The 288,358-nt window shown below is 41.0% G+C and overlaps 1 protein-coding gene and 2 pseudogenes across 8 annotated transcripts; all 3 read left to right on the top strand.

Annotated features, from left to right (window-relative positions):
* The first annotated feature begins 34,446 nt into the window (after positions 1-34,446).
* Positions 34,447-35,282, top strand: LOC311621033 (alpha-soluble NSF attachment protein-like; annotated as a pseudogene). The gene has a single exon. The product of its transcript is annotated as an alpha-soluble NSF attachment protein-like (transcript).
* A 29,668-nt stretch (positions 35,283-64,950) lies between these two features.
* On the top strand, positions 64,951-203,559 carry SNCAIP (synuclein alpha interacting protein). Of its 6 annotated transcripts, none has more exons than XM_084882037.1 (12): positions 64,951-65,011; positions 136,703-136,805; positions 149,960-150,032; positions 168,877-169,754; positions 171,516-171,695; positions 176,831-176,944; positions 184,867-184,992; positions 188,671-188,840; positions 191,973-192,065; positions 192,654-193,722; positions 195,176-195,246; positions 202,848-203,559. In XM_084882037.1, exons 2-12 carry the CDS (start codon positions 136,749-136,751, stop codon positions 202,930-202,932), a joined length of 2,916 nt encoding a protein of 971 aa, XP_084738163.1. In that variant the 5' UTR covers positions 64,951-65,011; positions 136,703-136,748; the 3' UTR covers positions 202,933-203,559. The 6 variants fall into 6 exon arrangements, with proteins under 6 accessions (XP_084738163.1, XP_084738161.1, XP_084738165.1 ...); XM_084882035.1 differs by lacking the exon at positions 64,951-65,011 and adding an exon at positions 65,091-65,164; XM_084882034.1 differs by lacking the exon at positions 64,951-65,011 and adding an exon at positions 65,371-65,598.
* On the top strand, positions 124,175-125,087 carry LOC311621727 (annotated as a pseudogene). Its single transcript has one exon. The product of its transcript is annotated as an uncharacterized misc_RNA (transcript).
* Positions 203,560-288,358: the final 84,799 nt, after the last annotated feature.

Below are 288,358 nucleotides of genomic sequence, written 5' to 3' on the forward strand. Positions count from 1 at the left end.
TCCTGGGAAGTGTTTTCACTTAGGTTTAATGAAAAACACTTGGAAGCAATTGAGTGCTGTGGAGAAGTGGTTACTCATGATCCTTGTTTACGAATTAGCATGAGTTTAAAGAGTAGTTGATGCTGAGGGCTAAGTTTTTATTTCTCTTTCACAACAATGTTCCATCTAAACTGAAACAGAGAGATTGACAAATGTCAGAGGGTGGCTAGCCTGCCAAAGAAGCCAAAAGCCTAGCAAAGATGTGGAATCAGAGGTTGTGAACTGGAGAGGCTGAGGAAAACTGAGGAGCCCAGCAGGTGGCAATAGAAGCCCTTCTCTCCCCTCCATGTGCAGGCATTTCAAGTTACCCAGCTTCCTAAACCATCATGAAGACAAACCTAATTTCAATTATCTACGGTCTCCTTGTTGTCATGGAAACGAGAATAGGAGCAGTCAGGGAACACTAGGAGGAATGAAAGCTTCTAAATAAAATCTGAGCCCTTGAGAAGGACTTTGCTTTCCCGAGTCACTGAGGACTCCTATTCATAAAGAACATGTATGTTTTAATGGCCTCTGTGCATGTTACCATAGAATTTTTTTAGCTGGGGAGGGACAATAAAATTTTAATCATCAATAGTTTTCAGCTTAATAGTCAGGCTCTTGGCAGACGGTTTGGTATGGCTTATTTGTTCAAAGGGAGATCATTGCAATGCTTGAACTACTAATGACTGTTATAAAAAGCAAAAACTTTAAACCCCGCGTGTTTTCATGCAGAACCTGGAAAGAGCTGCGTGTTACAAGAAGGAGTTGGAAAAGGGATACTTCTACACTAGGTTGGATTAGTGTTTTTAGGTCACACCTGGAAAAGAAGACATTCTAATGGATGTTTCTCAAAGATCTTGAAAGTAGACAGACCTTTCTTTTAGAGTCTTTATTTAATTGTTAAAGTATGCTTGGTGGAAATAACATAGACTTTGGATCTTACAGCTTGAATCCAATTACTAGCCATGGGATTTCAAGTAAATTATTCATCTTTTCTGTGCCTCAGTTTCTTTATCTGTAAAATGGACTTAATAATGGGATTTGCCTCATAGGGTTGTCAGCAATCAATGTTAAGCACTGTGATATTGTGATTTATGATAATAAATATATTTATTTGGTTTTAGTCCCTATTTCTGGCACAGGACTGCTAAAAAACCTTGGACTTCCTTAATTAAGGAGCACCAACAAAGGTGTCTTTTGTTATGTTAATGAGATACTTTTTTACTAAACCTAAGGATGGGGGCTGGGGGCTGGGGGATGGAGGCTGGTTGCAAAGAGAGCCAAGCATGTGACTAGAAGGCTGAACCTTTTAGTCCTACTTCCTGACCTCTAGGGAGGGGAGAAAATCAAATCTGTTGCCAGTGGCCAATGATTTAATGATTCATGCCTATGAAATGAAGGCACTATAAAAACCCCAAAGGATGGTATTGGCACTTCCGGGTTGGTGAACAGGCACTTCCGGGTTGGGAGACTGGCATTCCTGGGACCAGGAGCATGGGAGTTCTACGCCTTTTCCCCATTCCCTGCCCTATGCAGCACTTCCATGGGCTGCTCCTGAGTTACACCCTTTTAAAATAAGCCATGCATCAGGTAAGTAAAATGTTTCTTTGAGTTCTTTGAGATGCTGTAGCAAATTAATCTAACATAAAGTCAGGGTTGTTGGAATCTCTGCAGGGGTCTTCAAACTACGGCCCGCGGGCTACATGCAGCCCCCAGGGGAGTCTGATCCTGCCCGCCAGGTTTTTTGGGCAGTGAGCGCAGCCAAGGTGTTACAGTAGGGATTAGTAGTTCATATAGTCCGGCCCTCCAGCTCTCTGAGGGACCGTGATCTGGCCCCCACTTTAAAAAGTTTGAGGACCCCTGAGTCTAATCTATAACTGGTCAATCAGAAGCACAGGTAATAACCTGGACTTTGGATTGTTATCTGGCGGATTCCTATCTGTTGAAGGACTGACCCTTTACTTTGGGATATGACAATGTTTTCAGCTACAGTGTCCGAATTGAGTTTAGTTGTAGGATGCTCAGTTGGTGTCTAAGAAATGTTGTTTGTGTGGAACCCTCACCATACCCTGGTGGGGTTAGGTGCAGAACCTTTAAACACGTAGAATGATATTGTCACATGGACACAATCAATAGACATTGGCTATTGTGGTGGAGACAATTAGTGCTCGATGCTTCTTTATTTGTTCTGCTACATTTCTCAGAATCGGATTAAGGCCATGTGCCTAATTATAGCCAATGAATTGAAGCAGCAGGATTGAGGCAGTTAAGAGCCAGTGTGCCTTTGAGATCTCCCTTTCCCTGATGAAGGGAACTTGGCGGCCATGTGTTCCAGATGGTACTGCTCCAAATGGAGGAGAGCCACCCAACCCACATTAGGGTTTGATGGGGGTGACAAATAAATTGTTGTGTGATGTCACTAAGGTTTCAAGGTTAATTTATTATCACAGCATAGCTTCACTGTGTAAGGAAGACATAAGGTTTGACTATTAGGGTTTCTCTATAACTATTATGAATCCTAGATAATGACTAATAAAATGTTTAGATAAAATAAGTAGCTAACTTCTAGTTCTTTTTTAAAATATATTTTTTGATTTTTTTACAGAGAGGAAAGGACAGGGAGAGAGAGTAAGAAACATTGATGAGAGAGAAACATCAATCAGCTGCCTCCTGCACACTCCCTATTGGAGATATGCCCAAAACCAAGGTACATGCCCTTGACCAGAATCAAACCTGGGACCCTTGAGTCTACAGGCTGACACTCTATCCACTGAGCCAAATGGGTTAGGGCTAACTTCTAGTTCTTAATAAGCAGAAAGTAATTTTTATAAAAAGAGGGATTTTATCTATCTTATTTAGCCACTACCTAAAACAGTGCTTGGCACATAATAAGTGCTAAATACCGTATTTTCCGGCGTATAAGACGACCCCCTAATTTTACAGTTAAAACATAGGTTTAGGCCTATATTCGCTGTATAAGACTACCCCCCACTTCCGAGGCAACACCAGTTCTTTTTTTAATAGACCGCCTCTCTGACTCTGGCCAATCTGAGCAGGCTTTTTACTAGTGTCGTCTTATACACCGGAAAATACAGTACATTTGTGTGTGTGTGTGTGAGGCTCGTTACATTTTTAAAGCACTCTTCATACATTGTGTATGTAAATGCACAAGAAATAAAAACTTGGTCTTTGCCCGGCCAGTGGTGGTTCAGTGATTGAGTGTTGACCCAGAAACCAAGAGGTCACCAGTTCGATTCCCAGTCAAAGCACATGCCTGGATTGTGGGCTGGATCCCCAATGTTTCTATCTCTATACCCCTCTCCCTTCCTCTCTCTAAAAAATCAATTCTATATATAAACATGGTCTTTGCTCTCAAGGAGTATATAATCTTATATACCTCAGCTAAAGAGAGCCAACTGGGCCAAGGTCTCATTCTCTTTTCAGGGCAACCCATATCCAGAGATTGACGCTAAAGTGTAAAGATTGGGCTCCTTGCCTTAATGGAAAGATAATTCTGACCCTGCTGGAGTGGCTCAGTTGGTTGATCGTTGTCTTGTGCACTAAAGGGTTGTTGGTCAGGGCATATGCCTGGGTTTTGGGTTTGATCCCCAGTGTCCAGTTGGAGTTCGTACAAAAGGCAACTAATTGATGTTTCTCTTTCACATTGATGCTTTTCTCTCTCTCTCCCTTCCTCTCTCCTCTCTCTGAGCATGTCCTTCTCAGGTGAGGATTGAAAAAGAAAAGATAGTTCTACAGGGCTGTCCCAGCTCCAAGCTCCCCATGAGATTGTCAGAGGCCTTTGTTGTGACTGTATCACAGCCTCCTGTATTGCAGCCTAACATCTGTCTTTGCCCACAGGCACCAATTCCCAAAGTAAGCCCATTGCTTCCCATCTCCATCTCAAAATCTGCTTTCCAACACATAGTGAGGATGAGATGAATTTATGGAGGGTCACACAGCCAGGAGGAGCTTAGAGCTTAGACTTGTTGGAGGGAAAAAAAACAAAAAAACAAACTCACTAATGACTTTCCAGGGAAGAATTTAGCCTAGTAATGAAATAGAGGGAAGGGAATGGTGGGTAGGTGGATGGAGGCAAAGATCCTACTTTGGAAAAGTCAAAAATCACTTCCAAGAATTTTGCTGAATGCCAATGGAGCCCTTCAGTGCAGTTCTATTGTCCAGACCCTGTTATATTTGCCTGAAATGTGGCTATTATTTTGAAGTCCACTTAGGACTCTGAGCTACAAGTCTAATGAATAGAAGGGAATGAACCTTTTTTCAGTCACTAAATTTCTCAGAGGTTTCTAGAAGATACTTGAGTAACCATCTTAACTGTGGTTTTGAACTCTATATCCAGTAGTTTGCTTTTTTTCATTTCTTTCACTTGTGACTTTTTTCTTTGTCTCCATCTTTTGGCTGCTTCCCTGTATTTGTTTCTATGTACTGGGTAGCTGCTAAGTCTCCTTGAGTTGATAGAGTGGCCTTGTGTGGTAGGTGTCCTATAGGGCCCAGTGGCTCAGCCTCCCCAGTCACCTGAGGTGGACAGTCTTGGTGCACCCCTTTGTGGGTTGTTTGCACACTTTGTTGTAGTTAACCCTTGATTGCTGTTGGTATCACTGGAAGGAATTGACCTCCAGGCCAATTGGCTGTGATGACCAGCTGTGTCTACACTGGAAGATCTGTTGCGCAGGAGACACCCTTATGGGGCAGGACTTGCTTCAGTAGGGCTTTGGTGTTCACTGAGCTGCCCCTTAAGTGGGTCTCTTACAGATGTGGAGAATTATAATCTGGTATGGTCTCACTCTGACCACTGGGTACACTGGCTCTTGGATCTCCAAGGGGGTGCAAGGACAACCACTGTCTGGGGCCGCCCAGCAGGATCTACAGAGACATCTGCAGACTCCTCCTCTTTGTATAGGGATTGGAAGTGCCCAGATGAGGTCCAGCTGTGAAGCAAGGGGCTCTCTGACCCAGCTGCAGTTTGACAGGTTTTAGAAGGAGAAAGGACAGGCCATTCATATGCAAAAACTGATGCACACAGCTTGGGAAGAATTGTAAATTGGGAAGGGTGGGGTCTCTGGGAATCACCCTGGCAGAGCAACCAGCAATGGCTGTCAATCAGCCCTACACCTGAGAGGTCCTTGGGTCTCCATGCAGGAACAATGATCACTGCGAGCACCTCTGAAAGCCACTCTTGCATTCCTGTCCCAATGCCAGACAGTCCAGTTTCTCCCCGCATGTGTCTGGGTCCCCCAGAGTCTCACCCGGAACTGGAGTTCAGAGCAAGCAGGAGCTTGTATGTCCCTCCCGATTAAAAGAGCAGCACATCCAGGTGCCGGCACTTTCCACGTCTCCGCACCTCTTACCAGTCTCACTGAGCTTTCTTCACCTCTCTAGTTGTGGAACTTCTACTAAGCCAGCTTTCCTGTGGTTCTGGGTGGTAGTTGTTCTTCCTTTTAGTTGTAATTTTGATGTGGTTGTGAGAGGCAGCTAGTATAAGTGTTTACCTATGCTGCTATCTTGGTTCTCCCTTTTTATTTCTGTATAGTTATAAAGATGGCTCTAGTGACATTGGGAATATCAGGGCATTATGTCTTAGATGCTGATTGCTATTAGAATCATGCTCATTTGATAGAAACAACATGCAAATCTAATACATATTTTCAATAGAGTCTTGGGAAACTTATTTTGATTGGAGCAGTTCTAGAAATGCTGATTAAATATTTAAATAAGAACTCTGGAAAAAAGGGTTCTTCCTCTAAAATGTTTTTATAATAAGGCTATTAGCTCTAGGGAGCTTGGCATGCTATGCCTGTGGTCCCAGACTGATGGAAGAGATGTTATAAGATGTAAATGTAGGAATTTATATATTCAAAGGAAGGAGCAGATATGGATATCCTCAGGGAGAATATAAGCAATGAATGGTTTTGATGCTAATGAGCCCATTCAGATGGAAATTATTTGCCTTCTGAGCTCATTTGACAAACATTTCTTGAGCCCCTATACCTTGTGCTAAGCACTACGTGGAGTGTGTTTGGCAAATTTTTGGGAAAAACCTGGAACTGGTAAGACTTTCTGAAATCAGAACAAAAAGTAAAAGAGACAAAGGGTTTGGAAAAGAACTGAAGCTTGTTATTAGGCAACTAGGGTGAGTGAAATCTGGCCTGAGTGGCCATTACCAGTCAGATTCCCTTATGTAGGGGTGTCGAACTCAATCAGAGAAGGGGCCAAAATCTAAAATCCAGCCTAAATCGCGGGCCGAATGGTTTACTGAACAGTCATAAACTGACAATGTCATAAACTGACAGCGGAGTGCAGTGATGACAGCGTGGTGCGGGCCACATTGCAAGGCCTGGCGGGCTGGATTTGGCCCGCGGGCCTTGTGTTTGACACATGTGCCTTATAGGTTGAATCAGGCAATCAATCCCGTGACCTCTGGGAAGAGAGGCATCTGTGGCATATGGAGTGGTTCGAAGCGCCTGTCTAGAGTCAGGCTGCCTGAGTTTACATCACAGGCCTATTGCCACAATCATTCAATGTTGGCTGGGTTCCTCAATCCCTCTCTCTCAGTTCCCCACCTATAGTAGCTCATGGGATTGTTGCTAGAAAGTAATAAGACAATTCATGTAGAGTACTCCACTCAATACCTTGCACTCTATGTAAGTCCTTGAATAGATCTGCACTTGCTCTATGACAGTTGATGTACCATGTATGAGGGAGATGTCACTGGAGAAATGAAAGGGGAAAGTGTCCTTGGGAAGCAGTCCTTGCTTCCCTCTGGGGAGGGAATAGAAAGATCGCCCAGCTCAGCAGCTTGAGGAGCAAAGCTACGAGACATTCATTCTCTCTGGACTCATTTATCTCACTGCAGACATCCATACAGACGCGTAATTTCTTTCCTCTTAAGTTTATAGCTTATAGAATGTCTTCGCTTCTGATAGACTGCAGGTACCTTCTGGTGAGACTTAAGCAATTTTCTCAACTTTTGCTTAATAAGAATAATTCACTCTAAGTGCCAAGTCAGCATAAATAGTTCCTGACAGATGAAACAGTTTATAAATCCTCAAGAGCTTTTTATTATCCTTGGGAAAAAAAAAAAAAAAAAAAGCCTTTACACTTACTGTCTGTGGGCCCTTAGGGCCTGTGGTATGGGAAAAGCTCCCCCCATAAAGAACAAAGGCAGGCCGAAACCGGTTTGGCTCAGTGGATAGAGCCTAGGCCTACGGACTAAAAGGTCCCAGGTTCGATTCCGGTCAGGGGCATGTACATTGGTTGCGGGCACATCCCCAGTAGGGGGGGCGTGCAAGAGGCAGCTGATCGATGACTCTCTCTCATCGATGTTTCTAACTCTCCCTATCTCTTCCTCTCTGTAAAAAAATCAATAAAATATATTAAAAAAAAAAAAAGAACAAAGGCAGGCCGAAACCGGTTTGGCTCAGTGGTAGAGCGTCGGTCTGTGGATTGAAAGGTCCCAAGTTCGATTCCGGTCAGGGGCATGTGCCTTGGTTGCAGGCACATCCCCGGTAGGGGGTGTGCAAGAGGCAGCTGGTCAATGTTTCTTTCTCATCGACATTTCTGGCTCTCTAACTCTCTCCCTTCCTCTCGGTAAAAAATCAATAAAATATATTTAAAAAAAAAAAAACCTTCCCTGATACTATCTCCATTTTTCAGATGGAAATATGGGCACAGAGAAATTAGGGGAGAGGCTCAATTAAAAAAAAAAAAAAAAAGTAAAAAGTAGAACAAAGGCAGGCATCGGTTAAAAAAAAAAAAAAAAAAAAAAAGGCAGGCATAATTGCCCTGCTGGACTGAGGCTCCCTTACACTCCAAAACTTCAAAATCTTGCTCACTTTTAGATTGAGCACTTCATCAAGAGCAGGAGAAAACCATATTCGTAGGATCTCCATGTCAGCAATGCTGGGCCCATGCATGGCAGGTAACATTTTCTTTTCTTTTTCTTCATTCATTGTTGCAACCTCTGACATACCTGAACTCTTGCTCTTATATCTTCTCTGGTCTTTGAGGTAAATAAAGCAGCTGCCGGTTAAGCAGAGGTAAAGTAGATTTTGAAAGGGTTCTTTTGGCTTTCCGAAGCTCCAATTAGGAGTAAAGTAAAGAGAAGTGATTTAATTTGCCCCAAATGACAATATATTTTAACAGGAGAGAAGAATAGCATCGTCCGTAACTCCCATCAGATTCACCCAAACCAGCTGGTGAAAGTCACATTCATTTCCTGCCCTCTTTTCTTAGGGGGACACTTGGCTTTCTAGCTCTTCACTCATCTAAGTTCATTCTCCCGAGATTAGCATGGGTGTGAGCCACGTAGAATACTGGAGGTTATCTTTGCGTACGCCTTTGTATATCTGCAAACTTAATTAAGGCCCCAGGAAAAACTTTCTAGAGACATGGTGCTGGGAAACAATTCTCCAAGAGTCTCATGTTTCTGCACTTCTTGCAAAAGAGATACAAACTGTCCTTTCTTCTTGGCCATATTTCTAAGGATGTTTATATAGTGAACAGCCATGGAATATAGTGTCTCCCTCTGGAGCGAAGGGTAGGCATGCTCACTGTGCCTTAGAAAAGATTCGGAGACCCTGAACTTGGGTGCCTAGCACACTGCGTGTACAGATTTACTATGGCTCTCCTTGCAGTGCCTGTGGGAACCGAGCTCAGTGAGAAGGATAGTGATGTTATGTAATAAACTTTGTGTAATAAAGTGTTCTTTGACTCTGATCCAAGAGTCCTGTATCTTCTGCCAGCCTCCCTGAAACTGTGGCAAGCTAATTTGTATGTAAATTGAAATCTTAGGCCCTTCCCAGTTCTTGACACATAGTTCCAAATTTAAAACGATTCCAAGATAATGTTAACATACAGAATCCCTGACAAGGATTCATAATGTGTGGACCACTGTGATGCTATACCCAACTAGCATCCCACTACTAACTCAGCATGACTTACTACCTTCTCTCTCAGAAACTTATCCTATGTGTGTAACAGTGGCTGCACGCAATCACTATTCTTTTCAAAGCATTATTTTTGGAAACTTTTGAAAAGCTGGTAAAAAACAAACACACCACACATTCAACTTTCAGATTACTTTCTAAATGTCATCAGATGCTTGATCTATGCACTAAGGATTAAGGTCCTATAGATGGCTGGGACAATTCGTGTCTAATGATAACACAAAAGGACTCTCTGTTCCCACTGTATAGATTTGTCTAGTCATTCTGACCCATTCATTTATTCAAATCAATTTATGCATTAACTTAAAAATACATCTCACAGGGGTGAATACTACAGGTACTTTTCTGCCTTCATGAAACTTCTTCTTTCCTGGGAAATTAAAAATAATTACAAGAAAATACTATTATAAACATTATAAATAAACCAAATATTATGAAACAAGATAATGCAATAGAAATTTTTTTTCTCTTAAATTTCAAAAATACATATATTATCAATGAAAATTATACAAAACTATAAAACTTTTTAAATAATTGAGGGCTTTTTTTTTTTTTGGTCTTAGATCTATTGTAGTAGGTAAGTAAGAAATAAGAACTCAAGTATATATGTTCTTCTCAGTTTTACCCAAGCTCCATTGATAATCTTAGAGAAGTTGAAACTTGTTGGCCATTTTGTAGGAATGGAGCATGTGAGAAAAGAAGGGGCACATTTCACTTCTCAAATCAGTAAAGTAGACTTAAGACCTAAAAGAATTTTTTCATCTTTCCTGGCCAAGTTGTATAACTACATTTTGATGACTACAGCCTGTGATTATAAACATCTAATCTGTTAAGTATTAAAATAAGACCATTGAAATGATGAAGAGGAGAACACACATAACCAGTCATTAGTTATAAACACTCCAAATTAAAATCATAGAAAAGCAAAAACAGGGATATTCTTATAGACAAATCTCAGCTTTATTCAATTCACAGGTTGATTTGAAAAAAAAATTTTTTTTTTGCAAATCAGCAGGGTCAGCTGGTATGGTAGACCTGTGGGGACTAGGCTTTTTGTGTCTCTGTTTCTCTCTGCATGTGTGTAAACTTATTGCCTTGGTTTTCTGGATAATTCAAACATTTGTGTTTTAACTTGTGAATTATTCCAAATTAGGCAGATAATTTACTAAAATCTGTACTTGGCCTCATATTAGCAAAGTTTGCTTATAAAATCCAAGCAATAAAGCTATCTTTAAGGGGGAATGAAGAAAGCCTGGGATAGGGAGGGGATTTAGCTGAGGGATAGTTTTGAAAAGAAGGTATTATTATGTTCATCTAGATTGAAGGAATCTAATCCAATTGAAATTCTTCTTTTAAGGTGGTACCAGAAAGGAATTTATTCTTCTTTGTAGTAATGCTAGGACTTGAAATAACTTACCTAGTAATTACTTACTTCATGGGAAAGAAAAATCTAGTTTGCGTTTGCATACTGAATCAGAAGGCCAAGGAGCCAAGATGTGGTAGATCAGTTCTCTTCATCTGTCAGCAACGGTCGATGTTTACCACTGTGTCTCCACGAATGCTGCATGTGCATGTGGACGAGGCTGAAGCTTTCTGCCAAAGCATGCAGAACTGTGCTCTCCAGCAAGCCAACTGCTCCCAGCTATTGCTTCTGGCTTGGTGACCCTCACTACACTGCACAGCTCATTTTGGACAGAGATTGTTCGTTATGCTTGTCCCTTGCTCTTAAAAGCACATACCTTACAAATTGTCCTAAGATTTCTGGTTTTCTTTCAGAATGTGTGTAGATGAGTGTATTTTCTCTAACTCTATCAGTAGCACAAACACCCTCTCCTTTGACGCTTTAAATGTTTTAAATTTATCTTTATTGTGCAGAGTGTTACATATGTCCTCTCCCCCACCCTTTGGTCCCCCACCATCCTGCGCTCCCTTCCTCTATCCCACAAAGCTACCACACTATTGTCTGTATCCATGGGTCATGCATATATGCATATAACTTCTTTGGTTAATGTCTTCCTGTTCCCCTCTTCCTCCCTTCAACATTTTAATTTTATGAGAGCTTTAACACTGCCATCAAAGTCAAATAGGAGTTCAGAAGGCTGCACTCTTTCATTTCTTATCCCTGTGAGGGAGGGAATCCTGGGGCGAGGCACAGGTGGGGTAAAAGGCCTTTTTGTGTAAAAAGCAAGCCTGCATTATATTGCCTGTGTTTGGAAATATCCACACGGTGTTCGATTTCTTTCTTCACGTCCAACACCGGCAGTTTCTGGCACCTAACAGTCGGACTCTGGTCTCCTCTTTGAGTCTTGGTAACCGCTGCTACTTCATCTGAATTACAGTTTGTAAAATAACATAAGCAACTAACTCATATTGTATTAATAAAGGAAATTCTCCTGCTGGATCCAAGTCAGTCTCACAATGCCTACACAGAAAACAATTGTTGTGGGGTTTATATTGGCACCCTTAGTCCTATCTATTTCTGCAAGAGTCGACCTAAGTGATACTGCCCTGAGAATTTTATAAACAGTAAGACATTTCCATTTAATGACAATTGAAATGAAAGCAAGTACTTTCTACTTTAGAAAGTTATTCTACAAAGATTCCCATTGATAGTGGAAGTGTTGTGACTCAGTGAGGAATCACAGAAGCCGTACCTCTGAATGTGTCTTTAAGTGGGGTGAACCGGGGCTCTTGCTGACCTGGGTCTCCCCCACATGTCTCCTAGAGTCCTAAGTCCAGAGCCATTTATATCCAGTACTGCCTTTGGGACTAATTGTATCATAATCATTTGGGGAACTTTAAAAATAATACAGATTTGAAGACACCAGTCCCAGGATTCTGAGTCAGTTGGTCTTAGGCAAAGCTTTAGAATCACTCTTACTCAATTTTAAGGAATGCAAATTTGAGAAACAGTTTTTAAATCCGTAAGATACTTTAGCTACTTTTTCCTGTAATACTTTTCCATGAAGAAATTAACTAATGACTTCTGGTCGCGCCAAAATAAATGTCCTCGTGCTTTTTTGTTGCTTTTATTTTTTTCAAAGAGCCTGCTTTGATGGCAAAGCACTAGATTGTTTGGGAAGAGCCAGCTCGGGCAAATTTGTGTAATTTGTCCAATTTGTTTTAGTTACCCTTGGGCCCTCTCTTTGTCCACGGTTACCTGGGTATCTGCATCAGTCGGCATAAATTAGGTTGTACCATGGAAACGAACAGTCCCCAAATCTCAGTGGCTTAATACAACAAAGTTTATTTACTACGCGTGATACAGATCCATATGATCGACCTTGGCTTCGCTCCACAGCATTTTCCCTGGGGCTCAGGCGGACAGAACGGCCTCTGTCTGGAACATTGCTGGTTGTTGTGACAGAGCGATAGAGAAGACATGGGCACCATGAGCAGGCTCTTCGAGCTTCTGCGCAGGGAGAATCACACAGCTCTGCGTGAAGTCTGTGGGGAAGGGGGCAATAATCTCCCAACAGGAAGGGATAGCAAATATTTGAGACTCAAAGTGCACCACATAATTCTCTATAGAATATAAATAGTGCTGATCTTACACCAACAGAAAACAAGTACCCACTAAGTACCTACCATGTCCCAGACACTGGGGATATAATAGTGAATGGAAAACACAAAATCCCTGAACTGTGGGGCTTTCATTGAAGGGCTGGGAGGGGGAATGACAATATTTTCCTTTGAAGAAACTACAGCAGGATCGGAGAGTAAGTGTATTGAGAGTTTTGTGAGTTCTACTTAGACAGAATACTCAGGGAAGTGTCTTGTGAGATATTTGAGAATAGAATTTAAAGAGAATAGAGTCTATCCCTAGAGCTGGAGGAGATTTTGGGGGCAGACCAGCAATGGCAGATGTCCCGAGGCAGAATGTTTGTTGCCTGACAGGAACTACAAGAAGGCCAAACTGAAGAGACACTTCCGTTCCAAAAGGGAGAAACCGGACAGAAAGAAAAAAGTAGCAGGTCTCCAATAAGTCCAAATTACAAGGCAAATTGCATGAGATCTTGAAGTTCAGGTACACTTCCTCCTGGTGTGAGGTGCTGCCCTGCAGGTCTGGCCCACTTTCCAGACACACTGCAGGGAGCTCCCACCCTGTGACCATCTTGTCCCAAACTTTGCCAGACCAGGGTGGGACCTCAAGGCTCTGGGAAGCCCCACCCCATGACATTGGCTGGTGGAAAGTGAAGGGATGGTCTTCCCTTTGGAAACCAAGGAGACAGCCCTCATGATCTCTGAGCCGCCTTCAGGGTTATTTTTCCCTTGTCTTGAGGAACAACACACATTCTCTAGCTTTATGTCTTGTAAAATCCTAGAAGTCCAACAGTCTTCCTTCTTCCTTCTTCCTTCCCATTCCTCCTGCTTTGGTTCAACCTGGCAGTTTTCCTGGTGAAGTGGCTGACTAAATCCATAGTGTACACACACACACACACACACACACACACGCACACACACACTCCTCTCTTTACCAAAAGAATGCGTGCCATACTCTCCCAGACACATTTTCTCAATTTTTTCCAATATAAACAGGTTGAACATTTTTAAAATTTTAAATATCTGTCTCCTTTTTTGCTTACGTTCATCTTTAAGTTATTTCTCTCTCCCCACATTTAACCATAAGCAGGGAGAAGGGGCCCAGCCATAACTTCAACACTTGCTTAGAAATTCTTTCAGCTAAGTATTCGATTTTACTGCTCACGAGTTCTACCTTCCACAAAATACTAGGACCCAAATGCAATTCAGTCAAGTTCTTTAACACACTTTATAAGGAAGATGGCTTTTTCTTCAGTCTTTATTCAATAATATGTTTCTCTTCTCTGTCTGAAACCTCATCATAATGGCCTCTATAGTTCCTATTGCTACCAGCATTCTCTTCAGGAGGACTTAGGCATGCTCTAGGAAGACTGGGGTATTCTCTATAGCTCTCCTACTTTCCTCCTGAGCTCTTCACCAGAATCTCCCTTAAAGATCTGTTCTTAGCAATATAGGCCTGTTCTAACATGCACTTCAAAACACTTCCAGCCTTTATTCATTACCCAGTTCTAAAGCTACTTCCACATATGTAGGTATTCGTTACAGCAGCACCTGACACGGTACCAATTTATATTTTAGTCCATTGGGCTAAAACCAAATACTGTTTTAGATAGGGTAGCTTGTAAGCAATATAAAGAAGACATTTATTTCTCACAGTTTATTGATTTTTTATATTCCATATTATTCCACAGGCCTATTTGTCTATTATTTTCCCAATATTTAGCAATGCCATATTAAGCCCTTTTTGATTATGATGCACATTATTCTATTAATGAAGTTCTTTATTAAAAGTGCTAATGTTTTCTGTAACTGTGTGATAGATGTTAATTAGAGGTCTTATGGTGATTGTTTCAGTATATGCAAATACTGAATCATTATGCTGTATATCTGAAACTAATATATGTTGTAAATCAATTATCCTATATAATAAAAGGCTAATATGCAAATAGACCAAACGGCAGAACGACCGGTTGCTATGATGTTCACTGACCACCAGGGGGAGATGTTCAACCCAGGAGCTGCCCCCTGGTGGTCAGTCTGCTCCCACAGGGGGAGCACTGCTCAGCCAGAATTCAGCCCCATGGCTGGCAAGCACAGGGGCAGTGGCAGAAGTCTCTGATACAGATATCTGACTGCCAGCCCACAGGGAGTGGGCCTAAGCTGTCAGTCAGGCTCCCAGACTGTGAGAGGGCGCAGGCCAGGCTAAGGGACCACCTCCTCCCACAGTGCACGAATTTCATGCAATAGGTCTCTACTACCTTAATAAAAATGGTAATATTTTATTTAGGGTTTTGCATTTAGCTTTATAGTAAAAAGACCTATTATGTTCTCTTTCTAAAAATATTCTAATCTGATTTTGTAACATCCATATCCTGGCTTTTGACTATATTTTTCAATTAGTTTATGCTGCTTGTCTGTTTTGTTTTTTAATTTCTTGATGCATTCTTATTAATTTATATTTCTAAGCAAGTCAATTATATTTTAAAAATTACTTTGTGTAAAAATGTTTTCTTATTTTTAAAAAATTATGTATTTATAGTTTTGATGTCTTTATCACTTTAATGTTTTATTTTGACCAGGTTAGTTAAGGTTTACAAATTAGATTTCATTGGCATTTTCAAAGAGGCATCATTTGCCTTTACATATATATTCTATTGTGTGCTTATTTATAATTACATAATTTCTATTTTTATCTTTTGAATTGAATAGTCTTCTACTATCTTTGGGTGTATTTTTTTGTTATTTCTCAAGTTTATCTTGGCTATTTGATTTATTTATATTTAATTTTTATTGAATAAATACTTTAAGCCTAAATTTTTATTATTATCATTTTGTGTATTTTTAAATTTGAAATGAATAGGTTTTCCTGTGTTGGTTCTCTTTTTTTTCTTTTCTTTAGAAGTTTTTATTTTGTTGCATTTTTGGGGGGTCTACTTTATATATATATATATTTTTTGTCTACTTGTATTGTCCACTAATAAAGGTTTATTAAAGTCTCCCAAATTAGGATAAAGTCATGTTGCTGGACTAATCCCAGCAAGCACATCACAAGATCCCTATGGATTGCAATCAGAGTTCCAGAGAGAGAGAGAGAGAGAGAGGGAGAGAGCTGGAAGAATAATACCTAATGCAGCAATTTTTGAATGGTATGCTGCAAGAATTTTTAGTTAGGAGCACTAACCTTTTTCCCCTTGGATTGTCAAATAAAAACAATGACAACAGCCAATACAACAATAATTGTCCAGGGTGAATGAATCAAGATTGTCCCTATTTTTTGTGTGTGTATCAGATTGGGCAAAAAATATACTATGCTTTTTGGTGTGCCACAACATTTCAGTAATTAGCTTATGTGTGACATGAGATGAAAAAGGTTGAAAATTGCAGCCTTAATGCAATGCCTGTTGCATCATATCTTTACTTCCCTAGCTAGAGCCAAATCAGCAGTACTCTTGGCAAGCCAGACCCTCTCTGGAGCAACTGTATGTAATTAATGAACAAAGCAATCTCTCTCTATATGACATTTTTTATAAGATTTCCTGGATGTGATGAAGGAAATTGGAAATTCCCTGGTGAAAGTCTTTGTATACACTCTGAGCACTCATTTAGTTCCATAAGATGCAAACGTCTGAACTGTTAAACAACTAAATGACTTTGACAATAGTACCTCCTTTCCAAAGGAAGAAAATTTGATTTGTAAAGAGGTTGGAAATGTCATGGCTTCAGAGAAAGTTTTCCAAAATGGATTATAATTAAAGTTTATTCTAGTTCATAGCGTAGTTTCATATATACTAGATAATTTTATACTAGCAGCAATTCTGTGCCTAAAGTGGAAAAGACGTGTCTATCATCTCCATTCTGAAGGATGCCAGGCAATATTAGGGGTCAGAAGTGACTCCTTGAAAATTACCCAGCTAGCGCGTGATGACGTCAGTATCGGAATACACATCTTAGGACGTCAACTGCCCAGTTACTTTCCCTTTATCATAACAGTTTCCTACAATCCTGAGACTCAGTTTTCATAGGAAAATGCTCCTTGGATCTCAATTCATGTAGATGATCAAATATTGGAAATGAGGAATTCTTCAAATGGAGTTGGTCAGTAGACATTGGCTGATTTTAATAGAAATGTGCTAGATCTCTTCCAGCCACCTCTTCACCCTTTCTGCCATGATGGTACACCAAGACTCTGACTTAAACCCAGCATCTTGGGTTCCTTTTACGCTGTGAGGAAGGGTTGACCAATGGGAGTGCAGCAGGAGATGCTATGGAAGAGGAGAGTGAGAGCAGGACCCTCCTTGCAGGTTGATTTGGGCTGGCCATGTAACTTAACTGAAGATCCCACTTCTTATCAGAGGCCTTTTTCACCCAGTTCATTCCCCCCGCCCCCTAGTCCAGTAGCAATATCCACCCTTGACTTCTCAGGCCTTGGTTGGGAATGGTTCCCCAAGTGTTACTTTCCCTAAGAACTACACTGTCACTTGAGGTTTCTCTCTACCCTGCTCAGACCTTTGCAATGGTTTCTTTTTAAACAATCCTCAAATTATCCCATTTAAAATATGCCAGCTGTTTTTCTGCAAGGACCCCTACTGATAAAGGAGACAAATTACTTTCAACATTTTATAGTGTGAGTAAAAAGAGATGGGGTGAAGGGACAAGCTTCCTAGCCAAGCCACAGCTATTCAGAAACTAATATCTGATTACTACAGTTTTGGAAAAGGGTTGGTTCTTTTAATATATTTTTCATTGGGGATTACATATTTTCTGGACCAAAATCATAATCAGATCCAAAAGATTTCTAATACTTTATATATGGTTAATAAAATTTAATGGTAACGGGGGAACAAAGAGAAAAGAAAACAACCCTTTCAGTTTCGAAAGCAGCAGAAAGAAGTGCAGTCCTCCTAAATCATTCCGTTTCTAGGCAAACTTCTTTGCCATCCCACCCTAAGAAATCCCTTAGAAGAGCTGATGCCAATTCTTTGCCTAATTAAAGCAGGCATGGGGCACCGCGAGGGCTCTCCTTCCAAAGTTCAGTGTGAGAAGAGATTGGGAATGCTAATTACATGTGAACAGAGGGATTGAAACAATACCTTTCCAGCAGGCATTTCTATGTGAATGTAGATACACACACAGCCAGAAAGGCCAACTTGCGGAGAAAATGGTGTGATTCTCAGAATTCACTCTGCTGCTTGGGGACTAGCCGGGAATGGAGGCTATTACTCTCCTTCTGAGCCGGAGCAGGGTGACATGCTGACATGTCTGGTCTTTTCTGCCAGTTGGCCATAATTTGGGTGGGTGGGAAGATATACTCACTCCAATTTTCCTTCCATATTCCCCTGCCATGGGTTAATTTTTAATATAGCCCACAAGGAATATTATGATTCAACAAGTCAGAAAGGGTTCAAGCTGCCTAATTTCTTAATCAATATGAGATTGGTCTCCCTGTCAGATGGCGTGGAGCATTACCCTCCAGTGGGTTTGTTTTCCTGTGGTTTGTACGGGAGTCAGACTGACTGCATTTTCCTCTTCTGCATTTTAATGAGAAGGGGGTCTGGAAACTAACACACAATGACTGCAGTCACTGTGGAGCAAAGCAAGAGCGGGCCATTTGCATTAGCAATGTTCGGTTTTGAAGTCTCCCTGTTGTCATTCAAGGTGATGAGATAAAGCGGCCTACTAGAAATATTAGTTTTAAATTTAAGATTTAAAATCTTGAGCAATTATTATGGATTGCTCTGTCCTTGGTTCCATTTTTAGGAGCGTAATAGATATTTTCTCGGACCACCAACTTAGAGGTACAAGCATGGCACAAAATAATAATAAACAATTTGAACGTCAGCCCTTCTAGGTTTGGAACAAGGGAGTTGAGAGTAGTATTGTTAAAATTTACATTTAGCCGAAACCGGTTTGGCTCAATGGATAGAGCGTCGGCTTGGGGACTGAAAGGTCCCGGGTTCGATTCCGGTCAAGGGCATGTACCTTGGTTGCGGGCACATCCCCAGGAGGGGGTGTGCAGGAGGCAGCTGATCGATGACTCTCTCATCGATGTTTCTAACTCTCTTTCTCTCTCCTTTCCTCACTGTACAAAATCAATAAAATATATTTTAAAAAAATAAAATATTTTTTTAAAAAATTTACATTTAGTTCTAATATCTCAAAGTGAGTAAAAATAGCTTTACTTTAAATGAAAATTGATATATTGAGAACCACAGGTTTAAATATATCACTTAAAATTATAACTGCAATTGCTATTTGAACTTAAAATAGTCAATTTTTTCAAATGTCAATGGAGATGGCAAAGAAATGGCAAAGAAAGGAGATGCAGAATATTGAAAGCAGAAGATGACATCAGTATGACAAAAAGTCCTGATATATTGGCTTAATGGTAAAAGTAATGTCATAATGATGTAAATAAATCAAATGATGGAAGAAACTTTATGCTAATATCAGCCAGAGGTCAATTCAAGCTAAAAGTTATACTTACTTAATGATACTGGTTAAAAGCTACAGAGAAGTTATAATTATTCCTTATTTCTTATTAGTAAAAATACAAATAAAACAAAATTACAGAAGATAAGAGATATATTTATAAGAATTATTAAATGGTAGAAGGTGACACCTCACTTTCAATTCTTGATGGATAAAAAGGGCAAAATTTAAATGTAGTATATTTTTATAGTAATATGTGTAATAGTAATTAGTATATATTCATATGTCAAATATCAAACCCTAAACACAAAGAAATGCATATCTTTTTTCCCCCAAGGACCTATAAATATTCAGAGAATTTATCATCCTTTTGAAAGACTAAAACTATTAAGTTCTAAAAAGTAGAAATACATTAGATAATGTTCTCTAACCCAAATGCATTCAATGCTAGAAACAAATAAGAAAATTTGAAATAAAACATCTTTATTAAATAATTCTTAGGTTAAATAAATAATATAATCACAACACAGAATGTCTACAATATAAGTGAGAAAATAATCAAAATCATATAATTTATATTACTAAAGAAGAAACAATGAAAATAAGTAAGATGTGACTTGTTTAGCTAGAAAAACAAATAACAAAATAAACTTTAGAAAAAATAGAAGGAAGAAAATTTTTAAAATAGGCAAGTATCCATAAAGAAACAAATGATAGAAATTATAAATAAATTCAAGACTTTGTTCTGTGGGAGAAAAAAAAAATCAAACAAATAAATCATTTACTAAATATGAGAGAACAAAAGAGAGAAGTAACACAAATTTCTAAAATAAAGAAGGAAGCCCTGGCCATTGTGGTTGAGCATCCTCCATGCACCAGGAGGTCCCAGGTTTGATTCCAGGTCAGGGCACATACCGGGATTATGCACTCCATCCCCTGGAGGTGGGTGTGCAGGAGGAGCCAATTGATGATTCTATCTCCTGCTCCCTCTACATTCCTCCCTCACTCTCTTTAAAAATAGATAAAACATTTTTAAAAATAAAATAACCAACAAAAAGGGAAATGTCTACTGAAAATGAGAAAAATCATCATAAGAAAATTCTTTGTGCCGAAACCAGTTGGGCTCAGTGGATAGAGCGTCAGCCTGCTGACTGAAAGGTCCCGGGTTCAATTCCGGTCAAGGGCATGTACCTTGGTTGCGGGCACATTCCCAGTAGGGGGTGTGCAAGAGGCAGCTGATCAATGATTCTCTCTCATCGATGTTTCTAACTCTCTATCCCCCTCTCTTCCTCTCTGTAAAATATCAATAAAAATATTTAAAAAAAAGAAAAGAAAAAAAATCTTTTGCAAGCTTTATAAGGATATGTTTTTATTGATTTTAGAAAAAGAGGAAGGTGTAGAGAGAAAAACATCGATGTGAGAGAGAAACATTGATCAATTGCTTTCCATACAAACCCCTACTGGGAATTGAACACGTGACTTTTCAGTGTATGGGATGGTGATTCAACCAACTGAGCCTCATCAGCCAGGGCTATACTAAAAGCTTTTAAAACTAGTGTGTGTGTGTGTGTGTGTGTGTGTGTGTATGTATGTGTGTGTGTGTGTGTATGAGTGTGTTTTCAGGAAGAAATAGATTACAAATTGTGAATGTTGTCAACTTTTCCAAAAAGCTTCTGTCACAGAAGGTGTCTTTGGGAATATATATTTTTTCTTTTCCAAGAAACAGATTATTCCAATATGATTTAAATTTGTTTCAAAGCAACATAAAACAAGGAATTCCTTTCAAATTACTTTATGACACCAGCATATGTATGATAGTCACATAGAACAGATTTTCTCTCTTTCTCTCTCTCTTTCCTCAGAATAATTCTGATTGACATATTAACAGAGAGAATTTAGGGATACATTAAAAAAGTACTACTATATAACCGAGTACTACTACCAATATATATCCAATTAATTCAAGAATGTATCCAGTTCAACACTGGATACATTGATTTCTTTAGAAATACACTGACTTCTTTCAGACAAATCTCATTATACTAAAAGGTATTTGATTAAATTTAGGACCTGTTCTTGACTTAAGAAAAAACAACTTTAAAACTACCAAAAATTATAAATAAGAAGATATTATTGTAATAATAATATGAATTTGGCAAAAAAGATACTGTAAGAAAAATTATATTCAAAATAGTAAATAAAAATATCTATGAATAAACTAAGAGATATTAAGTTGTTTTAAATTTGAAAATTAAAATTTTAATTAAATGATTAGAAATTCTCTTTTAAATGTACAAATGTGATCTCCTAATTAATATTTTATCATCAGTATTATTACATTTATTAAAGAGGCAACTGATTAAAAATATTCTACTAAGCCGAAACCGGTTTGGCTCAGTGGCTAGAGCGTCGGCCTGCGAACTGAGGAGTCCCAGGTTCGATTCTGGTCTAGGGCATGTACCTTGGTTGGGGGTACATCCCCAGTAAGGGGCGTGCAAGAGGTGGCTGATCGATGTTTCTCTTTCATGAATATTTCTAACTGTATCCCTCTCTCTTCCTCTCTGTAAAAAATCAATAAAATTTATATTTAAAAAAATATATTCTACTAAAGGACATTAAATATAATTTAGTAAATGAAAATATGTCCTGTTTTAGGTTACAAAAACTCAATACTTTAAGCTTATTAATCTAGCCACTTTCTTCAAAATAATCTATACTATCAGTGTATTTTTATTTAATAGTGAAGCAATATTTTCTTAAGAATTTATAAATTATCCTAAAATTATTTTTTTAAATGGATAAATGAAAAAACCTAGAAAATTTGGAAGGACTAAAAAGAAATGATGATAAGGATACTTATTCTATTATATATTAAAATTTATAAATTTCAGTATTTAAAACAGAACCTCTAAAGGAGGCACAGAAATATGTGGTCAGGAATATGTGGTACTTAATTATATGATAAATAAGATGGCATTTTACATTGGAGAAAAGAAAAGAATTTCCAATAAATCATGTCTTACTGGCTAGATATTTGGAGAAAAAAGAAAGCTAAATCCTTTAAAGGAAAATAACTTCCAAATGGGTCAGAGATTTAAATGTATATTTTTGAAAAGATAAGAAAAGAGAAAGAAAGAAACTAGGCCCTAGCCATGTTGGCTGAGTGGATCGAGTGTGGGTCTGCAGACTGGGGGGATCCTGGTTTTGATTCTGGTCAAGGGCACATGCTTAGGGTTGAGGGCTTGATCCCCAATAGGGGGCGTGCAGGAGGCAGCGGATCACTGATTCTCTCTCATCATTGATGTTTCTTTCTTCCCCTCTCCCTTCCTCTCAAAAATCAATAAAAATATATTTAAAAAGAAACCAGAAAACATGAGTGAATAATTGTATAATCTTAGAATGGAAAAACCTTCCTAAGCCATATAAGTAATTCAGGATCCATAATTAAATGTTGAAAAGTTTGGTTATATAATAATGTAAACTTTCTGTACCATGAAATAAACTTAGAGTAAATCCAAACACAAAATACAAGCTGGCAAATATAGGAGAAAGAATTACTATGCTTAGCATATGAAGAACTCTAGCATGTCAATGAAACTGAACCACTCCATCAGAAATATGGGTTAAAAAAATAATAGGCAGTTCAAACAAGGAGAAAATACAAGGACTGATAAACATGTGGAAAATTAGTCACTCTCACTAATGGAGAAATGGAAAAGAAATCAGCTATATTATTTTTCACTCTTGAAACTACTGGATGTTTATGTGACTGTAGGGAACACTGCAGTGTCCAAGTCCTACTGGTGTGAACATAACTCCATAGATTTCTGGAAGGCAGTGTGGGAGTGTGTAATATATCTTAAATTAGATACCTTTGGCCTAACAACTTACAAAAATTTATCCCAAGGAGATCATTGTATGGGTTAAATTAATATACATGTATGAGGATTCTCTTTAATGTTATGAAATACCAATATAGATCTCAATATAATTACCCAGAAGGATTCTCATGACATATTTTTTGGGTTAAGAAGTTTAAAAATTAGTAGCTAAAGAATAAACTGAGTGTTATATTATATGTAACTAGATACCCTGTGCACAAATTTGTGCACCAGTGCGGTCCCTCTGCCTGACCTTTGGGATCAGGCCAAAATGGGCTCTCTGACATCCCCCGAGGGGTCCCGGATTGGGAGAGGGTGCAGGCCAGGCCGAGGGACCTCATCAGTGCATGATTGGGGCCAGGGAGTGATGTGGGAAGTTGGCCAGCCAGGGAGGGACCGCAGGAGGGCTCCAGGGCATGTCCAGTATATCTCGCTCAGTCCTGATCCACCAGAACCAAGCAGCAAGCTAACCTACTGGTCGGAGTGTCTGCCCCCTACTAGTCAGTGCACATCATAGCAAGTGATTGAGCAGCCTTAACATATCATTAGCATGTTATGCTTTGATTGGTTGAATGAAGACTTAGCATATTAGGCTTTTATTATATAGGATAAGACCCATCTATGTAGATATACACATATAATAGAAATATACAAATGTTTACCATCCTGTATTACTTATATTTCCCTTGAATACAAGTAACAGAAACTCAGTCCAAACTGATTTAAGCAAAAGGGGAAACTTTTAGTTCAGATGGTTGAAAAGTGTAGAGTTTCGGTTTGCTTTCAGGCACATCTCTTCCCCAGGCTTCTGCCAGGGTCATCAGGAAGAGTCGGTTTTTCCGTTCCCAGTTTCTGCTCTGCTTTTTCTGAGGTGGTTCTATTTTCAGAATGGTATCTCCCCTCATGGTGGCAAGATGACTGCCACAGTTTTTGCGCTTCCTCTCCATTTCAGCACTAGCATGAAAGAAAGTCTTTTTTTCGATTATTCAGTTTAAAATAGTTTCATGGGACCTAGTTGACTTGATTTGGGACATGTGCCCAAACTAAAATCAACTCTGTGCTCTAGAGAATGTAAGATTGCTATTAGCTTAGGCCTGTGTATCACATGGTCCACCATATATCCATGATGCCCACAGATAGTGCAGGATAATACCTACAGCTTGTAGCCTGAGATTTGGATTGGGTAGGGAGAGAGAGGAGGAATCTCTCGAAAGAAAAACAGGTGGTATTATTATTACCTGGAGAGGGTAAGTGGATGCTTGGCTACTAAAAGAACAAAAGAAGTTTGCCTATTCATGATGATGTTTCTGGACACATTTATTCTCTGTTTTCTACTTTTTTGTGCTCTTTGAGAATTTACCACTTTTAATTAGCAAAACTATGAAAAACTATTAGCTTGCATAATTTTTTATATTTTAAAAATCTATTTTCAATATAAATCATGTAGACAGATATTTATTTCTCTAGTTCATGCTGTGTTTGTTCTTTTGTATTTCTGCCTTTTGCTTATTTATTTTTGTTTTCTATAAATGTCTCAGCATTACCTTTTTCTGTTATATTTCTATAACTATTCAAGCATACAAAGTCACAGACCCAAGAAACTATGCAAAAACTGAACTGTTACCCTAGGAAGTATTTCAGAGAAAGAAGTGCAGAAGTAAAGAAATAGAAGATGCTCCAAATGTTTGAAGGCTGCATTTTAGGACTCATTTTTAGGTTATATTTACATAGCAAACACAAGAATTTTTTACTTTTCTTGCAAGTACCTATGCAGTTGCAGGAGGAAAGGGTGGCTTTCCCAAGCCTACTTGATCCTGCCTTTGGTGATGGTTTATTTAGACCAGTGCCTAAAAAAGCGTCCATATACATGTGCATCACCTAGGGATCTATTAAAATGCAGATGCAGATTCATATGTCCATGATTCTTCATAAAGGCCCAAGATTCTTCATTTCTCACACACTCCCAGATGGAGTTAAATGCTACAAGTCTACAGGCCATACTTTAAAAAGGGAGCATTTGAATAACATTTTCCTGTCAAGTAAAAAATTAAGTCCACCATAATTTGCATATTTTTTATTAAAATTAGAAATATATGAAAATATTAGAGACCTGGTGCATGAATTCATGTACAGGTGAGGGTCCCTTGGCCTGGCCAGCAATCAGGGCCCATTGGGGCTAGGCTAGCCAGGAGGAGGGGCCACAGGAAGTTGGCTGTCTGGCCCTGCCTCTGTTCAGGGCCCATTGGGGTTGTGCCGGCGGGGGAAGGGGGTGGGGGGAGAGACCCAGGGAGGTTGGCTGTGAGAGCTCACTGACCACCAGGGGGCAGCTCCTGCATTGGGCATCTGCCCCCTGATGGTCAGTGTATGTCATTTCTGGTGATTCAGTCATAAAGGTTGCTTAGGCTTTTACAATATATATATACACATACATACACTTTAAACAATTGCAGGTTTATTTGTATGTGCTGCAATTTTTTATTTAGGACTAACTTTTTGAAAAATCAACAAAATATGTTACCTCATCTTAAAAGAACCTTCAATTCTCTCTCCCACTCTCTAATGTAAAATCCCAAATCTGTGTTTATATTATTTCCATAAGGGAAAAAAAAATGCGTTCTTGTCCTCATAAACACTATTCTTCTTGCTCTAAAAGATTCAACACCAATTACACAATTCAACTTTGAATTACAGGGGGATTGTGGAAAATCCTTTCTTGTTTGTGATTTTGGCAATGTGCTCTGTCTAGGGCAAACTCAGAGCCATTGGTTTTTACTTTATTGCTGTCAACCAATAGGATTAGTCATGTAGAAGGAGCAAGGTGCAAAGAGCTTCTCTGCGAGGAGTATTTTAAAACCTAGATGCTTAGTTATGCAAAATGGTGGCTCCTCTTTCTCACTCTGGGTCCATGTGACCTTGGGCAGTAGACACAGCCTTGCCCTGGCTTTCAACACCAATAACAACAAAAGGCCTAAGCCATTTAGCCTGTCAGAAGACAGTTTTTGTGCCTGCATATGAATTCACTTTGGTTTACAAACATTTTTAATAATGCTTATGTTTTTAAACTTCCCATACCCTCTTCAACTCCAGGGCTAAGATGGATGGAATCTGAGAATTAAGATAAAGGGCAGAAGTCTGCCTTGTTCAAGAGGAGTATGTGTGTGCGTGTGTGTGTGTTAAACAGAGACACCCTTCTCCAGGCCTCCATTGGTTTGTGTGCCCTTCTTTCAGCTTGCGCAGGAGCCAAACTTGCTTTTAGAAACTCTAGTAGGCGATTCCAAAATGGTAGCTCTGCTATAATATTGACTTATGTATAAGCATCCCACTTGCCCTTTAGTTCCTACTCTGTTTCTGAATGTGGCCGCCCTGCTAGGTGAGCCATGATGCTATCTCCTGTTCTCCTGATGGCACACACAGGCTACCTCCTCTTCTGGGAGCTTGCTGGCAGTTCAGACTGTATTCAACACCTGCAACTACCTATGCTCTCTATGGCTCCTACTGAGCCCAGAGACCAGGGATTTTCCCCTCTTTTTTTTTTTTTTTTTTTTTTTTGGCTATGCTTCTCTGACAGTTATTGGCACTTGCAAAGAAGACAGTAACATGAGCATCTATAACAGGGGTCTTCAAACTATGGCCCGTGGGCCACATGCAGCCCGCAGAGGAGTCTGATCCGGCCCGCCAGGTTTTTTGGGCAGTGAGCGCAGCCGAGGTGTTACAGTAGGAATTAGTAGTTCATATAGTCCGGCCCTCCAGCTCTCTGAGGGACCGTGATCTGGCCCCCACTTTAAAAAGTTTGAGGACCCCTGATCTATAACAACAAAAAGAATTTGTTGATGAAGAAAAGTAGTACCAAAACCTACATGTATTTTTACCAGAGACATTGAGCTTTAGTAACCAAAAATATCTCATAGTAAACAACTTTTTGGTATAAAATCATGATGCTTGTTTCATAGTGGATGTTGGTGGACCATTGATGTAGACAAAGTCTTAATATGTAGGTTTAACCTTTAACCTTTCACCCAGAACCCAGAGACCCCCACAGTGTTCTCCTGTGGCTTGGCAATTCATCTTCCCCTTCCTTCTCTAGGCCTCAGACACTTGGTGACTGGGAACCCTATAGGACTTTAGAGTTAATGACGCCAGCATTGTGTATGCCAGTAGACAAAGTCTTGCAAATATATGTGACCATTTTTTTTTTTTTTTTTTTTTGTGGGTGGGAGGAAGGTGGTGGGTCTTGTTTAAACACATCTGTGAACTTGGCTGGATGAGTACAGTTGGGAGATCTGGTGACAGGCACCAACAAGCAGTATCAAGGCTCGCTGCAATACAGGGGAAGTCACGGTTATTTAAAAATACTTTTTTATTTATTTATTCAGAACTGGATGTGATGGAAGAACAGCAACTTTGCTGAGATATGATACTGGGGTGGGGGGTGGGAGGGAGACTGAGATGTGATGCTGGAAGCTATTCTTGACTCTGAAACAAGGCCTGCTCACCTAAGTGCTCACCAGTTGCACTTGTCACCCCCACCAGGCCTCCTATCCCTGCATGTGCAGCATGAACCTGGGGTACAGTGGGCAGGAAGCAGCTGGAGGGCTGCTGGAAAGAATCCAAGAGGGGGCTATCCAGGGCCTGCATATAGGAGTGGTGCTGCTGCATGATCTGGTTGGTCAAGATGGCCTTCCATTCCTCTTTGTGCCGAGCCAGCTCCACCTAGAGCGGCTTGGTGCCCAGGATGTCCCCGTCCATCTCTGTCACAGCCTTCCTTGCCTCTTCTGGAGAGGAAAGACACACAAACCAAGCCCTGGGTTGGCCACCCTCAGTCATTCCTGGCACCAGTGATCACTGAGTAGGGAGAGAACTCTTTCCTGTCTCTCAAGACCCGAGGAGTCCTCCAGATTCCTCACATGCAAGTTCATTCCCTGATAATGGTTTAGCCGGTCCTGCTCCATCTCTTTCATCTGCTGGAGGCTTCACCTGAGCTCACGCTACTGCTCCTGGGCATGGTCCACGTAGAGCAGCTGCCTGCAAACCTCCTTCCCGTTCTTCACAGCCTTCTGCTTCCCACAGGTGACAAAGCCAAAGCCCTGGGAGTGGCCGCTGTTGTTGCTCTAGCCTTCATACTCAGCATCTCCCCGAACTGGCAGGAGACTCCTCCAGGACCTGCTTGTCAGTGTCTGTCTGCAGGTTCTTTGCATAGATGTGAACCCGACGGCCCGAGCCCCAGCTCCGCCTCCCGCTCCAGTCAGGACTTGAGGGGGCTAATGAAGACTTTGCGGTCCTTGAGCCACACCCCATTCCAAATGCTGAGGGCCTGCTGCACAGCCGCACGGGTCTCCAAATGGACAAAGGCAAAGCCTCGGGAGCCACAGTCCTCACATGTCACCCTGCAAGGCAGGATGTTCCCAAAGGCGGAGAAGGTGTCATCCAAGACCTTGTTGTCAATGGGCTCCTCTGGGTTCTTCATGAGGATGCTGCCCACACCCGACTTTCCCAGTCCCGGGTCTCGCTGGGGCCACACGATGCAGTTGGCCTTTGAAAACCTCCAAGTGCATGTGTCCGGTGTCCGCCCTGTGTGGGCTGATGCTGGAAGGTGCTGTAGGCGCAGCCCAGCGAGGGCCTGGCCACTTAGCAGCACAGGTTGGTAGACAGGGTGGGCCTGGAGCAGGGAACTTCTCAGAGAGCACAGCCTCGGTCACCTTGGGGTGCAGGTCGCCCATGTAGAGCGAGGCAAGTGGGCAGCCGGGCCGCTGGCGGTTTTTTTTTTTTTTTTTTTTAATATATATTTTATTGATTTTTTACAGAGAGGAAGGGAGAGGGATAGAGAGAGACATCAATGGGAGAGAAACATCCATCAGCTGCCTCTTGCACACCTACTGGGGATGTACCCGCAACCAAGGTACATGCCCTTGACTGGAATCAAACCTGGGACCCTTGAGACCGCAGGCCAACGCTCTATCCACTGAGCCAAACCGGTCAGGGCCCACTGGCATTCTTGGTGGGCGACGGGGGAGACCAGGAGCCAGTGCCCATGTGAGTCACTGGGTGGGAACCTAGGCGGAGGTGGCAGGGCGCAGGAGACAAGGGACTCTCCTGTGGCTAATTTTTAAACACATAAGGAGAAAAAAAAATGGTTTGGGGATATAAAACTTAAGCTATGGCAGAACACATAAAGGTTTCCAATATGTTTTGAATAACCCATTTATTCTGGAGCATCTGGCAAACATAAACTTGGAAGTATGGAACAACCTCCATGTTAACAATGGCCACTTTCCAAAGAGCTGTGAGGGACATAGATTTAAAAACAACAACAACAGAGCACAGACCACAGTCATCTGCCACAGGAGTAACGAGGGCAGGAATTCTAAAGGCTGGTGATAATGAGCGGAAGGTTATGCCTTCAAGTCCTTCCAGGGAAAGCCAACTTAATGAAATGAGGGTTTAATTAGAAAAACAAAGATGACTTTCACTTCTATTTTTAATTTCGTGGATGAAAAGTCAGCCTCAGAAATATGAAAGGACCAAATAAAGGCATCAAGTAAGAAGAACTTAAACTTCTTTTCTCCTGGTTTGGGGAGGGTTGGGGAGTTTTAGAGCAGAAGATCCTTTGGCAAGCAACAGATAAATATCAGCAAACTGAAGCCCTTGACTTTGCCTTAAGTGGCAAAATGCATGATGAAGACAAGGCTGAAGGAGGCTGAGTTGTATATAAACATGGAGGCAATTATTGGTCTTATTTATTGGCTTATAAAGCCCTTCTTGCTTAATAGAAGGTACTGTGGTGAAAAGCAGAATGTCTATTAAAACCTCAAAGTGGAGACATTCTGAGAACTGAAAGCCTACAGAGTATTTCTAGATAATTCAGAAAAGAAAATATTATATGTCGATCTATGAGTATGAGAGAGTTTCACTCAATAAGGATTCTAATTTCAAAATGAATGCTGTGCCATGTGCCCAGATGACAATAATGGGTTGAACCTAAACAAAGAATTTAGGCGAAAGCATGAAAACAAATGAAGATATTTAAAATCTAATTTATTATTCTTACATTATTTTTAAACTTTTTTTTTTCTGGGTGAGGGATGGTGGGGAGTTAGGGAGGATGATGAGAAGAGTTACAGAAAGAGAAGTGCCACAGTGGTTAAGTCAAAATCAGTTAGTTCAGAGAAACTCGGTGGGAGGTCTATATCATATTTTTTACATTTGTAATAAACCCAAAATTGCATTGGTCTTCTTTTTCCCCCCTAAACTGGCAAGTTTATGTGGCTGTATTTATCTATACCAGGTCTGAGTGGGCATGCACACAAACCAAAATGTTTAAAAAAAAATGTTTTGCCTGTCTCCAGGACATTTTCAAACTAATTTATTTAACTCTACATCATCATTAAGAAAGATTATTTAAACAGAGGCACAGTCTACTCTTTGAATATCCTACCCTGGAACTAAAATTAGCAACGAAACCCATGAATTTAAACCATTCCAAGCTTTGCATCCAATCGTATTAACCTTCCTACCAGTTTTCCTGCTCGGTTTAATCTGATAGCCCCAAGAGATGGGTTCTGAAGGAATGCCTGGGCTCTTGGGGAAGGAAGTGGTTAAGAAGGAAGAAGTACATTTCTTGGCAGAGTTTCTGAGCATGCAGTGATCCTTCTCAGGGCTGGAGTAGATAGGGCCTAAATATCTCTGTGTCTAAAAGTATAATTTAAAGGTGTCAAAAGGCCTACCAGCTCTAAAGTACCTATGTTCTCACCATAAGCACTCATCAAGCATACATTTGTTAATTAAACATTTTGGTTAGAGAGGGTACCTATCTTATGCACAGTTTGTGTTTGGCATTTATGGGAGGTTGGGGGTGGGGTGGGGACTAAGACATGGCCTTTGATTTCAAGAACAGATGCACCTCACATTTTCCAGGCCCTGTCAAGAATGCAAATGGAAGCCCCACAGCATATGTCTAAATATTTTAAAGCCATAAATTAAATTTTTAAACAACTTATTGTGATATCTTAGATATACAAAATAGTGGATATTTAAGGGATACAGCATGATGTCTTGATATATCTATATATGTGAATAGAACATTACAATCAAGCTAAGTAATTTTTTCATCACCTTTACCTAGTTACTATTTTGCATGTATGAGAGAGAAAGAAAAAGAGAGGGAGAGAAAGAAAGAGACTAAACAAAGAAGCTAAGTTTAAAATGTATATGAAATGCTAAAAGATCAAAAATACCCATGACAATTTTGTAGATAACAAAGTCGAAAGATTTACACTAGTGGATATCAACACATACCATAAATCTACAATTAATAAAACAATATGGTATTCAGAAAAGGAGAAAAAATCCAGAAAACATTGTAAAAAATTAAAAAGCAGGCCTATACCCAAAAGAACATTTGATTTGTGACAATAATGGTCCTGCTTATGGTGAGGGAAGGACAGTCCCTTCATTAAGCGATGATGAGTTCATTGGCTAACCATCTATGGAACTGAATGAAATTCATACCCAAACATCAATTATAGATCTAAATGTGAGAGGTAAAGCATCAGAAGGTAGCATGGGAACATCTTTCTGAACTTGATGGATGAAAAGCTATTTTACAACAACATAAAAGTGTTAACCATGAAGAAAAATATTTACAAATTGAACTTTATAAAAATTAAGTTCTGTTTATCAAAAGCATCATTAACACAGTGAAAAGTTAAGCCAGAAGATATTTCCTATACATATATCTTACAGGATTCATAGCCAGACTATGTAAGGAACTCCTACAACTAAGAAAGAAAAATACAGATTACACAATAGAAAATGGGCAAGAAATTCGAGTAGGCACTTCACAAAGAGGATATCCAAATGGCCAAGAAATGTGAACATGTGCTAAACCTGTTAGTCATTAGGTAAATACAAATGAAAACCCCAATGAGATATAAAAACACATTCACCAAAATGGCTAACATTTTCTAAATGATTATCAATATCAAGTTTTGGTATAAATGTAGACCTCTTGCACTTTGGTGATGTAAATATAAATTGGTACAACCACTTTAGAAAACTTATTTGTAGTTTATATTAAACCTAAAAAAATCTTATTCAGAGACCTAGTAATGTAATTTTTAGATATATACCTATCAGAAATGCATACATATGTGCATCAAAACAATGGACAAAAATGTTTAGAGCAGTATTATTTGCAATGGTCCCAGATAGTTCATCCTAGTAACAAGATGCATATATTGTTGTATAATTATACAATGAAGTGATGTTCAGCCATGAGAATGAACTACACTATAAGCAACATTAAGGGTGAATCTCATAAATATTATATTGCATAGAAGAAGTAAAATGAAAGAGCATATTCTATTTAATTCTAAATAATGCAAAAAGGTCAGTTATTTTTTTTGTCATTGTCATGGTTAAATTAAATTAAAAAACACCTGAGCTAATCTAGATGTTTGGATGCAGCTATTTTGGGGGTAGAAGAGAATGAATGACCCAAAAGGGGCCAGGAGGCGGCTGTCTGGATGCTGACACTGCTCTACTTCTGGACCTATGAAGGCCACTGTGTAGAAATGTATCAAGTTGTATAGTTAGGATTTAGGCAGTTTTGGCAAACATCAAATACTTTGAACACATGTGTTTAAATGCTATGAAGAAGCCCTGACCAGTGGCTCAGTTGGATGAGCATTGTCCTAGGCACCAAAAGGCTGCTGGTTCACTTCTCATCAGGGCACATGCCCTGGGTCACAGGTTCAATCCCTGGTAAGGTGTGTGCAGGAGGTAGCCCATTCATGTTTTGCTCTCACATCAGTGCTTCTCCTCTCCTTTCCTCTCTCTCTCAAAATCAATAAAAATGTAAAGAAAAATAAACAGTGATGAAGTAGAGAACAGGTTGGAGAGGTGCGGGGGGGTGGGGGGATAAGTGTCAGGAAAAGGCTTCCTGAGGAGGTGAATCCCTAGAGCAATGATTCTCAACCTTTCTAATGCCACGACCCTTTAATACAGTTCATGTTGTGGTGACCCCCAACCATAAAATTATTTTTATTGCTATTTCATAACTGTAATTTTGCTACTGTTAATGAATCATAATGTAAATATCTGTGTTTTCTGATGGTCCTAGGCTCTAAAGTAGTGGTTCTCAATCTGTGGGTGGCTAGGAGACCATCAGAAAACACAGATATTTACATTACTATTCATAACAGTAGCAATGTATAAATCTATTGATGAATTCAACAAACATGTATAGATCTATTGATGAGTTCTCATGAGCAAATCCACTGAAGGGAGCTGAGTGGGCAGAACATACATAAGTCGGGGGTTTAGAAAGGAAAGACAGAGAGGAGGGGGGGCTCCATTAATAAAGATAATATGAAAATTAGATACATAAGTTTGTTTGACATCTTCCGGGGAAAATTAACCGTTTTATAGACATTTGTCACCTTTAAACAAAATTAGTACATGCACAAAAATTAAGAGATCATGAGCCAAAAGGGGAATGCAATAAAGATGAAGAAAAGTCTTCTGAAAGCCTTCCTAGGTTCTGTAATTGATATTATGAAGGAATGAATTAGAGTCACATTCAAAAACCATGACAATGACAAAAAAAATAATACTGACCTTTTTGCATTATTTAGAAAGCGCCTGATATGTTACTCCTCTGCATAAATAGGGTTTTCATAAACATCTTGAGTATAGATGTTTCTAGCTCTTGGGCTAGAAACTTTATAGACAGAAGAGAGTGACGATGCCAACCTTCTGAGCATCGTAGCAACACAAAGACTGACAGGTTCACACACAGCTGACTGTGTGGTGTTTGAGAGAAAGCCAGTGTAACTAACCAATCCTCCCAATTGTTACTTCAGGTATTTGTTGTGCACAAAAAAGGTTCAAAGTAGTCAGATTAGTTTGATAGTAGAAATAGGAAAATCCAAAATCCAAAGACAGCTCACAGAGTTCTAAAATTATCACCATAAGATTTACTTTTGCAGGTGTGAGCCAGATGCTGTAAGGTTATTTTAAGGTACTTTCTCTTCTGCAGAGGCTTTCCTTTCAACATATCCTCAAGGATTATATATCGACGATTCACACTTGTGTTGAACACACTCCAAATTGCCTGAGTAGGAGTTACTTCTAACAAAAATCAAACGAAGGCTTTTGAAGATTTATTTAACTGGCGCTTTCTTAGGAGTCATTTATTTTCTAGCATTTCGGGGCGGGGGGCAAAAATCTGAAACATTAAAATACAATGGGACATTGCCATCATTAAAAAGTAATCAGTGATAATTAACTGAGAGCTTGTAAAGCAGTAAAAAAAAAAAAAGGTCACAATACATTTTTTTAATTTACAGAATCCTTATTGCATGAAGTAATACTCAGCTCATTACAATGAAAGATTTTCTTTTGGGGCAAACAGGTATGTAACAGCTGGGAAAAGAAATTTGAGAGGGGCGGGGCCGGTGGGCACGCCACCAGCTGCGAGGCCTCTGGTTAGCCAGCACCAGTCACGTGGTTCCAGGTGGCTGATGTCAATGCAGCCTGCTCAGCTCCCCTGACCTGAGTCCTCCGAAGGGCCTGGGTCGGGTGGTCTGCTGGCACCTTTGCTGCCCCTAGCTATGGACAACCCCGGGAAGGAAGCAGAGACGATGGCGCTGCTGGCCAAGGCCGACCGCAAAGTGATCCTTCTTCTTGGGCCTCTTTGGAGGCTCCTCCAAAACCGGGGAAGCCTGCGAGATCTACGCCGGAGCAGCAAACATGTTCACAATGGCCAACAGCTGGAGTGCGGCCTGCAACGCCTTCTGCCAGGCAGCGCCGCTGCATCTGCGGCTCCAGAATAAGGACGCAGCACCTGCTTCGTGGACCCCGGTAATGCGTTCAAGAGAGCGGACCCCAAGAGGCTGTTCACTGTCTGCTGAGAGCCATCGAGATCTACTCGGACCTGGGCCGCTTCCCCATCGCCGCCAAGCACCACGTCTCAGTCGCTGAGATCTACGGGACGGAGCTGGAGAAGGCCATGGGTCTGCAGGCTGCTCCCTGAGCGGGGCGTCCAGCAGCCCAGCCCGCAGGTGTCTGTGAAGGCAGCTGGGTACCTGGCGCAGCGGGAGCAGGGTCAGAAGCCCTGACATCTACGAACAGGTGGTGACCAACACCGTGGACAGCTCCCTCCTCCGGTACAGCGCCAAGGACTGCTTCTTCAAGGCGGCCTCTGCCACTTCTGCCTCCACAGGCTCAGGGCCAAGCTTGCTGTGCAGAAGTGCGAGGGGCTATTCCCCGGGAGTGCGAGCTGATGAAGAAATTGCTAGACGCCCACGAGGAGCAGGAGGTGGACAGCCACACCGAGGTGGTGAAGGAGTGGGACTCCCTCTCCCTCTCCCGGCTGGACCCGTGGCTGGCCACCGTGCTGCTGCTCATCAAGAAGACCATCCAGGCCAATGAGGAGGACCTGCTCTAAGCCCCACGCCCGGCACCTGTCTTTCAGCCCCTCTGCTTTCCCCAGAGGCCCCTCCAGACTCTGCGTAAGCCCAGAGAGGTGGCCCAAGACCTGGCTGGGACCTTCTCTCCCTCCCCCGCCCCCAGAAGTCTCGGGGACCACAGTGCAGGCTCCACACTGCCTCAGGGCCCTGGAGGCCGGCCTGCTGGTTAGACAAGCACCTCGTCCCTCCCCTGCCCATTTAGTTAAGCCCCAAAGAGACCCTTTTCCACCCCGAAACACCAAATCTGTGGCATAGACCTGTTAGCTGTGGGTGCTGCCAGGGGGGTGGGGTCAGCATCTGATCATCCATCACCTGACCGGCTGGGGCTGGAGCATGAGGTTGGTTTCTGTCTCCCCACTTCTGTCCCTTAGCAAAGCGCGGAGCACATGTAGCAGCAGCTGAGATTTGCTCTCCGCTCTGGGGGGGAACTTCCTACCGCCCCCCACTTCATACCCCCTGCACCGGAAGCCTCCCAGCCTCCTGCAGCCCAGCCTCCCAGGAGAGACCCCAGGCCCTGGAGCAGGGCGCCATCCTGCACCCGCCCCACATCTGCTCCTGCCATTGTGCTTTGAGGTTTTGTTGGTGGGAAGCTACAATTGGCCCCCTAAAGAAAAGAAGAAAAAAAAACACTTTTGCAAAAAAAAAAAAAGAAGAAGAAGAAAGAAATTTCATATCATAAAATATATAAATGACACACACCCCTTGTCTTCAGTAAACGTACATATATATAGCCTAGACATAACAAAAAAGATTGATAAATATACAATATACATTTTATGGTAGGGTTGAACAAAGATAAATTACATTTTATTGCACTACAGGTAAAACTAGAGAAATATTTGGACTTCTTTCCCCAAATTTCCCACTAGGCCTATGTCCAAAAAATAAATGTTAGAAAAATGCAGTGTACATTTATCATGTAGGACACCTAAAGCTGGGACTGAGGCTGTGACAGGGGTCTGTGTGTCACAGCAGGGGGACGTCCTGGACGGGCACTAGCCCAGGCTTTACGGGAAGAGGGATGGGGAAAACACATCTAGTGCTGAGGCATTTTTCTAGGCTGATTGGGATGTGACGATATTGCAGTAGAATCCTCCCTCTGGCTGTTCTTACCAGTTTCCAATGATGGCAGCAGAGAAATCTCACCTTGTGGCTTTTCCTTCTCCAGGAAACGATGTGTCTCAGGGGAATGGCCATGGCTCTCAGCTAATTTCATCCCTGCCAGGGATGCATTGCCAGACATATCCTGGGGAGAAGCATCTGTAGGCTCCTACCATGCAGTAATGATGACTTCATTAGACACTGTCTCTGGAACCACAACTACGAAGACCCTCCTAAGATACACACTCATCCCACCTGACCCATCTCCCCTTTACCATTTCCCCATCTCCGCTGCCTCTCTACCTAGGGCTCTTTCTCAGGTCCCCTTTCCCAAGCTCTCACTCTGTTATTCATTTCTCATCTCTTGTTCTCCTAGCCATCTTGTTGTCATCCTCTTTGTCTCTGTTTCATCCTCCATCTCCTCTACTTCTTTCGTCCAACCTGCCTGTCTCTTTCCCTTGTCCCTCTCTCATCTATTTAGTGTATTTGGGGATGGATGCCTCTCTGAGCGTATTCTCAGCTTATTTCAACAGCTTTCCTCAATGTCGCATCTTTGCCCCACTGCACACCTCACCCTGGGTCCAAGCTGAACCCTTGTATTCCAAACACATCATCCCCAGTAGGAAGGTAGAGTGGGTTAGACAGATAGATATCTTATAGAAAATCAGTCTCCTATTGATTTATTGCTATCAGCAACACATTCAGGCTGGATTTTCAAGGGCTTTACCCTTTCAGAGTTTCCTGTTTTTAAGGCTTCTTTTTGATTTATGTTTAAAGCCAGTAAATTGTTTCCTTCAAAATAGGATGCCAAAAGCTAATTTTATCTCATTAAAATGAAGGCTGTTCCTTTGGAAATCTGGCCAAAAATATTGGTGGAATTGCTCTATTCGTCAAGGCTCAAAAGACCAATAGAATGCATATCTTTAGGAGGGAAAAAATGGCAGTGTTGTGGCTACAACCTAATGATTGAGGTGGATGTCAGAGCCAGCAACTGATATCACCGTGATGAGTTCCCAGGGCCTGCGTTTCAGAGATGAAGTGGCTGAGGAAATTAAGCCTGAAGTACACAGATGCATCATCTCCCCACTACTGCTTTACTGTCTGCGGGAAAATAGTTCAGAGTCAGACCCCTTGGAGTTCTGTTGGTGGGTGCTCTGCTCATGGAGTGCATGGGAACATGATTCCACGCACCACCACTCCCAAATAATATTAACAACTATATGATCATGAAAACTGAGCTCCTGGATCATGTGCCCACTTTCTCCTTTTTTCAAAATGCTGTTTGGTTCTTTATACTGTGACTTCTCTTACCGTCAAAGTGGGAGTTAAACATAGTGCTTATCTGTGTTGTCCTTGACAGGATTTCAAATGAAGCCAAATTCTTTTCTCCCGCTTGAACCAGACAAGAAGTTATCGCCTTCATGTTTCATTACTGAGTCCTATCAGCTGTTTCATGATTCCCAATTCAGCGTGTGAACGTGGGGTTCTTTCTGCGATTACCCCAAATTAGAGTTTACATTATCTGATTTCTTTCAGGTTTTCTTATTGGATGAAAGAAGCATAGTTGGCATTCATTGGAAATTATGATAATGAAAATGACCCTAGCCAGCCATCCTGGAACTAAAAATATGTGGTTTGCTAATTACAAAAGCCATTATGAAAAGATTAAATCTTTATCTCTTAATGGGCAGCAAGCTCAGAGTTTCCTTGTCTGAAGGTTGTCCTTAAATCAATGGCTCCCTTTGTATTGGAGTCTAAGGAATCTGCTTTTGTTACTTGACACATTCAATAGGAATTGTTAGCAATATAAGAAATACTTTGAAATGGGTAAGGGTACTATCTGAAAATGAAAAGAATACCAACCAGTTAATTGTTTAAAGGGCATAAATATTTGTTTTCAAGTATACGCACACACACATCTCATAACATTTACATTTTCCCAAACAATCATAGAATGTTCACATTGAAGAGGATTTTAAAGATCAACCAGTGGTTCTCAAGTGTAGCTTGCAGCAGAAACACTGGGAGGGCTTGTTAGAACACAGCTGGTGGCTTCACCCCCAAGTTTCTGATTCAGCAAGTACAGGTCACGCCGCTGCTCCGGCGATGACACCGTGAGAACCTCTGACCCGTGCCACCTCTTCATTTACAAACTAGAAACCTGCACATTCAATACATCGCCCCGCACTAAACACCTTGAGAATGGATGAGGTAAGAAAAGAGCCTGTCTGTCTTGCTCCTAGTTTCAGTCTTGGTCTTCTACGGCACTGCTTCTCACCCTCTAACGTGCAGGCAAATGACCTGTGAAAGAATTTGTGATTCAGAAGGTCTGGGCTGAGACCTGTAGAAACATTTCTAGCGAGCTCCCAGGTGCTGTCCTTGAAGATGGACCACAGATATGCTTCGAGTGAGGAAGGTCCTACACTGTGTTATACAATAGTGTTATCTTAAAAAAAAAAAAAAAAAAAAAAAAAATATATATATATATATATATATATATATATATATATATATATATATATATATATATATATAATCGATTTTTTTCTTATAAGAAATGTCCAAACTGAGTTTCAAAGTAGTTGGAGCATCTTGTATCCTCACCAGCAATTCATGAGAGTTCTATTGCTCTGCAGTCTCACAGCATTTGGTATTGCTCAGTGTTCCAGATTTTGAGCATTTTAATAGGTGTTTGGTGATATCTCATTATTTTAATAAGGTCCTTTATCCATTTTCAATCAGTTGTGGGTTTTTATTTTGAGTTTCAAGAGTTCTTTCTGTATGTTGGATACTAGTGCTTTATAATGCATGCCTTTTGCAAGTGTTTTCTCCCAGTCTTTGGCTTGTTTTCTCATTTTCTTGATAGATATTCTTTTTTTTCCCTTTTTTTCATTTTTAAGGTAAAGGGCCTCATTCATTTCTTGCTTAGGTTTTTATTCTTTCATAAGTTTAAGCTTTACTGATTGGCACTTATTCTATATTATGAAAGTATGTGAATTATTAAAAATATGTTTTAAACTACTATTTTATTATTTTGAGAGGAAAATGTACTCTGAATATACTGAGCATCTTTGTGGATGTGTTAAAATATTTCAGTGAATAGTTATTAAATAGCCATTGCTAGCTTGTATATGTACCCGTTCATTCAAGAGCATTTATTAAAAGTACTTTTCCTGTGCCTGAAACTTGGAACATGAGAGTCATAAGGTCCAGTCTCTGCCATCAAGTCTAGTCAGGAAGGCAAGTGTAAAATGAAGTGCAGAGTGCGCTGTCGTAGGTGTTAGCACAGCACTACGTACGGGAATGGAATGAGTACTGGAGGGAATGAGTGTTTAAGGATGACTTTCCAGAGGAGGTGACTTCTAAGCTGGATATAAAAATACACTTGGGAGTTTGACAGACTTTGAGAGGGGGAAGGAGGGAGAGACAGGCATTCCAGACGGAGAAGTCATAGAGCCCCAGACTAGAAGAGGAAAGGCCTGAGGAGGAAGCATGGAGGAAGGTTCACATTTAGGAAGGTGAAGGAGGAAGAGAAAAGTAAAAGAGAGGGAGGGCATTTTCAGAGATACTAGTGACTTCTAAAATGAAATGTAATTGTCCTGTGCTCCAGCAGATACAAATAATGAACAACTAGCTTTTTTATTATTATCATTTGAGAGAGAGAGGAGGGGGTGGATTTGGTCAGCTGCCTCAGGCCCTTCTGGTATACAGAACAACACCCCAATGAACTGAGCCACACCGGCTAGGATGCACACCAGCTTCTTATCAGCTAAGAAAACCCAACACATGACAGCTCGATAGGACTAATTGTTAAGGCAGACACACTGGCTAAAACTCCAGGGATTCATATAAATTTAGAAGTGGTAATTTTACAAACATTATCCCTCTTAAGCAATTAAAATGTAAACCGATAATATCTAGCCCTGGCCGGCATGGCTTGGTTGGCTGTGTCCTGTGCACCAAAGACTCACTGTCCCATTCCCGTCAGAGTACAGGGCCAGGTTGCCGGTTTCCATCCCTGGTCAGGGTGTGTACTGGAGACAACTGTTTGATTTTCCTGTCTCACATCAATTGGTTGTCCTCTCTCACATCGATGTTTCCCTCTCTCTCAAATCAATAAAAAAATACAATGTAAACCAATATATGATCATCTATTTTAAGTGAGATATATTTTTAAGCAACCCAATAACATAAAATCAATTTATTAGACTGGGAACTTTAGAAGAACAGGGACTGTAAGTTCCATAGTCTTTTAAATATTAACTAATATTTTACTTACGTTTTGCCCTTTACTTCTTTTAAAACTTATATATGTTTTTAAAGAAAGGACTTCTTTTCTTTCTACATTTATTCTCAGCTTAGCTGAGTTGCAAACCCCTGCTCTTTTTGGCAGCTCACTTCTCTTCAGGGAGCGATCTTTCTCTGACTCAGACATTTCTGCCTTTTCCCCTCTCTCGTGTAAGACCTCTACCTAAATTTTCCAGCTATATTTAAGCTAAAATATCCCTTCTTTCCTGTGTGGGTAATTCATTTCTTTCTAGTGTATTTTCTTCTCTGCAGTTTCCCTGTCCTTCCTTGAGAGAAAGACCTTTTATAAAACTTGGTTAGCTCAACAAGCATATCTGTGTATAGTGATTTAGAGTTATGTTGCAAATTTTCCTCAAATATGACTTTTTAGATTAGGAGAGAATACTTGTAAATACCCAGACTCTCTTCAAATATAAACTTAACCTATTATCTGCCAATTAACTGATTTTTTTGTTTTCTATCTAAACTTTTGTCACCATGAATAGTTAAATTCTAAACATTGTTACCAATTTAAGAATTATTCAGTATTTAACACAGTTCATATCTATGGACTGGCCCTTATGTAAGCTCAAATTGTTAGATGTTAAAATAAAAATATAAATATAGAAAAATAAACTTTTTATACCATTAATCAGAAGGAAGAAAATAATAAAGATAAGAACATTAATCAATGAAATTAAAAACAGAAAAACAATAGAGAAAATCAATGGGACAAAACACTGATTCTTTAAAAAGAAAAAAATCAATAAAATTGATAAATCTCCAGCAAAACTGAAAGATAGAGAGAGATAGAGAATACAAATCACCAAATCAGAAATAAAACAGGCTATTGAAACAGATCCTGCAGACATCAATGATAAAGGAATACTACAAACAACTTTATGCTCACAAATATGACAGCTTAAGAAATGGTCTTAAAGATCACATGCTACTAAAACTCATCCAAGTCAAAAATAGGCAGCTGAATAATCCTACAAACACCAAATTGAGTTAATAATTTAAAAGCGCCTGAAAAATAAATCTCTAAGCACAGATGGTTTCACTGGAGAAATCTACCAAACATTTAAATAACTAGTACCAATTAAACACAATCTCCTCCCGAAAAATAGAAAAGGAGAGAACATTTTTCAGGTTATTTTTATGAGGCTTCTATTACCCTGATACCCAAATCAGTTTCCCTGTCCTTTCTTAAGAGAAAGACAACACAGAAAAAGAAAACTAAAGGCCAATATTTCTCATGAACATATTATATTAAAAAACTCTCAACAAAACAAATCAAATTTACAAATGTGTAATAATAATTATATAACATGACCAAGTGGGACTTATTCCAGGTATGCAGGGCTGGTTCAACATTTGAAAATCAATCATCTACCATATCAACAGGCTAAGGAAGATCATATGATTATATCAATGCAGAAAAGGCATTTGACAAAATCCAACTCCCAATTATAATAAAAACCCTTGGCAAACTAGGAATAGAGGGAAAACATCAACTTGATAAAAATGCATCTACAAAACACCTATTGCTAATATCACACTTAATAGTGAAAGACTCAAGATAAGGATGTCCATTTCACCTTTTTTATTCAACACAGTAGTGAAAGTTCTAGCCACTGCAATGAGGAAGGAAGGAAGGAAGGGAGGGAGGGAGGGAGGGAGGGAGGGAGGGAGGGAGGGAGGGAGGGAGGGTGGGAGGCAGGGAGGGTGGGAGGCAGGGAGGGTGGGAGGCAGGGAGGGTAGGTGGAAGAGAAGGAGGGGAAGGGAGGGAAGGAGAAAGGGAAGAAGAGAGGGAGGGAGGAAGGAAGGGAGGGAAGGAGGGGAGGAAGGAAGAAAGCAGGAAGGGAGGAGGAAGTGAGGGAGGAACGGAGGGAAGAAAGGATAGCCATCAGATAGGACACATGGGTCTGGTGGGGGGTTGGGTTTCAGGATAACAGCACTATAGTACTAGGGATGTAAGGGGTTTCCTAGTGGTATCTAAAGAAAAAGAGAAATTAATACTCATCATCAGAGGGCAATGTTATTAGGAGTAGATCTTTACCAAAGTCGGTGTAAAGATATATCAGATGTAAATTACTTTCACTTTGTGGCTGTTTGTACCTAGTATCTACTCTTAATCCTCTAAGGAGTTTAAGAGAGGTGTTGGAATTTTTTCACTTGCATATTAGTTAATTTGAGACATGTTTTTTTGAGGCTAATTTATAAACTTTCATATTAAGTGTTTAGTAAAATCTTAATGTCAGGCAAAGTGTCTACTCACAAATTTGAACTTTTTCTTTCCCCATTCCCCCAGCATCTGGACACCCTGGGGTGAGTGTATGTGGGGGATGGAGTTGGGAGGGGTAAATAAAGGAAAGTGATCAGACCACATAAGATCTATTGAAAAACTGATATTAAATTTTCTAGAAACTCTAAGAACCACATTCAATAACTAAAAAGTAATTTCCATCATAGTAAAAGATAGCAAAACCACATTTAATGAACCCTGCAATTATAAAACAATGTTCGGTTTGAATGTGAAGGTTGATCAAGTCCCAAACCTGGGTTATCAATTTCTTCAGATAATTTTCAAAAGCTTGGGCTTTGAATTTGGAAAAAATTTTACACATTAAAATAGTTGGTTGTCATTATGCCCACCTCTAATTTAACTAATGAGTGACATAATAAAAATCACACATAAATAAGGGCTTCAAATGCAAACACACCCCTTCCTGCTCCTCCTCCTTTCTATTTCTGGAAAGGATTGGAGATTCATAAAACAGACCTGTTTTAATCAGCACAGTTCAAAAAAGAAAAATTTAGATTCAACAAAGAATGTTTTTAATTTAGTCTGTTGAGCTGAATTTCAAATAGCCATGTAGATTGGATGCTTGAGAGTCATTTTCTTATACACATACATACCTACCCCTTTGATGGTCACAAAGCAAACTCTTGTAATCACAAGATTGCAGGACTGAACTCCTTGGGAGACATGCCATCTAAGAACCCACAACTTCAGAGAAATTTAATTACCATGTTGCCCCATGGAGCTTACCCTCAACTCTGATGAGTAGATTTCATGTTAATCTTATAAACAAAATGTCTAAACTCTTATTGCTCAGAATAAAGAAGAAAATGACTGTATGTTTTCTCAAGTAATCAGCCCCAAGATAAAGAATCCCCGAAGAAAACAATCCAATCTAATAAAGAGGGAGTATGCTAATTGACCCTCACGCTGTCATAAAGATGACAGCACCCACAGTCAATAGGAGGGAATATGCTAATTGACTGCTCCGCCCTCAAAAATGGCAGCACCCACAGCCACAAGATGGCGGTGCCCAGTCCCCTCAGCCCCACTGGGGCAGCAGGTTTATGGCAAGACCCAGCCTGCCTCCAGGCAGGCCTGGCTGCTCCATGCCTGCCTCCAAAGTCCCCCAGTCCCATCAGCCCCCCAGCTACCCAGGACCAACCTGAGGTGCAGGCAAGCCTTGGATGGCAGCTGCCCAGCCTCCCAGGGCTGGCTGAGGCTTGCACTGCCAGCAGTGGCAACAGCAGAGGTGTGATGGGGCATTGCCTTCCCCTGATCACTGGGTCACCTCCTGCCCCTGAGGGCTCCTGGACTGTGAGGGGGGCTGGTTGGGCTGAGGACCCCCCCCCCTCCAGTGCATGAATTTTCATGCACTGGGCCTCTAGTGGTTTATAAGCTGATATGGTAATGTCAAATAGCAGATACCATGCAAAAATATCCAGTATGAGTTTTCTTCTGCATGGCAAGGTCTAGTTCGTCACCTAGATAAACTGGTCTCTGATACACATTATGAGTATGAGATCAGCAATTTCTTCCTCAGGTGGTAGTTGACGTAGAAACACCTGAAGCCTGTGCTCTTTGGAATAGCTGTAGTTACAATGATTTTGAAGCATGCATAGCTATTTAAGTAATATTGACTACAAAACTTTAAAGCATAGGCTCCAAATTATGCATTGTTCCACATCGAACAAATCACTCCACACCATGCCCGCCAGTTGCTCTCCGGGACCAGATTAGTAACTCTCTATCCTGACACTCCTAAAACTGATGATCACCTCGGATTCCTAGCACAAACGGAAAGGCAGTTAAAAACAATAGTCAAGGTAACACAGGAGACTAAAGAATCCAAGGAAACCAATTGTTCGGAATCTTTATCTTTGATAAGTGTTAACAGATTGGAATTGTGGGTTTGTAATTTTTGGCAAGCATGTTTATTTTGCACTGATGGAAATATTTGGCTTTGCAAAATGTGTTTTAGTCAGGTAGACTCATACTCCAGGCCATCCATCACTGGAGTAATGTCAGGACTAGAACAGTTTGGCAGGTCGAGGAGAACATGAATTTCCCAGGTCCTTAGCGAAGAGCAGTCCCTGAATGAGCAGGTATCTGGGGTGGTACCACATGGCCCAGCTGCTGGTAGCAGCTGCTGGCCATTATCTCTTTCCTCACCCAGAGGCACACATCTGCAAATCACAGAGTGACTCAGACCTTCCTGACTGTGCACAGGACCACAATCGTCTTGCAAGCTGGCGAGAGGTCCACTGAGGGTCTGGGCTGGTCTGGAACAGTCTGAGCAGGTGGGCAATTCTAACTGTTGCTGTGCTGGCCAGTCCCAGAGGTCTCCCGAGGCGGATGGGGCATGGCCCAAGCCTAGAGTAAGTAAATGATCAGGTCACACCACCCACTCCCCCAGCAGAAGTGGCCATTCTTTGCTGACACATAGGACAGTGCTGTGCCAAGGACTGGCCATGTGGTGGTTGTGAGTGGGGGAATGTGTGTGGGGGGGGGGGTGTAGATGGGTAGATGACGTCAGAGCACACATTTTCCTCTGTGGACTGAACTCAGTGTACATGGCAAAGTCCCCAAGCTGTCCTTTGCATCTGCCTACCATAACTCCCATAGAGGAAGAAGTTGTCTACATACATATGCAAAGATCCTCCCCTGCAGGGGACAGCCAGGCCATATGCCAGATGCGGCATTTTAGGAAGCCCTAGACAATCCGCTGTCACCTGACGCTGCAACATTGCTGCTACCAAGCAACAGGAAGCGGACGGAGGTGCACTCTTGTGAACTGTGCCTTGAGCACCTGGCCCCATGTCCTCTGTTCCTGCACTCGCTTCCATTCCAACTGCGCAGCACGGAAGTTTGGCAACCGGCTGATCCATCTGTGCTGTAAGCAGACAATATTAATGGGTAGTTAGGGTCAAATGTGAAACTATCTTCCCGTTCTCTTGGGCCAAGTGTAAAGCATGGCTGGCCTTTCATTTACATCCTGTCACTCTTGGGGATGAGCTTCCAGTTATGCAGGCTTGTGGTAAAATCCTTCCACCAGGTGCTTTGCCTGTTTCCACGCCATTTGGTTCTGAACTGCCTAGTTTCTCTTCCGATGCGGCAGGTCTGCATTTTCACGGTGTGTGGACTGATCCTTCTTCATGGTGATCTATGCCCATCCTGTCACCGAGGCGTTGAAGCCCAAGAGGATAGGATTCCCCACTGTTCCTTTGAAGCGCAGACCTCTGTTGTGTGTTTTGGAGGGGGGAGGGGGGGGGAGAGAAGGGAGGGGGGCGTTCCTATTAATAGATGAAAGATGAATTTAACGGAAAGACTATTTAAAGATAAGCTCTCATGGCACACACAGAAAGCTGGCGCTCCGGTTCCCACTTGCGGAGTGTCTGGGACGGGAGGAATGCCGGAGCCCAGCTGCTTCTTATTTGGCGCGCCACGACGCACTTCCCCTTGAAATGCTGGCTTTGGAGGTGTCACGTGGTTCTTGTAGCTGGAGGAGCCTTTCTCTAACTTTTCTACGTGCAAAATACTTTGTCAGATACATTAGCTAAGAGTACCTTAATTTTAATTTTTTAAGATAAAATTAAAAAAAAAAGACTTGTTTTCTTTTGCTGAGTTAGGAAGGGGCTCCTTGTAGGGCACAGGGGGTCCCAATGCCTCAGCTTGATACCAGGCCATCACCATCATTGTTCAGTGGTTTTTCTTTCTGATTACCTTATGTTTTTAAGGTCCCCCTTTTAAGGTTTGTAAGAAACAAAACAAAAACAAAAAATCTGTTTGAAAAATTATGCTAGAATGGAGGAAAAACACACTTATCTTTATAAAACTAAAGCCCAAGTATTTTAAACTGATTTTTTCCGCCAAATTTCTGGATCCCTTTCTTTTTAAAAAATATATTTTTATTGATCTCAGAGAGGAAGGGACAGGGAGAAAGAGATGGAAACATCAATGATGAGAAAGAATCATTGATTGGCTGCCTTCTGCACACCCCCCACTAGGGAAAGAGCCCACAACCCAGACACATGCCCTTGACCAGAATACAACCTGGAACCCTTTACTCCGCAGGCCGATGCTCTATCCACTGAGCCACACTGGCTTGGGCCTGAATCCTTTTCTAAGAATATAAGTATCTAAACTTTATGTGCATACTGGAATTAACTCTGTGCAGTGTCTAATTCTCATACTTGTATTTCTTGGGTAGGAGAACCAACTCTCTAGGTTTTGCAACATGCTGAGATTAAGGAGAAGGAAGAATTTAGGGAAAACAGGATTCATGGGTGACCCTGCAGGGAGAGCCTCCTGATTTCCCTCCCTCACAGAGGCTGAGTCTCTGTCTCTGCACAGACTCTTCTAGGAGGATCACAGTTAGGAGATGCGGGAGGATGTGTCCTGTGGAGACATATTTGAAATGTCTGCCCTAGCGTTAGCCCCCCATTTCCAGCCTTCTGGAGCCACCCTTTTCTTTACTCTCCAAATAAATGGGTTCAATGCCCTGATCCCAGTGCCCCTTGCCCTATTTTTACAAACATCCCAGAGGGATTTGTTTTCCTGGTTTATCTCTTTGCCTGAATTCCCCAGTCTTTGTGGCAGCCTACCTACCCCTCCCACATCCCCTGTTCCCACTCTGGGGAGCACCGAGGGCTACCGCACTGTATAAAACTAGCAGGTGCTACTCACATCGGTGTCTATGTGAATGGTGTCCTCCGGACACATTGAAGTAAATGGTGTCTTTGGCCCTGGGCAACATAATAGCTGAAAAAAACAACTCCCTTTACTCCCACCGTTTGTGAAAGTACTATTAATTCAACAGAGAAGTCTCTTGAAGATGTGACTAATAGAGAGTAATTACGTCACAGGGTGGGCAACCCTCTTAGACTAAGTGGGGGTAGGGGTGGGAGGGGCTCAATTTTCATAGCCAAACACACCAAGGTCATTAGGATATTTTCTTTAAAAAAACATTATTGAAAAGAATCCTGCCTTCTTCCTAAGCCTTTGCCTCAAAATGCTAACATGACAGGTATTTTTATTGCCTCTACAGATAGTTTGAGGAGAAATGAGGGAAGGGTGAGTTGAGACCATAGAGATGCTTTAGGAGGATGGCAAAGCCCCAAACTAAAATCCCTGGATTTATTCCCTACACACCCCTTCCCATTATGTATTCAGCCTCCCCCTGTCTGTCTGAGTACCAGGGAAAATACAGCTTCCAGAGGGTTATTCAGAAACAAGTGCCTCTTATCTATCCAGTGTCAGCCAGGTGTTTACTCTATTGATTTGTAAATACACACACACACACACACACACACACACACACACACCCCTTGCCTTAGGTCTTTCTTACATTGCCAATTAGCTTGTTCCTAATGTCCTGTCACCAACACTGAGATCCCCTAATTAGGGATTTATAACTGCAATCACATTTTCATTATATTTTTTGAGATGTGAAGTTTTCCCCTACTGTGCATTTCCCCATACTGTGCAATTCTTCTCACTTGAGCACCAACATATTTAATTGAGTGAAAAGCAAATAAATGTTTCTTGTATAATGATTTACAAGAGCTTAATTCAATCCAAAGCAAGGTTTGCAATTATTCTTTATCTTTCAGATAGCTACTTCACTGACTATAAGATGAATTAACATTGTACCTATAAATTTTCTTTTATGTCATGCTAAAGTTAAGTAAATTGAGCAAAGGCCTTCACCTATGGAAAAATTAGAAAGGAAGTGTTTATGTATACTGAGTCCAAAATAGTTAAGTAAGCAGGAAAATATATTCCTGTTAATAGACTATTAGTTGGCTGCTCCGAACTACCTTATAAAAGAACACAACGGAAATAGAAAGATGAGCCATAGAATAATCAATTGAATTTATGAAAATACTTAGAAAAAAACATTGAAGTCTGTGAAATGAATTTTTATTTACATTTAATAAATACGGAGAAATAGATCACCTTCGTAAGAACTTTAGATGAACTTCCCCTCTCTATGATATTCATCAAAAATCACTTGTGTGCCATACTACGTTTTCATTTGCAGCTTGAAAATTAGATTGAAATACTGCATAGAATCTATACGCTATTTAAAGGGGGGAAAAATCATAGTATGAAACAGTGAATCTAAAGGTATCAGAAAAAAAAGGACTGAGTTGAAAAGACAAGAGACAAAATAAATTATTGAATGTTTTATTCAGTTGAAACAATGCTGCCTTCCCGACCCCAATGTGGCCTGACATGTGTTTCTATTGAGCTCCCTTATTGAACATACATGGCAGGCATTTAAATGAGTTCTGTAGGAGCGGTAGCTTACCTGGTCATACATGTGCCTTCTAAAAGACAGGCTAACCATGGGGGAGGTGAAACTTAAGTGTGGGAAAAGTCTTCAGTGTAATCCACACATTTCAAATGACAGGATCTTTCACGGCCTGTCTTATAGAATGTCCAAAGCCTACTTGATATTGGAGAACGGCTTCCTGGCACAGCTCTCTTCCTCGGCTGCAGGTGGAAACATAAGGACTTTCGAATTTATAGTGCAGCTCTGTTAGGATTGCCCTTGAACTTCCCTGTCAGAACGGTGGAAGGCAGAAGGCCAGGCTAAGTTGGTGTGATAGGAAGCTGTCTCAGACTGTTCTTTGAGGAGTTTCTAAAAGCAACCCTGTCACTGAAACCCTCCATAAGAAAGGGCCTTAAAGCCGCACCATAATATTCATTCCATTTGCACAAAGAGGATCCTAACCAGATTCAGGAGCAGGCTCTTAACTGCACATATCACCCAAGACATGTCCCCACTGTGACCTCACTTGTATAATTTTATCAGCTTCACTCCAAATCCTATTAATATTTAAATGGAGGGGGACACAAGACAAGTACATTTTGGTTGGGTGGAGACAGATAAGTCTGAGCAATGAACACAGCCCAGGTCTAAAAGCAAAGCGTGGTCCCAGGGAGCCCAGGCCAGGATGTGGATAGTCAGCTTCCAGAGGCCAGAGAAGTTAGGGCTTATTTTGAGGGCAGGAGGGCGGTTGAAAAGTAACATGAGTTGGTTGATGCCGAACATGAACTTGGCCGGCCCCATCATTTTTTTCAGTCAAGTACCAGCCCTGGGCTTCAGGCACTCTTCAGCTTTGCCATGTTGAACTGGAACCTGACATCAGGAGTTCGTCTTCTTTGTTAGCAAAGAAGCAGGGCTTGCTGTTTTCATTGGCCAGGATTTTTTTTTTTTTTTTTTTTTTTTGGCTAAAAATCTGCTACAACTGGAGATTTTATTACAAAACCAGCTCGTGTTATTTTGTTATTTTAAAAATAAAACTGAAGGGAAGAATAAAACAGAAGTTAAAGTTGCCCTGCTGCCTCCCTGGGCTCACAGTCACAGGCACCTGCACATCCTGTGGAGCTGGGGCTATCTGGGAACAAGGGCTGCACGGCCATCAGCACAGGATTCACTTCTTTTACTTTCCGCTCTGAATTTTTTTTCCAAGGAAACTTCTAGAATTTTAAAAATTATCTCCCTGCTCCCAGGCACAAAAAGGCCAGTGGAGAGGAAATTAAGCCAGGTGATAAACCACCACAAGAAGGGATTTCTCCCCCCCCCCAAGTTTTCTTGCTGGGAGAAGGTCATAAACACCTCCCTTTTGTATGCAGACAACCCCCAAAATGGGCTGATACTACCTGTGTGTTTACTTATGATACCAAGACAAAAATAAACAACGAAACTATTTTGAAAATTCTAGAAGAATCCTTGGAAAAAAATTCAGAGCTGAAAGCAAAGGAAGTGAATCCTGTCCACTGGGCTGATTAAAGAGAAGCAGTTGTAATGTCAGTCTTTCCAGGACTCCCAACGCCCCACAGAGGACAGAATTGGAGGGGCTCGTAAGCCCCTTGATCTAGACAAATGGACAGCACACATCTGCCTGAAGGTGAAGAACTGTTTCACTAACTGTCTTGTGTGGCAATCGACAGAAGCTAACAATAAAAAATGGCAAGAGATGTAGGTTAAGAGGTCAGTCATCTGCCAAGACCTGTAAGCCTGGAGCGTGATTTGAATGTCATGAAGAAACACAAGAGAAGGCAAGGTGCGTGTGTGATTGCGGGGGCAGGCCTCAGCCATCCTGCGTCAGATAATTCATGTTGATATTTCTTCTCATGTGGCACTTCCAATCCTGCCTTGCTGCTACCTACTTTATCCCACCCAGTATGTGTAGACATAAGGAGGTGTGCAAGATGAGGGTTTTAACTGGCCCTTGGCCTGGCCTTTCGTTCATAGTTTGTGATTAGGAAACTGCTGCTGCAACAATAATAAAAGTCATCATCATTTTAGGAGGGCTAAGAATGTACTGACGTTTGTTTGTTATATTATTGGATCTAGTAGCAAAATCAAAAGAAAATAAAAAACTAGAGACAGGCTAGATGTCCTTTAATACATTGATATGTTAATCAGGCACTAAATAAAATGAAGTGGGCCTATATGTCTTTGCATGAAAAGATGTCCATAAAATGCTTTTAATTGCTAAAATAAAGAGTTATATTGGTTCCTTATTAAAAGAAAAAATTGTTTTTGATATATGTGAGAGAAAGGATCTGGAAGTGTACACTCAATGTACTTGAGAAGTGACATTTGGATTTTTATTTTTTAATTGATTGACTTCTTTACTACTTATATATTTTATTTTATTTTATTTTATTTATTTTTTATTATTTTTTTAAAATATATTTTATTGATTTTTACAGAGAGGAAGGGGGAGAGATAGAGAGCTAGAAACATCGATGAGAGAGAAACATCGACCAGCTGCCTCTTGCACACCCCCTACCGGGGATGTGCCCGCAACCAATGTACATGCTCCTGACCGGAATCGAACCCGGGACCCTTCAGTCCCCAGACCGATACTCTACCACTGAGCCAAACCGGTTTCGGCCTACTTATATATTTTAAAAATGAGTATACATTAGTTTATTAATTTTTAAAATAGTCAATAAAACTTTAATTTAGAAATGATGGAAATAGAGAAAACAAAATGGAAAGAGCTGAGAGTTATGGTTCAAAAAATTACGCTTTTGCATGCAAACTACCTCCTATACCAGGAAAAGTTAATATTATTGCAATTTTTTAGTTGATGTCCAATTCTAGTGGGCAAGTTAAGCTTGATATTCTCTTTAGAATTTCCATGTGTGCATTTGTGTGTGTAATGTGTGTGTGTGTGTGTGTGTGTGCGCGCGCATGTAACTTCTGCTAACACTGAGAAAATAGCAGAGAAATTATCTAATCATTCCTAGTTTTCTTCACCTATTTTGGGAGGCCCTTATTATTTTTTCTTTTTCCTTCCTTTCTCATTTTTTTTACAGTTTTTATTTGCACTTAAACATCGTGTATTAGTTATGAATCTTGATTACAAGAGACAGAAAACCATCTCAAATGAATTTATCTTGAAAAGAGAAGCTGAGTGGAAATTTTGTGATCGTGTACATAAGAAATCCAGGGGTTTAAATATTTTCATCAAGATTTTCTTTGTGTCAGACCTCTCTGCATTGCTTTTCTCTATATTGGCTTCATTTTCAATCAGACTGTCCCCTCAGGGTGGCAAAGATGGCAGCCACAGCTGCCCTAGCCTTCCATTACTCTCAGCGAGTAATAACCTAAGAACCCTAAGAGAACAGGAACACATATCTCTATTTCAATCCCCTCATCTCTGTGCAATCACTGTGGCCCAGAGGATAGGAGACTGATCAGCTAGACTTGGTCATGTGCCTGACCCATGGTAAGGGAGGCAGGACAAACAATAAACCAATCTATCAACTGAGGAAGGGGGAGTTTCCAGAAGAAAAAGATAATAGCTGTTACAAAAAGAAAGAAGGTCTGCGGAGCAGGCAAAGACAACAGATCCACACTGACTGTGGGACTAAAGGGTGTTACTATTTATAGGAAGAAGTAATGGAGCCTCCCTCATCTTCTTGGTCTTAAACTCTTAAAAGTGTTCCCTCCTTCGGTTTCATAAGTTCTTTGAAAAGTCTCTCACTTGATTGGAAGGTGACTGCCTGTCTGTGTTTTTTTTCCCCTCGTGTATCTTGTTATGAGCAAAAGGCTCTTTCTCGGGTTTGCCCAACTGTCTGTGACTTGCTTCCCAATGATTTATATCAAAAGGAAACTGGTAAAATGAAAAATTCTGATTTTTAAAATACCTTATTTGATTAAGGAGGAAGAAAATGTACCGTTTCAGACAGGGTTTTTAAAAGTCTTGAGCTGGCGAGTTATTGCATAAAAATAAGTTATGTTCTTTTTCCCTGAGCCAGCAGTTCTCTAAAAAAAGCAGGTGTTCCGGATACTAGAGATGACAAACAGCTTTATAACTTACACAAGGAAGAACAGAGGACAGTGAACTCCTCTGCCAAGTGTCAAAGCCAAGGGCAAAATATTCCAAAATGGACTTTTCTGCAACCATTTAAAAATAGGGAAAGCCAGAGGATTAGTAAAACAGTAAGTGTACAGCCTGGTCACTTTAAAGCCTGACATATTAGCTAGTTTGCTAAGGGCATGTACATTCACACAGATCTTTTCGAGGGACAAGGCTGTATCTTTAGCCAAGTATGAAGATATAATAGCGTTGTCTCTATCCTCAGCTCCGCTAAGCATCATCAACATCTGCTGCACAGTCTACATGAAGTGGGGCTATTGTCATGAAGTTTGCAGAATACATACTGGAGGCCTTGACCCCAGATTGCAATGGTTTATTTTCTGCTTGTTTTGTTGTTGTTGGGAAAAGAGGGAAAAGGGGGGGGGGGGTGGTATAGGTTTGGAGAATTATGCATACTCTCCTGTTTAAAAAAACAAACAATCTGAACGATAATATGGTCTGCAGCTCCTCAGTCACTGGGCACAGGATGAAGTAGTGATTTAGTTTTTTATGTTTTTTGTTTGTTTGTTTTCATTCTTCCAGTTTCCTTCTTTGGGAACATCTACAGAGCACATTAGTAATTTCCTCCAACACTTATTGAAGAGTCTTCTATCAAGTATCAACTTTTTTCAGCACCATGTAACTGTCACATCCATCTGTCACCTTCCTCATAAACCCACAGCTGTGTAGCCACCTGTTATTTCTTTGACACTACTCCATCCATTTTGATAGAACCATTTAGAATGGAAGCTTAGAGAACACGAATGAGGGAGGTGATTTTTCTCACTTCCCAGGACAGAGCTGTCAATAGAAATATAATGCAAGTGAAATATGTGATTTTAAATTTTGAAGTAGCTGAATACAAAAATGACAGGTGTAATTAATTTTCAAATTTTATTTAATCCAGTTTTTCCAAACATCATACAATTTATTAATGAGATATTTTACATTCTTTTCCCCCCCTGTATTCAGACTTGGAAATCTGATGTGTCTATGACATCTATAGCCCATCTTAGTTTGTACCAACCACAGTTCAATTGATCAATAACTACTTCTGGCTAGTGGCTACTCAAGCATGTCTAACTTATGGCCTGCGGGCCACATACCTTGTTTATTTGGCCTGGGTTAGCCTTTGGCTTTGACATGCTTGCTACTGAATGGAACAGTGAAGCCCTAGAGGGACCCTGTAGGCTACACTTAAATTATTGGTAGTGGGCTTCTTATGCTTTCATATAATACTATGTAGCTCCGAGTAGTTTATGATACTATGAATAATAGAATTGTGTGTGTGTGTGTGTGTGTGTGTAGCCCTTTTCCTCAAATCTGTACCATGATTCCATATTCTTTTGCCCTGGTCAATCTAATTGCTACAAGCCATTGCCAAGGTCATGACAGAGTTCAGAAAAAAAAAAAAAATATGGAAAGATAGAGCTAAACAGAAGTGCTCCAAATTTCTAGGTCACAATTCTTTAAGCTAAATTTCCTATCAAATAGCAAGAATTATCAGAATGTCTCTTTCTGGTTATTTATGATTCTCACAAGACTTTTTCATTACCTTTATGAAAGCTATCTATTTAGCTTTACTTTTTCATTACCTCCTGCTACCTGACTTGCTCTTAAATATATTTTGGGTTCTGATCTCAATTCTCCAAGGTTTTGGAAAAATTCATCTCCTTTCCATCTCAGCTCTATATTTCCAATCACACTGCTTGATCCTCACACCAGGGAGGGTGCTGTAGGAGCTGCAAGTTGCTCTGAAGACTTGTTTCTCCGGGTTAGCAATATGCAGTGATATTGTTCTCACAGATGCTCTGCAAGCACTTTAATATGTCAACATTTCCACTTGAGTATCCCTAATGTATGGCTAATAGTGTTGGTGATGATTGTTTTTGTACATATGTGGTACCAGGCCAAGAGGTAAATTGCATATGACTCTTCTTAAATCACTTAGTTATTTGAGAACTACTCTGCACACCCTTGGTTCTGAGTGGTAGGTGGATGGATACTCAACGTCTAAGCTGGATCTTCTGCCTGGAACTCTCCTCTTCTCACTGTTCACACGGTTGGCCTCTTCTCATTCTTCAAACCTCAGAGGCCTTCCCTGACCACCCAATGTTACATTAGATCCTCTGTTTGTAATTTTTCCCACAGCAATCTTTGTTTCAAACTCACAGCTCTTCACAGTACTAAAATATAATTGTTTATGGATTATGTATAACTGTAGTCTGGCACATCTTTTCTGTCCACCTCAGATATCCTAACAGTTAGCACAGGATCCAGTATGCAGCAGGTGCTCAGAATAAATGCACAACAAAGTACTTTATTTTTCCAAGAACTGTATTTTTCCATTTATACCAGGTTAATGGTAAACACATCAAAATCATATTGATGGTTCTAGAGTTAAATTGTTGATGATACTCCTCTCACTAAAGATGTTTCATTTTTAAAAATACTTTATCTATTCCTTAATTGTTAATCAATCACTTTTGGAGGTCTGGGAAGAAAGTAAAATACTGTTTACAAACCAAAGTTAAATATCAAATTAGAGAATTTAAATCTTTAAAAATCTTAAATTGCCAGAGAACCGATCACAATACTTAAACATAAACTGAAAGGCTGTCCAAATAACATTTCACCTAATCTAAGTCATTATAATAAAAGTAGGCTTGTGGACAACAGTGCAGGGCCACATAAGAATCCAAGATGTGCTATTATTGTGGTTTGAGGAGCAAAGAATTCCAGGGCTATTTAATGCCATGATACAAGTAGAGTAATAGATATACTTACAGCCATCGAGGCAACACTCAAAATCAGCTCCAGAATGCATATTGCCAATGAATTCACCAGGTGCCATCAGCTTTCTAGAGTTCATTTTTTAAAGCAAATACTTATTAATACTCTTAATGTGTTAGCTTATTTATCATAATAATTCTTTGAAGAAGGTACTACTTATAATAATAAAAGCCTAAACGACCATCGTAACCAAATGGACCACTGAATAGTAGGCTGCATGGGGCAACCAGGCCTGAAAGGGGTGGGAGGCAGTAGGAGGGGACCAGGTTAGCAGGGGGTCAGTGAGGGGAGACCAGGCTGGCAGAGGGGGGGAGTGAGGGGCTATCAGCAGGCAGGCAAATGAGCAGTTAGACCCAGTGGTCCCGGATTGGAGAGGGTACAGGCTAGGCTGAGGAGATCCCCCTCCCCATGCACAAATCTCATGCACTGGGCCTCTAGTTAATGTGTAATTTTATAGTTATGGAAACTAAGGCCCAGGCACATTAAATAATTTTGGAGATGGTAAAACATGAATCTGGGATTTGAACCCAGGAAATCTGACTTCCTGTTTAGTGACCTTAACCTCTCTGCTCCAGGGCTACCTTGGATTTTGAATTTAGTCTAGAACAATTAAATTTTTCTATATTCCTCCTAGAATCCACCTTTGAAACATTTCCCATAATTTATAAGGAATGTTTTTTCATCAGCCATCAGCTTTTCTCATCCAATTCAATATCTATTTAGCTTTTCTTTCATTATTGTCTTCTAAAAAGGACCATATGTCCCCCAGGTCAAGGAATTGGAAGCCGGGGGCTATAAATTTGGGAAAGTAAGTAAAATTCACAAGTAGTCCTATTTAAGAAGACTGAAAACTTTACTTAAGTTTCAGATCTAGTTTTTCTTCCCCAGAGCTGTTTGGAAATAGGATTTATTCTGGTTTGGGACAGTGGTAATTATAATTACTACTCATAACATTCACTGACAGCTTTCTTCTGCCTTTTAGAGGTAACCAATTCTATTGTCTTTGCATGGCTTATCCAAGGGGGAAAGATTAACCTACTAGAAGCTGCTTAAAGATAAGGCCAGGGACTAATCCATTATAGCTTTTCTCCCTACAGGCTCTAAATCCCTTTATGTCATTTCACAGCCATGCGCATCCAATAATCTCAAAATGCATGTTTTTGGTCTCAAGGTAAAATAGGTGAGTTAAAGGTAAATTACTTGAAAATAAAACAGAACTCTGTGCCCAAGTGGATATACACTGAATGGCCAGATTATATATTATGATCTCTAAATATATATATTTAGAGTCCTGGTGCATGAATTCATGCATGGGTGGGGTCCAGAGAGCCTTGCCGGGGGAGGTGACATGGGCGGTTGGTCAGCCTGCCTGCTGGTCGAACTCCTGGTCCAGGGGACAATTTACATATTAGCCTTTTATTGTATAGGATATACACTGAGTGGCCAGATTACTATGTGTTCAGACATCATAATAATCTGGCCACTCAGTGTATATCATATTAATATGCAAAGCACAGATTATATATTACAATAAAATCATTATTAAGACAAAGGAGGGAGATTTTATAGAATTAAATATATAGTATGATAATTAATGATAAGTAATCAATAGAACACATTTTCATAGGTGTCATATTTTGCAACTGTGGCAGGTCCATGTTAAATGAGGCATGGTGTTCAAAGTTGACCTACTTTCCTCTTCAAATTATTTAACCACACTGTTAACTGCATTCCTTTTTAAAACAGCCTTTCAAATTTATTGCAGATATCAAAACTTCAAGCTAGAGATTTAATCTGCCTTTATGCACACGTGTGAACTGTCTAGTATTGAAATGTGTCCTTGCCTATGAATACTCCATGCTTACAGAATATCAATTTCACAAGACCTCCCTCCAATCTTATATGAATTCTCTCTCCCTCTATCTCTCTCTCTCTTTCCCTCCCTCCCTCCCTCACTCCTTCCCTCCCTCTCTCCCTCTCTCCCCCTCTTCTTTTCCTCCTTCCCTCTCCCTTGCAAATGGAATGAAGCAAGACAAAATTTTCAGTCAGGATCAGACTGCCCCATTGTGGTATTATGCACATTAGCCTGTATTAGGGAATCATTCTGGAAGGGAAAATACAGGGCTCTTTCCTAAGAGGGTCTCTCCACTTCTCCCCTTTTTCCCTCCTCTCTCCCTCTTCTAAGAAGTCTTTAAGCTGTAGGATATACCAATTGTTGAAAGCACCCATCCTGGGTCTCCATCTTAGACATTATTTATCTGTCCTATTGGCCTAAGTTAGAAGGCAGTGTAACCCAGCAGGCAAATTACTAACTTGAAAGCTCTGGAAAATATATTAATCCCATGGTATAGCACAGAGAATCTGGCTGAGTATTTAATAGCTAAGATATTATATATACGTCATGCTATGAAAGCACGTATGCTGACCATTTGGCAATTTTATAGCATTTTCATTTATCCCTAAGTTGAATACTCTTGTGTAAAAGGGCTATTCATTTCACTAATAGAAAGGGGGAAAAAGTAAGAAAAAGTTGAATAATAAGGTTGTATAATTTGAAGGATTTTTAAAAACTGCTCAGTTATTGTGGTAGAATGTTAGGTATTTTCCTTACAGACAAAAATGTTAGATATAAAAATTTTCTTAGAAGTAACTATTTTATGGTTAAATAACAGATCCATGACCTCAATTCACATCACTGTCTAGGGTAGCTATTAATGAAGATGAAAGAGAGAGAGAGAGAGAGAGAGAGAGAGAGAGAGAGAGAGAGAGAGAGAGAGAGAGAGAGACTAGATTCCAAAAGAGGAAAGGTTTTATCAAAGACATAAACCAGACAAGTAAGATTGATTTGATTCTGCCTCTAGAAATAGGGAGAGCACCCTCAATCTGACCATCACAGTGTTTCTGCAGGGTGATCTTGCACTAGACTTTTACGGGGAGGAACATAGAAGTTACAGGTGGGGTGACTTACAGTTGACATTGTTTGGCAATCAGGGGAAGTTTAGGTCAGTTAGTTGAACAGGAAACATTTTTCTCTGGGTCTTGAAAGTTTCAGAGGGACAAACAGTTCTAATCTCAGCTATTCATTCATGAGACAAAGAATGGAAAGTTGGAGGGTCTGTGTCTGGTCTTGTCTGCATGTTCAGGCAGAAAGAGGAAAGTCTGTGTTTGCCCTTGACATAGGTAAACAAGAGAGTCATTTGTGAGTCTTATGAAGTCATGAGAAAGAACGGATCTCGAATTTTATCAGAGAAATATGGGGAGGTGGCTCTTTTCGATAAGCCATTTCCCAGTACACAAAAAGGGAAGGGGGGGGGGGCATTTCTCCACCATCGCTGAATTCTGGGAGCACAAGGATCAGGCAGATTTCATCATGGTCCATGGCAACCTGATTCAGATTGGAGGCATCAGACTGGACAGATGTGATACAACCCAAGGGGAGTCAATTCAAATGGATTGGAAGGCAATAAGCTACCCTTGGAGGGAAAAGGCTTTCCATAAAGAATATTAAGGAAAAAGCGACTGGCTTAAAGACAATGTGTATATGTGTGTGGTGCTGGGGTGGGAGGGGTGGGGGGGGAGGAGAGGGGCCGGGGAGGCGGGGCAGTCGAGAATCACTAGAAAAAAGAGACCAATCCACTGGTCTTAGGTTGCTGTAGAAATGTCACTTTTAAATCAAAATTGAAGGTTTACAGATGAAGCTCAAGGCCCAGGTGAAGTGTGAGCCCCAATCAACCTCAGGTGGAATTAAGTGCTAATCTGGCTATTAGGTTGAAGTAAATGTAGTTAAATCCAGTCATAAAACTTATACATTGCCGGCCCTAATAGAGTTTGATTTCGAGTTTCTCCTATTCCAGTAGCCTCACAGATACGCTGTGCTGTCTGCTGGCAACTCATGGAAGGAGAGTGCGGTGGAAAAGATCATGGTCTCAAGTCCTTTGATTTACCAAAAACCACTTAGCCCCTTGTGGACAGTCTTTGAATTTTTTGCTCCAGGCAGCTTCAGAACACAAGGTTGTTTTTTGCACATGGCCTAATTGCCTCCCTTTAAAACAACAACAACAGCAACACTTCCAAAAATCTGTAAGAATAGGTAGGAACACAGTAATAGGATTAATTGGAATCCCAGTATAACCTCAGTGAGCTTGATTAACAATCCATAAAATTTCTTCTCATAAAATCTTTTATTAAAGCTGCTATATGATAAACAGCTACGCTGCTGAACTTGAATTTCTTCTCCCTCTCCAATTTTAACTTTATTACAAGTGCTCAGATGAAGCAAAAGGATAAAATTGCTCCAACAGGAGAGAAAAGAAGAAATATTGAAGGAAAATAAAATCATTAGAAAGTGAAGAGATGACCATAGAAAACAGGTCAGGCGAGTAAAGCTAAATCCCTGGTCACCTCAGCTCAGGCACACAGAGACACACGGAGGCACCACGATGAGCACAGTCTGAAGAAGAAAGTGAAGGCAAGGGAGATGTGATTGTGGAAAAGGAGGTGAAGAGAACATGTGAGCGAGTCCTACAACCAGGTGGAAAACTGGGTAAAAACCAAATACTTCTATAATCAGTCCTTTCTCTGTGAAACTCAAAAGTGTTCAAAAACTGGGCTCCTAGTATTTTTTGTCAGTCACATTTTTTTAAATCTTGCTCATGTGCTTATTTCAGTATGTGAAACTGCTATCCTATCTAATAAAAGAGTAATATGCAAACTGACCATCACTCCAACACACAAGATAGCTGCTCCTATGTGGTCAAAGATGGCTGCCCCCATGTGGACACAAGATGGCCACCACAAGATGGCCAGCAGGGGAGGTCAGTTGGGAGGGACCAGGCCTGCAAGGGAGGGCAGTTAGGGGTAACCAGGCCTGCAGGGGAGGGTAGTTAGGGACAAACAGTCTGGCAGAGGAGCAGTTAGGCATCAATCAGGCTGGCAGGGGAGTGGTTGGGGGTGATCAGGCTGGCAGGCAGAAGTGGTTAGGGGTTATCAGGAAGGCAGACAGGGTGAACAGTTGAGAGCCAGCAATCCTGGATTGTGAGAGAGATCCCAGTAGGATCAGGCCTAAATGGGCAGTCCTATATCCCTGGAGGGGTCCTAGATTGGAGAGGGTGCAGGCTGGGCTGAGGGACAATCCCCCATGCACGAATTTCATACACCAGGTCTTCACTAGAATTTATATTTCTGTCCAGCCTCTAGTTCCATACTTAAGCTCTACAGCTTTCATGTAAAATATCAAAATGTTCTCTGTTTTATAAGATCTAGAGTGGCAAGTAATATGGCCATGCTTCCTCAGCCTATTATTTGACAAATATTCTGGGTATATTGTAGGATGCACTTCCTTGTCCTCTTGTGATTGGTGGAGCCACATGACTGGTTCTGGCTAATGAGTTGAGAGCAGAAGTGACACAGGTAACTACTGAGCTGGAGGATTTAATTCTGGTATGAGACCCTCCTGAGTTCTCTTTCCCTCATTGGAGTGACCAACAATATTGCTGTCAGTGGCTGCTCCATTAGACCTGCATGTTAAAGTGAAAAAGACACAAAGCAGAGTTGCAGGTGACCTGAAATTGTGACATAGCGAGAGCGATTCATTTTTACTCATCTATGGAAGTTTTGGGTGGTTGTTGTTGTTGTTGTTGTGTTACCACAGCAAAACCTAACCTATCTTGACTGATACAATTACATTTACATGTGAAGTGTGATCTGAGTCTTGATAAAAATACCTTATAATTACTTACATACATTTACAAATGCCTCCAGAATAAAATAATAGTCTGGTCCAAACTATATAGTTCCCAACCAGAAATCAGAAAGAACCTCAATGGCAATAAACAATCCGAGCCTTTAATATTGAGTGGGATATTTTCTTACGCAAAATCGGCACTTAAAGAATAGGAGTAAAAGATCTGCCTGATCACTGGCAGTGTTATAGCAGGTTTATCCAATTTTATTATAGCACAATAAAGATATATTATGGAAACTGGGTAAAATGGTGGAGGCAGATGTTTAATTGTAATAATTGAATGAACCATTACATGGCAGCTCTTTGGCAGATGATAAACAGTGACATGCACTGCTGTACTAATTATTTTCAGTAGTTAACTCTTGAGTTTAAAAAATGTGCTCAGTGTTGAAAATCTAAATATAAGCACTATGAATTCCCTTGGCATCTTGATGGGAACTGACAACAGAATAGCAGGGGATAAGAAGTAGACATGAAGTGGAAAAATGCTAAGTGCTCTACGAGGTGTACACTCCCTGTTGTGGTAGGCATGAGTGGGGAGTATTCAAAAGGGGGTAAGTAGCCCAACAGCTCTGGCTGCTAAACCATTTCATTGTTACTAAGATACAGTTGCTTGATTAGAAAACTGATGATCAGAAACTGATTGGTAGTAAGAAGCCACTGGACCAGGCAGGGCAGTTTTGTTAGCTTGGGAAAAAGCCAGGAAGCTGGCTTCCTTACTATCCAATCTAAAAATCTAGTGGCCAGTGTGGCCAAGTGGCTGAGCTGACCATTGGCCTGGGAACCAGGAGATCTCGGTTCCCTTCCCAGTCAGGGCGCATGCCTGGGTTGGAGCTCAGTTCCCAGGCGTGCAGAAGGCAGCTGATGGGGGATTCTCTGTCATCTTTGATGTTTCTGTCTCTTCCTCTCCACTCCTCTGTGAAATCAATAAAAATGTATCTTAAAAACAATAAAATCTAGCAGCTCTGTTTCAATCCAAATACTGGTATATCAATTTGTAGCTTATTGTTTGGCAAGAGTTTGCATGAAGGAGAAGCAAACCAACAAACAGTCCAAGCAAAAGCGATCCAAGCCTGTGTAGGAGAGTGGATATAAGCATTTAAATCACAGTGTAAAAATAATCATGGAAACAATGATAAATACTGTAATCAAAAACATGTTAGAAACAGAGAGTAAACCATAACAAAAGAACTATAAAAAACAGGAAAATATCTGAAATAGCATCTCAGAGTTTGCTCCTTAATTCTATGGCATGCCACTCCTTTGGCTATGCAGAATCAAAGACCATTCCTTTCAGGGACCACCCATTTTCTGTAGATGCAATATAATTGGGCCCCTTCTTGTTGAACCATTTCAATTAACACCTGGCTCACTGTTAGAGCTTATAGATGGTTAGGGCTGTTTGAAGAAGATATCCATTTCTAATTCTCTAATAAGTTACTTAATAAATTAAAATTTGATTTTTTTAAAAGCAGGCTGTCAAAATATTTAAAAGGATGACAACGAAAGTATGTTGTGTATACAAAATGCCAAGGGTGACACCAATTCTATGCATATCTATTGTATGGAAGCAAGATGTGCTTTTCTCAGAGTTTACACTAGGCAAAAAAAAAAAAAAAAAAAAAAAAAAGCATTTTTATTTTAACCAGATGTGAACAAATTAAACCCAATATTTTCAAGTATTTTTAGTGCCATATGATGTCATCTGACTTTATATTTTCTACCGAGGGATAATGTGTGTTTTTAAAATTGTGAAGCCACTTCCCATGTATGTGCTTAAAATGTTACATATGATAAATTACAATAAACAAATTACAACACTGCAGGACATGCGCTTGGCTGTTTATGTCAAAAGAGCAGAGCCAGAATTTCACTTTCTCAATAGGAAATGGAATTAAAAGCACGAGAATGTCCTTTTGCTGGCCTTCCAGGTAGTCCTCAATTCAGTGACCCTGAGTAACACTGGCTCACGATTATCTTGTCCAAATAGGTACAGTGCAAGGTGACACCCCCTCCCCCCAGCCATGCCCTCCTAATAGTACAACTGCCTCTTTCCTGAGCACACACACACACACACACAACAACACAAAAGAGCAGCCAGTGGAGTCCAGAGCCACTGCTTATATTAAATAGTACACTCCCTACTCATCCAGGGACTCCTCCCCCCAGATTTTAAACAACCAATCCTTTCTTTTTTGTAAGTGACACATAGTTTCAATGACAGACTCACACATGATAAGAGTCCCCATTTTCCCTAATCCAGGTAGTGCTGTTTCCCAGGGTCGAGGCGCCTTTCTTTTCCTCTGGAATGGGCAGGGAAGGGAGGGCGCCCCTACACAGAAGGGCCAGAACTTGCTTCCTCACACTTTCCTCTGGGGGCAGCGCCAGGCAAACAGCCACATCCCCAGCTGCGGTGTCGCCCTCCGTGGCTTTGCTAAGTGAACTTCCACCGAGTCATCTCTCCTGGGAAAAGAGATTTCTTACAAACCATTTAAAGCTTTCCAAAGGGCAAGAGCGAGATGGTGGCGAGCCAATGTTACCATACATGCTTCCACTCTCCCTAAACTCATTTCGGAAATGGGAAGGAAAGAGACGGTCATCCCTGCTGGCTCCATCGCCTCATCCAGCGCGCCCCCGCTCCGCCCTCATTAAGACGCTAAAAGAGAAGTTAATAAAGTGATGTGTTAAGCCCTGGTTGAATGAAAAAGCCCCGTGCTTTCAGACCAAAGCCTTCTCTCTCCATCCATCCCTTCCCCCTCCCCCCCCCCCCAACACACACACACAAACACACTTGAGCACAAAACCTTCAGGGCAGACCCCCTCGCCCTTCACTCCTTAGCCCAGTCCTCGGGGATGGGTGGGCGAGCTGGGGGAGGGGGAGAGGAGCGACGGGGCAGGGGGGGGGGGGCTGGAGACTGCATGCCAACGCCAACCCGGTGCCAGGAGCTGGGAAGCCCGGCCATTCCCCAGGATCGTGCCCACGCCCCGTTCCCTCCCTCCCCTCCTTGCCCATCGCTCTCCCCGGTCCCGGCTGCAGCCCGGGATGGTCCGGGGCCCCAGGAGGTGGCAGCGGTGGGCGCAGGGATCCTGGTGAGGGAGGGGCGCTGTAGGTGCCAGGGGGCGAGGCCGCCCAGCGGGGAGGTGGGGGCGGAGGGAAGTGGGAGAGTAGGAGGGAGGGGACACCCGGCCGCGGAGAAGCAGGGGCGGCGGAGGCGAGCGCGGAAGGTGGAGAAGAAAGGGCAGGTTCTCGGACGGGCGCGGCGGGCGGGCCGGGGGTCTCGGTGAGAAGGCAGCGGGGAAAGGGGGGCGCGGGGGGTGGCGGGGGGCGCTGTCAGGAGGGGGCTCGCCGGCGGGGGGCGGATGCCGGGCGCGCAGTGGCTCAGCAGCCGGGGCAGAGGCAGCAGCGGCGGCGGCGGCCGCGCCCCCCGTGCCCGGTGCGCTCTGCTCCGCGCCCTCCGCGCGGGTCTTGGGGTCCCGCCGCCTCCGGGCCGCCCCCGCCCGCAGCCCTTCGGGGCCCGGGGCGCGGCGCGGCGCCGGCCGCATTGTGACGTAGCGGGGCCGCGGCTGCGCCCCCGCCGCCGGCTCCTGCGGCGGCTGTTCCTGCTCCCGCCGCCGCCGCCGTCCGTCCGCCCGTCAGTCTGTCCGAGCCCCGGAGCCCGCGGGCGTGCCGGCGGCCGGTGAGTGCGGGCGCGGGGCGGGCGCCGGGCCGAGCCTCTCCAAGTTCGGGGCGGGCGGGCGACTCTGAGAGTGTCGCCCGTGCTCCTGCCCGCGGGCCCCTTTGTGCGGGGTCCGGGCCACCCCGGGGGCAGCGGCGGCGGCTCTGCGGGAGGATCGGGGCGGGGGGCGGCGGGGAGAGTGGTCTCTATAGTAACGGCGGCGGCGGCGGCTTTCCTGGGGGAAAGGGGGAAAGAACCCCCTCCCCCCCAATTCCCAGGGTTTCCAAAGGATTGTCCTTTTCATTTGCCGGTTTCCTCGGCCCGTTATTCTTGCTGCCACCTCACCCCGTATCTCTCCGAGGCCGGCTGGGCAGCGCCCAGCTCCCGGGAGCTGGGCTGAGGAAGGGCGCACGGACAGGAATGAGGACAGAGCCCACCATGGTCACCGCCGCCCGGGGGACCCCGGGGGCCGCCGCCGCCCCGGGAGAGCCCCTCGCTCCTCAGCGCCGCGCGCCCCGCGTGTCCGTGCAGCCCGGGCGCTGACCGCTCCCTCCCGCCCCGTGGCCCCGCGTCCAGGCCGGTCCGGCCCATCCCGCCCGCGCGCTCCTCCCGCGGCCTCCCCCGGGGTGACTTTCACCTGCAGGTGGTAAGTGAGGTGAACGGGTGTCTGGGCTCTTGTCAAAAAAACCGCCAGGCTTTGCTAATTTCATATTTTTTATGAAAAAAAAGGGAAAATTAGGAGCCGCTCCTGGCAGGCTTACAGTTTTCCACAGGAAATACTAGCATTCTTTGAGGAACACGCTACTGCTCGCAGGGAAGAAAGTCTCGAGGAAACAAAAAGGCAGGAGCATTGTTGCTCTTTTTTCTTTTTTTTCAATGGGCCGCTAGGAGGGGAGAAACGGGTTGTTTTTTCCGGTGGGAGCTTTGCTTTCCTTGGGAAAGTTAATGAAAGGAGCTCGCTGCTCGTGTCCGTTCCTCACGTGCTGGGAGCCAGACTGCACGCCCCGTGGCTGCTACTGACAGGTGTCCATCAGGGCGCCCCGGGGCAGGGAGCACCGGGGCAGGCAGGCAGGCAGGACAGCCTCTCCATTCCCCACGTGCTGTGGAGCCGGGCCAGGGTGCAGTTTGCAAAATGAAATAAGGGCTGACTGGGGAGGTTTATGAGGATTACATGTGTGCAAGAGCCTGTCAATTCTCCAAGGTGTCACTCCCAAGCACCACTTTCCTTGCTGAGTCTGCAGGAAGGCAAAAGCCCATTTCTCTCTCTTAGGGCAGACATCCCAGTTGGGAATGAGTTGAAATCTGTATTTGTAAATATTGAAATTTTAAAAGGAAAAAAAAAGAAAGAAAAGAAAAAAGAAAAAGATCAAGGTGTAGGAAAGCAGTTATGCTAATGTGTTCACATCTGGGAGAGAATGTCTACTGGGTATTTCTGATGCATCTCACTGTTAAATTACATGCAGCATGGCCAGAGTGCAGGGAGACCCCGTAAGGATGCCCTTACAGCTATTCGGAAAAGATGTGACATGTTGGAACCAATCGCAGAAGCTTCTCCGGAAGGCCATACTAGCAACCAGTGATCAAACCTGTAGTAGGAATTCCCAGGTCTACAGTCGGAAAGAAGAAGATGGTGCTTGGCTCCCTCGGTTAGAAATAAGCTATTAAAAAAGGATATAATTTTGACTATAAACCTCATTTTCTCCATAGCAAGCATTTCATGAGAAAAGATGACAAGATAGTGGATTTGAAAGGATGATGCCTTTGTTTTGACATTCACCATGTGTTGCTGTCCAGAAGGTAGTGAGTAAAGCAAATGAATTTCTCTGTCTACGATGTCACAGCTTAGGGAATTACAGGCAGTCCCTATGGTGCAGGTGTCCAGTGGAAATGTGGAACAGAGGCCAAGAAACTGCGTGTGTGCTGTTGTTTTGGAAGCAATCATAGCAGTGCTTTACTGCTCTTAAGAGGAGGGAAATCCACACAAACATCTAAAACAAACAAATGTCTTTGATATTATCAGAGAGAGAGCCTGGAGCTGTTTTTCTTTGCCAGACTTGAGGCATTTCTTGTCAAAAGAGGAAATCTCCCAAGGAGCAGGTGCACCATTATGAGAAGCACAAGGGGATTTCTCTATTAAATGCAAAATCTAATTGAACAGTAAGGGGAGAGTCAGTGACATGCTTAGAATAGAAGCCTTGCTTTTGGCAGTCTGTCAGGTTAAGGTTGTGAACCACATAGGAGAAATATGTGTCTTGGGAGAAAAATAATATCCTGGTGAAAATCACACAGTTGCTTCTGTGAAACTTTTACCCTCACAGGCTTGTTTCTTTGTGCCCCTTTTTATGGGTATGCAGGCTCACTTGCAAGAAGTAATCGTCTGAAAATGAATCAATAACATGGTTTCTAGGATGATATATGCTATGCATGATTTTGTACTTTATAGGTTAGATAACTAGATTTCATAGTCTATGGTTTGCATCTTATCAAATCCCTTTTTAAGCTTGTAAAATTAATGATCAACATATGCATTGAAATGATGAATGTGAATTGATATGCTTGATGGAAAATACTGATTCATAACTAGTCATTGTATATTCACTCTGCGCCTAGGCGAGATATAAAAATATAAAGTACACAGTCTCCTTACAAAAAACTTAAAAGGGGGGAAATAGAACACATAGAAAAATTAAATAATGGTACAAAACCATGGAAGACGATATTTTAGGATTGAGTGCCCAAGACTAAGTAGTCATTGAAAGGAATTCCTAGGAGAAAGTGACCAAATCAGCTTAGATGTTTTATCCATCATCCTTGGCCAAATAACAAATCACTCCAATAGTTGTTGCTTAAAATAAGGACTCTAGACCATGATTCTGTGGTCAGCTATGAGGGCTGGCTTCCTCTAGGTGGTGGTTCTGCTGGTTTCCGTTGGAGTCCCTCAGGCATCTTCAGTCAGCTGGTGGGTTCGTTGGTGGCAGGATGATCTAGGATGGCCTCGCTTATGTCTGGCAGTTACTAGGTGTTGGCCAGGCTAACAGGTAACTGGGACTTGTGCCTCCCATTCTCTAGCTTACTAGCCTGGGCTTCTTTACATAGCAACGAAACAGTGTTCCAAGAACAACAATTCAAAAAGGATGGTTAAGCCTCTGTATTGCATTTGCTATTCTCCCGTTGACCAAATCAAGACACAAGGTCACCCCAGATTCAAGGGGTGTCCAAAGACCCCACTTACGATGAGAAAGAGCTGCATCAAATTTAACCTTTTTTTTTTTTTTTTTTTTTTTTTTTTTTTCAATCCACGACATGTTGAAAATACTTGTTCCAGCAAAAGTTTTCTGCTGAGGAACAGTGTGCTGTGAGATAGGCAAGAGAGAAGTGGAGCCCCGCTAGTAGATAGCCCAGCATTGAGGTTAGGGAATTGCCCTGTAAATCATTGTCCTGTAATCTTTGTTCCGTAAGCCTTGGGGAGGAGAGGAATGACTCAGTGATGATAAAATTGCAACCATATCCTTCTGTTTGTGGCACCAGAATGGCGTGGAGACGGTTGACTAGTGGCAGATTCAGCAGACCATTGTTGGGAGGCGAGGAAGGCTCTGACAATTAGAGGCAGAGAGAATGGGAAGGGAGGGATGGATGCGGGAGATTCCCATAGTTAGGATTAGGTGACTGATTATAGGGGGTTAGTGAAAGCTGAGAGTCAAAATCATTCTGATACTTAAAAAATCTTATGTGACTGAAAGATTGTTGTGAGAAAGCAGTGAGTGATTTATTTGAGGGGAGGAGAAATACTCGGTTTCAGAAAGGTCGATTAAAAGATAAATTGGATGTGAAAGTACTTTATAAGCTGTGGAGTATGCTCTGAATGTTAGCTATTGCTTAGTGTTTAAATCACAGTGGATCGTGTATAGGTAAGTTCCTCTAGTTGTAAAGCAACAGAAAATGCAATGCAATGCAGTGTGGAGGATATCCTAAGGGTCAGAGGAAGTCAGAAGAACTGTTCTCAGGATGGAAACGGAAGTACTCTGGGCAGCTCAGGAGCAGGAACTGATGTTCTTTTTCCTGAGGCACAGCTGGAGGTCTGCCCTTGGAGCGCTCTGCCCTTGGACTTAGCACAGAAGGAAAGAGAACACTTGGGCATAGTTTGAGCAGCCTGCACATGCTGAGCCTGAAGCATTGATTGACAGCACCACCTAGACAGCACACAATGGGGAGCAGGTAGCTACTTCCTTAAAGGACATGGGAGCACTGTTGTCAGAAGTGAGAATGGACGCGTGGTAGGGTGGCAAACACCCCAAACCCCCACCCACGATGGACACTTGCAGATTTATTTGAGCCTAGACACTGGGAAGTATACTGAGTAGGAAGTGACAATTTAAGCGTATTTATATAGGGGTGTGGGTGCATTCATAAAGGTTAGATCATGCTAGTGGTGGGTTTTTCTCATGGGGAGAAAGTAAAGAAAGAAAAGAGGGCCCAGCACAATGTGTCGTCCAGGCTCCTCCATAAATGTCAGTAGATATTTTATTAGAGGGGAAGAGAAATTCAAATCATGTTCTGTCCCCCTCCCCTCCACCAAGGGCTCCGTTGAAGTTCTGCTTCACCAGCGTTGTTTTTTAGATGGCCAGTCGGAAATTCAGGTGGTGTCCTTCACATCCAGGACAGCTGTGGGGCCAGACAGAAACACCTGGCCTCTCTAACATGACACAGTTCGGCTGAACAGCATACACAGCTGCTCTTTATGGAAGGGCCTTGGATGGATCAGCTCAAACCAGGCACAGAGTTTCATAGTTTCTATTGTCTATGTCTGAGAGCCCTGAAGATATCCAGGAAATGTCAACTTAATGAGTGAATGTGCCATTGTTGGTGCAGTAACATTTTCTAAGGCAGCCTGGCTCGGCTTTTCATTATTCACGGTGGAATTGGCTATCAAATCCCTGAATGCCTTGTGCAGATTTAAATGCTTTAAGGTACTATTATCACAGCAATGTGGGTTTTTCATAAATTCACCACTCACAAAAGTAGACTCTTTTTTGAAGCACAATTGTCTTCACTTTCTGTATTTGCCAGGACTCTTGGCAGCAAGTCACAGAAACCCAGTCCAGTCTGTACTTGCTCAAGTAGGAAGGGCCATATCCTGGCTTCTGTACTGGAAAAGTTCAGGAAGGTTCCACTTACTTCTTCTCATCTTCAAGGTGGTGAAATGGTCCTCAGCAGCAGCATCAGGGCTTAAACCCTGCAGGAAAAGGGAATAATTCAGGATTGACTTTAATTAGACCACTTTGATCCTGTGCGCATGCCTCAACCAGTACCTTTGGCCAAGGTGGAGCCTTTGGGAATGGGAGGGTGGTCTGTGTGCTGAGTGGCTTGGGAGGTGGATGAGGTGCATGGGAGTGTGGTCAGCAACTCTCTTACAACCAGCTGGCCTGAGTGCAGGAGAGGGTGGTTTTAAAAGGAGATATTGGGAAGAGAGAGTGGATGCAGGGCAAGTAGAAACCACAGATATCTATCATTTGTCTCCCCTGGAGGGTATTTCATCCTCTCCCTAAGCACCGGGCCTTACACCTGGGACTGATCCTGATCTCACCTCCTACCGTTCCTCCTTCACCTGATCAATCTGCTCATTGACCAGGGCTCCCTACGCAGCTCTCGATCTTACTCTATTTCTCCTTTCATTTAGACCTGCCCTGTTTTACTCTTTACAAGTAGTTTGTAAAATGCTCCCTCCAGCCTCCCCGCTTGCAGGCCACCCTCCTCATCACTGCCTGAGTGCTCTTTCTAGAGAACAGATGCAATGGAATCATGAATCCATGGTCAGAAGGTACACACTTCCATTTATGAACAAATAAGTCACGAAGATGTGTGACATACATGCATATATTTGTATATATATATATCTGTAGTTAATAATACTGTGTTGCATATTTGGAAAGTTGCTAAGAAAGTAGATCTTAGATGTTCTCTTCACAAGACAAAAAAAAAAAAAAAAAGGAACTGTGTGTGGTAAGTGATGTTTCATTCAAAACCTCACAGATAGAACTAGAGAGAACCTCACAGCACTGTTCCAAACCTCAAAGCCTTGGGGAAAGGGGCAAAGTCCAGGCTCCTGCCCTGAGTCTGAGGACCCCCTGCCTCCTCCTGTGGACTCAGCAGATGGAAAGGAGGATGTGCAGCGAAGGCGGCTGCTTGTTGCGGTCACTGTCCCTGGGCTGTGCTGACCTATGTAACACCAGTATCACCAGATGCTCCATTTTCAAGCTTTTGGGTGTGCTGTTTCTCTACAATATTGTTTCTCATTTTTGGAACTAGTGAACATCTACTCCTCCTTCCAAACTAAGCCCAAATGTTGTTTTTTCAAGAAGCCTTTGCTGAACACCCCCTCCTGCCTAGCCCCTGCACCAGACTTGACCCTGTGGTACAGTGTTGGCTGTACTTGTCTGTCTCCTACTGTTCTGATCTCGCTTCTTTGTATATCCCTGTGCCTCTCACTTCATATATGCTGAGTAACTTTAAAAAAAATATGTTTTGATTGATTTTAGAGAAAGGAAGGGAGGGAGAGAAACATCAATGATGGGAGAGAGCCATCCATCGGCTACCTCCTGTACACCCCACACTGGGGATGGAGTCTGCAAGCTGGGCATGTGCCATGACCGGGAATCGAACTGTGACCTCCCACTCAACCATGAACCACACCGACCAGTCTATTTTAAATGAATGAATGAAAAAAAAAAAAAATGTGTACTGAATCGCTCATCTTCAGGGTTTAAAGTGATTGCTTTGTAGGGTTATGCTGTTTCTTTTAACTTGATTCTCACATTTGCAGCTCAGTGTTGGACATGATGATAGGTTCTCTTTGAAGTTACTGCTCAGATGCTCTTTCAGCTGGTGTGTGCTTTTTCCCTTCTTGGTCACTAAGAGATGCCTTAGGAAAGAAACTGAAATGTATTTGTGGCCAAAGTCAATCTTGAGTCTAGAATCTTTGCCTCAGAAATCAGATGAGGAATACTTTTTCTTCCTACCATAAAGAAGATAGTTAATAGTTAATATTTATGAGGAATTTACTCTGTGTTGGGTGCTTACCAGATGCCTTACAATTATTTTCTTATTTAATTCTCACAGCAGCCCCAGGAAAGGGGTATTATCCCTATCATTCTTTCTCTCCATATGAGGATACTATGATTTAAGAGTTGAAATAGCTCTCTTGTCACCAAGTGTCCCCTTGCCAGAGACTGTAGCCACTTGACACTCATCAATCTTCTATTTCATTCATTATGAATTTTTTGTTTTTCTCTTAAAATGAAGTGACCGCATTCTAAGAATGAAACATTACAACTGCCTCCCTTGGCCATCAATTATGTAAAAAAGGCTATGAAAAAGATACATTTAAAGAGGTAAGAGCTGGAGTGCAACTGTTGAAATTGAGATGAATTTCTTCTTTAGAAATGCCTGTCCTATTCCTTTAATTCTTCCGTTCCAGATATAAGGGCCTCTTACAAAGGTCGTGCTGCAGAGTACAACATGCAGGCCTCTTGAATAGGCATAGAGACATGAGTTCCGAGGGTGATTCAGTTGTTCTGTAAAAGTCACAGAAGCTCAATGCTTTTTTTTAGTCTGAGAGTCTTTTGAGGTTGTAATAAAAGCTATGGATTCTGTCCTTAGAGAAGAAAAGGTGCGCACAGACATGCACACGTGCACACACACATGCCACTTTGAATGATTCAGGGTATTTCTGGGACCTGTGGAAGCCCATCTATGGATTTCCTGGGGTTCCAGGTTGAAAACTTTGCTGGAAACTATAATCCAAAAGAAACATATACATTGTTGAGTGCTTACCATGTATCACATGTAACCATTTATTGAGTGTTTACCATGTGCTGGTCCTTTGTGAAAAGTACATTATGGCTAACCAACCCTCTTAGCCATGCATTATGAGCCATTTGAAGCTGTGGAGAATGAGGTTCAGAGAAGGAAGTGAGTTTCCCAGCTGCCAAGTGGTGAGAGGGGAATTAATCACAGAACCCAGATCTGTATCACTGCTACTTCCTGCTGCCTCCACCGTCTTTCTTCTCGCCAAGCTGGGCAGGAGACCTGAGCCAGTGAACTTCTGAGCCTGTATTAGTTCTGACTCCCCTCAGCCATCAACTTCTTTGATTAAAGGGTCTGCTGCTGCCAGAAAAGCCTCCTGGCAGGTTTCCAGTTCATTGTCCTTCACCTGGCACAACCCGCCACAAGTAGATAACATCATTCATGCAACCCAGCACCAAGCGTGACCACTCCTGGTGGATCCCTGGCTTGTTCCTGAGTGTAGACTATATACCTGGAAACTTTAACCCAACAGATCGATTCTCAACAACAAAAATGACTGCAGCATCTCCACTGGGACCTGTCCAGAGATGTTTATTTGGGACCCGCTGTATTTTGGGCTCTGCACTGGAATCTGTGGTCAGAGCAGTGAGCACACAGTGTGGTTCCTGAGCTCATGGCACTTTCATCCAGCTCCTATCTAGCAGACAATAAGGCTAACACAACTTCAATGAAATGCAATACATTGCATGAAAAAGGAAATATAAATGTGTTCTGTGTGCATTTCTGTTCCTTGTGCAGCTTCAAAGTTCTAGTGACCAACCTCTTTCCTTCTCTATCCCTTTCCTTCCTCCCTCAGGGTGTTTAGAGCACCTCAGATTTCCAGAAGCTTGGCTGGCAGAGGAAGGGGGACACACCACCAGCAGAACCATTCACTCCGCCTGAGGCCAGTCATTTGGCCACTCTGCCTTCTCAGCCCCCCCTTTATAGATGAGAAGGCAGAGTGGCCAAATGACTGGCCTCAGGCGGAGTGAAGACAGGCCTAACTAGGACTGATCTCAGGCAGAGATGGCTCACAGTAAACCACAGGCTGCTGCTAAATTATTTGCCATGTGCTTACTGTCATTGTTTTTGGCCTTTATGTTGTGGCCTCTCTGCAACACTGAATGGGCAGACAAGCACTCTTCAGGAAGCAGAGCCTGCCAGGTCCACCCCCTCTTCCAGGTCCGCCCCCCTTCGCAGCCATGGAGAGGTTCCCATGATGTTGTCTCCTTTTTCATTATGGTCACCTCTCCCTGCTTGCCCGCCTGCCCGAGAGCCTCCCAGGTGTTCTCCCGCACTGTTGTCCTGTGACTGCTTAGACCAGAACTGGCTGGTAGGAATAACAGGATCCAGGGAGTGAGCCACATAGGCCATTTCAAATTTTCTAATGGGCATGTTAAGGAAAGTAAAAGGAAATGGGTAAAGTTTTAATAATGTATTTAAATTAACCCAATACATCAAAAATATGAGCATTCCCCTATGTAATCTATATTTAAAAATTATTAATCAGATAGTTTGCATTTTTTTTTTCAAACTCTTCCAAATTTGGGCTGTGCTTTATTCTTAACTCAGACTAGCCACTCTTGTGATTCTCAGTAACCACCTTAAGCTAGTGGCTCCCATAGTGGTGGACTGCGGGCTTGGGCTCTGAGGAGGACCTGACTCTGTCTCCCTCAGCTCTTTGCTTGCACCTTCACTGTTGCTTATGCAGGAGGTGTTATATGTGGCTGTCTGTGCTCTTGAACCTGGCTCATGAGGGTAGGAATTGGGTCTGTCATCTTTCTGTCTTCATTGTAGAGTGCAGTGTTAAGTAGGACCTCATCTGGCATTTAGAACATTGGAAATGCATTAATAAGAGGGAGGATTCATTGGTAACCTCAGCTTCTGAAGGGATCGGTTTGTGGGGCTCACCTCACCAGCCCTGGCACCCATTTTTTAATCCCTGATGCTGCCCAGTGCCACAGATCTACATTTGAATCTGATTGAATGGAGAGAGGGGCCTCTATAGTCAAAAGGAATATTCTAGTCTAGTATTGTACTGAGTCTCTATGGGTCTTATTTAGCTTTAGGTTTTACCTCTTGTAAAATTGAATACTAAAGAAATTTATCTGCACTCTGGTAGGTTAAACCATATGGTCTTATTTAAAAAGGATGACAATTTAAAAAAAATTGACCAAACACCAAAATTAAACTCACCCACTTAACCCTTCTACTGAGCTTACATAAAGACCAATTGACACCTGGAATATTGAATATACAAGGAAGGAAGAGCCTGCACTGGGAGCTGTTGGAGTCACCATGATATGCTTTCTCCGTTTCTAGTGGTTTTAGATCATCACTACTCCCTTCCCCCCAAGGGGAGATTTATATCCTGGAGTAAGTTTGCCCTTGCACATGCAGTATTTAAATTTTGCAAGTGTTTTTAACCAACTAATGTGTATGTGCTTGCTTGTCTACTTTACCCCTAATGATAAATGTCACTTAAAATAATTCATACAACCACGTCTCAAAGATTGGCACTCCCATAAAACCATACTAACCACATATTCAAATAAATTCAAAGTTTGAAAATAGAAGAAAATATGAGCGTTTGATCTGTTAAGTCATATAAACATTTTTAGAAGGGATTCTTGTCTCAGAAAAAAAGTATGGTTACCTCAGGCCCACTTAAAGAGCACATTGAAAGAGAAAATGGACTTAGATCTAACCTCCCTGTTACCATTGTTTACCAGTTTTAACCTAGAAAGTTTATTGACCTGCTTGGGGTTTCTGTTTCTCAGAGTGCATACAGCTGTCACACACTGTGTAGGAGGACGATGAATGAAGTCTAGAAAATGTTTTGAACAGTCCCTCCAAAAACTCTTTGGAACCATTTGAGGGCAAGGTAGCTTGCCAATATTTTTTCAAAGTCTAAAAAGTTAGCATACATCATACAGTAGATAACTAAACACTAGCCATGTATAAGTAATTTGTAGACCTCTTCTTTAGTAAGTCAAGATGGCACAAGACAGACAAAGCTTTGCATCTGTTGGCTCCAGCTTTAAGAATGCTGCTTTCATTTTTGAGTCTCTTAAAAAAGAACCCGTGCCTCTCTGCAACTGTAATATACTCCTTCCAACGCGACGGCTCTGGTGTGCTGTGTTGGTGTAATTGAAAACCTATAAAAAGGCTGAGAGCTACTTTTGAATTGGCTCAGTGAACTTGGACTGGATTTGTCAAAGTGGTGAAAGGTTTAAAGGAATTTTCATAAATGAGGTCTCCAAGCTGTGCTTTAACCAGAGAATTCCAATGAACTCCAAGGCCCTGTGAACTTGGAGAATAGCGCCTCGGAGAAGAGCAGTCATATCAAGATGGAAATAAATGATTCATTTTCATTCCCCGAGTTCTGCCGACATAGGCATACTTAGCCGCTGATCATCATAATTTAGCAGTACTGTTGTGCACTAAAAATACAATTTAAAAGTCTAATCTTTAATTAAGTTGAGTACTCGCAGATTAACATGGTTACAAATCTTGGGCACTGGATCGAGCACAATGTTTACTCGTGTTGCTAGGAAATAGCAGCGCTCTTAGCGAGTCACAGATTGATTTGGGAAGAGGAGGGATGTGAGCTTCTCCCGGTAATGTACTGGATCGTTTCTCCTTTGTTTTGTTACAGGGTGCATGCAAATGCACTTCATGCAGCAAGAGTCTTGCACATGGCAGAGCTTTTGTTGGCAGAAGGCACAGGTGTGGGTACCTCAGTGAACCTTTGGAGCATATTTGAAATAGCGATGTTTACCTAGAGCTCTTGGGTGAAGTAAGCATTATGAAATATTTGAGTTTTTAATTAAATGAATTTTTCCATGTGTTAGAGTTATCAAGAAGTAGACTGTTCTTTAAAATATAATTGTTAATGAGGCTAACTGATGGTTTTACATTCTTGCCGTTAGTGGCAAACTGTCCAGTGAGTATAGAAATTTGATCCATGTTGATGGTTTTCCAAAATCGTTTAAACTTGCCTGTAGGAACTCAACTCTGCTATTCTTTTTTCCCCCCTTTCCGTCCCTTTGGCAAACCTCGCTACATGACACATTGTACAATCGTTTTTTTTTAAATGCAAAGCCAGTGTGCGGCATGAAAGGCAGTAGCGATGCCAGCTCTTTTGCCTTGTCCCTGAGAAAGATGAAAGATTTCTGTGTGCTATTTCAGTCAGGACCAGGCATGAAAGAGCGCTTCTCCGAGTTCCTAACAGAACCGAGAAAAAACCTACAGGGACAAATTCCTGTTTGATCTATTTGAGGCTGGCCCTTGTACATGGGGCTGGCATTTCAAAGCAGAGGCCCTTCCTAAGAGATGGAAATGAGCAGAACACTCGATTCTCTTGTGGCACAACACAAGGCTTGGGATGGCTTATGCTTCTCAGAGGACTTTACCCTGTGTTCAAGCTCAGAGCATGGGGCTAAGTAAGAGGGAGTGATACTGAAGGGCAGGATCATGACTTCACTTTGGGATGAATGCCCATGACCTCTCTTGGTAATTAGCATACTTTTAACTCCCTCTGGATAATTATCAACTCCTTCCTATAGAAAGCCAGGTATGGGTTTTGGTGAGAATTGCTTTCTCAATCTTACCTAGCACAGCTCCAATTATATACTGTACGGTCATTATTTGTTGGTTGAAAAAAATGAATCCTTCAACAGGTCTTGCAAGTAAATCTATTAATAATACAAGACCAAAGGCTTACTCTATTGAATTAAATGAAGGTTAAAGTCTTGGCTTGTCTTCTAAAAGATATCAGCATGTTACCTGTATTATTTATATTCAGAACACCCTCAGAGGCAAGATACTGCCAAACAAGTGGGCACAATGCCATGTGATGTAAGGTTTCATTGCTTAGCTGCTAGATGGAATAGGTGATGGAATTGTATGAGGGCTAAGACCTGCTTGTATAGAACTTTTGATGCTGAAAGGGAATTGGAGATTTGACAATAAGGAGATGGAAAGATGGAATAATAAAACTGGTACATAGATTGTAAGCTTCTTGGAGGTCACACTTATTTCCTTTCATTTTCACTGTCTCCCAAGATACCCATTAGCATGCTTATAAATGGTTTGGTATAAAGATGGTGCATAGGGGGCAAAATACCATATTGGTTATGAGCATGGACTTGAACCTCAGAGCAAAGCTTACCTTAGCCTCTTTTTATGTTTGTGACCAGGAAAGCTTACGGAGCCTCTTGACTGACTTTTTCTTTGGCTAATAAATATTTAGTAATTGCCATATTTATTCAAGGTAAGTTTTGGATGTTTGGGGTAAAAAGGGAGTAATGATGTCAGATCCACTCTCTTCCTTTCTGCACCTTCTCTGTGTGTTGAGATATTCGGACTGAATCAGCAGGATCCTTTCCTCTTCCGCTTCTGGTTGGGTTTAGCCAATGGGAGACATTAGCAAAAGGCACAGGAAGAGAGTTTGAGTTGTTTATTTCCTGGGTACCCTACTTACCAGGTCACCTCCCACTGCTGTAGGCCACAGCTTCTGGCATGCAGCCAGCTCCCTAAGATTGCTTTATGAATTCTGGTAATTGTGCTCTCCTCCAGATATTTCATGCTGCTGACTCTTTCCTTTAGTCTTACTATAAGCTCACTATATCATCTCTTATAATTTCTCCAAACCCTGCCAACACCTTTGCAAATGTCTCTTTATTAAAGTACCCTCAAATTGCATTTGAATGTGTCTCCGTTCAGGAGCTAGACACAAGTGATGACCTCTCTGAGAGCATGTTAAGAATGACATGATTTAGGTATAATTTAGTGCAATGATTGGCTCATAGGTTAAGTGTTATCATCAGTTTTTTTGTTTGTTTGTTTGTTTGTTTGTTTGTTTTACAAAGTATTGGGTTTGCCACATTAATTGCATTTCTTTAACATTTTAAAAATATGAGAAGAAACATATCATCTTGCAAATTTTAAAAATTGAAAAAGTGAAACATACTCTTAAGGGCTAAAGTTGCAGTGCTTCAGTGACGAAACTGAAAAGATACTTACCTTGTTTCTGTGCACAGGGTACATAGTCACAGCATGTCTGTAAAAGAAATTTACAGCATTAAAGTATTTAGTAAATTAAAACATAACCTACCAGTGTAATTGGGTATACCTAATGTTATAAACTCTATTCATGACCACCGAGTCATAATTGGTTTGAATCGTGGACAGTTCAGCATCTTCATTTCATTACCGTAGGGGGAGGGCTAAGCATTTCATATTTATACCCTCTTGGTAGTTTCAAGGCAGATGATTCCTAGGCCTGAATTTTTTGTGGACTCTTGAGGGTAGATCTATTTATTTATAATCAAAGCTGAGTAGGATACCAGCACCATGGTGCATGGATAGTAGATTTTCTGCACTTAGCCAACACATTTTTCTAACTTCTGCCTTAAAAGTTCTCATTCTTTAGTCACACAAAATAGGCCACTCTTTTATATTTAGAGTCATCTTGTCTATAACTTATAGTACACTCGTGAAATGGTCGAGAATGAAAACTAACAAATTCCTGAAGAAGTAGTGGTCGGTTTGGAAAATAAAACACCCAGCAACTTATTTCCATTTTATAATAAATTTGTCATAGTTGTTGAAATTTCAGACCATATCAATGTATCTTTCAATGTCTTGGGAAAAGTGTGTAAGCATTTTCTAACTAGAAAGCAAATGAATTTCAGAAATGACTTCTTTTTACAATTTAAGTAGAGTCAAGGGAGGAATAGCAATTTGGAAGGCCTTTTGATGTCGGTGCAAATAAAGATTTATAGATTGTCCCTTTCTATTCAAGGAGCTGAGTAGGCAAAAACAAATATCCTGTTGCTAGAAAAGTTGATGCTTCTAAAAGGAATGTTCGTCATTTGAACATTTGGATCTCTTTTTATTCTTTAGCATTTTCCTTAAAAGTCAACTGAGGTATGGCTCCTGTCTTCTTTTATTGTAAAGAATGCTTTTCATGAATTAGGCACTTAAATATAAATTTTCTCAATTATTTATCATTTATCTATCTATCTGTCTACCTACCTACCTACCTATCTATCATCTTTGAATTGTCCTTTCTGGAGATTCTATACCAAAGTGCCATACCAATCTCCTAATTGATCCTAGTGAATCCCCCTATTGCCTTGTTCCAGCCCTCTACTTCTTTCATCTCTTCCTATTTTTTGCCTTAGTGAAATAAGTGACATTGTCACTTAGAGAAACTAGTGTATTCATAGTAATTATTATTCTAAATGATTGAACTGTTTTTACCACATTAGTTATATCAGTATGAGTTCTAACCTCATGGGAATAGAAACAGTTCTTAGTAAAGTATACTGAAAATAGCATATTATATGCCTAAATACCTTCTGTGGCTGCTCACCAAGCAGAAGTCCTCGTAAGTTTTTTAAAGTAGAGTAATTGGTGGTGTTTGCAGATAAAGGACACATAATGCAGTCATTCTATACCATGTCTTGGTACCATTTAGTGTGTAGATTCGGTCTTTTATTTCTAGGAAGGACCATGTTTCTATCTAGTGGAGGAGAAAAGTTGTATACGAACAGTTTAGGCATGGATCAAGTGCAATAGTAGGAAAGAGGAGGGCGCTATGAACTTCACCTGGAATTGAGAGGAAGATGGTTAGAGTATCAAGAAAAGATGGTCAGATTCTCAGGAAAAGTAACATTTGATTTGGTAGAGTGAAAGGCTAAGTGAGTGTTCACCAAGAAGAAAATTTAGGGGAGGGCATTGGGTTCTGACAGACTTGGAAAATCGTATTTTGATGTGACTTCACAGTAAGATATATGGCACAGTGTCGCAGGAAATAATGTTAAAAGGACAACTGGAGCCAAATCTTGATCCATTTCCCACTACAGAAAGAAGGGAGCTTATAAATCTTTTTCAATGAGTGATATTACTAAATAGCCCTGCATAGATTCTTGTGTCATCCATTCTCAAGGCTTATGATATCACTTGACGTCCAATTTTTATCTCTAGCCCTGGGCTAGAAATCCTTTCTGTCTTCTGGGTGTCCACATTTTGACGATTCATCAGTTCTCACAGTCTACACCCCAGAAAATAAGTTTATCACCTCTCCCTCAAAAGCTTGGCTCTGTTCCAATTTCTTAGTTTAGTAATGACTCCAATTTTCAAGGATATATCATCCCTATTCTCCTTATTTATTCAGTTACTCTGAACATCATTGTTTTCTTTCCATTCCTTTTTAGTGTCTTTATTCAGATTGTCAGATTTTTCCCTTTGATTATTGCAGCCAACTCTTAACCCAACTCCACCCATTTTTTTTTTATCAATTCCCATTGCTACCAAGTTGATTTTTCCTAGACTGATTGTATTAATGACTGTGATAATATATTTTTAGTGAGTTTTCATTGCCTATGGATAAAATCCAAAATCCTTAGCATAAAGCCCTTATGATTTGGGCCCTGCCTATCTGTCCAGCCTCCTGGATCCCATGACTTACCCTCTCCCCTTCTCGAGACTCATGAAACAACTTGAAGCTCCCAGCAATTTCTAGTCTGGGAAATTTCCTGTTCCTATTCCCAGCCTTGTTACCCTGTCACCTCACTCCTCCTGACCTCTGCCTCCACCCCCATTAGGGTAAGGTGTTTCCACAACTGTATGGTGATAGATTGTTTACTTTTCTCTGTCTCCACTAGACTTCAGGCTCCTCGGTGCCAGTTACCATGTCTTATTCATGTGCTTAGCTTCATGTCTGGCACAGAGGTATAACAAAAATAATCGTTTTTACAAAGCACTTATTACAAATGAGGCAAAGTGCTAAATTATTTACATTCATTATCTCCTTTAAAGGTGAAAAACAGAATCAAGCTATGCTTTGGAAAGGAATGTGGCACAAAAGCCAAAATTAGGCAAGAGAATTGTCATATGGAGTTCAGTCAAGACAGTATTTTAGCAAAGCAAATGATAATTTAAAAGATCTATACTAAGGTAGAGACAGTAGAAATCAAGTAAGAATTCATTATAATGATTTCTAGAGATATTGGATGGATGGATGGATGGACGATGGGGGGGGGGGGGAGGGGAGGGAGAGAGGGAGGGGAGATTAGAAAGCCCAGGATGCATTTTTTAGAACTTGCTGTAGAACTTACTTTATTTAACTTACAAATCTTAATAACTCAGTGCAACAAGTTTATTGGACTAGAGGACCAACAATCTAGGCGAAACAAACCTTTGACTGGAAGCTTAGGGATTATAGGTAGGTAGAGAGTAATGATTAAAAGTGTGATTCCGGAATCACAGTGTCTAGTTTGAATTCTTGCTCAGCCATTAACTAGCTATAGGACCTGGGACAAATTATGTAACCTTTAACATGGAGGCACCTTCATTGTTGGGTGTGATCATGATTAAATGAAAGAAGAAAAGCATGTGCTACTGTAGCATAGTGGGATATAGCAAGCATTCAGTGAAATATGGGCTTACCTCTGTGCTCAGCTTCATTCCTTAGCAATAGTGGGAAAGGGAGCAGTTACTGTCTACTTCAGCTCATATTTTTGATTGTCCTTCATCATTTTTTGTAGATGTGTTATAATCAGAGAGATTTTGCTTTGTTTTATATTAAAAATGACCATTGTGTATACTAAAATTCACTGTAAGGAACTTGTGCAGCCTAAGGACATTGGGTTTTCCCCCACAATTTGTGCAAAAGTTAGTAAAGAGAACAAATAAATGTTAGTGGTGAACATTCACATAATGCACACAGTGTATTAAAATATGGAACCTAGTTAATTCCTCTTTGGTTGGGATTCTCAAGTTCATTTGTTTTGAATATTAATTAAGCAGTCCCTTTTACTAGTCATTATTTTAACTATATAGTCAAACATCTTACCAGGAAGAACCCTTAAAATATGCTATTTTCCAAATGCTCAAAACTTATCATTAGTCCCTATGCATTTCAAGGTAAAAGTATTGTGTCCTTAAGATGAATTGCCCAGAAATCAAAAAAAAAAAAAAAAAAAAAAAAAGTTGGCATAATGACTGCCCAACCAATAATGAACACTGGATAAGCACAGATAGTGAAGCTTTTATAGCTTCTTTGACTTGTCTGCTTTGGGGTTTTTTTAGTGGATATAAACTCAATATATTTGGTGCCTCCTCTCAGCCTGCTATCATTCTCTTTACTTTTACCTCATGTTACTTTTTTATGTTATAGCTCCTACCTCAGCTTAGCATAGCCTACATTTATTTGCTTATTGTCTAACTCCCCCCACTGCATGTAAGCTGACTTTTCTTTGTTCACTACTATCTTCCCCAAACTTAGCATAATGCCTGGCCATAGCAGAAACTGAATAAATATTTGCTGAATGAATAAGTGTATAGATATAAGCCTGTGCTTAGTAGAGAATCCTAACAGGTTATGCTGCCAGATGAGTGTATTTTGTACACAATGTTTGCTGAATATAATGTAACACATGTTAGTCTGAAAACAAAAAACTTGGAAACTACAAATAAGTATCGATAGAAAAATGTGAAATCATTCTTCAACTCTGAGACAGTGAGGTAACACTTTGGTGTATTATCCCCTTCGTGTATTTGATGTCATAATTATGCGTCATCTTGGATAGATTATTTGGTAGCCTGCATTTTTTTCACCTAGTATTATATCATCAGCATATTCCTATATTTTTATGCAAGTTTTTATACACTCATATTTTTAAATGTTGGGGTAAAAATACATTTCTTCTGCCTTCCACATAACAACACAATAATGAAAAGCAGGGAAGAAAATCCACCTATAATGCAACAAATCATTAGCAACAACCCTGAAGCACAAACCTTTACATTACACCTGCCAGGTCAGCAATGTTCACTTATAGGAGAAGGAAGACATAAGAACCTAGTCTCATCATCTTGGGCCTTGAGCAAGACACAGATTTCCTCCTGTCAACTGATGGTCATGAGTGCCATTTTAGTGCCAATAGGAATCCCCAATTTGGGGTGCAAAGAGGCACATTTTCTCAGCGCAAAACAGCTCAATTGTAATATAGCAAGTCTGTGAAAACAGCATAGCTGTGAGGCAACCCTGGGGCCAGGCAGCCCAGATGCCAGGCCTCTCTCTGGTGAGACAGCTCTGCTCTGCTCCTGTTAGTCTGCTTTGTGCTCTGCTGGTCTGCTGCACTGTGCTCCTCCTGCAAGATGTCTTCTGTGTTTCAGCTCCAGCCAAGGAAACCAAGTCTTCTGTGGGAAAGGAAAGTGCATTCTCAGAGCCAGAAGGTAGTGGCTGTTATGGACAGAAGTTCCCACCCCTGCTCTCGGATTGCCTTGTCCTCATGGAAATGAGGACTCCAAATCCTCACAATTGAATTGTTTCAAAAGGCACCGCTACCCTGATTGGTCAGAAAAGAACCGCTCTGGTTGGGTGGAGCGACACAGGTCCAGTTAGATAGGGAAAGTCTCAGTCCTATTGGTTGAAATAGGATTGCAGTCACTCCTTGACAAGGGCTTGCTGAGACGGCAGAAACACAGTACAGGCAGGCAGTTCACTGCAGAGGCAGGGAGTTAGTTCAGTTCTCCCTGAAGGGCAGTTTGCTTGAGAGGCCCTGCATAGAAATGGCTTCTAGGCTCTGTTTTTGTGTTGTGTGTATTTTTTTTGTAATTTAAGCCCCGTTAGCCACCAGGAACCCTTTTTTTAGTAGGTGTCTTCTTTCTTAGGGTTCACACTTCAGATTACATGCATTGCCATAAAGGACATCTCCAGTGTTCCCTGACTTGTGTGACAAGACCTAGAGCTATAGATAGACTGTGGGTGACATTGGGAGTGACTCTAACCATCCAAGTGTTGCAGCTAAAAGGCAGAGGAAATGGAACCAGAGGAGAAACCATCCTCCTGTGGCATTTTAATTTGCTGCTGCCTAGTCTACTGGCTACGGGAGCCTGGCGCAGAGAGGGAGAGCAGGCAGCACTGCCCGCAAAGGCTTGCTGTGAGTCACACTAGAGCAAGCCAGGGGAGGGGCAGGGGCAGACGAGAAGGGCTTTCTGGAAGAGCTGACCAAGGAAACGCACTACTTATTTCAAACTCTGAGAACATACTTAGACATCGACTAGTATTTGGTGAATTGAAAGAGTAAATTCTCTCTAACCTATTTGATAGAGAGAGATGGCCACCAGGGAGAAAATAGCCCATTAAGATTAGAAATAAGAATGAAATAGCTGAGCGCGTACAGCTTTGTGTATTTACAGAAAGAGGTTAGCCTAAAGATAGGAGCCATAAATCAAAGATGAAGCAACATGGCCCACGTACTGTGTTTCTGCCGTCTGTGTTCCTGTGATTGTAAAACGAGCTTTGCAGCAGAAGGTGATGCTGAGCTGTTCACATTGCTGGGATGTCACTGTTTATTTATGAGCCAAGATAAAACTCACTTTTAGATAAATGAATAAATGGCAATACTATAATGCTTCCCGTTGAAGTGCTGCTATGGCTAAAAAAAAAAAAAATGTAGCTATAAAAATGTCAAATTATTATGGAACCTCTTTGTGGGTTAGGCGTTTTCCGGGTCCTATCTCCTCAATTTATTGAGTCCCACCTGGCTTCTCTGTAGCCTGGCTTTGTGGCCAGTACATGGGAGTTACTGTGAAAACAAGATCTATGGCTTTCTACCTCACACCGCCCTGAAGAACCCCTGGAACTCTTAAAACCAGAACTGCTACTGGCAATGATAATGTTAGATGAAGTGGGTATAAAAGCACTCTGTTGATGGAGACCATACCTGATCGCCAGGAAAATAGTGGCTCTTCAAAATTCAAGTGCATGTTTAATTTGCATCTTTACATCCTGCATTCTACAATAGTTGGTCTACCATTTCCCTTGAGCATGCAAACTGTGCTACCTCTCTGCCAAATTTAACCAAGGCAGTGCTTTTACGATCCTGGGTGGGGCGAAGCAGGTGTACAGTTGTTCATATGGGGGATAATATAATAATTAATAAATAATAATACAAGAATGAACCGTGCTTCACGTACTCACAAGTGTAAACCTACGTTTGCTTCACCCTGTGTAATTCCTTAAACAAGTCAGAGCAAGATGGCAAGAGAGCAGCAGTCCTGCCTTTTGTGTGCTGTGCAGGTTAAGACTAGAAATGTTAGAAAAATCACATTTTACATTTTATAAGTCACAGTGGGAGACAGATGATGATAATTCAGAAACAATGGGAAAATGGAATATATGCTATGGGTTATAGGGGAGGTGGCGGCCTCAAGAGAAAGTAGGTCCATAAGAAAACTGAGCTTTGTAAAGAAGTGAGAAGTTAACCAAGAGGATGGGTGAGGAAGCAATGTCAGAGGATGCTATAGTGGGCTGGCATTCTCCAGAGAGGTTGTAAAAAGAGGAATGCAAGGAAAATGAAAATAGAATGGCACACTAATTATAGCGAACACAAACTTACCATGTGCAGGCACTGCCCTAAATGCTTTATGTAAGTCAACTAATTGAATTTTCACAATAACCCAGTGAGATAGGAATGATTAACATCGCCACTATACTGATGAGGAAAAAAAAATAAAAGAAGCATAGAAAGTTTTTAAGTGACTTGCTTAAGTCACATAGCTAACAAGAGACCCAGCTGGGAACTGAATCTGGAGACCTCAGACCCAAGTCCACACACTTGATCATGACACTGTATTGTCCCTTTCAGACATGGGTGACAACTTAAGATGATTGATCAGAGTATATTGTATGAAACAGTGAGTTAGTCAAGTCTTTGTTTAAGGTCAACACCTGAGTAATTGATATCACAGTTACAGCAGAGAGGTGACAGTAAAAGAGGGCACACAAGTTCACGTTACTGGACATCAGGGAGTAGAATTGAGTGAGGGAAAATAATAGCAAAGGCCTTATCTAGGAATTTTGGATTTATATTAGAAAAAAAATGTTTCTTTTAAAAGTTTCATTCTGCAATTGAAAAATATCTTTTTAGATATGCAGCTTTACAGAGGTTCTAAATTAAATAGCATTTAAAATACTATTCATTTATATCATCACAATATATAAATGAATAAATCACTGATTTTGAGTAAGTGTTTAGTAATTTGCGAATGATTCTTTCAACTTATGCTCCTTGGGCAAAAATGATATTGACCCTCTAGGTGTGGATGTAGTTACTGCAGTTTTCAGGAAATGTTATTGAATTGCCAGATATATTTTTAAATCAGTGTAGATTTGGTTGGAAGATATTTTTCAATGCATTTGACAAAGCTCCTTCACTTGTAACAACTAACATCATTGGAAAGATAGGAGGAAGACTTTTAGGCAACATAAGTACGTATTTTTAAGAACTTTTCCTTGTTTTTTTTTTTTTTAATATATTTTATTGATTTTACACAGAGAGGAATTGAGAGGGACAGAGAGTTAGAAACGTCAATGAGAGAGAAACACTGACCAGCTGCCTCCTGCACACCCCCCACTGGGAATGCACCCGCAACCAAGGTACATGCCCTTGACCGGAATCAAACCCGGGACCTTTCAGTCCGCAGGCCGACGCTCTATCCACTGAGCCAAACTGGTCCTGGTCGTTGTTTCTTTTTTTATTGATAATGAAGATAATGTATTATCTTATTTTAAATAGAAACAAATGCAATGTTTTAGCATTCATCTTTAGTGAAATATAGTTAGTTGTTAAGGGGAAAACATTTTTATAGAGAAGTTTGAGTGGAACAATTGCTAAGGACCCAAAAGACAGGCTACTTCACCTGCCATATCTGAGGCATTGTCTCTGCACTGTCCAAATAACAGTTTAGTTCGATTCCCCACTCAGTTCCCTGATCCACTGGGGAAAACTAACCATGTGGCTACATTAACCTGTTTTTTATTTTCTTCTCTCATCTCTCTCAATTAAAAGTACCCATTTGTAGAGAAAGCAGCTGCATCAGCTCTTATGAACAATAAAATGTGTTTTAGTTATGATGGTACAGGAAGCCAGACCTTAGTAACCTTTAAAGTGCAGTGAGTTCAGGCAGATGGTTTTACTGTTGTACATCAGGTTCCCTTGGAAATAGACTCTGGAGGAAGTTAGAGGGTTTTGTTGGGGTCAGCACCTATGGACGGAGGGGAAGGAAGCAGAAATGGGCAGAAGTTGGGCTCTGACTCCCTGTCACCAAAGGCCTCAGGCGACCTGTGGAGGGTGCTCCTCAGCAGTGTATTGAGTGGGGCAAAAGGCCCTGGCCTGTGCAAACCCCTGCCAGCCAGTCATTGGATACAGTGGGCCTCTGGAGGCTCTCTCTAGCCAAGGGCAATTCCCAGAGAAGGTGGACAGCTGAAGGCGTTCCTTCCAGCAGCTGAGGTAGTAAGTCCTTTGGTGTTGAAAGGGAATCTGAGTAACATGCAGCAGTACTTTCTACTCTAACTGACTAAAATGTCTTGACATTTTAAGAAAAAAATCGAAATAATAAAAATAATTTCTCCATTTATTGTGGATATTGAAGTTATACTATCTACAGTTGTCACAGTTGTCTCTTTTGTATGAAGGCAATACTAAAAGAAATTTTGTTACCTGAATAAGGCTTTTTTTGTATAGAAAAGAGAAAGAGATCATATATTTAGTTATGTACTGGTTATCAAGAGAAAATATGTGTTTTATAATAGATAAAGTGATTGGACTAATAATAGATAAAATGAGCCAGTTAGTCTTATGCACGGTATTAGTCTTAATGTTAGGAACTTCTTATATACTTTAGTCTGTGTTACTCCCCTGTGATGACAGTACTGTTGTCCTGATTCTGTCGATAAATAAACAGACTCAGAGAGGTTAAGTCTTGTCCAAGATCACACAGCTACATAGTGGTATAGTCATGACTCTAAGCCAAGCCTATCCAAATATAAGTTCTTTTTCTTGGTCCTATACGTGTTGTTGGTTCTGACCCTTGAACCTTATCCAAAGATTTTCTGTTTCAATAAAAAACTTTTCACACTAGTTTTACCTGTTTCCTTATTCAGCATTTTGTCCTTAAAAAACTCCGGAATTTTACTTTAAACTAAGTGTATACTGCATTTGACCCTTGTCATAATTTTTGTAGGTAAGAGGCAAGTATTTTTATCTCCACTTAAGCAGGACTGTAGTGCTGATGACAGAGACCCAGCTTCCTATGAAAACAGGTCTGTTCTGGGATGACTTTTGCCCTATACCTCTTTCCCCATCTAATAGATGATTTGGCAGGGAATAGAAGCTCATGCTGCTAAAATGTGGTGAGAGACAGAGGTGAAACTGATTCCAAGTCCCGTGCTTACTTCACCCCTTAAGTGGGATTAACATGCGGAAAGAAAAGTGTGTGTGTGTGTGTGTGTGTGTGTGTGTGTGTGTGTGTGTGTGCAAGTACAGAAACAAACTAGCCTTTAAATGACCCTTCATTATAATGATCTTATTTATTATGAGAAAATTCTGGAACCAGTAGAAAGAATCCAGTTGAGTGGCTATTAGGGAAAATATTAGTAGATACACTTTAAGTATGTGACATTTGAAATGAATGTATACCTCATTTAGATTTGAATAACTTCCTGTGGCGCTTCTCATTTGATTAGAATGTCTGAACTATATACTGTTTTCTGTCTTCTGAGAGAGAATATGGTTGACTGATCCCCCACTTGATTCAGGTTACAAATGATACACTTCCATTGCTCTGCATGTCGGCTTCCTCTGGTTTGCTGTTGACAGCACAATTGAAATAGACAAGGTTCTCTTGTTCCTTTGTTTATTTTAATAGGGTACTGCTTGTGATAAATAACCCAGGAGAATTTAAAGATATTTGTCAGATTTTCAGATAATATTGATATTTTATCTTCTATAGTAAAAAATGGACTAAGGAGAGGCATTGTAGTATATGTAGTCACATGTGTTCTTTTATATAACGAAGTAAATGTCAAATAATCACAATCTGAGGTATTTTATAAGCATTTTCTCAAACAACTATTACTTTATTCGTTATGTCTTTTGTTTTTAACTCAATATTAATTTAATGGGGGATTTTGAGAACAGTTGGGTGGAGCAGATACTTCTGCGTCGTTGATTCAGTGTGACATATATATTATATAGCTGCATTATAAATTATTTGGGACTTTAGTATTAAAAACAGATGACAGTATGTTTGCTTTTTGAAATGTAGAAATAAGGATATCATTATATAAACATAAAGATTTTAATATATCATGAACACATATGCATTCATGAGTGTTCATTAACAAGTCACTCGGCTTAAAAATACATATTCACAATTTATCAGCATTAATCTAAACATCTATAAGCTGAAGTATACTACTTGTGCTATAGTCGAGACCAACTAAGCATTTGTTATTTTTATTGTTCTGGATATTCAAATTGTCACAGGACTACAGTAATACCATTTCATATCTGTACTTACATATATTAGCTATGCTGACACTGACAATTTTAAGTGAAATAATATGAGTGAAAACCACATTAAAGATGCCTTTGAATTCTCCATTTTCCTACAGTGGAGTCAGAAATCAAGTACTAATATCATATCTTGAGAACTCATAAATGCAGAACGATTTAATAAAGACTTTCAGGTTCCAGCATTTTTTTAGATCCCAATAGTATTGGAATGAGGTTTTGTGTGTTATTCGAGTCTGTTGGCCCAAGTCTTCCAGGGAATGCTCATTTCCTAAAACCTCTTTATGGGCTAAACATAAGCGTTTATAGCAGGATTCACACGCACCTCTGCTTCTAGGGCAGGGATTCTAAAGCCCTATGTGTACAGAGGCAGGAAGTACTTGGATACCAGCGGGGGACTTGGCTGTTACATAGTGGGGAGTAGTGGAAACTGGCACCAGCTGAATGGGCAGGCCTAGTCTGAAGGAAGCAGCTGGGTTTGCGATCATTTGGGAAGGTAGTGCCACATTCTCCACATCTAACTTTCAAGAGAAGACAAAACTATGGGTGTTTTTGTAAAATTCCTTATTTTTAGAATACCACGTGGGCCAAATCAATGCCGTGTGCATGCTCCATGTGGCCCCAAGGCCTCCCGTGTTCACGTTTCCCTCAGAGTCACGGGTCGTCTTCCATTTTACATGCTTGGGTTTACATAGTTTGAGTAGGAAACTGATGAACTTAACAGAGTCTTCAGAGTAAAATCAGACTTTGGTAAGTTTAAATGTTCTTCTTCAAGTGTGAGACATATAGTGACCCTCCAGTTCTCTAGTTTAAACCTTGTAAATGTACTCTTAGCTGAAAGAGGGTGGGGTTGTTTGCAATCCTGTTTCATTTGGAATATTGTGTTTTATTATTGATTGCTCCAGAATTGGATACCGAATTTCCTCCCACTTCTGTTTCACTATGATATGTCCTGTCCTGATTCAAGCCTTTGTGGCCAGTTTTTATCTGATCATTTGTCTGTCTGATGTTCCTGATATGTTTTTATAACATTTTAAACAGAAAGTGTAAGTGCTATTTATGGAAAGCAAGCCGGTTGGCGGGGAAGGGTCTCCTGTGACTTCTCGAGTTGTTTTCACATTCGACTGATACTGGCTTCTAGAACAGAAGTCTGGGAACTAACACTAAATGTTAGACCACGGAACACAGGTTTCTTTCCTTTCCAAGTCCGCTGCAGGGGTAGAGAGGAAAGACGAATGGGAATGGAAAATAGATGCTTGCAGCTGAGCAGGAGGCTAATTATATTAATTTCAGACTCAACCCAGCTTGAAGACAATATAATAATCTATAAAAAATGGAATGCCAACAAGGAGCCAAACTACTATTACCATTTTTTTTTTTCTTTTTAAGAGCACAATATGTTATAGCAATCAGGAGCTCATAAATTGCCCTTACAAGCCGTTTAGAAAAAGACACTGTGTAAAACCTACTTAGAACTGGAAACTGTGGGGAGATTCTTTTCCCAGTTGCACCTGAAGTAGTTTTTCCATGTGCTGATTTCTCAGTGGAGAACATGGGAATTCCGCTGTGCTTCTTGAACATGGGGTGGGTGAGGAAGGGTCAGGATGCAACTGAGTTATTTTAAACACCAGGAGGCAAACGTAAGTAGTACTCTAGTGATGTTCCCTTGTTGTATATGTGAGTACCGAGAGCCATCACGTTTCCCCTCATTTGTACTAAGATACCTGGCACTAAGAAGTAAGTGGGAATGAGGATGGGGAGAAGTAGAAGGGAGTTATGAAACATTCCAGCTTTCTCCAACACATATCTCTCCCTTCCTTCACTAGGAAAGCTTCAGTTCCTCTCATTCATCAAAAATACTAAGGATCACCCGGCTGATGTTTGTCAGTGGTTGAACCTCGACCTATGAACCTGGAGGTCATTACCATTTGATTCCTGAACAGGGCACATGCCCAGGTTTGGGGTCAATCCCCAGTTAGGGGGCTTGCAGGAGCTAGCCTATCAATGTTCCTCATCATTGATGTTTCTATCTCTCTCTCCCTCTTCTTCACCCTTCCTCTCGGAAATCAATAAAAATATTTTTAAAACAGACTAAGAATCACCAGGTAAAAAGACCTATAAGAACTGTTGACACCTTTAAACAAAGGAATATTCTTCACAGTATTTACAGGAGCCAAGAAAATCGTTTAGAAAGTGGATCTCTCCTTAAACTTAGCAAAAATGGATCTCTCCTCAACTTGGCAAAAATTGTGCAAAATATTCTTTATATTCTGTATGATTTTGTCCTGCAAACATATGCAATCATGTCAATGACTCTTTTTATTCAATGATGAGAAAGAACACTTATATTTCATTGCTGCAAAGAAGCACATGATCCTACAAGTCCATGGAAATTTTCAAGTAGATTTTATTACCTCTTCACCTGTGTTCAGACAAATTTATTAGGTACTTGCTGATGGTGAGTAATACCTGTTTATTAAGCTGATTTTCAGGCTGCTTACAGGGGAGCTTTCATTATTAGCTTTAGTACCTTAGGATTTAAGCTTAGACAGAGATTGGGCATTCACGAATTGAATCCAGCGGTCATGGACTGAGAGGGAAGAAAAATGTTTGTTACTGTGTTTTTGGTCCACCCCCCGTCCCTCTCCTTTAACCCCGGGAGCTTCCCCATAAGGAAGCATACACTTAGAGTTAGAACCTCTAGTGCCAGAAATTTCTACTTCATGTCTTGGCTAACCAGTGAGGATAATCAGCACCTTGTCTCTCTTAAAACTGGTGGGGTACATTTTTAAAGTGTTGAAAGGCAAGTGTACAGAGCTTACAGGTTGAGCAGTCTCAATTCTCTGGCCTCCTGAAGATTTTGAACTTAAGTTGTTTTCAGTTGTCAGGGTAAATGAATTGGCTACTTTACCAATTTTCTAGCTAATACATACAAATTGGAAGTGCATACCCTGAAACACAAAAAAATTGGCATTATTCATAGCAATGTTCATTTTTGTGTAGTTTCATGCTACCTTTACTAAAAGAAAAAGAAAATCTCTTTCCCAGTTTGGTAAGCCTATCAGCTGTTCAGTATATTAACGTTAAAAAGGCCAGAGTGGCTCTGTTGGTTGGACATCATCCCGTTCACTGAAATGTTGCCAGTTGTTTCCAGGTCAGGGCACATTCCTGGAGTTTCAGGCTTGATCCCTGGTAGTGGGTATGTAGAAGGCAGCCTATCGATGTTTCACTTTTTTACATCTCTCTCTCTCTAAAAATCAATAAACTATTTTTTAAAGGAATAATTAAAGTTTACTTAAAAAAAAAAAAGGCAAGCCATTTAAAGACTCAGATTTAAATCTACTGGAAAATAACCCAATCCCGGGTTTTGAATTAACTGCCTAAATTCAAACAACTGCAGCGAGCCTCCAGTTTATTTTGCACTTTTATTTGGAAAATAAGATTGTTTATGCCTTCTGTCACTGTTTAAAGCGGTGGTCCCTCCAGTACCTCCTCAGATGATCAGTAAGAGCATCACCTTTTGGGGTTCTGTCAGAAACTCCATTGTCTTTGGACAGGCTCAATTTGAAATGCTCAATGGGAGGAGATATTTTGGGGCAGGGTGGGAATAGCCAGCACTGAATAAACAGACCCATCCTCATTTTAGCTGCTTCCAAAATTTCTTGTTTCTCATAAATTCGCTTCTTTTTTTATTTTTATTTTTTTAAAATATGTTTTATTGATTTTCTTACAGAGAGGAAGGGAGAGAGATAGAGAGCTAGAAACATTGATGAGAGAGAAACATCGACCAATTGCCTCTTGCACACCCCCCACCGGGGATGTGCCCACAACCAAAGTACATGTCCCTGACCAGAATCGAACCTGGGACCTTTCAGTCTGCAGACCGACGCTCTACCGCTGAGCCAAACCGGTTTCGGCATAAATTCGTTTCTTAATTATGTCATAGAATCAAAAGTTAAAAAAGTATAAAATACACTTTAAGACATTTTTACTAGTGAATTTAAATAAACATATGCTTTTGTATTCAAGCTACCTCTCTTTCTAGGAGAGTGGAACTGATAGTTCTGCGGGTGGTTCAATTGGGACATTTTGGATTTTAGCGTGGTTGCCCATCAGCTGTGTGTTTGCACACAAATCAGGCCGTAGATCGCCAGCCATTGATAGCAATGTACACAAGCCTTTAATTTTTTTTTTTTTGTATTTCCTCTCTTCCACCCATCCTTTCTCCTCAATGGTTGGTCCATTGTCATCTTGTTACCCAAGTACTTATGTCAGAGTGTAGAGAAGACTGTGCAGGGTGGTATGGGGAATGGAAGAACAGAACCAGCATGGCTCTGCTCCTTCCCAGCAGTCACTGCTCCCAGTGCAAAAATCCTCAGGTAATGTCCAGAGGAGATGAGTGCAGGTTTTCAGGGGCCTTTGGCAAGCAAAGATCTGAGATCTCTTTACCATGATTCAGATTGTTGGACATGGATTTTGATGCTGAAGAAAAGGCAGAATCATTTCAATCCACATGCAGCTAATGACAGCACTAATAGCTGTCAGTCATTATTGGAACCTTATGCAGCACCCAGTGAAGTGCAAGTACTCTCAGATGTTGCCTTGTTTCATCCTGATGACAGTCTTACAGGGACCTTTGATGACTATTACCCGCAACTGACAGACAAAGAAGCTGGTGCTTATAGAGAGCTTAAGGCACTTGTCGTGGTTATTCTTCAGGTAATTGGTAGTAAAAGGACTCAACCTTGCCTCCAAAACTCATGCCCTTAACTTGGCCATGTGTCCTCCCAACTGTCTAATCCACTCACCAGTATGTACAATGCATTCCACAATGTTAGCTTCTGCATCCTGTCACTGGTTTTCATGGTGACAGTATGATAAGCAGGCATTGCTCTTTTTCCAGTAGCAGAATGTTTAAGATATATTGCTCCTAGATGGTGTATAAGAGATTTTTGCGATTGATATGTGAAATTCTATCTCCATGTTTTCCTTAAGTAAGAAACAAACAGGATGTCTTTTTCTTTCTTTCCTCTTAAACTCGTGATTACACTTGTATTGGAAGAGATGTCATGACAGATGGGATCTTAAAATAGTTTTCACAAATCTGTTCATGAGTTAAAATTATAGAAGTCCTTGATACCTACCAGATTTTTCAATGGCACACTACAAACTGAAGATGCAAGTGTTGAAAACTACTTAGGTGCTTAGCTTTCAAACTAAATTAACCAGGTGTTATTTTCTGCTTGTTTCTTAGTGGTGTATAGCTAAGTATTTGCATAGGGAACGAAACTCTTGCCAGTCAAGTAGTTTTCTGATGGTCTCCCTTCTTTTCACTAGCCTAACACTCATCACTGTCTGAAATCTTTCATTCAAACTGCTCATTAGAGTAAGAATACATTTTAAAAATTCAATGATTTGAACTGGGGACTCTTGAAGTTAGTGCAAGTTTTAATTCCAGGATATTTGAAAGAACAATGTTATGGCTTTTACATGTAAGCAGTTATTTAAACTGAAGTAATAAAATATTTGTGAATATATCTTGCTCTGACGAATCACTGAGACATTTAAAAATAAGCTCTGCATAGATATCTTAGAGGATGAGATGCCCTTGTTTGTTTTCTCTGAGGGAGTTATGGAGGGTTTGGGAGTGGCCAGGAATGCCTCGTCCTCTGTGGCAGGGTTTCTTTCTAATCCTTGTCCTATTGACATCTTAGGTGACATAATTTGCTGTTGTAGGGACTGTCCCTGTGCATGGCAGGATATTTAGCAGCATTCGAATAGCAACCTCTTCCCACCCTCCCCATGTGACAATCTCAGAGAGGTGGGGGAGGGGTGACAGGAAGAGATTAACGAAAGAACATATATGCATATATATATAGCCCATGGACATAGATAATAGTGTGGATATATTGAAACCTTATGCAGTGTCCAGTGAAGGGGTAAGGTGGGGCTGGGTGAAATGGGGCAAAGGAGGCTGGGAATGGGGGACATCTGTAATATTGTCAACAATAAAAAAAGAAAATAAAAGAAATGCCAAGAGATTGACAAATATCTCCTACGGGCAAAATCACCTTAGGTTGAGAACCTCTTATCTCTGGTTCTCCAGAGGAGAAACCAGGGTTAGAGATGGATCAAAATATTAGTTCTGTTGATGGTGAAGCTAATGTGGGTAATATGGCTAAGGTCTAAGGTCAACATGGGCTTGTTTTTTATTTTATTTTTACATGCTTCTGCCCAGATGTTATTTTACCAGGTCTTCCATGACCACTCTATTCAAAAACAGCATAACCCTGTGACCGTCACTCTCACCATGCTCTATCTTCCAGCCCCCTTATCAACGTAACGTTGTGTATTTAACTGTGTATTATCTTCTGCCCCCATCAAAAATGTAAGCTAAATGAGAGCAGGAAATTTGTGTTTTATTTAATACTATAAACCCAGATCATAGATCAATGCCTGGCACGTAATTTGTAATGCATGAATAATTATTGACTAAATGAGTCGATTAGAGACACTTGCTATGAAAAAGTAAAGAGTGAGGACATTAAAGGTTGCAAATATAGTTTAAAATAAATTGCTGAATGAAGAAGCACTGCTTCAAGTATGATAATTCTACCTAATGGTTTTAGAATTAATGATTCCATAATTGAGATTTAGATTTTCCCCTCATCTGATGTAATTAGTTTTACTAGAGTCTATTTTTTCATGTCAAGCAAACAATGGCTTCAGATGAGAGAAAGCTTTGAGCTGTAAAGAAATGAGGGATAGCTCAGGTGATGTATGAAGTGAGAAAGCAATAGGAAAATACCAACACTTCTTATAAAAGCAACAATTGAAAACGTGTCAGTAAACAAAAGCTTATCATTAGGTGGTTTCCCTGGAAGGCATGGAAGAACAAGCATCCTTTGAACGCTTTTTGTAGTTTCAAAACTAACAACTGAAGATTGGGATTTTAAGCAAATAATTTATGCATTGGGAATTAAAATTTTTTATTTTTTTTTTTAATTTAATTTTTAAAATATATTTTATTGATTTTTTACAGAAAGGAAGAGAGAGGGATAGGAAGTTAGAAACATCGGTGAGAGAGAAACATTGATCACCTGCCTCTTGCACACTTTCAGTCGGCCTCTTTCAGTCTGCAGGCCGACTCTCTATCCACTGAGCCAAACCTGTTTCGGCAAAAAAAAAAAAAAAAAAAAAAAAAAAAAAAATTATTTTAATATTTTACTTATTTTGTACTCTTTTTCAGATCTCTAAATTTAATCCATTGCAAATGTTTTAAGCAGTTTTATACTTTTGAGCTGAAGTAGTAAAACTATTTAAAGGCCCAGAAATGGATGGGCTAATACACTGTAAGCTTAGCAAATATACATTCCACCAAATGTGTTTTGGTTTTGAAAAGTTATGGGCATGTGTAGCGGTAAGGTGAAGGATACAGCCCTTTCAGGCTATGTACTGAACACTACTGACATTTTACATGATAGGAGTTACCAACCTGGCCATGGGAAGGTGCCAGAATTCACTGGTATCATTAACAAAAAGGGCTGTGACAATTTATTTTAAAAAATATATTAATATCAAATTTGGTTGACTAGAGTGCCCTCATGTTTTTCTTAATTATAATGCCTATTTAACTATTTCAGAGAACATATTTTTTACTTTTTTAAAAATATATATATTTTATTGATTTTTTTACAGAGAGGAAGGGAGAGAGATAGAGAGCTAGAAACGTCAATGAGAGAGAAACATCGACCAGCTGCCTCTTGCACACCCCCTACTGGGGATGTGCCTACAACCAACGTACGTGCTCCTGACCGGAATCGAACCTGGGACCTTTCAGTCCACAGACCGATGCTCTACCACTGAGCCAAACCAGTTTCGGCAATATTTCTTACTTTTAAACATAGGACCAATATGTAGTTAGTAAGAATACTGGATTTGTGTGTGTTTTTTCTCTTTTCCCCATACCTGCTTCCTGAGATATACATAAAATATGTCTGAAAAGTATAAGACAGCCCCAGGGCTGTGGATTGGCATCTGTTTATTATAGATTTGTAACACAACTGGAAGAACCAAAGTAAACATTCTATTATATTCCTCTATTTGCTGTGGCTTGGAGAGCAGTTGACTCACCCAGTCTCACCCAGTGCATTAGTGATAGATTCTTGACTGAGTCCTAGACCTCATGACCTCTGTTATTCTCATCTTCTGTTTATGGCATAATATGACCATATCTTATCCTTTGTGGAGAATAACATTGGCCAACACCTAAGAGTCAGAGTTTCATAATGATAATGGGATGAGTGGAGGTGACAGAGAACAAAGAAATTTCAGAGAGCCCTTCTCTGAAATTCTGTATGATGGAACGTTTTAGAAATATGTTTAATCAGTTGACATATTAAGTTGCTAGATACAAAACGTCTTGTAAGATGGTATGGGGGAATACAAAGATGTGTATGATCTGGCCAGGCCCTCCAGGAAAACACAGCCTCTAATGATTTCTTCCTTGAAATGGTCCAGTGCAGCCCATAGCTGCAGATCTTTCTGGAATGTTAGAGATTGAAGAAAAGCATGCTCCTGTGACTTTTGGATACTCAACAGGATGGCTTTACACTGTGTGGTTTGGCTCGTAGTGTTTTTGTCGTTCTAAAGAATTCATCTTCCCAGAGACCTTTCAAAAAAGTCAGCCGTGTATTCCATTTATTCCATGGTTTGTTCTATGTGGCTTTATATTTTCTAAGTACATTAACATCACTAAAAGAGGGTAAAAGTAGGATTTCAGTGTCAGAGATGAGGGAATAGTGCTTGTCTCAAGTAGCTGGTGATTTTTCCAAATATGAAATAAAACTTCCTCTTTTCATTTGAGTAGAACGCAATGTGACCAATATATTCAATGATAGCCTATCTTCTGCAAAGCATAGATTCACGGACTGATAGGGTTTTAGAGTTTTAAAATTATTAGAGACTAGAGGCCCGAGCACTTGGGGGGACGGGGGGGGGGAGCATGGCCTGCAGGGATCATCTGATCAGCCAAGCAGCACTGCGCATTGACCCCCAGGAGGCAGCTCCTGCGTTGAGCGTCTACCCCTTGGTGGTCAGTGCATATCATAGTGACTGCTCTACCATTGTTCTGGTCGTTCTGCAATTCAGTGGCTGGGCTTTTATTATATAGGATACTCTCCTGGACAGCTGAATCAGTAGATACTTAAATATACATCTTCCTTTAAGTAATTGAATAATAGGACTTTCACAGTCTCCTCTAACTTATTGGAATTTAGGTAAATCAATGTAGGGTTGAAATGATGTATTTGATCTATTTTGACATGTCCAATTCATGGTAGTGTAAAGCTGAGAAATCAATTTTAAAACCTTTTAGTGGCCATATAGAAAGCAATCATTTTATTGACTACTGAGCTATTTGAACTACAGACTTGTAATAGAAACTAACGATATGGGTATAATTATGGATATAATGAAAGCATTTGTCGAATGGGTTGTGTAGGGTTTTTTTTTTTTTTTTTCCAGTCATATTAACTATGGTACCACATCATTAGAGCAGAGTTAGAGGCAGGTTTTCCAGGAATGATTCCCAGATGTGAGTGAGCTCATTTTTATCATGTGATTAGAGATAACCCAATGTTTTAATGCTGCTGGAGCAAAAACCATGTCCCTCAGTAGAAACTTCAAGAAGATGGTGTTATTTAATTTTCTTCATTTTATCCGAAAATTATTTGAAGAAGTAGACTATGAATTCTTTGTCATCCATAAATATTACAGCTCTCTGGAAAGCCTGTGTGAGAAATGCTTTTCAAAGCTTGCTGGGATAAAGTGGTGATCACAGCATCTGAACCGCAAAGAACATCTGTTTGCCAGCTCTGCTTTCTTTGACGGCTTGTAGGAGCGCTTTAGGGAATGATTCTTTTTGTCTCTTGACAGGCTTCTGTGCTTGAGGCCAGACTGCAAAGATAACAATAGGGTGTGTGTGTGTGTGTACGCGTACACACACACACACACACACACACACACACACACACACATGCACATGTGTAGAGCATGGTCAGATCATAAGCATAGCCACATAAGAATATGTTCTGTTTCTGCAGATAATTTGAAAGTTCTTGGTACTTTCACATATGTGTAGATACCCTCAACTTGAAAAACTACTTATTTGTCTCTTCTTAGAATATTAATTTAGCACAGTAATTCTCAATTCTGGTCACACTTAAAAATACCTGAGGCATCTTTAAAAATACTGATGCCCACGTTCCATTCCCAGAACAATTAAATCAGAATTTCTGAGGAGTAGAGGTTGAACTATTTTTGAAGCTTCTCATGAGATTCTAGTTAGTACATTCATAGTACATCAAAGAGGTATTAAAGCTTCCAATAATTAGCTTTTCAATAAATAAATGAATATAGATATGATTTTTTTCCTAGTTTTATATTGAAAACATCCAAGGTTTTCCCTTATATAAGTCAAATTAAAAAAATAATAATAGCATAGTAGGTCTTTAGTGACAAGAAATATTCTTAAGCAGACAACTCATTTCTGTATTTCTTCAATTTTTTTTCTATTATTTCTTTTTTTTAAATGTATCTTTATTGTTGAAAGTATTATAGCTGTCCCCATGTTTCCTCCCATTCACCTCCCTCCACCTAGTCCCACATGCTTCCCTCCCCCTGCATGCTTCCCTCCCCCAACCCTCCTCTGCAGGTCTTTACCACACTATTGTCTGTGTCCATGGATTATGCATGTATGCAGGTAACTTCTTTGGTTAATCTCTTCCTATCATCCCCTCCCCACTTCCCTCTGAGATTCCCCAGTCTGCCCATGTTATTTCTTCTCTTTAGAGAAAACATTGTACATAGTACTATTTATGTTTCTGAGAGGCCGAGGACCTGCCAGGCAGGACCTCATCACACCTCACTCTTCCAATCTCCTCTATTGTCCCCTCCCATTATGCATCCTACTCTAGTCACATAGTGTTCCCCTCAATGCTTTGGATGGAGCATTGCCCTGCCTGTGGCTGGGCTCCTGGACTTGCCCCCAGTCTCTAGACCACCTCCCAGCTCCCACAGTCCTTTGCTCCCCTATCAGCTGAGTTTTCCTTAGAACACATGTGTCAAACACAAGGCCCGCGGGCCAAATCCAGCCCGCCAGGCCTTGCAATGTGGCCCGCACCGCGCTGTCATCACTGCACTCCGCTGTCAGTTTATGACATTGTCAGTTTATGACTGTTCAGTAAACCATTTGGCCCACGATTTAGGCTGGATTTTAGATTTTGGCCCCTTCTCTGATTGAGTTCGACACCCCTACCTTAGAAGGAACAACTTTGTTGTATTCCTCCCTATCTAGATACTATAATTTGCTCATGGTAGAAAGACACTCAATATGTTCTTATTACATTAGGAAATAGTGGAAAAGAAAATAATGGAAAATATCCCCAAGTTTAATTCAACTGTAATAAAAGTTTACTCTGTAGATTTATTTCAAGAATTGCATTTTCTTGGTCATGTCACATTTCTACATCTGAAATAAGATATGCATGATAATATCTGAATTCAGGGGTCCATTCCAGCTGTAAACCCATAGATAAGTTGCTGATATTTATGTTTTAGAGGAAAGAGAAATCAGAGGCAGTTAAGTTTCTTTCAAATACATAAGATAATTTCTTCTTTTCTCCTAATTAATTGAATTAGGTTCATCTAATGGAATTATTTTTCAAATTAATATGACAGTTTTTTAATATTATTATGTTTTTTCCACAAATGGTAAATAGCTATTGTAATTTAGATTTGTGCATTTCTTTCCTGCACAAAAAATAATGCCTCACAAAGGGCTTACAAGGATTAAAGAGTTTTGCCTGAATCATTGTTGATTACTAGGAAAATCTTATAAACTGCCTTTCATATTTTAGCTCAGACTCTGACTCATAGCTCATCACAGACCAACCTTAATTGCAAGGGTTTTGGGGCAACAACCATGTTATTCTAGGTTTTCTTTGTGCTGATGTATGCAGTGAAGCCTGGAGGTCACATAATGTGCACAACGAGGTCATTAGACAAGTATCCAAACCACTCTCCGGCTGCTTCCTGGCAAAAGCCTGACAAAAAGGTGCATCCCACAGGGGAAGATGGAAGGAAAAGAAGCTACAAGATGAGATGAGAGTGTTCACAATGAAGTAGGGAGAATAGGTTAAGGTGGTAAAAAGGGATTTTTTTTTTTTTAACAAAAGCCAGATATTAAAGACCATGTAAGAGTAAAGATTCAGTATTTATTGTTGCTTACAGTATCGAGTGCTGTTTTCTTTCTCTGATCCTAAAGAGCTTTGTTAGAAACATTAACTATGTGCCTACCACATCAGTCATTGTCACCCAGATCTTATTTTATTCTATCTCTGCTATAGCACCCATGTTTTTCTGTCGATTCAGCATATTTACTCTTTGTTCTCTTGGATATAAAAGTGTTACTCTTTTTCATGCTTTGGTTATCCTATCTAAATTCTCTTTTGTGGTATCTTCTCTCTTCATTTTACATCTTCTTTCCCCTTGTTATTAGGTATACTGTTTGACTCCAGAGGAAAATTAAAAATGTAAACTGATTAAAGACACATTATTTCTTCTGTAGTAATTGTGCACTGAGCAAACCAGTAAGTAGGTTTTTGTGTTTTTCATTTAATGTCATTAGGACGCAGGCCCAAACAAAGGGCAGTAATCAGCAGCATCTACATCTTCTCTCTGTGTTTGGACCCAGCTGTAACTAGGAATTTTGTAGTGACCTCATCGGGGAAAGCTGGCTATTTAGCAAATTTGGCCAACCCTACCCTGAACCAAAAGAGTTTGTATAAAATATGCCGGCTGTGTACCAGAAGACCAGATGATTGGCCCAGAAGGAAGAATTGTTAGCAATGATGACCTCCTGTTTCCCAAAAAGCCAATATTACGACTTCCTCCACTGCTATGATTTCCCCCACTGCTATCCTCTAGGAGGCAGGCCATATCTGATTCATCTAATGGCTGTGTTAGAAGCAATAATGCTAACGGACTGTAGGCAAAGTGCAGTTTTTCAAAATCATGGATGCTCATTGTTTGTCAATGATGTTTTCAGAAATGTATTGAATTGGTAACATGCCATATTTTCAGTCAAGTCGCTTATTTTTTTAACACTCTTTTTTAAAATATATATTTTTATTGATTTCAGAGAGGAAGGGAGAGAAAGAGAGAGATAAAACATCAATGATGAGAAACAATCATTCATCGGCTGCCTCCTGCATGCCCCCTCCTGGGGATTGAGCCCGCATGTGCCCTTGGCCATAATTGAACCTGGGACCCCTCAGTCCGCAGGCTGACGCTCTACCCACTGAGCAAACTGGACAGGGCTTATTATCTTTTTATCACTGTTCCTCTCATTAGATTTCACCCAGACATTCCCAGAAAGTGGGAGTTTCTTTTATATCAGTTCTTCATTGTCATCAAAGATTTACCATGATCACCATGGTTTACATAGAAATCTCAAAGGTCTTTTCAAAGTTTCCAATGATTTTTTTATAACTATATGTTTTTAATAAGCCTTCTTTTAAAAACTCCACAAATTTCATAGTTTCTTTTAAATTATTGAAGTTTCTATTGAGCTCTCGTTAATAGGGTTTAAATCCACTTTTTTGTTGTCTTCTTTGATTACTGCATTTTCTATGTCTCTCAAGTAGGACAGAATGGAAAAATGTGATTGTTTATTTTATTTTCAAGATTCTGTTTACCATAAGAGTTAGAAACCTCTCTTTATGGTTTTATGTAGGGCTAGAAAAATAATTCCTCAATACAAAAAGAGCAACACCAGCCAGCCTGAAAACCTTTTGATTTTTCCCTTTCCAAATTCAGATCCTAAATACAGAAAAAAATAAATTTTTTTTTGAGATTTCACACAGAGCCACTGGAAATATCACAGATATATATTCTTAAAAATATCTTTTAACCTCTTTAACATTTTATATAGCTTTTTAAAAGTATTTATTGATTTAATATTAATGCACTGTATATTAATATAAACAACATATGCTATTATTTTGAGGTAAGATTTGTCCTCCTGGACCTCCTGACTCATTCTAATAATGAACAAAACATGGAAATTAAATATTATGTGCTCTGGTTTATCATATCTGGGTCTGAAAACAAAGTATGAGATTTTTTTTTAAACATTGGAAGTTTGCCCAATTTTGATGGTCTTATTTACTTGGTTTGCTAATTAACACTCACATATACAAAATCAAAGATTATTCTTTACTTCTTTGTGATTTTCCTAGATAGAAAAATTTTTTTGTCTAAAGCAGTTTATTTTTACATTATATATTTGATTATTTAAGGGGAAAAAGTTTCTCATTTATGAAAGAGTTGTTTCTTAATTTTATTAATCATATTTGATTATTTTAAAATGTTTTCTTATTACTTTGATTAAAGAAGAAATCAAATATTTTTTTAAAGTCACCCATGACCCAGTCTCAATGATCATTTCTACATTTCTCTAAAAACTTATTTATTTATGTTTTGATGGTTTTATTGATTTCAGAGAAGAAAGGAGAGGGAAGAGAAATCGAAACATCAATGATAAAAGAATCAAATTGGCTGCCTTCTGCATGCTCCCTACTGGGGATCAAGCCAACAACCTGGGCTTGTGCCCTGACTAGGAATCAAACTGTGACCTCCTGAGCCAGCCTGAAAACTTTTTGATTTTTCTCTTTCCAAATTCAGATCCTAAATACAGAAGGAAAAAAAAAATTTGAGATTTCGCACAGAGCCACTGGAAATATCACAGAGATTTGTACTATCATTATGAAAAGAGAAGTACTAGAAACAGTTTTGTTTGAAATGTTCTCCAGTAGTTCTCCCTTATCCATTGGGTATATATGTTTTTCCTGCACATATCCATGATGAAGTTTAATTTATATATTAGGCATATACATACCTCTGATAAAGTTTAATTTATAAATTAGGCACAATAAAAGATTAACAACATAACCAGTGATAAAATAGAATAATTATAACAACATACTATAATAATTATGTGAATGTGGGCTTTTAAAATATTTTGTTGTGCGTATTCATCCTTTTTCTGATGATGATATGAATGATACAATGCCCACAAGATGAGGTGAAGTGAGGTGAATAATGTAGACATTATGATGCAGCTTTAGACTATTTATTATAAGGGTTGCTTGAACATAAGCACTGCAGCACCTCAAACGTTGATCTGAAATAGCTAAGGGATTAATTGGCAAGTAGTGTATATAGCATGGATACACTGGCAAAGGGGTGATTCATGTCTTGGGCAAGATGGAATGGACTGGTATGATGCTCAGAACTACACTCAATATAAAACTTAGGGATTGTTGATTTCTGGAAATTTCCATATAATGTTTTCAGACCAGGGGTAACTGAAACCTTGGAAGGTGAAACCTGGGATAAGGTGGAGGACTAATGTATTATAAAAGTTCTTGGGAAAAGATTGTCTAATAAGAATAGTCTCTCAGCCTTCCCTATGCTATCTTTGTATATTTATTTTGATATAAGTATTTCAGAAATTATCTGGATATTTGTCAATTCCCCACTTTCTATAATACTTTAATAGACTTCCTTTTTTAGAGTGTTTTAGACTCACAGAAAATTGAAAGGAAGATACTGAGGTTTCTCAAATACTTATTGTCCTCACACATGCATAGCCTCCCCCATTATCAACACACCTACACCTCTCCCCAGCCCCCGTGGAATATTTGTTACATTTGGTAAGCCCACAGTGACACATCATTATCATCAAAGTCAATAATTTTCATTAGGATTTATTCTTGGTGTTGTATAGTTTATGGGTTTTGACAAATGTAAAATGACATGTATCTGTCAGTACAGTGTCATACAGAGTAGTCTCACTGCCGTATACATCCTCTGTGCCCTGCATATTCCTTCATCCTTCCAAATAGCTTTTCTTGCCCAGTATGAACCTTATGAAAAGAATCAGGCTCTTTAGTCCTCACAGTTACAAGCCAAGAAAATCATTGTAGGCAAATAACAGAATATAAGAAGACAACCTTGGATTCCTTGAAAAGAGTGCATTAGTCCATTCACTCAACAAAATATTTCCTTTTATCTTCATGCAAATGAGTTACAGGTTACTCAAAATCACCAGCTCCCAGTTACTCATCACCAGTGGATGTAGAACCACTGAGAAATCCTTTAGTACACATGTATACAAAGATGATATCATCTAAACACTATCTACTTATGGTTCTCTCTATTACTCTGATCAATTTTATTGCCCCGGGTGATTCAAAAGTGTTTTTTCTTCTAATCTGGGTTAGTAATTAGCATCAATAGAGATGGAAGGAATCAGCAGTTGTACTCAATTCAGTGGATGAGTCTCATAACATTATGTTGAGCAAAAGTAGCTAGCTAGGCACCAGAGAACATCCTGTGTGATTCCATTTCTATAAAACTAACAAGGCCAACCAATCTATTGTGTTGGAATTCAGGATAGTGGTTACTTAGGGTTGAAGATGGGGCAAGAGGGAGATGGCTTCAGTGTGTGAAAATTCATTACACTGTACAATTATGAGTTGTGTACTTTTCAACCAGAAGCTTAAAATAATCTACACTAATAAAAGAGAAACATGCAAATTGACCATCACTCTGCTACGCCCACCAGCCAATCAGAGCAAGTACGCAAATTAACCCAACAAAGATGGTGGTTAATTTGCATGTGCAGGTATAGAACATAGAAGGAAGAGGGTGGGATGGCGGTGGCAGCAGGAGGAAAGCCCGCCTCGGCAGGCTTCTGCAACGGACCTCTAGTTAAATAAATAATTTCATTGTTTGAAGGGGGAAAGACAACTGTTGTAGTTAAAGCAGGGATAGTTCTGAGCACCCAAGGTGGAGTGAGTTGAGGGTGAGCCAGTGTAAAAATCACTGCTGTAACCCAAACACCACATTTATAGCTGAGGAATTGATGAAATTGCACATCTAATTGATGAAAAATAAATATTCCCCAAAATGTATACATACTTATCATACATTATTAACTCCAATGGGTTAAATCTGAAAAGAATGGAATATCAACCAGCCTATCAGCTGTTAAAATGTGTTTATATTTGGGGGGATATATATGCCAGGATGTACTTGGGAACCAGACTGATGCAGCCAGGTCCTGCCCTGACACAGTTTAGAATTTAGGTTTTTTTTTAACATTTATTTTATTGATTTTTTTTCCAGCCAACTCATTTGCATGACCTGCCACACGACAGTGACATTTGCACTTCTTGATTCACATTAATTAATCTTCCTGTTTCAGAAAACTGGATATTTCATTTTGTTAAGGTGCAGACTAGCATTTCCTTCCCTTTTCTTGTGACATATTTCTTTGTGTTCTTGGAGGATGTTTTGAGAATTGAGTGCAGTTTAATATTCCTTTACAAGGGACACTCTTCCACATTGGCCGCGATGAGAGCAGAGAATTCTTGCTGTCCTCCTCTGGGCTTGCAGACTCCAGTCCTATCATTACTGTGCAGGCAAGCTCCTCCTCACATCTCTGGGCTCCCAGTCTTGTCATCTGATCAGGCTCTCATCTGCATGTCAATGAGGCTTAAAGCCCATGGAAAGAATTAACTGGTCTGGGATGTTTATGCAACTTTTCAGCAAAGGCAATTGAAAGGAAAGTTGCTCTCACTGAGCTGATTGTCTTGGAGCAGATATATAGTGAAGTAATCATGTTAATATTTTGTGGCTCGGGTTATATGATATTTTCAATAATCAGCCTAGTAGGAGTTTAAACATGAGCAAAAACACCAACTAATCAAAAACAATAAATGCAACATCCCTTTTAAAGCAGATCAACTGGACTTTTATTTATTTTTAATATTTTCATTCAGATTAAAGCATAGGACAACTTCATCTTTCTTTCAGTGTTTATGAACCATGTTTTCGATTGCATTATTAAACCAACAATATTAAATTTTCAGTTGTATTTCTTTTCCTTTAGGACTAATTAAAGAAAATGTGTTTGTTTTTCTAGGCATCACTCCCAAATCAGAAAGTGCCAGGATATAAATTCTGGTTTTATGTTCCAAAAGGATGTTTAAGTTTTGAGATCATATAATCTTTAGTAGAAAATAAATTCTTTAATGTGTGTGTGTGTGTGTGTGTGTGTGTGTGTGTCTGTAGAAGATCATATGTTTTTTGGTAAAGAGTTTAGCTTCTTAACATAGCCATTTCTAGAGAGGTAAGCAAATTCCAGGCAAAAACTCTCCTGTACTTCTCCTGAACATACAACAAATTCAACTTAAATTTAAAACTATATTTCAGAGGCCATAAATTTAATAGCTATAATCCCTCAAAATTTGTATATTCTCTTTTGTTTGTGTTAATGTCCTTCGTATGTTAGATTTCCCTAACAAAAACAAAAACAAACAAACAAAAACAAACCAAAAAAAACAACAAACAAGAACAACAACAAAAACTTGAGATAGCTTGGTTTTCAAGTTCTTTCTAACTGAAAGGTAGTAATATTAGACCCTTTATGATTTTCCTGCTGAGAAAAGTCGAAGCCACTTTGTGCTAATAATGGCATATAGTGGACCCATATCCCATAGTAGATCAGGTTAGAAACTCCAGGCATGAGGCAAAATCATGTCTAGTCAAAATGACCCTTGAATGCCCATTAAATTGCCCATAAAATCCACTTTCCCACAAGCCCAGAGCTGCCCATTTTCCCTCCAGGAATGGAAACAGTGCTTTGTCTTTGAGCATCAGATGAGGTGGGGCCATGCTATAGGGAAAAGTAACACTAGATGGGCACCCAGCTTGGTAAGCTCTCCACATCATGGAATAAATGGGAACCAACTCAATGGGTGGAACGGCTAATTTCCTGCAAAGGCCCATGTTCATGATCTGGCCTATACACTCATTGAGAGAAATGATGGGTGGAATTCCCTGTACTCTGTCAATTGCTTTCCTTTCTTTCTCCCTGAATCTGTAGCATTGGATTTAAGTTAAGTGCCTGTGTATAGTGATACCATCTTATTTATGAAACCTTTGTAGGGCTTTTCTGTGCATAACACAAATGGACACAGGGAAACATGTTGTCAACTCTAGTGTAACACTCAGAAACAACACCTGCAATGAGAGATGTAAGTGGTCTGCACCCTGCTGCTCCTACTAGATAGCCTTCGATTGTGGTTTAGAATGACTGGTTTTGAAGGTGGGTGGTATGTACCCATGTTCAAATATATGTGCATGGTGTTTAATGCTAAGCCAAAGCACATTTTAGCAACAAAATGCTGCAAGAGTTGGCTTCCTTTTTAAAAGTTCATTACACAGTTTATATGCCTAAGATTAAATAAGTTCTTTTTGATCAGACTGAAATAATTGGGCACATTTTACTTAAAATTTTACACACACACACACACACACACACACACACACACGAATGGGCTTCCTCACATATGGACAAGGACTTTTCTGGTTTGACTACTTCTGGGAATTTGAGAATCTTTTTTTGCCCCCTTATACTGTTCAAGGGTTCAAAGGTCATTCCCTCCCCAGAGTCTAATGATGTTGGGATAAGCTCTACAACTGACTTTGGAGTCATCCTCTTCAATCTCTCCCTTTTCCTGCTCGCACGCAGACATACTCTTGCCACATGTCATCCATCACAGGCCTGCTGGCTCTGCCCTCGTAATACATCCCGCATCTGGCACTGCCATGGCCCTAGACAAGCCCCTGGGGCATCAGGCCTGACTAGGCAGTTCCCTCCTCACTGACCGCGGTTTCCACTCTTGCTGTCTGGTCTCCAACTAGCTGTTTGTCTGATCTTATTAAACATAAATCAGCTCATGATAATCTCCCACTCGAAGCCATTCACTGGCTTCCCTCCACATCAGAGTAAATTCCAGGCTCCTCCGGGCCCAGAAGGCTCTGCCTGCTCATACTCTGCCACTGCTCTCTGACTTGGCCTCCTCAGATCCCAGCCCTGCTCTCCACCACACTGGCCTGGCTGTGTCTCTCTTCTAAGTTCCTTCTCACCTCAGGCCTTTGCACTTGGCAGTTCCCTCTTCCCCCACACTTTGATGCCTTTTCTTGTGTAGAAAGAGGCTTTTCTTGACCAGCTGAAGTTTAAAAACCCTAGCCTGCCTTCCCCAGTCACGTTCAGCCTCTTTTCCCCCATCATTGCACTTCTCCAGATTTGAAAATGTTTATATACTGTTTATTTAATTGTTTGTTGTTCATTCATCCATTGGTATTGGGCTGTCCAATACAGTAGCCACTAGCCACAGGTGGCTATTTAAATTTGAATGCAATAAATTAAAATGGAATGAAATGTAAAATCTAGATCCTCCATTGTACCACACCCTTACAAGCTCTCAATAGTGGCTTACCACACCAGACAGCCCAGATACAAACCTTTGCCATCATCACAGAAAGGTGCATGGCACTGGAATAAAACAAGAGTTCTCTGAGTCAGCGAGCCTGTGTTGCTTGTTCACTGCTCAATGGTCAGTGGCCTTGGCGCTCAATAGATATGAGTGGAAGGAGGAAAGGAAGGGACGAGAGTTAAGGAAGGGTGGGAATGGGAGAGGGAAGAAAGGAAGAGCCCCTATATTTTTCACTTCATCACTTTAAAATTTATTTCCAGTCCTTCCATACCCCTCAATAGTCTTAAATTTCAGGATTAAAAAATTTGAAATATCAATATGTTTCTTAATATATAAAAGAGACCTGGGAGAAATATTTAAGTACCATAGTGGGATGCTTTCTATTTCACCTCTCTCTGCCATCTTTCCTCATCATTTTAGATGTGAGTGTCACTGCAGGGACTCCAATCTTCGAATGAAGATATTATGTGACTTCCAGGAGAAAAATTCATTTTTCCTAGTCTCTGTTTAGCAAATAAATCGTTTTCCTCCCTTTATCTCCTGGATGTATGCACAATATTTTTCTCTAACACTACAGTTCCAAAAGGTTAGACTATCGAATATGTGTACCGCAGGCTATTGGTGTGATTTTTCTGAATTTACCTTGTCAGAAATTGCACTTTTTCCAGCGCATCCTCAGTGTATGAACTTTCAGCCCTGGGCATCACTCCGGACTGGCGGCATCTGCAGCAGGCCCCAGGCTGGAGCTGCGTTTTGATTTAAAGCAGCACTTTCCCTCTGGCTTGCCTCAGAGCTAAGATCCTTATAAATTGTTGCTCTGAACTTTTGAACTCAGAGAAACTTCTGAATATATGTAATAAGAAGTAAGGTAATCCAGAGCTTAGAATTTGTGTCTTCCTGGTGACAAATCACATCTATTAAAAATAAGTTTGATTCTTGGCTCTTAAAGGTTTTATTACAATTTAATGTGCTGAAATTTATCTGAAACCTTTATCTATACTTCATAGAAGGTCTTTAAAAAGCAATTTTTTTTTATTGCTTAAAGTATTACATGTCTCCTTTTTCCCCCATTGCCCCTCCCCCTGCCGCTCCCACCCTGAGGGCAAACCCCCACTTCCCCAGTGTCTGTGTCCATTGGTTATGCTAATATACATGCATGCAAGTCCTTTGGTTGATCTCTTACCCCCCCCCCCAAAAAAAAAGCATTTTTTAATATACAATTGTCTAGATAGGAAATCATTCCATAGAGTAGATATGAAAATTATTTTTAAATGAGGAGGGTTTCAAAGATAATAATTGATCTTTTTTATAAATGACCAAGTAATCCCAGAATAGAAGTAAATCATTAAGCCCAGAATAATATACCAAACTGTGTTTTGAAGCCTAGATTCTAGATTTGAACTATCAAAAAACTGTCAAAATACTTGCATTTTTAGTAGGTTTCATATAGAATGCTCTATTACCCTGAGTAACAAAGTAAGATGTTTAGCTTTAATAAAACAAATACAAATTCACTATCCCTTTCTCCAGAAAGCTTAATGAGTAGTGAATGATTTTATTTAATAAGATTTTATGAGAGAAATATATAATAGCTATTAGCGGGAAGTCGATTTAATTTTATTTTTATTGGAACACGTAAAGCATACCATGTTTTTAAAAGCCGAGAGCTACGCAGCCCACGAATCTGTAGGCTTAGAGATCAAGATCTTGGCCTCTACCAGGTGTTGCTGGCCACAAATAAGAATGCTTTCAGCGTCTCAGGGGAGGATTCCATGCTGCAAGGCTGCCTGTGGAGCGTGTGCAGGCCGGGGGAATCTCGTGGATTTGAAGACCGTCCTTGTGCAATCAGGGTTGATGATTTGCACTTGTGATGGGGTTTTTCATGCAAAAGTGGGAAAACATTGTTCCAGGAGCACCTGTAACCACTTTCTCACAGTTCTTCTGGGACTTTAACTTCTTGATGTCAGAATTGCTTTTGACTCATTGAGACCTAAATATTTAGTAACATAGCCAGCCATTCTACTCAAAAGAATATCCCACAACACGCAAATGCATAAGAGGGCTTGCAAGTGCTTCAGATGTTTGTAGCTGCACAAGTTGGACAGAATGCCTAAAACCCTTTGGAGCTGTGGATCTCATACACTGCCCACAGGCTGCCCAGCCCGCCCCAGAAGCTACACTTTAGTTTCTTTCTTGTGGAGACTGGTACTGAATAGGGTTGTATTAAACTACTGGTTTCCACCAACTCCAACATCCAGCACCAGGTATACTGTTTCCCCCACATCAGGTGGAATGATCTTAGGCTCACATTTGGTATGGATTGTAATCCTTTCTGCACCCGTTACTTGTTCTGTGAACTAAAGATTAGTACTTAACCCATGACTCAGTTTTCTTATCTCTAAAATAGGGATAACTGTATCAACTTTGCAGAGTTGTAGTAAGTCTCTGAACTTGGAAAATGCCTGGCATGTGGTAGTGGCTCAAAAAGCAGTACTGTCTCTTTAGTTTCATGAACTTCATTAGCTGGAAGTCTACTAGGAGAAGAGAACTCTCTTGTTTTGGAACACGTAAAGCATACCATGTTTTTAAATGCTAATTCAGTTAGCATTTAAATTTTATTTTGTAATGTCTTCAAGTGTACTCCTTGAAAACAAAGTGTGATTCTATGAACTAGAGGTCCTCATTATTGGAGAATAATCAGGAGAGGAATAAAAGACCACTTAAACACAAAAACTTATAGACACAGACAAAAGTGTGGTGGTTACTAGAGGGAAAGGGGAGGTGGTAGTGAAAGGAAAAAGCGGTCAAATATATTAGACAAATATCGATAGATTAGACGTTGGGTGGTGAACAGACAATGCAATATACAGATGATGTATCATAGAAATCTACACTTGAAACCTATATAATTTTATTAACTAATGGCATCCCAGTAACCTTAATTTAAAGAGTCAAGTCACTATAAACTGCCACATATCCTCATAGTAAACAGTAAAACAAACAAAGTTCACCAATTTGGAATTTGCCTTGAAAATTTAAACTGAAATTATGAAAATGAGACCGTTCATGACTATATATAATGAGATTTACATCAGAGCTTTAGAATGAATTGCCAGTCATTTCTTTCAACAAAATTATACATTCACATTACACATAATTTTGTGTTTGGCATTGTGGTACATAATTATGGTCATTTTTGACACCTCCCCCCCCAAAAAATGTCCATGGGCTTAATCAACTTACCCAAAGCCTCTCTTTATCTTTTGATAGTTAAATCATTCTCTTGTGAAACATCTATTACACTACCACCCTTGTTGACGTGTTTCTGAAATTACTAACCACTCTAACTTTTCCAATGACTTGACGTGAATTTCCAGAAGTTATTCAACATCACTGTTTCTGCATGAATCTTGCCTCTTTTTGTGCACTTTGCAATTTTGATTCCAGTCCACTTACATTGTATTTGTGTTGCGTCAAAGAGATTTTGAAACCTCCCACAAGCAGTGTGGGACTAACTTCCAAAAATGTTGATTTAATGAAAGATGCTACATATAAGCAGGGAGGGGGCGGGTTTTTTGGGGGTAGGGTGGGGGGAAGGGTATTTTTAAATAGACTTCTACATCCATATATGACCTTAAAACTGTGGGAAGTTGGATAACCAGGCCTCCCTGGGTAGAATTATCACCATCCCCTGCTGAAGAGCTGTGTCATGATCCACACATCCCTGACATGTTTGCTCATGCTGTCCCCTGGCTTTGCCAGAACAGCTTTTCACATCAGTATCATTTGACCTTCTGCTTCCACATAATCAGTTCCTAATGACAGTCCAGACATAGGGAAGGGGGAAAAGATCTTTCATGCTTCCTCAGCCCTGAATCAGCACAATCATCTTTTAACTAGCAAGGATTTTAAAAGTATGACCCTTGCAATTTTCCACTACTGGAGGATGGGTGCAGTTTGGAACAACAGAGGATGAAAGATAATATGTGTTGATGTTTTGAATTTCACTTGTGGAGTCCTGTTTTCTGATCATCATTGACCCTGTGCACTAAATGATTTTACATTTGAGATATTGTCCTTGATCTAATAGGAGAATGATAATAAAAACAGGAACAGCTAGCATCTACTGAACACTACTCCAAGGACCTTGCCTATGTGATCTCATTGAAGCTTCATTTACCTTTAAAGTGCCCATTTTACAGATGAGGACACTATGTTTCCATCACTTAAATGCCTGTGGACATTGGGTGATGGAGTATATATCTGGTAAGAGTGAGATGAATCTTGTTTTTTGCCTGCTGAGGTACCAAGATTATCAGTATGGATCACCACAGTAGAGGTGTTGGAAATTCAGAAATCTGGGTGTTTTCTGACCCCAGAAATGGAGCAAATAGAATGAATAATGGTGGAAAATCAGAGATATGCAGAGGAACTATAGAATTGGTTTGAAGTGAATTGTAGTGGATTAAAACACAATTTAGGGCTTATCAGTAGAAATGGATGTTTGAAGTCTGAGAACTCATAGGAATGTGTACTGGTTACCAAGTGCAGATCAGATTAAATGGAGGGAGAAGAAACTGAAGAATGTCTACATTTCTGCGTTTCACTAGACAATAAGCATGATGTAAGCCAATAACTCAATTGGAGTTGAACGAATGAAGGCGAGAGGTCCAGCTGAGGCTGGACTGAGCATGAACCATACTCAATGGCCTTGGCATGCCCCCCCCTGCCTTGATAGAAATATAATGATAACAAGCACATTCAAATAAATTAAACAGTACACAATACCCGCTCCAACTTGCTCTGCCTGGGGGGATGGAGTTTGAAAAGTGTGATAAGGGTTTGAGTCCCAGACAAAACATGTGGTCAAGAGGGAAAGAATCTGTGTTTAAAACATCTAGTTTCCATTGTTTTTTCACTGGGTTGGTTGCATTTAATGCCAACAGTTCAAGTAGTCACATATTGTCTTGCCTACTCTACCAGTTGGCATTGCTTCTTGCAAGGGTCTTGCTCTGGACATGACAGAGCTCCTTCTCCTGAGACCCTGTGTAAGCAGGGTTCTGGTGGTTGAGATTGGCTTCCATGTGTTGGCTCACCTGGAAGAGTTCAGCCAGGAAAAGGGAAAATGAGGGGGGAGCTAGAGTTAAACTCAAGTGTTTAAATTGAGGATCCAACATCAGTTGGGTATAGAGGAGAAAAGGAAGAAAAAACACAAAAATCACTATTTTCCATAGCACCTAAACTAGTAGTAGAAGCTGGTGAGGAGTTTAAAAATATCTTTTGATAGATTTAAATTAGTTTGAAGCTGAAAAGTTTCTTAAAGCCACATATCCAAGATAATGCATCTGAAAAAATAAATATGTATCTTCAACTTCTTATTGTCCAGACATTTGACATAGATGTGAAACTTTTGATGCATATTCTAAATAACTGAATTCAAGCAGATGTATTATTTGAACCACCATGTCTTTTGCCTGCTTGTGATGAACATGGACACCTGTGTTCTGACTGTCTCGCTCATGAAGTCATTTGGACTTTGGTATGAATGCACGGGCGGCCAACTGGAGGTCAAGTCAAAAATTAAATATTTTAATGTCAAAAATTAAATCTTTTTTTATAATATTATTTCATTTGGTTTTTACTATTATTTATTTTTCAATAAATGTGAAAAATGTGGCAGGCAGAAAAACTCAGTAGACCTGTGTCCTCTTCCCAACTCTGCCATTAGAAAGCTGGGTGGCCTTTAGGAGGTCACTAGGCCCTTCTAGATCTAATTTTTCCTAAATTGTAAACTTATAAGGTTGTGCTAAATAGAATTTTTAAAAGACTACTTTTTAAGAGAAGTTTTATGTTCACAATAAATTTGAGAGGAAAGTAAAGAGATTTCCTGCATTCTTCCTGCTTCCACACATGCATAGTCCCTCCCAGTATCAGCCTCCCCCACAGAGTGGAATGTCTGTTAGAGTTGATGCACCTACATTGACACATTTCAATCATCCAGAGTTCATAGTCTGCCGTGGGGTTTACTCTTGGTGATAATGATATTGTTATGGTAAGTATTGTATATTGAATGTAATTTGCACAGGAATTTTGCACAAGAAGAAGAGGCAGATAGACAATCTAAACTTGAAGTCAGGTGTAGCAATGAATGCTTCCTTAGGACCAATCCCTCAAGCTGAAAGGACAAAGGAAAGAGGTCTGTAATCACCTGCAAGTTAGGGCCTTCTGGAACATTGGAGAATGATGCCAGTGATATTGCCTTATGGGAATGATAGCATATGGTAGACACTGCCTGTGACAGGACAAGAGAGTGTTTGAGAGAGAGGGAGAGGGAAAAAGAATGAAAATGAGAGGAGAGGGGATGGAGAGGGAGATGGAGAGAGACTTACCTTCTCCCTGCCCTCTCATCTGTCACCCCAGCCTGCCTTTGGCCAGACCTATCAGGTAGTCAGTCAGCTGTCAAAGGAGCTTAGGAAATACAGTTGCTTGAGCGAATAGGCAAATGATTGCACCATTCATTGGCAAATGTAAAGGCAATGATGGAGGTTTGGGTGGCTTGGGGTCATAATGAGAAAATAAGGATATACTCGGAGATATCAGCATAAGCCAGAACCCCAGGACAAAGAACAGCATGGGCTATACACAGAATCTCCATCAGTATCATTAAAGTTTCCAGTGTGAGTCAGAGATTGGTAGGAGCTGAACAGTATGCAGGCACCCAGCATGCTTGACTTTATATAATTGGTGAAGGAATTGGCCAACTGTCCTGTAGGCAGTGGGAAGACACTGGAGCGTTTTCAGTAGCAAAGTGACAAGGCCATTTTTGCGTTTTAAGTCACTTGGAGAGTTGTATAGACTGAGAATTTTTGAAGAAGCACAAAAAAAAAATAATTTTCATGCCTTTAGTCTTTTCCTTCTCAAATTAGTTCCAGCAAAAACAACAACAACAAAAAAACAACAACAACAAAAAAAAAAACAATGAGAAGCTATAATAAGAAAATGGTAGGAAGGGTGAAAGGCTAAAAATTTAAGTGACAGAATGATTAAGTGACAGAATGATTGAATTTGCAGTGGAGGGAAAAAGGGGCCACGGATAACACCCAAGTCTGTGACCTTAGCTGAATGGAGAATGATGGGGTGGCCAAGTGAGGTTAAGTCTGAGCTGGGCAGCCGATGAATATCCAGGTGGAAATGTCCAGGAGCAGATGGATATCTGCACACATAGGGGTCAGTGGCTGAGTGAGAAAAGAATTGGACCAAGACTTTTGATCTATAGGGAGGAAAAAAATAACAGCCTTAAAATAAAAAGAGAAAGAATGTGAGATAGCACCAGGTGCTATTGGACTTACTGGTAGGAGGTAATCTTGTTCTAAATCATTTTCAGAGGAAAAGAAGTAGAAACAAAACTGTGATTGGTTAAGAAGTAAAATGGGACAGGAAAGCGGCAACAGTGAATAGAGGTGCCTCCTTCGGATGAGAGGGGAGAAAAGATGCGATCCGTTTTATTTGTAGGGTTGATGTAGGTTGTCAGTTTTGTGGTCAGGTGCAAAAAGCCAGAGATCAGTTAATCTTTAAGGCAGGAGTCCTCAAACTTTTTAAAGTGGGGGCCAGATCACGGTCCCTCAGAGAGCTGGAGGGCCGGACTATATGAACTACTAATTCCTACTGTAACACCTCGGCTGCGCTCACTGCCCAAAAAACCTGGCGGGCCAGATCAGACTCCTCTGCGGGCCGCATGTGGCCTGCGGGCCGTAGTTTGAAGACCCCTGCTTTAAGGGATAGAATAGAGACCAAGGGGCTCAGGGATGGACTCTGCTGGAGAAGGTTCGGGGAATTTTCCATAGCTGCTTGCCAAGTAACCTAGCTTATGCTGCCGACAGTGTGTTTAGAATTTCAGTCTTTGGCAAAGAGCCCACGTAGCACCTTCCGGTCACAAGCAGAAAACACCTCTATGACTGTCCATGTGATTTTAGGAGATAAATACAAAAACTAGCAATTGAATATAACACCTTGCAATCTTCAGACTGGGTTGACAGTTTCATTTGCCTCTATGATCTCCTCTTAGCTGTGTGAGTAAACATAAACAGATATGTCTATGTATATGTCTGTTCATATGTATATACACAAGCTTGTATATACTTGCACATATATGGCTCTACTAGTATATATGTCATTGTCTGTAGGGAACTTGAGGTCAGAGTAGATACGACTCAACAAACCTTTCACAGTCCACATATGATTTAACCTCAGGTCTTCTGGCTTCAGATTCCTAAAGGCAGACTTTGTCACTCATAATTTGGCCTGGAGAGTGCCAGCGTAGGCACTGCTGCCTCCACATTGCTTCCTGGTTCACCAGGCCTTTCAGCCTCTGGCACCTTTGGTGTGGGAAGAGCTCAGTGGTTTCCCTGTGCACCATAAAGCCATCCCTTTTCTTCTGGAAACTTCTCCTCTCCCATTCTCCTTAGTTCTGACTTAGAGGCTTCCCCAGATTCTACTCTCAGAGCTTCTCTAAGTGCAGGCTCTTCCTTACCTCGCTTGTACTGGGCTCCAAATACTTGGAGGCTTTAAAGGCTTGATTCTCAAATTCCCTCATTCTTCTCTGCTGCCCAGCTCCTGCCATTGTTTTGATATAGTGTTTCTCCCCATTCCTACTCAAGGCCCTGCCAACCCACTGCCCTTGGGGGCCACACAAACCCGATGAGACTCCTGTTTCAATCATGTACCACCTGGAACCCACTGGGCAAGTGACTCAGCCGCATTGAAACCAGTCATACCTCTTAGGCTACTGTGCGGGTTTCAGGAGAGAATGTGTGTGAAGGATCCAGCTCAGGGCAAGGCTTAATCAGTCGTAGCGCCCCCACCAGCGTGGCCTGGGGCTAGTATGCACGTTTTCCAGCACTGAGCACACTAATGTAATTATCGATAGCAGCACTAGTAGATCTAAAAGGCAGTTACCATTTAACTGCTGGGGCCCCAGCCAGCCTGGCGTTCCTCTTCACTCACTTCTAATTTGGACAAGGGGTTTTCAGTCCTAACCTGGCTGGTCACGAAATCACTGCCTTAAGAGAGAATTGAAAATAACTTCAGGCAGCCATTGATTATAAAAGATTTGGCGATCCCCTCCATTTTGTTCTATATAAAATGGAGGGGATCCTGGCCAGGGAACACATCAGATAATTTTAAGCAGCATCTTTCTGTGAGACATTCTTAGTAAACCATCCAGGGTGGTCAGGCCAGCCTGCTCTCAAGAAGGCACACCTTCCCCCAGATGCTCTATACTGATCTTCATTAAAATAAATTAGTGCCCTTCTATAGATTCAGAATCAAGTTTCAGGCATCTCTTCTTAAAAGACATTTACTTCTATTACATACTCAATTTAAAGGAGTAAATGCCCTTCCCACGGGCGCCAAAGTTTGTTTATCTTTGCGCTACTGTGAGAACCTGATGCCCACAGGAAGCCGTGTGCTTTATTTCTCCTCTGCCAACCCAGCGCTGCATGAAGTATCAGCAGCCTCTAATCAGGAGGAACCCAAAGAACTTAAAGATTTTGAATCCGCAGCCTTCCTATAAGAACAGCACATGTGCGTTTGAGGGGGCCTGGATTGCCTTAAGCCACGCGGAAAGCATTTACATCTGAACCACTTTACATGTGATCGGGACTTAAAGCAAATTCTAAATAACTTCAGCAGTTTGCCATTTGGAAAACAGCCTGGGCCATATACATTCTCCCTTAGTTCTTTTTCTGTTAAATCTTATGCCAAAGTAAATGGAAGCTGTGAAGAACCTTTGAACTCCTCAGTTCTCAAATGACCTCAGTGAAGTTGGGTTGGCAGAGCCTGTGTTCAGTGTCCCAAGGAAGATTTTTTTTCCTTCCTCCTCGAAGCGTACACATGACCACTGACTTCCTCGGTGGAGGATGCAGCATTGCCGCCTGGGCCCTCGGACATGGGGCCCTGCTGAGAAATGGCTTTTCTGCTGTCAGGGCTCAGCAGTTGCACAGGTTTCTCGGCACCTCTGCTTCACAATCCAGTCAGCTTTGCTTTCCCCGCCCTGTTTCAGGATAGCCGCTGAGAGCCAGAGGTCTGCAGAGTCCAGTGCCATCTCTTCCTGCTGGTTAGGGCAAGTGGTTTAACTTCTCCGAGCTTCAGTTTCCTTTCCTGTGAACTAAAGACTAAAAATAGTCCCACCCATAGGAGTCCCTTTCTTGTCTGAATGTTTTAATTTTTGAACTCACGACCAGACAATTTATTATATCATATTATTCATTACTTATTAATTTTTAATAAATACCTATTTAAATATACCTTATGATAAGTGACATAAATAACACATGCATTATACATCTCTGTGCTCTTACAACCAGACTATGTGCCTCTTGAAGTCAGGGACAATGGCTTCCACTCCTGTGTATCATTCTTAGAGTCCAGTGTATCAAGATAGATTCTCAGCAGACAACCAATTGATTAAGTCTTACAAAGATAACTCTGTAGCCCTACTTTGCCATAGGGAACAAAAGTATTATCCATCAATCAAGCCAGTATTCATGAAAATTATTTTTACTTCCCTTATACTTTAATGTATGCTATTTCTGAACCCTATGGGGGAGGGAAAAAACATATACTTTCACCCTAATGCAAAGGGACATATTATATGTTTGCTGATCATTTGAAAAATTAATGTTTATGTAAGCCTTTTTTGGGGGGAGGTGGGGAGAGTTTACAAAACATTTGTTTTAACCCTTTTAGCCCTGAGAAGTCAGTATTACTTGCCATAAATTGTTTGGGCATATTTGAGAAATAGCATCTCAAAGACAATTTCTTAGTTCATGCTGCCTATGGGGGCAGGAAGGGGAGTCTTGAAAACAGTCTTTTTCTGTATCAAGTAAGGCATCTTGAACTGGTGTGGCAGAATGTTTAAAGATCTCCCCAAGACCCGCCATGTGTGTTGTTATCATTGGAGAAGGAGGGAGATGACTAATTACTATCCAAAAAACATGTATGACTTGTATATTATAAACCTAAGGACTCACTTCTCAAAAGTTTATTATGGCCTCTGTATGTTGAGTATACAAATTGTAAGTCATTAGGGGAAGATCAAGAATAGTCAGCAGAAAATCCACCATCTGACAGCGTATGTGGAAAAGCTGTGATGAAGAACTGGTGGTTTGGGAATCAGTCATACCTGGTTTTGATTCCTGTGTCCATTACTCAGTACCTTTGAGCAATTTACTTTTCCTCTCTGGTTTTCTGTTTCCTCATCAGTGAAATGAAAATGATTTCAAGGATTATGTGAGGTTAACTTTATAAAGCCAAACATCAATATAGTGTCTGGCTCAAATTGGTATTAAATGATAGCCAATATGAGCATTATTATTGTCTTATTACTATTACTATCTTATTATTATCATCATCATTGGAAACTTAGCCATTTTGACTGAGTACAGTTGACACCAAGGTAATGAATATTTTTTTTCTGAAAGAAAAATGTGGTATCAGGTCTCTGAACTGATTTTCTATCTTAGTAGCTGATGAAAGATCAAGGCTTTGATAGGAAGTGTTAGCCCCCCAGGCTCATCCTTCCCAATGGAATTGTGGGGCCCAACTTTTTTGGTTGATAACACTATCATAAACCTCCTACACGTGCCCTTAGTTAAAGGGTTGGTGTGTGCCAAATACTGATCTTACCCTTATATAGATAAAATACCAGTTAATTTTTTTATAACTCTAATCTTTTTTTTTTGGCCAATGTTGTCTAGTAAAACAACTGTCCTTTTCCTCAAAAAGCCCTGCTCATTCCCATGGTGTAAATATTCCAAGCACACCCAATTTCAAGCTCCTAACATGAAGTTACTGACTGCAGAGTTGGAAAGAGATGTGCATGATTGCTCAAGTCAGTGCAAGCTGGCTCCAGTACACCACTGGGTGGACTGAAGCATGTATTGTGACAGTATAGGATAGGATGACTGACAGCAAAAGTTATAAATAGAGGGAAAGTAGCTTGTCCCCAGAATGGATCATTATGACATGCTTGGCCAAGAGAATTCATACAAAAAAATGAGTTAATGTCAGATTATTTGAGCAACGTGTTTCAATATCATTTTTCTGTCCTTGGTCTGTACTCTCCAAAAATGGTAGAGAAACTAGAAAACTACTGATCTTGTTAAATCTCTATCACAGGGGTCCTCAAACTTTTTAAAGTGGGGGCCAGATCACGGTCCCTCAGAGAGCTGGAGGGCCGGACTATAGAACTACTAATTCCTACTGTAACACCTTGGCTGCGCTCACTGCCCAAAAATCCTGGCGGGCAGGATCAGACTCCCCTGGGGGCTGCATGTGGCCCGCGGGCCGTAGTTTGAAGACCCCTGCTCATGTTATTACTGTCATTGGTAATTTGCAAATTTTTTTAATAATTTGGTTATTTGGAAATCGTCATTGTTATTCAGACACACACACTTTCATTTTTTCCCATGAGTGAAAAGGGTCACTTTAGCCACTGACCACCTTTCCTTCGCTGGCACAAATTTATTCTCTCCCTCATGGTTGTTGAAAACCCTATGATACTCATCTAAGAAATTGCATTACAGTGTTATAAATATATTTCTGAGAACTTTTAACTAAGTGATGATACCTAAAACTTTCTCATCACAGTTCATTCCCCAGAGATGATAAAACAGAATCCTCTTGGAAAGCTGTTCTGTTTTCAGCAGCTCATCACTGGAGCAATCTCTGACAGACCATCTTTGAGCTGTTAGGGTGATACCAGTTGATGATTTTGTCAACATTCAGTGGATTTAAAAACAATGCAATTCTTCTCACTAAAGACCTCTTACCAGTTATTGGAATGCCTTGTGACTTAAACTGAAGAGAAGACCTTTGAGATCACCGATTTGCCAGTTACCATGAAGCCATTTGTAGTCATACTCGAGATCATTGCTTGTGACACCATCATCCTTGTGAGCTTGGTTGAAAATGTGTGTTTATTTTATGCTACCAGGAAATGCATCACTGGGTATTTGCAAACTTCTTTTTTTTTTTTTCCTGATCTTCAGTCTTCTATTTGTCCAACTCATGAAAAACTTAGTGGTGAATGTCATGAAAATTGTTTATTCCTTTGGTTTCATGTTGGATTCAGCTGGCTGCAAGGTTTTGCACTTCTCGACAGTCCTGATGACCTCACTGGCCATCTGGGTTATGTTACACTTTGTGTTGCTCTACCTGCAGAAGCTCTACCCAACTGCTCACCACCTGAGGGAGGCTCAAAACCTGGACTGTCAGAAGCATTCCTTGAAGGTGGTTGCTGTGCTTTGGATGGCTGGTGTGGCTGTGTACATCCCAGTGTTAATTTATACTGGAAAATCAGAACACTCAAATGCAGGGAATGGTCCATACCCCTGGTCCTCTAACAGGATTTACCTGCGTTGCCTAACTGTGGAAGCAAGCAGATAGAGTTTTACTATGGGAAAGTATTTTTAGTTTTGATCCATATGCTTCCTTTAGCCATTTTAGCCTTTGTTTCTGGGTGTCACGTCTCCTTTCGGAAAGAAAGAAGATGACATATGGCGACATGTGGATTGGAGAGGATGACTCAGAAATTCTTAGAGGGGCCAAGTTCAGTATTTTATTAATGTGGCTGATTGCTCCACTTTGGATTTCTCACTTTATCTTCATCTGTTTCTTAAAAGACTTGGCAGCCTGTGTCTTTTATCCAGCTGTTTTCACAGCCCTCTCTTCAGGCCTCTCTACTTTCAGTTCTTTCCTGCTTGTGCTGGTGAATTACAAAGTGAAGTTGGTGTCTTTCTGTGATGCTAAAGAGGAAAAGCCTACACCACAGCCTGCAAATGTTATTCTTTCTCCATATGCTAATTTAAAAACTCAGTTTTAATCTGTGGGAAATGAGCCCCATCACTGGAAAGTGCAGCTAAGGTTTCCATGGCTCAAGTCAATAGACCATTTCTGAAAGGGGGATCTGGAAGATGACTGACTCCTGCCCCCAAAATAGGCTTCTGAGGGAACTTGTGCAAGAAGAAGATATATGAACACAGACAGTCATCACAGCATTTGTTGTTTAGTACAACACTAAGATTATTCAGTAGAATGTATACAATGACTCAGTGATCACAGCCTGGATATGAACTCAATGTAAACAATATTATTAAATGTTTACTCTGGGCAGGGTATTGTGTTAGAAATGGCATAATCAAACTGTGGGTCCCACTTCCTAGCTGAATTCCTACAGATACTCAACAGTGACCTTGTGTTTTCCTCTTATGCTTTTCTTGAAATGCTTTACCACATTGTATGCAGTGTGCAGTTTTTGTGCTGTTAATCATATTACCTCATACAAAATAGAAGCGTATTTTGTTCATTTTCCTTCCTTTAAGTGTCTTTAGTAAATTGGGGCTAGATAAAAGCATTGGATTAAAGAATTAGTGTTTGCTAAATTACAATTTCTGTGTATGCATAGATCTGTCAGTATTGTTATTACAGACATTTAGCCCACTATGCTTGCTTAATCACCTAAATATCAAACTATACTCTTCTTCAGAAAAAAAAGGGACCTTTATTTTATAGGGAGCTTATTTCCTTTTTTGGTTATTAAATTGGAACATTTTAATTGAAGGAATTGATAAAATCTTAACAATCTGATTTTTGGATTTGGATTCAATAAAAATAAACACATCTTATATAATAAAACCTAATATGCACATCAACCAAACAGCGGAACTACTGGTCTAACAACTGGTTGCTATGATGCACACTGACCACCAGGGGGAAGATGCTCAATGCAGGCGCTGCCCTCGGCCTGTAGACCCCAGGCCAGCCAAGGCCTGTGCCAGCAGGGCCTCCCCCCGCACCCCCCCCCCCCCGCCCCCATATCGGCCCTGAACACCGGCCAGGCCTAGGGACCCTACCTATGCATGAATTTTGTGCATCAGGCTTCTAGTTATAATTATATTTGAAAATACATGGGCAGGATTTTATTTTTCACATTTAGCTAATATATGCATTTGGTCTGCTCTAGACTCCATGACTTTTAAATATCTTATGATGCGTACATGCTATGTAATCATTGAATTTTAAGCTAATTGTTATTAGATTCTTGCATTTTTCTATTTTCCTCCTTTATTAGTAGACATGAGATCTGTTATATTATAGTTCTGATGATTGGACAGCCCTACATTGAGATTCTTACTTTAAAAAGGCTGCATATAAAATTATAAACCTGGATTTCATTAACAGGAGAAACTTAGAAAATATTTGCTGCCATAAAGTGCTATGGAGAAAGGACATTTTAAAGTAACCCAGGCCCAAATTTTGTAGGGTTTCTACTCCAACGTCTGTCCCTTGTATAGTACTGGGAATTAAGCTCGTGCACGGGCGCACACGCACACACATACACACACACACACACACACACAAAATTGAGACCTTCTGAGGTTTCTGGGTGGTCTTCATGGGAAATGCTTAGTGAATCCACTGAGGCAGTTTAATCAGAAGGGCACTAGGCATGGATCCTGCATAATGAAGTTACCATCTGTGGAGATGGGGGTTGTGGGGAAGAGGTAACCACCTTTTAATTAAGTGCAGATGTAGCCCAGGCTGGGACAAGTCATTGATCTTAGGTAGCAGTTCTCAAATGTGGTTCTGGGACCAGCAGAACCAGCATCACCTGGAAACTTGTTAGAAATGTACATTCTCAGGCTCCAACCCAGACCTACTGAACCAGAAACTCTTGAAGTTGGACCCAGCAATCTGTTTTAATAAGCCTTGGGGATGATTCTCATGCACGCTGAACTTTGAGCACCACTGGTCTGGTGTCGCCCAGACGTTTAGTCCTCGCAAACACTGAGAGGTATGAGTGTGAAGCCAGGACAACTGACTCTTGATCTGGATAGTCTTTAATGCTCCCCATGCATTTTGCTGTTATGTCTACTCAGCTCTAAAATGGGAATCAGGATTGTCATCTGTATTCCATACATTCTCAATAATAATTGCCAAACAAATTCACTGTAGAAATCAAGCAATCTTTGCAAAATCAGGAGCAAAGCATGACCACTTCAGGTGTGCCAAAAATTTGGAACTTGGATTTGGATAGTTTCCTGTACATGACTGTGTAAGGGATCCAGTTCCCAAATTATTCCATAGTTCCTTTCCAGAAGCCTGTGCAAGACACAGTTGGCTTAAGCCCAGGCTCAACTTCCTAGTGCTAGAAATGTTTTCCTTTTTCTTCCCAGATACTTTCTTTTTGTTTGGACCGCATTAGGTCATAGTTTTGTCCTTGTGGAATCAATAAGTTTCATCTACAACAGAGAGTAAATCATATTCTCATTGAATGAACATTTCCGTTTGTGTTTTTTTTTTTTTAAGTGTTTTCTCTCTCCTTTTTCCCTTCCTTGTCCTCCCTCCCCTCCCTTATACCTCCATATTTTATTCACATTCCTAGTGGGATCAGGATGGCTGATGATGTAAGATAAAGGAAGTTCAGCAGAGAGTGTCCTGTAGCACCCTGGAGAGGGGTTGAAGTGGGTCAGGACTGTCCTGAGGTCCTGGTTTTGTTTCAGGGGTGTTTCTGCTGCCATCTCAGACCACACAGAATCTTTGAGTTAGAAAGTTACCTATTCCTCCTTCCCAATGCGTGATCCTGTTTTCCCTCCCTCTAAGGATCCCTCCAGACCTCTATATGAACGGGTTCTTGTGGGGTGATTGTGATCTCAGAAAGCTGCCACCCCACATCAGAGCATTCCAGGTGTCATTTATAGGAAGTCATTGCTGAGTTTGGCACCCCTGAAATTTCTTCTAAGGTCTATCCTTGAAGGCAGATTCTCCTTTTATCTGATGGCTCTTTAGGTCCTTAGAGCGCAAGGAGAGTGCTTTTTGTCACTGTTAAGTTATATGTTTCCTTAGCTGTGATACATGAACTGGTTTTCCAAACACAGCCTATCTTGACTTCCTTACTCTGTCTTAGGACACTCCAATTTACCTGTGGCCTTCTTAAGAAGTGGCATCTAGAACTGAACACAATATATTTTATCTTGTGTTTATGTGTATCTTTATAAATTTTTTTCTATTGTACATTCTTTTTTTACTTCTCTTGTGCAGCTACTGCAAGCATGGATATTTTTCCTCCTTTTCAAAAAATAATTTTAAATATTAAGCCCACTTTTAATCTCATGCACACACAAAATTAAATGTATCTCTACCTCTAGATTTAAAATATAATATTTTCAACAATAACGATAAGTTTAAAAATATATAAGGTCTTTTCAAGCTCTGAAATTCTATAGTATAAGTTGGTTCATGCTCTGTATTGAGATTTTAGAAATAATTAAATGACCCCCAAATCATTTGCAAGTATTTTAAACTACAAGCCAGGGCTGCAAACTACAAAAGGCCAACCGCTATAGGGATTTGTCAGAGCAGTCCTGAAATCTAGAATGGGTTTTCCAGTACAATACTATCTTACTTGCCTTTTAAAATGAAATACAAGGAAAGATTGTCATAATCAGATTTTCTCTTAAGATGATATCTAAGTGTTAAATGATTTGGCTATGGAATATACTACTAATGGTCCAGAGACTATGTTCAGTGGTATCTGTGAGCAAGATAAGTTAGGGAAATAGAGATCTATACATGTTTCTCTAATGATGATGGTCACTCCTACCATTTTTATTTAGTCTCTGCCAGAGAGAGGAAGGAGCAATTCATTTGGAGTTACAGTTGGTAAACACCAAAAGCAATACAACCCAGGGCTGAGAGGATGTCTACGGAATTCTGACCTATATGATTTAAAGACGTGCCCACGTTTCAGAGAAATCTGGGTGGGGGCGGTGAATCAGAAGAGCTCTGGGCTTGTTGCTGGGCATGGATTGTCTAAGCTGATGTTTCCCCTACTTGGTGGTGCATAACCTTGGCCAAACATTTCTGAGCTTTGCCATCTGTAAAATAGTTAGAATATGATTGCAAAAGGCAATACAGAGTTGTAATAAATAAAATCAAATTAAAAATATAGTGAAGGTGATTTTTAAAAAATGTTTGACACAAGTAAAGTATTACTTTACCATTGCAGTTTTGCATGCTGAAATAAAGGAGAAAAGCAAATTTAACATCAGAACTCCTGGCTGCGTGTCTGAGGCAATTAATAGAATCTCTGTAAGCCTTGGTTTCCTTGTCCCCATGAAAGACATTATAAAGGTCTGTGTGTCCCAGGGTCTTTGTGAAACATATATAAGAGATTATATATAAAAGCACACAGATCCAGACCCTGGTGCAAAGTTTTGCTTCGTGAATGTTTTTGTGGGTGTTCAAACAGAAAATATAATGCCGCTTCCCCAGGAGATGGTTCAGGCTCAATACATTCCGTTGAAGTCTCCTTTTTGATAGAAAGCATGCACTTATAGTTTCTCCAAATTTGCCAGAAAATTTGATATTCCAAGAAATGTGCTGTGTTTACACTCTGGTTTTGGAAATGCTCCCCCAACCACCCCTGCTTATCATCCCAGCGTGGCCCTCACAATTCAAGACCCCCTTTTTGTAGATAAAAAAGATCAATAGAGGCTAAATCAGTGTTATTCATCTTTCTGAAAATTCTATTTCAGAATTCTCACCTCTAGGCCTTTGTGCATGCTGTAACCATTACCAAACTCAAGGGATTCACTGCTTGGAGTGCTCTAGTCAAGAACGAGATGTGGTTGTCATTAGGTAGTTTTATTTACTTGCAGCAAGAAAGCTCCGTCTCCCCGAAGGGAGGCTTAGCCATTGCTTATGTACACTATTTGGTTAATTACATGTTGATTTCTTCTTGGCAGTGGCTAAACTTACCAGGTTGGGTTCTGGTCAAGCTCATCAGGTTACAGCTGCATCTGCAAAATACTGTGCTGCCTTTTAACCTAGCAAGACGAGCATTTACTAAGAACCGCCCAGACCTTGAGACCTTTGTCCTAACATCACTACTATCTGGAACACTTCCTTCTGCCCCTACAACTCCCTCTCCACCCACACCCTCATCCTCCAGCTTTCAGCTTAGATTTCACATCTACTAGGCAGACTTCTCTCATTGCCAAGGTCTAGGTTAGGTGTCTCAGACTGCTATGCATTTATTTGTCTAAGCAAGAACTGCATTATATTCTAATGGCTTGTTTTCTTGTCTGTCTCCCTCGTACTGTATGCCCCGCACCGGCGTGGAGAGTAGGGTCCTCTTCCCCAGCATGTGCACGCAGGAATATCCCGCAAGTGAAGAAGTGGGTGAAATCTGACCAGCTTGTGCTTTCCCTCTGGGTCCCCCTGTGTGCTTCTTGGCTCTCCTTTAGTTGCCTCTTTCCAGTAGAAGTTTCTTGCCTCTATCATTTTTCTGCTTCAGGACGAGACATTTAGCCACTGCCATGCTTCTGGCCACTGTTAAATCAGAGAGCGAAAGAAACCGAATCCAACATTTGGAATGAGTGGCTTCCTTGCCAGCCAAGCTACTGAGCCAACTGGGGACAACATTTCATATATTACACTTTTTTCCACCAAAGTATTCCAGTACTTAGTTTGTGATTAAAAAAAAAAAAAAAAAAAAAAAAGCTCTTACTATATTAAAGAAAGTCTGGTATCTTATGTGCAGGCTTTCAAACTGAAAATTTATCCCAGTAAAAATTTGGCTGCGTGTGTGTGTGTGTGTGTGTGTGTGTGTGTGTGTGTTTGTAGGGCTTTATAGGGAACTACTCTGTTTTCCCAAGTATTGGCAAATTAGAGAGTAAAGAGAGAAGTTGCAATACAAATCAGTTGAGGTTACCTCATCACCGAATGTACTCTGCTCATTTATTTTGACAAGCCTTAACTTACTTTTAATTGCTGGGCCTCCTAGTTTACTGGTAAATGTGGCAACAGCGACTTCGGCAAAAGAGGAGAAATCTGTGTAACATGAGCCTTCAGAACGAAACACTGCTGACTCCTTGTAAAACAGAGTGAGGCAGTTCATGCTAAGAAGAATTTCATTCGAGCCATTTATGTGATATGTGACTGTAGTCACAATCAGTAAGCCCCTTTATTGTGAGCCAAGCACACCAGAGCATGTATGTTAAAGGCGTGTAGTTCCTCAAAGAAACTTTGTTGGCCCCTCCAAGCTTTTTCCAGTGATGCTGCCATTCCCCAACAGATTTTTGGACGTCTCCGTTTGGAATTATTTTCAGAGTCAATTTTCAAGTCACAACCAAAACAATTTTTAAAATATCACCTGAATATTAGACTAGTAGAGGGGGAGGCTATTTTTTTAAATTGCTTGTCTGATTTTTATTATCCAGGAGGTCTCGTGGTTGTTTTGAGCTCTTTTCCAAATTGAATCTTCCCTTAAAGGAAGCTTTTGGGCCATCGTTGAGGCCACGCATGAGAAGGTGACATGGTGTTGATAGACCCATTAGGGCTCAGGAGCCCCTCCCACAAACTTTAACAGGCACTGGAGGGACTTCTGTTCTTGGCAGCTTATCAAACCTCCGTGGAGTAGGAAAAACCCTGCAGACATTGAGTATAGTTGCTGCTGCTTATTTTGTTCTTTGTTTTCTCCAGCCAAGCGTCAGTTTGGAGTTTGAATAAAGTTTCTCCCAGTGCTTTGGGCACATCAAAAGAAGGGGGGCAATGTGTCACCAGCAGATTCTGCACAATATGCAGGGCCCACCTCCCAGCCCTGTGTCTGCACGTCCCTGCCCACTTTCCTGCCCAAAGTGGTAGAGCTGAAACATTGGAAAATAGTTCCTTTACTTTTTTTCTAGTCTCATCCCCTGCCCAATGTCTGCCTTCACCTCTACCCCCTATGAAAATGTTAAACACACAGCACGCCTGCCTAATTGAATGACAAAAATCGAAAATTGCCAGCATCAGTGAAGAGCAATTAAAAGCTGAGCTGTAGTGGACTCGTGGGTACTGAAGGCAGGCAGACCTATGAGAGGTCTGTTGGGTGGTAGGGGTAGCAATACAAAAGGGAACCTGGGCGGACAGACTGCCGCTGGCAGGGCCGGGGCCGAGAGGGTGGGGTGCAGCACAAATTCATAAATGACTGGGTCCTGGGGTCCCAAGCAGCCCAAGGCCAACTATGATGCAGAGTAGTAAAATCTCATCTGAAGGGTTGTAAGCTGCACTGCCCTTTCTGGGGAGGCTGGAAATATTCTCACGTAGGTGTGAACCCACTCCCATTGGCTTTGAATAAGGTTGGTTCTCTTGCATCCAAGCTACTGGGCTGGCCAGAGGAAGGACAGCTTCGGTCTTTTTTGGGCTTGCACTTGGCACACAGCTTCCCCTCTCCTCACAGCAACAGGGAGGTGCCGCCATGGAAACCCACAGTGCCCACCGCAGGCATGATCCCTTCCTTCCTCTAGCTGTAAAAGGAGGGAGATACAACCTCCATCCCGTAACACTTTATTATGTTCCTGAAGGTTTTCTTTTTCTAATACTGTGAGATAGAACGAAGGCCCTGTGAAAGCACAAACTGTAACATGCTCATAGTTAATTTGTAAGAAGTTTTATTTTATTGCTGCTGTGGTATGAGAATTTAAAACAATCTTAAAATACAAATGAAGTAAACAATACTTCTTTTTGGCAGATGGCACCAATAAGAAAAAAAATAAGTAGGAGAAGGGGGGTGCTTATTGTTTAATACTGAATTCCTTTGAAAGGTCCTACACTCACATGCCTCCACGGCCGGGCACGGCCTGTCCACGAGGAAAGCAGATGGGAGGGGCTGGTGGGCTGGGGAGACGCCGCCTGGCCAGGTAGGGCAGCTGCAGCTGTGCTGACGCCAACTCTCGTCATGCGGAATGCAGACCTGCGCTGCCACAGCTTCAGATATTTTTTAAGTGAAGCCAGAAGTCCAGAATTCAATGTGAAATCACCCAAGGTCTACATGTTGGCAACTGATCTGATTATTTTTAAAACGCTGTTAGGGCCAAACACATCACATCTGTGGGCCAGACTCGGCTCACAGGCCTCGGGTGTATGCCCTCCGTAGCTGAGCACTCCATCAGAGCCGTGCGTCCTCCGTCAGAAAAGGGCCTTGCAGGGTGGAATGGCGCCAGCCGAGCAGGGTGGAGAAAGCGCCCTCAGCCTCGATCGCGGTTATCAGGTTGGATTATTTGCAGCCGCTGCTCTAATCTGACCTCATTCATCCCTTCCTATCATGTCCTTAATTCCTCACCGGAATACCAAGGGTGCCAGGTGCTCAGTGGACGGGCAGATGAGGAGGGGGAGGCAATGACCATGGGACAACTGTGGACTCGCCCTCAACTGAAAAGAAGCCATTAATGTTGGGAATGTGGCTGGGATTGGTGCACCACAGGGATTTTTGCACAGTACAAATGAGGATGTAATGCTTTCAAAGTGGCACCTTGCAAGAGAGAAGCTTTAAAACCAGACTAGATCCAGAGACATGGAAGCATGGAACAAGACTGATGAATCTCAGAGACTTTATATGCATAATATGCATAACCTTTGGGCACAGACAGTAGTGTGAGGAAGGCCTGCGTGGGGCAAGGAAGTGGGGTGGGAAAGGTCAGTGGGGGACAAAAGGGGACAAGTGTAATACTTTCAACAGTAATGATAAAAAAAAAAAAAAAGACCAAAGGAAGTGGGCTGTAGAATAAGGCATCTTAAAGGTGATGGCTGCATTGCACATGGAGGCCCATTAGGAAGTAAAGGAGGGTCCTGAATGCTAGGACCCTTTATTTTGAGGTTGGACCATCCCAGCCACTGAGATAAATATGAACAGTAGCCAAGGCTTCCAGCAATGGACTCTAACTATTGTAACTCTTGTGTTCTGGACTACAGAAGAAAGAATCTCAGTATCATCCTTCAAGTCCAAATGTAAAGATGTTCTGCTTTCAAATCATCTGTAATAATAAAAGTGTAATATGCAAATCGACAAAATGACAGAACAGTAGAATGACTATCCGAACAACCTTCCGGACTACCATGCTATGACACGCACTGGCAACAGGCCAATCAAAGCAGGTGCAATGCGATTGGTCAGGGAACCCCACCATTGCTCTGCAGAGGCCACCCTCTGAAGGGCAATTGGTGGGGGGGAGGGGTCCTTGATCAATCGCCCCAAAGAGGGAGGCCCAGGCCATCTTCTGTATGGCAATAGATTGCAGAGCCCCAGCCAGGTGGGCAGGGCCTCCCTCTGCAGGGCCGTCAATCTGGGGATCCCATGATCGATCGGCCCACAGAAGGAGGCCCAGGCCAGCCAGGCTATTACATCCCATGCCTGTTGCCCACAGAGGGAGGTGACCGGTGTTGGGGGAGGTCAGTGACATACATATGGCAAGCAGTGGCAGTGGCAGGGGTGGGGTCATTGATAGGTCCTGATTGCTGACCAGGCCTAGGAACCCTACCTGATGGGTCCTGGCTTGGCTTGTGAGAGGGCGCAGGACAGGCTGAGGGACCGCCCCTGCCTTCCTGCATGAATTTCACGCACCAGGTCTCTAAGTGACTTATATTATCCACTGGATATGTCCCATGAGAATGGCTATACTTTGAGTGTATGTTGCTCTTTATATTATCAGAAGGACTCAAACAGGGGCTCACTGATTACTTGTTAATTTGCTTGGTTAAGACATGTTCGTTTGCATTTTGCATTTTGTTTTGTGTTGCCATATAAGTAGAGACTCACTCAGTCCCTGCTTTGAGGAGTATTTCTCTGCTTCATCTCCCTGTGTTTCCATGTTTCTAGTGATATTTTGTTTGTCTGCATCCCAGCATCATCTTTGTCTTCACCAAAGCCATGAGAATAGTCTGTAATTCAACAGTTCATTGTGGAGAACAGACTTAGTGCAGAGAAATTGGATTGGAAGGAAGTCTATCACTGACAAGCTGGAATCCAAAGAACCTGGATTGTCTCAGAATCCAGCAGAATGGAAGAGAACATTATTTTGAGTAATTTGCAAGTACGAACGTCTGTGTTTTTCTCTGAAAAGCTTCATGAGGATTAAGAAGAAAAGGGGTATATATTTTTTGTAACAAGCAATGTGTTTAAGACCTAGTTTTAGATTTCTAGAAATAATAAAATTTCTGGATAAATACATATATTTATATATATACATATTGGTTTTTATTTTAAACCTTATTGTGATTTCGGAAGAACTTTCAATGTTTATTTTAAACAGATAATCTCATTTGAACATGGTAGTAGGATTCCTAATCCTTTCTTAGACCAATTCTGCGTCTGCCATAATTTTTTTTCTGCCATAATTTTAAAAATACAAAAAAAAAAATGGTACATTCATGTGAGACGGGAAGGAGAGGAAATACTAAAACTCAGGTGATGGGTTTGAGGTATGGGATGGCAAGCAAGCAATTTCTCCTTTATTGTCATTCTCCTCTTTGTATAGCTTTTTAAAAACGTACGATGAAAAAGCAATGCCTTCAGAGTAAGAGTTTACTTTTAAAACAGGTAATTTTACATTCTTGATCTTATATTGATGAGCTCATTTTCATTGGCCTGGATTTATTTTCACTTTCCAGTGACGTATTCCTTCTGCCTCTGCATGATACCCCCTGACTAGAGGAGGAGACAAAGGGCTCCTCCGGTCTGAGTGCAGAAGGCCATTTTTATGGTCAGGAAGACAGGTTGCGGGAAGGGGAATCTGCTTCGCCGTCCAAGGGTTGCCCTGGGGAGAGGACTGCACACACGGCGCTGCCGGGAGGTCTATATTTCTGTCTTGACGTCTGTAGGTGCCACTGCCGCCGCCAGCGGTGACGATGATAAGTGATGAGAAAATGAACTGGGAGGTGATGCATCTTCCTGACAGATGTAAGGAATTGCCAGGGGCAGCCCCGAGGCAAGTGCTGGCTGCGGCCACCCTGGCGCCTGCCTCGGTCCCTCTGGCACCAGCAGGCAGGGCTGCGAGAAGCAGGGGCTCCGCAGTCATAACTCTGTGATTTCAGTCTGTCCTTAGAGCCTCCTTTAACATGTTTTTTTGAGGGATGAACTGGAGGTTGTGCTACAAATCCTGGAGTATCGTTACGGTTGACCCGTCGGTGTCTGTCTGGTACTTGTGTTATTGCGGTAGAGATCCAGGGTGTGTTGCTTGGCCAGGCAGGGATGGTACCCAGGGATGTGCCCACACAGACGCTGGAATATGGCTTTCCTGAGGTGTCAGGGCACTCCATTCCCAAAGTCCTACTGTCACCCAAGGCGTCGCAGGTGCTGGCTCAGTCCTAATACGGACCACGGGGAATGAGTTAGACCTGAGCTAGGACTGGGGGGTGGAGGGGCAGGAAGGAGCAAATGAAGTGAAGTGGAGGACCACAGGTATCCCCTGAGGAGCCATGGGGTGGGGGTGGGGGGCCAGGAGGAGCGGCATTGGACGTTTCTGGAAAGCCAGCTTGGGGACATTCAAACATAGGAAATGCATGCAAAGGCAGCATTGGCAGCAATTACCTTTTTCACTTTGTTTGTTTAAATATAGATACAATTTTTGTTTGGAAAACAATTCACCCCCTTTTGCCTTTCTTTTCTGTCTTGTCCAGGAATTTATGAGTATTTGACCTGACTCAAAATGTGCAAAGAAGAATAATGGAAGCCCCTGAATACCTTGATTTGGATGAAATTGACTTCAGTGATGACATATCCGTAAGTATTGCTATTTGGAGGTAATGCTTTCGGGAGATTCTGCCTTCTCCTACATGGGCTGCTCGCTCTGTTCTAGTCTCTCCGCTTTAAACTCTTCCAGCCACATTAGAACTTGACATCCTGTGGGGCACACAAAGTGTGGTTTTGGGATCTCCTGGACCAAGAAATGAATTCCACTTAATTGTGTGTGAGTTTGGGAGAGATTTAACCTGACTGAGCCTCCCATTCCTAATCTCTTTCATTGTTGCCAGAATTATTCACTGAGTACATTTATAAAGTGCCTGCTGATAGTAAGCACTTTCATATGCACATAATTATGCACATAATTAACTTTCAATTATGCACATAATTAACCCTATTCATTTAGTTTTCTTTATCTGACCTGCTATGGAGCAGCCAGCGTTCTTGGCATCCATAGCAGAGGGCCTGGAGAATGGTTGAGGTAGGTCAGCTGATGAACAACAAGAGGAAGTCTTCCAATCACTCTAGGCTTCAAGGTGCAGATCCGATGCTTGTTGGGAATACTGAGGAAGAGCCATGCATTGGTAAGAGCTGGACCAGCTGACCTCTGAGCCCTGCTTAATCCTGTAATGCTGTCAGCTACTGAACTTCTCAGAATCACAGCTGCTCCGGGGGTCCTCTCCATGACCCTCTGCTTAGAGCTGGCAGTGACTTGTCCTGGGCCACACAGTTCTGACGCATGTGGGCCTCTCATGTCCTCCCAGCCAAGTGGGGCACTCAGAGTTTGTGATGAGAAGGTTGCCATTTCTGAATGAGTCATGTGACTTTTCTTCTCAAAACCTCCAAGGTCACTGTTGTTTTTTTGTGTGTTTGTTTTTTTTTAAGAGAAGTAAGGCTTTATTTCCTTGTTTCAGAAATAAAGCTGGCTGAGCAAGTTGCTTTGTGGTGATTAATCAAAGAGACCAAATCCCATGTCCTCATCTGACTCCCCCCAGTCCTCCTCTGCTACCCTTGGCGAGGGCTGCTGCGGCAGCAGGAGCCTCAGTGGTGGGGGCGGCCTCAGGGGCAGGTGGACACAATGTCTGACCTTACTTTTCATTGATATTTCATAGCACAGAGCTTTGGGTCACAGCTAGAAATTATCTCAAAAAATAAGCTTACTTTAAGGTGCCTCTGGCAACAACATTAGGGCTCTCCTTTACTCTCTACTTTGAAGTGAAATCCACATACTTACTGTACACAAGAATTGAGTTATTGGGTTGAGTTTGATGAATGATCCATTTTAACCTTAGATGAGTCTTTGTACCAGGGAAAGGTGAATTCAGCCTTCTCTTACTTCCACATCCAGACAGTTTTTTTAATCCTTGTGAAGACCAACTGAAATGAATTTCTTCCTTTCTGTAATATCGTTCTTTCTGTCTGTCTTTCTTCTGTGCTACTGTGCTTGGCTTAAAAGTGTTCGGAGCGTGGTTCTTTTATAACCACTCCTGTCAGGGTATTTTGAGCTGAGTGGGGAAGAGCAAGAAAGTGAATGCTAGTATGGGGAGTTGTGGGCTTTACTAGTGAAGTTGCCCTTTAAAAACATAGCTTTGTGAAATAAGTCAGTCAGAGAAAGACAAGTATCACATGATCCCATTTATATGTGGAATCTAATGAAGAAAATAAACTGATGAACAAAATAGATCCAGAGACATTGAAGCATACAACAGACTAACATATCTCAGAGGGAAAGGGGAAAAGGCCAGAAGAGATTAACCAGTGAATTTACACACACACACACACACACACACACACACTCAGTACATACACACATATACTATCCTATATTATAAAAAGCCTGTGGTCCTGACGCCCTCAAGCCTGAGAAGGCCTGGGAAGGGGATAAGAATGGATTGGAGGGGTCAACAGAGAAAAAAAGGGGTACACTTGTAATACTTCTAACAATAAAGATTTAAAAAATAAAATACACACAAAACACACAAAAATAAATAAGTAAATAAAAGCATAGGCTTTGAAGGCACCATTCTGGGCTTCAGATGTGTTCTGACCTTTGCTGGCCTCTCTGAGATACTCACCTAAGCTTTTTTGTTGTTGTGTAGGTTTTTTGTTTTGTTTTGTTTTAGGATTGAGTGAAATAATATATATGAAGCACTTAGCTTAGCACACGGTGATTTGCTCTTAAAAATGGTAGCTTTTGTTATTATTTCAATGAATAATACAGTAATATTTATATGACCATTGGTGAAGAAAGAACTCGAGGGAAAAGACCAGGCATCATGTCAAGAACTTTTTTTAAACTCTGCAATAGAGCAGTTGTGTTTACAGAAGATTCATCTGGCAGCAGCCCATAATTTTGATGAATTAGGAATCTCCACTTAAAAGATAATAAAATATGTTAAGCAATAACTGAAACTGTTTAGCAAGTTGGGGCGCAGGATTATGCAATAGTTGAGTTTCTATAACTTGACCACTCTGAAACATAAATAAAGACATCCATCTGAATTGTGTAACTGCACTCAAACCTCCCCCCCCCCTTTAATTGTGTATTTATTGTGTGGATCTTTGACCTACATTTAAACTTTTACCAGAAGGAAAAACAGGAAGGTGCTTGGAATTGCTGAAACAATAGTAATGGTTACCATTTACTGAGCACTTGCTATAGGATAGGCACTATCCTTTTTAATTATCACAACAGTCCTCTGGAGAAGGTACTTATTATTATTATCTCCATTTTACAGATGGGGAAACAGAAGCATGAAACAAGTTATAAAACTTGTCCACAGTCACCCACTTAGTTAGGGACACTTTGTCTCCAGTATTATACTTTTAGCTCTAATACTTGACTGCTTCTCCAAGATGAAAATAGTCTATTGCAGTGGTCCTTATAAGAACAATTTTACCATCCTCAGATAATACCTGGGCAATGATGCTCATGCTAGGGATATGCTGCTACTGGCATCTAGTGGGTAGAGACCAAGAATGCTTCTAAACAACCTAAAATGCACAGGAAAATGCCCTGCAACAAAGAATTATCTGGCTTCAAATGTTGGTAGTACTGAGGATAAGCAATCTTGGCCACATGAAACTAAAGAAGTTCAAATTTGACTGGCAACCTCTATAACATGGTAGATTATTCTAGTCTAGTGCAATCTCATTCAAGTTCAATACCTTAAATGTGCCAGAATCATATTGTTCTTACATAATGATTTCATGCGAAAAGATGGAGAGATAACCTTTCAAATACTGAAACAGTTGTTTCAGCCTATGTAGGTAAACTGGGAGCAATAAATGTTATATTTGTTTTAGAGGCAAAGCGGTGACTATTTAGGTGCTAACACTGAAAAACGAAGATGTGTTCAACTTGCTAGTTTACTGGCATAAAGAGAAACGTAGTCTCTCACAAGCATGCCTTTATTTTTAGGAATTCTGTAAACCTCCATCTCTCACAGCCCTTACGTCTCCTTTGAAAAAGATGTTTACCAAAAAGATGCCCGAGCTTAAAACCGCTCTTCTTTCTTCCCAGCCATAGCCATCAGCTTTCTATTTTATGATTTCCCCCCTCTAGTTATGAGTCTGGTTCTTGTTTTAATTAAAACACAAGCTGTATAATGGTTCCAAAACACAACTAGAACTTCTTTTGCCTCTACCTAATGAGACAAAACACAGAAGGCACTTACATTATTTTGAAGCTTCCCAGACTCCAAAATAATGCTCATCCTTTGCAAAATGCAGGGTTTAAACTATACATTCTTGTAATCCTGCCATTGCAAAGGGCAGAACACTGTGCACTGGCTGCAGATGTGCGAGGGAGAGATGACGACACGTGTAAACACAGAGGGTCAGCGCAGGGCCTTGCTGTCACTGCACATGGGTTCACAGATTTCTTTGTTCCTATGGAAGCCAGAGCCCTGTGTCTGGGAAATGGAAAATGCTCTGGAATACCATTTTACCATGGGGTTCTTAGTAGTGTGGTGTGTTTTATTAAGAGAGGCCAGTTTGCTGTCTTCAGAAATAGCATGCACAGAACTGAATAATGCAGAGGCCAAACCAGGGATCCATTGAAGAGCCTGACTCGTGGCCATCAAACGACGGTGCCACACACAGCACTGAGCTCTTTAAGTCAGTTGTTTTGTTTAAGCCTCACATCAACTCTGCAAAGCAAGCCCCTGTTTTAATCCCCTGTTTAGCAAATGAAGAAAATGAGGCTTAGCGATGTCGTATGACTTTCACAAGGTTACAAATGGGCAAGTGGCAGGTCAGGATTTATATACGGAACTCTTCGACCATGTGTCTCTTCCCCCTCTGAGTAACTTAGTTAAGTATAATGGGCCAGTCATCTCACCCATTACTATCCCCAAATAGGCACTGAAGCAATTGCAAATAACTTTTTGGCACCAATGCAGTTGGTATATATATTATAAATAAAGTAAAACAAACTAAAGAGAACTTAGACAAATCTCTTCATTTTACTGTACCTCAACTTTCCACCTATAAAATGATAATAATAATATCTACCAATTGCCCTGATTTTATGGAGAAAATTTTAAATTTTATATATATATCTCCACATGTATCTGCATACACACATACACATATGTATACATATACACCTACATATACATGTAAATACACATGTGCTTATGTACACACAAATACAACTAAGGAAAAAACTATTTCCATGCATAGGAATTTTTGTTGCTTTTCTATATCAGTATGACTGCATCTTTGATGAAAGTTGACACTTTTTGGTAATTTCATAACCTATTTTATTGTGCAAATTAGATGAGATCAAGATAAATAAGTGTCCTTCCACTCTACTATCCCCTTTGACCCTAGAGTAGTAAGTAGCTCAGAATTCAGTGGATTAATTTTCCTAAGGTGCTTAGACTGCTGTCTGGTAGAAAAATAAATTCTGTGGCAAACAAATCTCACTTGCAATGAGTTTTCACTTTTTTTCCATCCTACAGATGGGGCATCAGTTGCACTAAAATATCTACCCACCCCTGTTTTGTGTGCACAGACTTTTACTCAAGTACTTCCCAGATTTCATTACATTTTTAAAAAATCTTTATTGTTGAAAGTATTTCATAGGTCCATTTTCCCCCCCTATTGACCGCTTATAGCCCACTTCTGCCTCCACCCACTCCCCAGGCCTTCACCACCCTATTATCTGTGGCCTGATTTTAGGGGTGATAAAGAATAGAAAGATATTCTACATAATAAAGAGGTAATATGCAAATTAATCCTCACGCCATAACACAGTCACAAGATGACGGTGCGCACTTAGTACTTATTACATTGATAACGAAGGTTATTTACCTCTTATGCATAACTAGATTTTATACCAATCTAATCAACAAGTATTTATTAAACATGTGCAGTGTACTAAGCATGGTTCTAGTTTGGTGTGAATGACACAAACGTGTCAGTGTTCTCACAGAGTTTATAGTAAGTATCCTACAATAACACAGGAACAGACTATGAATTTCAGGTTAACTTCATGATGGATCACATTTAATTACAATATTGAACTCCATCCTTGACAGACAGTATTTATATTTTGATGGCTATTGATTATTAGTTTACAATTAAAATTAGACCATCATTGAAATTGAAAAAGTAGCCGAAACCTGTTTGGCTCAGTGGTAGAGCGTCGGTCTGTGGACTGAAAGATCCCGGGGTTGATTCCGGTCAAGGGCATGTACCTTGGTTGCGTGCACATCCCTGGTAGGGGGTGTGCAAGAAGCAGTTGGTCAATGTTTCTCTCTCATCGACATTTCTAGCTCTCTATCTCTCTCCCTTCCTCTCTGTAAAAAATCAATAAAAATATATATTCTTTAAAAAAAGAAATTGAACAAGTATTATGTCCAGCCATCTTCCTTACTGCAAGGTATACATCTTTTCCAATTTGTAATCTTTTCCTTAGTAGTTAGCATTACTTTGGCTAAATTTTTAAATGCTCATTTTTTATATATTTAAATTTAACTAATAATAATAATAGTGAACATTTATTGAACACTTACTCTGCATCAGATACTATTCCCCGTGATTTACATTATTAGTACACAATTTTCACTGTCACATTCTGTTGTAGGTACTGTTTTTATCTGTTTTACAGATGAAAAAGCTGATATACAGAGGTTTAGCAACTAAGATTAATTAGCCAGAAAATGATGAAGCCAGGATATGGTATGTGCAGTGTAGCTCTAGAATCCATGATGTAACCAGCGCATTGGAAATGACCTCTACTGGGCCCCTTGGTGACTTCTAGCCATCCCCTTCACCCAGGTCTCTTCTCATTCATGAACACTTCTGACAGAAGAATGCGGCCATTCAATACCGTGATCTCACCATCTTAACCAAAGTGCAGCTTCCTTTTTTGCCTGATGATACATGTTAGCACTCCAATAGCGTAGTTCCTTGCCAACTCTTTCTATGATCAAAAAGAATTAAGAGTTTTCCTGAATACCAGCCACAAGCAATATCTTAGCATAAAATAATTTATTTCATTAACTTTAAAGAAAAAAACACTTGGAGAATAGTTTGATAAAAAACAAGAGCAAAAACCAAATGTATTTGACAATAGAATTGTTTGTAATAATTTTCTTTAATGGAGCCTGAATGGTGGGAAGAAATGTATTTAAGGCAGACCGGGAAGGATATATGAAAGTGTAGGTCACTGGTGTTTGTACTTTGTAAAGGGGGTGGTTGAAATAGTGGAAGCCAGCTCACCTGTGGAACAAGGAATGTGAGACCAGAAGAACGTTCCAAGGAAGGAACTGTGCATAAGTGTGTCTCATGCTGGAGAGAGTCTTCTACAAAATAGAATGGCAAGCAGTTTTCAGAGATATAGAAGGACACCTAAGGGAGCTAAAAAGGGTAAGGGACTTAAGGAATTTAAAGAAGGAAATGGTCAGCAGTGGGAAACAGGTCATTATGAATGAAAAGATTGAACAGTGCCCATTGGATTGTCTTGTTAAGACTCACAGGTGGCCATAATAAGAGCCGTGCCTGTGAGGGACAGAAGACATGGGTTAGTAGAGTAAATGCAAAGGTGAGGAAGTAGAGGCAAAAACCAAGGCAATTTTTTTTTAATTTTAAATATATTTCTTATTGCTTTCAGAGAGGAAGGAAGAGGAAAATATAGAAAATCAATAATGAGAGAGAATCATTGATCTTCCCACTACTGGGGATCAAGCCTACAATCTGGACATGTATCCTGACCAGAAATACAACCATAATGGCCTCATTCATAGGTTGATGCTTAACCACTAAGCCACACTGGCCAGGCAAGGCATTTCTTTTTTAAAAAGATGGTTATGAACAGAAAAGCCCAGGGTGAACTGGAGAGGCAGCATGTCTTGAAGTGGTGGGGGTGTTGTTTGTTGTTATGGGGTCAGAGCAGAGAGTCGATGTTGAGAGAGTGGCTGAAGAGGAGGAGACCTGTGCACAAGCCAACAGCTAGCAATGAAGGAGTGGACTGTTAGTACCACATCCTCAGAGAAGGAGCAGAGAAGCAGGATCTGTTGTGGAGGTTGTGAAGTTATCATGCCCTCCTTGAATTGGACAGGCAAGACATTGGAGAAGTTAGAATTCTAGAAAAATGTGTTTCTGAACATCTCATTTCAGCTGTCTATCTTTGCTGTCACTTACCTGCTTTTTTGTGTACACATTTTTTGTCATTTTATTGTGTGCCTGTTGAGACGTCTGCCTAAAGTTTGGAAAGCTGTGTGAAAAGTCATGAACTTCAGGATAGTTGTTTGGGTGATTGGCTTAATTGTTTCTTTTGGAAACTTCATGGGACCTTCATTGTTTGAAAGTCTCTAGCTTGAAAAGGTGCTTGGGATTTTAGTTCTTTCATTTTCTGTGGCTCATTACCATTTGAGTAATGTCTGCTTGTTCACCCAACTGGCTCTAGCTTTCAGGAATAAGGGCCAAAGCCTTTCAGGCCTGAACAATATCTAGGGTGGTCAGAGATCCCTGTAGTCCAATGTAGAAATCACACGCTGTTATTATGTATGCTCAAACTATTTTGCATGGCAGAGAGACAAAATTGACTGGTGTAGTCTGGGATGTGTAGGATTGTCTATGTTGTTTGCAAAGCTAAATTTCAGTGTCAGCCCTTGGCCGTGGATTATTTTGGATGAGGAAAGACCAAAGGGAAGCCAAATAACGTGCAGGGACCAGCTGAACTCTTCTTCCCTTCCTTTCCAACACCACCTCAGCCCCCGCCCCTCTTCCTGCCTCATTAATTCTCACGTCTTGATCTATTGAGCTTAAAAACATGAGTGGAGTGAAGATGAGAGGGAAAGGCTGTGGGACACACATGGAAAACAGGTTGAAGAAAAAAGACAAAAACATCTAACATCACTTTACAGCTTGCAAATTGATTTCACTTACATTAGCTTGTATGCTTATCGGTTTAATAAGTTAAGCACCAGAAATATGAAATGACTTATTTGTCTGGAACCATAGAGCTAATTAATGTCAGAATTGGAACTTGTATCTAAGTCTTCTCACTCCAAATCCATTGTTCTTTATACAAAAGGCTAAGCATCAGCCAGCGCTATGAATATATTGGAAGTGTTTTTTCCTTTAAAATATACCATGAGTACATTGCTATACTTGAAATTATGGATTTTTCTAAGAAGATTAGTGTTATGTAAATATTAACTACTATCATCATTACTATTATTGCCACTAAAATCATTGGCTGTGTAAGGGAATTCATTTTATTCAGTTCAATAGCCTAGTGTCTTTGGTCAATAAAATATTACACACATGCTCAAGAAGCATAAAAAGCAGTTAGGTAAACATATAGATGAAACATCATGTGATGGGTTCTGTAATGGACATATTCCTAAAATAGGAAAATAATACAGAACAATGGTTCCTAAACTTCAGCATATATTGAATCACCTTACTGGCTTGTAAAAACACAGATTGCTAGGCTCTGCCCTCAAAGTTTCTGAGATGGGGCCAAAGAATGTGAATTTCTCACACATTTCTGGATAGGTGATACCACCCATCAGGAAACCATAGTTTGAAAGTTGGCACTACTTCCATCTGGGAGAATCAAAGGAGATGTTATAGAGGTGATACCCAGGTAAAGTGTGATGAATTAAAAACAGTTTGCCTAAAAAAAAAAATGAGTTGCCAAAACCAGTTTGGCTCAGTGGTAGAGCGTCGGTCTGCGGACTGAAAGGTCCCGGGTTCGATTCCGGTCAAAGGCATGTACATTGGTTGCAGGCACATCCCCAGTAGGGGATGTGCAAGAGGCAGCTGGTCGATGTTTCTCTCTCATCGACGTTTCTAGTTCTCTATCTCTCTCCCTTCCTCTCTAAAAAATCAATAAAATATATTTTTTTAAAAATGAGTGGAATGACATTGGATATAGGTGGAATAGCATGCATAAAGGTATAGACAGATAAAACAGTAGACAGAAATTTGGTATTGCCACCATCAGAAGATAAGTAGACAACAATGAGAGATAAGTCTGAACCCGTGGAGGGTTTTATGTGCCCTATTCAGGAATGTGGTTTCTGCCCTGTAGGCTGTGATTTGAATGAGAGAAGCACGTTGGTCAAGTTTGCATTTTAGAAAGTTGATTAATTCTATTGCAAGTATAGTAATTCCCACTTACTTAAATATGAAAAAAATGCTTTTGCATATTTGTAATCATGCCCAGTGATTCATCAAATGTGTGTACATCTTGGTATTGCAGTCAGATAGTTAATACATTCCTGTGTGCCATGCATGTAATATATAAGTCAGAGATGGTGTCCTCCCTCAGGTGCTTATGGGAGCCAACATTAACACTTAGGAAACAACAGAGCATAAGGCAAGCCCGATTTTCCAATGGCAGAAAAGGGGAAGGTCAGTAAGGGACAAAGCAATCAGTCAGGATTTCATGGAGAAGGCAGACACTAGCTGGCCTTGAAGAACAGTTCCATTTGCTTGGCTAGAGGGAGGCATGGCAGGCAAGGGGGACCCCAGAGGAAAGGAACAGAAGGGGAACTAAACTTTGAATGCACAGGGACACAGAAGAAGCAGAGGCAATCTGTGACCTAAGAGACATTTCTCATCCATATACATTTAGCACTAACTTGCTTTGTAATTGGAGAAATGCTATTTTATATTGGTAGGTGCTTGTGAAAAAGCTGAGAAGCTAGACCCTAAGAAAGTGCTTCCAATTCTCTTTGGTTGAGTCAAACACATAGCAGCTAGTCAACCTTTGGTAGAAGCTTTTCTTAAGACATGATGGAGGAGTGGATCCAAAGGGCTGTTTCTACAAGGCAATCTTAGGGAGTTTTTTAGAGAAAGAATACAAGAGAGCAACATAGAGATAGGAAATACATATAATCCTTCTCAACTATCTGCAAACTTCCAAACCTGTCTTATCACCCAAGGATAATAGGAATCCAGAGAACAGAATATACTAGTAAAAGCTTATGTTGGGAGCATGGGACAGGGAAGATACATTGGGCTTTGGTTCTGATAGAAACAAAATGACAACAGTTGCTGCCCTGGGAGCTGGCCTTTGTCTTGAGAATGAGGTGGTTGGCGATCTGACAGCTTCATATAAAAGGCCATCTGCCCTGTGTCTGGAATGAAGGCCTTGGATGCCCTCCCTTTTAGCTCCCAGATGGTAGTACAGTGTGTTCATGCAAGGGTAGACTTCCTGGGTCCTGTGCTTTTTCTCATATTTGCAAATAAGGAAATGATTTTGAATGTTGATTATGTGAGTTGTGTGTTTCTTCTTCACCTCTTCACATCAAAACCCAATCAACTTTGCAGCATCCCTTAAGTATTTAGCTGAAACAAATCTACAAATTGATTTTTTTTCTTAAGGTGTCTTTATAAAGAATGGTGGGTTTGTCCACGGTATAAATTGGAATTCATTGCTAAATTTGACATTTATATACCCTCATAATTTTCTAAAACTTTGATTTTTCTGGCTAACACATCATCCTTTTCTTTGATTGCTGTATTGTTTATTTCCATTACCAAGAACAGCACATGATTTTCTCTTCAAGGTCATTGTTCCCAAAGAATTAAAATGTATGCCTTCACAGGTGACTTCCTGTCTGACCTTGGTGGAGAGGCAAAGCCACCATGGAAGATGTAGGTTGAGGTAGTGGATGGGCATCAACTAGGCTTGTCTCTGCCTGTCGCTCAGTCCCCACATCAGCAGGCATCCAGCCACGCTGTTCAGATTTAACCCTAATCAAGTTAAGTTACTGCCCACTGTAGATCTTTGGGGTCACATAGGAAGAACTGAAGTGCAGCTCATAAATCTGAGATTCTGACATGCTTGACTTTGGGGTGGGAGTAGCAGTTAGGATGCATATAGCTGGAAATACAGATAGCACACCGGCTTATTCAAATATAGCTCTTTAAGCCCAGTCAGCAACCTATTGAAATTTATCATTAAATTATAAACAACACAAGCAGTCTTAAATTTCCTCCTTCTAAAATTGTGCTTTGGAAGAGAGAGGGGGGGGAGGGAGAGGGGGACTAAGAGGGAGAGGGAGAGGAAGAGAGAGAGAGAGAGAGAGAGAGAGAGACTGAAACTTTGCCAAAGGGTGCTTTCTTGGGTACATGGCAGCCAAAACAAGAGGCCCAGTTTTAATTTAATTATAGACTGTGTAATTATTTAACCTGTACCAGCTGGTCTCAGGAAGCTACCAGATTCCTTGGAGACCTTGTACTTCGCTAGAAGCATAGGGTACCTTATTAGTAACCGTCCAAAAATAAAAAATAAAAAAGTGCCTCCTGTACCTGTGTATCCCCAACCTCCAAAGGACATAATGTAGGAGGGGGTAAAAAATCATTGAAGTTCATTTTTGATGTAAGAAGCAGCCCTCCCTCTCTCTGAGTGTGAGTGGATTTGCTAAAGCACTGGTAGTCCTCTGAGGAATGGCCAACACAAACAGGATGTCATTGCATCAGACAGGTAAGAGTAATTTCTCTAATTAATCACTTGAGGTTCTATTTTTCACTTGGAAGTACTGGACATTTAATTTGCGTGTGACATGAAATTGACAATAGCCAAAACTGCCCCTCCCTCCGCCTTGCTATCCTGGTATCCTATGGAGAATGGGGGGTGTCTCCATGTAGACACTATGCTTCATCTATCAGCATCAAGCTAACTAAAGTACCTTCTTATTGACAAATGTGCCCTAATTACACATTCCCCACTTGTAAAGCTACAATAATCCTAATGAGTTTCCACGATCATTCTTCTTTTAGATTAAATGGTTTTTTTCATTCCTCCTACATTTTGCAACAGTGAAGTAATTCATAATACATTCCCATTTACATAAGAATGCGTTTCCTGAAGGGACAGAGCAAAATGTTTCTAGGAAGCTGTGTCTTATGAATTAAAATGTGATTGAAGACAACCCCTTGATGAAGGAAAGGGTTCATCCTTTAATTTTGTTTTAAAGCGCCCTTCTCTAAAGAAAGATTGATTGGCACCACGCGTAGTTCCCATCAATCATAGCTATTGATTTCACATTTGTTTGAGCTCTTCTGATTTTATGCCCCCTTCTGTCATAATTTGTTATCCGGAGAGCCAACCCCTGCGTTGGTGCTGGGCCTGAACCTGCAGGGTGGTTTCTTTCAGTTCAGTCTAATCTATATGTGAGACAGATGAGCTTTCAAACACAGAACCATGCTTCCCTCGCTTTTTATAACATTGCCCTGGTATTTCCCTTGGCGATTACAGATTCTACACTAGGCGAGTGGCAACGTGAAGGATGTTTGTGTAGTTCAGTCAGTGCAGACACAGCGGTGGCTCCTGGTGGACTGGGTGCGGCAGGAAGCTGGATGCTTCTCCCCGAGGCTTTTCACACACAGATTTGCTCTTAGGCTTTCGAATGCAAGTGCAGTGGCTACCTTCTGGGAACCCTCAAGGTCAGAGCATCCTTCCATCTTCCAAGTAGCACAAGTGATGGGAGATAGAACGCCCAGCCCTCTTTTTAATCTGCACCTGCTTAGATGCTTATAGGTAGAGCTTGGGATCTCCCAGATCACCGGAGCAGCCCAGTTAGGGTAAAATGAGCTAAACATTCTGGATGTACTCAGGTATCATTTCTCGTGTTTTGACTTTTCTGGCCAGTTAGAATGAATGTCATGCTCTCATTTTAAATTGTTATTTCACCCCCTTTCTCCTCTGGCTTCCCATTTAGTACTCAGTCACATCCCTCAAGACCATCCCAGAACTGTGCCGAAGATGTGATTCACAGAACGAAGACCGATCAGGTAGGTGTCACCTCTCCCCTCTCCTCCTGATCCTGTCTCTCAGAGTGTGGGAGCTGCACCCCCCCCCCCGAATTGTCTTTCTGTTTTCACTTTCTCTCATGGCTTCTCCACCCTTGACAACAGACGCTAGGTCCTCCTCCAAATGCTGACAGGACAGGGAGGCCCTGATGAGGACACGGCTGTGTACAAATCAATGCAGGCGAGCGTCTCGACAGCCCAAACCACAGTGTTCGCAGCAATTTACTGAAAACCCAACAACCGTTGGTGACAAAACATAATGATGCAGGCGCCAATGAAAAAATGTTGGATGCATTTCCTACCCATATGGCAAGGCCAGCCTGGGGGGTGGTGGTTGGCCAAAGCCTGAAATCCTATCAGGGATGCGACACGATAGAATCTGCAATAAGGCATACTGTAGCAGTTAAGATTAAAGCAAAGCTTGGGAGTTTAATAGTGCAAACTAAACAGAGAGTTATGGCAGATAGATGAAAACCAGCTGCCTGACCTTTTCTCCTTGCACAGCCCACCACCCCTGACCAAAAAAGTACGTTCAGGTTTGTTTTCCTCTCTGTAAATCAAATTAAACTTCCTCCTTTTCTCCCTGTGATGGGCAAAAATGAAAATAAGGAAGGATATCGATGGGAATGATACCATAGCATCAAATTAGGAAATGATGTTTATTATTTTTCCAAGTAATTACTCTAAGGCGTCACCATTAACCTTGCCAAAGCGGACCTCCTCAGACGGTAACTAGAGTCCTGAGAACCATGGGTGATGGAAGGCTTAAGATAATCCTCGAATTATGCGTATTGCACTTAAAAATAAATAGATGGTCCTTACTTATGCGGCTACTAGACTTCCAGGGCTTTCTCACTGAAAGGACTTATACCAAGCTAATTTCCTTTTCTCCTGGCCTTTTGTTTTCTTTTGAGATTTTGCTTAGATGAGACAGGGAAAATAATTAGTCTCTCTAGGTTTGTTTACGTGTGTGTGTGTGTGTGTGTGTGTGTGTGTGTGAGAGAGAGAGAGAGAGAGAGAGAGAGAGAGAGAGAGAGAGAGAGAGAGAATGAAAGTAATGTTTCAATGTTTGGGTCAGAAACATCATAGAAGATGGTTTTAAAGTTCAAATAAAAATTTTCATTTACCTTCAACTTTATATATATAAAACATACTCAAGTTAATAGAGGCTTTGGCCACAAGGCTTATCTGGATATGTCTCCTTAAAAGACAACACTAGGGTCCTGGCTGGTATTGCTAAGTGATTAGAGCATTGTGTCACAGTCAGGTCAAGAGCACATACTGTGTTTGCAGGTTCAATTCCTAGTCCTAGTCTGGGCAGGTACGGGTGGGGGGGGGGGGCAACCAGTCGATGTGTCTCACATCGATGTGTTTTTTGTTTTTCTCTCTCTCTCTCTCTCTCTCTCTCTCTCTCTCTCTCTCTCTCTCTTTGTCTCTGCCTCAACCCTTCCACTCCCTTCCACTCTCTAAAGATCAATGGAAAACATATCCTCCATTGAGGATTTTTTTTAAGGCATCACTGGGTTCTGAGTTGAACCTCTTTGACCACAGTGGACAGGCCGCCAGCTTCAGAGTCAAAAGACCTGGTTCAAGTTAGCATTCAACCATTTATCAGCTATCCGACCCTGAGCCTGTGACCAATCTCTTATGTAAAAAGCCCGTGGCCATCATGCTGTAACACCTTCACCATCAAATGAGCAGCGGTTCTTGCAGTGGGTGGGGTGGGGCACGAGCTAGCAGAAGTGCTAGGAGCAGCAGAGAGCTATAAGCAATGGAGGGTGGGGCAGCAAGCTAGGAGTGGTGATGGGTGGGATGGCCAGCTGAGGCCCTCGGAATCGAGCTACTTGTGCATGATTTCGTGCACGCTCAGCCTCTAGTTGATCTATAAAATAGAAAAGAAACTTGTTCCACAATGTTACCAGACTATTATTGGAATTAAAATTGTAATATATTTGAAGATACTTTGTAGATACAGTATTTTCTTTTTTCATTAATTGAGGTTGGGGATTAAAGGAGAAAAAAAAAGAATAACAAACACTTCAATATTGCTTCATGTGTGTGCTTAGGTATGGTTTTGGCACTTGACTAACATTAGCTCAATTAAGCATAAAATCCTTGTGAGCTAAGCACTAAGTTGTTTGTATTATATAGATGGCCAAACTGAAACACAGAACAGAGAAGTTAAGTATCTTGCCCAGAGTCATACAGCAATGTCATTACAGAGCTGGCATTCAAACCCCAAAAGTCTGCCTCTACAGACTGTATAGTACCTCTCAAATAACAGGACTTAGAGGTATTCATTTATTTTTTGGATATTATCTTTTTAAAACTTTAAATATCAGCATTCCCCTTTCATCAATTAAGTGGTGAATTTCTGTTCTCTGTTAAATCGCTGCTCTTGCTTACCAAGTTAAGTAACTTAACCAAAACTTTCAAAAATATTTTCCCTTGTACTTGTTAATTTCATTTTCTCTAGGTATGTGACTTCTAGCCACTTCCACAATAGGTGATGTTAGACATTTCTTCTGTGTTTGAGAAGGAGGCTAGGTTCAAGTTCAGTAGCTTTAAAACTTCACCCAGAGCAAAGACCCAGTGCTCAAGGTAGACCTGATAGGAAATGGATATATGGTAGAAAAAATCTCAATGTAATCACATGTACAATCCAATTTGATAGCCATTTTGCAGCTGGCAAACCACTTCCTAATAGAGAATGGTCCTAGAAAAAAAGAAACACGTGAAAATATCCACCTCTCCATAGCACTGTGTAGAATGGGCCATGGGCTCATTTGAAAGAAATCTCAGCATAGTACAGTTTTCACAGCCAATGTCCGAAGGAAGTGAGGCATTTGCCATGTGTTGCATGGGCATACCCACTTCCTACAGCCCTTCCGACTTTCTGTCAGACACTGCTCCCGAGTGCTTGCAAATTTCCTTCTTTATGGTGGTTTTCCCAACAGATGGCAACAGAAAGCACATTGGCTTCTGAGAAGAGACCTCCTCTTTCTTCCAGCTGGGGTACTCTCTGCGGAAACTTTTCCCTACACCTCCTGTCACTTAGAATTTGCTCCACCTGATAAAGACCTCTCTCTCTTCCTTTCTAAAGTTTATTAAGCACATTCCTCTTTGTGTAGGTTGTCAAAGGTTAACATCCAGCCCTGTATGAACAGGCTCTGACCAGATAGTCTTGGATCCATTTGTACTTTTATTTATTCTTCAGCAAGTAGTGGTAGAGTGTTCTCTGTCCTGGGCACTGAGGACACAGTAACAACAAGATGTATACAAGACCTCACATTCTAGCAGGAGCTTACATTCTAAGACAAGCATGTCAAACTCAAAAGCCGACACGGGCCAAATAAATGGGGCATGTGGCCTGTGGGTTGAGAGTTTGACATGCTTGTACTATGGGGTGCCAGACAAAAGGCAAGCATATGAGGAACTGAGCCAGATCATTTCAGAGAGTGATGGGAGGTGACTTAAACCATGTGATAGAGTAATTGTGGGAGTCGGGGTAGAGGAGGGGGGTCAGGCAGTGTTAGAAGGGCCCAGCCACATCGAAACCAGGGAAGGGAAGAACACTGAAGGCAGGGGAATGAGCCAGTGCAGAGTCCCTGAGCCAGCAAAGAGTGTCCATGTGCGAGGGAGAGGAAGAAAGAAAACCTATGTGGCTTGGTGCTCAGAGTGAGGACAAGGTCAGAGTCAGGCTCTACAGGGCCCCGTCCATCACACGTGTGGAGCTCAGATTTATGCCAGCTACTGGAAGACAGGCCACTAGCAGGGGTACCATTTTTCTAAAACCCTATTAACTGGAAAGAAGCTCAGCACAGAGAATCATAACTCTCAAGGGAAGAAGGGGCCGTAAAAATCACCTAGTCTGAGAAAGAGAGAGAGAGAGAGAGAGAGAGAGAGAGAGAGAGAGAGAGAGAGAGAGAGAACCAATAATAAAGCAAATGGGCAAAATGTTGACAATTGATGAATGTAGATAAAAGACATAGAGTGTTCTTTGTACTATGATTTTTTCAACTCTTTTATAAATGTACTTACAGTGAAAATTTTTAATTGTTTGCAAATAAGTTTTGTAAAAGGCAAAAATAAACAAACAAAAAAATAACAGAAAACATTCATATAGTCCTAAGTCCATCAGATCTTTGAAGGTGATCCTTACTGTCCCTCCTAGGGCGTCATCCAGCCTGTACTTCATCACCTTGGTGACACGGAGCTCACAGCCTCATTAGGCTGCCCACCTGTAAAGGTTCATTTTTTAAAAATTATAGCTAATAATTTATTGGAGTGACATTGGTTGATAAAATTATATAGGTTTCAAGTGTACAGTTGTATAATACATCATCTGTATAGTTCATTGTGTGTTTACCATCCAAAGGTAAAGGGAGTCAAACATATGGTTAATATTTTAGTTCATCCAAAATCAGTGTCTCTCAAATTTTCATCCCTTCTTCCCCGTTCTTCCTTTGGAATGATAGATAAGGACACTCCTCCTGGGCAAAGATGCCACTAAGTGTTTGGAGATGGCAGTCATTCTCAGTCTTCTTCAGGTTAAAATTTCCCTCCGTGGTTTTAAGAGTATCCTGATCATTCTTCTTATACTCTCACGGATGACTGTGGTTTATCAGCATCCCTCCTAAAAGTGCAGCACCAGCCAAAACCAGTTTGGCTCAGTGGATAGTAGGGGTGTCGAACTCAATCAGAGAAGGGGCCAAAATCTAAAATCCAGCCTAAATCGCGGGCCGAATGGTTTACTGAACAGTCATAAACTGACAATGTCATAAACTGATAGCGGAGTGCAGTGATGACAGCGCGGTGCGGGCCACATTGCAAGGCCTGGCGGGCTGGATTTGGCCCTCGGGCCTTGTGTTTGACACATGTGGGATAGAGCATCGGCCTGCAGACTGAAAGGTCCTGGGTTCGATTCCAGTCAAGGGCATGTACCTTGGTTGTGAGCACATCCCCGGTGGGTGGTGTGCAGGAGGCAGCTGATCGATGTCTCTTTCTCATCGATGTTTCTAACTCTCTGTACCTCTCCCTTCCTCTCTGTAAAAAATTAATAAAATATATTTTTTAAAAAGTGCAGCACCAGAACTGAACCCGTGGTGTTTCCATGCATGGTCTGATCAGAATCAATCAGCCCCACAGATCAGCCCCCTGGACTTACCATCATCTTTTCTGCCTTCCCAAGTGGGCTGCAAAGACAAGACACATGCCCGTCTTTCCCATCTGTTTTTTCAAGTGTTCTGAGAGGAGCAGGCGTGTCAGCTGAGTCAAGTTGGTGGCCCTTGGAAGCCACTCTGTGAGACATGTACCCCAGAACTCACTCCACTTCATCTCTGGTCCCTGGGCCAGACCCACAGTGGGATTTGAGAAAGGCAGATGCCAGAGTGTTGTCAGGGTGTTACAGTGTCTCTGTAACTTTAACTAGCTAACCAATGCTCGATGGGTCTGCCCTGGAAGTGCCCCTGCTCTGGCCAAAGGCTTTGATTCCTATAGAAATCTATATCCTCCCTTGGCATTAATATTTCAAATTGTTCTTCATCAACTACAGGCACTAAGGCTGGGTTTCAAATTGTGTGAGAAATGAAGTTTTGGAAAGAAGTGTGAAGATAGTGGAGATACCACAAAATGGTGGAAGGGAGGTAAAGAAAGAGGAGTTAGAAGCGTGAGATCAAATTCTGCCTCTTCTTGGAGCTGCTCAGGTGCTATTGACAGTTCGCAGTTGTTTCTTGGGGCTGTAATGTACCAGGCATTTTGCCAGGTCCTTGGTAAATAGCTTATTTGTCTTCAAAACAGTTCTCTGAGGGAGGACCATTATTGTGCCCAGTTTATTGGTGTGGAAACTGAGCTCACAGACGGTAGCTAATTTGGCCATAGTTCTAGAGCCTAGCAAGTGCATTTGAAACCATGTCTGCTGAGCCACTGTGAAGTTGAGGCAACTGAAGAGTAATTTTAGCTCAAGGAACCTTGTATGGCTAGTGTTGTAGGACAAGTGTGGAAGTTGCATGTGAAAAAAATTTGCACCTCTACAAGAGTTTTTTGTGAAATGTTTGCATATATTCTCTGCTTAATCCCTGCTACTCACATAGGGGAAGAGGACAACATGAAACAGTGGGTATTAACTCTGTTGTATAGTTTAGCCAAATGAGGACTAAAAAGCAGCAGGTTGACATACGGTATTCAAATCAAGCATATTCAATTACATTGATTTTAAAGTTTTTTTTTTTAATTAGACATTCAGATGCACATGTTTTTTCAATTAATTGTCTGTGATTCTTTAAAAATGTGTTTGCTGAGTTTATTGTATCATTTTCTTATGAAAGAAGGAAGATAAATATTAATTTAGCTTTGCATCTGAGTACTTTGATGAGCTAAGGTTACGGAATTCGGTTATGGAACAGTAATTAATGGCTTTGGGATGTGTTTGAGAAAAGATTCTGAAAGAACACACCTCCATTATACTTCACTTGGATGGCAATGAGTAAGGGACACAATACTTTCTAAACTTGGTATCTGGTAAAAGTCATTTTGGATGTGTATTTAACAGCATTACAAAGTTGCTGTATTTTTAGTCCCTGTGCAAGTACATTTTATGACAAATCCTGGACTTTAGGAAACAGAGTATTCTAAAATTTCCAACACTTTCAGCCAGCACCAAAGATAATAAGTTGCCATGAAATGTATCCTTTCAGTGTTGCTGTAACATAGCTGGTGATTCTAAGCATATAAACCTCCTGTTTTCCATTTTATTAAGCTTCAATACGGAAAGCATGAAGTGGGATGTTGGCATGACAGTTTACATTGAAAATCATGCTGATTGGTCCATTTCACATGATGTAATGTAAAATAGACTCCAAAGAATAAGGAAACACAGTTTCTAATATCTCAATCAAGAGAACAAACACTCCAACCCAGTTGTCGGCAAACTTATTAGTCAACAGAACCAAATATCAGCACTACAACGATTGAATTTTCTTTTGAGAGCCAAATTTTTTTAAATTTAAACTTCTTCTAACGCCACTTCTTCAAAATAGACTCGCCCAGGCCATGGTATTTTGTGGAAGAGCCACAAGTGGCTCGCGAGTCCCAATTTGCCAACCACGGCTCCAACCTAATGCAGTAAAGAATCTAACATTTATGACATGACTCTCAGTTTATTTAACCCCAGTAAAAATTTACATACAGTAAAATATCTACATGAAAATGTTAGTCATGTAGATAATGCAATTAATAAATAATACAATTCTTTTTATTTTTCTTGGACAAAATTATTATACTTTATCTGTTTGAAAAGTTATTAATAATGTGATGTTGGTTTAATATCACTGTTCTCTCATAGACTAAGTAAAATCCCTTTGGGGTAATTTTGTTCGTTATAGTATCTCCAGTGTTGGCACTGGTGCTAAGTGCATACATATTGAGGTTCGGCCGGATGGATGACTGCAGAGAGAAGTGAAAGGAAGCCTTGCTTCTCTGAGTTTTGTATTATAACTGAGGAAAGGGACGTACCTTCTTTTCATTTGGCTTTACACCTTGATCCTTCAGTTCTCTCCCCTTTTAGCTACACCATCAATGTCTTTCTTTGTGTGGGTCATTACCCTCAGCATACAAACACTCTCTGATTATCTTCTATCTTAAAGCACCAAGCAAACAGCGCTCCTTTTAGTGGCTTCCACCTGATTCTCTGCTGCTTCTCCTCCCACGCCTTCTGGTTTACAGCCAGCCTGCTTTAAAAAGGTAAGGGAGCCTCCATCTAGTGTTCTACCTCCCATTCACAACAAGTATCTGCAACAAGCATATCAAACTCACAGGCTAACACAGGCCAAATAAACAAGGTTTAAGTTTATGTGGGCCACAAAAAGTAAAAGCTTCAATTTTCATAGAAACATGGGTTTATTTCGATAGAGACATGCTGAATACAAAGGGCTGTAATAAATGAGCAATCATTAACATAAAATAGTAGAAAATTTTAATAAAAATTAATATTTCTTCTTGAACATTAACTTATCAGACACCGAATAACTGCACAAATTAATAAGCATAATGCAAATAAACCTATTTTTCTTATTCTCCGAAAGGGAAATATTTCCTGTTGCACACACCAAACAAGTCAGTACAAGGCTAATGATGTGGCAGTCAGCTGCTGAAATATTCGCTGCTAGTATTAGTGGAGAGAAGTGGCGCGCTTGTGTGTAATGCACACAAGGGAAATGAAAACAACATGATTATAGAAACCAGTCATTAGCGAACATTGTAGTTCGTTATTAATAATTATGTATAACAGGATATTATAAAAATTAAGTTATGAAATTTTTATTAAAATGTTTCTTACATACCATTATATTGGCTGGATCACAAAGATATTCTATGTGGGCTGCATGCAGCCCGCGGGCCATGAGTTTGACATGCTTGATCTATAGAATGATTTGCACCTTCCTAGCAATGGTCACAACTTCCAGGTTGTCAAGTCCATTGACACTGATATTCTCATCTTTCTTGGCCTCTTCATATTTTTTGAGACTTGGCTATGCCTTTATGGAAACATTCTCCTCTCTTGGTTTCAGCATACTACCACTCTTCCCATTTTTCTCCCAATACTCTTAACATTTTTTTAGCCTCCTTTGCAGCTCCTCCTCCTTCTCTACTTGACCTTCATATATCTAAGGGGGACTCAAGTATTCAATAGGACTCGGTCTCCCCTCAGTTTCCAAGTCTCTTTGGGTTGATATTTCATCTATTCTCACAACTTCACATATCACCTACATGCTGCTGCTACTGGCCTCAGCACTCGGAGTCTCCTATTTAATGGCCACTCTGTGACTACATGACATGCCTTATGGAATTCCGAAGAGAAAGTCTTGCATCTCCTTTCTTTATATGTTCCTCCTCTTTTTCCCCTTAGGTGGAGGTACTGGGTTTACTGAAATATCAACTCAGTGGCTAAGTCAGAACTCTCCCCCCAAATCAACTTCCATCTATGTATCAGATCCTGAGTTGTCTTTCCTCAAAGTGACTCCCCCTCTGTCCACTTCTCTTCATCTCAACAGCTCATCCAGGCCACCTTTCAGATTCATCTGAATTAACGGTCATGAACTAGTCTCACTTCTTTGTTCACCACCAGTCCTTGCACCCCTCTTTCCCACAGAGTAGATAGGAGGGCATATTTTATGATGTAAAGCGGATCATTTTGCTTCTCTGTGAAATCCCCCCAGGGATACCGCATTTCAGTGAAAATACAAATCAAACTCTTTGTTGTGGTCAATAAAACGCCCAAATGAGCTGGCCCCTGATAACCTTCCCCAACTCCATCCTTGATTGCACTCAGCCTGGCTCACCCTGCTCTAGCTATAAGAACTTTGAAACAACTAGCCAGATTCTCTCTTTCGTTAGCCATTTGAAATGTGCTTTCTTTCACCCAGATCTTCGCAGAATTAACTTTCCTCTTGTATTTCCCCCAGATCCTCACATGATCAGCTTCTCAGTCCCTTGGTTTTAGCTTACCATATTTTCCGGCGTATAAGACGACCCCCTAATTTTACAGTTAAAACATAGTCTTAGGCCTATATTCGCTGTATAAGACAATCCCCCACTTCTGAGGCAACACCAGTTCTTTTTTTAATAGACCACCTCTCTGACTCTGGCCAATCTGAGCAGGCTTTTTACTAGAACACAGTGTCATCTTATACGCCAGAAAATATGGTAAATGTCACCGCCACAATGACACATCTTAGCCATTCTCTAATCCAGTACACTGCTTGTCTCTCTCAGAGCACTTTGCATGTTCTCATTTCTTATCCCTCTGTATACTTGCTTTGCTGTTTGGTTCTGCCTTTAGGCAGGGACTTTGTCAATTTCATTTATCTCTGCACCTAAAGCCATGTCCATGGAAAGCGTTCAATAAATGATTATTGAATGAATAAACCCTTAAGAGTATTTTAGCATTCTGCCAATTACCTGAACACCTCTAAACAAGCTTTATAACATTTTTGTATCTCTAGCTTACATTAGAAGGTTATTGCCACCTCCAACCAATTGAAGGAATTGGCAGCTGAGAGAACAAATTCTCAGTGATAAGGAGACTCTAAATTTAGGCTGATGCACTAAAGATAAAAAGCAGGGAAATTCTCTACTCGTCTATTTCTAAGAAAAATTGCTTTTAAAAACCATTTTTCCCTAATTTTGCTCCCTCACAGAAGCTTCAGAGTCAGTGGTTGCCAAAATTTAGGCAGAGAACACAGTTTAGGGTTTAGGTAAAAATGAATCCGAAATGAGTACTACCGGGTTTTGCCACTGGTTTCTGCAATCTACTTGCCTACATCTGATCCAGAGAACATGTAAATTGCATGTTTAGGAAATAATTTTCATTAAGGTGGTCCTTAATGAAACTGCAGTGTTATGGAAAGAAGTTGGAGTCAGGCAACCTCAGTCCTGGTTGAGAAGGAAGCGTGCTCTGTAATTTTCCACGTAACACTTAAAATTCCCTGGGTCCTCCTCAATTTTCAAGCAAGAATACATGAGAATTGCTCATCTATTCTCCAGAGTTCTTGTAAAAACTTACATGGCTTTATAGAAATATATTGTATTAGCAATTCTAAAGTGTTAAATGGAGGAAATTTTAGAATTCCAATGAAGAAATACCGTTTTGAGGAAGTATTAACCTACAGTGTCTTTTTCCACTGGTTATGCTGGTGCCAGAGAAGAACACACTGAACTGCACCAGGAGGCGGAGGCAGCGTGGCTCCACCGTGTATGTGTCCTGGGACCAGCCTCTGTCTGCTCTTGGCTTCTCTCAGCTGCACCTGCCCCGCTCTCTCTGGAGCCTTGTAACTGAGAACTCTGGCCCAGGCAGGAGCTTGGTGTGCCTGCCAAGAGGAAGAGAAGGCTGCAGGCCAGTGCTGGTTCTTCCTCCCATTTCTCCTCCCCCTTACAGTGCATCCATATCAAAATGGGACCAGCTTCATGGACTGACCTCCATTTCTCTTATAATTCATTTAACTTTTAGCCCTTCCCCCAACAAACAAACAACAACAACAACAAAAAACACAATACACAGTAGAAGAACCGTGAAGATGTACCCCCTTTTCTTTCTCTTCTTGATTTCTACAACTGTATTTCTAATGTGGAGATATATAGCTCTATATTTAGAAAAGAAACAGCCATCAGTTGGAGATAGGGAGTAGAAGGGAGAGAGGAAGGATTCTCCATACTCCCTCTGCCCTGCCATCCTCCCCCTCCCCCCCACACACACACACACACACACACTCCTCTCCATCTGCTTCTTGCTCTCTCTGACAAAGGAGTTGTTACTTGCTGTTCTTTGTCTTTGACTTTAGGTCAGCACTGTAAAACATCGCCACCTTCAGTTAGAACTTGTAAGTGTATTTCTGCACTTTCCACAAACCAACTGAGCTTGCTGACACTTTGCAGAAAACACACTGAACAAGTTCTCCCATTTCTGCACTTCTCTGCTTGATATCTCTTGATGTATATCTCTTCAATTCAGCACAAAGAGGGAATGGAGGGAGGAGGGAAGGGATGAGGGGGTAGGAGAGGAGAAGGGAAAGAGAGGAGGGGGAAAGGGAAGGAAGGAAGGAAGGAAGGAAGGAAGGAAGGAAGGAAGGAAGGAAGGAAGGAAGGAAGGAAGGAAGGAAGGAAGGAAGGAAAAGGAAGGGAAGGACACCTGGAACGAATATTACTTAATCCACTCAAGAGGTTTTACTAATGTCAAAGTGAAGGTCGGCATATTTTTTAGATGACAGAATAACTCTGAAACCATATACTTTTGTCAGACTCACGAATTGTTATTCTGTATGAACTGTACTTTTGAAGTCCAAAGGTTTAAAGTTGTCTAAATATTGAGTCTGATTTTATGATAGAACATGCTGTTTTGGTGAAGAAGTATTATTTTTACCCAGGGTAGTAAGAGCTTGAGTATGTCTATGAATATTCACAGGCCAAGGAAATGGGTGCAGGTGGGGTGCAGTTAAGTGAGCAGGTCTCGACAATTCTGGGCAGAACTGAGAGAAATGATATGTGAATCTGATACTTGCAGCAGCTGCTTGGTATCAGTAGCCACTAAAAGTCAGGAAATTTAAAGTCCTCTGTACTTCCCCTGCAGCCTCACAGTACTCTTGGTAAGGTTCTGTGGCATCAGTGAAAGGGATGAGCAAACAACACCGTGGGAACGTTCCAGACATACATTCATCATGCCTGACATCATGGCCTGAACACAATTCTCCAAACTTAGGGCAACCCTTTCTTGGATCAGGTTACATCTAGGACTATACAGAAGAGCATTCAGTGAATAGTTCTCACTCAGACTCCATACCCTCTTCCTATTGTCATAGATGGTATAAGTCACCTCTTCTAGAGCCTCAGGTGTTTGCAATAAGTGGGGTCACTAGATATTCCTGTTTTCGTTGGTTAAGGAAACTCATGACATTAGCATCAGCACCCCTCATCTTTCAGAACGTCCCTCCCTTGGGTGTATAAATGGAAGAAGTGGAATGCTGGAGCACTTAAAAGGTATGTTCTTGAAGGTGCCTGGGATTGCAGTAATTATAGATGTGAAGTGCAGTGTTATGTACATTTAAGGCAATTACAGTTAAAAGAGTACATTTTGTTTCATAGAATATAGAATTCAGGAAATGTTAAACAGAAGGGAAACACCATTTTATCCTAAAGGCATATCCTCTTGCTTTCTCTTCTCGATGTCCAACGTTCATATTTCCTAATCTGAACATACAATTCCATATTTAGAAGTAAAGTAAACAGGGCTTTGGGGAGCCAGCATTGACATTCAGTCTTGAAAATTGGATCCACCGTTGCAATAGCAAACTGTACATTATCTTCCTAAGAAAATACTAATTTATCAGTCCCAAGAGCCAAAGAATTGTTCTGTGTCAGCAATCAGGTTAGCCTCATAATTATAAATTTGTAAGGATCTGTTGAAAGACATGGAATTATAGTGTTTCATAGTGAATCACTCAGAATAAAGAGCCCTGTTATTTGTAGACATTCCATACAGTCACAGAAATTTAGAGGTGGGTCAGGTCTTAGCAATCATGTAGTCTAACCCCTGTATTTTACAGATGAAGAAATCGAGACTTAGAATTTGTAGGAAATATATGGAAATGTTTCCATATGCGACATCTTCTGAATGTCTGAACATCTTCAATAGCTTACTAACTTCTCTTTGAAAGTCAACACAGAGAGTATGCCCAGAATGTGGCTGGAGTGCCTCATTGTGAGCAGACTCCTATTCATTTACTATACTTTGCATCTTTAGTCTGGCATATTCCTTCCTCCTTCCTCCCTCCCTGCCTTGCCTCCCCCTTTCTTTCATTTCCTCCTTCTCTCTTCCCTTTATTAATTTATTCATTAAACGATTTAGCCACTGATCCCCAATATCTGCGAGATTTTGTGCTAGAGAGAGGGCTGGTTAAAAACACAAGTCATCTTTGCCGGTGAGGAAGTCTCAAGAGAGAAGGTGAGATAGAAACATGAGGGAATAGTTGCAGCAGAACTTCAGAAATGCCCACCCCTGTGTATGGCCAAATGTAATCAGGACACTGAGGAGCAAGAAGCCTTAATTCCTTGGGAACGTTAGTGATGTGGGAATGAAGGATGCTGAGATGAGAAGATAAATTAGAAAATAAGTAAAAGAACTGCTACATTCCATGCGAAAGAATTTAGGTACTATCCTGAAAACTTGGGTTTCCAAACCCCAGAAATTCAACTATAATTTCCACAACACGTGATAGAGCCTGCATCTCCCTCTGTTATTTTTGCTTTACTTACATATCACTTGTACTATTGTTTATTTAACACACTTTTCTAAAGTAACTTACTTTTAAACACTAATTTTTAAAAGAAACGTTGTCAGTGTTGCAAATATTTCGAAAACCAATTGTGACCTGCAATAATTTTAAAGTCTTCATTAAAATGAATGTGATGGAAATAAAATATGTCTGCTAAACCTTTACCTATGAAAATTTCTGAACCTATGGCCTGTGGTCACATTATTCCAAAGGGAGATTATACATTTTGAAGAGGAGTTAAATTCATTGTCAACTCCTTCAATTAATTAGGAGGAAGAAAGAAAGTTGAAAGGTGTATAGCTTCTCATTCTCTCAAGGGAATTTAGCTGTGTGCCTCCTTAGATATGGCATGGACATGCATCCCACATAAGGAGGAAATCCTGTTTTAGACAGTCCAGGGTGACCTGAGGTTTGTGAGCTAAGAAGTAACAAAATCAGACTTAGCTGCAGAGGGTTGACTCAGGACTGGAAAGGAAGACCCAAAAAGGAGCTAGAACTTTGCAGAGAATGGGTGAGGGTCCCGGTGTGGCCCCAGTGTAATGGGATGATTAAAGAGGATTTGAGGATTTAGGATCAGGCCACAGCAGGTATTGGTTCCTGAGGAATGAGGGGCAGTGATAAAGGGAAGAGCAGGGTGAGCCAGCCCAGCTGGTGTGGCTCAGTAGTTGAGCATCAACCTACGAACCAGGAGGTTGAGATTCATTTCCTGGTCAGGGCATATACCTCGGTTGTGGGCTCGACCCCCAGTAGGTGGGGCATGCAGGAGGCAGCTGATCGATGATTCTCTCTTTTGTCACTGATGTTTCTATCTCTTTCTCCCTCCCTCTCCCCCCTTCTCTCTTTCTGAAATCAATAAAAACATTTTTACACATATGTATAGAGAGAAGGATGAGCCATTCCTTGTAGATGGATTGTTTATGAGACTGTGTAAGCAGCCATCCAATCCAGGGCAGCAGGAACAAGAAATATAGCGGGGGGGGGGGGGGGGGGGGGGGAGGACATGGGAGGGGAGGAGAAAGCACAACTGGAGAGGGATAAGACCCCTAAACCAGAACATGCTGCCTGCCACAAATGCTTGCCATTCCTAGACTCACAGTAAATATTTGTTGTATAAATGGATGGTCAGCAGGCAATTGGGAATATCTTGCTGGTGATCAGAGACATTCTAAATGCTGGCTAGATTGGAAGAGATCATTGTGGCCTATAAGTCAGCCTCACATACACTTCCACTTACCTACTGACCATTTTAGAAAATTTGTGACCTAATCAGCCAACAGATTTAAGGTGCATTGGACATGTTTACTTTGGTAAGATGTTAAAAATGAATCCATTTGACCAAAAGTCATTAGGAACCTACTTATGTAAGGAACAGAAAGATTAATTACTCACAGGCCCTGTTCTACAGAGCTTGTAAAGATCTAATAAGATAACAGATAACATTTTTAGGCACTTAAAGTTTGTTAACATGTGAAGTATTTATTCATGATCCTCAGAAAACAAATTTAGCCTCAAAATTCTTCCTGGTAACCTAGTTAGTCTGAACTTTGTTTCCATGTATTATAAGAAATTTATTATCGTGTTGGGATAGAACTACAGTTACTAATAGCCCTTTTTCTTGTGTTATGCTTAAAATACCCTTTTGCCCAGCTTAGGAGAAATAAACTCACTGAATTTTATCTTTTGCACATATGTAAAATTGTCCTTCTCAGATGAGGATGTGATATAGTAATAAATTAGATTATTCTCATGAAGGCCTATTAAATAATCTATTTCTCATGGCTGGGATTTGTTCCCAGCAATCGAGACACAGACTAGAAACCATAGGTTTCATTTGGCCTAAAAAAGAGTCATCCGTTTGAGTAAGGGGAAGGACAACAAGCCTAATGTTGACACCCGTTCTTCAGTTCCTAGACCCTTGTGTGGAGAGAAGTGTTTTCATAAGACTCAGACAGAATTCATTTCCATAGAGCGTTCTTAATGGCTCCTGTCAGAACAAAACAGCTGGGGAACATATGGTATCCATTTCCCTGTATCACTTGGAAAAAATTTCACATGTAAATAAAGCCAACATAAAAGAGTAGCCCTTTGAACCCACGACCTTATGCAATACATAAATATATTGGTACAATGCACTCGTTGTACTGGCCCACTAAGCTTTGTGCCTTTAAAAATTCTTTATTGCATCCTGAGATGCACATTTTCAAGAAGTTCCAGAGAACTGAAGGTAATGGGCAAAAATATTAGCAAGCAACATTATCTAACAAGTATGTATCTCAGAAATGTGAATACACACACACACACACACACACACACACACACACCGTATTTTCTGGCGTATAAGATGACCCCTAATTTTTACAGTTAAAACATAGGGTTAGACCTATATTCGCTGTATAAGACTACCCCCCACCTCAAAGAAAAGACTTACTTTGTCGTCAAGATCTGCAGGTAATTTTTGTGCAATTTTGGTCTTTTGCCCCTGATTTTCGGTTGACTTTTTTTCGTTTCAAAAAATGGACATAAAACTCTGGGGAGGGAGGGTATGTATGGGGGGGGGCAAAAAAAATCAATAAAATATTTTTTTTTTAAAAGTCATTTTATACGCCGGAAAATACGGTGTGTGTGTGTATATATATATCATTGTATTTAGAGCTTTTCAGAAAATTAATGGATAAAATTAAAGGCATATTTACACTTTATGAACTCTGTCCATTAGCTCTCTGTTGTTTTAAATAAATAAGTAACCATGTGTTCTTGAAAGGAAGAAAGAAAAAAAGGCTTGGCAAAAATTTCGGGCAGACGTTAGTTTTATCGCTTTACATTTTTAGGGAGAAAAGGACATAGAAAGGATAGAAAAACTTTTTAAATTTATAACGGACCAACTGGAATTAGTTTTTGTCTTTTGCATATTTACATTTCATGCATAACTTCAGAAAATCCAGCTCTTACTGCTAATTAGGGCTCCTCTAAGTTTATTAGCAGAAGTTCTTTCCCTTGTGAAATTAAGCTGTAAATCCCTGGGAAGGATGCACTTTGGGTATTTAAAAAGAGGCTTAATGTGTTGTGCAAAGTGAGATTCAAACCCAAAGACTAGCGTTTGTTAATTGTCAGCTCCGTGCCAAGTACCGTGCACAGCGGAGAGCCAGAGCCGACAAAAGGGAAGAAACACAGCGGCACAAGAGCATCTCAATCCCTCCCTTCCTTCTGGAACATCCCCTATTAATACCTGTTCTGAACTGGAAAGAATCCAAGCCTCGCCTCACAGCTTATAGCATTCTTATTTTAGATTCTAAAATGCCAGAGCTAGGAGGGCCTCAGAGGAGGACCACGTAGTGGAGATCCTCTGAAAACCGCAGCAGAATTGAGGGCAGTCTTGGAGAAAGAACCCACCAGTAGTTGTATGGCATTCAGGCTCAGAACATTCACTCTCTTCTCCTTAGCTTTGTTCCAGGACCTTTCCGAATCCTCTTAGAACACATCCTAGCAGGAGGAAGGACGGATGACCTTGGTTTTTTAAATTTTGGAAACTTTTATAACTCCGTCCAAACATTTAATAACTCCCACTCCCACCCTCACAATCAGTGGTAGCTGGAGACTCTTGCCGAAGTTACAGACTGGAGTTTACATGCCTGCTGTCACTTTTGTTGTGCCCAACAGCAAAGAACAGACACAGAAACATGCTTTGGGGTTAAAACCTTCCCACCTGCTGCTGTCCGGGAAGGATAGCTAGATGAGAGGTCCTGGTTAGAGGGCACGTCCTGAAACCTCACTCCTGTGATGGGGGATGGGGTAAACGGAGTGGAAGGGGAGTAGGGATCTGTCAATCGCTGGCCTCAGGTTTCCAGGGTCCTGGGTCATCTGTCATCGGGTCAGGGGAGTCTCCCCGAGAGGAAGCAGTATCCTGGTGCCTGAGGATGTTGCTCCACTGTCCTGCACCAAGGGGCTAACTGGGAGAAGTGGTGGTTCGTCTCTTTTGCCTCCAGATGTGTTGCTGTTTCTCGTTATGCTCCATCTCAACCAGACACTTGTTCAAATGAAAACCGTACAGTGTGTATCTGAGCTTTGAACAGAAACAAGAAAAAACAACAAACACAACCTAGCCTGCCTCACCCTCCCTCTGCAACGCCCTTCTCCTCCTGTTGGTTTCCAGCTTTTCAGACAATGGAAGGCAGCATTCAGTCTTCAAGAGCTTATTCAGCTGCCAAGTGTCCGTGTGCTGTGTCGGACAGCACTGGGAAATGCCCCCGAGCAGCCGTCCACTGGGATGCTCAGGCTAGGGTGGAGCGAACCCATGGCTTATCTCCCAGGGTCCTGTCAACTCCTGACCCCTGCGTTCCTCTCTGTTCTTTCCCCACTTGCATCTAACAAATCACCCGGCGAATCACCCCATCAGCCATCATTTGTTTTTAACGCAGAGGACCCTGCCCTCCAATCCTACTCCCCAGGGTGGGGACCAGTATCCACATCCTTGCCCATCAGGTGCAGCTGTCCAGGGAACAGACCTAAATATCTGACTGGGTTTGCTTTCTTCAGCTGCCGGCTCTCACCATTCCCACTGCTTTCACTAACTCTGAGCCCGCATATCCTAACGGTCTTTTATCTTGCACAGTTTTCCAGTGGTAAGTGCACTGTTTGCTTTACGATCCACGGTCCAAGTGGCCGCTTCCACAGGGGCTTACTTGGAGCATAACTTGAGTGGGCCGTGTCTGTCTGCCTGGCTGGCCAAGATGTTTTCAGTGTTTCTTTCTTTTCTTTTTTTTAATAATATTTTATTGATTTTTTACAGAGAGGAAGGGAGAGGGATAGAGAGCTAGAAACATCGACCCGCTGCCTCTTGCACACCCCCTACTGGGGATGTGCCCGCAACCAAGGTACATGCCGTTGACCGGAATCGAACCTGGGACGTGTTAGTCTGCAGGCCAACGCTCTATCCATTGAGACAAACCGGTTTCGGCTGTTTTCAGTGTTTCAATGGCATAATCCCCTCTCGCTTGTTTTAACAGTGTCTGGCTCCGGCTGGAACTGCGGCGTCACGGCGCTGATCAGCAGCGCGCAGAAGCCCACGGGCATCGCGGACGTGTACAGCAAGTTCCGCCCCGTGAAGCGCGTGTCCCCGCTCAAACACCAGCCAGAGACCCTGGACAACAACGAGAGCGATGACCAGAAGAACCAGAAGGCGGAGTACCAGAAAGGGGGCGACCCCGACGCAGACCCCCAAGCCGAAGAGCTCAGCCCCGGAGGAGGAGGAGAGAGAGAGGGCGGCCCCCAGGGTAAATGCGCAGAGCCCGGTGCCTTGCTGGGCGAGCTGGAGCACTACGACCTGGACATGGACGAGATCCTGGACGTGCCTTACATTAAGTCCACCCAGCAGCTCGCCCCTTTCCCCAAGGTGACTGCAGAAAAAAGAATGCTGGGCTTGTGCACAACCATCAACGGCCTTTCTGGCAAAGTCTCCGCCGCGGCAGGAAATGCTGAGACCTCGCCGCCGTCCAACACAACCCCGTTCTGCGTCCTGTCCCCCGTGAAAAGCCCTCTCGTCAGAAAAGCGTCCTCCGGCCTCCGCGACCAGCCGAAGCTCTCCCCCGAAGACCCCGAGAGCTCGCCGCCGCTGGCCAAGGGTGGCTCTGCCTATGAGCCTGAGAGCCAGAGCAAGACCTTCGGCGATGCCCACGGCCGGAGCGGCGGCGTGGAGAGGCCCCTGCCTGACTGCCAGCTCAGGGCCTTCCACCGGCAGGCCTCCCCGGCAGCGGAGCCCAAACTGGAAGAGCAGGTGGGCGGCCTGAGCTGGACCAGCTCCCCAGGCCCCGAAGAGCGGAGTGAGTGCCTGCAAAAAGTAAAAAGCATCTTGAACATCGTTAAAGAAGGACAGATATCTCTCCTGGTAAGTATGATCTCATTCGGCATCCGTAGGAGTCATTCAGAGACTAGTGTGGCAGCTCTGTTCCTTAGTAACAGAATGAAGATGAATTGGTTCTCATTCTTCTTCTTCTTTTTTTTAATGTATCTTTATTGTTGAAAGTATTATAGATGTCTCCTTTCTTTCCCCGACTGACCCCCTCCACCCTGGACCCACCCCCGACCCAGGCCTTCACCACACTACTGTCTGTGTCCATGGTTGATGCAGTGTTTACTTGTGGTTTTAGTTAGGTGGTTTGACTGTAGAGTTTTAAAATAAAAAGGAGGTTAAGACAGGGAAAAACAAAGGACTAGAGAGGGAGTGTTGTTTCACTTTAAGTTTGCATAAATGCAACTGGAATCAGGACACTTAATCTAATACAAAAACAAAAGAGAGGAGCCCAGCACTTTCTCTAGCTTGAATCTTAATGTCTTTCTTTTGCTTTCCAATGGTTTCCAATGCTCTCACTCACATGTTTGTGGGGATGTCGGTTTCTTGCCGAAGGTGGACCTGCCAGATACGTGAACACAGGGTCTTCTGTTTTATCCTGATTATTATTCCGGAGCGCTGGACTAGGATGCTTGAAAGCATTTGCAGATAGATGCTTACCCTCGAGCTTGATTGCCCTCTGAGCCACATGGGGCTGTGACTAGTTCCAGCTCTGCGTGTCCAGGGAGTGTGAAGAAGCTTTTCTAACGACTCTAGACACGGAGCAACATGATGTAAGAAAAGTCTGTTCTGCTTCGGCTCAGGGAGCTGAACTGAAATCACACTCCATCTGCCTGCATTGTTCTTTTCTGGCTTCCAGACTTGGATGGAACAGTAGCAAGCCTGGGCTAGTACAGCGATGCTAATTGAAGTCTCATTCAGGAAAATCATCACATCTTGGCAGTGTGATTCTACTTAGGCTACAACCATGGATAGATAAGTACAGTGTGTTCGCTGTATTTATCACAAATCTTATTGTTGTAATGGGATGATATGATTGAATAATTTTACTAAATGAAGTAATACTTTTTTTTTCCCCTCCTGAAAATGTCTTTTCCATTTCTCTTGGCCCTTCTTCTCTATTTCTCTTTGGTTCATTTCTTTCTTTTGTCCTTCCCATGTTTCCCAAATGATGAACACCTCTCCATGTCACAAACGCTCTTTGTTGACCAGTTTATACTCCGGGGATGAACTTCACCGGAGGTGAGAAAACCAAAGGCAGGCAGCCTCCCAGTGCCCCCGGAACAAGTCTACGGACGAACGTGTCTAGACTCCAGAGGGACCCCTGGGAGCTCTAGTCGCAGCAGCCACCAGGTAGCAGGCAGTCAAAGCCAGTTCTCCAGGGTTCAAGGCAAAGCAGATGGTTGAGAGATATAGTTCATCCTTCCAACAAATGTACAGCAGGGAACATAGCACAACCTGGCCTCAGGCCGTAGCAGTGAGTGGAAGAGACAGACAGAGAACCTGCCAGGTACTATAAATGTCATCACAGTGGTTTCCAGGCCAGCCTGGAACCTCCCCAAGCTCGCGACCTATCCCTGTCACCATGTCTCACGCGAAAATAAGTCTCTTGAGCTTTTATGTTCTAAAGCATACTATAGCAACGTAATGGAAAAGCATTAGCATTAATAGCAAGGAATTCTGACTTATCAGGCTCCAATGGCTGTCACCAGAGCTCCTGGAAGCTCTTCTCTTCTTCCCAGAGTGTCTCGTTTGGATCTATTGACCTGGGTTTTTCTCATCTTCCTGTTTGGACAGCCACACCTAGCTGCTGACAATCTAGACAAAATTCATGACGAAAGTGGAAACAATCTCTTACACATTGCGGCGTCGCAGGGCCACGCAGAGTGCCTGCAGCACCTCACTTCTCTGATGGGAGAAGATTGCCTCAACGAGCGGAATGCAGAGAAGCTGACTCCCGCAGGCCTGGCCATCAAGGTCAGTGGTTGGGGGCTGGGCTCTCCACGGCTAAAAGTTAGATTTCTGTTTCTTAAGATTCCTAGTGAGCTAAAGTGCTGGGATGGAGAGGGAGAGAAGAGTGATATACCAAGCAAACAGCAAGTGAACATATTCTGTTTAAGAGCGTAATCATTTCACTCCTGATCTGCTTTGAGATTTTGAGATTTTGCATTCCAATTTACTGTGCAATGAGGGTGAGCTTCAAACCAGCTAGTAAAGAGAAAGGGCAATGGTCTCTTGCATTGCTGAGAACCTCTGTTTAGACTCTGAACTGTATTGGATCTATTGGAGGCTGTTTTATTTTTCCCCTGTTGTGAGTATAATGAGTAAGACAAAGAGGTAGTAGCCTTCAGGAGTATTTCAGACAATGAAATGGGCTTCTCACAGATCACATCCAAAGCTTAGGTGTCTTCAGGATCAGGAGTTGTTTGTAATATCAGTGCCGAGTGTGCATTTAGTTCCTGCAAAACATAGTAGGTTCTGTGTCAAAACTACACACATTAATGCCAACTGCGACAGAGTTAAACCCTAGAAACTGTGATACAGGAAGACATGGTCTTTTATAGCCTTGCAGTGAGCACCACATCACTAGGAGGTTAGCTATTAAACTAAAATTACTTTTAAGGACTTTGGCAAATAAATGTGGAATTCAGTCATATTTATTAAGAAGCTAGAAATGAAGTTTAGGGAAATATAATACATCTTGTGCTTTTGCACATGTACTTTACTTAATAATGTCTTCTAAAAGCTGAATAATCATAATTTTTATTAATGGAATTATATTGAAATTTATTAGGGAAACTTGCTAGTTAAAGAAATATACTTATGAAATCACTAAAGATCATATAAGATTTAAAAGCAAGCCATTCCTGTCTTACTCCTAATATATCTTTATGCAAATCTAATTTTTATACCTTTATTTACCATTTTAGTAAAGTCATATATTAAAAGTTGTTTTCTGTTTTATTTAGTTTTACCCAATTATCAGGTATTATTTTAAAGATAGTGTAAAAAATAATTTTTTTGGTAAATCTATAAGCTCAGTGAATATCATTTTTCTTTAGTTGTGAGTGATACTATATCAAATCAAAAGCTGACCTGCAGGCAACCATCACGAAGAAAGAGAAATCAAATGTGAAGCCAAGGTTCAGCATAGTTGAGTTCAACAATATGTACTAAGTCCATTGGGTAGTGTGTTAGGTGATGGTAATAAAAATTTGAATGAGACATAATCCCTTTTCTTAAGAAGGGGATAGCCCTGTGGATAAGGTGGGTACACTATCAGTAATTTAAGTGTAGATGGAAAATTCAAAATCTAGCCCATTGTCAGAGTCCTGTGGGAAGATAGGAGTTGGGTCTGGTCCTCAATGGGTACATGCCAGTGACGAATAAAATATTCTTGCAATGCCAATGAACATTGACATTAGAACACTATATGTTTTAGTGTTTGTAAATTATTTATAACTTCTAATATATAGTTTTCCTGACTCATGCTAGATTATTGGATATATTCTAACTATACAGTTGGAAGAAAAATGTTTTCTTAATTTATATGGCCCAGTCCTGTTTTGTAAAAAGGTACATAAGGAACTTAATGGTCATTAAGCCAACCCTAGACATAAACTCTCTCTGTGGCATCCATAGTAAGTGCTATTCTTTCTTGAACTCTTCCAGTCAACATAGTATTGCCATCACACAATCAGTAGGCAAAACCTAGCACTTTTGTTTGTTTTAATGAAGAACACATACAAACCCATAAGACTCAAAAGCTTTTATAGATTTGGAGCCCCAGGCTTTTCATGCTTTTCTTCTGGACAATGATTTGAGAAACGGAAGTTTTCTTTCATGCCTTCATTCAACCTAGATTTCACAAAAGCAGTAAATACAAATATTTTATAACCAGTGCCACCCTCTTTAGAAATCTGTCTTGACATATGTCCTACTTCAGTGTATTCAGTGGAGTTGGGAGACATGAATGCAGAGAGAATCCTAAGAAATCTTCATTTTCTGTTTTAGGACCTTTTTTTGAACACCAGTAACAGGGTGGTGGTGTTTCACCTCATTAAGCACAGTTCTGACAGCCCTGCTGTCATTCAAGCAAACAAACTTGGTAAAATGGGCAGAAGTTGCTCACATAATATGACTTGAAGCAGACAGGAAACAGAGTCAGAGATAGGGTATCAAATAAAAAGATTACCTGAGAGGGGGGAAAGGGAGCTTTGAAGAAATACCAAGGCTTAAGAACAGCTCTCTCCCACTCGTAAACTCCTTAAATGGAACATCATAAATTCTTGCCACTTACATGCAGAATTTATTGAGTGTTTTCTGGGGGACCGAACACTAGATACTACAGGAATTCAGAGCATTACTGAGGGCCCTTTGGAAAGAAAATTTCTATAAGGTGAAAGCATTGTGTTTTCTAAAATGGGACTAAGAAATTATTTTAGGAGCTAAACAGACTGGGAATGACATTATTTTAATTACTTGTTCTCATTCAGTCCCTCTGATGAAGCTATAATAGAAAATGTTGGTTTGGTGAGAAAAATTACTTCAACCAACTGACATTCCTTTATAACATACCGTGAGTGGCTCCAGGCTCAGAGACCAGCAGGCAAAAAGCTCCCACTAGAATTTAATAACATTTTTTGTTTTCTTGGTATTTCTATTTGTGGCAAGTGATATTACTTTCAAACTCATAGTATTGATATATTTATTTTTGCCCTGTTTAAAGGTTGCATTCTTAAATAAGTCTACCTACTAGGCATGTAACAAAGCATTCTACCCCAACAACAGCAGAATTCTTCTCAAGTGCACATTAAACATTTTCCAGAATAAACCATATGTTAGACCATAAAACAGGTCTCAATAAATTTAAAATGATTAAAATCATATGAAGTATGTTCCTTAACCATAATGGAATGCAATTAGGAATCAATAACAGACAGAATTTTGGAATATTCACAAGTATATGGAATTAACTCTAAAATAATCATTGTATCAAAGAAGAAATTACAAGGGAACTTGAAAAATAATTGGAGATGAATGAAAATGCATCATTAAGGAGCTAAAGCAGTGCTTAAATGGGAAATTTATAGCTATAAATGTCTGTGTTAAAGAAAAAGAAAAAAGATCTCAAATCAATAGCCTAACATTCTACCTTAGAGAACTAGAAAAAGAAAAGCGAACTAAATTCAAAGCAAACATAAGGAAGCAGATAAAAATATCCAAGTGGAAATAAATGAAATAGAGAATAGAAAAACAATAGAGAAAATCATCAAAACAAAATTTAGCTCTATGAAAAGATCAAAAAAAATTAATAAACCTTTAGTTAGACCAAGAAAAAATACCCAAATAATTAAAATCAGAAATGCTGCCTCTTATTTCTGTGTTCTGTGTAAATACCAGTTTATAGAAACTGTCTTGCCTAGTAGATGCTCAATATGGTTCCCATTCCTTTCTTCATCCAGAGGGAATGAACACATTATATCAGTGTGATTTTTTTAAAAAAAAATCCTGGTAGAAAACACTAGGCAATGTTCAAATTATATAACTTAAGGAAAGTCGGTAATGAAGGATTTATATATAAGAGGAGGGTGGGTAGGGTGTAGGGAGCCCACAATATCTGAGGGTCACAACCAGAGCACAGTTACCACCCCAGAGCCCGAAGGGACTGGGGAAGGACCTGAGATGGAGAGGGCTGCATAGAAGACTGGATGCCCTTTGACCTTTGACTGGTAGAGGGATTCAGCCAGCCAATGACAACCCCATAAAAGAGTAACGGGAGCCAGGAGCAGAGGGAACCTCAAACTCACTCTCCTTTCTTGGTCTCTTACTACAACTCTCCACCAATCAAACCCAGCCAGAAGCCAGGGGGCATGGGAGCCAATACATTCAGATTAGTGTCCCCGGGCAGCCAGGAGGGCAGAGAAGGGAGGCAATAGATGTGAATGAGGCACCAGAAAGGTGTTCAGTAATCCCCCAGTTGGTTATGCTAGATATTTCAATGGCAGGAATACACTCTGCATGTGTATAGTTGTGAGATGACTACTTGAAACTCTATAGCAGTAAATGAAGAATGATTCCTTCCTCTGTCTTGTTTTTAGAATAGACTTCCCTGAGCTCATGCCACAATAGCTCTTTATTCCTGTGCTAGGTCCCACGCCATGCAAACCAGGGAGGCAGCTGGATTTCTCATTTGTCTTACAGAGTGTCTCAGAGAGCACTTTGATAGTATAAGGTGGCAAGTGTCGTATGCTTAGTAAACTGACGTGCTTCGACTCATTTGATCTCCACGGTACATTTATGAGGTGGTTACTACTCACCCTGCTGTTTCACAGAGGAGAAAATTGAGTATCAGAGAGGTGAAGTAGCTTGATCAAGTCTTGTAACTAAGTGGTAAATTAAGGGTCTTAGTCACTAGGTTATATAGATCACAACTGCACTCCCGGTTCGCACAGCGTGGGACCTCACACAGGAGAAAAGAACTCTGATGGGCACGAGTCAGGGAAGCCTTCAGGGAAGGTAGCACTGGGGCCAGTGGACTGAGATTACTTTGTCTTTCTTTAGTTTGTTGATGAGTATACAAAATGTGATGTATGCATGTAATGGAATACTCCTCGGCAATAAAAAGGAATGAATTATTAATATAAGCAGTAGCTTGAATGAATCTCAGAAGCATCATGCTGAATGAAAGAAGCCAGATGCAATAGAGATAGAATTTTATGGTGACAGAAACCATACCAGAGGTTGCCTAGGGCAAAGGTGAGGGGTGATGAGAACAAAAGGCTAGCAGAAATGTTTTGGGGTAGGATGATGGAAATGTTCTAATCTTGATTGGAGTTGTAGATACAAGTGAGTATGTAATGCCAAAATTTATCAAACTGTATATTTTAAAAGGGTATATTTTATAGTGTACAGATTATACCTCAATATAATGATTTTAAAATAACTGATGAAAATTATGAAAATGTGCCTAAATAAATTCTATAGTTTATTTAGACCAGAGCCACATGTGAGAAATATAATAGGTGGTATACCTATGTTGTAAATAAATTAAGTCTGATACAGAAGTAAAAACTAACTTTCTTTCTTCTTCCCTTTTTTCTAAAATCTAGAATGGTCAGTTAGAGTGCGTGCGCTGGATGGTGAGTGAAACGGAAGCCATTGCAGAACTGAGTTGTTCTAAGGATTTTCCAAGCCTTATTCATTATGCAGGTGGCTTTGGCCAGGTATGAAGAATTTTTAATTATCAGATTTATAAGCAATCATATTCACTATAAAATTTAATGAAAAAAAGTTCTAAAACAACTTAAAATTCCATAGTAGGATATTAGATAAATAATGAAGCTATATTCATATGATGAAATTTTATAGGAAAATGTCCATTATATAATATTTAAGTTAAAATTTATGATACAAAACTGTTCCTATAATTGGGTACCAAATTTGAACTTTGGGAAGAGAGAGAAAGAAAAATAGGTAATAAGACTAGAAAAAAACTTGTGTCACTGTTATTTATAGTAGTGGAATTACATGTGGCTTTTTTTTTTCTTTTGTATTTTTAAGTATTTTCCAAATTTTTTACAATAAACACATTTAACTTCTATCAAAAATAAAGCTAATAATTATTTTCTTTTTAATGATTAGAGAGAGAGAGAGAGATTTATTCCACTTATCCATGCATGTATTGATTGCTTCTTGTATGTGTCCTGACTAGAGATTGAATCCATAACCCTGGTATATTGGGACAATGTTCTAACCAACTGAGCTCAAAATATGATATTCTTGAACCCAAAATTAAGAAAAAAATATTTAGTAAGACATTGATCAAGGAAGCCCCCCTCTATTAAAAATGAACAAGCATGCTTACTAGATGAGTCTCAGTGACAGTTTCTACAGTAGGAAATCCCAGTGTGAGTAATTGATATACACAGATCACAATCCAGTGCATGGAGTGAAAAATCATCACTAACTCCCTTGGAGGGAATGAATATAAATTATCTTTTAAAAAAAGTTGGACCACAAAATGCCAATCTCAGTCTTTAAAAAATAAATAAAGTCAGCACTATATTAAAATAGATTCAATCATATTTGTTTGTGGCAAAGAAAATTGCTTCTCATGCATATAACTGTATCCCCTTTGGCTTCATAAACTTTCCCCAGTGGCAGTAAATTGTGGTATTGTCAACAGGAGATTATGCTTTTGCAAGCATGACAATCTCAAGTTCAGAACATTGACTTGGAGAATATTACTGCAGTCTTTTTTTTTTTTTAGTGGGAGTCTTTGTGACTTCAATTAAAAAATGTATTAATATGTACTGTTTTCCATATGTTACCAGGCACCATGCCATTGGAGTTTGTGTACATTATCTACTTATTCCTTAAAACAACCCTGTTAGGTCATGCTTTTATCCCCACTCTATAGAGGAGACTGAACAAAAGACAGCTAAGTAGCTTGCCCAGGTCTCATGGCTTGTAGTCCTCTGACTTTGGGGCTAGGCTCTGTTTTGTCTCTCTGTAATTTGTAAAACTCACTCACAGTGACATTGATTTAGCTGCAGCAATAATTTTTACCATTTTATCTAACAGTACTTTGTGATATATGGGGTACCTGATGCAGCCCACTGAAGAAGTGAGCACCTGTACTAAGTTTAGGAAATGAAGAAAAGAGCAGGAAGAACATTTAAAATTTGTAGAAGCCACTGTCTTTGAGAGGATTACTCCGCTTTTTGTGTGTATTGTACAGCCACGGTATCCTACAAACAACCATAACAGTTAATAAGCATTTGCTAATTAATAAGCATTCCCTCCCCATTTGGTTGGTTTATACTGGCAATGAACAGAAGACAATTTTTCAAATGACCAAAAGAATTTAATCACTGCTAATCTTCAGAAATAGTTTTCAGTATAAAACAGAATTTAATTTATTCTCAAATTGTTAGAATAATTGTTTTATGTTCCTGATTTTATGTGCTTATATAAAGTCTAACAAGGAATTTTGATATGAGAGGAAAGGCTGCCTGCACTTTTGGTCAAGTTTGCCAGAGAAAAGGAGGAAAGGATCGCATGGCTGTTCTGAGACTCTAAGTAAATAATTGAGCATCCGGCCTTCTTTGTCTTGGGAAATGTTGCTTATATATGCCAGTTTCCCTGCTCAACTCTCACAGCAGGTTTCTCATAATTTGGAAGCTATTGGGACAGAACAATAAGAGTGCCCTTTCTGTGACTAGTTGAGGGATAGCGTGGCTTACTTGGCTGAACGAGAGGAAAAGATGGAAATTACTGACCTGTGTGAAGAGCAGTGTCAAACATTTGCTTCATGCTAATATCAATCTTCAGGTTGTTATTTCAAGCTGATAAGCATTTTTAATGACCTCAAGTACGGCTCTGAGCAGGGCAGCCCAGCAGTGCCCTCGGGAGAGCATTCCTACCCGACGGGAAAATGGAGAAACCCATTAGATCCGTGAATTCTGTCCAGCCATCCTACATCGCCACAGCGACTTATATAACAGATAACCTGCAGAGATGCTGAACTTGGAACTGTGACAAGGCTAATATTTTCTCAAGGAAGACTGTTATTGAACAGTTTTCTAATGGATTCAGCACATGCAAGTTTTTCTACATCAAGCAGGCACTTGAGTGTGCTCTGGTTTTGTTTCCTTAGTAAATACCTCTGAAAAGGATAGTACAGAGGAAAATTCCTCTCCTGGTTTATTTTGGTTGCCCTCTGCCCCATAGAGATTCTTAAAGAATGGGCTCCATTTGACTCCCAATTCGTGTCCTTTTTCTTATAAAAATTTACTGTTAAAGACTCCAGTACCACAGGTAGGCAGCAGTTTTGTTTGTTTGTTTGTTTGTTTGTTTGTTTGAATATATTTTATTGATTTTTTTTTTTTTACAGAGAGGAAGAGAGAGGGATAGAGAGTTAGAAACATTGATGAGAGAGAATCATTGATCTTCTGCCTCTTGCACACCCCATACTGGGGATGTGCCTGCAACTAAGGTACATGCCCTTGACTGGAATTGAGCCCAGGACCTTTCAGTCCGCAGGCTGACACTCCATCCACTGAGCCAAACCGGTTTCAGTTAGGCAGCAGTTTTGAGTGGTGTCCGGCAGTGATAGAGTTTTGGGTGATGGGAATTGATTTTCCTCATCTTGACACATGAAGTCTCAGAGGGTGCAATTATTTCATTGCCTGATTGTACCCAGCAGAGCCAGCCCAGGGAGCGTGAAGGTGAGAGCCTCAGGGAGGCTCGGGAATGAGTGGGGTTGTCCTTGGAGAGACCTGCTCTGCTGACCCTGGAGAGAGATGTTGCTAATGTAACAGTTGAGACTGAATTGTCTCAAGTCAAGGCTACCGCCTGTGTAAGTCTGGCTGATTTATTCGCACATGAAGGTTCAGATGGTCTCATCCAGCAAAGCTCTCGCCCTCAGCTGCTGGGGCTTCAGCTGTTTTGCATTGGTCGCTGTTTCAGTGGGCTGTACGTTCACCTTCAAGCCTGTGAACATTTAGTTTCTGAAGCATTCACATGACTTTTAGTCAAGAGATTCTGCTGCAAGAACAACCTTCCTCATAGCAATGGGCATTTACCAAGAATACCTTTGTCCACACTCTGGTGTTCATTTTTCTATTTCATTGTTTGCCCTGATGCAGATTTGGGTGGGTGGGGGCATGGGCACTTTTTAAAATGCCCATGGTCATGAACAGTGATAGGCATGCTGGTAAAGGGGGAATGCTTCGACAGGCTGTGTTCCTGTTTTTCCACAATTTACTTTTAAAAGGGGAAGTATTCCTTTGACTTCATTGCTTTTCACCATCATGGGGAAGAAATAAGTAAACACACTGAGAGTACTGTGATTGCAGATGAAAGCAAAACAGAGAAATCTTTGATTAGCGTGAGCATCCATTTGCTCTCCAAGGACTGATCTGAGAAAAATCATAACCAACACAGAGCCCCATGAACCTACAGACTGACCATGATTTCCGGGGCTCAAAGGGTGCAAAGCGAGCATACTTTTCTGGAGCCAGGGCTCATGGGCATTGAGCAGTTGTGAATTTTCATACTCAGAAGTCAGAAAACAGAGTTATGGAGAACATTGATTCCTGAGTCAAGTGTCTGTGTTTAAACCTTAGCCTTACCACTTACTAGCTCAATGGCCTTGATACTTTTTTTTTTTTAAGAAAAGGTCTCCCTGGACCCCAGTTTCTTCATCTTTAAAATGGAGATAATAGCCCTTATTGGTTTGCTTAATGGTTAGAGCCTCGGCCCGAGGACTGGAAGGGTCAAGGATTTGATTCCAGTCAAAGGACATGCACCTGGTTTGCAGGTTCGATCCCCAGCCCTGGTCAAGGCACCTGTGGGAGGAAACCAATTATAATCAATCGATGTGCCTCTCTCACATCCATGTTTTTCCATCTTTCTCTTTCCCTTCATCCCTCCTCCTTCTTTTCTTCCCTCCCTTCCTCCTTTCCTTTCACACTCCCTAAAAATAAATGGAAAAAAATATCCTCAAGTGAAGATTTTTTCAAAAAAATTGAGATAATAGATGTTTTCTCACAGGGTTGCTCTGGGGACTAAATGAATAAAGCCCCATGAAGCTCTGCCCATTGTGGACATATACTAGACACTAGATAAATGTTGGCTATTATGATTAGATGGCTTCCAATTTATTATTTTTATTGTTATCAATATTTAGTTTATTTCACCATAAGTAAAATATAAGAAAAATTTAGCAAAGAATCATTCAGTCCTTAATCAATTCTTAGATGTACTTCCCCCCCCCCCATTTTACTATCTCTAGATTCTACATTTATCTCACAATAAATGACATTTTGAAATCATCACTGGCCATTTACTTTACATTTTAACATCCTAGGCCAAAATAAATCTTATAAGTGATGATGTATTTGATTTGATGATCTATGACCACAGGCAAAGCTGCCTCCTTCAACAATTATGGTTGCATCAAAAACTGCAGGGATTTTATTCATTCCAGTAATAAACCTGAAGCACACTCTTCAATTAAAATTTTATTAAGACTTCCTTTGGCAATCTCAAAAATTACATATATTAATCAATTGCCTCTTTAAACAATTGCATTGCCTTTAGGAAAAGCATAGGCATACCCAGAAGATGAAACTAGTAGATGAAGTTTTCAGTCAATAATGAAAGTTGAATGGCTATAGACAGATGTGTGGGTGGATGGATAGAATGAGTGGGAGAGGCAGTCTGTTAAACAGCAATAATACAGAGGAACCTCTCCAGCCATGTGACTGCATTGGATGCTCTCTGAAAGCAATATTTTTAGGAAAATATGAATTCTTCCTCTAACATTTTCTGCAGGGGAGCAGGGGTGGAGATAGACAGGTGTGTGTTAGAGTGTGAAAGGTCTTATAGGGAAGAGGTGGACACCAATATATATATATATATATATATATATATATATATATATATATATATATATATATATATGTATATACATATATATATATATATGTATATATATATATATATATATATATATGCTTTTACCAAAACCAAGGATTCTAGCCATCTCCATATCCATATCAGAAATCCTAGATATTAGAACTGGAATCCTAGATGATAAAAATCCCAAGTTATTAGAACAGGTGTATATCATCTAAACCCTTTTGGTAATCGTCAAAGAGATTCTTATTTCTATATAATATCTCAGTGGACAAGCCAATGGATTATTGTTTTATTAAAATAAATTGTCCAATGCAGAACACAAAAATTAACTTGAGGTGCAAGGCAAAGGCCTGTCTTATTGTGAACAATCAAGTAATGGTTCTTCCTTTGTGCAACTCTTGCATATTGAATTGGGTAAGATCTTTAATTGTAAGGAAGAAAGAGTTGCCCATGCCATCATAAGAAAAGAAGACAGGTCATTGTAACAGTGGAGAGCCATCAGGAGCTAAGGCAACTCTCGCCTCACACGGACTTTGTCTTCTTCTCCCAGATTATCAGCCCCTACAAAGTCCAGGTGGCTAGATTCTTTCCCAGATTTCTACAAGGGGAAAATTCCTAGTCATATGAAATGCAGTATTCCATTTCCTACTACCCCATTACTAAAAGTCAGAGCACTGTGAATTATCATAAAGTGCATTTTCCATGCATGTGGAATAGACATAGCCACTATAATATTTTATTGAGTCTGAAAAATATGAAAATATGCCTGAACAGAAGGTACCTATAAAACATTTCTAAATACCTTGAACTCCTCTGAACATTACTTTCTAAAGAAAAGAGGTGCTAGAATATCAGAAAATAGACAGTTATTTTTTTCAGTTTTCTGATTTATAAAATAAGAGTGTGTGAGTTGGATGAGTCACTAAACTCCCTTGCACTTGACAGTATGATGATCCCCATGATTTAATATCGTGGAGTAAGCCAGGGCACCGCAGGCTTGAGGATGACCTGCTGGATATGGCAGGACTGCCCTTTGTATCTGCAAAGTTGCAACAGCCTGCCCTCTTAATGTGTCTATGCCTCCGCCATCGATTTTGAACCAGGTGGAATGTCCTTTACCCCGAGACACGTCCACTCATCAGCATCTTTTAAGGAGTTAAGTTGAACAGATGGTGCAATCATCTGACTCCACATAAATATAATATTAGGAAAAGTAAAGCAAATTGCTGTACCCTATGCATGTGAAAGATTACCTGCTCCAGGTCAAATTTCAGCTCAAACTTTCCCCAAGTTTGTCTGTAAAGAAGAGGGTTAAGCCCATCGGTAGATCCTTATCCCAGTTCTAACTCCTAGCCTGGCCTCCAGGCTCTGTTCCACCACCTGCTCTGGGGATGGAGAAGGTTTCACTTTCTGCAAGTTCTCTCTGTTTTAAATGCAGCTAACACTTCACTCTGCTCGCCCTGGGTGCATCTTGGTAGGTTGTAGGCATTGATTACATTTTTCTCTTCTTGCTCTCTAGGGGTCTTACTCCCTGCTTGCTCATGTGGGAAAAGTGTGGTGCAAATGTTCAGTCTGTCCCCGATGCCCCAGATGCCTTCATAAACAGTGCCCTGCTCCCCACATGACGGGTGAAACATTAAAGGAGTTAGCTGTTTTTATCCAACATTCCTTTAGCAGATTAGTTGGCATGTTCAGAAGGTGAAGGCAAATTTAATCCAGAGAAGTATAAAAGTTCATGACCAGCCCGAGCAAATAACTGGAAATAAAGCCTTTAAAGGGCTAAGGAGAGGTTCAAGGCTTTTTCAAACACATGATCATCTTTTTGAAATGTCAGATTCCACTCACTAAACTCGATGCTGTTGTTTTTACCACTCTCGTATTTTTTTTTTTACATTTTATTTCATTTTTCTGTTTTAAAACAGTAAAATCCCATCCCCCTGCTTTCTGCCTGGGCCAAACATAACATGAAAACACCACAAAGACTCCGTGGGTAAAATGCAAAATGAAAAGGGGTTCTGGTGACACACCCCGACTGCTCTGTGTCTTTGCTTTCGAAAGCTTGTGTTCAGAGTCATAGGTGCCTCCCTTTGAACTTGGAAGAAGAGAAAACTGCCTTCAAAACATGACCAATACATGGTCAGAAAAATCAAGAAGGTGCCAGTTTTATTTTTGTGGTGTTCTCTTAGACTCTGCAACTCAAGGTATTTCCTCCTTTTGTAAGCCTATTGATTGCAGGAGCTTTGGGATTAGGAAGGTATGTTGGAAGCATTAAAGCTTAAAAGTGGAAGCTAGCTGTCTCACTAGTTCAACGTTTTATAATAATATTCTGGAAGCCTACAGACAGTATAATAAAGTAACAAAAACATTGTCTGGGGCTTAAAAGACCCGGATTCTGGTTTCCACATTGGATCTGTCTAGCTGGGAGACTTGGAGGAGGTCCTCAAACTTTCAGCAAATGAACTGTCCCATCTATTGAAGAGTAAGTAAAATAAGAGCAGTTCTGAGATAACTTCCTACTCTTAAACTTCCCTGAGCATTCCTCTTCCATTGACTTCAGAGATCCATAGATTTTCCGTCCATGTTGCATGGGAATTATCTCTTGATATGGTAAAGGTGGTTATGTCCTATCTTCACAATTTGTGGTTTTTCCCCCATCTGACTTTATATTAGATTTCTCCACATGATATTCCATTAATTCCTACTCTCTTTGTGTTTATAGGAAAAGATTCTTCTGTGGCTTCTTCAGTTTATGCAAGAACAAGGCATCTCGTTGGACGAAGTGGACCAGGATGGCAACAGTGCAGTTCACGTAGCCTCTCAGCATGGCTACCTCGGGTGCATACAGGTACACAGGCCCTGCTGCTTGGAAGAGCAAAATGCATTTATTTATCAAGTAATTTTTAAAAAGGAAATTTTGTTCAATCCATTGGGAGAATAGATTAAATCAGCTTTTTCTATTGTAGTAGATGACAAGGAATTATATACTTATATTTTTATTTTCATAAATCCACACAGATATAAGAAGAATAGCCCTATAAGATTCTCCTTGAATGCCACAGGATTCTGAGGACAATAGACATTAAGTACCTCCATGTTCTCAAGATAGCAGGAAATCAGTACCACACTGACATCTCTCAGTCTCTTAAAGGGCAGACTGTTCTTGCTACCATTGGCACACTTTTTAGGTATATGAAAAATAGGACAGATTTTTTTAAGAATGAGTTAAGAGGAATTCTTGGAAGAAAGGAGCAGTGGGTTAGAGAGAGTGTGCTATAGTCTTCCCCTTTCCCTGTAGTAGGACCGAACTTCTCAAATGCATTTAAACGGGCCTAGAGTGGATAACAGGAAGGACTCAGCTATGGATCCCTTCAGCTGTTGGGCAGACTAGCCACAGTGTTAGTTGAACAGCCACTCTACCCACTGGTCTCAGGGGGCTCATCTTTTAAGCTGAGTGTGCCTTACCAGTATTACTATAATCTATTAGTATGTGTGCAAAGATGTAACAAGGCGGGGGAGCAGAGCCACAGGAGAGGGGAGGGAGGTTCTCCCCCTGCCCCAAACCACATGAGGGGCATCAGAGAGGGTAGGATTCCCACAAGAGGAGTCAGCACCTTATCCCTCAGCCAAATGCAGAGCTGCACGGAGCTGAGCTTGACCAGGTGCTGCCATCATAACAGCACACAGTAGGAGGACCAAGCGAATGGCTTTTCCATTCGCATGAAGACCATCTGTCTTCATGCGAATGGAAAAGCCAGATAGACCTCTTCACTCAGAAAAAAAGAATTCAGGACCCAAGTGACAAAGCAGAGAGGACAGCTGAAGTGTCAGGGGAAGAGCAGGTAGAAAAGAAGTGACAGTGTGACAGGAAGAAAGTCTGGGAATCAGAAACAGGGTTAGATGTGGCCTTGAATTTAACTTATGAACAGGAGTCGCAATGAACAGAATCGGACCAACCACAACATTCTTATCATTGAAAATGACTCAACACCTGTGGCTTTGTTCCCACTCCTTGAGCAGAGCCGTTGAGAGCATGTGGTTGACAGCCAGGACTAGAGAAAGTACTTCTACTTCACAAGTTCACACAGTTCAAATATGCTATGTGTACATAACAACTCTAAGAAAGCAACACTCTTTGTTGCCTTATGTGTTGTTTCTTTTATTGCAAACTTAATGTGCTCATTTATTTAGCAGGTACTTATTAGGTTCCTACTGTGCACAAGGCAGACTGTATCTGATAAGAGAAAACTGGGCAGTGAGAACCAGTTGATCAGAAAAGTAGAGAGGACTCAGGAAATGACATGAGAAGATATGGAAAAGTTATAATGTAAACGCAGAAAATGATTTTTTTTTAAAGCTCTCTAGAGTGTCCACCCACATACAACTGCTCTTTAGAGAGCTAAATTGATAGAAAATATTCCACATGTTCAAGAGTTCCCCCACTATTGTTGGCAAAGGATAAAGCTTCTAATTTAAGGCCCCAAGTTGTAAAAGGAGTGATGAGAAATTGGAGAGAAATTTAAATTATTACCAGGATCTGCAGGAAGATGAAAGGAGTAGCATTATTTTCTTTGTGTGTGTGGAAGAAAAATAATCAAATAAAAATGGAAAACGTTCTTTTTCCATTTAACAAAACACTCCAATATTTAATAGTCTTGAAATAAACTTTTTTATCAGCTAATAAATGACGAAAGCCAAAGAAAACCAGCTGATATCACCAATTCCGTTTGAGATTTCAGTTATTTTTCTTTTTAATATCTGAGGAGAGGCAGCCTGTCCTTTCAGAACATTCATCACTCCACTTAGCACAAATGATACTTTTGGCACTCGATACCATGGATGTAGAAATTTGGATAATCTTGGAAGCGAGTCTGTCTACTGGGTGTGAGATTTTTAAAAAATCCAAAGAGACTGAGGGTAGAAGAGGGAGTGACCGAGGTTCCTTATGAGGTGAGAAGGGGACTGAGCTTGAAAAACATTGGAAAGAAATCTGCAGAGACCTGAGTCAAGGGAATGATCCAGGCTGTGTTTACACTGAGACTCAGAGAGCTGGGGTGGGAGAGGTGGTCCCCCTGCTTCTTGGGAGTAGGGGGGAGGGGTAAATTGGAGTGGTTTTCTGGCAGATTGGCCTTTCATAGTGAGTGATCCTAAGCTAAAAGGAAAGCGAAGCTCCTCAATGACCCTTGAGTCTAAGTAGTCTAGAAATTTAAAAATTACAAGCATTGCTTGTGGGAAGAGCATTACCTATTACTGAAATAAATCCAGGGGTCTATAATTTCATGTTGACAGTGTCAAAGGATATGTCAGATTGTGCCAGTGGATCTGTGTTGGTATCCCAGCTGTTTGTGGCATCTCGTGTCATCACAGTATAATGTGAAATCATTTTGCTGTTAGTTTTTAATTAATGACGTCAACCATGAGTGATTAAATCTCTCCTCTACTAATGCTACATTGGCCAGATTCCATAACTTTTTGCTTGCTTTTAACTATTAACATTTCACCCAAACCAATTTAAAGTCTCAGTCTTATTTCTGATTGAAAGCATTCTCATCCCCAGCCCAGACTAGACTCAGAGGTCAAGGGACTTGGCATGGGGGAGTGAGGCATGATCGGCTTTTTATTCGCCATGCTAGCTCCTATTCCCCTCTCTCTTCTGGGCTCCAGTGTTGGGGAGAAAGTAGGAGTATGGAGAGGAAAAGTCCACTGTCTCTTTGCTTAACTGGGAAAGATCATGGCACTCTCCATGAAAGCTGTCACCGCTTCTTTAGCTCACCGTGGTTCGCCACTGATGCCCTCTGTGGGCAGCCTTCAGGAGCTGATTTCTAAAGGGGCATTCATGGGGCCCTCTGAGTCTCCCCACTGTTACCTGACAGGGGAGATCTGGCCCCAACCTTATATCCCCCTTCTTTCCCCATACAATTCTCCTCCTGGCCAAGGCTGGAGAACCCTCCCATATTTAATAGGGCAATAGCAACCTGGCATCAAGCTCCCTTCTACCACATCTGCTCAATCTACGGGACATACGTTTGCTATGGCACATGGTGGGAGTGCAGGCTGCTGCCCAGCCCTGGCCATGTCATTTCATTGCAGTTCTTTTAATTCTTGATCAGGATCATTAAGGCTCAGCAACATGTCAAGTGTGCTGCCCAAGTCTATAGGCACCGATAAACAAGTCCCACTCTCCTCCTGACAGGCAATGTTACAAACCCACCCATTGAAAGGGACGAGGCGTCTCCACACAGACATCGCCCTGCATGCCTCATACAGGACGGGACCTTCAGGATGGCAGCAACCTCCTCCCCTTCCAGGCTTCTCCGGAGCCTGGGTGGGGTTGCTGGTAGTAGGGCAGGAGGTGTCTGATATCGACTGCTGAAAGCTCGCCAGGTTGCCCCACCCTGTCCTGTTATGGGCTCTGGGAACTGGTTTTGGAATAACAGGAAAGGCTCCATTCAACCTTCTGTTACAGTCATTAAAAGTGTTTAGAAGGAGGCCCCGGTATGACCCCATGTCTCTGCCTTTCTGACAGACCTTGGTTGAGTATGGAGCAAATGTCACCATGCAGAACCACGCGGGGGACAAGCCCTCCCAGAGCGCAGAGCGCCATGGGCACACCCTGTGCTCCCGGTACCTGGTGGTGGTGGAGACCTGCATGTCACTGGCCTCGCAGGTGGTAAAGTTAACCAAGCAACTGAAGGAGTAAGTGCCTGTTCGCTCCCTGAGAACAACGTCTGGCCCATCATCCCTGTGCTTAGGTCTCAGCAGGTGCTTTGGGAAGCTCCCCGTGTGGGTTGTATGGGGACTTCCTTGCATTCTCACCTCCTCTCCCTCTACCCCAAATCCTCACAGCCAGCGTTCATGCTGAAGCCATCTCTGCAGAGGCCAGATGATATTCACACAAACAAGAAAAATGCAAAGCAAGCTTTCGAAGCAGGGAATTTAAGCTGTTGGACAGAGAGAGAGCTCTCTCTGTGTGTTCCCACCTCAGGCCAGATAACAGGGCAGCGTGGGATCATCCCCCAACTTCTAAAGCTCACGAGAAAGAAAAGTCTAGAGATGGGCCAGTTTCTCTGTTTTCTCAAGAAGAAAAATATATAGTTGGGAAATTACAGACAGTTAACCTGGTAACCATCACTAATAAATTGTTATAAAAATTAATCAGATGACTCATGAATCCTCAGAACATAAAATCTTATTCAGTCAGCATGATGTTACTCTGTCTAGCTGCAGTCAGTTCTTTGTGAGATTGTTAAACTGACAGACATTGCGTACCTCACTGTAAGGGAAGCTTTCTGGGATTGCTGTCAGGATAGGCTTGGAGAAAGTGGGGCTGGAGGACAGGTAGGTCTTCGATGGGTTGAAGAATTAGGAGCAGACACCTGCCTGAGACCAAGGTCAGCCCTTGGAAAACAGTGGTCAAGATAGAGTTGCCATAGTGGGGACAGAATCAGTAAAAATCAGAATCAGTATTTGAAATAACATTAACCGAATGGGATGATAAGCCTTAAAAATTAAATTGTAAAGGAAAATTATGAAGTGTATGCTTGGTGGAAGGCCTTCACTTATTACAAGTGTAATTTACAAAAGCATGTGACAAGGCCTTGGACCCTCTGGCTCTTCTACAAGCTTGGGGAACCCTTGATCTCCCTACTTATACTGTCTTGCCTTAGAGGTACAAGTCTCTGCATCCCTTTACCCTACCCCCTGCCAGTACATAGAATACTCTCTTTAAAGAGATTAGGCTTTTCATAGAGGAAATATATAATATTATTTTAAAATAATATGGTTCCTTGCAAGCATTCTTCACCCCGTTGCACGAAAAAACAAAGTTCCCCTGGGGCAAGTGAGCTAAGTGAGTTCCAAGGGCTGGCTGTAATTGAAGAGAAAATGCACACAAAATTCTAATTCAATAAGTTATCTTCCCACAGAGAACATACATGTCTTTTTGTACACAGCTTTTTGTACATGTGTAGACATTTCTAAAACTAAGTTCCTAGAAAGGGAATTGCTAGAACATAGGGCATACATATTCAAAATATAGATAGATGCCACCTAGTATCCTTCCCAGAATGTTGTACCCATGTCTACTCCCCACAGTAGTTTATAGACATGAAGAGGAAATTTAAAATGATCTAAAAAATGCTTTTTCTAAAGCGTCATATGAGAGAGGAGCTCACACAACATTCCCCCCAGACTCTGTACCACAGAGCCTGAGAGGCTTTCATGAGCTGGAATAGCTGTTCTATTGGTGAACTTTTCATAGTCAGAGTCTTGGCTGCTCTCTCTATTGATGTTCCTGGGATAAAATACACATGTACACTAATAGGCAGCAGTTCTTCCATTGTGCCCAAAGCTGAATGCTGTGGACAGTTGTAGTTAGGCCAATGACAAGGTACATAGGATAGGTTACATGTAGACCCTAGTCCTTTTCTCACCATGTTCCTCAGTGAAGTTGGCAAACTAGAAACAAGCAGAGACATCCACTTTGTGTAGTCAGGGCACACTGTACCCTGCAGGCTCCAGGGCAGGAGGAGGGATGGAAAACACCGGTTTTTCCAGTTCAAAATTCGGAGTGGGAGACATTCTTGAGTGCTTTTGCCTATCAGGATACCTTTACCACTTCTAGGTAACAAACACAGTTACTGTTCAGCTCTGTTAGAAATCCTAACCTACAAGCCTAAATATTATGGTTTGAATTGTGATCCTCTCAAAATCCTATATAATGAAAGCCTAATATGCTAAGTGTCCAGTAGGCTGGTTGGCCCTTCAACCAATCAAAGTATTATATGGTAATGATATGCTAAGGCTGCTCAACCACTCGCTATGACATGCCCTAATCATCAAGGGGGCAGACAGTCGACTAGTCGCTATGATGTGCAAAGACCACCAGGGGAAAGATGCTCCAACTGGTAGGTGAGCTTGCTGCTGGGGTCCAGCCAATCGGGACTAAGCGAGATGGGCCAGACACGCCCTGGAGCCCTCCCACGATCCCTCCCCAGCTGGCCAACCTCCCACGTCCCTCCCTGGTCCCAATTGTGCACCAGTGGGGTCCATCTGCCTGGCCTGCACCCTCTTGCAATCTGAAACTCCTCAGGGGATGCCCGAGAGCTGGTTTGGCCCGATTCTGCAGACCAGGCAGAGGGACCCACTAGTGCATAAATTTGTACACTGGGCTCTAATATATGATAATATGTTAGAGTCCTAATCCCAGTACCTCAGAAAATGACCTTGATTAGAGAGAGAGAGAGAGAGAGAGAGAGAGAGAGAGAGAGAGAGAGAGAGAGAGAAAGACATGATAATATGTTGAAGTCCTAACCCCTAATGCTTCAGAGAATGACCTTGTTTGGAGAGAGAAGGGGAAGAGAGAGAAAGAGAGAGAATCTTAAAAATGAGATTATACTGCACACAGTATTTTATAACTTCCTTTTTTACTTAAGGAAAGTAAAATACACTTTATAAAATATTCTCTCTCATTTTTCTTCCTCTCTCTCTCTTATATGAAACTTCTTTAAATTTTAAATAAATATATATCCAAGTGTGTTATCCTTTTAATAGCTCCCTTTATAGAAATAATTACAATTTTTTTACTCAGTCTTACTGATGAGCATTTAGATTACTTACAGTTCTCCACCATATGAATAATAAATTTGCATCCATTTTGGGTGCTTTTGATTGTATCTTTGGGAAATTTTCTGAACTGTAAGGATGAAGATTATGAGGCTTTCAGATTTATAGCAGCTTTTTGTAAATTATCATGAAAAATTTTACACCTGCTGATTCATAGTAGGCACTGTATACCAGAGAGTTTACTGCCTTGGTCTGTTCTCCCAGACAGACAGTGGAACGGGTCACACTGCAGCACCAGCTCCAGCAACTCCTAGAGGCCCAGAGATCCGAGGGCAAGTCACTCCTCTCTTCGCCCAGGTAATGCCAGATACATCAGTGGACGGAGTCCTTACAGCTCTTAAATCTCAGAGCCTTCTTTTGGACTTCCTTCTAATGTCTTTTAAGAAAATGACAACAGAACACATTTTAGCTTTATAAGGAGGAATAAGAATTCAATAGCCCGGGGAAACGGCGCTGGACATGGGGTCTAATGAACTGATTTGTCTCTGCTCTGCCATTTCTTCTTTCAGTGACTGTGAACAAGTCATTTACTCTTTCCGGTTCTTTCATTTCATCACCTATAAAACAGGAATAAGGATATATAGCTGCATTAGGTTGTTGAAGATGGGATAAATTGAGGAAATCGGTGCAAGATTCATGTGCAAATAGTAAAGTAGTGGACAATTTTTGTCATGGTATAAGGTCTGAGGCATACTATACTTAGGTTATGGTTGCCCCTATGGAGGATTTGCGCATTGCTTTGAACAAACATTAAGTGATTATTCTTATTCCAATCTTATTGATTTGTAAGTTGTTAGTGGTAGTCAAGACCATGCCATGACTTGGGGCCAAGTCATTTTAACACAGTGGGAAATCATCCCAATGTGTCTTTCCTCCTCTTTTCAGTTCGCCATGCTCTCCTGCTTCCAGAAAGTCCCAGTGGAAATCCCCAGACACCGATGATGAATCTGTAGCCAAAAGCAAACCAGGAGTCCAAGAGGGGATGCAAGTCCTTGCAAGCCTGTCAGCATCCAGCCGGGCCAGAGCTAAAGCAAAAGATGAAGATTCAGATAGAATCCTTCGCCAGTTATTGGGGAAAGACATCTCAGAGAATGTCTGCACCCAGGAAAAGCTGTCCTTGGAATTCCAGGATACTCAGGCTTCCTCTAGAAATTCCAAGAAGATCCCTCCGGAGAAGAGGGAACTGAAGTTAGCCCGACTGCGGCAGCTGATGCAGCGGTCACTGAGCGAGTCGGACACAGACTCCAACACCTCCGAGGACCCCAAGACCACACCCGTGAGGAAGGCCGAGCGGCCCAGGCCACAGCCCATTGTGGAAAGTGCAGAGGCCATAGACAGCGCCGAAAGCTTGCACTTGATGATCAAGAAGCACACCTTGGCATCAGGACGCCGGTTTCCTTTCGGGATCAAGGCCTCCAAATCTCTGGATGGCCACAGCCCATCTCCCACCTCAGAGAGCAGCGAACCAGACTTGGAATCCCATGGTCCAGGCTCAGGGACCACTCCCCCAAACCAGCCCTCTGGAGACCCCACTCTGCCCAGCCCCGACAGCTCAGCTGCCCAGAAAGTGGCCACAAGTCCCAAGAGTGCCCTCAAGTCTCCGTCCTCCAAGCGCCGGACATCTCAGAACTTGAAACTCAGAGTCACCTTTGAGGAGCCTGTGGTGCAGATGGAGCAAACTGGCCTTGAACTCAATGGAGAGAAGGACAGAGACAAGGGCAGGACCCTCCAGCGGACCTCCACCAGTAGCGAATCAGGGGACCAGCTCAAAAGGCCTTTCGGGACTTTCCGATCCATCATGGAGACGCTCAGCGGCAACCAGAACAATAATAATAATTATCAGGCGGTCAACCAGCTGAAGACTTACACACTGCCCTTAACCTCACTTGGAAGGAAGACGACAGACGCCAAGGGAAACCCCGCAAGCGCTGCTAGCAAAGGAAAGAATAAGGCGGTGAGTGCTATTTGGAGGATATCTCTTTTTTTCCTTTGAATTTTGTCATTCTTGACATTGCAGATTGCTGACCTTTGTCACCTTGAGGTAATCCCCAGAAAAATTCCAAAGGAATGGATGGAAAGCCAAATGTATGTGTTTCGAATGAGATGTGTTAGAGTACAGACTCTGCTATTCCTCAGATAATACTCTGAAAGATTAAATAAATCACAGGAAATTATATTCTGGTCTCTAAATTTCCCTAAATAGTTTGATCCTTGGTTATTAGGAGTCCTCGACCACCAGTTGATGGGAAACCAGGTCCTTCTCGGGCGTGGAGTCTGCCTCAGGAAGCGTTTGTTTTCCTCACGTGACTGGATGGTTTATTCCCCAGCCCAATTAAGAGCGCATGAATAGAAACTCTATTTCTAAAGACTTAACTATTGAACACTGGAGTGATCTTTAAAATAAATCACAGCAGGGAGGGTAGGGAGATCTGGGGGAGATAAGAGATCAACTGAAGGACTTGTATACATGCATATAAGTACAACCAATGGACACAAAACTCTGGGGAGGGAGGTTATGTATGGAAGGGGGGGCAATGTTAAAATATGTACACAGATAATAATTTAATTTTAAAAAAATAATAATAATAAAAGAAAGATCATAAAAAATAAGTAAGTAAATAAATAAATAAATACACACACCGCAGGGACCTCCACGTTGGCATTGTACGATGCGGGCCCTGCATGTGGATCTGGAGGCCAGAGCAGCCGAGTGCCTGCCAGCACACAGGGGGTGGCAGAGGGAGCCACGAACTACGTTTTATAATTGCATTTCTTGGAAAACCATGCACTGTAATCTGTGGTTTAAATCCAGGGAATAAGAAACACCAGCATCTTTTTAGGTGATGTTTGCAGCATGCTCTGTGCATGCCATGCCCTCAAAAATGGTATGGCAGCCAAAATGCAAAACTGAGGAATGGAAGGACCCAGGATATACATCATGCAATCTAGAGAGTCACACCCACATGGTTTATTATTTGGTACAAGGTAAACTCCCAGCCAGGACTCACAACTGTCTATTTTTTTTTTTCCAATACCAACATCAAGTTTTAGTTTTTATCTCTCTAATTAATTAAACCCCGATTGGTTTCCACCATGAATTGCCTTCATTATAAAGAACTTCAGCTGTATTTGTTTCAGCTAGAAGAGTCACACTTGTGCCCCAAACACCAGGCCCTTGGGGTTAAATATGACCAAACATGAATTGCTCAGATAAAACGATTCCAAGTAACTGGACGGGTTCTCTTGCTCAGGAGTACAAGGATTTTCTCAACAGCCCCCTCCCCCAGCTCCTTCAAGTGCACACAAAGCTTCAAGTCTGCTCTCTCCCCTGCATGCCTCCCGTTCATTGAGACTTGCATGTGCTGAGCTTGCTGCATGTTTCAGATGATGTTTAATTGCATCTCTAGGAGAAGGCCAGCAGCTGCATCAGCCTTCCCTCTAACACGCTGACTGAAGAGCATCTGCATAACTGCACACGGTATGTGGGGCAGGGGATGTATAGCGCAGGGGTGCCCTGCCTTCACTTTGAATTGCATGACCTTTTCTTTTCTATTTATTTTTTAAATATATTTTTATTGATTTCAGAGAGGAAGGGGGAGGGAGAGAGTATCATTAATTGGATGCCTCCTGCACTCCCTCTACTGGGGATCAAGCCTCCAACGCTTGCCCTGACTAGGAATGAAACCATGACCTCCTGGTTCGCAGGTCGGTGCTCAACCACTGAGCTATGCCAGCCAGGCTGCACGACCTTTTAAATCATGACCCTGGAGCCCCTTAGCAAGGTTGGCACTAAGGAAGAAGAAGCCTATAGCCCTTCCTCTGAATAGAAGCAGGCAGGCTTGTCACTGGTCCTTAGAGAGGAAGCAAGTGCCCTGTAGGAGGGCCCAGGAGTCTACTCCGCTCACAAACACCCTGTGTTTCCCAGTTGACTTTGGCTTTCAGTCTTTGTTTTCATGGAGTCAAGTACCAAGTAGGTACAGAAATTAAATTTCCTGTCATGGGTGGAATGACTCAACCTCCACTCAGGATCAGAACTTTGAAGCAGAGCTGAGGCTTTCTTTCATTGTTGATCGTAGACAGAAAGCTCATTTCATCACTATTCTGCTGCCCCTGGGAGAAGCCGGGCCCTGACATTCTGAAATTGCTCCAGCGTAGCATTCGGAACCAAAGTGCTGGTCAGCAAGCCGGTCTCTTTCTCACACAAAACCGCTACAAGTTGAAATGCATGCACTGTGCATAAAAGGGTCATGGTGAAGGTCACAGGTGGCTGGACGCCTCCTTGGGCAGAGTCCTCCTGTAGCCGAGCTTTGTTGCATCTTCCTGGGGGGATATGCATTTCTCCCCAACAAGGTGGGGAACAGGGGGCAGGAAAAGGATCGCAATGGAGAGGAGTCAATGCAGGCAGTGCCCTGACTGGCTTATTTCAGAGGAGTTAAACCCAAACCCATTTTAAAAGGAAATGTCACTTTTAAATCATTTAAATTAAACAAATCATTTAACTTAATATTTAATTTAATTTAATTTAATTTAATTTAAATTAAAAGTATGACACACATTTTTGCCCTCTTCCAAAATCCTCCAAAATGTTCATATATATGCATGTGCTGTGGATATGAATTTTAGTTCCAAATACTAAGACAAGAGAAATGTCACTCTCCTTCCCTCCTCTCCTCTAAATCAAATTTAATCTGCTTCAGATCTCTATTCAGGCTAGACCATCACAGCCATTTTAGTGGGTACCCTTAGGGGTCTCATTAATGCAGTAAATTGAAGGAAGTGCCTTGAATTTCAGCATTTACTGATCACCAGACTTCTGCTTGGGGCAGGCTCACATGTTGCCTAAGTTGGGCTGCTGTGGCCACACTGGGGCAGGGAATCTTGGCCAGTGCTGACAGCCCAGTGCCTGGGGGTGGGGAGGGAACAGGAAAAATATCAGCTCCCTTCCCAGACGTTGGCATTGGCATTTCTGTTTCTCCTAACCTACCTTCCCCACCCATATACCTTCTCTGTCCCCATTTCTGGTGCCTAGGAAATTCTGTTGTAGTCCTTAAACAGAAGTCCCCAATGATACCCTGAAGCAGTGTTTCCTAAACTTTTGACATATGTGTACCCCTTTTATAATTTTCATAATGCTGAGTACCCTTCATACTCATGAGAACATAGAATTAGGCGCAGCTAAGCACAGTGCAGTACATATCCCCACCAAACTCCGGTGCAAGGCGTACCCCCACCAAACTCTTCCTGTACCCCTGGGGGTATGCGTACCACACTTTGGGAAACACTGCCCTGAGGGAATGAAGTACAAAGACTGACCAACTCTTGTGGGGAGGGGCCTGGGGAGGACCCCTCATTTCTTTTCTTTTTTAATATATTTTATTGTTTTTACACAGGGAGGAAGGAAGAGGGATAGAGAGCTAGAAATGTCAATGAGAGAAAAACATCGACCAGCTGCCTCCTGCACACCACCTAACCAGAGATGTGCCCACAACCAATGTACATGCGCTTGACCAAAATTGAACCTGGGACCTTTTAGTCCACAGGCTGATGCTCTATCCACTGAGCCAAACCGGTTTCGGCAGGACCCCTCATTTCTTCTAGGCTTCTTTAGCACCTGGAAAAAAAGACAGTATCACAGTCCATTCTCCTGCCAGAAATAGTTCATCCTGTCTTCCTATAAGCAAGGGAACAAAACTGAATAATGTACTGTAGTAGGATGACAAAAATCAGAGCACAGCACGCGGCTGTGGGGCTACTTGGATATCTGACATGAGGTTAACAGTCCCCTAGTCAGTTTAAGAAACAAGCCTTCTGAAGGCTGTTTCGAACCTATCAGATTCCTGGGCTTTTTGTATTGAATTTTATTTTGGTGATAAATGGAAACCCAAAAGTAAACATATCCATTGTATTTAAATAAGCATCCTGGCCATTTCCATCCCTGCCTTATAAGTTAACCTGCACTGTATTATGTTTTTAGTTTGACCGCTTTGTTCATGCCAAAGAGGGGAGATTTCCTTCTTTCACTCATAATCACCCAGAGGCAGGGACAGCCAGCCCAGTTACTCCTTAGGCAAAGGAAGGATGGGAATCTCTAGTTGAAATAAGGATTCCTCAGAGAAATGAAGACTAGCATGAGAATAAGGGCATGAAAAACACCTAATCAACTCTAGTGCCTGCTTCATGTTGCCTGTGGGGCCCACAGAGAAAGCATCCCATAGAAAGATGCAAGAAGGAAAGGAACCAGGTGTTCATCCATCACAGATGGCCTCACATCTTGTTGCTAGAACTTGCTTGAAGGTCAGATGGCCCCTCTCGGGTAGCAGGGTTGCCAGGATCATAGAACTTTGGAAACCAGTGGCAGTCAGTGGGTTAGTTTGACTCCACACATATGCCACTGAATGGCCCTGTCAGTATAGCCCTGAGAGGAAGGGTGAGGCAGTAGGCCCCATTTCCAGGCATACGCTGGAATCATATTTCAGTTCCAGAGAATTTTTTATTTTTCCTGGTAAATAAGAAATGGGGGCAATAAACGCAACATTTTAAAGAATGTCAGCACTGTGAGGGGGTTCTGTTTGCTGTTTATTTTTCTAAATTGGTCACAGCTTGATAGAAAGAATCTAAATTTCTTTTCAATGCCATTTAAAATTAGATTTAACTCTATTACTTTGAACAGTTTTCCCAGTGTATTTCAACTGCAGAAGATGACTTTGTTTATAACACAGATTTATCTCTTCTTTTTATCACAAAGGACAAATTGGTTTTGAGTTATTACAACTCCGAGGGAATGTTTGCCATTACTTGTCTTAAAATGTCAATAAGCCATCCATTTCCCAGAGTTTAAGTCTATCTGAGATCTGTAGCAAATGAAATGAGTATTGGTTCCAGTTATGAATGGGCAGAGGACATTAACCCTTGTTCGCTACCAGTCACATCCTTTCTGATCACTGTGGCACTGTGCCCTGAGGGGTTAACATTAGGAGACTCCTGATCCTGGGACCAACTTGAGAATAGACTCTCCTTTAAGACAGTAAGCAATAAACACCGTGAGTGTGGATTTTTCTATGAAGGAATTAGTCATACTCAGAATTATACATGTAGAGCCAAGAGCTAGCATCGGATATTTTACATAGCTATCAAGGTCGTTCAGCAACCACACCAAACAGAGTGATATGTTTGACCTGAGATAGGAGAGCATGTGACAGTGGTCCTATGCTGTGCCCAACAGGAGATGAGTTCAGGCTGCCCACTCCCACCAGTTGGCAAGCATGTGCTCACACACACACACACACACACACACATTTTTCTCTTTGTTGTAATATTACCAGAACATAACTCTAAACAGCAAAATTAGCAGAGATGTGGAAGACATTGGGAATATAGAGGTGAGGCCCTGGCTGAAACTTGACCCTCAGCCCCACTGAGCAGCATTTCCAGATCCCGATGGAAACATGCATTCTGTCCAGAAAGGAATCCCTGATGCTGCTGAGCAAGTGCATTTTTGCCATAATGTCTCTGGATATAATAAAGTGACCACATTTTAGTCTTTCCTTAAATGTTTGACCTGGAAGTATTTATCAATATTTTTAACCCACATGCTTTTTAAGGATCCTTGTCAGGAATGATTATATAAGTAGCCATGGGCACGTTTCTAGGCTCTCTGAGTATGTGTTGATTGCATAGTTCTAGTGTGCACCCAGGAAAGCAGACAAAATCTTCCCAATGTGACTATTTAGGAAACTTTGTTAACGTACTATTACTAAAAGGGTATTTTGTAACACTTATAGACATTAGACTTCCTGCAAAACAAAACAAAAAACAAAACAAAACTATAGTTTCTAAATCTAAGCTTCATCTGAAGTATTTGTGTGTTGTTTTTTCTCATTTCTAATATACTAGCTCTGAGTCCAGAGCCAGTCTGTCAGGAGGAGTTGATTCCTGGCTTGAGGTGATCAATCATCTATGCTCCAGAAGCGCCCCCCTGCCCTGGCCCCAGAGCCTATCTGGACTCCTTTCTTCCCACACCTCCCCAGGTTCCCCAGTGTTCTGTGCTCCCTGCACAACCCTTGTCCCTCCCCCCTCCACCTCTGCCTCCCTAGGGTTCAAATGTGATTCCAAGAGAAAACCTGCATTTCACACTGAAGCTTTGTCCATATGACTTGGAGGGAGGAAGGAGAGCCCAATCTTGAACCATTCCTCCAGATTCCATTAACTGACAGGTTCTCCTCTGAAAGGAGCCACAGCTGTACATTGCCGTTGGCTGTTGCCCAGCAGGAGACTCTGTGTAGAGAAAAACGTCCATGTTATGGGGAATACGTCAAGTGACTGGATCTTTCCAGCATCTAAGCACAATTTAGCAGACGCTTTCTGAAACCTGCCAGAGCTCTCAGGATTGATGAGAGCATGATTCACAAATGCAGCTTCTTTTCATAAGCTCCTTGCGCCCCCTGGGAAAAGGAGAGAGCATATTCTGCAGTGAGTTTAATATAAAAGTAGAATGAGTTGAGACACGGGAAAAATAAAAAAATAAAAAGTTATTACAATGAAGATCCTATGTTCTGTCTTAAAGCACTGCCTTCGGAAGGCAAGAAATGAACATGCGGACACTCATGAACTATAGGTAGGAGGTGCAGGGGAGACCTGCCTTGGAAACTAAAATCATCTCACCGGAAATACATTTCTTCCAGCATGCTAATCCTGGTTTCAGCTTAAGAACAAAACTCCCTTCACCCAACTCCACTCTCCTTTCCTCACTCCCCCAGGGTCCGGTTTTGAACTGTGTAACTCCAAAAGGGACACATTCTAGTGTGAGTCCTCATGGTGCCATGCCTGCCACAACTAGGATATCCTTGCACACTAAACGAGCAGTGCCTGTCTATGAACTCCTTTAAGGTTGGAGTTTTAAAGAATCAGAAAGTTACTTGAGGTTTAAAAGTACCAGATGGAGACTTGACTCAGCACGGTCAAATACCTTCACCAAGCACCCCTGCTCCAACCAGTCCCTTGGGATTTTCCTTCCCACCAGAGATCAGTGCAGATACGGGATGTTCCTAGACCCACATCCCTGAGTTGCCGGCGGACTTATTTCAACAACATCGTCAGCTCTAAGCCACCCATTTTGCTGTGCCATAGTAAGCCAGGGTCCCTTCATTCAGCGAGATCATAATCAAGAGAGAATTAAAAGAGGACATCATTAAAAAGTTATAAATTCCATGAAAGGTCCAAGAACTTCATGAGATCAGTGACCCCTGATGGTAGTACCATACCTCCAGTTGTATCCCAAGTGTCCACCGTGGTGGCTGGCACACGCTAGGGACTTCATAGAGATTTGGAGAGAGGAAGAGCTAGAGGGAAGAAATGGAAGAAGAGGGCAAAAGCGAAGTAAAACAGAAGGACCGAGGCTGTCATCTCACGGAAAGAGTGGTGTGTTCTGTTTACAGCTAGACCTTCTGGCTCCCAGTCCACCTACCAGCAGGGAGTGTTGGCTTGAGTACTTGGGTTTTCGTTCTTTGAACCAGAACCCCATTTTTCAGTAGCTGGGATTTGTAGATATGCTCTCTCACTAGAGCTTGTAAGGGGACCACAAAAGTAGCAACATCCCCTGTTTTGGTTATCAGGGAAGTGCAATGCATGCCCGTGGACCATGTAAGACTAACCCGCTAAGTTGCCATCTGGGCTATGGAAATCCATGCCTAGAGGAGCAGCAAATTCAAGTTCATGAAAAACTGATTTAAATTCAAGCCTTTTCTTCTTTCCAATTTTGGTCACTGAGAATGTGATTTTATATCCAAAAAAATGAAATCAAGGACCAGCAAATTATCTGAATAATTCATGCTATAATTACTGAAATACTTTTGTTCTTTAGAATACTGGTAATTAAGGACTGAGTAATTGAAGGGTTCAGAGATGCTTGAATTAGCCTGATATTATTCAGATAAATGCCTCAAATTAACATTTTGCTGGATATATATTCAGCTCTAATCATTCTGGATTTGTCCTGCAGAAAGTGTTCTTCTTAGTGTTTTCGACCATGGTATCTCTTATTTAAAGCAGAAACACTACACCTGTCTATTCTCCTTCCTGTTTCTAAAATATTATTGGCATTTTTGTCGGTTATCATCTTCTCTCCCATTACCCTTATTCATTTAGGTTTATGCTTTTTTATGTCTTTCCTTTTTTTTAATGTACTGTTGTTTTGTGAGAAAATGTGTGTTTAATCCACCATGTTTAATTGGAAGTCCTTACAATGTCAACCAGCTGGGTTTTCCTTCTCCCTTTTTTACGTATGGACAACTCTCTGTAGTTCTATTCAGAGGAATACATAAAATTAAGAATTCCACCGTTCATATTGTGACAATAATCAAATACTTATTAAAACACTAAAAATATTCCCTAGCACAGTGGTCAGCAAACTCATTAGTCAACAGAATGGCAAACGGTGGCTCGCAAGCTGCAGTTTGCTGACCACTGCCCTGACAGGTTTGGCTCAGTGGATAGAGCATCAGCCTGCAGACTGAAGGGTCCCTGGTTTGATTCCAGTCAAGGGCATGTTCCTTGCTTGGTCAGGGTTCATGCAGGAGGCAACCAATTTCTCTCACATCAATATTTCTGTATTTCCTTCGCTCTTCCAGTCTCTCTAAAAATCAATGGAAAAAATATCCTCAGGTGAGGATTAACAGCAACAAGAAGAAGCTATTAAGCTTATTGGAGAATAAAAGGTGTCACCAGTGAATCCATGTAAAATACAAATACCTCATATTTCCACTAAATCAGCAGTAGTAACATACTTTCTATTTTGTTTGTGATAAAATTCACTTGACTGTAGAATTTCACCTGGATTCCAATCAGTAGTTGGAATTGAGAATTTAAAAGTGTTCACTCCGTGTGTGTTATGACATATTTTTTACTTATTTTTCAAAGAGAGGCTTACTTACATGAAAAGAGAATAATTTGCCTACTGGAGTGAAGTGTTCTTCAGTGTGGTTTGTGTGAGGATAACTTCCATTTTTGGTGAATTGGTTAGTGGTGTTGTAACTTGACCGTAGTTTTATCTAATTTTGGCCTCGTGGTTTCTCTTCTGCTTAGGCATAATGACATCAATAGAAGAATGAAGAAATCCTACGGCATAAAGCACATTGCTGAGCCAGAGCCAAAAGAACTCTTCTTGTAAATCCCTTTTTTACCATCGCTGCCCTCTGGACACCATTGGAAACTGGACTCCCCTCTGTGGAAATAGAACCATGGGAACAATGCCTCGCCAGCAGCAGAATGGAGTTTCAGGATGCCTTAAATCAATAGAAGACACGTTTTGGGGGGTGATATTTGTATATATAACTTGTTTTTAAAGAGACCTTCACCAAGCCACTGACACCGTTTTGTATTTTATCAATTGCATGAGTGTTTGCTAATGTTGATTGAACTTCCCTTTCCCCATAATATGGGCTGTTTGGGCTCAGCATCTCAATGAGACCAGGCCAGTGATACTGTTTTCTGTCAAGAACATTTTTCTGGCATTTCTACTTTTTGTATCAAGGAAACAAAACAATGTTAACAGCCACCTATAAGCTGGGGACACCTACTTTCTAATAAATCTCTGATCTGATTTCTAAGGGACGCTGAGAGTATTTGGATTACTGCTATTTCATTTCAGGAACAAACTGCCCAGTTTAGCTGTGTTCCCACAGGGATCAAATAAAACATTCTAGTTTTCATTAAGTACTAAAGGATCAAACAAGTATATAAAATAAGTCAATTCCTCCGTCTTTTCAAATCACAGCATTGACATGAGAAAATACTAATGACAACTGAGGATTTAGCCCCTTTTTTGGGATCTTTTTTTTTCCTGCCTCTTGCACATTATGAAGTTTGCCTAATCCCTTTAGGAGACAGCGTGGAGCCTGAGTTTATAACAGCCCTATTGATGCAGCTTTTTCAATCCATGGATGGAAGCAGTGAGTTCCATGAGATTTCATCTTATCATGTAAAAACACATTTCTGTTGAAACTTCAAGAGTTTTATTTGCAAAGTGTTGGCAGAGCATTGCCTGCAAGAGGCCCTGTCAGATTTTAGTATTAAAGTGAAATATATTCTTACCAGTAGGAAAGTGCACTGTATGCCACGAATAAACAGTTACTAGCAATGCCACTGCAATCAAATGTGGAGCATTCTGTATCCTGCTGACAAAATAAGCCAAGGGACCAAATTAAGAAGTCATTTTGCATATGGGGGCCAACTGAAAAACTTGGTCTTAATGAGATGCAATGAGGTATGGAAGAAGGAGCTAATATTTAAGTGCCTTTTATGCACCAACCTCACTCATGTGCAGACATTACTCCCATTTTATAAATTAGAAAATTAAACCAGAAAGTTTAAGTCCTGTGTCCAAGGTAAATGGAAGAATTGGCTTTGGTACACATTTTCTCACTGTCTCCATTACACTTTATCCATCTGTCCAGCACTATGCTATCTTCTTAATACATTGCCCACTGGACTAGCACACAGGAAACAGGAGTTGTGGTGTTGGCTCTACTTGTGGACAATTCTTTGGTCTTGAGTAAAAGATACTGCCTCCTTGGTAAACCTGGGAAAGGGCAAGACTGGACTACGTACACAACCTACCTTCCAGCTTACAGAACAGCATGTCTATAAATTTCGGCCCATTTGCTCTGTTCTTATACTGTGAGTTTCTGTTATTGGTACCTGGTTCCATGTGTGGTTGTGCGTTTCTCACGTTGTCTTTTTGTCAAATGAAATGCCCCTGTTCTGATTTTGGTCCCTCGATTGTGCCCCCTTTGATTGCTTCCTCAGATTTTACTGCTCTGTTCTAGTGCTTGAGCCTCTAATAGAGAATATATGGCAAGCACACATGGAATTTAGATTCCCATGTTTTCTGCTTGGTGCAGAGGAGGATGCTGGGATCACACAAGAGCCAACCTTGGGACTTAGCTCTAGAAGGGGGTCCTTAAAGGAAGGAGACCCTGAGATAATATGTCCCACAGAGGCCCCAGTTTTGTTCTTAGACTGTTTTTAAACTTGAATGTTGAAGTTGGGTCTGGGTATTCTGCAGATTTTCTAAGCCAGACACAGAGTTCCCAATTAAATATAGCAAAGAAAATCTCTAGAGTTTGAAAGAAAGAGATACTACCTCAACCTAGAAAACTCTGGCAATTTGATGATTAACACTATCATTTAAAATACCACAGTACTGCCAAAACTGGTTTGGCTCAGTGGATAGAGCGTCGGCCTGCGGACTGAAGGGTCCCAGGTTCGATTCCGGTCAAGGGCATATACATTAGAGTCTCTCTCTCTCTCATCAATGTTTCTAGCTCTCTATCTCTCTCCCTTCCTCTCTGTAAAAAACCAATAAAATGTATTTTTTAAAAAATACCACAGTACTAAGCAAAGAAAAGCAAAGAATTTGTAAAGGGTAAAACAAGGAAGTTGAGCAGATTCAGATGAGCCAGACTGCAAGACAATGCAGTGAGTGCTGGATGATGTTGCTAGGACACTAAAAATGCAGGCCCTTAAAGCTTATGTGGAAAATACCTTTACCATCCAAGTTCCTTAGGAAGAAGATACATTGTTTGCTTGAACGTCATAGAAATGATATTTTCATTACCATAAACCTAGTTTTATGCAGAATTTTAAAAGATGAAAACATTTCTTTATAGAAATCAAGACATTCACATGTTAAAAGTGTTTCCTTTTAGTAAGGAGAGCTTTGCGGTGCCGGCCCCAACCCCTCCCTTTGGGGCAGTAAGTTGGAGAAAGCTCTGTCTGCATGTCTAATTACATGCAGTGGAGCAGGAAACAGCTCCATTGTAAAAAAAACTATCACAACATCTGTCAGCATCTTTTAAAGACTGGCTTCTTTTATGTCACTAAAGGGACTTGTATTGCCCAAGTTCAACACATCAAATGAAGAATGTTTCTTAGAAACAATAACAAGAAACCAAACCTTCACCACTTTGGATGTCTTGAGTTCCAATTATTTATTCTCATAAAACAGTATCAAGACATCAATCCTTATAAAGAATGTTCTAGATGTACAGCACAGAGAGGGTAGCGGGAACAAGACCGTCTAAGGATATCTTCAAGTAAAATTTAAGAATTGTGGTGGTTTTTTCCTCAAAGTGAATATTCATAACCAAAATCCTAGATAGTCCAGACTAAAAGAAATAACTATAAAAAAAATATTTATATAATTCTCTGAAAGACTTCCTGATATAAATTAGGTTAAATGTTATTTCTTCAGATGCCACCTTTATGCTTGATGTTAAGTTGATAAAGCCAAGTAAGGACAAGGATTTTGTTACAGTAGGGTTATTACCATTTCTCCCCATATAAATGGTGTTCATTCTGTCTATTGCCTATAACTCTCATTTGTTGATAGATTTGTTTATTTGCTGTGTGTTATCTCTGGTATTATTTTCCTTTACTCTTTTACTATTATACAATTTTCTATAATTTTTCCTGTTTCCTATGAGTACATAAGTTTGTTGAGCTTTGTGTTACCTCTTGCCGAGGATGGTTAATAATTTATCTAACAACTAGAGGTTGGTGCATGAAGTTCATGCACTGGGGGGGGGGGGGGGGGGGCGGGGATGTCCCTCAGCCAGCCTGCATCCTCTCCAATTGGACCCGTTGGGGGATATCCCTCTCACAATCTGGGACTGTTGGCTCTTAATCACTCACCTGCCTGGCTGCCTGATTGTCCCTAACCACTCTGCCTGCTGACCTGATTGACACCTAACTGCTTTCCTGCCAGCTTGATCACTCCCAACTACCCTCTTCTGCAGGCTTGGTCGCCCCCAACTGCCCTCCCCTGCAGGCCTGTTTACCCTCAACTGCCCTCCCCTGCCAGCCATCTTGTGACAATATGGGGGCAGCCATTTTATAGTGGCCATTTTGTGACAACTTCGGAGCTGCCATCTTGTGATGTGAGGGTGTGAGGGTCAGTTTGAAAATTACCTCTTTATTATATAGGGTAGGATTTTTTTTTTTAATACCCATATACCCATCTTTTTTTCTTCTTATTTCTTTCCAATTCTTCTTTCACTCCTTTCTCCTCCCTTTTCTCACTTTCCCTCTCCTCTGCCTTCCCTTATTCTCTCTCCCCTTCATCTTTGCTATTATCCACCTTCCTTTTCCCACTTCTCTCTTCTCTGCCCTCAATTCCCAAGATCTCTGAACCCTTGATATAGGCCCATCCTTGGAAGAAGCTGGCAAAGGAATTTCAGTAAATAGAAATGTGCTAGACCCATGTTTTTAAATATATATATTTTATTAATATTTTACAGAGAGGAAGGGAGAAGGATAGAGAGGTAGAAACATCGATGAGAGAGAAACATCAATCAGCTGCCTCCTGCACACCCCTATTAGGGATGTGCCTGCAACCAAGATACATGCCCTTGACTGGAATCAACCTGGGACCTTTCAGTCTGCAGAACAACATTCTATCCACTGAACCAAACCCATTAGGGCTGGACCCATGTTTACAATGAAAAACAAATCACCTCTCCTGCCTTGCCAGAGCCCGTAAGTAAAACAAGCATCTTTCTATATGCTGATATAGTCAACAAACTCCTATCGAGCCCATACCAAGAATGCAGTCTCTCCTTGGATAGTAAACCCTAGACCTGAGTACCAACCATAGTGGGGTGTATAAGGATAAATAAGGCTATCAAACTGCGTGTGGAGGGACAGTGGGGGGAAAATATACTAATGTGTTTACAGTGGTTCTTAAACTTTGCTGCACATTAAGATCACCTGGGGAACTCTTAAAAACCCGATGCCCAAACTGAACCCCGTAACAAATAAATCCTGCTCTTTGGGGTGGAGCCCAAGTATCGGCATTTATACAAACTTCCCCAGGATTCCAATACGCAGGCAAGCTTGAAATCCAGTGTCTTGCTACTCAGTGCACTCAGCAGTCGGCATTGGCATCAGCTGGGAGCACGTTAGAAAGGCAGAATCTCCGAGCATTTACCTGTGTCTCTGTTTTTTAATTTAATGGTGCCATTTGCAGTGGTGGGCAAACTGTGGCTCGTGAGCCACATGCGGCTCTTTGGCCCCTTGAGTGTGGCTCTTCCACAAAAGACCGCGGCCTGGGTGAGTCTATTTTGAAGAAGTGGCATTAGAAGAAGTTTAAGTTTAAAAAATTTAGCTCTCAAAAGAAATTTCAATCATTATACTGTTGATATTTGGTTCTGTTGACTAATGAGTTTGCCATCCGCTGTTGACACAGTATTTGAGAAGACTGTTTGGTAAAAAGGACCCATCCTCAAGGAGAGGGGAGAATGGTGTGCCGCTAAACCTGGGACAGGGCATGGAGAAGAGACTATTGTGTATTTTAGGAAGTGTCCCTGGAGATATGACACTCATGTTTATTTAATGTGGCTATAGAGTGAAAATCATATTCAATACTAATACTTCATATGTAGAAAATTATATTTAAAAATTATAGAAAGTGAGATTTTCTGGATGAGATAGGTAGATGACAGAGCAATACTTTTTAAAAAAATAAAGGATGGGGTCATTGCACTTCTATGGTTAATCATAATGAGGCTAGCTTTTCCATTGGTGTTTCTCTAAATTTCCTAAAAATCTATGTTTATAGAAATGAAATCATCAGAAAGTTACCCATCTGGCAGTGGCATAACCAAGACAAAAGCACACCAAAGCAAAAGCTAAAACCCATCCCCCAATCACTGCTGCAGGGGCTCCCCATAATATGCCAGCAAGATACATGATATAGTTCATGACCTCATTACACAGTACAGTGCTGTATTGCATACCAATATATCCCTCTGTTTACACCACACACACACACACACACACACACACACACACACTGAATCTCTACAATGTCCAGAGCTATGTCCCAAGCAGCAGAAATGCAACCATTAATCGCTGGTAATAAATGCACAGTGATTTTGATGAAATGAGGAAAGCCTGCATTAAACGGGATGAATTCGCAAAGTAGAGCAATCTGTTGTGATGTTGCGCTCATATTTATATCTATATTTTATAATCATATTTATCTTTTCCTTCTATGGAATTTGTTCTTGCAGTTGTCCAGTCAATTAGGACCAAAGAAGGAAGAATTTAAATTCTATTACTGGTGGTAAGCAGTGCTAGTTGCCTTCTCAATATCCTTCTTCCCTTTCCTCCTAATCAGAGGAGTCAGCTAAATGTTTTCAAGTAAAATTAGTTTCCCAGGTTTCCTTAATTAGGAATGGTCATGTGACCCGGCTCTGGCTAATGAAAAGTCAGTAGAGATCAGCCTGATGCTTTAAAAAACTTGGTGAAGCAAGAAACTTGCCTGGCCCTTATCCTCACCCCTGGCACTTCACCCTTCTCCTCCTCCTGGGTAGAGCAGCACCTCTTGCAGCCATGAGAACTAAAGTAACCATGCCAGAAAAGCAAGAGGGAGGAGGAGAAAGAACTCCATTCCGGAGCAGCTGCATAAGCCCTGGACTGTCCTGCTTGATATTGTGAGTAAAATGAGCTCTCTTTACTGACTAAGTCACTGACGTTCTGGTTTCTGGCAGGGGTTACTAAATATAAAATCTAATTGATATTTTCATCATACAAATAAAGAGTGTACATCCAGGCTATTAGAATAAAGCAACATTTCACAAATTTTATTCTATCCATCATTCAGTCTAGGGCAGTGGTCGGCAAACTCATTAGTCAACAGTACAATGATTGAAATTTTTTCTTGAGAGCCAAATTTTTTAAACTTAAACTTCTTCCAATGCCACTTCTTCAAAATAGACTGGCCCAGGCCGTGGTCTTTTGTGGAAGAGCCACACTCAAGGAGCCATGTGGCTCGCGAGCCGCAGTTTGCCCACCACAGGTCTAGGTGCTATTTGGCTGTTCCTATTCTCCGGGATTAAAGTATGTTTTGCTAGCGTAGTAAACAGTGCATACAAAATTCTATAATACATTGTGATGCATGCACCTTCCAGAAACAAAGGATTTATTCCCCAGCTGCCAGCACTGCTGCTGCCCAGAGCCCTCAGCTGTTGGCCCTCAGGGTATGGCCTTTGGCAAAAAAGACTTACGTTGCCCAAAAGCACATCTCTTCCCAAGGCAGCCTGTGTTCACTGACTAGCCAGCGTGGGGCTATGCAGGCCCAGTCTTTCACCCAACTTACGACAACTCCGAAAAGCCATCCCAGTGCCAGAACTTTCCACGGGTGTGCCTTACCCTGGACCCTCCTTTTCGCTTCCATAGGTATCGATTCCTGAGCACTCGTCTCAAGGTCAGAGTCTACTTACCAGGGTACCCAGGCTGTGGCAAAATATTAGCATGCTCAAGTCCTGAGGAATCTCAGAGTGCAAAAAGAGACTTGTGTGATTGCTTTCGGCGCTTAAACTGATTTGTAAATGGGAAGAACACTCTTCACGTTTCCCAGTGTGATTTCTCAACATGAGCGTGAGACCTACTGGAGTCAGTGTTGTATGGAATTTAGACTGTTCTAATATGATGAAGGCCCGGTGTCAAATCAAAATGTGTCCGTGCAGAACTATTTAGCCAAATTTCAAGGAAATGCAGCTAAGATATTCTGTTTGAATACAACTTCACTTGTTTGCTAATGTCAAACTGGTACTTAATGCAGTAGCCTGTAGTCATCATTATTGTAACATACTGTTCCCAGGATCCTTCCATAGGCTGTAGGCCCAGATGTGATCCATCATCCTCCTTTCATTGCTGATGATTGAACAGCATTCTGCGTCCCCAAAGAAATGTCTTCTCTGAACCATGGCATTTATCAAAAATCAATATAAGAAATAGCCACATAGAAAAAAAAAGTTTCTATATATTTTTTATAAAACTTATTGAAACCATCATATGTTTAAGAAGCCAATGGCTCTGTAAGGGTCATAAAATAAATGCTTCTTAGACTTCGTGCTAGGGGGGGAAATCTACTCCTATAGAAAAACTGGCGTGTTCTTTTTATTAGCTAACAAGAACCTTATATAACTTGTGTTTTCCTTTTTGTCCCGCCTGCCAGGAAAAGGTCAAAAGCAAAGTTTGCATTCAATCTCAGTAGCAATCCCTAGCTTCGTTTTCTTTAGTATGCCACTCTCACTCAAATCCACCCCCTTCCTTGTTCTGACTTCATTATCCTTTTTTAAGGGTTGTAACACATTTGTGTCTTCTATTATAGGCCACCCCTGGACCTTCTGGAAATAAGTAGATGGAAATAAATGTTCCAATCATTTTCTCCCACCTTATGCCCCTACCTGCTCAATCCTCCCCATTCTGTTTAACTGATGTTGAAACCTACACCAATTGTATGTACGAGATCAAGCTGATTTAAAGTGTAAGACAACTATTACCTTTAAGTTATTTGTTGTCTTTCGAAGACAGTGGAAATCACATGCACACACATGTAAAGTGCAAGACAAGGGATGATATGAGGTGGGGGCTCAGGGAGGGGTGTTGTTGAAGGAGAGAGAAATCACTTTTGGTTTGACTGAGGCCAGGCAGGAACCCTGTAAGGTTCCCATTTAATAGAGGCAGACACATACAGTACTTAGATACAGTGATTGGCTGCCCATGTGCCCATGTAATGAGACTGTGTCAAAATGAGAATCAGTTCTGAACACTACATATCCACAGCCAAATGGCCTTCCTGGTAGTTTATCCCACTCAGAGCATCTTGGAAAGTGCTGATTCCGTTCTGAACTTGATCAAGCAGTATTTTCCAAACCACAGACAAGTGGGCAGAGATTCCAAAGTGAGTTCTCTATGTTATTCAACTTGTCGTCTTGCTCTAACCCAGACCCAACACCTTAGTCCTAGACTCTCAGGGCCTTCTAACTCCTGTGCCAGCACCCTGTTACCCCTTGGCATGGCTGTGAAGTTCACCCCGCTGAACTCTCTTCAAAATCCTTCTGTGAGGAGCACCTTCAGCTCTGCTGTGGCAATCATTCCAAGGCTACGCTTCCCCCTGATTTTCTTGGCCAGGTACTGAGCACAGCAGAAGTAGTAGAGCCAGGGTATATCCTCTTCTAAGGAACACCTGTGGCCTGGGACTCCCCTTTATCTGGCCAAAGCTTGCTCCAAAATGTGCTGCTGTCTGAGGAGCCTCCTGCCCAATTCCTCCTTCCCCTTCTCCCTTCCCAGGTGTCAGCCCTTGTACTGTCTGAAGGCTCTCCAGCCTACTCCTGCCTCTCCCTTTGCCTTTCATAGGTGTGTCCCTCGTTAAGTCCCTTGCACATCTATCCCATTTTGATGGCTGCTCCTTAGATGGCTTTAACTGACACACCCTTGACCTTCCTTCTCATGCCCTCCTCCTTTTATTCGCCCACCCTATTCAAGGTTCAACCGCCTGTTGATTTAAATACTTAGCATGGTTTATTCTGTTCTCCCTCCTTTCTCTCCTCCCCTTGCTAGGTGTGGTGGTGGGGTGGAGTGAGGATGGTGCTTAAGGTCCTAGGCATGGAGGTGGTACAGGCCTTTTGACCTCTCGGCTAAGATGAACTTAGTGCTGGGATGTATGTTGCCTGTAACTTATGCTGAGTCTTTCTTTTCTTCCCCGACTTGAGTTATATCACAAAAAGCCATATTCTGTTTCCCTATGTCCCATAAATTCCAGACTTAAGGACTAGCTTTCGGCTTAGTGGGAGAGAAAGAGGGGCCAGCCGAGCAGGGAAAAATGATAGTGATCAAGGAAAACTCATCCTAAAACATGAGTAAGTGTTATCTGAGTTCAAAGAAAAGAATGATCAATAAAAGATGAAAGAGAGCTTCCATTTTACATTAAGCTTTCCCAGTTTTTCTTTGCATTTGTTGTCCCATACTCAAAAAGCTTTGCTGGCCCTAGCCGGCTTGGCTCAGTGGATAGAGCATTGGCCTGTGGACTGAAGGGTCCCAGGTATGAGTCCAGGTTCGATTCCAGTCAAGGGCACATTCCCGAGTTGTGGGCTCGATCCCCAGTAGGGAGCATGCAGGAGGCAGTGAATCAATGATTCTCTCTCATCATTGATGTTATATCTCTTGTTCCCTCTCCCTTCTCCTCTGAAATCAATAAATGTATGTTTTTTAAAAACTTTAATAGGTATTTACCTATGCTGTTCATGGGTAAATAACTCATAATTCCCCTCTCACCTTAGGTTCCTTCTTTATGTCATTTTTCTCCATTTTTAAGTTAATTTAGTACAAAGAACATGTAAGCAAATTATTAAAGTTATCTAGCATTAATCTATCTTGAAAGAGATGGACTTTTAAGAATAAAAATACTTACAATTTTCACAAATTTGCTATAGATAGTAGATAGCAGGTACCAGGGAATAAATATTAAGTTAGATTGATAAATTTCTAGTCATTATGTTATTGACAGTGGTTGCCTCTTTTGGCCCACCTGCAAAATTCATTGTACACAGCCAATTTCCAAAGCTTGTAAAAACTTCAAGGAGAAAGGAACGGTTTTGTGGCTCATCTGAATGAAGTCCTGGCATCGTGGCTGTGAGCCTCCAGGTTTATCTGGATCTATACACATCTGCTAGAAAAATCCTGTGAGGTCACGTTCCCAATAATGGCTGGATTGAAATGATAAAGCTCCAGCAGAAAGCCATTCTTCCTTAAGCTTCAGAGTGATCAGAAGAGCAAGAAAGGCCTTCTTCCTGCTTTTTGTACAAGAGCAGCATTCCCAGTGAATTCCTAGCTATTGTGTCCCTCCCCCCTCCCCCCCCCCCCGCCCCGATTTGATGACTATAAAAATTCACACCTCTAATTCTGGGACCCTTTTTAAGAATTTACCTTGGCCCAGTAGACACTTAAAAGGAGTTGCATTAGTCCTGGCCAGTATGGCTCAGTTGGTTGGGCATCATCCCAGGTACTGAGAGGTTGCCAGTTCGATTCCCAGGCAGGGCAGAGCCCAGGTTGCAGGTTTGGTAGAGGACATGCAGGAGGCCAATGTTGAGTTCTCATATTGATGATTCTCTTCTTTCCCCTTCCTCTCTCCCTAAAAATCAATAAACTATTCTTTTTTTTTTAAGTTGCTTTATTTGACTATCCTTCAACCCCCTCCTGAACATGTTTAAGAGGCTGAGCACCCCTCCCATTGCCCTTTTGTTTTCCAGACACACCACAAACCCTACAGAGGGCCCAGCCTGCACTATGCAAAATGTTCAGTACAGGGTTTCTTGATTGGCTACCTAATTAAGTAAATCTCCTCGCCTGGAGGAAACTAAGTTAAAATAACATTGAGGTCCATCCCTAAGCCCGCAAGGAAAAAAAAAAAATTAAAAACCAGGGCTGAAAATTCCCTCTGTTGTGCAATGAGTATTGGATACTGGCTTGTCAGATGGAGTTTCAGATATGTATTAACATTTTCCTAAACACAAGTGAAGACTCCACAGTCTCCTAATTGTTGCAGGTGTGGCCGATGTTAGTTCCTGGAGGATTACCTTGTTGGAAACCATCAGCAATGAAGTAACTCCAGAAACTCTCCTTAGTTTAAGGTAAGAGAGCTCTCTCTTCTGCCTTCCAGTGATAAACATGGAGAAGAAAACCATGGCATACTGGGCAGGGACCTGAGAGACCTGCTGCCTCCCAGCACTCCTGGAGGAGCACGTGCACACCCTTCCAGACAGAGGAGAGCATGTACTTTGTTTGTTAAACCTCAGAGAATCAGATTCCATCATCCCTCTCTGTACTTCTTTGGGTTGGTACAACATTAATGCCAGGCATTTCTTCCTTCAGAATTACTATTTCTGAGGTCCTGTCTTCCCAAACACACTTCTATTCAGACTGACCATTTGCAATCCAGTGCAAATATAGAAAGATTAGGGAAGAGTCAGCTCTGAAAATGGATAGCAGTAAGTGAAGAACTGGTAGCTTTTTTAGTGTAAGCATCAGCGCTTCATTTTTTAAAACCATAATAGTACTAAAATATATCTCCCTCATAAAGGCATTTTCATGGGTATGTGTGTGGTTCAATAAGATGAGAACCACATGAGGGAAAAATAAAATAAAATTTAAAATATGATGAGGGTACTATATAATTTGGCTATTGATTTTGCTATTTTAAATTTGATCATAATATGTACTTTAATCTTTCTTATATTAGTCAATCTTACAACAAACATAGTCCAAAATATAACTTGTCAGATGTTTTGTTTAGCAGAACATGTGTGACATTTATATATGCTACAACTGTAATTTATAAAAATGAGCTGTATAGTACAATAAACTTTGGGGAAGAAAAAATATGAGAACAACTTTAAAGCCAATAAGTTTCTCATATTCACTTTGACCCATGAAATAAATACAAAGAATAGGCTTCTTGGATTTATACATCATCTTACGGTTTCTTTGTAAACATTCAATGTTTAAGGCATCACACCAACAGCTGGCACTATCAGATCACTAGGGAGAATATCCTTGAATTAATTTAGTACATCTGTAATGCTATCAACAATTAAAAATATATTAAAATAAATAAATAAAGTTTAGATATACCCCCCTTTCACCGCCCCACAAAAATCTATTATATTAGAATTATCTGGATTATTTCCATATTAGTGTGTGATATCTAAGATGGCTAGTTTACATGGTTTACCGTATTTTCTGGGCATAAGTGTTTATAAGAAAAACTTTAGATTTATACAAGGTTTTGGACATGTGACTCATATAAACTAGAATAAGAGCATTGTTGCTAAAACCTGAGGCTTGCTTTGAAGCCTCCTCATACTGTTCTTGGGAAACCATTAAGCAAAATGCCCCGAAGGGTAGGAAAAATTGCATTGAGCAATAAAATGTCAACAGACTGCAGAATTTGAACATCAGGCACTTTCATCTAAACATGCCCTTCTCTCCTTTCACTTGGCAGGGATTTGGTTTTTAAAAAGTAATAAACTCTAGCACTCCAGTTGACCTGGGATGTGTTTAAGAAATCAAATCCTAGAGCCAGAAGCATTATGACCTTCAATGTGGACTCCCCAACTCAGAAAAACCATAGAATGAGAAATACAAACAGGAAAGGAAGACAAATATATGTCTCAATTGTCTGGGTCTTGGATTTTTTTTTTTTTTAAGAAAGATACACAACAAAACTTTTGGCCAGAAGGAACAAGCTTAAATCTGTTTAAACAGGTGTCCAGTACTCACTGTCTCACAAAAAGCCAATGGATGTAATCATAGCACAACATAAGAAGGGTAGAAACAAGGAAAACCTATTCATAAGCCTGGGTAACCTTTGTTAACCTAGAGCAGACAGCTTGGTCTCAGAGTATGGTTGCAGTCAGTCAAGAAATAGCATCCCACAGTCAACAGTAATTTCAAAATATTCAAAACCTTTACTTATGTTTCCTGAAAACCATAAAGAGGATCCAGATTCAAAGACCATAAAAGTATTTATTAAAACCCCCTTGCATCTTCTAATTCTCCTTCCAACACTCTGCTTGCCAATCCAGAGCATTTCAATTCACAATTCCTCACAACTTCTTTCAATAGAGCATCCTCTTTTCTCCTCCTTTCCTCACAATCTCTTTCCTCTATTACTTTAGTATCTAGATTGGTGTTACCTCTTTCTGAGCAGAAAAGAAGCCCTTTCTGTAAGGAGAAAAAGAATCAGGAAATTGATCTGGTAATTAGTGCATTCTCTTTGGCATAGGGCAGGGGCATAAACAATGAACATCCCACATTAATAACTTGGTCTCAGCAGAATTGTGACATAAATTAAAGGAGCATCAACCTATGAACCAGAAGGTCAGGGCACATCCTGGGGTTGTGGGCTCAATCCCCTGGTGGGATGTGCAGAAGGCAGCCAGTCAATGATTCTCATCATTGATATTTCTAACTCTCTTCCTCTCTAAAATCAATAAGAATATATATTTTATAAAGGCTGTTGGGCGAGATCTTTATCTTCAATATACCCTTTAAACAGAGACCTGAAAAATTGGACAGACATTATGTTTGCTTAATTCCAGAGGTAATGTTTGCCTAGAAAAACATGTTTATTGAAGCATAGAGGTGATCTCTTTTCTGTATCTCAAAAAAGTGGAGTTTCCTTTGGAAGTATAAATCTGATAGGGTACCAAATGGGAGTGTAGAATTTCTTGGAGAAGGGAGCAGAAGAAAACATAACAGAATACTAGGCGTGGACACTGGAACATATCCATGTCCGCATGTACCAGGTGTACCGTTTAATAATGCGGATTTTTTTTTCAATAGATGGAGTTACACTATGTTGATTTATATGTGATTTGATATGTATGCTATTTTGTTGTATTTACAGCAAGCTTCAAAACTTTACATGTCAACTTTTCTGGAGGTGTTAACATTATAGCTATTTTTATGCTTAAAAATGTCAAATTTCATGCCTAAATAAAAAGATCATTTGTGGAAGGTTTTTAATTCATTACTTTGTTTTTAAGAAAAATGCTGCTGAAAGTTATCCTATAATTTGGGAAGCTTATGAACATGTTCCATCTCAAGATACTTGTGAACACTGGTTTAAACGTTTTTAAAAGTGATGATTTTGATGGGAAAGACAAAAAATACCCAGGTCAACCGAAAAAGTTTGAAGACCAACAATTATAAGCATTATAGGATGAAGATGCATGTCAAACTCAAAAACAACTTGCAGAAAGATTAAACATTGCTCAGCAAACAATTTCTGATTGTTTACAAGCAATGGGAAAGATTTGAAAGGAAGGAAAATGGGTGCCACATTAACTGAACGAAAGACAAGTGGAAAACCTAAAAGTCATCAGTAAAATCTTGCTTCAGTGGCATGAAAGAAATTACTTTTTGCATCGAATTGTGACTGGTGATGAAAAGTGGATTTATTTGGGGAATCTCAAATGCACAAAATCATAGGTTGATCCAGGTCAACCATCAACATTGACTGCAAGGCCAAATCACTTCAGAAAGAAGACAATGTTCTGAGTTTGGTGGGATCAGGAAGGTGTGGTGTATTATGAGCTTCTAAAACCAGGTGAAACCATTAATATTGATTGCTACCAACAACAAATAATCAATTGGAACCACGCTTTGATCGTGAAACAAAGTGGGTCAGAAGAAACGGCAAAGTAATTTTGCTTCATGATAATGCACCATCACACATTTCAAAACCAGTTAAAGACACATTAAAAGATCTTGCCTGGGAAGTATTAACCCACCCGCTGTATTCATCAGGCCTTGCTCCTTCAGATTACCACTTGTTCAAATTGATGGCACACAATACTTTCTGAGCAGCACTTCAAAACGTACGAAGAAGTGGAAAATTGGTTCTCTGAATGGTTTGCCTCAAAACAAGAAAAGTTCTATTGGGATGTTTCTGAATTACCTGAAAGATGGGGAAATGTGTAGCTAGCAATAGACATTACTTTGAATAAAGCACTTTTGATGTTTCTCTTGAAATTAGTGTGTTTTCTTATAATTACAAACTCTGCATTATTAACTGGTACACCTGGTAGAGAGCCTGTGCCAATGGTCTAGAATGATAAGTCACAGTTTGCCTATACATGACTAACATTAGTTTTCTAAAAGGCTCTATCCTATCAAATCAGGGATTGTGAACCCAAATTCCTAAGTTTCAATCTGTATTCTAACCAATGGCAGTGGCTGAGGAAGAACTGTACTGAAATGGAAAATGCATGTGTATCTAAAGTAATTACTCCTTTCCCACTAATTCCTACCATGTAGGAATGCTGGCCCAGTGTTGCCAGATTTCCAATTTGCAAGAGCCTAAAAATCCATAAGCTTTATATAATACCCTCAATTTCACATATTGGCAGTTTAAGTATTTTTCATCACTGTGAATGCCAAATAGTCACAACTATGAGCTGATGCATCCTATAGGAATAAAAATTTTGCCAAGAAACAAATATCAATATTTGGTCTCTTCAGTACAAATATTTAATAAAATTTTCTGCAAAAAATCATATACCAACAAATAGAAAGCCTTAAAGAAAATTAAACAAGCAGAAAGTGTGCCAAATAAATTAATTCCATCATGTAAAAGAATGTAGGCTTAGGCCCAAGAAGTCAATATAAAAATGGGAAACTGCCTTGAAAAAGAACATCATTACCCAAAAATTCAACTTACAGAAAATAATACAAAGACAAAATTCTTAGTTGCATAATGATTAATATATGAAGATATTTATCATAATAATTCACAACTATCAAAAATTGAAAACAACCAAGCTATCCAACAATTGGAGTTAGGTTTAAATAAATTTTGTATAATATACCAATAATGTACAAAACTATGCACTCATTAAAAATGATGCTGCAGAAAATTATTTAATGAAAAGATGTTTTCGGTATTACTGTTAAGTAAAAAATAGGTAACAAATACAAATAAAGTATTACTTCATTTTCTTATATGTTTAAATTTTGTGTATATATCTTTGGATCAAAGAAGATATAACAAAGGAAACTAGAAATTAGTTTAAAGTGAAAACAAAATATCAAAATTTGTGGAATGCAGCTAAAGCAGTGATAAGTGCAAACTTTAGATTATAATGCTTATGCAAGAGAGGAAAGAATGTTTAATATCACATGTAAATTTCCACATTAAGAAGCTATAAAAAGAAAAGCAATTCAACCCAAATAGAATGAAGGAAATAATGAAAATGAGAGCAAAAAATAATAAAAAAGAAAACCAGCAATAGAGAAAAATCTATGAAACAAAGGCTAATAATTTGGAAAAATCTATAAAATTGATAAACCCCAAATTAATCAAGAAAAACATGAAATATCAATATCAGTGATAAGTCATTATAACTGTAGATTCTACAGCCACTTTGAAAGATAAGAGAATAAAATGAACACTTTTAAACAATAAATTTGAAAACATAAGAAAAATAGCCAAATTCCTTGAAAGACAAAATTACCAAAATTGATACAAGAAGAAATAAAAAATCTGAATAACCTCATATATTGTAGAGTTCTATATCAAATAAATAAATTGAATTTATGATTTTAAAAACATATGAGCAATGTCAACCAAATCATACATAAGACTGACAAAAAAAAAAAACTTTGGAAAATAGAATCCTTTTAATAAAGAAGGTTTAATGGAGGCCTTGTGCATGAAATTGTGCACTGGTTGGGTCCAATTGGTCCACCCCAATGGGGGCTGATCAGGGATGAGGCTAGCTGGATGAGGGGCTGTGGTTGTTCCGGTCATTCCTGTCATTCTACCATTTGGCCACTGGGCTTTTATTATATAGAATATACAATGACTGGTCAGATTATTATGACCATCTGACGTTTGTAGGCAAATTAGCCGTACACTGCATCATATGGGATATGGAAGGCAGAGGCCTGGTCGAACACCTTTGCTGTCTGCAGTTACCAAGTCTCCAATTCACACAAGAACACAAGGATTGAATAGTTGAGCATTGGAGAAAAGTCATGTGGTCTGATGAATCACATTTTCAGTTGCATCATGCAGATTGTAGAGTGAGAATTTCATGGAAACAGCATGAAAGCATGTACCCCACATGCATGAGTACAACCCTTCAAGCTGATAGGGGCAGTGTTGTGGTTTGGGGTGTGTTTTCCTGGAAGCATTTGGGCCCTTTAATTCGTGTGGAACAGCTTCTGAAAAGCACAATGTACCTAAGTATCATTGCTGATCAAGTTCATCCTATCATGTTGATGGTATATCCCAATGGCTTCTTCCAACAAGACAATGCACCATGCCACAGTGCTCATATTGTGCAGGAGTGCTTTCAAGAACATGAGGGAGACTTTACCTTGCTTAGGTGGCCCCCATAATCACCAGATTTCAATCCAATTGAGCATTTGTGGAATGACGTTAAAAGAGCCATCAGGCAGCTGGTTCCACAACCATCAAATCTCACAGAACTGGACAGTGCTATTTATTAAGCATGGTGTCAGATTCCTTGCATCACCTTTCAACATCTCATGGAATCATTGCCAAGAAGAATCACCACAGTATTGAAGGCAAAAGGTGACCAAACGAAATACTGATGGGGTGGTCATAATACAAATAAATCTGGCCACTCAGAATATATATACTATATAATAAAAGGCTAATATGCAAATTGACGGAACTGTAGAACTACTGGTCACTATGACACACACTGACCACCAGGGGGCAGACGCTCAATGCAGGAGCTGCTCACCTGGTGGTCAGTGTGCTCCACTGGGGAGTGCCACTCAGCCAGAAGCTGGGCTCATGGCTGGGCAAGTGCAGAGGCAGTGGTGAGAGCCTCTCCCCTGTCCAGGCTAAGGATGTCTGACTGATGGCTTAGGCAGAGTGGGCCTAAAGCTGACTGTTTCAGGCAGTCAGAATCCCCCTAAAGTTCCTGGATGTAAGAAGGCGTAGGACATCCCCTCATCCCCGAGTTCATGAATTTCATGCATGGGGCCTCTAATATATATATATATATATATATATATATATATATATATATATATATATATATATATATATGTGTGTGTGTGTGTGTGTGTGTGTGTGTGTGTGTGTGTGTGTGTTATATGAAAGAAAGGAAGAGAAAGAAAACTTCAGATTAAAATGGTTTCACTGGTGAACTCTATCAAACATTTAAGAAAAAAATACCAATCCTTTCTAATCTTACAGAAAGTCAGAAAAGAGAGATGTAAGGTACATTTTCTAATTTATTTTTATTAGCCTGATATCAAAACCAGATAAATATACTTTTTAAAAATGTAGAAAAAGAAGCCAAAGCATTTTAACAAAATGTTGGCAAACTGAACCTGGCAAGACAAAGAATAATACATTATGACTCAGTGGGAGTTATTCTAGGAACTGAAGGTTGATTTTCACCATTTTTAAAGCATTCAATGTAATGTACCACAATAACACACACACAAAAAAAAAACAAAAAAAAAAAACAGGGTATGATTATATTAATGGATTTAGTAAAAGCATTTGACAAAACTTAAAACCTATTCGTGAATAAAAACTTTCAGCCAACAAGAAAAAAAGGAAACATTTTTAACATGATGAAGGCATCTTAGAAAAGCTTGCAGCTAATATTCCAAAGCATGATGAAAGATTTCCTGCCTTCCCTAAAACTGGAACAAGACAAGGATGTCCCTCTCATTGCTGCAGTTCAAACTCTAATGGAAGTCCTAGCCAGTATAATAAGACAAGGACAAGCAATAAAAGGCCTGCAGATTGGAAAAAAATAGTAAAATTGTCTTTCAGATGGCATGATTGTGTGCACAGAAAATCCTAAGGAGTCTACAAAATAAGCTACAAGAACTAATAAGTGAATTGTGTAAGGTCTCAGGATACCAGGTTAATAAATAATAAATTGCATTTCTATATATTAGCAGTGAATAATTGGAAATTTATAATAGCCATAAGAAAATCAAAGACTACTAAGGAACTAATTTAATAAAGTACATGTAAGGCACTCTGAAAATTTTAAAACAAAAAAACAAAATAAAACAATGCTGAGATAAATTGAAGACTTAAAAAACACTTTTTAATTGTTTTTAATTGCAAATGTAATAGCAAATCAAAATGTGAATTGTCCCAAATTGATATGTAGTGTCAATATAATCCCAAAGTCTTGACAGAATTTTATTCTTTTTAAGAAATTAGCATACTGATTTTAAAATGCATATAGACATTCAAAGGACATAGAAAAGCCAGTAATTTTGGAAAAAAGAAACAAGTTGGAGGATTTATAGCCCTTAAGTTCAAGGTTTGCTGCAAAATTGCAGAAATCAAGACAGTTGTATTGGTGTAAAGATAAATTCAAAGATCAATGGAGTAGAATAGAGTCTGAAAATAGACCCATACATGTATGACCAATTGATTTTTGACAAAGTTCCCAAGGTAATTCAGTGGGAAATGGATAGTATTTTCAACAAGTGACCCCAGAACAACTGAATATTTGTGTGAATGTGGTGGTTAATTTTATGTGTCAACTTGGCTGGGCCATCATGCTCTTGAGATCCAGTATTAAGGATAAGACACTTTAATGGCAAAGTGAGAATAAGGGTCTCTACTCTGGCTCTATGTCAAGGTGACCCTAAAGGATCCTTACTATTTGACTTTTGTTAAATCAGAGTATGTTTCTGTAATCTGTGCCGCTACAAAAATTGTAGTAGTTAGGAAATCCCTTTCTCTGAAAACCATTGTTTGCTAGTTTGGCTTAACTCGAAATAATGTCAAAGATTGTAACTCTAAGCCTAATAATATGAGGATATTTCTTCCAAAGCAAGGCTTTGTTTATTGTGTCCTAGCTTGCAGGGTAACTTTACAGAGAAAAGTGTGTGTGTGGCCGGGACCGGTTTGGCTCAATGGATAGAGCGTCGGCTTGGGGACTAAAGGGTCCCGGGTTCGATTCCGGTCAAGGGCATGTACCTTGGTTGCGGGCATATCCCCAGTAGGGGGTTTGCAAGAGGCAGCTGATCGATGACTCTCTCTCATCGATGTTTCTAACTCTCTATCTCTCTCCCTTCCTCTCTGTATAAAATCAATAAAATATATTTTAAAAAAAAAAAAAGTGTGTGTGTGTGTGTGTGTGTGTTTTCATTCCTGATCCCTTAAACTTCAGGTTCTAGAAGACTAGTTAAGACATCAAACCATTTTTTTTCAAACTGCAAATGTTCATTAGGCCTTCTTCACCTTTAATATAAATGTTTTCAATCAATTGGACTACCATGAGAACTCAGGGAGAGGAACTCTAGCTGGGTGAGAAAGAAGACAAATCTCTGTGCAGAGGAGTCGAGGTCAGGGAGGGGAAAGATTTAGAAGGCAAATGGCAACAGGAGGAAATTCAATAGCTAGAGTGAAATAAATGGGGTGGAAGAAAGAGGTGGGCTGGAATGTGGAATGCAAGCTTGACCTTCTCTGGGGCCCCTGCTTCCCATAAGGTAGACAACTTCTCATGTGGAACTACAAACACCCTCTTCCTGAAGGGAGAGCTGCCCAGCACAACTGCACCAGAGTGAAGTTTACTGAGAATAAGTCATTAGTAGCTAAAAGTTTAGATATTATGCTCTCAAGAAATTAGTCTAGAAGGGGGAAATTCCAAGACAATTACAAATTAGTAAAAAGAAAAAAATAGTCCAGCATGTGTGGCTCAGTGGTTGAGCATGGGTCTCTGAAATCTGGAGGTCACAGTTCAATTCCTAGTCAGGGCGTATGCTCATGTTCCGGACTCAATCACTGGAGGCAGCAGATCAATGATGATAGAGAATGGAAGGAAGGAAGGAAGGAGGGAGGGAGGGAGGGAGGGAGGGAGGGAGGGGGGGAGGGAGGGGGGGGAGGGAAGGAAGGAAGGAAGGAAGGAAGGAAGGAAGGAAGGAAGGAAGGAAGGAAGGAAGGAAGGAAGGAAGGAAGGAAGGAAGATATATATATATGTACTTTATGTGTAATCATCTTAATGTTTTTAGTACTACAACTTTTATTAATGAAAAATCAATCTCCTCACCCCTACTAAATAAAAGTTAAACAAACATACAAAGATTGTATAAGTTTGAAGGAATTCCAAAGTATTTACCTTGGACAGGATTCCATACTGCTGGGTCCAGGCTTGCTATAATGTACTTTCTTAAATGTGCCCACAGCCAAGAATCTCTTCCCTCTTGCTCTAAATGGAAATAAATACTTGATCCCAGTTGATCCTAAAAACATATTTGGGCAAGAATTAACAGTTCTAATGCCGGCCAATAATTAACTGAAATACTTAGAGTTGGAGATGGATGTTTTGTTTTGTTCTTTTGTATAGGAACTATAATATTTAGAGATTCAGATATGAATATGAGAGTCCAAAAGAGGTCAACTTATGACTAATATGAAGAATTACTACTTACAAAGCAGGTAGTGACTTAAGTAACGTACAGCCCTACATTGAGAGAAATTGATGGGCACCAGTTAGAGTGGATAAACAGAGGCATGTCTCATTCTTTCTGGTTGCCTTTTAGGAGAACAGCTGTGCCCCTTTCTTCCTTGGACATGCCTTGGTCTCTCCATCAGACATGGAATATCCATTATGTAGGCAGATCTTGTGCTTACATTCTGAAAGTATGGGGTTTAAGATGCTAAGAGTCAATGGTTTCTACAGACCTGCATTAGCTTGATGTTTCAGGGAGCTCAGAAGAGAATTCTAACAATTCCAAAAAAAATCATGTTTAATGGAATGTTGCCTCATGAGTATTTATCTCTTAGAAATATTTAAGATATTAGCTAACATGAGGCCTCTGCTTTTACTCACTACTTGACATTTCATATGATTCTCCATGTTTATCTAAAGGAGTTGTCTCTAAATAACCCATGCCCTGGAATATTCTTTAAATTCTTAAACAATGATCTGTGCCCCTCATTTGTCATTTAATATATACTACTCTATAGGGTCCTTCCTTCCTTTCTTCCTCCTTCCCTCCTTCTTTTCTTCATTCTCTTTCCTTCTCCTTACAGTTTCCCCTTCTCTTTTTCCTAAAATTTGTTAGCCACTTATTCTGTGTGAACATTTGTTCTAATCTCTTTTCAGTCAATTTTCTAATTTAATCTTTATAACAACTCTATTATCTATCCTCTCCCAATTAGATTCCTTAGTTATTGTGATAAAGACTGCCTTACTCCACTTTAGATCCTAGGTACCTAATACTCAAATGCTTCCAAAGGAATACCACTTTGACCAAAATCTACATACAATTAAAGTGCACACTTGACTCACTCTAGTACACTTGAACAATTAATTTTGTCATTCTTATTTCAATTAGGACTATATCCTAGATTTGTAATAATCGTCATGCATGGCAGGTCCTAGAGCAAACAAAAAAACATTTAGATAAATGATAGATAGATAGATAGATAGATAGATAGATAGATAGATAGATAGATAGAAAATAAAGAGGGAGAGAGAAAAAAGAGCGAGACAGGAAGAGGGAGGTGAAGGAGGAGAGAAGAAAGGAGGAACTGCCATATTGCCTTATATTGAATATTTTTTATTAAACTGTAAAACATACCTCCATTTTGTATGCCTCTCCCACTCCTCTATTCTTTTAAATCATCCAAGGAAAGAGTATTAATTTCTTGAAGAATACTTTTCAAAGTAATTGCATAAAAATGTTCATATTCTCAGAAAGAGAAAAGGGTAGTTGATAGGGCGGTAGAGGGAGGACATTTCTTAAACCCTAATCAGCAACCATGAAAGGCCATTTCCTCAAAATTGTAACTTATTTCAAAAAATGGCTCTCCCTTTACACACCATTTACTACTTTACTACTAAATCTGTTTGTATCTGACCTAAGCCCTTGAATCCCAAAAGCTGGGAATTGAACCCTTGGCTTCAGAACCCATCAGTGACCTATATGCTCATAATGGGAAGTGAAGGGGGAAGGTCCAACCCCAGAGCCCACAGGAACGAGGCCCAGGTCTCCCCATGCTCATGAGGCTGCTGATCCCACTCTACAGGAATGTTGAAGACAGCAGCTTTCCTGGAGAGAGACTCCAAGCTATACGTTTAGGTAATGCAATCCAAGCCAAGTTTCCTTACGTGGCCAGGGAGAGCGCCAAGGAAATTTCTGTCAGTTCCACAGCTCTTCTTGAACTCTTTAGTCACCAGAAATCAGAAATTACCACAATAAAAAATTATCTAGGAAAATGCACAGAGTACTAAAATGTTATTAACAGCTGTCCTTTGAGGACCTACTACATGCCAACAATTAAGCAACTTTAAGCTTTTCTCACTGTTACAACAACCATAAACAATATTGAATGGACAAGGATATGAGCACTCAGACACTAAATAACTTCCTGAGTGGCAGAACCAGGATTCGAGCCCACATCTATCTCAGTGTTTCTCAACAAAAGCCAGTTTTGCCCCCTGGGGAACAGTAACTAAGGTCTGGAGACATTTGTGGTTACCGAGCCTAGAAGGCGTGCTACTGGCATCTAGTGGGTAGAGGGTAGGGATACTGCCGCACATCCTGCCAGGCACAGGGCTGCCCCACCACACAGAACTATCCAGCCCGAGATGTCAGTGGTGCACAAGCCGAGAATTCCTCGTCCACCTGATTCTAAGGCTGGCATTATCGCTTTGCAAACATCCAGCATCTGGATAGACATAGAGACGCAGATGAGACTGTGATGGCGTGGCTGGGGGCAAAAGAGGATGAAGGCGAGTTGTTGGCTTGAGGTAGAGATTTCCATTCATTTGTTTTGGAGGAGGGGGGATGAGCAGGGAACAGAATTCAAGCCAATAACTTCCTATCGTTTAAATTAACGGCTCCCTTTGTCGACTGGTGAACATCACCCAACATGATAGAAGACATAGGAGGCCCTGCCAATGGGTCTGGAGGAAGCCAAGCATTCCAGTCTAGGGAACCTTTCGCTCCGGCTGCCTTCTGACCATCGTCTGCCTGCCCTGAGACTGACAGAGGAGCCAAGGCAGCCCATTAGGCACACTTATCTCAGCACGCCGAGGCTGGCTGGGAACGAGCTCCGCCGATGTCTGCTTCATCATGGGACTGGCCTTTGGCTGTCAGCACCTGGAGCGGGGCCAGCGGGGGCGGGGCGGAGTGGCTGGTACCGAACACCCAGGCCTGCTCTTGTCCTCCCCCTACTAATACATGACTTTCTGGGCGCTGCCAACTCATGGATCATGGATTCCCTGTCAGCAGGACAGCCATTTTTCTCTGCCTGATGGGAGCAGGAAACACAGGAAGCTTTCTTGGATTGTAGTTTAGTGTAAATGCGCTCTCGCACATTTTCTCCATCATGAAGCCGTCATAAATCAATCCACTAAACAACCTCTTTATCCCTTGGTGAAGGTTTCTACAACCCCTTCTGGAACTGGGCTGTGCTGGGAGAATTGCACAGGGAATTCACCATGAGCCTTCAACCCTTCTCAGCACGCCTTCCCTTTTGCTCCCAGGGTAAGATGCAGCTTTCTCCAGCCCCCTTCCTTGCTCTCCCACGTGACCCCGCAGATCCCTGACTGTCCCCAGAAGAGCACTCACCTCTCTGTATTTAGTTGCTCTCCCATCTGGCCTGTGAGCTGACTGGGGACTCTCTTACCCATAAGTTGTACTCTCTACACTTAACAATGGACCTGGTACTGATAAGTGGGCCAGATTATATCAGTGAAATAAATGGGAGTGATGTCCGGACAGATAACTGTGTAGCAGTTATCTTACTGCATCGTCATTTTTAGGTGTCTGGCTCCTCTACAGAACAGAAAGCTCCTTGAAGTTTTTTGTGCTCCTTTGTAGTCCCAATGCCTGGTACATACTAGTAACAGGGGCTACTAGTATGGTACTACTATGGTTGAATGGTTGAATGAGTGAACAGAATAAATTGAAGCAATTAATGAATCTAGGTTTGAGACTGCCTTTATATTTGACTTCCTACATCAAAACAAAGCACAAGGTGTTACCCAAACTATATGGTTGTCAAAAGTCATAGGACTATATGCAAAGGAGGGTGATTTTACTATATATAACCTAACTTAATTTTTTTTAAATTTTTATATGATTTATTGATCAGAGAGAGAGAGAGAGAGAGAGAGAGAGAGAGAGAGAGAGAGAGAGACATCAATTAGCTGCCTCCTGCACACTTCACTGGGGATCAAGCCTGAAACTCGGGGGTGTGCCCTGACTGGGAATCCAACTCGTGACCTCCTGGTGCATGGCTCATTGCTAAACTACTGAGCCACAGTGACCAGGCTAACCTAAATTTTAAATATATAATAAAAAAGTATATTAAAAATGTACCAGGAAAAATGAATTCATTTTCTCTAATATATAATTGCAGGCATTATAAAATTTTAAATCAATTTTCTCCCTTAAAAATGTTATTTAAAAAAAAAAAAAGATGTAGCTATCATCAACAAATCAACAAATGACAAGTGCTGGTGAGGATGTGGAGAAAAAGGAACCCTCCTGCACTGCTGGTGGGAATGCAGACTGGTGCAGCCACTGTCGAGAACAGTATGGTGTTTCCTCAAAAAACTAAAAATGGAACTCCCATTTGATCCAGTAATCCCACTCCTAGGAATATATCCCAAGAAACCAGAAACACCAATCAGAAAGGATTTATGCACCCCTATGTTCATAACAGCACAATTTGCACTAGTTAAGATTTGGAAACAGCCTAAGTGCCCATCAGCAGATGAGTGGATTAGAAAACTGTGGTACATCTATACAACAGAATAGTATGCTGCTATAAAAAAGAAAGACTTCTTACCATTTGCAAAAGCATGGATGGACTTAGAGAGCATTATGCTAAGTGAAATAAGGCAGTCGGAGAAAGATAAATATCACATGATCTCACTCATTTGTGGAATTTAATGAATAACATAAACTGATGAACAAAAATAGAGCCAGAGGCATAGTATGAAATGGACTGTCAAACTTCAGAGTGAAGGCTGGCAGGTAAGAGATCAATCAAAGGACTATGTATGTATGCATATAAGCATAACCAATGGACACAGACACTAGGGGGGTGACGGGATGTGCTGGGGGTTGGGGGTGTCTGAGGAGAGGTCAATGGGGGGGGTAAAGGAGACATATGTAATACTGTATGTAATACTTTCAACAATAAAGAATTAAAAAATAAAACTGATCCCCTCACCACCACCACCCCAAAAAAAAGTGCTTGTTATTATAGAAGCAGTACTTCACTAGCAGAGAAAAGGGAACATTTCATAGCTATCTTTGGAATGTCCATGTAATCTTGTTCCATACACAAGCTCTTAATAAACATGAAGCATTCCCAGTTCCTTAAGGCAACGTTCAGCTGCGGATACGTCTTCTGAGAGTAAATGGGTTTTGCTTGTTTTTTTTTAGCAGAATGTCATTTTTTAGATTAAAAAAATGATGTGTGTTAGGATTCCTTTGTGTTTTCCCTGGGGGATTTATCTACTCTAGGCCAGCATATGACATCATAAAATAGCACACCTGAGCTGACAGGAGCAGCACTCTAGGGACATACAGAGTTAACAGGATATTTTCTAAATTAAAAATATTTTATAAAATTCAAAAAAAATCCCCAATTTTACAATGGTAAAAAAAAAAAATGTATAATCAGGGGGACCAGAGGTCATATCTTTGGTAAAAAGCAACAGAATTGGCACAGCCCTTTTTGCAGTCTTTTGTGACCCTCCCAGCTCATGCCAGAATCGCCCATCTGTAAATCCTACTGGCACTTTCTGTGTGTTTATATCTGTTGAGACTGAGATCATCAGCCTGAGGCAGATTTTATCTAGGCCACGTGTAGAATGAATATAGTACTAGTTTGTGTGTGGGTGTGTGTTATTTTGTTTGACTTGCAGGTTTGTAATTTGTTAACATTTCCAAAATTGGCAAACTTCCTGTGCATATCCAGTGTTCTCATTTCTCTTGAGAAATCAGAAAGTTCTGGTGATGACCAATCCATAAGCTGCCAGAGCCAAGTGGTGGCTGCTTTCTGTAGAAAGAGACTGTGCCCTCGGGTTTGTGTGTCTCCACAATCATTTGTGGTGCCCTCTCTGGCCCGGGGACTTAGAACATGTGACCCCAGACCCTAAGGAACAGCCTGGTAGAGGCCATACTGGTGCAGACTCACTTGGTGTGGATGCACAGGCCAAGGCAATGGCTGAGAGCCTGCAGACAGTGTTGGGCCAACGAACGTGGTTGTGAGTACAGCTGAAGCCTCAAAGTGGAGGGAAGGCTCACAGGCTTAGAGAATCAGGACATTTCCATGGAGGTTGCAGATGGCCGTAGGATGGTCTAGCTGAGAATGGACAAGTATTCCTCAAAAGGGAGCGATGGCAATTGCTGTCATTAATGATATGCTGGTATCATCTGGGCCCCACAGGTCATGACCTCTGCCAGGCTATGTTGCGGCAATTTCCTTCTACAAAGGAACCAGAACCACATGGAAGCAGGGGTCCCATAAGAGTCATTACATCAAGGGGTACAGGTGCTCATCAATGTCATCACTCTCTTCTGAGGCGGAGTCAGGGGCTCTGGCTTCAGAAACCTTCACCGAGACCTCATTTTTATAATCGCTCACATCCTATCTCGTACTGGCTCTCGGTGTCTATTTTGCATCTTGAGTAAGAGAGTGACTTTCCTGTGGATGAGTGAAATGCCTTACATTTCAATTATTGCCTCCTATGGCAAACTACTGTGTGTTCCTCAAACAGCATGTTCCTTTTTCTACACTGAAGCAGATCATCTTTAGTGCATAAGATTATAAAGACAGAATGGCTGAGTGATAATGGGGTGAGGGGGGGGGGGGTCTCCCTGGGGCCATGGGACAGTCAGCATGGATCCTGCTTTGTTCTGTGAGAGTTGGGACCTGTTTGGCTCCTGCCAGGCTGCAGTTCCACAGAGAGGAGACCCTTTGAGACGTATATCCATATATCCAGAAGCACTCCAAAGTAATTATCAGATAGTAGTGAGAGCGGGGGGAGTTCTCACCCCATTACACCTGAGAACGGGTACTGCATGGCTGCCATGTTCTCTAGGAGACTTTTGAAGCTAAAAGACTTCAGAGGATATGTCTTCTCCCTGAAGATTGCATGGTTTCAAACAACTCCCAGCCAACTATCAGAAGAGATTAGTTCCTCTACTCATACAGGTTTCTAACAGAGAAGAGCTCAAAGAGCCATGGGAAGGAAGGTCCTTCTGTGGGTGTAAACACTGGTTTGTCAGCCTTGCTGTCATTAGCATACACGATGTCTGCTAATTATTCCCTAATTTGTACTGTGCAAACATCTAACAATTCCCCCACCAACAGCTTTTCTAATTAGTAAGAGAATCGGTGGCAGATGTGAAATTCCTGGGATGCTGAATGTAGAAGTTAATTAATTTTTAAAACTTTGAAGCCTACAAAAAAAAGCCCTTTCTGAGAAAACTTCATGTGACATCCTCATTAGCAGAGGCCCTGAAACAGCCTTTTCTCACCGTGCTACATACACCATTCCTGGACGCTTCTCTGGGTGGAAGCTATTTGGGGACTTTATTCATTATGAAATCATTGTTTCAGCTGGACCGGGAATTGGTTACTCTGACACCTTTGACCAAATGTCTCTGTCCTGACTCTGGTGACCAGCGGGACCCTTCCCCTCCCACCTCAGGCCCCTGGAGTTCCTCTTGAGAATTTGTGCCTACCCCTTTGTGCAGCAGAATTGTCCCCCAAGATGCTCCAGTGTGAGCAGTCACTCCAACCCCCCCCTACCCTAATAGGCCTCCTGCTTCAGGGACCAGATGGGGACCTAACAATGAGATCATCATTTTTAGTCACCCTCGAGTGCAATTGCAAGAAACAAATTCCTGTCTCCTGTGACACACATTTCTCCTGGGAGGCCAAGGGGTGGTGACCCAGGTTCTTCCCCGGGGCGGTCCCACTGACTCCATCGTCCCAAGAACACAGTAGAGATGGGGAGCCAGCCTACTCCCATTTCACAGAGCAAGATATTCTGGCTCAGAAAAGCCGAATCATTTACACAAAGTCAAACAGCTGAAAAGTGGTAGAATCAGGATTTGATCCAAAGAATCTCCCAGAGATAGAAATTTCTAAATCTTCTTGTGGCCAGAATCTGGGTTTTGTTTTTTTAATTATTTTTTTGTTTTTTTTGTTTTTGTATATGCTTTATAACCTCTAGGATCTGACTTGAAAATACCAGCTGTGAATACCTGCAAGGAAACTGACTCCTAATACAGTATACACCCCCATCCTTTCACAGCTATGCCTTAGTTTTGCTGGAGAAGCCACACTCTCTAGGACAATGTCTTCATGGGCCCCAGAACCACAGTAGCCTGAGCACCCTCTGCCAGGCACAGCGCAAGTGCTGATGGGAGTTCTTGTTCACTCCTCACAGCCACCTGTGGTTCTCTCACCCTTAAACAGATGAGAGAACAGGCACGGCGTTTCAGTAATGCCCTGGCTGCTCACGGTAGGCGGCAGAGCTGGCACTCAGGCCCAGGTGGTTGAATGGGGAGCTCGTGCCTTTCATTACTGGTGAGACTCGGCCCCAAATGGGAGCTCCCATTTGAGTCGTCAAAGGGAAAGAGCGAGCCTATTTATCAACAGAGGCTTCACCTTCTCAGGAAAACAGGGCGAGCTGCAGCCTGTGCAGGAGTCCGGACATAGTAAGAGTGGTCACCAGAGGGAGACAGAGCTTGAGGTATCACAGGCTCTTCTGCTTCTGCAAGGAACTCTGCAGAGCTCCGTTTGGGTTTAATTTCTTCTTCTGCTGCTGCTGCTTCTGCCTCTTGTTCTCCTCCTCCCTCTCCTCTTCCTCTTCTTTTCTCCAATTTGGAATTTTGTCCAGCCTCATGGAATGAGGTGAGAAGCTCCCCACTTTTCTTTGCTCTGGGATAGTTTTTGAAACGCATGTTTGGTAAGATCTCTCATCAAACCACCAGGGCTCTGCCCATGTTTTCAAATATTCCAAAATTCTTTGTAGGTTCACGTGCTTACTTCTTAATTTTATTTTTTTTAATATATTTTATTGATTTTTTTACAGAGAGGAAGAGAGAAGGATAGAGAGTTAGAAACATCGATGAGAGAGTAACATCGATCAGCTGCCTCTTGCACACCCCCTACTGGGGATGTGCCTGCAACCAAGGTACATGCCCTTGACTGGAATCGAACCTTGGGCTTTTCAGTCCGCAGGCCGATGCTCTACCCACTGAGCCAAACTGGTTTCAGCTACTTCTTCATTTTAATCTTGAATGTATTTTGGATATGTTCTCTAAGAGCCTAGAGCTTTATATAAAAGGCTTCCTGGTGAAAATACTTTGGCAGAATTGTAGTGTAGAAAATAGAGAAGAACATCTGCCAAGAGTGGGGAATGGTATATGTAAGACTGTGAATGGCGGGCTCCAGACAACAAGGAGTTTGGACAAAAAGTAATGGCTGTCTAACCATAATTTGGCAAAATGTCTAGGAAAGGAGAATTTATAATCAGAAAAGACACAGAGGTCTTAACTCTATTCATCTCTCCCAGATGTTTTCTCTTATGAATATGATACACAGTATTGAAGTGAAAAGAAAAGCCGCCCAATACTGTTGAAAACTTCCAGGTTAGACATTCTATATTCAGATCGTCCTCTGCCTTCTGTTTTCTACATGGTCTTGGTCAATTGACAGTCTCACTGAGTTCCAGGACACTCATCTAATTTTTATGCCTCAGTTGCTAAGATACCTATAGAACAATTCATCCATGGCCTCCGTAGCATTTGCTATGTCCTAAGGGATACAGATCCTCTCACATGCCACCAATTGGTGTAGCTGTGCTTAGCTGGGTTGACAAAGATTCCGGGTCGTGCCCAGGACTAACAAAACTAAGCTCCATGATTGGTTAACTACCTGCCAAGAAGGAGTCTTCATTTGCCACTTTAATCCCAGATGGAGAAAGCACTTATGGCAGCTCCGTTTCCCACTTTATGAAGGGGTGGCTTCCTCCTTCACAGATCACATGAGAATATCTACATGTGTGCTTTACCACTCCCAGTGGGCGGGTAGTAAGACAGCTCCAAGCATGCCTGTGGCATTGTGCTTTGAGCCAATGTTGAAAAGGTGTTACACCATAGATATTTATAGGCCATCCTTTTTGTTTTTTATTTATGTATGCATGTATGTATATATGTATGTGTTTCCTTACCTGAGGATTTGTTTTTTATTTGAGAGGAAGAGAAACAGAGAGGAGGGAGAGAGAGAGACAAAGAAAACATCTATCCCTTGCCTCCCATATGTGTCTCACTGGGGATGGAACCCCCACCTTTTCGTCTATGGGACTCTGCTCCAACCAACTGAGCCACCCACCTGGGTTAGGCCATCCTTTTTATTTTTTTTTATGTATTTATTTATTTAATATATTTTATTTATTTATTTATTTATTTATTTATTTATTTGTTTGTTTTACAGAGAGGAAGGGAGAAGGAGGGTTAGAAACATCAGTGAGAGAGAATCATTGATCAGCTGCCTCCTGCACACTCCCTACTAGGGATGTGCTCACAACCAAGGTACATGCCCTTGGGCAGAATCGAACCTGGAACCTTTCAGTCCACAGGCCGACCCTCTATCCACTGAGCCAAACCGGTTAGGGCTAGGCCATCCTTTTTAAATGATCTCAACAGTAAACCTTTTCCTTCTGTCAGGACGTCCTCCTCGTGACAATATTACCAAAGTTCCTCAACAATGAAGACTTCCTGAACACACTAGGTGGGCTAGGATCCGTTAGATAAACATTGATTTCTGGTTGCATTTATTTGACTCTGATTAATTTTTCTCAGGTTATGAAAACAGAAAATAATAACTCAGACTAACAGCTGACTCCTCGGTGATGGGCGGATGGGAAGGCTTTATCTCTATCTGCTCGCCCTGTCGTTGTGACATCTTGCTGGGAAACCCCAGGCCAGCATGGAAGTGGAAGGTGGAAGATGGAATAAAGGAGTTGGGGCAGAAACAGCAGCCTGAGGTTCAAGAGGATGGGAGCTGCTGGGGAGCAGAGTTGCATCCCAGGGCAACCCCTCCACTTCCCATTGTGGCTGGTGGCCCCTTAGGGGCTGGAGACAGTCCTCTCATGAAGGATTATGGTATGGAGGCTTCCCCCAAGTCCTCCTCCAGCTCCTTCACTTTACCGCTTACATGTGTAGTTGTTAGATTTTGATCATCCACTCTGTGCCAGACATTGGGCTACCTGGGGATTTTAAACATGAATTAGTCTGACTGCTGTGGCTCAGTGGTTGAGCGTCAATCTATGAACCAGAAGGTTATGGTTTGACTCCCGGTCAGGGCACATGCCCGGGGTTTCAGGCTCCATCCCCAGTGTGGGGCATGCAGCAGGGAGCTAATTAATGATTCTCCCTCATCATTGATGTTTCTATCTCTCTCCCCCTCTCTCTTCCTCTCTGAAATCAATAAAAATACATTTAAAAAATAAAAAATAAATAAAAATGAATTAGATCCCTCTCAGGAGTTCAGAGTTTAGAGAAGAAGGACACAAATATAGTGGTAAGTTCTAATACAAAGGTGGGATGGTTTCTTAAGGAACAAATCCTTAATGCTGATATACTCATAGACTAGGAGCTGCACAAGAGATAACAAAGATATTTATTATGAGCTTTGGTTTTCCATAGTTATTAAATCATTGGATTCCCAAACAATTTTTATGACTCAAAAGCAAGTTTTAAAGGCACCCTCGCCAGCCTATCTAGTTTAATTCTAGTCTCATTTGCTTCCTGACTCTAGGTAAGTTGTAGCAATATTGCATTCACATTTAGCTAAGTAAATACAATTTGCAGAAGTGCAGGTTTATAAGACCTGTTCATGATTTTGTCGGTGCTTCTTATTTCTGGTTTATTTATATGTTTATCTGAGGCCCCTTTCCCTCCATAAACAGAACTATTTGCTTTGCTGCCATTTCAATGTTTCTGGGGATATTTTTTGTTTTACCACCAGCTGTTTATCAGTGGTGCTGTTTATCAGTGCAAGCACCTGCACTGGGGTAAACCATTCTCTCCAGTCCCATTTAACTACTTAGCTCTCAAATCTTAAAACAACATAACTCCTGCGTACCTGGTAGAATTTTTCAGGTAAATGAAAGGGATGATCTCTCAGTCCTTACTTTGCTTCAAACCCATATTTTAGACCCGGTTCACTGCTTTTCATCCTGCTTATCTGATTTTGTATAAAAGCCAATGCCAGTAACCAGAATTGATGAAGTTATAATCCAAATTGTAGAAACCTGCTTAAAGGGAATCGGGAATTTTCTCCACACCAGCTAAATGGTATTAACACTGGAGAGCAATCTGGTGTGAGCCTCACTGCAAGCCACTGGAGGCAGGACCCTGTGCACCCGCTGCACCTCCCCGCTCCCTTCAGCCATGCCCTCCCACTGCTGCTCCACAGTCCAAGTGCACACCTGCTTCAGAGCCTAGCTTTACCGACCCTTCTGTTCAGAACTCTCTTCCTGTGGGTATCCCCCGGACTTGTCTCCTATACTTCACTCAGTTCCCTTCCCAAATGCCATTTCTCAGAGAAGCCTTCCCTGACAGAGACAGAAAGACAGACACAGAGAGAGAGACACACAGAGAGAAAGACCAAGAGAGAGAGAGAGACAGAAAGACAGAGACACATACAGAGATGAAGCTTTCCTTCTGTCAAAAATAGTGCCCATCACTGCATAGCTCTTACTCTGCTTTGTGTTTCTTCATAGCATATGGCTCCAGATATATTACATCTCACAAGTTTATCACCTGTTGCCCCAGCTAGATTGTGAGCCCTGTGAGAGCAGGGAGTTGGTTGTTTCATTCATTGCTGAATCCCCATAACGTGGATCAGCGCCTGGCACATAGTAGCTGCTCACTTAATTTTTGTTGAACGAGTGCATTGAATGCTTACTCTGGTGAGTGGGTGGTTGATGTCTTCGTCTGTGCTCTTTGACCTCTTCAAATGAAATAAATATATAAATAGAGTCAGCCTTGATGTAGTAACAGACTCCTGTTGAATTTCATACATAACCAGACTTTGCCTCGTCCCCATTGGTAAGAACACTGCCTCAATAAGCCAGAGAAATACATGGATACATGGTGGCCGGTGTAGGCAGGTTCCGTCAGCACCATGAATGCGGTCCTTTCCTCCCAGGAGCCCCCTCCTCTCTCTTGTTCCGGAAGAGAGCTATTGAGGAAAAGTTTGGCTGAATTTTCTCTAATTTGAAAATAAAGGGCAGAAAAGCAAACTCTCTGGGTAATTGCAGGAGGATTGATGGGAAGGATATTTAAAATAATAAGTTAGTTTCTGACGCCAGGAGAAGGCCTGTGGATTCCAGCATCACCCAGGGCAAGTGACTGGAGCTGGGAATGGAATGCCGGCAATCAGATTCTCGTTCCAAAAGCCTGACCATGCCTAATCTCTAAAAGGAATTTGGGAGATTAGAGAGCTTGTGCTGGCCTTGGGAATGTAGCAGCTCTGTTTTGTTCTTGTTCTGGCGATTCTTTATTCTTTGCTTTGAGTGGCAGGCATCCTGCATCCTCCCCTCAAACCCTTCTTAAGAGCAGGAGTTTGATACCAATGTGTTCATCCTTCAGACATACCTTTGCTCAAAGCATTACTGACTGGATATGGAGTGGTCGCCAAACCCTGTCTGTCTGACCCCTGGAGTTAGTTGCCAGGAGATTCTGGGTTCTTCTCTACAGAATGTATGCCTAACCGTTCGTTCAGTGTAGGCAGAAGCGCAAAGCCCAGGTTGGAGTCGCATGTGGTGTATGTCTGCACAAACTGGTTCTCCCACTGACGTCAGCAGTGTTTGGGATGAAGGACTTATTCCGCCATAACGAGATGCCTGTTTGTATGCTTGTGGGCCTTTCACCCGCATTCATTAGCACACGCCAAGTTTGTGGCCTGGGTACAGTACTCACCCAGGCAGTGAGTCTCAGGGATGGGGGGATGGGGGGGGAGGGCTTGCAGGGGAGAATCTTACAGGAGGGCTCCTGGAAAAGCAAAGGAATCTTCCAAGACTGGGTCCATCCCCCTCTGGGCAGACACACAAAATGTTTAAAGACCAGGATGGCTTTCTAGTAAAATATAAATGAAAGACATAAGGACACAAGAATGTCCGTTAAAAAAAAAAAAGTGGGGGTGGTAATGATCAAGGGATGCTGAGGTAGAAAGTCTGATGGCGAAGAAACGTCTCAGCAAGGAGTAAACTGCCAGGTGGCCCTTTTCAGTTCTCTCAGAAGCCAGCAGAGAGCGCTGTTGTCCTGCGCTTGTGATTGCTCTTGGCCAGCCTCTCCACGCTTCAAGTTAGTCTTCCTAGCAAGGGATTTGTTACAGGCAGGGGCGTTCAGGTTAAGACAGAGAGCACCAGGCTCAGAACCAGATTTGAATTTCAATCCCAGCCCTGTCCCTTGGCAAGTCACTCTCTGGGAATCAGTTTGGGGTCCACCAGATGAGGGGGGAGCTGCACTAGTGAAAAATAGCCTTCTCCATTCACTGACTCCTGGTCAGACCCACGGCTAGGTCCTTCCATCAGCAGGCCTTTGCAGCACCTTTAGTATTTGTGTGATTTGGGGTAAATTCAGACGTAATCACCTTAAACTCAGTTTCCTTATCTACGAATTAGAGAGAACAAATCTTTGTGGGATTATCCTGAGGATTAAATTAATGTATGGAAACCACTCAGCACAGAGCCTGGCACATTCATGTCCACAAAGGGCAGCTGTCATCATTCGCTCATTTTATTTCATCTTCACAGAGTCCTACAAGGAAGTCATTCTTTTCTTATGGAAGTGAGGGCAGGAAGGCTCTGGCATGTAGCTGTGGTGGCCCTGTATCTAGATCCAGCTGTGAGCTGCCCTCTCCGCTATGCCACGTTTTCTTAGCCAGCACACACTGCATGCTGACAGCCCCATCTCTCGGACTATAGCTTAGCAATGGAAATAGCCCAGGGGAAGCGGGGACAGAGGGGCATTCTCACGCTGCGTGAAGCTAAGTGAGCTCCCCAGGGATCAGAACAAGCTCGCAGGTAAGCACGGGTGCAGTCAGCTCTGAGATTCTGAGACTCTGAGACGGGGCTAGCTGCTGTAAACTAAGCTTTCCTGTTTCAGCCCACTTTCTTTCATTCTTCAAAGTACGTCTTGAAACTAGTTCTCTAAGAGGACATAAGCCACATTTTACCTAAAGATCTCCAGAGAAGCAGTGTGACATCGAGGGCTGTTGAATAAAGTCTGACAGCATGCCATTCGGGAGGTTTCTGCTCCACCAGTGTATCTGCCAGTCTTGCTCTTCTTCCCTCCAGGTCAGGGGTCGGCAAACTCATTAGTCAACAGAGCCAAATATCAACAGTACAACGATTGAAATTTCTTTTGAGAGCTAAGTTTTTTAAACCTAAACTTCTTCTAAAGCCACTTCTTCAAAATAGACTCGCCCAGGCTGTGGTATTCTGTGGAAGAGCCACACTCAGGGGGCCAAAGAGCTACATGTGGCTCGAGAGCCGCAGTTTGCCGACCACTGCTCCAGGCAGACCAACATCCCGTGTAGGCGGGGCCTTCCCCCCACTGGGCGGAGTCTCGCCTCAAGGCCACGTGAGGAAGAGTAAGAAAAGCCACCATGTAGGTCTGCTTTTACCTTCCAGTCTCTGTGCTCAGCACCCCACACATGCTGTGTTTAATTCTCCAACAACACTGCAGTGTTTGTATTTGTATCCCTCTTTGGAGGTTGGAGAAAGTGAAAGAGTGACAAGGCCCTTAAGTCAGACTGGAGACTTGAATTCAGGATTTGTTGGGCTCCAACATCCACTGTCCTTTCAGTTCTCAATGTCACTTCCTGGCCTGACCTCAGAGGTGACTTCTGTTCTGCACCTGAGACTACCCCGTTGCTTTGGAAAGTCATTGGACTGTATTTTGCTTCAGTTTGGTTTGGCTTTGTAACCAGCATTCATTCCCAGCCCCTTTTATGCTTTCTACTAGAAGCCTAGATAGAACTTGCGCTGTGGATGCATGAGGTGCATGGCACTGGATTCGGAGAATGGAATTCCTTATCCTTTGGCAGCGGAGCAGGGGAGTGAGCTTGGGGGGGGGGGGGGGGTTTGTGCAGCAGCCTCCCTGCCCCCCTACGGATCGCCACCTCCACATGGAGCTGTATTTGTGAGACTGAAAACAGCTTCTGCAGGTCTCTGTCCTCGGGTGGTGGCAGCAGCTCTGACTGGGTACCGCTGCCATGGCAGGGAGCCTGGGAGCTAAGCAGAGGCCCAGCCTTTTTGGTAATTTCGTAGGCACCTAAGTCTCTGCTTGAAATCCTTCAGGTTGTTTCTGGTTTCCTGTCTGATCCCTGCCCAGTGTGATTAGCTTCTTCAGCATGCTTTTCTTCTAAATGCTCCTTAAATATAGGCGCTCTCGCAGATCTCAGACCCACACTTCCTTTCTTCTTACTTAGGCGCTTCCAAGGACAGCACCTCTCTCTATCGCTTCAGTTATAATGGATGTGCTGATGACACCCAATGGACGTTTCCAGCCCAGAAAACCACCCTACAACATCTCGGCGTCAAACAAGAGTTTTATTATGCTCATCGATTCTGTGGGTCAGGATCTGAGAGGGCAGGGATGACTGAGCTGCAGTGCATTCTGTCAGGGGCCTCACCTGGGAAGGTGAGGGGGTCCACATGATGGTGTAGACCTGGAATCGTCTAGATACACCTTCACTCGCAAGTGTGGTGGTTGGTGTTCCTGTTGTCTGGGCCTTCAGTGGGGCTGCTGGGTGGCATGCAGGGTTTGTCCATGGGGTCCCCGTCTGGACTTCCTCACAATATGGCCACTGTGTTCTGAGATCAAGCATCCCAAGAGAGAGAGGGAGAAGTGTAGGGAGTTTTGATGCTGTGGCCTAAGGAGGCATAGAGCATGAATTCCACCATATTCTATGGGTCACAGAGGTCCACCCAGGTTCAGGTGGAGGACATACCAAAGTCACAGTGCAGTGAGAGCATGTGGTATGAGTGATAAGATCGGGACCATCTCCAAAAACACAATCTACCACACATCTGAAACTCAGCATGTTCAAAACCCAAATCATCTTTTCTGCCCTCCAAATACACTTTCTCTCCGTTTCTTCACCTTAATGAATACCATTATTCCTAAATTGCTTGAGCCAGAAGCATGGGAGGTAAGCTAGAATCCTATTCTATCCCATTACACAACACCCGATCTAAGCCCACTCAGTTTGTCATCCAATTGCCCACTTTGCCTTCTAAAGGTACCCTGAACCCATATCTTCCTTTTATCCTCAGAGCCCCAGTTCATGGCACCTGATTCCCTCCTTGTTCTGTCTTCTCCTTCTCCATCAACTGCAACCTCAAAACCACAGAGAGTCATTTTCTAAAATTTAAATCTGATCAAGCTACCCCTTTGCTGAAACCCTTCACTGCCTCCCAAATTCCCTAACTCGCTGTGCCAAGCCATCCACATCAGCTCCTGATCCAGCTCCACACTGAGGCGGATCACTCCGGCAGACCCAGCTTCGCTGTAGAGAGCCATTTCCGGTTCCCCGGCGCACCAAGGACTCTCTCACTGTGCAGGGCTCTCTGCACAGTGCTCCTGCTGCTCTCCTTTCTCTGTCCACCTCCTCCTGTCCTACAAAACTCAGCCAAGGGTTCCCTCCCCCAGGATGTCTTTCCAGTGTCTCTTTCCCCCCAGACTGAGTAGGTGGTTTTCTCTTTGTTGTTGTTGTTTTTTCTGTCATATATGCATTTGGCTAAACCAAGAGCTTGCTTTGATTTTAGTTACCCTCCAATTCTTGACTGCCCTGAGGAAATTCTGTCATATAGAAATTCTGTCAAGTTCTTTAAAACTTGAAAGAACTTGAACAATGATGTAATCTGACTCTCTTACCCGCCGGCTCCTCCCACAAAGTGAGCATATCATAGTCTATGGCTTAGCACCTGGCCACCTAGTATGTAGTAGGTAGTAGAATGGTACCTGTTTATTTGAATAAATGCCCAAACTTTCACAGCCAAATCTGGATGTTCCAGTTTGGAAGCATACCAACCTTCAACCTGGTGTGAGGAGAGGATTAGAAGTCTGGCATGCTGAGAACTCTCTCTTTGAACCCCTAAGCAAAGGGGGAGAAAGGAGAGAGGCGCATTTTTTATTTTCTTACCTATAAAAGATCTTCAGTTTTCTTTTACTGATTTTCCAATGAAAACATCACTCATGAATGACTTGGGCATTTTTTGAATCCACATAATTTTTTCTTTCCAATGTTGTCTTATTTTATGTCTTCTGCCTAAACGGAGAGCAAAAAATCATCACAGGATTTGTGGTTCTGAATAAGTAACTTCAGACATCCAAAGCAAATAAAATCTCATTTTCTCTCTTCTCTTCTCAAGAGTATTTCATTCCTTCTTATAATGTTGCTGAAAGCGGTAGTTTATATGGTCCAAGAAAACCACGGCATACCTTCCAGGTGAATGTAGGTGTTTTCATATTTTATGAACTAGTCATCCACATCCCTAGTAAATAAAACTTTTATAAGCCTTTAAGTTCCCCATCTAGCTTTTTAATCTAAAAGCTTTTTTGAAAGAGGCAAAGTGTTTTAACAGCAATGAACAAGAGATCAAATGTTAAAAATAGAAGGAAGATGGTAGGACACAGAAGCTGCTGTTTCCTCCTCTTCTGTTGGGGAAAAGCACAGACTGTCACTAGTGTGACCACCAGCATTGATCAGGTTTGCCTATTGTCACTCCAATGACGTGGAGAGTTCTAAAAAGGAGACTCCCAGGACACTGCTTAGATCACTTTCCTCCAATAGAATGAAGGAAGGGGTGACTGCTTTTCCTATGGCAAGTTCCAACTATGCTTGAAATATAATGTGTAGGAAATATTTATTTCTTGTGAGAAGAGAAGGAAAGGCCAGGAAGTGTAACTGTGACTTCTAAAAATATCCTAAATACTTAGCCTGTGTAATACAAAAATAAGGCTAACTCATCATAGAGAGTCTAAAATATCTGAATAACAAACAATAAAAATCTCCCACAATCCCACCACTCAGAGATAGTTAGTGTCAAGACTTCAATTCTTATCCTGTCAGTTTCTCTCTCTCTTCCCTCTAGCCCCTTAATGTACATATATGTGTGTACACATGTGTGTATAAACAAAGACTCAATTGTGTGTTAACCAAACCAAGTCAGCTCTATATATTGTTTTGTAACCTGAGTTTTAGCCCATTTTTGTAATTTTTATTCATTATAGTTCATGAAAGCATAGTATGTCAGTGTGAAAAGGTAGAGAATTTAACCAGTTTTCTGTGTTTGGTGTCGATGGCTTTTTAATGAGACATTTTTGGCATCAAGACTGGACAGAAGGGAAGTTACTTTGGGTGAGGTTGGGAGGAGCCGGAACTTGGAGCCCATCCATTTCCACCCAAGGTGGACTCCTCCAGTGAACACTGTGTTCAAGAGCTCCTGCTGCTGTGGCAGGGATTTTGTCAGCTGGGCGTCACCTGCTGGTACTCCCCTTCCAGTCCAGCTTCCTCCCTTTCCTTTCACAGGTTTCACTGCAAATAACCCCTTTGTCCTCCTAACTCAGCCTCACCATCAGCTTCCTGGAGGACCCGTGACACATTCCCTCTTTTGAATCCCAAAAGAGCTCTTGTTTTCAATTGGCTTCTGAGTAGGATTGCCCAATAAAACATAGGACACCAGTTAAATTTGAATTTCAGGTAAACAACAAATGATTTTTAAATATATTACCCATTCAATATTTGGGCTATACTAAAGAAAATCATTCATTGTTTATCTGAAATTTGAATTTAATTGAAAATCCTGTATTTGTAAGGAGCCTACTTCTGGAGTCATCTTTGTGCCTGTGTAACTTTTCTCATCCACTATCATAAGGTTCTTGAGAATATAAACCCCAGATCTTAGAATTCTGTTTCCCCAAATGCTCATGGAGATATGCTCTATAAAGGGGAGAGGTGGTCCATGAATAGTTTCCACGGACCCAGAAACCTCCCAGAAAACAAAGGCAATGTATCCTCTCTCTCTCTCTCTCTCTCTCTCTCTCTCTCTCTCTCTCTCTCTCTCTCTCTCTCTCTCTCTCTCTCTCTTTCTCTCTCTCTCATCTTTCTCCCTCTCTTTAAAATTCAACAGTAATTTTTTTAAATATATTTTATTGATTTTTTTTTTTACAGATAGGAAGAGAGAGGGATAGAGAGTTAGAAACATCGATGAGAGAGAGTCATCAATCAGCTGCCTCTTGCACACCCCCTACTGGGGATGTGCCCGCAACCAAGGTACATGCCCCTGACCAGAATCGAACCTGGGACCTTTCAGTGCACAGGCCGATGCTTTATCCACTGAGCCAAACCGGTTTCGGCTCAATCAGTAAATTTTTTTAAAAAAGAATTTCACTTTTGAATATATTGTGTGTGGATTTTTCAGAGAAGTCTGAAACCAATTCTGAAGGAAGCAGAAGGTGGAGGGATAGAGAACAACTTTCCAGTCCTGGCTGGGTCTCAGGCTGAGGAAGGGGGCCGCACGCCCCTATGTGAGCTGGAAACAGGTGCAATCCCCACAGAGCGACTTCAGGAGCTCGCCCAGGACCGCCAGTTACTGTCTACCTCACTGGCAGTCCACAGTGTAGGGGCAAAGTGAATAAGGATAATGATGTAAAAGTAAATACAACATGCTGGTAATTACTTCTAGGTTCTGCCCTTTCATAAAACCTAATAAACTTGGACTTTAAATGTCCATCTTCATAATGCAGCTGTGATATGTTTGTTCTGGTATTACTCTTTTATCTGTCCTGAATATAAAAAAACAAAAAAAGGGTTCATTTCATTGAAAAACAGTACATTTTTTTATTTTAAGTGGAATAGGGAAAAAAATTGATTTTTTTCTCAGCTCTAATTGCAAACATGTCAAATAACATGTCACATTTAAAGGCTGTCATGGGAGCCCCGCAGTGTAATTGTATATGGACAGTGCTATCTAATTTAGTTGGGTTTGTATGATTTACTAGGCTATTTTGCTATTGGTTGCATTATTTAGATCTTTGATAATCTCATTCTTTTCCCTGGTAATCTAAATCTGGAAATTTTTTGCTCCTTTTGCATCAGGAGGTCATTTTTGTTTATCAAATTATCAGGATGCAGCAGGAACTGAGTCCCCCACTACACTCCACCCCAAAACAGATGAACAAAGCAGAGTCCCTGAAGCTTTACAGTTTATAAAGCAGGGGCTGGTGTTATGGGCACAGGATCAATGGGCTAGTCAAGGCTTTCAGGGGGTTGTTTGCATATGTTTTGGAAAAGTTGTTGCCAAATTTTTTTTTCCTCACAAAGCTCTTATATTGTAATATTTCTTAATATAAATTCAGGTCAAAGCACTAATTTACCCAACTTAGATTGGGTTGTGGAGTGTGTGTGTGTGTGTGTGTGTGTTGTTGTTGTTGTTGTTGTTGTTGTTTTAATACAATTTGTTTTCAATAAGAATTGAGAATAAGCTACTTCCAAATCACTTCTATGTGGTTCACTATACAGGTTTTTAAATCTTTGAACTTGATTAGTGTGGTGGGACACTGTGTCTAATGGGTCTACTGCCCGTTAGGAGACCTCTGAGTTTATAATAGGAAAGCACCCTTTGCCATCGTTGAGGTGCTCATGTAATGTGATCCTGGCGGCTGTGATTTGGGGCTTTCACATGAGGCCATCCACATTCCCTTTCATTGATTCCAGGTTTCAAGCCACATGCAGGTGGTTGTGCACCCCCTATCGGCTGTCTGAGGAAAGAGTAGCAGCTGGTACTTCATGAAGAGCTCTGGGAAAACATATGAGACCTACTGCAGCTAGTAGGACCCTTTCTTTCTTCTTATGCTGGACTTTTTATCTGGAAATTGTCATAATATCAACAAATATCTCTTAGGAGCTGGAAACTTGTTGTTAAGGTAGCTAGGTGTGACATTGCCTGCAACAACCTGAGAGGGGGCCTTTTATCTGAGTTAGAGGAAACATGGCTTCAGAAAGGAAATCATTTAGAGAATTGAGTACTGTGGCTCTGAACATCACATAGCTATCATATTCTTTGCTGAGACACATTCTTTGGAAAACAGGGAGAGAGAGTCTAGTTCTGTCCCACTAATGAGGCTACCAATGGATATCATTTGTTGATAAACAGCTCTTAAAAAGGAAGAAAAGTAGAATAGTTGGGACTACAACTAATTGAAAAGGTGGGTTATAGCACACTGAGTCAGAAACATTTATACATGCCTTCCTTAAATATGTTTTTAACTTAAGACCTCTAAAAGTGTCTTCACTTGCCAATCTTTTCATTGAGTGCCTTTCATTTACTGTGAGTGTGAATATACTAACTAGTTGTTTGTTAACTTTATTTCTCAACCCAGAAAGCATCATTTGTGATTTCTATTTCCAATTTCTTTAACATACAGTGAGAACTTTAATAATTTGTGATGAAATTTTAGCACGAGACCCATCTACATTAACTATTTGTGCATATTTTTAAATTACTTTTCCTAATGTGGCTCAGTGGTTGAATGTTGACCTGTGAACCAGGAGGTCAAGGTTCAATTACCAGTCAGGGCACAGGCCCTGGTTGTGGGCTGGATCCCCAGTAGGGGGTGTGCAGGAGGCAGCCAATCATTGATTCTCTCTCGTCATTGATGATTTTATCTATCTCTCCCTCTCTGAAGTAAATAAAAATATATTTTAAAACAATAACAACAACAATATCTCAACTGATCTTCATAGTGACCCAGTGCCTGCCAGGGTCCAGAGAGAAGTACATGCCAGCACTCAGGGAAAGGAAGGCTTACTCTTGCACGAATTTCATGCATCTGGCCTCTAGTATATAAATAATGACCATAATAAAAAAGGATAATAGCCAAATAATTGATACCTAAGATAAAAGTTAGTGAATAGAAAAGTGGATATGCTCTTCTGTTCTTAGATTTGTTACCTAATAATAAATTATTCTTTATATTTTCCAAGACAGTTAAATAGCCATGCAAAATTATTTTTAGAATTGTTAAGAATTCATCCTGCCATGGTTATTTGCTTCATCAAGTTTCAATTTAGATTTGATTCCTATTAGATATCACACACACACTTTTTAAAAAATCCTCATTCAAGGATATGTTTTCTACTAATTTCAGAGAGAGAGAGATCAGTTGCCCCTGACTGGGGATTGAACCCAAAACCTAGGTATGTACTCTGACAGGAAATTGAACCCACAACCTCCTGATATACTGGATGATACTCCAACCAACTGAGCCATCCAGTTTTCCATTGAATACAATCCAATTAAAATGTGATAAAAGAAAATTTTCTCCCTCTTTCCAACTACTTATAATATTTTTAAATAGTATTATTGAGCAGGTACTTTTATTTATTTTTAAATATATTTTTATTTATTTTAGAGGGGAAGGGAAAGAGAAAGAGAAACATCAATGATGAGAGAGAAGCATTGATTGGCTGCCTCCTACACACCCCTCTACTGGGGATCGATCCTGCAATCAGGGCATATGCCCTTGACAGGAATCAAACCTGAGCACCTTAGTGCTCTGTATATAACATCTGTGTTAGAGCACTAGGTAAGTATACAATTTTACCTATATGTTCCCAAAAATTCTAGTTTAGCACTTCTTAGTTGGGATTCAGGAATCTGTGTTTTAACAACTCCACCAGGTGATTCTCATCATGAGAGAAGGTTGGGAAACACTGGGACTCTAGAGCAATATTCTTGATCATCATTTAGCTTTCCTTCACCTGGTGATTCAGGGAAGCAAGATCTTTTCATATTATGGCTCCATCATCATTAACATGTGGTTGCCAAGGTTACTGTGGGAAGAAAAAAATAAACAATTATGAAGGACACTGGAATTGACACATATCGCACATCACTTCCACTCAAGTTCCATTGGGTGGAACTTAATCAGATGGCTACCTGTAAATACAAGGGAGGCTGGGAAATATGTATTAGCTGTGTGACCTGGAAGATGAGGAAATGAGTTTTGTGATTAGTTAATAGTTTTTACTACACATTTATTGAGATAATCCCTGTGTAAGTAAATCTTCTCACATTCATCATTATTTATTTAAAAGAAACTTCCAGACATGGAGAATAATTGTATTATTTTACAAGTATTTTGAACACATCAGACTTCTAATTTTTCATCACATTCCTAAGAGATAGATCACATATGTTTGTGTTCTTATCAAGAACCCTAGTTTACTTGAACTTGTTGGAGAAAAAATTATGAATCCGCAATGTCTCTGCACTGTGATTATTTCCCTAATGATATGCCATTAATGAAAAGCTACACTTTCCTAGATGAATGTGTGTGTACACATACACATGTATGTATATGCTAGAGCTTAGCTAAACATAATGTGCAAATATATTTCAGTTATTTTTAAAAGCACATTCATGTTTCTATACTACAAAAAAACTATTTACAAAGTTTCTGGTTGTCAGAGAGTCATTTTCTTAAATACAATTTTTTTTTAAACCAATCAAAAATTTTATCTATCTTGGATAACTTAAAAATTCAAGTAACATATTTTTGAATTGTATTGGTTTTTTTTATTTATACAGACTAAAAGTTACCCCAAATTATTTTCTTTTCACTAGTTATCTCTTTACCATTCATAATCAACAAAAAATAACCAGCATAAAAGGAAAATTCTAACATGGATGAATATAATTTCCTGGAATCTAAAATATAAATTTATATTAGCAGTGCTTAATGTGTATTTGCTTGTTTGTTTCCTCTCATGGCATAAATTTGTTCCCCATGGAATTTTCCATTTATCACTTCATAAAGGTAATTTGTATTGATTCCTTTATACCTTTCCAACTCTTCTCAAGTTTAATCATTGCTTTTTTGACAATTTCTTTTCTGGTTTCTCTTTGAATGGTCATGTGTTTATTTAAATTATTTATAAAATGGATACTTTTCACATATTTACTGTATTCTTTTCATATCTATTCTCAGTACTGATTATGGCATTTACTTCCCTTCTGTGTTTCCTCTTTAAAGGGGTGGTTAACAATAATCCTGTCTTGAAATAGAAAATATGGTTCAGAGACTTGAACCAAATGAAATATCGATTCAGGTTGGAGAATTATTTTGATGTTTTAGTTTTGTTACAGTTCAGTCGTTTTAGAAAATATGTAAGTTTGGATTTAGTTCAGGCTGGCTCAGTGGGTTTTTTGTTTTTAATGGATTTGATTTATAGTTCTGTAAAAAGTTTAATATTGGGTTGAAGTCGGAGAGGACACAATCAGCAAAATAGTTGCTTGTTTCCAATTTTGGTTCATGGGTCATTACAAGACCTTGGTGTTGTAGCTATTTCCAGGGCCAGAGCATGAAGTTTGCACCTCACCCTGGAGTCTTTCTCCAAGAGGCTAATAGATGCCATTAACTCCCAGCAGAATTGTAGCCACTCACAGTGGACCTGACACGATCACATGCATCCTATGTAAAACATGGCCATATTAAAAAGACCCAATTTGAGCTTAAACCACAACAGGATTTTCTTTTTCTTTTTTCTACATATAGATAGGAGGTTTCCTATAATTTCAAAATTTATACTTTTTACTTCAATTTTTAATCAATTTCTGTTTAGTGGGTTTCGCGTTCAGGATTATTCCTTATTTCCAGGAGATTCAACTGGAAGGCTGGTGTTTTAATCACTTCCATATTGTCACTTTTATTTTAATGCAAAATGTGGTGAAGGATGCTCAAGTTACTGAGTATAGCTTTGGTCATATTTTTCCAGCCTAGACATGTTTTATACAAAACTGCACTTAAAATATTGGTGGGGTTGTCATTGGGTGGAACAATACTTAAGATGAAGAAAGAGGGCAAAATCCTCTCACTAGAAAAACTCTTTAAAAGCTGGATAAATAGTAAGGAGTGTGTTTAATACAACTAATTTATAGATAAATGTGGTGCCAAGCTAGAATACATTAACTAAGGCTTCAGGGTCTGTAGGTAAGATAATATATTGCTTTCATTAAAAAGCAATCTGCATGGACGATATCCACCAGCACTGGAAAGTCTGCAGCTGTCACCTTTATCAGGGGAACAAGAGCAAGCCACTACATTTTAATCACTGGAGTTTGTCAGGAACGAAAAACAGCCAGCTTCCCACAAATCAACAGACATGTATCCTGATAAGGGAAGTGCACTGGGAAAGGACAGCTACATACCACATGACACCACCTATTCTAGGGTGATCAAAGCCCAGTAATTGTTGAAGATAAATCTACTGAATTAGACTTGAGGATGAAACAGTTGTCTTTAAATGAAGCAGACACATATTTATACGAATTATCCACGACTTAGAACATGTTGAGGTCAGAGTATATTTTTGCAATGTGAGGAGGAACGGACCATCGAACAGCAAAGCACGAGGCACAGGCATCCTCACGTTATACTTGTTCTGATAACTGGCGTCTGGCTGTGTTGTGCTTTGGCTAAATTGAGAAGCCATCGGGAAAAAGTTGGAATAAGAGTCACTCAAGATCAGTATATCTGAGTAAATGCAATCTGGACATATGAGACAGGGATGGGGACTGAGTCCTACCCACTCACACCTCTCACACTTGTACTTAGGGAAACAGAAAGACACTAGCCCAGGTCCAACAGCTGCCATTCCAACCCTGTTCCAGTTCAACCGAACTAGGGTCCTCACAATAGAGCCCCTTGCTCAAGATGTCTTGAGAAAGTCTCTCTGCTTTTAACATAAGAATTTAAAAAAACAAAAAACAAAAAACAAAAAACAAAAAAAAACAAAAGGTTACAAACAAAAACAAACAAAAAAGTGAATATGTATAAATGTTACAATTTTTTTAAGGACTGAGGCATCATAATGAAAAACATATGACAGGAATGTAGAGCCAATCAAACAGGGGTTAGATTTAAAGTAAGAGTGCCTTAAAATTAATGACATCATAAGGATCAGTGAAGTGTAGGAAGATGAGACATATGAGGATAAACATGGTGGCAAAAATGAGGCCATTTACTCATAAGAGGAGAAAAGTGAGTGGAAACTGAACTTCATTTTTGGATGGCATCGAGGGTCACAACTAAGGCGATTGTGATCTATTTTTCAAAAAACCCAAAAAGGATTATGGTCACTGGTTAAAATTGAACAATGCTGGCTCCCCAAATAGAAGGCTACCTGTTAATAACATTAACCATTTTATGTCTTATCAAGGTAAGAGAACATAAATTCCATTGACTTTCCAGTTATTTACTTGGGCAACAGACTCTTGAGAGAGTACATTTATGATACTGATGACAATGAATAGTAAAGTCATGTTGAGATAGACAGCAAACTGTGTTCTTATATGACAAGAAATGAAAATACATGAAAAAGAATGCCTTTGGGGGCAATATTGGGGGCAGAGCTGCTTCTGAACCATTTCAATCACTAAATTCTATAAAGTAAGTTAACCAAGATCTGTCCATAAAGTGCCTCTAATAAATGATAGGTCCTCTGGGGGCAAGAATCAGATCTGTCAGTCCTTGTGTCACTGCACCATAGCACATGGTCTAGCACACAATGGCAGCTTCCCCAAGAGTAATAATGTGATATTCTTGTAGTGGTGATCAAGCAAGCATTCACCCCAATATATTATTTATTTGGCCAATAAAAGAGAGCACCACTTTAAATACCTTAAATGAGTGTTTCCATGTTATCTATACCCATGGAAGTGAAGCCATTTTATCAAATAATAAACAATGATCCTTTGCAGTTTGGCCATTACCCAATTTCTAAAAAGATATCGGAGAAGTTGCCATGTCCTTGCAAGGTAGGAGCTAGAAAGACTAACATAAACTTGGCAGCCAGGCTAAGTATTCAATAGCTAATGCTGCCTGATGACACAGAACATACTTATAATGATAGTTTCCTATAATTAAAGAAAAACTAACTGTAAAGGACTAGAAAGAAAAGATATTGAATATAAATTTAAAATTACTGTGAAACAGAGAGAGAATCCAAGATGGCGGCATAGGTAACACCTAACTGCAGCCTCACACAACAATTTCAATAAAATACAACTAAAATACAAAATGGACATTACCCAGAACTACAGGAAAGTCGACTAACTGGAAATTCTACAACGAGAAGGAAAGAGAAAACCAGAAGGAAAATCAGAGGAGTTGTAAAAGCCTAAGGTACGGAGGCACGTTGTGCTGCAGAGAGGATGGAACCGGAGAGGAGGGGGAGGCTGAGTGCCTGGCTGGCGTTCCCTAGCAGGAAGGAGATAAAAGCTCCGGACTGTGCTGAACCCCAGACCCGACAGCGCTGAACCCCAGTTTTGGGCCAGACCCTGGGGACCCAGGCTCATACAGAGGGAGCCTGGGCTGTTAGGCAGAATCTCAGGGGAGTGGCGAAAGGCAGAGCCCCCAGAAGCATGCACATTGCCGCTGAATCGCCCTAGCGGGAAGGAGACAAAAGCTCCAGACTGCTCTGAACCCCACTTCCAACTGAACTGAACTCCAGTTCTGGGCTCATTGGGGGAGAGCCTAGACTGTTTGGTAGCAGGCGAAACTCGAGGGCACCTTTCTCTCAGAGGTGCTTGCAACGAGTACTGAAGAACCCTGAAGGACCCTGAGAAATACTGAGACTCAGGAGCCTCATAGGGTGTGGCTGACGGAAGCCAAGGCTGTAGGCTCCACCCTGAAACTCTGCCCCATCCAAGCTGAACACAGAGGCTTTTAAGGCTACCAACTCAGGGAAGCTGCAAAAATGCTGAGACAAGGAAACAGATCACAAACAAAAGAAATGGAGGACAAAAAGTGACTGGATATAGAGTTCAAAACCATGCTTATAAGGTTTTACAAGAATTTCCTAGAAAAGGCTGATAAGACCTATGAGGATATGAAAAGGGATCAACTAGAAATAATAAGGGATCAACAAGAAATAATAAGGGATCAACAAGAAATAAAGAAAACATTCTCTGAAATAAAAAATATTATACAGAGTCCTAAAAACAGAATGGAAGATCGCAAGAATTAAGTCAAAGACTTGGAACATAAAAAGCCAGAAGATACTCCTTCACAGAAGCAAGAAGACAAGAGAATCCAGAAAGTTGAAGATAATGTAAGAAACCTCTGGGACAATTTCAAGCGAACCAACATCAGAATTATGGGGGTCCCAGAAGATTTGAGAGAGCAAGATATTGAAAACATACTGAAAGAAATAGTGACAGAAAACTTCCCCCACCTAGTGAAAGAATTAGACTTACAAGCCCAGGAAGCGCACAGAACCCCAAACAAAAGGAATCCAAAGAGGACCACACCAAGACACATCATAATTAAAATTCCAAGAGCAAAAGACAAAGAGAGAATATTAAAAGCAGCAAGAGAGAAATAGGTAGTTACCTATAAAGGAGCACCCATACGGTTGTCAACTGATTTCTCAACAGAAACCATGCAGGCCAGGCGGGAATGGCAAGAAATATTCAAGGTGATGAATGGTAAGAACCTATAGCCCAAAATAATCTACCCAGCAAAGCTATCACTCAGAATCGAAGGCCAGATAAGGAGCTTCACTAATAATAAAAAAAAAAAGTTAAAGGAGTTCATCATTGCCAAACCAGAATTATATGAATTGCTGAAGGGTGTTCTTTTGGAAGAGAAAGAAAATAAAGATAAAAATTATAAACAACAAATACATAAATATCAACAAGTGAATCTAGAAACCAAGGGAATTAAAAAACCTGATGAACAATATTAACTGTTGAATATAATAGAATCAGAGGTACGGAAGGGGAATGGACTGATGATTCTCAGGGAAAAGAGGAGTGGGAGGTGTGGGAAGAGACTGAACATAAACTGTGCACCTATGGATGAGGACAATGGGGGGTGGGAAAAGGGCAGAGGGTGGGGTAGGAACCTGGTGGAGGGGAAAAAAATGAGGAACTTTTTTTTTTTTTAAATATATATTTTATTGATTTTTATACAGAGAGGAAGGGAGAGAGATAGAGAGTTAGAAACATCGATGAGAGAGAGTCATCGATCAGCTGCCTCTTGCACACCCCCTACTGGGGATATGCCCGCAACCAAGGTACATGCCCTTGACCGGAATCGAACCCGGGACCCTTCAGTCCCCAAGCCGACGCTCTATCCATTGAGCCAAACCAGTCCCGGCGAAATGAGGAACTTTTGTAATAATATGAACAATAAAGGTTTATTTAAAAAAAAAATAAGCCGAGACTGGTTTGGCTCAATGGATAGAGTGTCGGCTTGGGGACTGAAGGGTCCCAGGTTCAATTCCGGTCAAGGGCATGTACTTGGTTGCGGGCATATCCCCAGTAAGGGGTGTGCAAGAGGCAGCTGATCCATGACTCTCTCTCATCAATGTTTCTAACTCTTTATCTCTCTCCCTTCCTCTCTGTACAAAATCAATAAAAATATATTTTAAAAAAATAAAAAATAAAATAAATAAAATAAAATAAAATTACTGTGAAACATAAAAAAAAAAAAAAAGAAAGAAAGAAGCCCTAACCAGTTTGGCTCAATGGATAGAGCGTAGGCCTGCAGACTGAAAAAAAAAAAAGAAAGAAAAGAAAAGAAAAGATATTTTATTCCTGCTGCTTTTAGACAGATCAGAAAGAATATTGTAAAAATAGTTGTCTATTTTCAAACTAGAGGCCCAGTGCACAACATTTGTGCACTGGGGGTAGGGGGGAGTGGGGAGATGGTCCTTTGGCTCGGCCTGTGCCCTTTAACAGTCCCAGAGCCCTCACGTAATGTCTGACTGAAAACCTAGGCCCACTCCTCTTTGGATATCCTTAATGCTACTGCAGAGGCAGGAGCGGCTCCTGCCACCTCCACTGTGCTCCTGTGTTGAGCATCTTCCCCCTGGTGGTGAGTGCATATCATAGCAACCAGTCTTTCTGCCGTCTAGTTGATTTGCATATTACCCTTTTATTATATAGGATAGGTATAATTGAAACAAATATTGCACTGCACAAGGAAAAAAATATTTTGGCTCCATCGAGTGTTTACTTCTGAAATCTTTGATACCTTTTCTAAACTTACGGAGAATGCTTTCCCATTTCCTCTCTCCTTAATCAAATAAGAAAACAAGCTTTTTAAATACAATGAGTACATTTTGTTTTAAAGGAGAGGAAAAAGATACACAACAATTAATAAGATTTTGAGGATTCTACTAACTGGGATGGCAATAACCAACATTAACTATTCAGAATACTTATTCATATAACTGAGGAGAAAAATTTAAATTGTGTCTCTTAAGAGGGGAGGCAAAAGTCTTGAACAGGGCTCATTCTGGGGTTTTAAGGAACACAGTACAACATTCTACTTCTTGTTTACCCTGATTTTGCTATTACAAACACAGTAAGCAGAGACCATCACTGCGTTTACCAGTCATCTATCACTAGGGTTCTATCCTACCATAAACTTTCTCACTGGTCTTGGGCAAGTACTTTCAAAGCTTCGTTTTCTGGATTTGTGAAATGAGGGTATTAGAGTTTATTACTTCTGACGTCATTTCCAGTCCCGGAGTCCTTTTTAACATGCAATAAATCCTCCGTGGTTATCTACAGGGATAACATTTTAAAAGTCAAGAATTAGGCAGTAATCATTTAAATAACAGCAATGTAGAAAATAAAACCAATCGAGTCCATTCATTTAAAAAGGGTTTTCTGTTTTATGTAGCTTTTGCAGATTGAAAGAGAGATTACATAAAACACACTATAGCCCATGACTTACTCTGGTATAAAACCACAGAACTGTTTCATGATAATATTGACAGTCATGGAAAAATCTGAATTTTATCTTCTCTTATCTAGCTCTCTGTCATCCACAACCCTCTTTGTCAGCAAAGGTTATGGAGTTTGAGTGATTGCTGAGTTATCTGAAATTCTTGGTTAATGAACCAAACAAGCACCCTGGATAATTATAGGAAAGTTATGGGAATTTCAAGTCAGGGGCAAATTTCATTCTCCAAGTATCTAGGCAGTGATTCTTCTTTGACTATGAATAATAAGACTACAAACAGTTAAAGAGAGACCCTTGAACAAGAATGCTGATCTTCTGATATGATTGAAATCTATGGCTGAAATGGTTCAGAAATATCTAAATCATCAATTAATCAGAGGATTTTTCACTAGTTGTCATTTTAATTCATGAAAATTTAGTATGCTTTTGTTTGTGTTATTTTCATGATGGGCTTAAACATATTGTTTATACACTAGGATGTTGGAATAAGTTGGTTAACCACAACTCTACTCCCTTGGACAAGCGATTTAGCCATTCTAGACTTGTTTCAAGTCCAGACTGAAATCGACAATGGATATTTGTGGAATGAATGCATGTTTTGTCCCTATTAGAAATGCCATGTTCTCCTTGTGCTCATCACTGATAAGTGGTTCTGGGCAGTATTTGGTCTCCTTTGGGCCACTGTTGCTTTGCAGGAAGTCACTTGCACACATGCTATGTTGCCTCTTCCTAGGCTTGTTTCCCACTCAGAAAATCCTTCTAACTAGCACATATGTTTAAGATAGAAACTTTGCACTTCTCAGTAGACCACTAGATACACTATCTTAGGTTGCAGCCTTATTTTTTAAGCCACTCAACCAAATTTTAACTGAAGTTTTATTTTTTATATATTTTATTGATTTTTTTTTTTAACATAGAGTAAGGGAGAGAAATAGAGAGAAACATCAATGAGAGAAAAACATTGATCAGCTGCCTCCTGCACAACCCCCACTTGGGATGTGCCTGCAACAGAGGTACATGCCCTTGTCCAGAATTGAACCTGGAACCCTTCAGTCCGCAGGCCGATGCTCTATCCACTGAGCCAAACCAGTTAGGGCTTGACTGAAGTGTTAAAAGAAAGAGAAGCTCCATCCAAACCCCATGCTAGCCAAGGATGCATTTCTCATGATTGTGCCCACTAAAAACATACATGAGCTCTCTGTGGTCCTGTGTGCTCAGTTTAAATCCTTCCCTTGATACTACAGACTCAGGATGTTTTCTAGGATATGAGGGCATACTTTTTGCTAAAGTCCAGGAAAGTCAGTAAAGGGAAATTGTGCATCTCACACCCATACTTAGAAGTGGTGTTGCACCCTGATATCCTGAATAGAACAAGAATTAAGAGGTTTTCTTCGACTATCATTTTCTCTTGGAATAAAAATCTCTGTAATCCATCATCCAGAAAACTACTTAAATAACATCGCCAGTCGTCTACCCGCCAGGGGAGAAGCCACATTGTCCTTTCTTTTTTCTTGTACTTTTCAAGAGAGAAACTGAGTATTTCATGTTGATTGCTTGATTGGCTGCAGAGGGACTCTTTAAAAATACTTTAAAAAAAAAGAAAATCAGGAGTCCAGTACAAATCAAACAGAAGCGACTATCAATCATATGCTCAGGGCGTTATGTGAGGTTTTTACTCAGAGAGATGTCATTAAAAGTTGCAAAAATTAATTGGTGCCATTGAATGTAATGGCCTTTCCTGCCATAGTTTCTCAAATGTAAAGAAAAATTATGGATAACGTGAATTCCTCGTGGGATTCTTATAGATGTCTGCTTTGTTCTGTTATTGTTTATTGCAAATGTTATTACTGTGATCTATGGCCCTATCACGCTTTGTCTGTACTGTGCTGCTGTTCTGCAGCCCACAACAGCGGAGGGCTTTACTCATAAGCTGAGACCGTGTTTATTTGGAAATCCTTTGCTTTCATATATTCCAAAAGTGTCTCAAGGTGTTCATTTCGTGTGTTTAAATTTTTATACGAAAACGGATTTGTTCTGATTGATTAAATATTGACTTACACCATTTTTAGAACAACTCTGAATCTTATTTAAGTTCAGGGTTTGTGTTCTGCTTTCCCAGAAGGTTTGAATTCAGTGTAATAATGGCTATTACTTTGTGTGAATCGATGGATCGAGATCTGCAATCTTTCTCAATAACAACATTGGCTTAATTAGTAGTGGTTTAAAAAGTTGACTCTTAATTAAGGAGCAATTTTGTATCTGAAAAGTTTAAGGAATGGAACTTCTTTTTTGCATATCAATTGTCTTATATTGCATAACTTGTAACTCCAACTTATATTAAATTTTTATCTGCACCTCTAAAGGTTAACCTTTTGTTTCTAGATATCTTGAAAGCATTTGTGGATGCCTCATTATTCTTTTCTGATTCTATGATACAAGGTTCTAGAAATGCATGTAAAAGGACAGGATGCCCCTTAGAACATGGAAAGAATTGAACTCACAATTCTAGTTTGCCCATCTTTTGGTTGTGTTTAGTGAAACTTTAGAGTTTTCTATCTTAAACTATTTAAGACATATCTTGAGATTTTAATTAGTTGAGATCATTCAAATGTTAAAAAATCAATAATAAAAAGTTAAAGTCAAGATCAAGATGGCTTCTTATGTTCACATACTCTCTTGCCCCTGACACATAGAAATGATAGGGAAAAGAATTAAGAGGTTACTTTAGAAATTAGTCAAAACAAATTTTAGCATATAGGAAAATAATAAAACTAAATCTCTGGGAAAAAAAGCAATAATGTAATGTTTTGTTTAATGATATTTAAAATCTGTTAATTCATGGTATGTTAGGTAAGAGGCTATAAATTTTATGTTTTGAATAATTTTATGTTTTGAATAATTTTATGTTTTGTTATTAAAATATAAATAAATATAGATATAATATAGTAATGACCCCTAAAATAATGTGGTGCGTTATGGAGGTTTTAAACTACCAAAGGAAAACGAAGAAATTTGGAAAAATTTTAACAATCCAATAAAATGCAGAATGGAAGAGGAAGGCAGCAAATAAAGTTACACAGAAAACACAATATTAGATGGTATAAATAGGTACAATATATGACTAGCTGCAAAAATACAAATACATTATTGACTATATTAGAAGACAATTTATTAAAGTATTTTTTTTAATGCAGCTCTATCTTGCTTAGAAGAAACAACTTGAAATATTTGTTTTTCAAAAGTTTTGTAGGCTAAGACATGTTTATGAAAAATGAGGCCAAGGTTACATAGTTCAAGAGAAAGTTAGTGTGAGTGACCCTATCAGGAAAAGTTCAACAGAAAAGCAGAACCAGTAGGAGATATATATGAGGAGATTTATTACAAGGAGTTGATTTACACAGTTGTCAGGGCTGGGCAGGTCAGAAACCCACAGGGCGGGCCCTCTGGCCTCTGGGAAGGCCACTGGTCCGGCATGAGGAATTCCTTCAAGACTCAGCTCTGCTTTGGAGACCATTGAATTGATCAAGTCAGGTCCATGCAGCTTAACTTGGACAATCTCCCTTACAGCCAACTGATCATAGACTTTAATCACATCTACAAAATGCATTCCTAGTAGCACCTAGATTAGTGTTTCATTGAACAATTTGGGTCTGTAGATGAGCCAACCTTTGATACATCAAAAAGACCATCAGAGTGACCAAGATCCGACACTACTGAAGGTCAAAGCAGGTGTCCCCCAGACTCTAATGCTGGAGACCATCTCTCTCACTTTAGCCTCTGGATTGAATCTCATCTTTGTGCCTAGATACTAGCACCGCAATGAGCTTCTGCTAAAACCTCCTTGAATAACAAGTCAACTGCAAATTCTAAGAGCACAAAGATTTGATTTACCAGCCTCTCTCCATTCTTGTACATCATTGCTGTGAGTGGCCACTTACTAGGCAATTCTAAGCCATTGTTGGTGGACATTTTGTGTTTGCCTTCTCTCTTGAGGCTATCACAGTGCAGGGTGACTGTTCCTTCTGCGGACCTTGGTGCGGAGAAGAGATTGCATACCCCAGTTGGAAAAAAAAATTGAACAGAATTATTTAAACAGCCAGTTCACCAAAGAAGATGTACAGATAACAAATAAGTCAACATGACTCATCAGAGAAATGCAAATTAGAACCACAAAGTAATATCACTATACACTTGTTAAAATGATAAATGTTTTTTAAAAAGAAGAAAACTTCTTACCACATGACAGGCACTATTCTAAGTATTTTTTTCAGGTATTATCTTTTAATAATTTAAAAAACCTGAGGTGGATGCTATAATTGTTTCCATGTTACAGAAGTGATGATAAGTGGTGATTAGACTTGGGCAGTCTGATTTCTGATTTTCTATGCTTTTAACTATTCTGCCTAAGACTTTTCCTTTAGGCTTCTCTCTCACACTATAGATCTTCTTTCCAGAATATTACACATATAATCATACAAAAGATACTATTAAGTTCAGGTGAGCATTCCAATTTTGGCAGAAAGTTTAATATTGATAATTATAAGCAAAATTTTAAAAATTTGCATTTTCTTTCTACAAATAGATACTTTTTTAAGTTTTCTATGAATTAACCCATTTCCATACCATGAGTAATGTATTTCAAAGTTCAATGAAATATCCTGTGTTAAGTTGGGAATATGCCATGTTCACAGGTCTAAAACTCTTATTTTTTTTCTAGAGAATGGATCTTTTAAATGGTAACAGGGAGTGAAGAAACTCTCTTAATTTTAGGTTGATAAGAAATAAACATCCTCAACTATTGTTAAATGGGCACAAAATAAATTATCTTTCATTTTCTACTCACTTGAGACTATTAAGGAGATACAAATTTTAAGAAAGTAGCTATTATAGATAAAATGAGATATAAACTTTGCTGGCTCTTAGATTTTTATCTGGATAGCCCATCTTGATAGGGCAGAAAGAAATGTATAAAATCTTAAAACCAAGAATTTGAAATGACAACACCTAAATTATATGAAGAATAAGCTAGTTCCTTGAAAAGCAACTAAAATTGATGCTGCTGAGCTTTTAAATACGCTCTTTAAATAAGTGCATCTGACATTTCATAGCAGTCCATAGCAATTCTAAAGAGTATTGCTCTCTTAGGCATGTCCCTCACAGTGGACACCTGAAGAATAGAGGTCTGCACACATAAAACAATGCCAAATTGCCCTTCATAAAAAGAAGTCTTTTAGAACACACCAAATCACTCTGACTCTTCTGGCAGGAGCTAAAGTGAAGGGATTACAAGTTAGCCAACTGTGAAATCAGCCCCTTTTGCAAACATTGCATTTCTGCAAGAATTGAATTGAATTGAAGCCCCCTTAGGCTCTCCTCCAACATGTCCTTAGCTACTGGTCTTGGGAGAGTACATGTCTCCTGGGTGTGGCTGAGTCTGGTTGGCTATATCCGAGTCTCTCAGGGTATGGCATCTCTTCTTACCTGGTATCTCCATTTTATCACTGTGGCTAGGCAAATAAGCTGTGAGATTCCGGGGGAAATGACACAGATAAATATCTTTAAATTTTTGACAACATGTTTTTCCCTTTAGCTTTTTTCCTTCAGAAAACTTCTGGCATGGAATTCTGTATAAAGTGAGTTACAGAGAAAAAGCATGAAAAAGATCTCAGAAGAAAAAGGCGGGGGGGGGGGGGGGCATTTAATGTAGTTCTTCTATTTCCCCTGAAGCACCAAGCCTTTAATCTTTATCATTCTAACCTCTTGCTATGTGAGAGTTGACATAGCTTCTGTTTGATGATGATGCCTGTTGAAGGGTCACGGCCAATATCCTGGTTTCTTCAAGGACTCAAGATTGCTTGTGCTTTTTGATGTGTTACCTCTCCCAGGCCTAGTAAGCAGATAGATGACCATGATAAATGGGTTTCAAGGGAAAGTGATAAGAACTTAGAGGTTTGGCATGAGTTATGTCCTCACTCATACAGAAGTGAAGATTCTCTTATCTTCCCTCTTTAATTTCTTAATTACAAAAAAAAAAAGTTCCTGTCTAAGCAGCATGAGTTCACAAACCACTTCGTGACTGTTGTCTAGTATCAACTACTTTGCTCTAAGATCTGTCTCTTGTTCAAGTGTTTTTGTTGTTGTTGTTCATTTTGCTGTTGTTGATAGGGGTTTTAATAAAAGATAACATGCCCCATTAAATATTGAAGTTGTTTTCCTTTCATAGAAACATTTCCTTATTGAAGAAACAACAAGCAAAAATCGCCATTGAATGTAGGCCTCAGGAGCGCACTGTGTATGTAAAGATCCCAGGCTCTCCCTCCCCTTCTCCCTCTAACCAGCCCCCTCGCATAGCATGCTCATTGCCTCACTGCCCTAATCCTCAGCTTGCACACAGATGTGGGTTCTAACTCAAGCCTGGCCCCTCACCCTTCCCTCCTACTCAAGCTGGCACAGGGAAAGGGTTTGAATCCACCTTACCACTGTTCTCCAGCGGCAAATGCTCCCCTGGCACAGGGGTCTTGGCAGAGGAAGAAGACAGGAGCATCGTCAGTCCTGCCCAGTATCTGTGCCTCTGAGCATCACACTCCTCCCTCATCCCTTCCTTCTTCTGGCCGCTGGCTGCCAAAATCATACTCCTTGCTGTACCCTCTTCTGTGAAAGATCTTCCCTTCTCTTTGATTGAAATTATCCATGCCCTTTATTCTCCAAGGTACCATCCTTCATTAGCAATGATGAAGGAGAAGAGCATGGATACGATCTGGTTAAATTCTGGCTCTGCTGTTTATTAGCTATGTGATCTTGGGCACATTACTTAACCTCTCTAAAAATCCAATTTCATCATCTGTAAAACGGAGATGGCAACACTTATTTAGAGGACTGTCGTGATAAGTACATGAGATAAAAATACACCAAAGTGCCTGTGACGATGTCTGGCACATAGTACCACTTGATCAATGTTAGCTCCTCCATAAACATTTCATTGGCAGGAACATGCACCTCCCTGCACCAAAGTCCCGCAAGGCGAAATATGATAACACTATTACATGTACATTAAATTGGCCACTTAAATTGTAAAAAAAAAAAAATTTTAAATGATGGGACTGCTTATTTCTCGTCTCCTTTTCATTAGGAAAATAGAGAGAAGCATGCAGGTCTATAACTTGAGTATGTGTCACTTGAATTCCCCCACCCCCACCTGGATATGTCATTCACTAATATAAAAAGCCATTAATTTTTTTCTTGCACAATTTAGATCCACTGATGAAGAGAGATCTTATATCCAAGTAATCTATTCTCTTAGAATATCCAGCGACCAGCGGTCTGTGGTTATCTCCTGGACTTCTTTGGCGTGCACTGTAGCTGGTCATTTGCACATTCATTTCATCCATTCGTATGTGAGCTTCCCGAGATCGCGTCACAGCCTTCTGTTTTCTCCAAAGCTCCCTGCACAGGGATTTGGACACAGTGGTTAGTAAATTGCTCTGTCACTCCTCTCAGAGAGAAGACTCAAAGCAAGTGTGTTCGTTCTCCAAGTCCACGTATGTTGGCAAAGAAGTGACTCTCCTAAACAGGGAAGGCTAAAGTTTGCTTTAATATGTCAAGCCTTCTCTTTTCTAAATGTACTTTCTGGTTTGCTTTATTTTTATTTCATTAGAGAGGTCGTCTACCGAGTCTAGAGTTAGTCCTCCTGACTTTGTAGGGCCCAAGACCCCCTCCCAGCGCTCTACTTTATTTCCCATGTGACCTTACGAAAGCCCCTTCCCTTTTCTTACCCACCGCGTCTCCATTGTAGCCAACTCTCTCCTTTTAGAGATGGCTTCTGAGATCTCTTAATTCTGCCACTTCATGGCAAGCATGAAAATCCACCTTACAGGTTTGAGGGGTGTTACCGAGCATGGCCTGACAAGGGCCCCTCCCCTGACGCAGTCTAGGGAATCACATCAGACACTTCTGTGGGGGCGCAGCGAGGGAGTGCCTGGACTTCCACAGACAGCAAGGGCTTAGAGACTTTCTCCTTCTCATACAAGCTACAGCGACAGAGAAATGCAAATTTCTCCCCCCTGTTGTTGACAAGGCCGCCCAGCTTGTCTTGTTGACATAACAGCTCGGAGTCAGCATCTTCTCTGATGGATCCAGAGAAAAACCAGAGAAGTCAGGCTTGTTCTGCGTTAAGAGAGAACAATAAGTAAGAGACTTTCATCATGATCATCCTAGTTTGGTCTGTTTTCCAACATGGTGATGATACTCTGTGACTTGTCAGTAAAAACACAGAGACTTCATACAAGCCAGTCCCCCATATGAAAAGGATTGTAGCCAAAACCTAGCCCAGTTTGGGGTACATGACAAACCCATGATAGAGTTTTACTATGGAGATAAAGAACGTACTCCTATCCCTGGCCGGTTTGGCTCAGTGAATAGAGCGTTGGCCTGCAAACTGAAAGATCCCAGGTTCGATTCCAGTCAAGGGCATGTACCTTGGCTGTGGGCTCAACCCCAGTAGAGGGTGTGCAGGAAGCAGCTGATCGATATTTCTCTCTCATCAATGTTTCTAACTCTCTATCCATCTCTTTCCCTCTGTAAAAAATCAATAAAAATATATATTTTTTTAAAAAAAAGAACATACTCCTATCCCTGTTTTCATCACCTATATGTTCACATACTTCCAGGTCTTCTTCATGTGGCTAGAGGTTTTTATCTCCACTTTAAGCTGGAACCTCTCTGTTTTCCCTATAAACATCAGTTCTCAAAACCCTCTGTTTTCCGTGTAGAATAGTGCTGAAGTATTTCCTCTAAAAACCCTTTACCTCATACTCATATAGATCCTTAACTGTGCAAGCAAAATATTGCATGCAATTCTTGGTTCTAATTTGGAACTCGGACGCATTTTCTAAGGCAATAAGAAAAAGAAGTAAGGAGGTAGAAGTAGAGAGATGAGCAACCTGTATATAAATGGTAACGTCAGAAATGCAAAAAGAGAGCACTTTGCACCATAATTATTCAGATTTCTTCAGTCTCCTTTCAAACCAGGATTTGTTTACTAGAGGCATTACAATTTAGTGAGACAAATTAGACTAAACTTTTTTATCTCGGGTGGTTTGCACATGCACTGATTGAACTAGTATTTCTTCCAAAGATTTCCTGGGAAGATAAATGAACAGAAGGAGCAATTAGGGTAAGGAAAAACTAAAGATTGGCTGACATGATTTAAGTTTACCACTAAGGCAGTTTGTCATTTTGTCTCTATAATCTCTATCAGAATTGACTAAAACAGTAAACATAAATCATTATACTAATTTATTTCACTACACTGTGGTCTGGGAAAAGAAGATTTCATTTTTTTCTGAGAGGCTGGGGATTCAGGCAACCACTTTGAACTAATTTTCATTTATATATTTGGGAGAAGTGAGAAAATCAAAGATGAGCACTTTCAGTTCCTTAAAATGGTATTTTTGGTGGCCAGCCAAGTTGTTTTTACTAATATGTCAAAATAACTATGGGGTCGTGCATTAAAAGCAGCTCAACAGTGATTGTATTCATTTTTTAAAAAAGCAAAAATTAATTCTTCAAGCAGAGATGTAATCAAATGTACAGCTGAAAGTGATTTTTCAAATAGTAGTTAATAAGCCTCTAAGTTTGTTTTTTCCTCTAAAGAAGCTTCTGTGACCAGAGTCAAATCCCATAAACAGAGAGTTTTTATGAGAGACCAACACTCTTGATAATTAGGACTGAATACGGAGCACAGCATTGCTGACTCACCAAGACAGAAGCAACATCAACAGGCCCTGAGACATGATCCAACTGGCTACTTAAACAAAAATGAGGCCATTGGTTAATTTATGGAAGTAGGGTATTATTTCTAGCTTTTTTATTTTTTTAGATTAAAATGTTTCTTTAGAAGATAAGTCTCACTGTAAACCCATTAAAAATTAGTAATTCCTCCTGAAATTTTTATATAATTTCTAATATTTTTCATGTTTGTATACATACTTAGAAATATATATGTATGTATATTTATATACATATTGCAGGCCCAGTGCACAAAATTCAGGCACTGGGGAGGGGAGGTCCCTCAGCCTGGCCTGTGCCCTCTCACAGTCCAGGAGCCCTCAGGGAATGTCCGACTGATGGCTTAGGCCTGCTCCCTGGGGTATCCGTAGCACTGCTGCAGAGGCAAGAGAGGCTCTCGCTACTGTGCAGAGCCAGCCATGAGCCCGGCTTCTGGCTGAGCAGTGCTCTCCCTGTGGGAGCACACTGACCACCAGGGGCAGCTCCTGCAATAAGTGGGATGGGGCCGAAACTGGCTCTCTGACATCCCCCGAGGGGTCCTGGATTATGAGAGGGTGCAGGCCAGGGGTTGGGAAGGGGCACGCGATATTGGCCAGCCAGGGAGGGATTGTGGGAGGGCTCCGGGGCATTTCTGACCTGTCTCGCTCAGTCCCAATTGGCTGGACCCCAGCAGCAAGCTAACCTACCAGTTGGAACATCTACCCCCTGGTGGTCAGTACATGTCATAGGGAGTGTTGAGCAACTTTAGCATATCATTAGCATATTATGCTTTGATTGGTTGAATGGATGACTGGACGACCAGGCGCTTAGCATATTAGGCTTTTATTATATAGGATATGTGTATATATACATGTATATTTCCAGCTGTAATAATTATGAAGTATAATTATCACAATTTTCTTTAGGGTTTCAAGAAATTCTGAAGCTATAGGAAATGCATACATGTTTTTTATACAACTATTTTAATGAGTATCCTATCAACCCTTTGTATGAGGGAAATAGTCAATGAGTTTTAAGATTTAAAACTTCTTGTCCTTGGGGTATTACAACCTAGGGTAGAAAGTAGGGTGTAAACATAGATGTCTATAGCATCAGGCAGAATCCCAAGTGCCCTTCGGCTAGATATTAACAGGCTGCTGGAGGCAGGGGTGAAGATCACTTTGACTGAGGAATTGGGGGAAATTCTACCAATGGGATGTCAGCTGATGTGGGTCTCACAGGGTGGTATAATTTCAGCAGCTCTTTCAAGGCAAAAGCAAAAGCAGGAGTGACTGGTACAGGGGATGAAAAGTTTGAAATACTTCTCAGAAATGAAGGTGAACACTGGTTATGCCAGGACTCAAAGGAGTTGTCACTCTTGGGAGCTACCAAGAGCATGAGGAAAGATTAGTTGAGATTGGATGAGAATTTTTATATAATTTAACCAGTTTATGTGAGCAGCGATGAGAGCTTGTGGGTGGTCCCAAGATTTAGCCTGAAAAAGTGGAATCACTGATTAAATACAAAAGAGAGAGAGAGAGAGAGAGAGAGAGAGAGAGAGAGAGAGAGAGAAATAAGTTTGTTAACCACCTGTGAAACACTGGAAAGCATTAACTTTGAAAACAATGTTGGACCACATTTGTCAAGAGCCTTGAATGCCAATATAAAAGGAGTTCTGCACTTTATTTAGGAGAGGATAGGAAGCAACAGAAGATTTTTACATAAGGAAGTGGGAGTTTTAAATTATGAAGATTAATCTGGCAATAGAGCTTGATATTAAAGTAGCTAAGAATCTATTTGCAGTAGCCTTGAAAAGGAGCTATAAACTTTTTTAACTAGGATTGTGATTGTAAGAAATAAAATAGTAAATGGATACAAGATATATTGTGGGTATAGAATCAGTACCAAATTATGCAATAGGGCTAGGGAAAATCACTGACCAGAGGAAGCTTGCCATGATTACTAAAAATACAACTTCAGGTAAAGCCAAAGATTTGGGGAGGATAATAAATTCACTTTGGAACATTTAACTTGATTCAGTGTTGCAGAACATAGATAGAGATGTCTAGCAGAAAATAAAAATTACTAGATAGAGATAGGGTGTATGATATATGGAGCTGGTCATTTTTGTGTTTATTGAATTTATTTAATATCTGCCTCTTTCTATAAGGAAAAGCAAAAAGGGAACTAATATTGTGAGCTCTGATTCAGTGCCTACATCATCCTGAACACTTCACATGTTTTCTCATTTAATTGTGAGAACATTCCACCAATAGGTATTATTGGCCACATTTTACAGTGAGAAGATTCTCAGTGGCGTAGGTAATCTGGGTCTGGCTCCAAAACTGTAAGACAACTTGCTACCTCTGAAAAGTTATAAAGCAGGTACTTATAAAGAAAAAATTTAAATCATCTGCTTAAGAGATGAAAATGTCAGCAAATGAAGATGCCAAGGGGAAAAGTATAAATAGGGAATGGCTGAGGATTAAGCAAAACTTGAGGGAATGACATACAAATATAGGAATGAGTTATATGCAAGAAGGGCTGGCCAACGCCTTGGTATACTACTGAGAAGTTAAGAATTATGACAACTAAGAAATGGCCATTGTAGTTGGTCTATAAAGATTTATTAGAGACATCTGAGAGAAAGTTTGCTTATAATAGAACAGAAGCCAGTTCACAAGCAGCATGACATGGGAGGAGAAAATTAGATTTAGCTACTATGTAATATTCTTCCAAAATGTTTAACACTACAGAGCAATGACGAGCCATTATCTTTTAAGGGAGTAGCAGAATTAACTAAAGGAATATTTGTTGTTATTTTGTTGTTGTTTTGTTTTTGTTTTCTCTATCAAAAGAAGACCCTCGCATGTTTTCATTCAGAAATGAAATCATCTGATTAAGTGTTCAAAGGTCAGAGGGTAATTGACAGAGCAAGATTCTAGAAGAGTAAAAAGAATTAGATTTAGAATTAATGGTAGTGAGAATACATTGTCCTCTGAAAATAAAGGCCTCTGATGACATAATAAGTAGAAAAGCCATCAAGGTATAGAGGAGGAGCAATCTCTGCTTATCAAAAGCAGAGGGGAAGGTCATGTCTTAATGTAGCCTTACTATAAAGTAGGCAATGTAAAAGCCAAAAAATTGTAAGCCCCAAATATTTTAACTCAGCCTGGGTTAAAATTATATGTAAAACCATATTCCCCAAGCCACCACAGTATTTAGTGATCAATGATGGAATACTTAAGTATTTTAACAGTGCAAACCACTGGGTTGGTCATTAACCTACCTTGTAAATATAAGACCACAGGCTGGTGACTATTTATAAATCAGTGTTCATAAAAGCATAAAGATTAAATAAGGTCATTAGCCAGGTGGGAAAGCAGTCAGTCCTATTTAAGTTAGATCTAAACATGTTCTGTATTTGTCACCCAAGGGACCTCATATCTGGTCTTCAGTTATTCTGTTTGCTGAAGATGACAAACTTTCCTGTGTGTTTTCTGCTTTTTTAAACAGAAAGAGTTAATCTTATCTGCTATGGAAAGTAGCATTAAACTCAGACCTTAGCTATCCTTTGAGGCATGTAATTATACTAACGCACACATGTTTTTGTAGGAAATTGTATTTGTTTTAACATGCTTCTAGTAGGAATTTAAGTTCAATTAGTTAAGCTTTAATAGACTCATATGCACCAAGATGGCTATTTCACTACATCTTCACTAATGTTATTCCATTAATCCATAAATCTTCAATAATGTTATTCCATAAATTTGTTTTACTTATATTTCTCGTATATATGTGAAACAAATTCATTGTCATATTTTTTTCATTACAGATTCTTTTTAAAAGATCACACAAAATATCATGACTCCAATTCAGTTTTGAAATATAACACAAAGTCTGTTTCTTTAAAAAAAAAAAAAAAAAAAAAAGGAGGGGGGGAGCATCTTTTTTATTCAGGCATAAATATTGAAGGCCTGCTGATGCTCTGAGAGATAAAAAAACAAAATAACTCACCTGGGGCAGGAGTGACCTCAGTCAAAGCAAAAAAAAAAAAAAAGTGTTGTTTTTTATATTTTAGAGATAAGACATTCAGTTTATTTATGATATTAATGTTCTATATCTATGGCTCTTACATATACTTATTAAAATGTATCAGGTATTATAATGAGTTTGGTAAGGCTAACATTTGGCTAACTATCATTTTTTTAATCCTATCTTTAAGGTAAATAATGAACAAACAAATCCTTCAAAAAATGTTATAATTAAAACTATAAAATGAAAAAGCCTTCAGAAAAATTTGACTCTAAGACTAATGAAAAGTAATCATTTAAAAAGTTATATATTCATATATTGTACTTATTCTTATTTTCAAAGCTACTCAGTTCCCTCACAGATTACACACACACACACACACACACACACACACACAGATATACAAGTGCTATTTTTCTCCCCTTCTTTTCTTTAAGTCACATTTCTATGGCAGTCTTCAGCCTCTTTCATTTTCTTAGAAGGTCTACTTTTCACTCCCTAAAGAGAGAAGCCTTGGAGGGGAGGGGAGGTGTAACACATCAGATTTCCGTGAGCTAGAAAGAAGTCTCGGACAGGAAAACTGATTTGATTCCAAATTAATGCAATGTCAGAACTCGCTACAAATTGCAGAGTGGAGGCTTGGCCCACACCATCAGCCATTGGATGAGCACTTGACTCTGCCTTTCTTTGTCATGAACTGTAACACATCATTCTCTTTGGAACCCTTTGTATCTATAAGCAAGAACATGAGGATGGGTAATTAGTACAAGGGCCAAGACATGGAATTCTAGTTTTAACTCTGTTCCTTATCGTGTAATTAGGTCACCAGAACTTATTGCCCAAATCACTCTTAGCTTCTAACTAATTCCACTTATCCCTACAATTAATACAAATCAGTTTATGTTACAAATAATTTCAAATGAGACCCAGAAACAGGTAAAAATTTGGCAGGCTTTTGGAGTCCTCATTTTTCAACTATCAACCCAGATGCCCATAAGGATGTAAGCAAATTCAAATCTAAATAGTAGCTAATACTAAACTTTGTTATGAAATAAAACATTCCAAGCTACAAGAAAAAAAAAAGAAAAAAAAAACCTTGCATTTGGTCAATATTTAATATTTAGTAGCTCACTAATCCCTTCAACTCTACTCTGAATCGTAGAAATTCTGCACCTAAACTCACTCTTTAATTTCTTGTTTTGGCTTAACAAAATTGTTACCAGGGACTTCCTCTTAGGTTTTATTTTCTAAGTCTATGCTGCACTTGCATTTTTACACAATAAACATTTTCCTCTTTGGAGTAAGCTAAGCCTCTGAATTTTAATTATATTTGTCCTAATCTTACCCTATCAATCCTGTAGCCATAAAACAATAATCTTAACCTTTTGAAAGTTACAAACCCTGTGAGAACCTGAGAAAAGCCACAGACCCTAGTTCTAGGAAAATGTGCACACACACACACACACACACACACACACACACCAGTTTAGGCTTTGGAATTTCAAGTTCTATTCCTTGCAAGCTGTAATGTCATGATTTGTTCAGTCAACATATTAAACTTGTTAAAATCTATATGGGCCATGAGTTGGTTATAAATAAGAACCTCTGCATTACATTTGCCCAAATTGAGAGTACACTTTTGCATCAAAAAAAAATCCTCATAAAGGACCTAATCCTGGAGGGAGGGAGGAGGAAAGAGGATTTTGTTTTGTTTTTTACATGTAAGCTGGTTATGAATATTTTACTAAGTCGTTTCTTCATGATTTTTCTATAATTCCAACATAGTTTTTTTTTTTCTATATAAGTCCAGCCAAAATTTTAGAAATGTCTATCAATCTAGTATGTAGACACTGATTGTCTCTAATGAGGGATAGAATTGTGAGATGCCTAATTGAATGCAGCCCCTAAGCATCATGAAGATTGTTCTCCATCCCTGGCAATGGAAGTTAGCAATATGTCTCCTTTTCCACAACATGTTGTTATTCTTTTAAAATATGCTATGCCACAGAACATTTTTATTTTGTGTATATGTGCTGCTCTTTGTCTGTTATCTATACATATACAGGTATCACACATAGTATCTTAAAGTTTGGACAAATGTGAATTTTTGGTAATTCTCTTTTCAAACAGAGTTTGGATCACAATCAAATAAATATGGTTCTAAGGACAAACCCACTAGAACAAAAACATTAAGTCCCAGCCAGTGGCCAGTTAAGGTCACTTCATTATTTAAAATTTTAGTCTTTACAAAATATTGCTTTCTATGGCAGTGATTTTCAACCCCATAGTTGCAAACTCAACACCTGAGTAGTATGACACATGTCCAAATCACAGCGGGAAATCTTCTCTAGCTGGGAGATGGAGGAGGATAGAGAGGTACCACAGTTGAGAATCACTATTCTCTAGTAAAATAATGTTTTCTCATGGTCTATATCATGTTGTAGAAGGAACTTAAGAGAATGGCTAATCCTGAAAGTAATTTCACTCTTTCACTGTGCCCAAAAGAGAAATGAGTAAGGGCATTGCCTAAATTACAGTAGGCCATAATGTGTATGTGGTAGGGGGATAATAGTATTTCTTTAAAAAAAAATCTGTGATTGATATGTTAGGAAGTTTAGTTGATCATTCTTAAACTAAGACTATATATACCATGCCTTTATAATTATTATTAAGTGACCTATTGGAACCTGTACACAGAACTATTTCAGAGTAGCACATACCTTACAGAGCTTGGAAATAAGCTGAAAAAAACTAACACGCTCTGAACAGAAGTCAGGATTAAGACATACCTTCTCTGGGAGATGATATGTATCTTTGTACCTGGAAAAACTTGGTAATCTTCCAATCCAATCCAATCCAATCCAATCCAATCTCTGAATCCAGGATATGACTAAATCACTCAATTATTTGGTAACGTGTCAGGCATGAGGAGATAATAAATGGGAACTGGAGAGGAAGAATCGAGCAGTTTTTTCCTTCATCCTGGCTACTGAAAGGTTCAGGTTCAAACTTAGAACCAACCTCTGCCAAGCATGCAGGATTTCATAGACCTCAACTTATCCCCCATCACCACCACCCCACACCACACACACACTGTTTTTTCTTCTTGGATTCCATTCCCTTATTTAAATTTTAAAAATAACATAATATCATATAATACAATATCATAATGTATTGTGTGTATTATTATAAACAATTTAAAATTATATATTAAAATCTATATATTGATATATAAAACCTAAGTGACTGTTAAGACTGAATGACCATTTAACAGGTCACTATGACATGCACTGACCACCAGGGTTCAGATGCTCAACACAGGAGCTGCCCCCTGGTGGTCAGTGTGCTCCCATGGCCCCTCCCCCTCAGACCAGCCCCCCAGATCACTGGCCAGGCCAAGGGACCCCACCCATGCACGAATTTGTACACCAGGACTCTAGTTATAAATATTTGTGTTTATCTGGCTCTGTACAGGAAGAGGGTTCTCTAAAGAGCAAATGTGAGTATTTCTGTAAGGTGATGCTCCAAGTACCCACACTATTTACATCCCTGGAGAACCCAAGCACTTCAAACCCTCAAACCTTGATTCCAATGACATTATCATTTTGCAACTACCTATCTGGCCTCTTCCCAAGCAGCCACATAGGACACATTGAGCTGACCGATAGACACGAGTATTTGGTTTGCTTGGTCTAATTTTATTTGTAAATTTTAAAGTTCACATTCCAGTCTATTAATTGTTCTCTTCTGAGTTTGATTCAAATGAGGTAGTCCTGTAACACCTTACCAACTTAATGATCTGGTATATTTTTGGTTGCTGATCATATTCCTGTAATAAATGGGCCTGAAGCCTTTGTTCTGCCTCCATGGGGCTCCCAGAGCAGACAGAGAACCAAAAAACTCCATTTCACCTTTATATTCACAATTCACCATTAATGCCTTTTGAAATGCCCTTAAGCTTAAATGTTTCTCAGCAAAAAGTCTGCTATTATGCCATTGGTGAGTAAAATGGTGGGACTTCCCCCAGACACCACAAGTACAAAGCAGTTGTGTTTAGGTCTGAAATCTACCAAAGTAGCCCAATCTCTGGCATTTTCTTTTCTTTACAAAAACCTTATTTACTTTGGGCTCTTTTGAAATAATTAATCAGATGCCTTTGACTAGTACACTTATCTGTTTATATAGTCCCTCATCTAACCAGGGGATAGATGCTCAACACAGGAGCTGCCCCCTGGTGGTCAGTGTGCTCCCACAGCCAACCTCCCATGGTCCCTCCCCTGGGCTGACTGCCCGGATACTGGCCAGGCTCAGGAACCCCACCCGTGCACGAATTTTTGCACAAGGACTCTAGTTAGAAATATTTGTGTTTATCTGGCTCTGTGCAGGAAGGAGGGTACTCTAAAAAGCAGATGTATTTGTGTAAGGTGACACTCCAAGTACCCACACTATCTACATCCCTGGAGAACCCAAGCACTTCAAACCCTCAAACCTTGATTTGAGGATAGAGCATTTATTGAGTGCCTACTATGTGTAAAACGTGGTGGTAGGTGTTAGATCCTGCCTTATGGAACAAAAAGTCTAGTGTTGAATACAGATGTTTTTAACGCACATAAATCAATGTGTCCTTACACATTGTGATAAGAGACATGAGAAAAAATAAGTGGCTGCTAAAGTAAAAAAAATAACCAGCGGGAGTACTAGCATTGGATTGTAGAGCCAGAGCACACCGCCTTCCACACCATGAAATCGCCTTTTCACTGGGTGAGCCCAGGTGCCTGTTTATTGGGATGGAACCAGTGAATGCCGGTTGTCCCTGCTTAATTATTAATAGAGCCTCCTTGCCACTAAAAGGATCCTGGTCAAGATAATAAATTACAGGGTTACACTAATTTTAAACAAAGTGGAAACTTAGTAAACTGCTAGATCCTCTAGGGATAATGACTCTTAAGTACTTTGGAAAACATCCTGAGGTGAAGAGGAGCATTAGTAGTGTAATGGGCTGAGATTAACTTGGTTCCTGGCTCGATTTCAGGGGGGGAAAAATCACAGCTTCAAACATAATGCATTTAAGGGCATGAAATCAATGTTGAGTGAAGGGAAAAGAAGAAAGGACTCTTCAGTAAATAAAGCTCGAACCCTTTGCAACACTGTGCAGACAGAATTAGCAGAAGAGAAAAACCCTAAGCCATCGGCCTAATGGAAACCGGGAACCTTTGTGAGTGAAAGCAGATAGCAGAATGTAGCCATAAAATGCGTCAAGTGAAGGAACCTTGGAAATCAGCTCAGGCGGCTGCGCCATCTTAGAGTAAATGATGCCACGGGACATGAAGGTGAAGGGCACACGTGGAGGCTGACAATCACCATATCGTACGATGGGGAAAACAAAGGCTACAGACACAGGTCACTTGTGTGATAGTCTCAGTTCCTCGGGCCCGTCACTTACTTACTCGGCACCACAGTTCCTTCAAATGGAATCCCAGAATCAAAATCCCCTGCCCACAATCCCCCAGGGTTGTTGTGAAGACTACAAATAAAGTCATATAAGCTATACATGGCTTTGCAGATTTAGTTGTTGTTGGTAATATATGCATTAGCCTCCCCCATGTTCTAAGCAAAAAGCTCTAAAGCTACCATGAAGTTGTTGCAAGAAGTGTCCATGTCCTTTCAAGTTGAATAAAGGGAATTGTGATTTGGGTTTGAAGCTCTCATAGTCCTCCCTTCTCTGATCCCTCAAAATCCACCAAGTCAAATACAAATAAAGAGTGGTAATTAGGAAAGTAACAAAAATTGGGGCTTTACACACACTCTGGTTTGGGCAGAGGCTATCTCTATAAAAGATAATATACACCATGCATACACAAATGTCTTCCCTTGTAGGATTAGATTACTACACACTTAAACAGGTTCGGCAACAGTTGCTCAGAAACAAATAAACACATTTGAATTAAGGAATATAAAGCTGAGAGTGAAATGTGAGCTTGTAAAATGAGCATGGTTATTATTCAGAATAAATAACCCAACATGATTACTATAAATGGTGGCACTAAAATGGCAAAAACTGGAGTCTTAAAAAGTTCTACACAGATGGGCTAGGGTTTTGTTTTTTCCAAGCTAGACAAACATATTCTTGAATAAATACAAGAGATCTGTCAGAACATTCATAAGGAATGACGTGAAACTGGTGGACATATTGAATATTAAAGGTAGGCCACACACACAAAAGTGTGTAAGACAAATACAATAGAAGTTTATCTCTTGCTCGTGGGAATATCCGAGCAGGTGCCCCTGGTTGGAGAAGGCCCTTCTGCACTAGGGGCTCAGAGACTCCCCTCTGTGGCTCTGCCTTCCCCTAGGGCAGTGATTGACAAATTCATTAGTCAACAGAGCGACAAACCGCGAGCCGCATGTAGCTTGCTTTGCCGACCATTGGCCTAGCAGGGGTCCTCAAACTTTTTAAAGTGGGGGCCAAATCACGGTCCCTCAGAGAGCTGGAGGGCCGGACTATATGAACTACTAATTCCTACTGTAACACCTCGGCTGCGCTCACTGCCCAAAAAACCTGGAGGGCCAGATCAGACTCCTCTGCGGGCCGCATGTGGCCCGCGGGCCGTAGTTTGAAGACCCCTGGCTAGAGCCTCACCATCAGTTGCATCCAACCCATTCAAGCCAATGCATTTGGGGAAAGACTGGAGGGAACACAGGTTATTCTTGAAAAGCCATTGCCCAGAAGAAACTCCACAGCATGTCCTTTAATTTGTCTAAAATTCGAGCTCATGGCCACACGCAATTCCAAAAGAGTCTGGGAAAGGGGATCTAGTGGGAAGAAAAAGAAGAGCAGGAATTTTGATAATTCCCTGCTACAATAAGATTTCTAGTTATATAAATGTTACAGGAGGACCAACATTAAACTGTAAATAAAAATAAGGAAGGAAATATCCCCCTGCTCAGTCAGTTGGAATATTTTCCCGTACACCAGAAGGTTACGGGTTTGTTTTCCACTCAGGGCACATACCTGAGTTGCAGGTTTGATCCCCAGTCTGGGGCATGTATGGGAGGCAACTGATTGATGTTTCTCTTACACATCTACGTCTATCTATCATCTATCTATCTATCTATCTATCTCTTTCTCTCTCTGTAGGTGTGTCCCTTCCTCTCTCAAAAACTTAATTTTTTTAAAAAAAATTTTAAAAAGAAGAGAAATAGGCTATGAAATGACCCACCTTCCATTTGCAGCTTTGCCTACCCTGCATCATGCCTAACAGACCACACATAGTTCCTTACAAAGCGTGAACAAGGAGCAGATGGTTACTCCTCTGTGGCAAATTCTTTATGTCTAAGACTTTGCTAACAAGTCAAGGGGATCCATTTAAGGCGTGTGAGCCTGGTGACCGCATTAGAGAGAAGTCTCTGGCCAGCATGTGGGCAGATCCCTGCCCGGTGACCTAGACAGCACCCTGGAGTCCACACACAGGCTTCCTAGAATTTTTCACTTGAAACTTTTATACACCTTGGCAATGATATGCGGTGAGCACAGTTTTCAATCACAGGCCTTTAGGAACTCTAGACATTGAGACCTTTGGGCCCCAAACCAAGTTCAGTTGTGCTCCTACTTCTCTCATCATTCTGGAAGGTGATCCCTGACTTAGCCACAAACGACTTTGAAAGAGGAGAAGCCATTGGGGGAGAAGAGAGTCAGGCTTGGCTGCAGGCTCGGTATTTAGCTGAAAGGCAATACCTCAGGAAATTGTGAAACCACCCGCAGTTTAAGTAGATGGTGTGAAGATGGAGAATATTATCTAAAAATACAAGGCTCTGGCAGAAAAAGTTACTTCTCAGCTACCATTTGTGCCTCTGATTGTCTGTTTATTTTTCTTTTTCTCAAAATAAGAAAGAAATTGGATTCCTAGATTTAATCTTTCCTTAACTGGGTAACAACAGATTTGTCACTTTGATCAAATGATACTTTTAATGCAGGATATTTTCAAGAGACTTAATATAATGGTATACCATGGGCTTTAAGCAGAGCAAGAACAGGAGTCTGAAAGGGTTTTTGGAGAAAGCACGGCAGGAAGTGAGGGGATGTCAATGGATTGACAATTTTTTTTGTTGGAGTCAGTGAGGTCAGTCTGAACCCTTCTCTTACATGGGAGCCAGACCCAGATTTAGACCTTAAATAGCAGAATAGTTTCTAACAACGCTGGATTGGGAAGCACAGCTTGGATCTATAGCCAGAGTGGGCTCCTTAAGACGACACACACCCTGACGCTGACTGACTTGCCTGTCCACCTGTAAGGTGGCTGATCTGAGAGGGAGGTCCCAAGAGCACCCTGGAAGGGTTTGGAGGGGACAGGAGGAGAGGAATGTGGGTGTATGAGAAGGAAGGGCAGACTTGTGAGAGTTTGGGTAATGACAGGTGACGTGAGAGACTTGCAGTCAACTGTGGAAACAGATCAGAGGCAGAATAGATTTGGTCCTGTTTTTTTTTTTTTACAATAAAAAGGCCTTTACACACGGGCTTGAGAGGGTTCAGCTCAGGGCAGGCTGGAGGCACACTCTCCCTGTCTGGTTTTGGGTCCCACATGGAGGAGGGTAAGTAATAGTCAACAGCAGGGAGCAATTAACCAGAGGCATGTGATTTTCACTGGGAACCATAGGAGGACTGGCCGCTGCATCTGGCCTTCTTAGTGGTTAGCAGTATCAAAGAAAAATTGCCTGTGACACTTGTGAAAAAATGAAAAGGCAGACTTTATTTGGAGGAACTAGTGTGGTAGGTGTGGTGACCATGGCAATGGGGTGTTGTTGCAGCCGGACATCATTTGGGCTCAACTCCAAATGCAAGGAGGAGTGGGAATTTGTGATCAAAGAGGAGGATGGACGTCAGTGGGTGACACCTTCCTGCTATGATTAATTCAGTGACCTAGTCAGATGGTTAAAGCTGAAATAAGAACCCCAACTCCACCTGCCTCACTCTTGATAAACAACCTCGCCACCTATGCTCACAGAACAGTGGCTGTCAGGTGAGAATTTCCTCAGCCTCTCACCTAGACACTATGTATCTGTCTACAGCTAAATTCAGATTGGTTATCTGGATATCTTTGGGTATATCGTCAAAGAATCAACTTGGAAACATTTATTCTGATTAGATTATATTGAGCCATAAAACAAATAGAGAGCAACTCACAGATATATAGTTGTTACATTCTTGTACCAGAGACTGAGGTGTCCGTCCGCGCCCCACCCCCCCCCACCCCCTCCCCCCCCCCACCCCCCACCCCCACCCCCCGCCATCCAAACTGTCGCCAGGGTGATCTGACCAAAACACAAATCTGAATGTGGTTTTTTGTGATTCAAAGGCGTCAGGAACCCCACTGCTCCCTATTTCTCCAGCATTACCCCCACAAGCAGCTTTCCTCCGCTTCCCAGAATGCATTTGTGCATTCATATTTCTGTGTTTTCCACATGCTGATTCTTCAGATTGTAAGTTTTCTTCCTGTCAAGACTTTACTTGGTTTAAGTTTCCTCCCCTCTAAGAAATATTTCAGTAAGATGCCCTTTACGTAGACCTCTTTCTTTGCTTTTACCTTACTATATGTTTAATCTTCGTTTACCAACCTCTCTCATTCAGAGGGCAGTATGCAGCATTATGTGGACACATGCATTTTGAGTAGGAACTACATGAAATAACATGTGCTCAAAATATGAGTTTATGAATAATTATCTACAAATTTATAACTTAACTCCCTAAATCATAAATAAATTTTAAAAAAATGTAAGAATATATCTAATTTTTACATAGTTATATTTTACTAGAGGCCCGGGACATGAAATTTATGCATGGGTAGGGTTCCTAGGCCTGGCCAGCGATCAGGGCCAATTGGGGCATTCCAGCTGCCGGTCATAGCCTTCCTTCATTCCGTGATGCCCCTGGTGGTCAGTGCACATTATAGCAAGTGATGGAACTCCAGGTCTCCAGGTCAAACTTCTGAGGGGACAGTTTGCATATTAGCCTTTTATATATATATATATACTAGGGGCCCAGTGCATGAAGTGTGTGCACCTTGAAAGGAACTGTGGGCCACAAGGGTGCGGTGGGCACAGGTGCAGGTCTTGACTCATCCTCTGCACCCCTACCTGGTTCCTCCTGCCACAGTCCCCCAATCCCCTATCTGCCTGCTGCCCTGCTCCTGCCGCTGCTACTCATACCCACTGACTGCACTGACTGATCCAGGGCCTGGGCCGGCAGCAGGTGTGAGCAGCAGCTCTGGTGCTGGCTGCAGGTGTGAGCAGGGCCGGCGCTGGGAGCAGGTACAAGTGCTGAGCAGGACTGTGGCATGCAGGAGCAAAGAATTTTCAGTAACTACCAGAGGCTCGCCCCAATGACAGTGACTGACATCCCACCTTGATCTGGAACCCCTGCTCACCTGCTCCACTATCCCGCTGTAGCTGACGCCCACTATGTTCTGCATGCATCTCCTGGTGGTCAGTACATATCATAGCGACTGGTTGTTCGGTTGTTCCGCCATTTGGTCTACTTAAATATTAGCCTTTTTTAAAAATATATTTTATTGATTTTTTTTTATAGAGATGAAGAGAGAGCGATAGAGAGTTAGAAACATCGATGAGAGAGAATCATCGATCAGCTGCCTCTTGCACGCCCCCACTGGGGATGTGCCCGCAACCAAGGTACATGACCTAGACCGGAATCGAACCTGGGACCTTTCAGTCCGCAAGCTGACACTCTATCCACTGAGCCAAACCGGTTTCAGCTAAATATTAGCCTTTTATTATATAGGATAGATAGTAAATGAAAAAGTTCACAATTTAAATTAATTTTTTGCTAACTACTTTGTGCAATAAAGCCATCCTTTTCAATAGCTTTGGTAATAGCTAACTATTACTGAATATCTATTATCAGGCGCCACGTTAAGGACTACATATACCTCGCTTAATCCTTAAAACTTACCCTTACAGTTCTCATTTGTAAAGATGAAAATCCATGGTAGAGGTTTCCTTCAATTTATTTGGTTGATAAATGTGGATTTTACACATCCTATTTGTTTTAAATAGTTCCCACTTGAATTCAACTGAAATATAATATCTGAAACTCATCATATTTTTGGATAAAAATATAAATATTTTGAACTAGTAATTCAATATTTGTTTCCTTCTATTTCCATTCACTACTATTTCTATTTGCTTCAATAAGCCTCTGGTGACAATTCTCCTAATTCAACAGTCCCTCTTTGGATCTTTCTTTTCCTTCAGTTTTATTAAGACTCTCAAAGCTTAGACTCACTAAACAGCAATTGGACCTGTGGTGCTATCCAGATCACTCAAAAGGTATATCCCTGCCTGGTAGATTTTCAATAGAAATAAAATAAGATGACATGAAAGGAGAGAGAAGATGAATGGCTTGAGCTGATGGGCAGCATTTGGAATTGGGTTTTGTTTTCTTCGTGAACTACAGTGTCATTTTTCTTCTTCTTATCCTGTCTCTGCTGATTCTGTCTTGGGGATGTCTTTTAATGTGAAAAATTGAGTAATAGCTTCATAAGAAGAAGTCCTGTGAAAATGCCTCCTGGATCCCGGCTTAGCCTCAATTCACGTAACCTGCTCCCACAGAGTAATGGGCTTTTCTTTTTTATTATTCAATTAGGCCTACATTATGACCTGAGAAATCAGTCTCTGGACTAAATGGGAGTAAGGACCAGGCAAGACCCACAAGACACATCATGCTTTGGCCTTGGACGGCTTTGGGTAAGTTGTTTCTTTTTTAAAGAGTCCTGGTGAGGTAAGTTTCAAATTCTCAGAATGTTCACTTAAGTCATAAATCAGAGGCGTCCAGTGTCTTTCTGCTAAGACGCAAAATTGGTCACAGGTGAGGTTACAGCATGCACACACATCAACCAAGGGCTAAAAGGAACTCAACCAGCCAATACTGGTTCTTAAAAACCAATAAAATCCAAGTGCTACCATGCTGATTTTGCAGGCATGAAATGGCAGCATGCATAAGTAAAGTTACAGGGTGAACTCTGCCACACTGAGCTCCTCTTCACTCTCCCCCACCCACCCTTCTTTCTCAGCATAGTGACCAAGGATCAGCCCACCTGCCACCTCTTAGGTGGGGCTTAGCTGGTGCTGCCTGGCTGGTAATTGAAGTTACAGGTGGAGCTACGTAAATATGAATATTCATTCCTGCATATTCTGATTCTTGGTAGGAGAATCCATATTTTTGAAGTGCTTGCCCAAATCAGAAAGAACCTGCAGAAAGTTCTATTTTCCATTGACCCCTACTCTCAACTGCAAAAAAAGATTCCAGGATCCACGGTGAGTCTAGAACTGGCATGAGTCTATTTTACAGAGAATTCTTAGCACTTTCTAATACTTGATTTGCCTTGTGAATTAAGGCTAATTTTGTAAATTGGGTTTCCCCAGCCTGCAGCATGGGTTCTATCCTCCAAGGGCTCTTTGCATCACCTAACAATGTCAGTGTCTTGTTAGAAAGACAGAATCTCAGGGAATTGGCAAATGCTGCAACTCAAGGCTTTCCTTCCCCCATGAAGCACTTATCAGCATACCACTGAAAACAGATAGACGAGCAGAAGAACCTAGGACACATGTCAGAAAGCCTTTGCAGTTTTCTGGGAAAGAGATGATGATGGCTTGAGCCAGGGAGTTACCAGGGAAACATACTACCTAACATACTACATGTGCTGATTGTCTGTGTTCTTAAGATGTGATACCAGGAGAGCTGAAGGATCAAATGTGGGGATTAAGGAGAGAAATCAGAAATGACTTAAGGAAGAGTGGATGAGGAACAGGATATTTTGATGGTGGTGGTGGGGAGATGCCTGGCAAACATTAATAAAACATTGTCCCAGTATATTATGTGCAGTGTCTTTAAGAAATCTTTTAAGATCATGGAAAAATGTTGATATGCCAAAATGACAGGAATTTACTTACCAATGTGATTGTTAGCCAAATTCCAGTTATTCCTTACCTGAGATAGAGCTGCCAAATTAGGGGTCTCCCCATCAAAATGAAAAATCCCCACAGTCACCACATAACACAGTCACACTTCTTTAATATAATACGTGGTACTAACCATTCACCTCACTCAAATTTTATATCTAGCCTAACTTTGCAAATAAAATCATGGGTGTTTGTGTGTGCATGCATACACACACACACACACACACACACACACACACACACACATACACACACACTAGAGGCCTGGTGCATGAAATTCATACATGGGGGTTGGTCCACTCAGCCCAGCCTGCACCCTCTCCAATCCAGGATTCAGGGATCAGGCCTAAACCAGCAGTCGGATATCCCTCTCACAATCCTGGACTGCTGGCTCCTAATTGCTCACCTGCCTGCCAGCCTAATCACCCCCAACTGACCCCATTGCTGGCCTGGTCGCCCCTCCCTGCCCTACCTGCCAGCCTGGTCACCCCACACAGCCTGTTGTTCAGTCATTTGGTCGTCCCTTACTAACCCCCCTGCAGGCCTGGTCGTAGGCAGCCATCTTGAGAAAGCATGAGGGTTAATTTGCATATTACCTATTTATTATATAGGCGGATATATATATATATATATATATATATATATATATATATATTTGTTTGTGTACTTTCCATCTATCTTGCTCATTGTTTGGATATTAAGATTAATTTTGAGCCATTCTAATGTGGTTAGTATGTTTGAGCCTTAAAGTATAGCCTTTTTTCTCTCAATGATGGCTTTGAATGATTTTGAGCTGTTCATTAAAATAAATAAACTTTCTACTTGCATAGACCTTTTGCCAAACCCGTATACAAGAGCCCACTAGTATAGTTCATTTGCTGTTCTGCCACCAAGTTCGCCTCCTGGAGTTCTTAAAAAAAAAAACGTGAGTCTCTGCGCTGTGACAGCACAAAGGCCGAGCATTAAAGGGGAGAAGGGCTCTGCTCTCCTGGCTCCGTGTTAAAACGGGCGGCGCCCTGGATTGTCCAGATGTGGGTTTTGTGTCCGGGATTTTGCATGTGTGCAAGGAACGGAAAGAAGAAGGAAAAAAGTGCAACTTTGGAAAATGCACACAGAAAGGAAAAGAAAGATGCACCAACAAAACGTGCGGTGGTCCGAGGCCCGCTGCCTCCTGCACACATTGGTAAATGGCGCCCAGCGCTGGGAAGCATTAGGTGTTTAGAAGTGAAGTTAAACTGATAAATTAGACCTCATTTATTGAACAGCAGTTAGAGCCGATTGCCTAGGGAGTCGTTTGACACCTTTGAAGACCCTGCTAACTTAATTGGTGGTAGTTTGGGGGCCGGAGGAAGCATTTAAGCCGGGAGCAGCAGGACACCGGCCGCATGAAAATGGGGAAGACGGGCAGCCTCCCTGACAAGGGGAGTCATCTATAGATTTTTGTGTCCATTGTTTTCGCTTATTTGTGTGTGTGCTCTCCTCAGTCAATCAAATATAATTGACACCACTGGGTTCTGCTGGTTGGTGGCTGACAGGAGCTAATGCGAGGGAAAAATGCTGGGAGGAGAGTCCCCCTGAAGGGCTGCGCGCAGGCTCCTCCGCCGGCCTGTGGCATTTTTTGCTCAATTGTATTAACTGATGTGGTGACAAGGCGCTGGGAGAGATGATGGATCCTGATCACTACAGCCTTTGTGAGGTTGGGTTCTGCCTTGCGATTAGCATAAGCACTTGTTTGTGCAAGGAGCCTGCAGCCGCAGGAGAACAAAAGGAGAAATGACAGGAAGAGCACTGGGTGGGCTGTGTGTGTGGGGAGGGGGTTCAGGCTGCACGGGAGGTGGGCATGTGGTCAAAGACGAGCTCCCAACTTTGAACTTAACATCTACTCCCTTAGACCTGTGATCTTTGAGGAGGTGCTGCCCCGGTGTTTTAATCCTTTGCTCAGACCCTCACAAGAGTCAAAGCGTCTTTCTGAAGTCCTTATGCTTAAGTGCCCAGAGAGAAGACTGACCAGACCGAGAGAACTCTCCTGCCATGGGGGCACCCTGGGACTAGTACTGCCAAATTCTGCAGGCTTAAGGAAGCTATAGCCCCAGGCTGCTCATTTCTCAGAGTTAGTGACAGTGGCAATGGTGCCTTAGAGGAAGCCACATGGCTTAACAAGACCTTGCCAGGGTTGAAATGGCTTTGACTACTCCTGAATAGAGCTTGTTCAAAGGAAGCCATGGATATGCGAAAGGAGAGGATGCCGAGGAAAGAGTTCTTTTTGTGTCTGCAGAAATCTACCTGAGGGTTGCAAGAATGTTAGGTTCATTTGAGGTACCTCGAATCATGCAATAGCATCTTGAGTCTCCCCTTGGATCATCTCTGGTGTGTAATTCACCTGGAGTTGTGAATAGAGAAACTGCTTGCTCACACCAGTGGCCCTTTGCCCATTTTCATCTCTGAATTCCTACCGAAAAGCAAAATGTAAAGGCATGAAAGTCATTTATGACTTAGTTGGGTTCTGAAACATACCGCACAGGAGCATCATCCTCATGATGGAGACGCTCTGAGGAGCCATGTCCACCTCGGAGAGAGTGCTATCCTGGGCCATGCCCTTACAGCCTCCAGCCAGGGTCCAGTACTGACAGTTCCCAAGTCCACTTGCTCAGACATTTCAGAAAAAGAATGGATGGTCAGAAAACTATCAACAGAGATTAAATCAACAATATGCCTTTGGTAAAAGCTCATGGTTTGTGAAAATGTACTGCCCACTGAAAATGACCATCCACTGACAGAACTCTCACTGCCAAGAGTAGAATTTCTCAGAGCAGATAATGAGAATAAGAGTCGTGGAAATAATTTATTTGAAAATATGAAAGTAGCCCAAAACATGAGATCATTCTTGGCAGCCTGAAAAAAGGAACAGAACTGACTATTGCACTCAGAATGCTCCAACCCATGATCTGCCTCCCAAGAGCTCCTCTGAAGGTCGCTAGAAGAAACCAGACACAGAGAAATTTTAAAAGAAAAAAAGGAGGAAAAGAAAAGAACCCCATTTGATCCCCAGCCTGTGGCCTTCTCTGATGCCCACAGAAGAAGAAACAGTAGGTTATAGTGAAGCAAAGTAACTTCCCTTCTGGTAAATAACTCTGAGGAAAGATGAGTTGGAAAGGATGGGCTGAATTGAGGGGGACAGGTTATCTTTGGATTTCAAGTGCCTGTTCCACTCGTGTTCTATTTCATCATAAATAATTATTGACAGGATACTTTTGTGAAAGTCTCTAAAAGAATGAATAGAAGCATTGGCAAAGATGTAAGATGCCTTTTCTTGTTTTATGAAATTGTTTGAAAACCAGGTTTGGTCTTATACTTAACACCAGAGGCCCAGTGCATGAAATTTGTGCATGGTTTAGTCCCTAGCAGTTTCCGCCCAGGGCCTTCCTTCATTCCGAGCCGTCCCCTGGTGGACAGTGTACGTCATAGCAAGTGATCGAATTCCTGGTCAGTTGAACTCCTGAGGGGACACTTTGCATATTAGGCTTTTATATATGGATAGTATGAATGTCCCACACAGCTATTACAATCTTAATATATAAAGAGGTAGTATGCAAATTAGGCTGGGACACCGTAACAGGATGACTGGACAGGAGGAGGTTGCACACACAGGTGAGGCCCAGAGCGGAAATGGAGACAGAGTCAGGGGGGGCCTGTCTGAGCCCACACAGCAGCTCTGGCAGCCTGGAGCAGGCACAGGCAGGGGGACAGGGGAGCCTGGGGTGGAAGTCAGGCGCGGGACCTGGCTGGTTCCAGCTGCCAGCAGCGGCAGTCCAGCCTGACTCCCCCGGGGGCCCGGAGGGTGCTTCCTTGCACAGCAGGAGGCAGGGCACCTCCTTGCATGATTTCAATCAAGCGCTGGGCCTCTAGTCTGATAATAAAATTATAGAATGACTCTCCCCTCTATAACTAACTTAGGCTTACTTACCAAAAACTAAAAATAAATAAAACACCCAGTATCAGCTTTTCATAGGAACCTGGCTTCCATACATGGCAGCGACCCAGGGATCAGAGCCTCTGGGTTTGAGCTCCTTATATTATGTAAGGAAATTCACAGAAGAACATGCACTGAGTTAAAACCAAAGTAAGGGATTTTTAACCTACCTGGCCATTTACATCTTTATAATTGTCATGGAAAGGACCTGCTTTCTCTTTCTGAAGTCCACGGGAGAAAGGGTGGGGGCCACCTTTTCCAATTTGGAAGTTGGAAAGTGTGGACCCTATTGTGTTACTGATGCCATGACCTTGCCAAGGAAACTCAAGGTTGCCGAGCCTCTTGTGTACCTACCTGCCTATCTTACCTCAGGTAGCAGGAAATCAATTCAACAGCAAGAATAAAACCCTTTGCCGAAACCGGTTTGGCTCAGTTGATAGAGCATCAGCCTGCGGACTGAAGGGTCCCAGGTTTGATTCCGGTCAAGGGCCATGTACCTTGGTTGCGGGCACATCCCTAGTAGGGTGTGTGCAGGAGGCAGCTGATTGATGTTTCTTTCTCATCGATGTTTCTAACGCTCTATCCCTCTCTATTGCTCTCTGTAAAAAATCAATAAAATATTTTATTTTTTTTTAAAGAGAGAATAAATCCTTTGGTTCTTTGAAAAGCAAGATGCCCTGGAAGACTTTTTGGATCCTTTCCTCCGCTGTGATGGGCTTGGATCTGGGACCCAGAGACAAAACTGGCGCAGCCCCTGACTGTGTGTTCGCTCACATTCACTACCTGAGGCTTTGCCTTGGCCAGAAAATGTGGAGTGCAAATGTGAACTCGTAAATGCAGGAAAAATAAACACCCACGAGCTTCAGAAACACACATGAGGAGCCTTCAGCCTGCAGAGCAACCGCCTCCAGTAATAGCCCACGATGTTTACACAACTCAAAAAGGCTTCTGACACTCTTCACAAATCAAGTCTGATTGGGTTTCTCATTGAAGCGATCTGACAGGCTAACCAAGATGCCTCCCAGAGCTGTTCCTTGTTGTTGTTGTTTTCCTTAGGAATGGATAAAAAACGAGCCCAGAAAACACTCAGTTTGGAAATGGTGGTATCCAAACTTAGTTTTCTTTTTTATTTATTGTCATGCAATTGCTTCTTTCGCCCACTCTATTGATCCTGAGTGGGAGGCAGAGGGGGTTGGCTGGACGAGGAGCATTGCTCAGTCAGGCATTTGCGGGGTGGTCCTGAGGGAAGGAAATAAATAGCCCCAGCCTAGAAGAAGCGGGGGGGAGGAAGGGGAAACCCAGAAGATTGACTGGTTTGCAGCCGATCCCAGTGGATTCCTGCTTACACCAGAGCATCATTTAAGCCTATGTTCTTCCATCTACCTTGTTTGCAGCAAATAGCTGCCCATTATATCAGGTCAGGCAAGTGCCGCGGCGTCACAGCTCGGTGGCCGTGATCTGCCCACGTGCAACAAGAAAGATGCCCCAGAGAGCCACCGCGCGTGTCAAAGTTCTGGAGCAGTCGAGGTTCTAAGCGACAGCTTATCTTCAGGGTTTAAAACGCACAAGCTGCTTGCTTCTCTCCCCACCCTCCACTCCCACTCCTCTTCCATCCCCTCCCCCATTCTCCCTCACCCCACCGCCCAGTCTGTTTTCCTCTTGA

The sequence above is a fragment of the Pipistrellus hanaki genome (genome assembly GCF_964339955.1).
Source record: "Pipistrellus hanaki genome assembly, chromosome: 4".
Lineage (NCBI taxonomy): Eukaryota > Metazoa > Chordata > Mammalia > Chiroptera > Vespertilionidae > Pipistrellus > Pipistrellus hanaki.

Coding starts and splice junctions, on each gene's coding strand:
- SNCAIP (XM_084882037.1), top strand. CDS start 136,749: ATGGAAGCCCCTGAATACCTTGATTTGGATGAAATTGACTTCAGTGAT. Junction 150,033..168,876: donor ACAGAACGAAGACCGATCAG/GTAGGTGTCACC, acceptor TTGTTTTAACAG/TGTCTGGCTCCGGCTGGAAC. Junction 184,993..188,670: donor GCTACCTCGGGTGCATACAG/GTACACAGGCCC, acceptor CCTTTCTGACAG/ACCTTGGTTGAGTATGGAGC.